This window comes from Acomys russatus, chromosome 31 (assembly GCF_903995435.1).
Source record: "Acomys russatus chromosome 31, mAcoRus1.1, whole genome shotgun sequence".
Taxonomy (NCBI): domain Eukaryota; kingdom Metazoa; phylum Chordata; class Mammalia; order Rodentia; family Muridae; genus Acomys; species Acomys russatus.
In genome coordinates this window covers 4,500,397-4,735,265 of record NC_067167.1, presented here as the reverse complement: position 1 = coordinate 4,735,265, position 234,869 = coordinate 4,500,397, and the positions used below count along the sequence as shown (strand labels likewise).

Genomic DNA, 234,869 nt, shown 5'->3' with positions numbered 1-234,869 from the left:
TTCAAGGGAGCCTGGTTTAATAATTCTGGATGACAAGTGACTTTTGCAAGTGTTTGCGTTTCTTTACCTTTTTGAGATGGGGTCTCATGTAGGCCAGGGTGGCCTTGAACTGGTGATCCTCCTGCCTCAGTCTCCCCATTGTTGAGATGACAGGTATGCACCATCATTTCAGTTTAGGCTGTGCCTCAGATGGAACCCAGAGCTGCTTCCTACAAGCTCAGCAAGCATTCTACAAACTCAGTTCCAGCCTCTTGTGTCTTTTTTTGTTTTGTTTTTAAAGACAGGTTTTCTCTGTGTAACAGTCCTGTCTGTCCTGGACTCTCTTTGTAGACTAGGCTGTCCTTGAACTCACAGAGATCCACCTGCCTCTGCAGTACTGGGACTAAAGACGTACCACCATACCGAGCTTCTGTCTTTTTATAAAGATAACTTCATGTGTGTCTGGTTTGTGCAGCATGTGTGTCACCACATGCATGTGGTGGTCAGAGGACAACTTGTGAGCATCTGCTCTCTCCTACCATGTGGATTCTGCAGTTCACTCTGGCCTGGCTTTGAGACAAGGGCTGTTACCTGCTGAGTTCTCACCACTGCATACTAGCCTATGCTGGCCTCAGCCTGTAGCATCCTTGGCCTTCTGAGCACAGGGGAGACCAGCATGCACCACCACACCCAGCATCAGTTTTATTCCTTTGTCTCCAGAGTCCTTGGCTTATTGTTGCCCATGCTCACTTGCTGGGTCTCGCGGATTCAGAAGTCCACAGAACCTGTGCCTTTCTGGGAATGATCTGTTGCTGCCTTGTATGAAACCCAGCAAACGCCGGCTTCCTTGTGGTTTCTGATGCTCCAAACCCAGACTGGCTGTAGCTGTAGCTTCAGGTTGGCCTTCCAGGAACGGGAGTCCCAGCCCTTGGCCATCCCCTAGCCTCTCCCTTTTCCTGTTTTGATGCTGGCTCAGCCAGGCCCGGAGACAGGGCATGATGTCTTAATCCCGGCTGAAGCAGAGATGGATGGGTGCCCTTCCCAGTCCCTACCAGCCCCACATGGCCCACACTCCAGTCCAGGACCTGTAACAGGGCTCTTCCTGGGGCCTTCTGCACTTGCAATGACAGCAGGTGGGGTGGGGACACAGGCCGGTAGCCAGCCCTGGGCTTGCTTCTGGCTGATGGCATGACACTCATAAATTAGGGACATCAGCGGGGTCGGAAATGGGTCTATGGAATGTCTGGGTGGGTGAGCCATCAATTCTTAGGGGTGAGGATGTGGGGACAAGGTGGGTGGGGCCCTAGTGGCTTCCCCTGGCCACGATGCTGGCGGTGAGTTTAATCCCCAGGATAGGCAGGGAATAAATTGAAGGCACCAGGGACCCTGACTCCTCAGCATCCTGGGAGCTGCCTGTCCCAATGGCCGCAGGAAGATGTCCAATCATGTTTCTGCTACTACTGTGCTTTCACCTGGGCCTCGGCTGGGTTGCTGGTGCTCACGAGGCTCCTGTGGCAGATGAGCTCTCCCCTGAGACGGCAGAGACTGGAGGGACCCAGAAGCTGCATCAGGGTAAGAATTCCGGGGGCCTCTTGACTCCCCAGTCCCCACTCTCGAAGCCCTCACTTTGCTTCATAATCCTGTTTTTCCCTGCACTAGGTAACAAGCACGTCCGCCTTCCGAGAGCCCCAGCTGGTCCCTGCCAGCTGTGGAGCCTGACCCTGCCGGTGGCTGAGCTGGGCCTGGGCTATGCCTCAGAGGAGAAGGTCATCTTCCGATACTGTGCTGGCAGCTGTCCCCGAGAGGCCCGGACCCAGCACAGCCTGGTGCTGGCCCGGCTACGAGGGCAGGGTCGAGCCCACGGCCGACCCTGCTGCCAGGCCACCAGCTATGCCGATGTGACCTTCCTTGACGATCGTCACCGCTGGCAGCGGCTGCCTCAGCTCTCAGCTGCTGCTTGTGGCTGTGGTGGCTGAAGGTGGCTAGCCCTGTGTCTCACAATCACAAGCATGAAGCAGCCTGGGCTTTGACAGGCTCAGGTGACACTTACTAGACACTTGCATAGGTGAAGATAAGAAGTAAAGGGACCTGGGGCTGGTTATCGGCAATGAATGCAATAAAAGAAATGCTCTCACGGCCTTAGGAGGATGTGTGATGTGCGCCTGGCAGCACTGGGCTGGGAGTTCTGAGACCTCCAGCGTCTCTTCAGAGTCTCAGCCCTGGCATGGAAATTTGAAGATAGCCACAGCATACTTTTTCCTACTTTATTTACACGTGCAGAGGATGGGTGCAGAGGTCAGCAGGCTGGGGGTGGGCCTTCTGGCCTTCCTGGGCCCATCCCCTCAGGGAGGGAACGGCAGATCACTGATACGCGTCGGCCCCGGGGGACCCGGCGCTCCCCAAAAAATGATTCTTCATCTCGAAGGATCTCATGGGAGAAATCGTAGCGGGCTGAACCCCTGCAAGAAGAGACAGGCTGAGTCAGTGGGCGGAGAGACATCTTGTCCCTCTACAGAGTGGTGCTAACGCTGTTCTCTGCTGCAAGAGCAGAAACAAGGTGTTAGAAACACCTGGCCTCAGCTGGGGGCTTCTAGGCTAGGTCATACCTTAGGATGTAGAGGGAACCTGGCTCCAGCAACAGTTCCAGCCACTGCTCAGGTTCCTGGGTGTGCACCAGCTTCATAACACTTGGGGACAGCAGGGAAAGGCCAGCGATGGTGGATCCACAGAACTGGAAAGGGTACAGTGTATGTACGTGGGGGGGGGGGCAGGCTCAGATCTGCCCTCCTGCCCACCCACATCCTGACATGGAATTCTGAGGGACTGCCTTCTGCCCACCTTGACACTGTCAACATGGGGCTTGATGTAGCCTCGGGGTTCTAAGTCCAACACATGGACCAGGGACAGTAGGGTCTGGTCGGGGCCAAAGGCGGCTGCCTGGACCCGCTGCAGGATGGCCTGGCTTGCATCAGACCAGTGGGACTTCTCTGTCTCCCTGAAGCCGTGGATGGCCTGCACAGAGAGCTCAGGTCACGGGAACATCCAGAACAAGGAAAGGAAGCACAAAGGGGCAGGCAGGCAATCCTTCCAGCTTTAACTCTCAGTCCAGCCTTTAAACTGGCTTAGCGAGGTCTCAAGCCCATATCTGGTCTTGAAGTTCCAATTCCTGGTGACTACCTCAGTATTGCGGTCTGCAGTCTCAACTTGATCCCCCTCAAGACCCTAGTGAGACCCCAACCGCTGGAACTCCTCCCAGAGTCCGCTTTCTACTACTAATCTTGTCACCCCTCAGCTTCAGAACCTCATGTCTGAAGTGACCTCCTTCCCCTCACTGCCCATACCTTGGTGCCCGCCAAAGCTCTCCCTTTGATTCCAGGTGCAGCCTCACCCCAGCTCTGGGTCCCAGCAAAGTCATTTGCTCCCACTGGAATACTGCACTGCTCAATCCCCATGAGCTCAACCCTCCGGTTCCTTCCCCGGCTCTGGTCCCTTACCTTCCTTTAAGTCCTACCCGTAACACCCCAGCTGCCAGCCCTTCCCCTGGACTCAGCTCTGGCATCAAGATCAGCCCTGTCCTTTAGAACGAGCCGACCTCTGTCCATCCCGAGCTGCCCAGCACCCACATCCCACACCAGAGCAGCCAGTGCCCCCGACTCCCACGTCCCACCCAAACCTGTCCCAAACACACCGTCCCCAGTCTAGCACAGCCTGATGAGCTCCTCAACCCCGCCCCAGTTGGGGTACGCCTCACTCTACACCCCGCCCACTCACTGTCCTAGTGGGCGTTCCCGTAGCTCTCCGCCCCGGTCCCGCCCACTCACCGCGTCCCAGTGGTCGTACTCGTACCGCCGGCGCCGCAGCTGGGGTTCCAGTTCCCGTGTCAGCGTGTCCTCCTCCGCCTGGCTCAGGAAGCCGGGCCGCACCACGGCCTCGTCGCGCAGGCGGCTCAGCACGGCAGGGTCCGAGCCGCGAACCCAGCCGAATCCAGAAAGCGACCGCAGCGCAAGCCTCCCGCTGCCCGCCATCTTCAGGGGACGGCTCGAGTCACGCCCCCACAGGCCATTGGCTAGGCTGCGCTGCACCCGCCAGCTATTGGCTCTCCCGCTCTGAGCCCGCCTCCTCTCCCGCGCTACTGGACACAAGAACGCGCTCACATCCTATTAGCTGTGTCCCAAGTTGGTCTACCGATGGTCCCGCCTCTCGTCCCTGAGCAAGGTGCACTAGGTGGAGGGGTGCGGATTGCGGACGAACCGAGGCTCAGGTTCACATGGGGCAATGCGAAGGTTAGAGGTTTCCTATCGCTTGTTACACAGCACACCCTGGTGGAGAGAGGAGGATAACAACTCCAAGGTCAACCCTTGAGTTTGAGGCCCGCAGAATAAAATTAAGACTTCAAACAAATTAAGACCCATTAATACAACCCGCACCTCAAATGTTGTGAATTAAAATGAAAAAAAAAAAAAGTTTATTTCCACACCACCCTAATAAAATAGCATCTGGCCGGGGGTGGTGGCGCACGCCTTTAATCTCAGCACTCGGGAGGCAGAGGCAGGTGGATCGCTGTGAGTTGGGGCCAGCCTGGTCTACAAAGCGAGTCTAGGACAGCCACGGCTACACAGAGAAACCCTGACTCGAAAAACCTAAAATAATAATAATAATAATAAATAATAATAGTAATAATAGCATCTGGGTCCAGGAATATGGCTCAGCAGGTAAAGGCACATGTCAGGAAGCATGATGGCTTTGGCTTTATCCCCAAGACCCTACCCCCCACCCCCTACGCACAGTGCAAGCAGAAAAGCGACTCCTGCAAGTCGTCCTCTGACCGGAGGACAAGGTTTCTCTGTGTAGCCTTGGCTGTTCTGGAACTCTCTCTGTAGACCAGGTTGGCCTGAACTCAAAGAAATCTGCCTGCCTCTGCCTCACGAGTGTTGAGATTTAAAGTGTGCGTCACCATGCCCGGTGCTAGCTTGGTTTATACCATTAGTTCCAAGACAGTCAGGGCCACACAAAAGGAATAGTCACCAAAAGACCAAACAACAGCAAAAAAAAAAAAAAAAAAAAAGGTTGTTGACTCAAGAAGTGGTTTGTCGGGCTGGAGAGATGGCTCAGAGGTTAACAACATTGCCTGTTCTTCCAAAGGTGCTGAGTTCAATTCCCAGCAACTAAATGGTGGCTCACAACCATCTATAATGTGATCTGACGCCCTCTTCTGGCGTGCAGGTGTACATGCATGTACAACACTGTATACATAATAAATAGATCTTTTTAAAGAAGAAAAGTGGTTTGTCAAGGTGAGATGCGCCAGGTGTCTTAAGGAAGTAACTGAAGGTGCTTCAGACAAGGGGACAAAGACCACAAAGATTTAATTTAAAATCACAGTGTCTTAGGCAAGCTGTCCTGCTTTGAGTGCGGCCTCAATCTCCATCCCCTCCAGGGGCCCCTCCGGGCCGAGCAGAGGAAGTGTAGGCAGTCCTCGGTCTGTTTCCACACTCCTGGAGATGAGGTCAGGCCCTCAGGTGCTTGCTGGGGCAGGAGGATCGGTTGGTGCTGGAGGAGTCTCCTTCTGTACCAGTTCTGGCTCATCCTCACCGTCCTGAGGTGGGTGGACCAAGACCTTGTCCAAGATGCCAAACTCTTGGGCCTCCATAGGGCTCATGTAGCGGTCTCTCTCCATGGCTGACTCTGGGGGGAAGCAGTGTATGTGGGTAAGTGCAGAGACGTGGGATGATTTGTGAAGTTACAAGGTTGGGGCCCCTACCGTGGGATCTGTGCCTTTATTTAAAAAAAAAGAAAGAGGGCTGGAGAGATGGCTCAGCGGTTAAGAGTACTGTCTACTCTTCTGGAGGTCCTGAGTTCAATTACTGGCAAACACATAGTGGCTCACAACCATCTACAATCTGATTGATGCCCTCTTCTGGCATGCAGGTGTACATGCAAATAGAGTACTCATGTACATGTAAAATAAATTTTAAAAGAATCTACAAAGAAGAAAGAAAGAGCTGGGCATGATGGTGCACACCTTTATTCCCAGCACCCAGGAGGTAGAGGCAAGTGGAGCTCTGTGAGTTCCAGTCCAGCCTGGCCTACAAGTGAGTCCCAGAACACAGAGAAACCCTGTCTCAAAACAAAACAAAACAAAACAAAACACCAGCTTGGACTACATACCACGATCATATCTTAAAAGAAAAAGAGGCCAGGCGTGGTAGCACACACCTTTAATCCCAGCACTTGGAGGTAGAGGCAGGCAGATCGCTGTGAGTTCGAGGCCAGCCTGGACTACAAAGCGAGTCTAAGACAGCCAAGGCTACACTGAGAAACCCTGTCTCCAAAAACAAAAACAAACAAACAAAAAAAACCAAACCCAAAACAAACAAACAAACCAAGAAAGAGAGGAGTTCAATTGGTAGAGCATTTGCCTAGCTAGCGCCCACGGAGCCCAGGTGCCAGCTCCAGAACCACCTGTAGTTCCAGTGAACCAAAGGTGAAGCCATCAGCATCAGGAGTTGAAGTCATCTTTGGTGACACAGAAACATCACCTTCCAGGCACCAGCTACTCCTGACCTTCCTTCTTCCAGCCCACAATGCTTTTATTCTGGCTCCCCAAGTTAGCATGTACCCTGACAATTCTTCCCCATGGGGCTTGGCCTTCTCTGTGTCTCAGTTTCCCCAGCAGTAAAAAAAAAACAAAATAAAACAAAACATTCCTTTCCTTCTTTCCCTTTCTTTTTCCATTTGTTTTTTTCAAGACAGGGTTTCTCTGTGTAGCCTTGGCTGTCCTAGAGTCACTCTATAGACCAGGCTGGCCTCAAACTTTGAGAGATCTGCCTGCCTGCGCCTCGAGTGCTGGGGTTAAAGGTGTGCGCCACCACTGTGGGAATGGCGTGTGGGGTGTCAGCGGTCTCTAAGGCTCCTCAAAATATCCTGGTCCACATGGTGTGACAATGATGGTAATTAAGGGGCAATCACACCCCTCGTGCTGGTGGCCCTTCCCAAAAGCTCTGGGGAATGGATGTCTTGGAAGATATAGATGTACTCATGACCACAGACCATCAAGCCTTTCATGACGATGGCACTGTAAAAGATAAATTATATTTGAGGCACCCCTCCCCCCATGCTAAGGGCCGCTGTTTCAACAGGTTTCCAATTCTCCCTAAAACTGATAGGGAATTCTGATAGGCCTGTGTGGGTGGATCAGTAGTCAGTAAGGGGAGAAGAACACCAGGAATTGCTTGAACTAGTACAAGAACAACCTGACTGTCCTTGGAATTCTCCTGTCTTTGTTATAAAAAAAAATAAGTCAGAGCCGGGCATGGTGGCGCACGCCTTTAATCCCAGCACTCGGGAGGCAGAAGCAAACGGATCGCTGTGAGTTTGAGGCCAGCCTGGTCTACAAAGTGAGTCCAGGACAGCTAAGGCTACACAGAGAGACCCTGTCTTGGGGGAGGGGAAGAAGTCAGGCAAATTTAGATTTCTCTGTGACCTCAGCTCTACCAAGGCTCCTATGCAGGTGATGGGGCCTCCCCCAGGTGGCTTCCCTTCATTTATCTGCCGTCCATCATGGATACTGTCTTGTCACCGTAGATATTAAAAATTGTTTTTTTCTCTGTTTTGCTACACCCACAGGACAAAGATTTGCTTTCTCTGTACCTGTAATAATAAAACACCCATGAGCAGATATCAGCGGAAGGTATTGGATGAAAAATAGTCCCACTATTTGTCAGATTTCTGTGTGGGGGGGCTATTAAAGAGGGGGCCAGTGACTGTTATGTGATCCGTTACATGGATTTTTTTTTTTTTCGAGACAGGGTTTCTCTGTGTAGCCTTGGCCGTCCTGGACTCACTTTGTAGACCAGGCTGGCCTCCAACTCACAGCGATCCGCCTGCCTCTGCCTCCCGAGTGCTGGGATTAAAGGCGTGCAGCACCATGCCCGACTTTTTTTTTTTTTTTTTTTGGTTTTTCGAGACAAGGTTTCTCTGTGTAGCCCTGGCTGTCCTACACTCACTTTGTAGACCAGGCTGGCCTCGAACTCACAGCGATCCGCCTGCCTCTGCCTCCCAAGTGCTGGGATTAAAGGCGTGTACCACCATGCCCGGCTCCATTACATGGATAGTTTGATTGGTCACCCGGAGCAACAAACTGCCCAGCTCAAGCCCCAGGATCTCTCTCCTGCTGTGAGAGCAGTTGGGCTTCACACTGCAGCTGAAAAGGAACAAATCCAAGAACTGTTATCTGTTTTGGGGTACACGGTTACCTGTGATGCTACTAGGCCCCAAAAGTTAGTTCTTTCCCATACCCCACATGCTGGTTTCCATGGAGACCTTTCCAGGAACCTGGCACGGATCAGACCTTGCCTTCCTGTTACCACAGGACCGCTCACCCACCTCTTTCTCCTGCTTCCTGGTGCCACACAGCCAAAGGAGATTGTAGCCATTACAGAGGAGGTGAAATGGGCTTTACAGGATGTTAATGCAGGCCTTGACCGAGCCCTTCTCACATCGGTTTGATCCTGCTATTGAGGTTCAGGGCCTTGTGATGCCCACACAGGGATTCCCTGCTGGATTTCCAACTGCCCAATAAATTTTGTTTCTTTGTTTTTCAAAATAGGGTTTCTCCTTGTATGTGTGTGTGTGTGTGTATGTCACAGGCAGCAGGGAGACCCTACTGGCACCCTTGTAGCATGTATGCTGGAAAAACACCCATATATATACAGTAAAAAATAGGCCAGGTGTGGTGGCGTACACTTTTAAGCCCAGCACTTGGGAGGCAGAGGCAGGTGGATCGCTGTGAGTTCGAGACCAGCCTGATCTACAGAGTGAGTCTAGGACAGCCAAGGCTACACAAGGAAACCCTGTCTTGGAAAAAAAAAAAGAAGAAGAAGAAGGAGGAGGAGGAGAGAAGGAGGAGAAGAAAAAAAAAAAAGAAAAAGAAAAAAGGAGGAGAAAGAAAGAAATGCATCATTAAGACACACCTCCAGCCCTCATTGAGGAACCCTAGGTGAAGGCTCCACCCCTGACCACACTCCCAACCCCTCACTAGGAGGGGGTTTGCCACACCCCTCACCTTTAGAGACACTTTTGGCTAAGAGCTTTAGCAGGGGCCACAGGCACAGAGCATTTGTGGGTTAGACATCCCACTCGACACCCGTCAGGGCCTGGGGTAACCACACAGATGCAGTGGGGAAGCCCTGGGTTCAGGACAAAGCTGGCGCACCGGGTGTGCTGTATGCAGCTGGGTGCTTACCTATCACCTGCAGGCTCTGCTTGGTGTGTTTGGCGTAGATGTTGTACAGCTGCTTTTTCAGCTTCATGATCTCCTCTGCCTGGATGGCGATGTCTGTGGCTTGGCCCTGACGTACAGTGAGTTGAAAAAGAGGATAAAGCCTCCGGAGACAGCAGGGCGAGGGGGCAGCCCAGTGCTACAGCCCGGTAGTTCCCGAGTGTAGCTTCTCCCCGTTGGTCTGTTTTTACTTAATTTTCTTTTTGTTTTGTTTTGAGACAGAGTCTCTCTACATAGCTCTCTGGCTGTCTAGGAACTCACTCTGTAGACTAGGCTGGCCTCTGCCTCCTGAGTCCTGGGATTAAAGGCGTGCACCACCATGCCTGGCTCTGCTTTTTGTTTTGTTTTGTTTTGTTTTTATCCTTTCCAGTGTTTGAGATGGAACCCAGGGACTTGCCTGTGTTTGGCAAACATTCTACTCCCGAGGAGCACCTCCCCAGCCATGAAAACACCTCTCTCAAAGCAGTGGCGTCAGGAGCACCTCGGTCGGTTAGAGGCTCTGGGAAAGCTTAGGCTGCATGGTGAGACCACAGACCACGCCTCCAACAAACAAAAAGCAGTGTCCCTTGGGTCCTGATTCCTACCCAGCATCGCTGCAGAACGTGCACTCACCCTGGCTCCTCCGGAGGGCTGGTGGATCATAATTCTGGAATTGGGCAGCGAGTGGCGCATGCCGGGGCTGCCCGCGGCGAGGAGCAGGGAGCCCATGCTGGCGGCCTGCCCAACACACCACGTGCAGATAGGGTTCAGAATGTATTGCATTGTGTCGTAGATGGCCAGGCCCGCAGTCACCACGCCACCTGCAGGCAGTGGCACAAGTCAGGGCCCAGTGGGCAAGCCACAAGTACAAATGTCATTAGCGGGTAGGGGATGACAGAAATGAGAGGAGGGAGGGGTAGCAAGGACAGTCCTTCCTTCAGAATCAGCCTCGGTCACACATATACATGGGACAACACGCACAATTTAAAAAAAAAAAAAAATCAAAAGGCCCTGTCAGCCACCTCCCGGCTGTGTGTCACCATGCCAGGACCAGCTCTCTGAGGCACAGGTGCCCTACGTCGAGTAGATCCTTACCTTCCATGTGCTTTGGTGAGAAGAGAGACACTGTGCACTACGTAGGACATTCTATGAAAGTGCCTGCCTAACAGTGCCCATTCAAAATTGCCCATCCTTCGGCTGCTGAGAAGCAACAGCTAGCAGGGGTGCTTGCCGCCAAGCCTGACAAACTGAGTTCAATTCCCGGGACCCACATGATGGAAGGAGAGAACGGACTCCTACAGGTTGTTCTCTGACTTCCATACATGCACATGGTGGTGCGTGCACACACACATGTAAATAAATGTAACTCTAATATTTTTCTTCAAGATCAGCTTTTTCTGCAGAGTGTGGTGGCTCTGCCATCCCAGCTAAAGCAAGCGGCTCAGGAGGGACCATAGAAGAGAATCTGGGCTACAGAGTGAAAACAATTTATTTTCCCCCTTAATTTGGCTACTCTCAAAGCGGGGAGACTTTGAGGTGCCTGCTACACAAACATGTGGACCTGAGTTTGGATATCCAGTACTCACAAAACAGGCGTGCAGCACATACCCAAGGCTGGGGAGGTGGACACAGGAAGGTTCTTAGGCTCGCTGACAGGCTAGACTTGCACACTTGGAAGGTTCCAGGCCAGTGAAAGACCCTTCTGGAGTGATTTTAATTAATTAATCCCTCCCCCCCACACAGGGTCTTTCCGTGGAACCCTGGCTGTCCTGGAACTCACTTATGTAGACCAGGCTGGCGTCAAACTCAGAGATCCCCCTGCCTCTGCCTCCCGAGTGCTGGGGTGAAAGGTGTGCACCACCACAGCCTAGCTAAAAATGTTACGTTTCTTTCTATTTTGTTTTTTGAGCAGAGTTTCTCTGGGTAGCCCTGGCTGTCCTGGAATTTACTATGTAGACCAGGCTGGCCCCGAACTAGAAGATCTGCCTGCCTCGGCCTTCCAAGTGCAGGAAGAATTAAAGCTGTGCACCACCGTGCCCTGCTTTGAGCAATTCTAAAGTTTAGATTCTATAGACAGAGAAGGAAGTGCTGACCCCAGATCCCCACTCCCGGGCCAAGCCCTGCTCACCTGGGCTGTTGATGTACATATGGATGGGTTTCTTGTTGCTTTCAGACTGTAAGAAGAGCAGCTGGGCGATGACCAGGCTGGCGACACTGTCATCAATCTGCAGATGGGGAGAGCAAAGAGGTATCCCCAAGTTCAAGATGGGATAGGTAGAGGTTTAAGGAGCTGAGGCCCTGGGAACCAGGAATTTCAAGCTTAGGAAGGGATGGCCAGAATGTCCCAGACAGTGGAAGACAGTAAGTTGAGGAGAGGACCGGTTTAGTTGGTAGAGTCCTTGTCTATCATGCACAAGACCCTGGGTTCAAGCACAGCCTAAGCCTGGAATGGTGGTATGGTCTCTCTGTGTTAGTCTTGGCTGTCCTGGACTCACTTTGTAGACCAGGCTGGCCTTGAACTCAGGGATCCGCCTGCCTCTGAGTGCTAGGGTTAAAGGCATGAGCCAGCAGCCCCGGCAGCCTTAAATTCCATTTCCAGCACTACATAAACCTGGTGTGGTGTTCTATGCCCTTGATCCCAGGTTTAAATGTCATGTCAGCTATATAGGGTGTTCAAGACTAGCCTGGGACCCTGTCTCAAAAGACGACATTAGCTGAAAGCAGCTATAGTGGTGATAAACCCCAACTTTGACACCCCAACATTTAGGAAGCTGAGGCAGGAAGATGGCAAGGTTGAGGCTAGCCTGGACTACAGAGCAAAATTTTGACTCAAATGAAAAAAGAATGTTTAAGTCAGAGATTAGGGTCTAGAAGGTCACCAGGGGTTAGGAAGGCAGAGGGGCGAAGGGGCGGGGCACACGTCACAGTGCTTGACAAGGGGAGAAGTGTTGGGAGAGACAGCAAGGTGTCTCACCGGGCCCATGACGCAGACGATGCGCTCCCGCAACAGCCTTGAGTATATGTCATAAGCCCGCTCGCCTCGACCCTGGTGGGAAAAGAACAGAGGTGAAAGGTCAGCGCCCCTAGCACGCTCACCAACTACAAGCCTCCGCGCCACGTCTCCACCAGGCCCCCCGTACCGTCTGCTCTACAACTATGGGAATGAGCGGGAAAGCCCGCGTTGCAGTTCCATGCAGGCTTCTCTGCAGGGGTGAACCGCTCCCAGCAGTCCATGGCGGGGAGAACCGCACCGCTAGGCGAGACAAGGCAGTACGGAATCCGCCCGCAGCCACTCGGGCCTCCCCCAGCAGCACTCGGGGCCACATGCCGCCGCGCGCACCGGCTTGGCTTCCGGAACTACAACTCCTGGCGTGCTTTGCGGGAGTAGCTGGCAGCCCACTTCCGGAAACGGAGTGGGCGTGGCTGCAGAATGCAAGGGTAAATCTATGGGTGGGGTCGTCACGGGATGAAGGCTAGGGAGAACCTGCCTGCTTCTCGGTCCCATGCAGGCGTATTCACGAGGCCTCGCCGTTCCTCTGTGTTCACCCGGGAAGCAGCGCACGGAGGGGTGAGGCGAGGCCTAAGGCGAGATACCTGCCCTCTACCATTGCTCCTGCCCCAATCCACGAGTCCACGTGCTGGCCTGCAACCTGTCGGGTCGGGTCGTATGGAACTACAATTCCCAAGTGCTTTGGACCCGTAACTCCCGCCTATAGGTTCTTTAGAGAAAGAGGGCGAGAGTTAAATCGAAGGTCGAACCAGGACTCGCTGGAATTTATTGAACAATGCAGATAAGAGAATTAGGGAGACTGAGCTAGGGATCTTGGAGGCCTCGAAGGACCCCAGGGCAGGAAGCCTGAATCTTGCCGGAAGTACCGGATGTTCGCTACACCTGTATTCGTTCTCAGAGGGTGCCCAGATTTCTTTTTTTTTTTCTTCTTTCTTTCTTTTTTTTCTTTCTTTTGTTCATGTATTGTCCCCATTCCAAGTGGACAGTTTCTACTGTCCATGTGCGCAGTGCTCCACTTTGAGAAATAACCCCCCCCCCCAACCTCACCTCCGAAAGACATCGTGGCTTCCTATTCAATCACCTTTACACCCATTTCTTTGTCTTCCTCGTGACTCCAGCAGCCACACTTTCTCCCACATAGGATTCCTCTCAACCCTGTGCTTGGCTCCTTTACAACACACCTATATCAGGCTGGGACATCAGGCTTTGCTTCCACCCCAGGCACACTCTAGAATTTTCTCAGTCAACTGTGCTGCACCCCAAAAAAGACCACCAGGACTCGATACCGATGCAATATACATGAGGACCGTTAATCGACTCAAAGCCGGGCTCTGACCAGACACCAACACAAGTGATATCCAGAAAGAGCCCTGATCTCTGGGCGGAGGGTAAATTTATAGGTTCGTATCCCCTCCCAGTGTGCCGCAAAGCAGGGGAGTTCCAACCTGGCAAGAATCTATTGGTTGAGTAACAAAGAGGCCTAATGTCTAAAGTGACAGGCTACAGAAAAAGGCGCCAAGACCACCCATGGCTTAGCTTTCTTGTCCAAGGAAGTGCCTGGTTTCTTATTAACCCTAATTCTGGTGGGCAGGAAGGAATAGTGGCCATAAAAGTGGGTTTCTTATCAACTCTATTTCCGGTGGAAATAGATAGGCATTGCTCTCTCTAGTGGGGGCTGCTCTTTGCAGCTGGCCAGATTATTTCCTGTAGGCTTATTTCTTAACTTTTGCCCCAGTTACCCGTTACCCTGAAATCCAATTTTAGCTCTTCTGGCATCTCAGCTGTTACCTTATGTAAGCATTGCTTAGCGCTGTCGCACTAATTGACCTTGTTGTGCTCCGTAATCAGAGGACAAGACTCAGTTGTTGAAGGTGTCTGTCACTTTGGTTGCAGGATATGGAGAAATCAAGCTGGAACTGGCCTGGAGGCTTGCTCCCTGCTGCTGCGATTTCATAGTGCCGGAAGATGACATCAGCAGTTTTACCACCTGTTGACCCCAATGACTACTGCAACTCCAACCCATGGCAGGATGTTGCTACTGGGGCAATAGTGGCATGAGAGCTACAGGGGCAACCAGCGGCCGTCTGGTTGGATTCAAGGCTGCTCTCTAGGAGGCAACCATGTTCAGTGCTATGATCTGACTATAAAACCCACACTAAGAAGTCACACACCGAGGAGAGAAACTTGCCCTTTGGTGCTATGCTGAATGGCTGACAGCATGGCAGCTGCTCGGCTTCAGGAAGCAGAGGATTCAGAGACTCAATACGTCAGGATGCAGAGAAAGAATGGGCTGCTGTGAGTGCTCAGCCCTAAGAGGGACACTCAAAGCGCCACTGCCCCTCGGAGGACATCACAGAGGAAGTGGTAGAGAGAATGTGAGAGTTGGAGGATGGGACAAAGGCTGTGAGAAATGTTGTCTAGAAGACTTGGCGAGGCCATCACGTTTGTGACCTCACAGGCAGCTGTTGCTGCCTGGGCAAGGTCAAGGTGGCAAGGTCAGTCAGTGTGCCAGCAGGCAGCAGTTACTGGACTCAGTGGGTTGCGCAAAAAAAGGGACGTGAAGGTGGGAGGATGTTGTATGGGAGGACCAGGAATACACTTGAGTAAAACAGTTTGCATAATTACATGAACTTGTTAAAGAATAAATATTTTAAAATAAATAAATAAAAACAGGCCAGGTGTGGTAGTGCACAACTTTAATCCAGTACACAGGGAAACCCTGCCTCAAAAAAAAAAAACAAAAAAAAAAACAAAAAAAAAAACAAAAAAACAAAAACAAAAAAACAACCAACGATGAAAGATAGGAAGAAAACAACAACAAAAAACCGAGCCAGGGCATGGTGGCACACATTTTTATTTTCCATTTTCTAAATAGAGCTCTTTTGTATAGCTCTGGATGTCCTGGAATTCACTCTATAGACCAGGCTGGCTTCAAACTCAGAGATCTGCCTGCCTCTGCCTCCCAAATGCTGGCACTAAAAGTGTGCACCACAACTCCTGGCTTTGTGGTACACATCTTTATTTTTTATTTATTTTTTTGTTCATTTGTTTTTTCGAGAGAAGGTTTCTCTGTGCGTCCTTGACTGTCCTAGACTCACTCTGTAGACCAGGCTGGCCTCAAACTCACAGTGATCCACCTGCCTCTGCCTCCCAAGGGCTGGGATTAAAGGTGGGCACCACCATCTCCCAGCTATGATACATATCTTTAATCCCAGTGCTCAGGAGGCAAAGGCAGGAAGATCTTGGGAGGATCTTGGTGATTTTGAAGCTAGCCAGGGCTACATAGAGAAACCTTGTCTCAATAAATAAATAAATAAATAAATAAATAAATATAAAAACCCAACCAAACAAAAACAATGAGTATTTTTGAAGGTTTATGGTTTTTTTTGTTTTTATTTTATTTATTTATTTATTTTGGTTATTATTTTTAATTGCAGGTGTGTGAATGTACAAGTGCTCCAGGGGCCAGAAGAGGTTATCAGATCTGCTGTAGCTGAAGGTACAGAATAGTTGTGAGCTGCCTGGCTGGTGTGGGTGCTAGGGTCCAAACAAGAATGGGAAATGCTCTCAACTGCTTTGTCACTGAATGTCACCTTTCAGACCTCAGTGAGCTGAGGGGTAGGTTCAGGGACATATGTACTGCTTTCGTTTTTCTGAGACAAGGTCTCCCTCTAGCTCAGGCTGGCCTGGAACTCATGGTAATCTACCTGCTTCAGCCTCAAGAATACTGAGATGGTGGGCATGCGGCACCAAAGCAGGGTCACTGCTAATAGGTCTTAGTCCTTTTCACCTATGAATTAAGACAGCTATTTTGTATGGTAACTGAATCTTTCTAGAATGCAGTAACTGTCTTCTTTTTTTTTTTTTTAAGATATATTTATTGATTATGTTTGCAGTGTTCTGCCTGCATGTACACCTGCACACCAGAAGAGGATACCAGATCTCATTACAGATGGTTGTGAGCCACCATGTGATTGCTGGGAATTGAACTCAAGAACCTTTGGAAGAGCAGCCAGTGCTCTTAACCTCTGAGCCACCTCTCCAGCCCTTAAACAAGTTGAAGTTCTGGGGTGGTCTGGAGAGGGGTTGGAGTCCGCTTTCTATTTTCAAAGAGTTATGCAGTTTCCTTATTTGGTGATGTGTGTGTGTGTGTGTGTGTATAAATTTTTTTTTTTTTTTTTGTCTGTTTGAGACAGACTTTCCAGTAATCCCCAGGCTGGCCTGGAACTTACTATGTTGCCAAGGCTGGCATTAAATTCCAGAGCTTTTTTTCCCAAGGTCTGGGATGACAGAAAAGAGGCACTGGCAGCCTTCTGTTTGGATATTTATGCATATCTCGCTCAGGGAAGATCACGACAAACCCAGAGGAATCCAGGTCACGGCTACTGAAGCCAGATTGAGATCGACAGGTGTAAGTGGTGCCAACCCCCTGGTTTTGCAAATGCACTTGTGTAACATGGAACCTGTGGGCATTGGCTCATCCAGCTCTTGTGGGATTCAGTTCTCCGGGCCAAGACAGCCACTGCTGCGGCAACAGTCTCGGCCTGCTATGGTGGCTCAAACCTGTCATTCCCAGCATGCAGGAGGACCAGGAGTTCGGGGGCAGAAACAAAGTTTGCGAGTGGTTGCCCGACCTTGCCCTGGGAGATGTGAATGGCATCACTCGCCTTGGACAGGGCACTTGGAAACCTTCCGACCCCAGTGTGGCTTGGTGAGCAGCGAGTTGGCTCCATCCAGCACAGATGACCACCCTCCAAAACTTGGCAGATGGAGCCCCTTGTCCCTGCCCACCCCCACCCCCACTTCAATTTTCAACCTCTTACCCCCTTGTACTCAGAGACCACATGCAGTAACAGTACCAGACCAACAACAGGGATTGGTCAGAATGCCATGCAGCTATGGTAAGTGCGGGATGGGGGAGAGGCTGCTGCAACCCCAGACGGTTTATGACCCTCTCCGTCCTCTCTTGGTAAAGATCTCTGTCTCTCTTTTGAGACAGAGTTTCTCTGTGTAGCCCTGGCTGTCCTGGAAGTAGCTTTGTAGACCAGGCTATCCTTGAACGCAGAGATCCATCTGCCTCTGCCTCTTGAATGTACCACCACATCCAGCTATGAAGGTCTCCCTTTGCTTAGTTTTTATGGCTTTTCAAGACAGAGTCTCTTGTAGCTCAGGATGGCCTGCTGCCGCCTACGTAGCCAAGGATGACCTAACAGTGCTGGGATGTCAGGTGTGTGCCATTGCACCCTGTTCCATCCCATTACCTTCTAAATGAATGGCTTGTGGGTTCCCTGGAGAAGACTTCCGTATAAAATGTATACCCGAGGACCCAAGTTCAATCTCTGGAACCCACAAGGTGGAAGGACAGAACCAATTCCCTTGATCCACTTGCAGAATGTTAGAACATGTGTGTGTGTGTGTCACCACACCTGGCGTTAGCTGGGATTTCTGGCAGATGGTCAAATTCAAAGGTCAAAGGTTCTGGGTGTGTTAGATTGATTACAGCGGAATTGTCTGGTCTGTGGGAGTAGGAATGGCTGTACAGCATTCGCTCTCTGCTTCCTTCCCTAACATTTGAGGCTCAGGAGAGAAAGATGGTTTTTTGAGACAGAGTCTGTCTGTGTAGCCCTGGCTGTCCTGGACTCACTTTGTAGACCAGGCTGGCCTCAAACTCACAGTGAACCACCTGCCTCTGCCTCCCAAGTGCTGGGATTAAAGGTGTGTGCCACCACTGCCCGGCTGAAAGGGAGACCCTTCGTAAGCAGGTTGTGGTGGCACCTGCCTGTGAGCACAGCATTCAGGAGGATTACTGCCAATATACCAGGCCAGCCTGGATTACTTAGTGGAGCTGTTTACAAATAAATTAAGGGTGGGAGAGATGGCTCAATGGTTAAGATCACTGGCTGCTCTCAAAGAGTACCTGGAAAACGAACTCACCCTAAGCCCATCACAGCTCCCTGTACCTCCAGCTCCAGGAAACAGACCTCTGGCCTCTTCTGGCCTCTGAGGGCACTGCACTCATATGCACATACAGAGATATATGTAATATTTTTAAAACCTGTCTTTTATTTATTTCTTTTTAATTTTTTAAAAAAAGATTTATTTATTATGTATACAATGTTCTGCCTTCACATGTGCCTGCACTCCTGATGAGGGCACCAGATCTCATTATAGATGTTTGTGAGCCACCATGTGGTTGCTGGGAATTGAACTCAGGACCTTTGGAAGAGCAGACAGTGCTCTTAACCTCTGAGCCATCTCTCCGGCCTGCCCCCCCCCCCTTTCTGGAGCAGGGTTTGAGACAGGGGATCTCTGTGTAGCCTTGGCTAACCTGGACTCACTTTGTAGACCAGGCTGGCCTTGAACTCAGAGAGCTGCCTGCCTCTGCCTCCCAGTGCTGGGATTAAAGGCGTGTGCCACCATGCCTGGCAAGACCTGTCTTTTAAAAGATAAAGTTAAATTTTAGAAAAGAGAAAGGTTTTTGAGCCTGCATGGCACATGCCTGTCATTCCAGAACACAGGAAGTGGAAGCAAGCGTATGGGGAGTTCGTTGGTGTCGCTGGAGATGGTTCAGGAAGGTAAGTAGCCCTGAGGCTTCTTTGGGCACCCTGGGGAGGCAGAGACAGGAGGATCCCGGGCCTCACTGGCCAGCCTATCTATCATCAGATTCCTGACAGACCCTGCCTCAAAAAGCATGGCAGAGAGCCTGCAGAGATGGCTCTTGGTTAAGAGCCCTCAATGGCTCAGAGGTTAAGGGCATTGTCTGCTCTTCCAAAGGTCCTGAGTTCAATTCCCAGCAACCATATGGTGGCTCGCAGGCATCTATAACAAAGTCTGGTGCCCTCTTCTGGCATGCAGGTGCACATACAGAGAGAAATAATTGAACAGTGGTGGAAAAGGTCACGGATGCTCCCTTCTGGTCTTCAGCACGCACACAGGGAAATAAAGTGACGTAATTTTAAAAGCATTTGTCTCATGGCATGAAACTGCTTGCTGCTTATGCCAACCTTGGAAGCCATGTAAAGGTGGGAGGAGAAAACCCAGTGCACACAGCTGCCCTCTGACATCTGGATATGTCTTGCAGGCCCACACAGATGCATCACAGAAACTAAGAGTAAATAAAGGATGAGAAAGATGCCTTTAATTCCAGGTGTGTAATATACACGCACACCTTTATATACACACGCATACATATGTGTACATACATATATACACACAAAATATATGCACATATAAACATACACACATATACATATATAAGCACAAATGCCTATATAAACACATATACAGGTGGGCATGGTGGCGCACGCCTTTAATCCCAGCACTTGGGAGGCAGAGGCAGGCGGATCTCTGTGAGTTCGAGGCCAGCCTGGTCTACAACGTGAGTCCAGGACAGCCAAGGCTACACAGAGAAACCCTGTCTCGAAAAACCAAAACCAAAACCAAAAAAACCACACATATACACACACACACACACACACACACACACACACACACACACTTTTTTTTTAGTACTGGCATGGAACATCGGGCCTTTACAGATTCCAGGCGGGACCTGCTATTGAGCTGCATTCTAAGCTCTATATTTGCTTTTTGAGTTTGTTTGTTTGTTTGTTTGTTTGTTTGAGGCAGGAGCTCTCTATGTAGCCCAGGCTAGACCCCTCTATGTAGCTCACGATGGCTGGCTTTACACTCAGAGATCCACCTGCCTCTACTTCCCAAGTGCTGGGATTAAAAGCATGCACCACCACACCCAGCTTCTACCTCAACTTCTTGAGTGCTAGGATGATAGATGTGAGCCACCACACTTGTATTATCTGATTTTTTTAAATTATTTATATTTATGTATATGAGTGCTCTATCTGCATAAAACACCTGTACACCAGAGAGGGCACCAGACTTCATTATAGATGGTTGTGAGCCTCTGTGTGGTTGCTGGGAATTGAACTCAGGATCTTTGAAAGAGAAGCCAGTCCTCTTAGCCTCTGATCTGAGCCATCTCTCCAGGCCCCGCCCCCTTTTTTGAGACAGGGTTTCTCTGTGTAGCCTTGACTGTCCTGGAACTCTCTTTGTAGACCAGGCTGCCTTCAAACTGACAGATATCCACCAGCCTCTGCCTCCCAAGTGGTGGGATTATAGGTGTGCACCACCATGGCTGGCCTGATTTATTTATTTATTTGTTTGTTTATTTATTTATTTGGTTTTTTGAGACAAGGTTTCTCTGTGTAATAGTCCTGGCTGTCCTAGAACTCTCTTTGTAGACCATCTGATTTACTCTTTTTTTTTCTTTTCTGATTTACTTTTTAAAATGGCATCTCATTGCATGGTCTGCAGAGGTAGAGAATTTGTGAGAATTTGTCTTTTCTCTCAATATTCCAAGTGCATAATTTTTCTTTTTACTTTTATCACTTTTTTTTTTGCTTCTTAAATTTTTTTTTAAAGATTTATTTATTTACTATACAGTGCTCTGCCTGATTGTACACCTGCAGGCCCGAAGAAGGCATCAGATCTCATTACAGATGGTTGTGAGCCACCATGTGGTTGCTGGGAATTGAACTCAGGACATTTGGAAGAACAGCCAGTGCTCTTAACCTCTGCGCCATCTCTCCAGCCTTTATTTTGCTTCTGCAGTAAAGGTAGAACCAAAACCCTCATGGGTGTGTGGCAAGCTTTGACCACTGAAACACACCCCAGCCCTCAATGAGTAGTTAGTGAGTGCTAAGTACTATTCTGTCTGCTGAATCACGGTATAAATAAAATACAAATTTAATCCTAGCACTGGGGAGGCAGAGGCAGGTAGATGGCTGTGAGTTTGAGGCCAACCTGGTCTACAAAGTGAGTCCAGTACAACCAAGGCTACACAGAGAAACCCTGTCTCAGAAAAAAAAATTAGCCCAGGGCAGCCAAAAGATAACATAGAGAACCCCTGTTTCAAAAAACCAAAAATAAATAAATAAATAAATCACAAAAATACCGATAATTTTCTGGGCTGGGGTGCTGCTTAGCTATAGAGTGTCTGCCTGGAATCCCCCAGTGATGGGCTGCTCAGCTGGCAGCTCAGTTTGCTCAAGATTAACCCTTTTTCTCAAAACAGGCTGTTTCTCTGTAACCCTCTCACCCTGTACAGCCTTCTGCTCCTCCTGGCTCCCCAGCCTGCCCAGGGGTTGTGGGGATTTGACATTAAAGTGCTCAGAGCAGGGCAGGGCAGCAATTTAGGGAAACTACCTGTTTGGTTTCCCTTTTCTAGCGGTGCTATTTCCTTCCCAAGTGCCGCTATCTCTACCCAAAAGCTCTCTAGTTGTACAGTTGCACAGCCAATTCTTTCAAAAGCAAGAGAATCCAGTGACACTTAGAGTTTTCTTCCTTCCTACTCCTTTTCTTTCCTTTTTTTCTTCCTTTTTTTTTGTTTTTCAAGACGGTTGCTTCATGTATAGCTTTGGCTGTCTTGGAATCACTGTACACCAGGCTGGCCTCAAACTCACAGAGGTCCCCCTGCCTCCCAAGCTCTGTGATTAAAGGCATGTGCCACCATGCCAGGCTATAGTTTTCTTTCTTTCTTTCTTTCTTTCCTTTTTTTTTTTTTTTTTTTTTTTTTTTTTTTGGTTTTTCGAGACAGGGTTTCTCTGTGTAGCCTTGGCTGTCCCGGACTCGCTTTGTAGACCAGGCTGGCCCCGAACTCACAGCAATCGCCTGCCTCTGCCTCCCGAGTGCTGGGATTAAAGGCGTGCGCCACCACGCCTGGCTTGCTATAGTTTTCTTATTTCATCTGTTTTTTTTGTTTCTCAGACCCCTTCATTTCCACTTACAACTTTTCCAATTCAACCATTCTTCTAACCCTTTTTTTAAAAAAAGAAAACGGAATACAGGAAGAAGATGAAGCAAAAACAGGAAATCCTCTCTGGGAGCAGAGTGGGAGAGAACCCAGCGGCAGCAGCTGCAGTGAACCTCTCACTCATATCCTGAGACATTATATTCACTCCTTCGTACCCTGCTGTCTCCTTTATGGCATTAGAACCCAGATTCTCCATTATTCCAAGCCCCACATAAGGGTGCCAATTGCAGGCGCATTTTTTTTTTTACTCTATTTTATTGGGGTTTCTTATATCTCTCCCTTTTCCACCCCCATCCCTTCCAACACCCCAATACCAGGTAGGAGAAAGAAGGTTAGTGAGCATAGAAGAGCCGTAGGTCTCTTTAGCTACTTCCTGCTGTTTAGGGCTGTTAGTTTCCTTGGGACAAGTCCCATCTTCATTTCAGGATATCTCCCTTCTCTAATCAAACTGCATTTCTCTCTCTCTCTCTCTCTCTTCTTCTTCTTCCTCCTCCTCCTCCTCTTCCTCCTCTTCCTCCTCCTCCTCCTCCTCTTCTTCTTCTTCTTCTTCTTCTTCTTCTTCTTCTTCTTCTTCTTCTTCTTCTTTTCTCTCTCTCTCTCTGGGCTCTGGCATTTATTCCCTCTCCAGAGTCCTCAGAATTAGTTTTGGGGTTTTTTTGGTTTTTGTTTCTGTTTTTCGAGACAGTGTTTCTCTGTTTAGCCTTGGCTGTCCTAGACTCACTTTGTAGACCAGGCTGGCCTCGAATTTACAGAGATCTGCCTCCCTCTGCCTCCCGAGTGCTGGGATTAAAGGTGTACGCCACCACCACGCTGCGAGTCTTCAGAATTAAACTATCTGCAGCTGGCAAAGATCACACCCTTCTCAGAGCCTGCACAAGGCAAATAGTCTGCTACTGTGGACAATCTAAAGCAGCCCCATATTCCTATACCTGGGATTAAAACAAAAACATATTTACATAATGTAACTGGATTAAAAAATATTTATTTATTTATTTGTTATGTATATAGTGCTCTGATATCATGTAATGCCTGCAGGCCAGAAGAGAGCACCAGATTTCATTACAGATACTTGTAAGCCACTATGTGGGTGCTGGGAATTGAACTCAGGACCTTTGTAAGAGCAACCAGTGCTCTTAACCTCCACGTCATCTCTCTAGGCCCACATAACTGAATTTTTTGTTTGTTTGTTTGTTTTGTTTTGTTTTCCAAGACAGGGTCTCTCCGTGTTAGCCTTGGCTGCCCCGGACTCACTTTGTAGACCAGGCTGGCTTCAAACTCACAGCGATCCGCCTGCCTCTGCCTCCCAAGTGCTGGGATTAAAGGAGTGCGCCACCACGTCCGGCTACATAACCGAATTTTTTTTTTGTTTTTGTTTTTGTTTTTTGAGACAGGGTTTCTCTGTGTAGCCTTGGCTGTCCTGGACTCACTTTGTAGACCAGGCTGGCCTCGAACTCACAGCGATCCGCCTGCCTCTGCCTCCCGAGTGCTGGGATTAAAGGCGTGCGCCACCACGCCTGGCCATAACCAAATTTTTAAAGACACCAAAACTTCCATGTAAAGACTAAGCTGCAGCTGGGCGTGATGGCGCATGCCTTTAACCCCAGCATTCAGGAGGCAAAAGCAGGCAGATCACTGGGAGTTCAAGGCCGGCCTGATCTACAAAGTGAGTCCAGGACAGCCAAGGCTACACAGAGAGACCCTGTCTTGAAAAACGAAACAAAACAAAACAAACAAACAAACAAGACTAAGCTGCACATCTGCTACGTAAATGCAGAGGGTCTCAGAGCAGTCCATGCACGCTCTCTGCTTGGTGGTTGAGTTTCTGTGGGCCCCAATGGGCCCAGGCTATGTGATTCTCTAGGTCTTCTTGTGGAGTCCATGACCCTTCTGGCTCCCTCAATCGTTCCTCCTCCCACTCCACCCCCAACTCTTCCATAGCTCTTGCCCCGAGCTCTGTCTCATCTGTGGTGTTCAGGCAATTAGATCTACTGGGTCAGGAGTCAGAATCTGAACCCAGTATGCAAACTCACTTCTGTCACCTCAGCTTTAAGAAGGAAGGCTGAGGCAGGAGAATTGCTAGTTTCAGGCCAGCTTGAGCTACACCATGAGAGCCTGTCTTTTTTGTTTGTTTGTTTTTAGAGACAGGGTATTTCTGTGTAGCCTTGGCTGTCCTGGATTATTCACTTTGTAGACCAAGCTGGCCTTGAACTCACAGTGATCCACCTGCCTCTGCCTCCTGACGTGCTGGGATTAAAGGCATGCACCACCATGCCTGGCTCATGAGAGCCTGTCTTTTAAAACATCATTTTTAAAAACCAGCCAGGGCTGGAGAGATGGCTCAGAAGTTAAGAGCACAGCCTGCTCTTCCAAAGGTCCTGAGTTGAATTCCCAGCCACCACATGGTGGCTCACAACCATCTATAATGAGATCTGGTGCCCTCTTCAGGCTTGAGGCTATACATGCAGGCAGAGCACTGTGTAAGAAATGAACAAATAAATCCAGACAGACTTTTTCCGCCATGTAACATTATCCCATTACCCACTTTCTGTGTTTATCTTACTGTAAAATGGGAATTCTTCATATGTCAGTGGACTTGTTTGTTAGGTTGGGTCTTTTGTTTTGGAGACAGAGTCTCTCTCTTTCCCTCTTCTCTCTCTCTCTCTCTCTCTCTCTCTCTCTCTCTCTCTCTCTCTCTCTCTCTCTCTCTCCCTCACTGACCCTGTCTCTCCTGGAACTTGCAATGTAGACCAGGCTGTCCTCGAACTCATAAAGATCCTCCTGCCTCTGCCTCCCTCGTGCTGGGATTAAGGAGGAGGGGACGGCGCCGCCACCGCTGGCTTTACCCTTTCTTTTGAGACAAGGTCTCACTATGTAGCACAACCCAGCCTTAAACTCCTGATCCTCCTGCCTCTGTGACTGAGTGCTGGGATGACAGTTGTCACCACCACAACTGGTTTTGTTGGGTGCTAGGGTGGACCTCAGAGCTTCATTTGTGTTATCCCAGTGCTCCCCTCCCTGGGCCCTGCACTAGCCCCTCATTACCATAGTATTAAGTATTAAAGCAGTCACTCCCCTCAAGTCTTGTCCCTCAAGTGCCAGCCTGGGAGGCCTCCTCCCTGCTCACCGTCGCCCAACCCAAAGAACACCACCCCTCAGCAGCTGCCTAGGGCAGCCTTGGTGCCCTACCGTGCACATCTGCCAGGCTAACCCTGGTGCAATAGGGGAGCCGCCCAGCAGGTTTTTCTTCTTAGCCTACTCCAGGGCCCTGAGCTGTTCTGTCTCCACCTTGCACAAGCTGGGCACTCCTAGGCTCACTCACTCAGTTGGTGTGCTTCTGCCAGGCACCAGAGCAAAGATGTCCAGCATCTTTGCCTACCAGAGCTCCGAAGTGGATTGGTGTGAGAGCAATTTTCAGCATTCGGAACTGGTGGCTGAGTTCTTCAATACGGTGAGAGCCTGGGCAGGGGCTTTAGGAAGGGTGGCATGGGGTAGGGTTACTGAATGTGGGATTAAGACACATTTTCTCCACGGGGGAATCTTGCCTGAGCAATTTGGCTCTGTGTGTGGCCTGCTGGATCAGCTCGTATCCATTCATTCATCTTCCTATAGAACTGAGATCTATGGCAGGTTTTTAGACTCACGTCTGAGGGATAGTGCTGTGATGGTGGGTGCACTGGTAGCCCTAAAGATGCCCAGAGTCTTTTTGAGGCAGTAAGGTTGGACCTAGGCTGGCTCTTTGGAAGATGTAAGGCTGCCTGTCCTTTCCTCTGCAACCCCCAGCCGAGGATGACCAGTGCATCTCATTTTTTCCCATTTCATGATCCTACTTGAACCATTCCTGTTTTTACCCATTTGTACCTGATGCCACACAACACCAGGAATACTCAACTGTCAGTACTTCATACACATTGATGCTGCTCTTTGGAGAAACATGGAAGGTGCAGGCAGGTTAAGGAGGCCCCATGAGCTTGCTGTCACTTCCTGAACACAGAATGCTTAACCATGGTGACATTCACGATCCTTTTCTGGAGACGGGTTCTTGCCCGGGAGCCCAGGCTAGCTGCCCTGCAGTCCTCGGGTGTTGGGTTGGAAGGCTGGGACTGGAAGCCCACACCCACCACGCCCATTTCTAGCTTTTTACTGCTTGCTGTGTGCACACCGTGTAAACCTTTCACCTTCACAATCTAATCTGATCCACACAGCCTTGTGGGGAGACGGGGAGATGTCAAGAGGGGGTGTCTCACTGTGCAGCAGGTGTTTCCAGGGGTGAAGGATGATAGGCCATGAATTGCCCTGTGCTTAAACGTGGACTTTGAACTTCAAGTTGGCAAATCCAAGACACACACACACATACACACACGTGTGTGTGTGTGTGTGTGTGTGTGTGTGTGTGTGTGTGTGTGTGTGTCCTTGGAACAGAAATGCAGAGCAGGCTGGTGAGATGACTGGAGGGTGGAGGAGATAAAAATGATTGTCACCAACCTGAGTTCAGTCATTGGCGCTGACATGCCAAAAGCAGAGAATCAGCCCCTTAGAGGTGCCCTCTGACTTCTGCACATTTACCACGGCATGTGAACACATGCACGCACGCACGCACGCACACACACACACACACACACACACAATTCTGTATGGGCCAGGCCAGACAGGAATGTTTGTTACTCTAGTTAATTGTGAGGCTGAAAAAGCAAGACTGCTGAGAGTTCAAAGCCAGCTGGGACAACTTAATAAGACCACAAAAATAATATTGAACCAAATAAAATTGATTCTCTGGTTTTGGACATGGCCCAGTGGTGGAGCTCACCCCCATCCCCAACCCATGCCAGCCTAGAATCCCCCAGTGAGGGCCTGGGGGTGTGGTCAGAGGTAGAGCCCCTGCCTAGAATCCTTCAATGAGAGACTTGTTTCTGAGCGGTTTGTCCAAGGTCATTAGTTTCTATCCAATCATTGGACTTGGTTGAAACTATCATTTGGGAGGGGGGGCAGAGACTGTTGGGTTTCTGCAGTTCCTCTCTCTGCCCTATGAATCCAGAAAATTCTCTGGGCATCTCAGTCCACTCTGATGGGTACCACATAAAAGATCCCAAGAGAGTACCGAGTCAGGTTTGTGGGGGCCTCGGTCTCTCACTCCCAAATGTCTGTTGTGTCCCCTTAAGCTTCTCTCAAGGGCCAAACCCCACAGACTGGACGAGAGATTTCACATCTTCTGCCAGCGGGACATTTCATCACGCAGTCTTGATGTTTCACAAAATGAGACTGAACCTCCCCCCAGAGTGAATTCGTTTGATGTCTGTTCTTTCTTTTTGTTTGGGGCTCACTATGTAGCCCAGGCTATCCTCAACCTCGAGATATGCCCCCACCCTCCCACCCCACATCAACGTCCCAAATGTTATCACAGGCGTTTGCCATTACACCTGACCTTATTCATTTATTCTCTCTCTGTCTCTCTGTCTCTGTCTCTCTCTCCGTGTGTGTGTGTGTGTGTGTGTGTGTGTGTGTGTGTGTGTGTGTGTGAGAGAGAGAGAGAGAGAGAGAGAGAGAGAGAGAGAGAGAGAGAGAGAAGGCTGGAGAGAAGATCTAGCTGGTGACAGTCTCTAGCTGTGTGAACAGGGACTTTTCAAGGGTTCATATCCATTGTGCCAAAGCAGAGAGCCCTTGGGGTTTTGTAAGTGAGCCTGGTGGAGAAAGCTGTAAGCCAATAAAACTTTATTGGCAGAAGCTGGGTGTGGTAGTGGTCCAAGCCTATCAACCTCAGGAAGGTGAGGCAGGAAGATTGCCAAGAGTCTGAGGTCAGCCTGGTTTAGGAGGGGTAAGTTCTAGGCCAGCCTGGGCTAAAGTGTGAGGAAAGGAAAGGAAAAGGATCATGAGGTACCCATATCATTCCAGCACTCCAGACACTGAGGCAGGAGGATTGCCCCCAAGGTCTCTCTTCTTCTGTTGCTTCATGCAGGCAGTTTACCAACTCCAATGTAGATGGACCGTGGGAACTGTGGCCCAGCTTTGGCTAGTCAGCATGGCAAATTATTTTTACCTAAGAAATCACCTCAACAAACAGAATTTATCACCAAGCCATCCTGAGTCACACTGCCTGGGACACAGGTGACGGAAGCTGTGACCGTGCTAATGACAGACATGCGGCATGTATGTCCTGGAGGTACACTGTGCATTTGAGTGTATCTCTCCAGCCCTAGGCAAGTCGAGGTTAATCAGGAACTGAAGGGCATCCTTTGCTACCATCCCTTGAGGCCAGCCTGGGCTACAGGAGACCAGTGAGAGAGCCTGCCTCAAAAAACAAAAACAGAGCCAAGCGTGGTGGCGCACACCTTTAATCCCAGCACTCAGGAGGCAGAGGCAGGCGGATCGCTGTGAGTTCGAGGCCAGCCTGGTCTACAAAGTGAGTCCAGGATGGCCAAGGCTACACAGAGAAACCCTGTCTTGAAAAACCAAAAAAAAAAACAAAAAAACAAACAAAAAAAAAAACCCCAAGATGGAGAGCCAATGAGAAATGACAGCTGAGGTTGTCTGTCTTAGCTAGGGCTTCTATTGGTGTGAAAGGGCACCATGACCACAGCAACTCTTATTTTTAATTCTTTTCCATACAATATATACATTCCAACTGCAATTTCCCCTCCCTTCAATCCTTCCAGCTCCCCACACACACCCCCTCCCCTCTCCCCCAGACCCACTCCTTCTCTGTTTCCCTTCAGAACAGGACAGGCTTGCCACAGGATCTCAGCTGAACGTGGCTTAACAAGCTACAATAAACCTCTCGGCAGAAACCTTCATTATCAAGGGTGAGTGCGGCAACCCAGTAGGAGGAAAAGGGTCCCGAGAGCAGGCAAAAGAGTCAAAGATGCCTGAACTCCTGCTGTCAGGGGTCCGACAAGAACACTCAGCCAACAGCCATAACATATGCGCAGACAACCTAACAGCCTCCGTGATTGCAACTTCAGTCTCTGTGACTCCCTATGAGCCCTGTTCTTATGGTGTCCTCGACCCCTCTGGCTCCTACACTCCTTCCTCCTCCTCTTCTGCAGGATTTCCTGAGCTCCACCTGATGCTTGGCCAGACAGCCGCCAACCCTTTTAAGGGAAACATTTCATTTGGGGCTGGCTTACAGTTCAGACGTTTAGTCCATAGCCTTCACGGTGGGGAGCATGGCGGGGAGCACGGCGTGGGTGCTGGAGAAACAGCCGAGCGAGCGTTCTACCCAGGCTCACAGGCAGCGGGAAGAGAGGCACCGACACCGAGCGCTTGAAAACCTTAAGGCCGCATTTGAAAACCTCAGGGACACATCTTCCTCCAACAAGGCCGCACCTCCTGATAGTGCCACCCCCTATGGGCCGATGGGGGCTGTTTCCGTTCAGACCACCACACCCACCGATACACACACAGAGACACGAAATAAAACAACTGCCTTTGCTTTAGCACGTGACCAGGAGGGCATCCAGGGAAAGGCTTTCTCTATCGACAGTGACCTCACGCGCCACAGCCCGCAGCTGGAAAATATACCTTGGAGAATGAGTCATCTGGACTCCATAGCCCAGGCTAGACTCTAACTCAAGATCCTCCTTAGACGGGCGTGTGGCGCACACCTTTAATCCCAGCACTCGGGAGGCAAAGGCAGGCTGTGAGTTCGAGGCCAGCCTGGTCTACATAGTGAGTCCAGGACAGCCAAGGCTACACAGAGAAACCCTGTCTCAAAAAAAAAAAAAAAATCCTCCTGCCCAAGCTTCCCCAACTGCTAGAATGGCAGGCAATGCCACTGCACTGGTCTTCTTGTTTATTTTTTTTTTATATATAATGTACATATATTTATTTTATCTTGTATTTATTTCTTTTTAGACAAGGTCTGTCTACATAGCACCGTCTCTTCCTGGAACGTACTATGTAGATCAAGCTAGCCTAAAACTCCCCAAGATCTACCCGCCTCTGCATCCAGAGTGCTGGAATTAAAAGCATATATCACCGTGCTGCTAAAGAAAAATTTTAAACTGGGTATGGTGGCACATGCCTTTAATCCCAGCACTCTAATCCCAGCACTTTAATCCCAGGCAGAAGCAAGAGGATTGCTGTGAGTTCGAGGCCAGCCTGGTCTACAAAACAAGTCCAGGATAGCCAGGGCTACACAGAGAAACCCTGTCTTGAAAAAAAAAAACAAAAAAACAAAAGAAGAAGAAGAAAGAAAGAAAAAATTTTAATTACATTTGGAAAGACTTATTTTGACCAGGAGTGGTAAACATGCCTTTAATCCCAACACTGCAGAGACAGCCAGATGGATCTCTGTGAGTTTGAGGCTAGCCTGGTCCACACAGTGAGTTCCAGGACAGCTAAGGCTATGTAAAGAGACCATGCTTCAAGGTAACCAAAACATTTAAAAATTATTTTAAATTATGTATAATCACAGGGGAGTGGGTGGCGGTATATGTGCATGTGTACCCTCAATAGAGGGGGACACACTGACGGTCATTAGCTGCCTGACATGAGTGCAGGAAACAGACTCGGGTCATTTGTAAGAGGACTATTAGTCTTTTTTTTTTTTTTGGTTTTTCGAGACAGGGATTCTCCGTGTAGCTTCGGCTGTCCTAGACTCGCTTTTCTAGACCAGGCTGGCCTCCAACTCAACAGAGATTCACCTGGGATTAAAGGCATGCGCCACCACACCCAGCTTGTTAGTCACATTTTAATTTGGTGTATGTGTGTGTGTGTGTGTGTGTGTGTGTGTGTGTGTGTGTGTGGTGTGCCCCTGCGTGTGTGTTTGTGTGCATGTTGTGTGTGAGTGTGCGAGCGTGTGTGTGTGTGTCTGTGTGTGTGTGTGTGGCTTGAGACGAGCAGAAGAAACAACATACAGAAGCTGAGCCCGTGTGGCTGAGGCACAGGCGCCTGTTTGCTAACTGAGGACCCAGAGTGAGAGAGATGGTGGCAGTAGGAAGTCAGGACAGGAGTGAAAGCTGTCCGAAACCAGACCATGGTGCCTAGAAGAAGGGTATCCACACAGGCTCTGGTGTGAAAAAGCACGGCCTTTTGGGAAACAATCGGTGACTTGGAAGAAGCCAGAGCCCAGGTTGCCCTGAGGATAGGACCAGGGCCAAACCAGAATCCACTGGCTGAGAGATGCATGCTTTAATCTGAGAACACTGGGTCGCCGTGCAACGGACTTGCGCAGTGACGTCACAGAATGACGTCGGCGGGGGCGGGGAGCGCCTGCATGGTGTTTGGACATAGGCGGAAAGAGCCACCTGAGGCTTCTGGAAAGGACCAGAGGTCAAAAGTGTGGGAAAGGCGGCTTCAGTGGGACATAGGGCGAACTTGGGAGTCGTACCAGTTTGCACTTGTTGGTACTGGCCTTCTGGCTTTGGATTTGCTGAATGCTTAAGGGAGTTTCAGCAACAGTGGACAGTGGCTGTTTCGAGGCTTTCAGGCTCCCAGGGACCGCGTTTTTTTACGTATCTGCGCGTGTGTGTTTGTATGTCTTGTGTCTGTGTGAGTGTATGCCATATGTGTTCCGTGCCATATGCCTTGAGAGGCCAGAAAAGGGCACTGGATGCTCTGGAGCTGGAGTTACAGGCACTTGTAAGCCGCCTGATGTGGGTGTGGGGAACAGAACTCGATCTTGCAAGAGCAGCAAGTGCTCCTAATTGCTGAGCCATCTCTCCAGCCCCAAGAGCCTGTGAAGATACAGAATAAGGAAATCATACAGCCTACGTAAAAACAAGGAGGTAGGAGCAAGTAGGAGCTGTGAGCACTGTAGAGGGAAACAGGGCAGCGGGCAGCCGTCACCACACCCTCCTCCTGTATTCGACTGAGCCAGCTCATTGCTGGCCACCTCAGCCTCTTCCTTGAATGCTGTGTCGCCGAGGCTGGAGGGCCAGCCCTCTCTGCTCCACTATCTACAGTCGCTGCCTTCACATTTACTCACAGGTAGAGCAAGAACAACTGCTGACAGATTAGTTCAGACAGACAGACAGACAGATAGGGAGGCAGATACACCCACCTTATTCCCAGGAAGGTAAAACGACAGGATTACATAACTAACCGGCGAAGGGTGTGTGCCCCAGTCCATTGAAATAGGCTTCTCTGGGTCGTGTGTGTGTGTGTGTGTGTGTGTGTGTGTGTGTGTGTGTGTGTGTTGTAAGCCAGAAGTCAATGTCAGGCAAACTCCACCTTGTTATTTATTTCCTTCTTTGGGTTTATTCAAGAGAGGGTCTCATTATGTAGCCCTGGCTGTCCTGGAACTCACTCTGTAGACCAGGCTATCCTTGAACTCAGAGATCCATCTGCCTCTGCCTCCTGAGGGCTAGGATTAAAGATGTGCACCACCACCACCATGAGGCCCCACCTAGCTTTTAGGGTGGGTTCTTAGAATTTGCACCCAGCCCTCACACTCACTAGGCAAGGGCTTTGCTTACTGAGCCATCTCTGCAGCCTCCCTGGATCTTTGTCGATCAGTGGCCTCTGCCCTCCTGGGCTTCTGGGATGGATGAAGATGTCCAAGCCAGTGAAACAATAGTCTCTTCACTTCCTTCCTCACCAGTCAAGGAAGGAAGCAGCAGCTGGCATATTCTGGGCTGGGACAAAAGAGAACAAAATAGACAGAAAGCTTTTCCTGGGGTGGGTCTGGTTTTGGGAGGGGGAGACAGACATTGCTGTTGCCAAGAGTACATGAAGCCAAGCAAGGATCTTCCATGAGAGAGCTGGACTTCCTCATCTTTAAATAAATGAGTGAGCGAATTAATGAATGAATGAACTTTTGTCTTGAGATAGGTCTCAAACTGACTGTGTAGCTAGGGATGACCTTGACCTCCTGATCTTGATTTCTGCACCACACCCAGGTTAAAGCCACTGAATCTGGCCAGGTGTGGTCACACACAACTTTAATTCCAGCACTCAGGACACAGAGGCAGAGGCAGGCGGGTCTCTGTGAGTTCGAGGCGAGGCCAGCCTGGTCTACATAGCAAGTTCTAGGATAGCTAGGGCTACACAGTGAGAACCTGCCACTCTCTCTTTTTTTTAAAGATTTATTAATTTGTTAAGTATACACTGTTTTGCCTACACATACACCTGCGCACCAGAAGAGGGCACCAGATCTCATTATAGATGGTTGTGAGCCACCATGCGGTTGCTGGGAATTGAACTCAGGACTTTTCAAAGATCAGGCAGTGTTCTTAACCTCTGAGCCATCTCTCCAGGCCCCGAGAACCTGTCTCAACAAATCAAAACAAAACAAAAAACCAGGACAGGACAAACCTCTACAGCTCATGACATGTCCTGGGCATGCAATAAAACTTGAAGCTTGGCAGTGAGAGACAGGGAAGGGGCTTGTCGCTAGGCATGAGGATTTGCGTTCGATCCTTGGGACTTTGTACATGACAGAAGGAGAGAACTGACTCTCAGAGGTTGGTCACTGATCCATGCAGAGGTATTATACAACCTCCTAGACCCCAATAATTAAATGGAAGAAAATTACAAAGCTGTTCCCACAGCAAACATGATAGTTATCAACATTGACATTAATATTATTTAATACAATATATTTAACTGTAAGCCTCACAAAATTCCTTTGAAGTAGCTCCTCTTTCCCACTACCCCCTCCCCTCCCTCCCCCAAGTTTTGCTGTGCAGTCTGGGGATTGGCCTGGCAATCTTCCAGCCTCAGGTTTTGAGTCCTAAGATGGCATACTCATGCGGTATCCTTACAAGAGGGAAATTCTACAAGGCTCAGAGAGACGTAGTTCCTTGCCCAGGGTCACACAGCAGAAAAATGCACTGGAGCCTGGTTCAAAGCCAGGCCGGGAGACGGGCAGTATTTAACTACCACGTGGGTGGTAATTCCTACAGGTAAGTCTGTCCTGCAGCAGGGATTGCCTCTGGGCCCTCAGCCCTGACCCCCCAGCCTGGTCAGGCAGTAAACAGGAACAAGTAATCAACTTGTCGCAGATAGTAGGATAACAGGTACAGGCTGTGAAAACAAGAACACAAGAACATAGGTAATGAGTGTTGGCGCTATTTTTCCTTTTTTCTCCCTGAGACAAGGTTTCTCTGTGTAGCCTTGGTCGCCCTGGACTCCCTCTGTAGACCAGGCTGGCCTCGAACTCACAGAGATCCACCTGCCTCTGCCTCCGGAGTGCTGGGAGTGCTGGGATTACAGGCATGGGCCACCGTGCCCAGCTGGCACTACTTTTTAAACTATTTTAATTGGGTTTTCTTATATCTCTTAATTTCTTCCTTCTCCACCCCTTATCCCCCCTTTACTCGCTGCTGTGTAGGGCTCTTGGTATTTCAGCAGTGGCTCTTTCTTTCTTTCTTTCTTTCTTTCTTTCTTTTTTTTTTTTTTTTTTTTTGTGACACGGTCTCTCTGTGTTAGCCTTGGCCATCCTGGACTCACTTTGTAGACCAAGCTGGCCTCGAACTCACAGCGATCCGCCTGCCTCTAGATCCCCGAGTGCTGGGATTAAAGGCGTAGGGGGTCACTTTGTAGACCAGGCTGGCCTCGAACTCACAGCCATCCGCCTGCCTCTGCCTCCCGAGTGCTGGGATTAAAGGCGTGCGCCACCGCCGCCCGGCTGTGATTGTTCTCTTCTTGATCACCAGCATCAACACCTTCCCTAGGCGCCTTGACCACTTCACCCATAATTTCATCACTGTCTGTCTCTGTGATTGCAGGGATATTAATCTGAGTACCCTGTTGTTGTAAAGGGTCCCCTCCCCATAAATTTATGGGTATGTCAGCCATATAGGGCCTCTCAACTTTCCCATCTGCCCTTCTGGTCCCACACGTTTAATCCATCAGACACTTTATCTTTTTTTTTTTTTTTTTTTTTTTTTTTTGACACTTTATCTTATTTGGGATAATTTACCAATTTTTCTAACCTGGGTATAAACTTTCTGACATGGCCATTCTGGATTCCAAGGCTTTGGGGAAAGGATGTTGACTCCTGTATCCACCAAAGCTTCTATTTCAACACCATTCATCTGTATTATTAATTTGGGCCTCTGATCATTAACCATTGTCTGCCAGAACACAGGTTGCCCAGTACTCCGGAATGTACCTGGTCTTTCTACTGGAGTGGCTTTGCTCATGATGTAAGGAAACAGTAACAGCTGAGCAATCCTATCACCTGCTTTAATATGCATCTCCTTAAAAAAAGATTTATTTATTATGTATACAGTATTCTGCCTGCGTGTAACACCTGTACTCCAGAGAGGACACCAGAACTCATTATAGATGGTTGTGAGCCACCATGTAGTTGCTGGGAATTGAACTCAGGACCTTTGGAAGAGTAGGCAGTGCTCTTTAACCTCTGAGCACCTCTACAGGCCAATTTGCATCTCCTTTTTTTTTTTTTTTTACATATGCCATAATTTTAACTTGCAACCCCTATCTACAATACCTGAATGCACAATAAATTTTTGACAAGTTAGTCTACTTTCTCCCAAGAAGTGAGCAGAAAAGGAGTTGAGGTGGCTTCTGGAGATAGTGCCTGACTTAGAAGGTCCAACAGGTTCCCCCCATCACCCCTCCCTGCCTCCTTCAAATGCACAATGATAGGCAAGTGTGGTGCTTGCTACAGTGATTGCTTATTGGCTTACAATAGTGGGTATGAAAGCTAAGATCTCTCCAAGGCCAAGGGTTCTACCCTGAGCCATACATCTCTTTCTTCACTGGAGGCTTCTATGTGGGGACTCCACCCTTGAACACACCCCCAGCCCCTCACTGGGGGATTCTAGGCTGGGGCTCCAGCCAGACCACATCCCCAGCTCCTCACTGGGAGATTCTAGGTGGGGACTCCACTGCTGACCCCAGCCCTAGTCTCTCACTGAGGAAGTTTAGGTAGGGACTCTACCTCTGAGACATACCCTAAGACTTTTTTTCCAACTTCTGTTTTGAGAGAGGGTCTTGCTGTGTAGTCTCAGCAGCTTTTGTTTTTCTGGGATCTTTTTGTTTGTTTGTTTGTTTAAGACAAAAATCTATGTAGCTGTGCTGGTTGTCTTGTGACTTTGATACAAGCTAGTGTCATCTGTGAAGACGGAACTTCCCCTCACAGATAAGTCACTCTGTAAGCATGCTGTGGGATGGGGCCACCCTGGGCTTGGTGGTCCTGGACAGGCAGAGCAAGCCATGATGAACAAGCCAGTGAGCAAGCAGCTCACGCCATGGCCTCTGCATCAGCTCCTGCCTCCAGGCTCGTGTCTAGAGGTTCTGCCCTGACTTCCTTCGTGATGGGCTTTGATGATGAAATAAACCTCTGCAAGCTGCCTTTGCTCATGGTGTTCATCACAGCCAAGAGAGTGATTAACCTGAAAACTGGCCTGTAATCCCCACTGCCTCACAAGGAGAGATCTGCTGGGACTAACCCATGCTTTACCACACCCGGCCTTTAAAAAAAAATTATTATTTGCCAGCTGTAGTGGCACATGCCTTTAATCCCAGCACTTGGGAGACCGAGGTAGGTGGATTGCTGTGAGTTCGAGGCCAGCCTGTTCTACAAAAAGAGTCCAGGAAAGCCAAGGCTAACACAGAGAGAGCCTGTCTTGAAAAACCAAATATATATATATATATATTTAAAATATATATATGATTTTAAAATATATTGGTGTTTTGTCTGTATGTCTATGTGAGGGTGTTGGATCCTGGAGTTACAGACATTTGTGAGCTGTCATGTGGGTGCTAGGAATTGAACCCAGGTCCTCTGGAAGAGCAGTCAGTGCTCTTAACCACTGAGCCATCTCTCCAGCCCCCTTTAAAACAATTTTTAGGGGGCTGGAGAGATGGCTCAGTGGTTAGGAGCACTGGTTGCTCTTCCAGAGGTCCTGAGTTCAATTCCCAGCACCCACATGGCAGTTCAAAACTGTAACTACAGTTCCAGAAGATCTGACACCCTCTCACAGACATATACACAAGCAAAACACCAATGCAAATAAAATAAATTATTTTTAAATTCGTTCTCCCTTCCTACTCACCCAACTTTAAGTTCTTTCTCAAAAATCTATAAAAAACACCCAATACAATAGCAACCCTCCCAAAACCAAGAAACAAAATAAAACACCACTCAAAACTAAACCAACCCAAACCAAACCACTAAACTGTAGCAAAATTGTTTATATATATATGCTACAGATCTGATATGGGGAGATTTATTGTAGAAGAATGGGGAGAAAAAAAGGGAGGAGTGTCACCTCAGGGGGACAGAGAGACAGACAGAATGAGAGAGAGAGATATGAGATGGGCTGGTCCTTTTTATATCTGGTACACATCTGGCTGCCAGAGGCTGCTAAGCAACCTAGAGGCAGGTTAACAGGGCTGCCAGATGCTAACATTCCTCCATTTTCCCATAATTTAAAAAAAAATGAGGATGTTGGACTGCCCTTTATAAAAGGTAAACTAAAGTATATAAATGTGGGTTCATTGGGAGCAGCTCTTGGCTGCCATGCAAAAGGGTTAGGAGGAGAGAGAGAGAAAGCAAGAGTAGCCATATGTCTGCATTATATGGTGAAGGGGAAGGAAGAGCCTGTGTACTGGAGAGTTCAGAGTAGAGGACAGGGAGTGCCAGCCGTGCCCTGCAGCAGATAGGGACCGAGGAGTGCTGGGAAAACTTGGAGCTGTCTGTCCTGGGTGCAAAGCACACCATTCCAGCCTTTTGTTGATTAAAAAATGGATAAGGAATGAAGAAATCAATCGTCTTTGGCTACTTCCTGCTGACATTGGGGTGGTAATGGGTGGGGGGAGGTGGGGAACAAAAGGTCGAGATGTTGGCCAAGTCCAGGAACAGCAAGCTGGGTTGTGTTTGCTGTCTAGGATCTGTGAGGCTCGCCTGGAGCGCCAGTAGGTAGCTGCTTTGGCACTGTCTTGGATGTAGGAAATCTGGCAGGATACTGGAACATATACCTATATGGGCAGAAGATAAAGTTAAGTAGGTTAGGAAGAAAATATCTTTTAGGGGTACATTTGAAACTTTTGGGAGAGGGAAGAAGAGAAAAGGCTGGAAAGCACAGGGAACCTCCACCTACTTACCCAATGCTGGCAGTTATTAAAAAGGTCCCATTTGGGATCTGTCCAAGCCTGGTGGCAAAGGTGTGTAAGCTTACCAGCCCTTAGTGCAGGTGTAGGGATTTGAAATTCCCCAAAAGACATCCCAGAAGGGAACCTGGAGGGACGGCAAATGGACTACTCCCATGGGGAGAGTAGAAGTCAGTGACCTGCCCAAGGTGTCCCAGCAGCTCATCAGCACTGGTCAGAGGCCGAGGGCATGGCCCAAGCAGACCTGGTCACCTGCCGCTAGGAGTCCAAACACATGTGAGAGTGGGAGGGAAAGAAACTGTGCTGGTAGAGGGAGGTCTTACCCAAGGGGGAGGGTCCTAGATGAAGGGATTGGACATAGGTTGGCAAGACTGGCAGGAAGCGTTTGTGTCAACCAGAAGGGAAGACTCAGGCATCAGCCAGTATTGGGTGCAAGAATGTAGCAATCAGGTAGCTGGAAAAGTTAGGGAGGGGAATCCCAAAACCAGGGAAGTGGGGAGGAATCTCAACATCTGAAATAAGGAAGAGAAGGGAGCTTAGGCTTTGGATTGGCAGTATTTACCTGGATTCCATTTGATCTGAGAGGTGGATTTCCTGTAGCTTACAAGAATCCTTCTAAGCTTACAAAGGTAGATACATTTTAGACATGCTAGCATTACCATTGCTTGCAATCTTCAGGGAAATAAACATTGTAGAAAAAGGCCGGAACAAATGTTTATGTGTTACAGCGTAGCAGAGGCTTGGGGGAAGAAACCTTGGGTTAAAAGAATGAATACTGGGCGTGGGGCGGGGGGCGCGGTGGCCGCTGGAGAGATGGCTTGGAGGTTAAGAGCACAGGCTGTTCTTCCATAGATCCTGAGTTCAATTCCCAGCTAACCACATAGTGGTTCACAACCATCTATAATGAGATCTGGTGCCGTCTTCTGGCCTGCAGATGTACATGCAGGCAGAATATTGTATAAATAAAATTTTAAAAAATTAAGGTATTAAAAAAAAAAGAATGAATACTCTTTGAGGTGAGCTTTACGGGCAGAAGCTTTGTGGATCTTTTGTGGCATCTGTAAAGTGGTAACGTGGGGGACAGGAACCTTCTGTAGAGCAGAAGGGCAAAAGCTCACTTGATCTTAATTTTTAGTATGATTACAGAACAGAAAAGAATTCCTCTATTCAGAAAACTGGAGATTTTATATATATATATGTCACAGTAAGAAACATTTTAAATATATAGCTAAAGATCAAAGGAAATTTAAAATCTTGAGCTTGGAACCATGATAATGATCATATAGTGGAATGTTCTCTCATAGTTGGATTAATAAATCAGAACCCCACTGCCTGATGTCAAAGCTCTGAACAGTTAACACAACAACAGCATCTGAAGCACCACCTTCTTATCATGACCTTCCTAGCTCCTCTAACATTCATAACTTGCGTTTACTAAAACCTTAACACGCTTTCTTAGACTCTCAAACACTTTCTTAGAAGCTTTCCTTATTAATTTAAACTTCTGTATCCTTATATAATTATTTACCGTGAGGCATAGATGAAACTGTTGTGAGCAGTTTTAGCTAAAGAATGGTAAAATGTTGTATGTGAGACCTGGTTTTTGAGTCTGGTTGTGAAGTAGACTCTAGGAGTTAAGCTTAAGGCCTGGTCCCCTGAATATAATCAGGACTGAGAAGGCATCTGACGCCTGTTTATCTTTAACATGAGGTCTGTGAGTAGAGATCTAGTACCTAGGAGTTTCAATTAGCCAATGAATTGACATGGTGGATTACTTTGGGCTAAGGAGCTAATTGCCTTCTCTGGCTATCAAGGTACCATTAGTTTAGCCATCAATGTGATCAGAGGCCAGAGAGAGATAAATTATAACCTAAATGAATCTATGCATTAATAAAAATGACAGAGATGACTAGTCAGTCGTAGTCCGGCACCTAAGCAGGTATTCCAGGATCCTTTGGTTTTCACGGCACCATGGGCTGAGGCAGTCAGGCACACAGAGGGCAAGAGGCTATTTCTGTGGAAGAATATGGGAGAGTCTGACCTCATCTCATTTTCAGCAACGTGAGACAATAATTCTCTGGGTGTTTACTTTGTCCACAGTTCAGGCTGGGCCCTAGCAGAGGCGAGGCATTGGGGGCAGTCTTACCCAGTTAGCATACCACAATCCAGGGTTGAAGTCATCTGTCATTGTGCCCAAATTTTTCTCGGAGACCTTGTGGAACTACTGCTAGGATTTGGAAATCTCTGCTTACACATGTTAAATGCCATATTCAGCAGATCTCTGACAAGTTTAAGGGTTAGTATATTTGAGTTAAGCAATCTTTGCATGTATTTAGTAATCTGCTGTAAACCACACCTTGTAAACATTAGGCAGAATGCTACGATGTGTGCTTATGCCATATTTTCTAGGTGTTTGAGGACCATGTCTAGTTTAAATAGATCTAAATAAAGCTTAATCCTAAAATCAATAAAAGGTTTACAGCTTATTTTAATCATGAAATACTAAGACTTTAGGTTTTGGGCCCAGGTGTGGTGGCACATGCCTTTAATCCCAGCATTTGGGAGGCACAGAAAAACCTTGTGTTGAAAAACTAAAAAAACTAAAAAAAAAAAAAAAAGTCCAGAGCCTATAAAAGTCTACTAATAGATTAACAACTTTACCATATTCAGAAAACTAGGCTAAATGTATTTCTAAGACAGTGATTTTTAATCTTTTGGGAGTGGAGGCAGGGCATAATAAACAAATGGATTTTTGGGGTGTTTCAAGACAGGGTCTCTCTGTGTCACCTTGGTTGTCCTGGACTCGCTTTGTAGACCAGGCTGGCCTTGAACTCACAGAGATCTGCCTGCCTCTGCCTCCCGAGTGCTGGGATTAAAGGTGTGTGCCACCACGCCCAGCACAAACGGATGTTTTACATTAGCTTATCCGAATAGACCTTTATAACCTTGAAACAAAAAAAACCAGGGTTTTTGAACCAGGGTTGAATCATATATACAGCATGTTGTAAAAATATAACTTTGAATTTGTATAAAAACCCATATCAATTTAAAATGAGAGTTGTCACTTTTCCAGTATAAAAAGAGATAATTAGGGCCAGGGAGCGGGAGGGCAGCAGTAGAAAAGAATATCAAAGAGAGAGGATTTTTTTATTAAGCACTTAAATGTATGTATTCTATAGATTCTCTGACAGGCTTGAGGACCATCACCTATAAAGTATAGCTGAACTAAATAAATTGTTTTTAGTTACTTAACCTTGAAAATGTAAAACAAGAGACTAGGTAAAGCTCAATCCTATAATTAACTTCATCAATCCAGACTGAACAGCAGGAACTTAAAAGACAGAAGTTGCAATTGGAGTAGAGTAAGGATTTGAACGGGGCAGCTAGCAGCCCTCAAAATGATGGTGGTTAGCCACGGGGTTCCCTTAGTCAAGATGATGATGAAGCCGTAGCTCCACCCCCTCTATCCCAAAACCAACATGGCCGTCAGCCACATGTTTTATGCAGCGGCCGCAGGTGGTTTTGAAAGTGCCACTGGGGCCACTATGTGCCCAGCCGCTGCTGCCAGGGGCCAGGGCACAGTTAAAGCTGCTGCAGCAGTTGCTGTCATCAACATTCGCCAAGACCATGCATGGGTGTGGCACAAAGCCGGAAGCACGTAGGGGAGACCTGGAGTCGTGGGCGCGGAGGGCAGCTGTGGGAAGTGGAGGAAGCCCAGGATGGGCCGGGCATTGGCTGCAGCAGCAGCAGCAGCAGCAGCAGTGGCCTGGCAAATGTGTTCCAAAGCAGCCATCATGGGCTCCGCGAAGCAGGCCAGATGTGGCCCTGAGGAGCAGGGCTGCCTGTTCAGGAGTGGTCATACTCCCAGTGTGTCCAATCAATTACTCTGTTGGTGTTCAGTGGAACAGAAGGCAAATTTGGTGTTGCAGGTGACATGGCAGGTAGAAAGAGTTCCAGCATGCCTAGACAGTACCAGAAGATCCTCTCTCAGGCCAATGCAGCAATGTTATCATTAAAAATATAGAGAGATGCAACATATCTGAAATGGAGAGCTGTATGGTAGAAGCACAGGGAGAAAAAGGAGGGGGGAGGAGCATTCCAGGGGGACAGGGGGGCGGAGGGGAGAAGAAGGGAGAGAGAATGAGAGAGAGAGAGAGGGAGGGAGGGAGAGAGGGAGAGGAGAGGGAGGAGGTAAGTTGATCCTTTTTATATCTGGTGTACGTCTGGCCACAGCAAATGATGATGTCAGAGGTCGCTAAACAACCTAGAGGCAGGTTAGGGGGCTGCCAGATGCTAACACAAATAAAAACACACCAAAGGAAAAAAAACGCTGTGGAGTCCACTTTGGTCAACTGCTCCTGAACATGAGGCCTGCCCTGGAATGGTTGATATGCCCAGTGTCATTCTACTAGAGAAATCTGATTTTCCCTCTCCTAGCAGGTGTAAGTGACAGTCATTAACATTTACCCTAGTGGCTAGGTTTTCATTCATTCATTCACTTTTTAAAAATACAATGAAATTAAATATAACAAGATAAAAACAATTTAGGCAGTGGCGGCACCCGCCTTTAATCCCAGCACTTGAGAGGCAGAGGCAAAGGCAGAGGCAGAAGCAGAGGCAGAGGCAGAAGCAGAGGCAGAGGCAGACGGGTATCGATGAGTTCGAGGCCAGCCTGGTCTACAGAGAGAACTTTTTTTTTTTTTTTTGAGACAGGGTTTTACTGTGTAGCCTTGGCTATCCTGGACTTATTTTGTAGACCAGGCTGGCCTCGAACTCACAGCGAACCACCTGCCTCTGCCTCCTGACATGCTGGGATTAAAGGCGTGCGCCACCACTGCCCAGCCTACAGAGAGAAATTTTGTCTTGAAAAAATAAAAATAAAAACCCACAAAAACAATACGATAAAACACAGGCTATCACATTGAAGTCAGAAAAGTCGACCAAAGGGAAAGAGCTGAAGAGGACGCACAAGAAGCAGAGGCCCACTCAGGAGGGCCCCAAAACACTGCGCCAGGAGCCGTGGTACACACGCAGAGGTCCTGCTGCAGGCCTGGCGCGGGCCCTGTGCGTGCGCCTCAGCCTCAACTCACAGGAGCTTTGATCGCGCTGGCTTAAGAGCCTTGGGGGTTTCTTGGCGTCCTGCCTCCCCTCTGGCCTTTACACTCTTTCTGCCTCCTCTGCAGGGTTCTCTGAGGTGCGGGATTTGATGGCCACATCCCATTTAGAGCTCTCTGTGTCTGTGTTTGTCTCTGTCTCTTTCTCTCTCTGCGTAATGTATCAGCCTTCTTTTTCGTGGATGTGAAATATGGTAATAGGTTCCCCTGCAACACTTTGACTCATGTCCACAGCCCGTTCGTCTCACAGCCCGTTCGGTTCACAGCCCGTTCGGCTCACAGCCCGTTCGGCTCACAGCCCGTTCTGCTCACAGCCCGTTCTGATCACAGCCCGTTTGTCCTCTTTCGCCCACTTCCTCCTCTTCCTAGTCCCCTTTGTTTTCACATCGTTTTCTCTTATTTTGTGATCCTCTTGCTTGCATGAGCATGGGCGGATGTTTAAAATTACACCCATCTATCAATCTATCTATCGTGTGTGTGTGTGTGTGTGTGTGTGTGTGTGTGTGTGTGTGTGTGACGTGCACATGCCAGGGTGTGCATGTGCCAACAGAGGGCAGCTAAAGGGAGTTACTTCTCTCCTTCCACACTGGGGACTCTGGGGACCCAAGTCAGGTCATTAGACTTGGCAGCAAGTGTCTTTACCTGCTCAGCCATAAAACTGGTCTGACTTCTATTTCATAGGTCGTATGCGTGTGTGTGTGTGTGTGTGTGTGTGTGTGTGTGTGCATGGACTTGTGCTACACACATCACAGTAGCTGTACGCAGGCCAGAGGACAGCCACAGGTGTCAGTCCTTGAAGTCCACCCTTGTCAGAGGTCTCTCTCCTTGTTGTCTGCCACAGAGCTGAGCACACTAGGCTGACGCACTTCGGGCAGTTCTCCTGTTTCCACCCCCTTACCTTTCACCTCTCCTCAAGAGACCGGATTCACGCTGTGCACTGCTGAGGCGAGGTTTACCTGGGTCCTGGGGCTTTGAACTTAGGTCCTCATGCGTGGGTGCCCACCGAGCTGTCTTGGGGACTGCAAGGTAGCAGCTCTTCAGCTTGTTTCTCCTGTCTCGGCCTCTGCAGTAGCTGGGATCACAGGGCAGAGCTACAGGAGCGGCAGGTGTTCTTAGCCTGGCATAAACTGTAGCCACTGAGGCCAGTAAGTCCTGGGGGCCTTTGGGTAAACAATGCTCTCGGGAAGTGACAGTGCCTAGTTTTCAGACATGGATGCTGGGCAACCAGGTACCACTCCAGAGCCACGTGGTTAGTGAACAGAATGGCCACGTCACTTATATCCCCAAGCACAGGAATCAGGATGAATTTAACTCAGAGCATGGTTGCTCAGGCAAGAGATCCCTAAAGCCCTTCTACTTCTGTGTGATTTGGCTGAGATACAGACACGCCTCTAATCCCAGGTGTTGAGGGTTGCTTTTATAAAATAGTGTTTATTTCTCTTACTTTCTCTCTTAACCCGGCCAACACAAAAAATAATTGAGACTCTTTTGTATCTGTTTATAAAGCTTTACCACACAATCTTGACCAGTTTAATGTCTGTTTTTAACCCTCTATGTTATCCTGACTCCATCTTTGCCAAAGTCCCCACATTGCTTGCTGTTTAGCTCTTTCTTTGCTCCAGCTGAATCTTCTTCATCTCACCTGCACCTCTGCCTGTGGCTGGATCCTCTTGGTCCCCTTCTAACTCCTCCTCCCCTACCTGGCAGGAAGTTCCGCCCTATTCTTTCCCGGCTCAGTGATTGGCTGTAAACTGCCAAGGGGGGACAATTGGGGAGCAGAGTTTATATTAGCACTGAGACAGGAAAATCTTAGAACAAGGCTTGCAACTAGATGGGGGATTGGTTTACAAAAATCAGCATTTGATTTACACAGTAACCTTATGCCAATAACAGGAGACAGAGGCAAGCAGATCTCTGAATTCAAGGCCAGCCTGGTATACATCAAGTTTCAGAGAAAGAAAAGCTTAGGTTCAGGTGTGGTGGGTGGTACAGGCCTTTATTCCCAGCACTCAGGAGACAGAGGCATGCAGATCTGAGCTGTAGTCAGAGCTGTTCAGGCAGTTCAGATGAGTTAGTGAGTCCGGAGATAGCGCAGTGGAGTTGAGTTTGTGGCAGCTCGGTTCATGGACTTCAGAGGCACTTTATCCGGGAGAGTTTTGCAGAGACGGGTTAAAGAGAGAACCAGCTAGACACAGGTGAAGACAGAAGGAACCAGAGAATGAGAAGGAGCCAGAAGATTAGAGCAGACTGCTAGAGTTAGCTTGAGGCCAAGCAGAGCAATTCCGTCAGCTGGGAGAGGAGTTTGAGCCAGAGCAGAACCAGCCAACAAGAGCTGAGAAAGAACAAGTGAGGGCAAGTTTATTAAGCAATAAGTCTGAAACGTTCTAGGCCTAGATTAGATTGTATGGCACCTAGAAGCTACCAGGACTAGGCCTAGGTTAGCAGATGGAGGCAGTAAGCCTCCCGAAGTGACTTTAAAACAGGAGAATGAGAGCGGGGTGTGTGGCGCACGCCTTTAATCCCAGCACCCGGGAGGGAGGTAGAGGGAGGTGGATCTCTGTGAGTTTGAGGCCAGCCTGGTCTACCAAGTGAGTCTAGGACAGCCAAGGCTACACAGAGAAGTGCTGTTTCATAAAACCAAACCAACCAACCATCAAACAAAAAACTCAGGAGAATGAAAGTTGCTTTAACATCCCCGAGGACTTGTGTGTGGTTGGCATGACTGCAGCCGTGTCAAAGACCCCAATGCCTCCCACCCAAGGAAGTGACAAAGCCTTTCTGAGTGTGGATGCTGACAATGTGTGCAAAAATTAGCAACCATAGCTTCCTCCTCTGAGTCCTCCTCAGCCTGAGACAGCTCCCTTACAGAGACCTTTGGGGATTGGCTGAAGCTGTGTACCACAAGCCATCCTGCCCCCTCCCCATTCAAATTAATAAAATAAAGGCACCGGATATCCTGGTTGCTGGTGTTGGTGCATCTCCACCGGACAACATGGCCTATCTGATCCCAGCTTTTCTGTGCCTGTGTGTCTGTCTTTTCTTCATTCCCTCACGGCCCCAGCCAAGTTTCCAGGACTTGGTGCCCTTCCCCGTTAATTGTGATGAAATAAAACGTCCAGGCTGCCGAGATGGTTCGAGGGATAAGTGTGTTCTTTAAGCATTTGGGCCTGAGTTTGAATCCTGGGCATCTGCATAAAGAGCCGGGCATAACTGAGCATGCATGAATCCTCAGCATGGGGAGAGTGGAGACCACAGACCCTGGAAAGTCTGTAGGCTGGCAGCCTAGCAGAAATGGAGAGGTTTAGAGAGAGAGCCTGGCTTACCAGAAATTGGAGAACAGTGCATGGTGGCATGCGCCACCATGCCTATCTTCTAAAATTTTTAGGTCTATTTAATTTATTTTATGTGTATGAGCGTTTTGCCTGCGTGAATGTTATGTGCATGCAGTACCTGCAAAGGCCAGAAGAGGGCATCAGATCCTCTGGAACTGGCATTACAGATGGTTGTGAGTTGCCACGTGGGTGCTGGGAATTGAACCTCTGCAGGCAGTGCCCTTAACTGATACGCCACCCTGCTCAGTCTCTAGCAGATGGTTCTAGAACATGAAGGTTCTTTGTGACTCAAAAAGACCACTAGCGGGGCTGGAGAGATGGCTTAGAGGTTAAGATCACTGGCTGCTCTTCCAGAGGTCCTGAGTTCAATTCCCAGCAACCACGCGGTGGCTCACAACCATCTATAATGAGATCTGATGCCCTCTTCTGGCAAGCAGGAGCACATGTAGGCAGAACATTGTATACATAAATGTTAAAAAAAAAAAAAAGACCACTAGCAAGGCGTGGTGGCACAGGCCTTTAGCCCCAGCGCTCAGGAGGCAGAGGCAGGCAGATCTCTGAGTTCGAGGCCAGGCTGGACTACAAAGCGAGTTTAGGACAGCCAAGGCTGTTACACAGAGAAACCCTGTCTTGAAAAACCTAAAACAAAAAACAAACAAACCACCACCGAATTGCTTGGTTCAGCCATCCACAGTGGCACCCCCTGTTATCCTGGCGCTTGTGAGATGGACATAAAAAGGAGCATGAGTTCAAAGGTCATGCTGGGTTGTCTCGATCCCTTCTCTATTTATTTACATGTGCGCACACGGTCACGTGCACCACACCACGAAATACGGAAGTCAGAGGCCTGCTGTCACGAGAGTCAGTTTTCTTCTTCTACCACGTGGGTTCCCGGGGACTGAACCTAGGTTGGCAGCCTTTGCAGCAAGCACCCTTGCCGGCTGAGCCAGCCCTATTTTTATTTTTATTTTATTTTATTGTTTTGTTTTGCTTTTCGAGACAGGGTTTCTCTGTGTAGCCTTCGCCGTCCTGGACTCACTTTGTAGACCAGGCTGGCCTCGAACTCACAGCGATCTGCCTGCCTCTGCCTCCCGAGTGCTGGGATTAAAGGCGTGCGCCACCACGCCTGGCTTGAGCCAGCCCTCTTGAGCCTACCTGCAATGTCTAGAAATCAGGAGGCTGAGTAGAAAGTTTACCTTGATCAAGACCAAGCTGGGCTGTAGAGAGAGAGAGAGAGAGAGAGAGAGAAGGGGGTGGGGTGGGGTGGGGAAGGGGAGGGACAGGAAGGGGAGTGGCAGGGCAAGCCCTTTACCTTTAGAGACCCAACCTGGAAGCTACGGTTGTGCTGGCTAAAAGCCTAGTCGCATGGCTGTTGTGTAGCTGCAAGGGAGCCTGGCAAGTAGCCTTGCTACAATAGAAAAACAGACACTCAGATCAGCGTGACTAACGCGCTGTGTTAGTCTCTGGAATTTTATCTTGTACACAACCAACCAAGCCACATCCCGGGTTTAGCCCAGGGGGAAGAAGTGGCGTGTGTGTGTGTGTGTGTGTGTGTGTGTGTGTGTGTGTGTGTGTGTGTGTGTGTGTGAGAGAGAGAGAGAAAGAGAGAGAGAGAGAGAGAGAGAGAGAGAGAGAGAGAGTGTTTCTGACTGTGTAGCTCAGGGTGTCTGGAATTCTCCATTAGACAAAGCTGGCTGAATTCATAGACATTAACCTACTGCCGCCGACTCAGTGCGAGAGTTAAAGGCCAGCAATACTACTGAATAACAATTAAAAAAAAAAAGAGAGAGAGAGAGAGAAGGGCTAGGCATGGTGGTACAAACCTTTTGGGAGGCAGAGGCAGGTGGATCTCTGTGAATTTGAGCCAAGTTTGGTTTACACAGTGAGTTCCAGGACAACCATGACCCATATAGTGAGGTCCTGTCTCAAAAACAAACAAACAAACAAACAAAACACCCAAACCGCTAAAAAAAAAAAAAAAAAAATTAAAATCTGGAAAGATGAACTGGGAACCTGACAGTTGAGTGATGGAATCTTGGCTCATTCCTGGACAGCCCAGGCGATGGGGGCAGCTCTGAATGAGCCTTGGGTGGACAGGAACTCCCACCCCACCCCACCCCACCCTCACCCTCACCTTAACAGCCCTGTTCTTGTTTCTCCCGCAGTTCAGCAATGTGTTCTTTCTTATCTTTGGACCCCTCATGATGTTCCTCATGCACCCATACGCCCAGAAGCGTACCTGGGCCATCTATGGCATCTCAGTCCTTTTCATGGCCATAGGTAGGTGTGGGTGAATGAAGCTGTGCGAATGTTCTGGAAGCGCCGCCCCTCCCCCCACCCCCCCATCTTGACGGCCTCTGCTTCCCTCTGCCCCACCCGCAGGTGTGTTCTCCATGTATTTCCACATGACCCTCAGCTTCATGGGGCAGATGCTGGATGAGATCTCCATCCTGTGGTTACTGTCCAGTGGCTACAGCGTGTGGCTGCCCCGTTGCTACTTCCCCAAGTTCGTCAAGGGGAACAGGTAGAGCGCACACGAGGTGTGGACAGGGTGGACTCACACTCTCTGTGGACCCTGTGTCATCTTCCCTTTATCCCCATCCTCAACTCGGGACCATTTGGGAGGGCTTTCGATTCCTTGGTGCCCCCAGGCTACCCAAAACTCTTCCAAAGGTCCTTCACAACTTACCTGGGCTTCCACACGCCTGTGCCGTTCCCACCTGGAAAATCAAGAACTTTCTCCTAGTTCTAAGCCACCCACGGGGAGGGGAATGAAAAGAACCCATGCCAAGGGTCCTCTGTACCCTCATAATCTTTACCCTGATACCCGGTCTCCATCTTCTGAACTCCCTACGCGCCCCCTAAACCCCAGGCCTCTTGAATCACTTAACCCTCTCTTCACCCACCTCAGGTTCTCTTTAGTCCTTACCTCGGTACCCCCCGCCCCTCCCCTAGCCCCTCCCCCTGCCCCCCTCCCCGACCCGGTTCTCTTGAATTGTTCTTCCTGAAGAGACCCAAGGAAACTCTGAGCTCAGCTAGGCTCCCCGCAGTTCTTGGTTCATCGATTCGATTCTGGCTGCCCAAGGGTGACCTCTCACCAAGTCCTTCAGCACCTCGGGGCCACGCTCACTTGCCCACCCTGTCTCGCCCTCAGATTCTACTTCATCTGCCTGGTAGCTATCACCACTGTGATCAGCACTTTCTTGTCGTTCGTGAAGCCCACGGTCAATGCGTACGCCCTCAACAGCATCGCCATCCACATCCTCTACATTGTGCGCCAAGAGTACAAAAAGTGAGTTCCATGCCGGGCGGTGGTGGCGCGCGCGCCTTTAGTCCCGGCACTTGGGATTAAACGCTTGTGAGTTCAAGGCCAGCCTGGTCTACAAAGTGAGTCCAGGACAGCCAAGGCTATACAGAGAAACCCTATCTCGAAACATCAAAAGAAAAGAAAAAAGGAAAAAAAAAATGAGTTCCAAAAGCTGGAACTCAAGGGTAGAGCCCCTCCTAGAACCCTTAGGGAGGAGCTGGGGGCGTGGCTCAGGGGTGGAGCCCTGCCTAAGGTTGTGGCTTAGGGGTGGAGCCCCGCCTAGAACCTTCTGTGAGGAGCTGAGTGCTCATGTATAAAGGTCCTGCTTAACATTGCATCTACTAGAATATGGGTTCTAGTCCTAGTGCCGGAAAAAAATTAGAATTGTAGTAAATGCTTTTTAGAGAGTGACGGTTGTAGTTGCCTAAGAGATGGGCTTCTGTTTCCCCTCGGAGCTGCGCACTAGTTGACCGGTGTTCTATGCTCTTCGTGTTTCCTGACACCAGTCTCCTGCAGGGGTCGCCCATTCCCCATGTTGACCCGTTGACAGGCAGCACAAGGCTTCAGAGCAATTTGTCAACCTGCAGTCTTAAAACATACTTTGAAGCTGGGAGTGGTGGCGCGCGCCTTTAATCCCAGTACTAAGAATTTAGAGGCAGGCGTATCGCTGTGAGTTCGAGGCCAGCTTGGTCTCCAAAGTGACTCCAGGCCAGCCAAGGTTACACAGAGAAACCCTGTCTCAGCCGAGCGTGGTGGCGCATGCTTTTAATCCTAGCACTCAGGAGGCAGAGGCAGGTGGATTGCTGTGAGTTCGAGGCCAGCCTGGTCTACAAAAGCAAGTCTAGGACAGCCAAAGCTACACAGAGAAACCCTGTCTCGAAACCCAACCCCCCCAAAAAAAGAAACCCTGTCTCCAAAAAAACAAAAAAACCAAACCCAAACAAAAACCGTACATTTTGGCTGGCAGTGGTGGTGCACGCCTTTTTTTTTTTTTTTTTTTTTTTTTTTTTTTTTTTTTTTTGGTTTTTCGAGACAAGGTTTCTCTGTGATAGCTTTGGCTGTCCTAGACTCACTTTGTAGACCAGGCTGGCCTCGAACTCACAGTGATCCACCTGCCTCTGCCTGCCAAGTGCTGGGATTAAAGGCGTGCGCCACCACGCCCGGCTGACATTTTTTTTTTTTCTAGACAGGGTTTCTCTGTGTAGCCTTGACCATCCTGGACTCACTTTGTAGACCAGGCTGGCCTCGAACTCACAGCGATCCGCCTGCCTCTGCCTCCAGAGTGCTGGGATTAAAGGCGTGGCCCACCACGCCTGGCTCCTGGTGCACGACTTTAATCTCAGCTCTCCAGGTAGAGGCAGGCCGATCTCTGTGAGTTTGAGGCCAGCCTGGTCTACAGGACAGCTAGGACTGCATAGAGAAACCCTGTCTCAAAAAAGCCAAGCAACCAAACATGTATTTTATAATAATTTATTTCTTTTTTTTTATTTATGTGCACCACACCGTGGGTCTCACCCATCAGACTGGAGCTGTCAAGTTAGTGGCAAGCACTTTTGCCCGTTCAGCCATCTCAGCAGCCTGCAGCCTGCCTTTTTCATTTAATTTTTAGTTTTGGAGTTCACAGACCCACACTGCACCAGGGCTGGCTGTGAAGCAGAGAAGGACCTTGAACCCCTGTTCCTCCTCACGCCACACCCAGCTTACAGTGTGCCCTCCTTTTCCTTAAAATGAGCAATTACATATGTTTGTTTTAGTTCTTTCTCTTGGCACAGGATCTCTCTGTGTGGCCTCTGCTGTCCTGGAACTCACTCTGTACACCAGGCGAGCCTCAAACTCACAGGGATCCATTTGCCTCTGCCTCTGAGTGCTGGGATTAAAGCAGAATTTAAGGTTTTTTTCGGGGGGGTTAGTTTTTTGGAGACAGGGTTTCTATGTGTGGCCTTGACTGTCCTGGACTCGATTTGTAGACCAGACTGGCCTTGAACTCACAGTGATCTGCCTGCCTCTGCCTTCCCAATGCTGCTCTCTCTCTCTCTCTTTTTTAAATGCGTTTTCCTCCCCTGGTCCAAAGTGCTGGGGATTAAACCTATGGCCTCTTACACACTAGCCAAACACTCTGCCACTGAGCTAGAGCTTGGGCCATGATAATTATGATTTGTATTTGTAACTCAGGATCTTAGTAACTCAGGCCTGCTTAATAGGGCCAACTAAGAAACACTTCAAAACAAGAGATTCTTTACAAAAAGAGAGGGTAGAGTGAGGAAAAACCCTGAGAGTGGAACTGGACCCCTGTGTTACCAGGAGTTGGATTCTTGGGGTATCGGGAGATCTGAAGCAAAGGTATTGGGTGTCAGGGCAAGAGGAGGGACTAAAAAATAGAGAAGGAAGCAGGGAAGGTGCTGTGTGCCTGTTACGCAAGCACCCAGGAGCCTGAGGCAGGAGGATCATGAGTTTCATGCCAGCCTGGATTGCATGGTGAGTTTAAGAGCCTAGCCTCAAAATGAAAATAGGACCGAATTAACCTGAACTGGTACTAAGTAATCCCCAGGGATAGCACCTCCTTGGCAGAGACTGTAGCCTCCAGCTGCTAGGACAGCTGGCTGAAGAAGAAGCCATAGGGAGGTGGCTAAGGAAAGTGTCCTTCCACAGGGCCCTCTTCCAATCTTTCTAGTTCTTGCTGGGTTTCAACATTGGCCAAGCCAACTGGAAATCATTGGCCAATCCCAGCAGAAATCACTATAGACAAACCAGTCGTGAACTACAGGTCAAGCTGACTAAAATCTATATATTCAGCCAACTGTGTACAATAGTTTGAGCGGACTGTGTAGCATAGATCAAACCCACAATGTACAAGAGGTCAAAGTGATTGTGTTCTGTAGGTTGAGCCAACTGAAACCCACAGGTCAAGATATCCAGAACTCCTAAGTGAAACTGACTGGAAAGCCTGGCTCACGCAAAACTGTAAACTATTGGTCAATCCAAACAGAAACCAAATGTCAAGCCAATGAAACTACAGGATGCAGAGGAATGTTGATTCAAAACCTGGCTGTTCTGGCAAGAGATCAGACCTTCTAGGTCTGTGTGATCCAGCCTGTATGTCTGATATGAAAGACCTTCTCATTCATTCATCTGCAAAACCTTCTTCTTCTGGGACTTGGATTTGATTCTGTTGACCGGAAACCTACATATTCTGGTCTTGAGTTATCTCAAGACATGGCTGCCAGAAAATGCACTGCTCTACTGTACACACACACACACACACACACACACACACACACACACCTTATTCACTCTTAACTATTAGGACACAGTAGGCACCATACTTAGTTTTCTGCTATAGGAACATAACTGAAACAACATGAAGAGTTAAGATTGGCCCCACTTGACCCCACAGGATATAGACCTAGTCTCAGGTACTTGTGAGGTTGAACAAGAGGATTAGTTTAGCCTAGGAGTCTGAAGCATGCTTGGAACATATAGGCAGATATGGTGTGTGTGTGTGAGAGAGAGAGAGAGAGAGAGAGAGAGAGAGAGAGAGAGAGAGAGAGAGAGAGAGAGAGACAGAGACAGAGACAGAGACAGACAGACAGACAGATGTCAGGCAGAGAGACGAGAGAGACAAAGAGAGATAAGAGAGACAGAGACACAGGAGGCAGAGACAAAGAAAGACAGTGACTGAGAAAGAGACAGAGACAGTGAAAATAATTCTAGTTTTTTTTGTTTGTTTGTTTGTTTGGTTGTTGGTTTTTAATGGCTGGAGAGACAGCCGTGGGTGCTGGGAACCGAACTCTTATATTTATGGTTGTAAGCCTAGCCTTTAACAGCTGAGCCATCTCTCCAGCCCGATTCTAGGGTTTTTTTTTTGTTTTGTTTTTTTGTTGTTGTTTTTTTTCATTTTTTCTTCTTTTTTTCAAACAGGGCTTCATTATGTAGCTCAGGTTGGCCTCCAAAATCACAGTAATCCTCTTACCTCAGGCTCCTAGGTCCTGTGATGATAAATGTGCCTTTCTGAGCCTGGTTTGGGCTAATTGTTTATGTTTGTCTGTCAGCGTGTTGTTTGGCTCACTGTTTTAAACAGTTGCATACTGATTGTTTGACCCTACTGACTTGAGTCAGTGGGACTTGGGTTCCCACAACTCCTTTCAAAAACATAGTTTAAGTGACCTAAAAACCTCTTCTAGGCCCCAACTCTGAACATTTCCATTACCTCTCTACAACAGAGTGGAGGTGAAGACAGATATTTTGACAGAAAGGCCTTTGGGAGATACCCAAAAGCCAAGCTACAGCAAACACCAACTCCCTTGAAAACACCACTACTGTCCCCTTCCTCTCACAACCTATGAGATACATCTTTTGGATAGAGGAATTTCCCACCAGCCATTTGAGACACTACCTTCTGTGTTATTACAGATGCATTCATCATTTCTCTCCACCTACCATCCATCCATCAATCCATTCAACCATCCACTTACCCATCCATGCATCTACCCATCTATCCACCCACCCACCCATCTGTCCATCCACCCCCAATTCATCCATCTACCCATCCATCCATCCACCCATCCATGCATCTACCCATCTACCCACCCATCTACCCACCCATCCACCCACCCACCCATCCACCCACCCATCTGTCCATCCACCCCCAATTCATCCACCCACCCACCCACCCACCCATCCATCCATCTACCCACCCATCCACCTACCCATCCACCTACCCATCCATCCACCCACCCATCCACCCACCTACCTATCCATCCATCTACCCATCCATCCATCTACCCACCCACCCCCCCACCCACCTATCCATCCACCTACTCATCTATCCACCCACCCACCCATCCATCCATCCATCCATCTTCCCATAAACAACTCACCCACCCTCAAACTCAGTCACTTTCTTTGCCCTCAGGACCAGCAATGGGGACCTTCGTCATATGATTGAGATATCTGTGGTCTTATGGGCCTCTGCACTGACCAGCTGGATCAGCGACCGTATGCTTTGCAGTTTCTGGCAGAAGATTCACTTCTTCTACCTGCATAGCATTTGGTAAAACACCCCTCTTGGATCCCAAAACCCCCAAGTCAGAGTTCAGGTGCCAGAGCTTGTAGCGGAGGTCTGGGGTGCAGGAGTGGAAGAGGGCCAAGACCCAGACACTGGGATATGGAGGTGGTGGGGAGAAGTTATACCTGGTTATCTAGATCTAAAGATACCACTTAGCATTTGTGAGAACGCAAGAAGGCTGGGCAGGGGCATCGCTTGATTTCTAACTGCACCCTCCTTTGCCCACAGGCATGTCCTCATAAGCATCACCTTCCCCTATGGTATAGTGACCATGGCCCTGGTGGATGCCGAGTATGAGATGCCAAATCAAACCCTCAAAATCCACTACTGGCCCCGGGATAGTTGGCCCATTGGGCTACCGTATGTGGAGATCGAGGACAGTGACAAGAGCTGCTGAGCCCTGCTGGAGTTTTTGCTCTGTGACCAGCCACCAAGTCTCCTATGTTCTGAGGACCGAGGACAGGTGTAGGCTCGGTTTTCTTAACCAATATATTTTCTTTTCTTTTCTTTCTTTCTTTCTTTTTTTTTTTTTTTTTTTTTGTTTGATTTTTTCTTTTCTTTTTTCTTTCTTTCTTTTTTTTTTTTTTTCCGAGACGGGGTTTCCCTGTGTAGCCTTGGCTGTCCTGGACTCACTTTGTAGACCAGGCTAGCCTCGAACTCACATCGATCCTCCTGCCTCTGCCTCCTGAGTGCTGGGATTAAAGGTGTGTGCCACCACGCCCAGCTGTTTGATTTTTTCAAGACAGGGTTTCTCTGTGTAGCCTTGGCTGTCCTGAACTTGCTTTGTAGACCAGGCTGGCCATGAACTCGCAGCGATCCACCTGCCTCTGCCTCCCGAGTGCTGGGATTAAAGGCGTGCGCCACCATGCCTGGCTTAACCAACATATTTTATTACGAACTTACTAAGCAAGCATACGTCCCTTATAACCTGACTAACTTAAATGATAGAAAAAGAGAATTAAAGAATAACAAAAGCGTAAGGATATCAGTTACAAGGAACGATTCTCCTGGCATAATCAGCAGGATTTCTTCTGCTGGAACCTGGGGTAACCAGAACCCGGAACCTCAGCAGGAGCCTGGAGACCTGAAGCCTTCCCTCAAATGGTTCTCTCTAGGAGCATCCTGAAGCGGAGCGATGAACAGTCAAAACTATCCCAAGTCTCCCAAGGCTCCGCCTCCAATTTTGGGCTCATTTATACATCTCTGCCTAGAGTCTGTTCACGGGATCTTTTCAGCTGACAACAATCAAGCTCCTGCATGAGGCAGTTTGCCTTCTAGTGGATTAACATCACCTGTTCTCACAAGAATGTTCTGATCCCACACTTGGGATAATATCAAAAACAGGTTTATCTCTCTTTCAGAAAGGACTGGGACTTCAACTGGGACACTTGCAGTTCCCTCACCCACACACCTTACTCTGTTGGCACAAGATGACTTTCTTATGGCTCTGGGTACAAGTTCGGTGCCTGAGGGGCAGGGGCTGCCTGCTGTGTGGAATGACTGGTCTGTGTCCTACTTCTACCTGTGGGACCCCAACTTCTCCACGGCCATTGATGTGGAGGTGGGTGGATGGGTGGATGGGTAAGTGGCTGATACAGCACCAGCTTGAAGCATAACGCTTGCTCTTTGGCATTTTGCACACCTGGGACTGCTTATGAGTTTTTTGTTTTTTTTTTGTTTTTCAAGACAGGGTTTCTTGTGTAGTCCTGGCTGTCCTGGACTCCCTTTGTAGAGCAGGCTGGCCTTGAACTCACAACAATCCGCCTGCCTCTGCCTCCCAAGTGCTGGGATTAAAGGCGTGTGCCACCACCGTCCGGCTGCTTATGAGTATTATAGGTTCAACTTGAGTCATGGACTGTGTTCCAGGAAAATGAGGAGTATCCCAGAGAACATTCTAGGCCCCACTCCATACTGATAAGTATGCATATCGACCTCTTAGAACCACTGCACACTTTCTCGGCATGGTAGCGAACATGAAAGCCATGAGTGAGGAAAATAGAAGGTCAACGTGGGTGACATCATGGAACAGGGTGTGTCGGGGTGAGGGGGGGAGCATGTCAGAGTGGCCATTCCAGGCAAGTCTGGTGGGAAAAGGAGGGCTCCATGATGCCTGAGAGCACAGAGTTAGAGCTATGTCCAGCTCTGACATTCTGTTCCACAGATTTCAACTTGGATTGTCCTGAGGGTATGACATTTCCTAGTGCACTATTTGTAAATAAATTTTCATTCCCTCCCGGGGATTTCTGTTGATTAAAGTTAGCTTAGGTGTGTGAAGTGTTTGGCATAACCTTGAGAATATGCATCCATCCACCTGTCAACCAACCACCCAGTCACTCTTTCTACAACCCATTCATTCACCAATGTTGTATGCATCCAGCCATCCACTTAATGCCCCGATCACCCACCCACCCACCCACTCACCCACCTACCCGTCCACTTCCTTCCCTCCCTCCCTTCTTCCTTCTATCCCCTCCCTCCAGCCATTGATCCCTTAAATCCACCTACACAAATTAAGGTTGTAAGTGTGGGCTGGGGAGATGGCTCAGATGGCTTGCAGGTTAGTGTGATGACCTGACCTGAATTTGATTCCCTAGAGTTTTCACGGAGAGACACTAGAAGGCAAAAGCGCAATTCCTACAGTTGTCTTCTGACCTTCGCACACATGCAGGGCAGCAGGTGCACAGACATGGGTCACCTGACAAGAAGATGCCAGAGAGATCTGACAGGATTTGTTAGTCATGCCTGCACCGAACCCTCCAACTGCCACTTGCTCTTCTCTCTCTTCCTCCTCATTTCCCCCTCCTCTTCTCCATATCTTTCCTTCCTTCCTTCTGATTGAGACAGGGTTTCAGGCTGGCCCTAAGCTCTCTATGTAGCCAAGGATGACCTTGAATACTTGATTTAGATGGCTCCGTTCTTAGTTTGAATATAGTATGTCTGTGTCCTGGCATCTTATGCCCCCCCCCCCCCGGACATCCCCCGAGACAGGGTTTCTCTTTATAGACCGGGCTGGCCTCAAACTCACAGCGATCCGCCTTCCTCTGCCTCCCAAGTGCTCGGATTAAAGGCGTGCACCACCATTGCCTTGCTTATGGGCTTCTTTTATCGTGCGCGCGCACACACACACACACACACACACATATCCCTTGGAAACTGGAGTTACATGTGGATGTGAGCTGCCTGGTGTGCAGCTTGGGAACCAAACCCTCCTCCTCTGCAAGGATAGGACACATTGTGAATGGTTGGTATCTTTCCAGGTCCTGGTTCTCTATTTTGACTGGTAGGCTAGATCGTATAAGATTTCCCTATTGCGCATGTACATGGCCGTCATACATCTGATTTTAACCATATGTACACCCAATTATGCACGAACATAAAATGGTAAATAGGGAGCTCCCCCCCCCCCCACTTAGCTTCTGGAAGACACAATTTTTGCCTTGCTGCGCATGCACCCCAAACTAGTTCAGGGCACACTGGCCTCTCTGGCTCTCATCCTTGGACACACTGGGCATGCACCTGAGTAGAAAGGACCTCAGTTCGATGGTCACCAGGTGCAGGGAGGCTTCTGCTCTCGTTCAGGTGAGAGAGGGTGTGCAGCCTAAGGCAGATGTGGAGCAGGGATCCTGGCGCTGCTGGGCCTGTGGTTTGGAGAGAGGTGTATTTGTAAAGTGCATTGAGGGAAGGAATTTGGCCACCAAGTGCACTATTGCAAGAAGAGAGTGGGCGTAACCTAAACCCAGGAGGATTCCCAGGGTGCAAAACTGCCTCCTGGGCTTGCCATTCATCCAGGTGAGGGACTTTAGCATCCAGCAGTTACCGCTCTATCTCTATGTCTACATTTATATCTATATCTATATCTGAGTTATTCAGGGGATGGAGGGACAGTTTAGCCAGTAAGAGCATTGGCTGCTCTTGCAGAGGACCCAGGTTCGGTTCCCAGCACCCACACTGGTCCCACACAACAGCCTGTAGCTTCATTTCCAGGAGACCCACCCAATACTTTTTGCTGACTTCCATGGGCACTGGGGACAGACCAACTTGCAGGTGCCCCAATCATGCATATACAGTAAAATGCAAGTCTTGCTCAGAGCCAGACTTGGTGGCCATCATCTCAGCATTGGTAGGGCTGAGGCCAGAGGATCGCTTTGTCTGAGGTCAGGCTGCAGTACAGAGTGAGACTCTGAGTCAGAAACCTCAAATATTCCAGGTGTGGTGGTGCACGCCTTTAATCCTCGCACCTGAGAGAGCAGAGGCAGGCCGATCTCTATGAGATCCAGACCTACACAGTGAGCTCCAGACCAGCAATGACTACATAGTAAAATCCTGTCTCAAACAAAACAAAGCAAAACACAAAAGTTAAAAAAACGAAAAACAGCCGGGTGTGGTGGTACACACCTTTAATCCCAGTACTCAGGAATTTGAGGCCATCCTGGTCTACAAAGTGAATCCAGGACTGCCAAGGCTACACATAGAAACCCTGTCTCGAAAAAACCAACAAAACAAAAAACAAAACAAAACAAAAAACCAAACCAAATAGGGCTGGAGAGATGGCTCAGTGGTTAAGAGTGCCACCTGCAAGGTTGGGGATTTGGCTCAGTGGTAGAGCGCAAGCACAAGGCCCTGGGTTCGGTCCTCAGCTCTGGAAAAAAAAAAAAAAAAGAGTGCCACCTGCTCTTCCAAAAGTCCTGAGTTCAATTCCCAGCAACCACATGGTAGCTCACAACCATCTATAATGTGATATGATGCCCTCTTCTGGCCTGCAGGTGTACATGCAGGCAGAGCACTGTGTACATACTAATAAATGTGTTGTTTAAAAAAACCAAATAATTAGATAGGTGAATAAATAAGGTAGTAACTCATTAGAGATTTAAAAATGGTGATTTTTTTTCACCCACTACTTTTTCTATTTTTATTGTTTGGGTTTTCTTTGTCTGAGGAGGTCATTTACTGAAACTTTTTTTTTTTTTTTTTTTTTGAGACAGGGTTTCTCTGCATAGCCTTGGCTGTCCTGGATTTACTTTGTAGACCAGGCTGGCCTCGAACTCACAGCGATCTGCCTGTCTCTGCCTCCTGAGTGCTGGGATTAAAGGTGTGTGACACCACGCCCAGCTCTGAAATTTATTTTGTGCCACGAAGTGGTGTAAATAAGGACTTAAGACAGACAACACGAGCTGGGCGTGGTGGCGCACGCCTTTAATCCCAGCACTTGGGAGGCAGAGGCAGGTGGATCGCTGTGAGTTCAAGGCCAGCCTGGTCTACAAAGTGAGTCAGGATGGCCAAGACTACACAGAGAAACCCTGTCTCGAAAAAAAAAAAATACTTTCAAAGGCTGTTTTCTTGTAGTTATTGAGGAATGGTCTCCATAGCCCAGGCTGGACCTGAGATTGCCTTGCTTCAGCCTCCTGAGTGCTGACTGGCTATGAGAGTTCCTGGCTATGCCTCCATTTTACACCAACTCCATCCCTCCCCAACTGTGGCCCTTTCCACCCGACTCATGTCTTTGAATCTGACTGCTCTGGGGACCTCCTAGGAGTGGGACCCTGCACTGTTTGTCCTTCTGTGTCTAGCTCACACCACTAAGCTTTGAGTCCTTAGAGCAGATGTCAGAACATCCTTTCATTTGTCTGCAGATATCCTAGAACATTCTTTTACACTTGTCCACTCAGTGTCAACACTTGGGCTGCTTCCCCATTCAGTCTTGAAAAGTTTTTAATGTTTGTTGAGTGTATGGGTGTGTCTGTCACAGCACACTTGTGGAAACAAGAGAATAACTTTTTTTTTCAGGTTTTTCGAGACAGGGTTTCTCTGTGTATCCTTGGCTGCCCTGGCCTCGCTTTGCAGACCAGGCTGGCCTCGAACTCACAGAGATCTGCCTGCTTCTGCCTCCCCAAGTGCTGAGATTACAGACGTGCGCCACTGAGCCCAGATCCCCCCCCCCCCGAGACAGGCTTCCTCTGTGTAGCCCTGGTTGTCCTGTACTTGCTTTGTAGTAGTTCACAGTCTTAAATGCCTTCACCTCCCAAGTGCTAGGATGACAGGCGTGTGTCACTGCAACTGGCTTCTGGGGTGTTGAGGATGGAACCCAAAGTTTCATCATCCTGGGCGGGCACTCTACCAACTATGCCCCACCCCCAGCCTCTAAATAAACGGTGAAGGCAGGCCTGTGGGTGTAGAGCGATGGTGGGGGGGTCCTGCTATCAATTGCCGGTATGGCAGGATACATGAAAGTCTACAGTAGTCTGCTGACTCGTTCCTTTCCTGGTGTTGATGGAATGAAACTACAGATCATTTACAACACCACTTTAAGCCTGGCAGTGGTGGCGCATGCCTTTAATCTCAGCAACTTGGGAGACAGAGGCAAGTGGATCACTGTGAGTTCGAGGGCAGCCTTGATTACAAAAGCGAGTCTAGGACAGTCAAGGCTACACAAAGAAACCCTGTCTTGAAAAATCAAAAAGAAAAGGGGGGGGGGAAGAAGAAGAAGAAGAAAAAAAGAAAACACCCCCCCTCAAAGAATGGCACCATTTCAAAGTGCACTGTTACAACCACAGCAAGAAGAACCACCCTCAAACAATTCCCGTTTTTGTTTGTGTTGTCAGCCTTTCTGGTACTCAGATGGAAGAGCATTCCTGAGACTCTTGAGTCCAGGAACCACACAGCTCTGAGAGGAAGCCCCCTCAAGTAGAGGCTATCCCAGCTGAGCTCAGGAGCTCAGGGTCCTCAGCCCCGCTCCACTTTTTTTCAATGCTTCCTCTTCTGACGAGAGTCACACCAGGCAGTAAACCTGTTTTTAAGAGATTTATTGGAGGGATGAATCCAGGAGAGGAAGGGCAAATCCAGGAGTGGCTGCCTCTGTTCCCAGGAGAAGGCACGGCAGACGGAAGGGGCAGACACAGCCTTTATATAAGATTTCTTAGGGTAGGGGTTTCCAGAGTGAGAGTAGGGTGGGATTTCAAATCCTGAGTTTGGGGAGCTCAAGGATTGGTGGGCTTTCCTATTCATGCTTTGGTGGCTTTTTGTCTAGACTTTTCACCTCAAATTAGCACAATCTGGGATGGGTCGGATTGAGGGACTGGGCTGATGGAATTTCCTCAGGTGGGGTTGGCCACTTTCCTGCCTTGAGGGTTAACAAAGTCTACGAAGTTTGTCCAGGGCAGTAAACTGAAGCAGGAAAAGGGCGTGGTCAACGCGGACAGCTCATGTGATGGCAGTCGGCTGAGGCAGGAAAGGTCACCATGGACAGCTCCTGCAGAGGGACGTGTCACTGCTCTGACAGAAGTCGCTATTTTGTCTGCTCCTCTTTCCGCAGCTTGAGGCAGGAAGAAGGGGCTCTGACAACCTTAGCTTAAAGCTTTTATGGTGCGCTGCTCAAGAGCGATACTGGGGGGTGGGGGGAAGGGAGGGAGGAGCGGCGGGCCGCTTAGTGCAGGCAGCGAAGGGACTCCAGTTTGTGATTTTGTTTTGTTTCACCGTGTAGCCTTTGCTGCCCTGGACTGGCTTTGTAGACCAGGCTGGACTAGCACTTCCAAAGATCCTCCTGCCTCTGCCTCCCTGAATGCTGGGATTAAGGCGTGAGCCACCCCTGCCTGGTTGTATGTCTGTTTTCAAACTATTTTAAGTTGTGCGTCCGCATGTGAGCGCTGGTACTTGTGGGCAGTGCTCAGGAGGCCATAAGAGGGCGCTGAAGTTACATGCCTCCGCTGCGGGGGAACCCCGACTTGATGCTGACCATCCAAGCAGGCTCCAAGCTGGATTTTATAGATGCGCAAACCGAGATGCCTTGGGAGGGAGAATCGGGCTGAATCCACAAGCTTTACGCGATCCAGATCGGCAAGCTAACGGCCCGCTTCGTCACACAGCATCACCAAACATCGTCGGTGCCCCCTCTCTTCCCAGGGCTCGAACCCTAAATCTTAGTGCCCTTTCGGGGACCCTCCCGCTAGAGCCGCTCCGGGCCCCAGTGCGCAAGCGCCACACCGCGGTCTGGCCCGCCCCCTCCACGTGCGGCGCACACCTCGCGCCGCTCGGCTGCGCTCGCCTCGCGCCTCCCTCCCTCCCTCCGCCCGCCCCCTACGGCGCCTGCTTCCTATTGGCTGACGGCTTCGTCGCTCGGACTGCAGCCCGGCGGGCCCCCACCAGCCCGGAAATCCCGCCCCGTGCGCGGTTCTCTGGCTCTCTGACAGGCTTGGCAGCTTGTCTGTCGGCGAGGCCGGGCCCGAGACGGCGGCTAGGGGCCCCGCGGTCGCTGAGCGGCCGGGGCTGGCGGCGGTTTCCGGTTCAGCGCGGCTGGCAGGCGGGCGGCCCGGAGCGGCGGCGGCGGCGGCAAGCCCGCGACAGACAATGAGGGCTGCGGGGCGGCGCTGAGCGGCGGCGGCGGGAGCGACGCGGGCTTGGGGGCGGGGCGGGCGCCAGCCATGGACAATCAGGTGAGAAGCCTCCGCCCGGGACCGGCCTCCCGCTGCTCTGCGCCGCGCTTCGGCCGGCCCTGCGCGCACACGGGCCTGCGCGCGCCCAATGTGCGCGCGCCCGGCCGGATTGAGAACCCCCACCCATCCCGCCACCGCGACCCCGGGGCGCCCTTCCCCCCACCCCCATCGCCATCTCGGGACGCCCCTCCCCCATTGCGACCCCACGCACCCCTCCCCCATCGCGACCCCAGCTCTAGTGCAGAACCCCCTGGGGTGCATCTCAGCACCCCAGTGCCACTCGCTTCTCCCTGGGGAGCCTTTTGCCAGCGTAGTGCATCTACACCGCCACGGCATCCTGGAGAACACAGCCTGGGCCCAGAGTCCCCTCAGAGAGCTCCCTTAGAACCCTTGGTCACCACTCAGGACCCCAGGTCTTCAGCACCTTCGGAACTCCATCTCGTTCCAGAGGTCCCCGGAGTCACCCCCTTAGGACCCCGGTTTACACACAGACTCCTGAGGCGCCTCTCAGGATTCCAGGGCTTCAGCGCCCTGGGCATCAATCTAAGTCTGTTCCAGAACCCTTTGGGATTTCCCCCATAGCACTCTGGGGATCCCCCACCCTGATCCACAGCTCTCCAGGAAGACTCTTGGAACCCCACAGCCACCCACAGCACCTTGGGGATACTATCCTAGCTCAGAATTCCCCGGGGAATCCTTTAGAATGCCAGTACATAAACGGAACCCTTGGCCACCCAACTGGGAGCTCCCCCCCCCCCCCCCCCCAGTGTACTCACATCTCTAAATCCAAATCTAGCCAGACTCCCTTCAGGACTCAGTGCATCTCAGAGCCCCTGGCTCCCTTGTCTGGCCCAGAACCCTTGGAAACATGTCTCAGAACTTCAGTGGCACTTCTAGCCCCTGTGGTCCCCAGCGTGTCTCTGAATCTGTGGAGACCTACATAGACAGCTCCAGGGACTATAGGCCGGCCCTCTAAGATGCCACACACTTCCCCAAGTCTGAGCCTGTCTCCTTTGGAGCGGTTTCTTCTGGACCCATGAACCCAAGTCTCTCCAGACTCTAGGCACTCTCAGCCAGGTACTTGTGTACTGGTCTGCTTCAGCTCTGTTTTGAATGCCCCCTACTGTAACCCCACCCTCTCTCCATCCAAGACACCCACTTCATGCCACTTTCCCCCAGCCTCCTTCTTAGCCTGCCCCCTTTCCTGTACCCCTTCCCCGTGTGAGCATCTGGTTCCCTTGTGTTCTGTGTCCCTGGGACCCTGGGGACTTGAGCCTGGGCTGGAATCTTCAGACCCTTTTGAGCTTCCCTGCTGCCTTCTCTCCTCTGTGCCCAGGGCCCAAGGGTGGCACCACCTTTCAGATCCAGACCAAGGGCAGTCTCTGACCTGGTACCCGAGAAGCCCTTCAGAGTCCTAAGACCCAGTTGTGTCCCTTGGCTCTGGCCAGCTTTCTACCTGGGACGCTGATTTACGACTCTCTTTCTGTAATCCTAGTCCAGCCCTCTCACCCTGTCAGCTGACTCTAATTTCAGCTAGCCTTGCTGCAGCCAGTGTCCAGAACCATCATCCGTTCCCCTCTGTGCCCGCTCCCTCTCACCTTCCTATCCCCACTGATTCCCAACCTCACCTAGCCGCAGGTGGATCCCTCAGGCCCCCATTGGCAGCCCCCTGCCACTTGGAAACCGGCCCTGTTGGTCTTGTAAAGCTGAGTGCCTTCTGGCCTGTGCCAATGTTACCCAGCTCTGCACCATGTGATCTCCTTTTCCCTGTCTTCTTCAGATTACCCTCACCCAGGGTCACATCTTCCCCCTTTCCTTCAAAGCCCAAGCTTCCAGGGCCCCAGTCCTGGGGAGCTGTGGGGGTGGCAGCTGATGGCTTTTCAGCTGTTGGCAAGGCCAGGTTGGGGCATTCCTGGCTGCTGCTGCCATGGAGGCAGCTTTGTCTGGTTTGGCCATGTGGCTGTGTAGTTTCAGGCACATGGGTAAGGGACCTTCCTGTGTGTCCCACTGTCCATGACTTAGGATCATTGGGACAGGTAGCTGGTGGCATTGCTCTTGTGTCTGGTGTGCCTGGCTTTCTGTTAGTGAACAGGTTGCTTTGCAAACCTGCTTGCTACCTGGGCTCTTCCTTGATTGAACTACACAGAAAGTCCCTGTCCCTTCAGCACCCTCTGCACACCAAAGTGCAGGGCTTGGTCCCTGTCTTCACCAGAGTCCCCAAAGGATTGGAGGCCATTCCTTTTGTGTTGTGCTAGGTGGCTGTCACTTTGTGCCTGGGATGCTGAGGAAAGGGCGCAGCTGCAGTCAGGAGCAGTGGGGAAAAGGCTTCTCTCAGGTGACAGACCCTAGGAGCTGCTGGAGCTCAGGTGTGACTGTGGCTGCTTTTAGGTTTCAGCCAAGTAGCATGAAAAGTTGAGCCCTCCTCAGGTCATGAAGCCACCTGTTACATGCTGGGCAGCCATCATGACTGAGCACCCAGCCACCCCAGGGGCTAACAGAAGTGCACCTGTCTGCATGTGCCGTCTGCCCCTTCTTCCCTGCCAGCTCAGAAGAGCCCCAGTAGCTGACCCCCACCTCCACCCCCACACCTCAACTGTGAGATCCCTGTGGGAAGTGGAGGGTTGGCCCTCAGATGTGATCCTCACAGGACTGTAGGTACGATGGGTGGTCTGAGCCTCCCTCTACCCCCTGGGTTGCCATGAACCCATATGTACCTTACTGGGAAGCAGTGTGCTCCAGCTTGGGTGCTGGCCCTGCTTGCCTGCCTGCTCTGTCCCCGTCCTGTTCTAGTGTTCTCTTGTGGCCAGCACAGAAGCGGTAGTTTGCTTTTTGCCCTGGGCTTCCCATTTTCCCTGTGGGCCAGAAGGCCAAGAAAGTGTCTCAGATATCCCGCCCCCCCCCCCATGCCCACCCCACCCCCAAATCCGGTGTGCTGTCTGTTGTATTGGATTTGCATGCTGAGCAGGGGCTTGTCCAGGATTGCTGCTCACTTTAGGGAGGGATGGGATGGAGTTGGCTTGTCAGGGTACAATGTTGGAAAGATGAGATGAGCTCAGTAGGGCTCCCCAGCAAACCACTAGGGAGGTTGTCCTGACTCCCAAAGAACCTGGGAGCCCCCTTCCCAGAGTTCCTGGCCTGGCCTCAGAAGGGGTGCAGTGTGATCACAGGAGGCTCCGTTTTGGACTGCTGCACTCTGGGAGGGGAGATTTGGCTCAGGTGTGGGGCCCAAGGCAGCCAGGGCCAGTGTAGAGTTTTTCCTGACGTCCTGAGTGTTCTGCCTCCTTACAGGAGTCCTGAGGGAGGCTGTGGGCAAAGCACTGGAGCTGGAGCCAAGTCCCTGGTCCTCTGCAGCTAGCCTCAGGCTTTCTCACTCTGCTCTGCTGCCCTGCTTGACAGAAGCTAGGAGCCTGGGGCCTGGATTAGAAATGCCAGCAGTTGAAGTACCCCCACCTAGGGCCCTTGTCCACATTCCTAGGAGACACTTGGTGGGCCTTCTGTTGTAGACACCCACACAGTCGGTCTACAGTACCTGTCATATCCATGTGGATGGCACACCTGTCCCTTTCCTTTGTTTGTGCCCTGTCAGAGGGAAGAAGGTGGTGGGCCCAGAAAGGAGGTGACAGTGGTTGGAGGACAGGGCCCCAGGACTGCTGGCTCTGTCTTATTTTTTTATTTGTTGACCTCCAGACTTGTCTTGCTTTTTTTTTTTTTTTTTTTTTAAGATTTATTTATTTATTACATATACAGTATTCTGCCTGCATGTACACCAGAAGAGGGAACCAGATCTCATGATAGACGGCTGTGAGCCACCATGTGGTTGCTGGGAATTGAACTCAGGACTGAGCCATCACTCCAGCCCTGTGCCAGACTCTTTAATGGACTGTCTTAGGATGCATGTTTTCTCTGACGGTCCAGGCGACCTGCTTCCACAGAAGCGCTATCTGAGACTAGAGGGACAGATTCTAGAGACCTCAGTTGATTGGGTCTTGTGTTACCAGTGCTCTGTTGGGTCTTGGCACCTTCACCGACAGTGTGTGTGAACTTTGCTATGGAGGCGGACCTGATGTTTTTTCTTACTAAAGGTGAGGACCAGATGCATGTCAAGGTACTGGCTGCAGGAGCCAGATGACAGGTGTAATTAATACCATGGGGCTTTGTGTAGATTCCCAGAGGAAAGAGCATTTTGTTACAGAGAATTCCCACCAGAAAATTTAGGAGAAAGCCTATAGGAAAACTAACAGCTAATGACTGTCTCCTGGGCCCAAGCTTTGACTGGCTGTTTGGGGGTAGGGCCCCAGTTGGCACCAGCCCCTTGAGTATCAGTGTCACTAGCTAGTGCTTTGGGCACAGGCTGCCACTGTCTCAAAAACTCCTGTTTACTTTGGCTTGTGCCTCAAAGTTTTGGCGCCTGCGTCCCAGCTCTGATGGAGCTGTGGTCATTCATTCTTCTGCAGTAGCCACTGTGCTGCCTGTGCTATAGCCCAAGTGGGAACCCGCTCATCAGCACTGCCAGGCAGGCTGCCCAGGGCTCAGCTGCTGAGTCGTAGGATGCAGGGAGACAGGCCCACAGCAGATGGGAAGTCCAAAGAAGTGGCTCAGGGTAGCGGGGTCACCAGTGTTTGGGAGTCTCAGAAGCCTCTAGTCAACAGTGGCCCTACTGATGATGACCACTGGGGTGCTGGCAGAATTGCTCTAGGAAATTCTCCATTCAGAGCTCTGAGCTCGTAGCTGCTTGTGCTCTGTCTGCAGTTTGTCCATGCAGGCATCCTGGGGTCTGGCCATGTAGCCCAGGCTGGCCTTGAACTATCCTCTTTGCCTCTGCTGGGTCACTGGTGGCACCACACCCAGCTGTGTCTAGGTGTTGATGGGTAGTTTTCCCCAATGTCGCCAGTGTTGGGATTCTGGGCTTCTGTTCTCCCCTCCTGACTGTCCCTGCTGAGTTATAGCCCTGCCCCCTTGTCCCAGAGACCACATCGTGTCTGTACTCGGGGGTCCAGCTGGTTTCTCCTGTCAGCGTCTCCAGCTTTCCCTTCTCCAGCTTCTTCCCCACTCACCACCATTTGTGGTGGAGCATGTCTCACAGCTATCCCTGCCATTACCCACTCAGTCTGCGATCTCACACACACACACTGCGGCCCATCTGGGTGCCCCTCTGGTAGACCTCTGGTACACATAGAGCCACAGAGCTCTTCCTAGGAGCTCAGAGGATGATTGTCCTGGCAGAGATCTGAGTACATCGATGCTAGAGGGGTTATGTGATCAGGTGTGGTGACAGGAGTTGGGGATGTAGGTGGGACCCCTGGGGTCCAGGGACCTGGGCACTGGCTCCACTGGGGAGGGCTGTTCAGAGGCCAGTGTGTGGGAATTTCTGGCGGACAGCCTGGGCCTTCGACCTGATTGTCTTGCTTACCTGGGCAGGGCACTTAGCAATCCGGTATGGCCTCTTTGCTGCTGTCATGACTGTGTTTCCTACTGTCAGGCCCTTTCTGCCAAAAGTGTGCTGGTGGGGGTCAAACCTGAGACCCCAGCACTCAGGAAGCATGAGGGTGCAGAGTTCAAGGCCAGCCTAGGCTGCATGATGAGACTTTGTCTTCTTGGTTTTTTCAAGACAGGGTTTCTCTGTGCAGACTTTGTCTTTTAAAAAACAAAAGGGTGGGGAGGGGGCAGGCTAGGACTGAATATGGTGGCATATGCCCTAAGTCCCAGCACTGAGTTCAATGATAGTCTGGTTTACAGAACTATAGGCTGGCCAGAGTTACATAGTGAGACCCTGACCCAAAAATAAATATCTAGGGAGGCCCTGGTGGTGTAGCTCAGTGATATAGTGCTTGCCTAGCATACATTAAGGCCCTTCATTCAATCCATAGTATGAGAGAGACAGACAGACAGACAGACAGACAGACAGAGACAGACAGACAATGAGAATGAATGAGTTCTTTTTGGGATGCCTTACAAACATGAGGGCCTGAGTTGGGTCCCTAGAAGCCATGTGAAAAAGCTGAGTGAGGTGTGTGTTATGATCCCAGCCTTGGGGAGCTGGGGGCAAGCAGTTCCCTATGGGCTAGAGAAATGGCTAGGTTGTTAAGAGCACTTGCCACTGCTGCACAGGGGTTCTCAGCACCCAGCAGGGGACTCAGTCACCTGCAGCATCAGTTCTAGGGATCCATTTTCCTCTTCTGACACCCCGGCCCCACAACATGGCAGATACATAGACAGATACATAAAAGTAAATGTTTAAAAAAAAAAAAGTGAATAGTATTCCTGAGGGTGACAACTAATTAGCTGCCCTCTGCCTCCACGCATGCCCGTGCACATGCGTGTGGCTGCACACAGACACGCACACTACATTAAAAATACACAAAAAGGCTGGGAGACAGCTCAGTGACTAAAGTGCTCACTGGGCAAGTATGAAGGTGGAGCCGAACTCCCCAGCATCCATGTGAGAAGCGGGCCAGCACTGGGAGGCAGCAGTCCTCGGGGCTTGATCTCCTTTCTGTCTGTTGCTGGGGTAAACACCATGACTAAAGACAGGTTGATTTGGCTTATATGTGTCAATCACAGCCCATCATACAGTCAGGGCTTGCTCCCAGGGCTTCTTTAGTTCTGTTTTTTCATACATCCCAGGACCACCTGCCCAGAGGTGGCATAGTCCATGGGGGGCTGGGCCCTGGCAAATCAATCATTAATCAAGAAAGTACCCGGCAGGCTGATCTGATAGGAGGTTTCCTCAGCTGAAGTTCACTGTTTGGATGGACTCCGGCTTTTGTCAAGTTGACAAAAACTAACCAACACCTGGGCAAGCTGGTGACCTGGACAAGCCAGACCAGCATACTCTGGGCTCAGAGAGGAGGCCCATCATCAATATGTAAGGTGGAGAGCAGTGGAAGAGGAACTTTGAGCCTGTACATACCATGCACACATGCACACATGTAAGTGCATAACATGTCCAGAGATGGCTCCCTTTCTGCGGTGGCCCACCTTGGGAGTCTCTTGGAGTTTAGTGGCTTTGTGTTTAGTTTGGGGCTGGCCTGAGTCACCTGAGGTTTCAGGGTATAGTGTCAAGACACTTGCAGGAAGAGGGGAGGATGAGAGTGCTCCCTCAAGGGGCTGCTGTGGCCGGCTATGGTGGCACCCTGGGGGCCCTCAGTAACTGGCCTCCTAGCTGTGCTCTACGACAGACGAACAGACAAATGGTGGTTTCCATAAAGGACAGACTGGGCAGGGCCTGGGAAAACTGCCCTGTGGAAGGAACCATCAGGTCCTCAGTGATGAATTGACTAGGATGTCCAGGGGACAGTATGGAGATGAAGGGGACACAGATGCTGCTGCTGCTGGGAGGAGCCCAAGCCCTCTGCATGCTGGAGAGTGTGGAGTCTCCATGCTGACCAGGTCCCTGCCTCTCTCTTCCCCCGCAGTGCACTGTCCAGGTGAAGTTAGAGCTGGGGCACCGTGCCCAGCTGCGGAAGAAGCCCACCACCGAGGGCTTCACCCACGACTGGATGGTCTTCGTGCGTGGCCCTGAGCAGTGTGACATCCAGCACTTCGTGGAGAAGGTCATCTTCCGGCTGCATGACAGCTTCCCCAAACCCAAGCGTGGTGAGTGTGCTTTCCCTGTCCTTCCCCATAGTGGTTCCCGTGAGGTTGGTGGTGGCAGAAGCCCTTTTCCTGCTGTCACTAGTGACTCTGACCTGCCCACCCACGGGAACTGGCTGGGGTGGGTTCTAGAATAGCCAGGAAGCATCCCAGGTCGGAAGCAATTAGAGTGATGGTTTAAGAACTCTGAGTAGTCTCATCTTAAGGACAGGCACCATGCCCAGTACAAAATGAACTCAGCAGAATTTTTGGAGGGTTTTGTTTGTTTTGTTTGTCACACAGTGCTTTGTCTGGGCTTCTTTGTCTCCTTGTAGATCTTTAGCTTATATATTAGGTATGGGATTTCTATGTGTGTGAATATGTGCGTCTCAGCATCTGAATTTTTCTCATGCTTTCTCTTTGACTTTTTTATTTTTTTGGGGGGGGTTCCTATTCTGGTTTGTTTTGTTTTATCTTATATTGTCATTATTTTTAGATGCTTGTTTGTAATCTAATGAGAGAGATAGAAAAGATGTGGACTTGGATGGGTGGGGAAGTGTAGAGGATCTGGGAGCAGTTGGGAGAGGGAAAACTAATCAGAGCGTACTATGTGGAAAAAAGGAAAGATTGTGGGGGCTCCTGTCACTACTGTCCTTGCATTGTGTCTGTCTTCTGGGGACTGTGTTACCAAGGCTGTAACATGCGGTTCCCATCACTGTCCCCACACTTCCCCATCTGCCTCAGGAGCAGCTTCCCTAGGGGACAGAGTCTGGTGGGGCTTGTGATCAGAGGTGACTTTCCGTGGACTGGAGCTCTGGCAGGCTTGGGCAGATGGTCTGTGTGTAGGCCAGCTCAGCTCCCTCCTTGTTTAGTCTTCACTTTTGCCCTGGAGTTCATAGCAGTTCTTTTTCCGTGTCATGCTGCTGCGGAAACATAGGATTTTATACGTGTTAGGTGAGTACTTACAGCTAAGTCACACCCCCACACCCGAGGATGGTGTATCGTGGTCAGGGGCCCCACCTCATCACGCCCCAGCCCCCTCACCGCAAGATCACCCACCAGTAAATACTGTGTTCTTCGGTGTGTTAGAATGGACAGAATGCTGTTCTGTAGTGAAGCATTGCATGTGGGGAGAACTGCTGCTGGACTCCTCACCTGCTGCATTGCTACGTGGGCTGAGCCCATGCATACCGGGCCTGTGGGTGACAGGTGTCACAAAGGAAGTTATGCTTGGACCATGTATTGACAATTCTAGAATTTTGGTTTCTTTTAAAAAAATACAAATATTAAAAGAATATATGGAAATATGTGGCTGCTTCGAACTTTGCACAGCAGGTGACTATGATTTGCCTCGTGTTGTAGCAGAGGTGTGATTTTGCTTGCTGCAGGTAGTTTCTGTGATTGTGTGACGTTTGGAATTCTGGGAACTTTTCAGAGGTTATATTAATGCTGGAGCTCCGATAGGTTGGTGGTCGTTTAGGAAGGTGGGTTGCAGTTTGTTAGTAATTGTACTCAAAGAGGAAAGAAATTAGACTCAAGGGTTTCTCTTTCTCTCCCCCCTGTCATTCTTTCTCTCCTGTCTAGTGATAGGGGGTGAAACTGGGGGTGGGGGATAAAGAGTGGGGAAAGAAGAACCCACAGAGTAGAAAGGCTAAGCCACAACTTACTTATTAATTTATTTAGTTTTACATCGTGACCACAGTTTCCCCTCCCACTCTCTCCCCTTCACCTCTCCCCATCTACTCTTCCCTGTTTTTCTTTAGAAAAAGACATGGGTATCAGTCAGCCATAGCAGATCAGGTTGCTGCCCATATTGAGTATAGATGGAGCAACCCAGTGGGAGGAGAGGGTCCTAAAGGCAGGCAGCAGAGTCAGAGACAACCCCTGCTCCCACTGTTAGGAATCCCACAAGAAGACCAAGCTACGCAACTGTAACATATGTGCCGGTGGCCACGGTCAGACTGTGCAGGCTCCCTGGTTGGTGGTTCAGTCTCTGAGCGCCTGTGTGCCAGGTTAGTTGATTCTGTGGACTTTGTTGTGGTGTCCTTGGCCCCTCTGGCTCCTGTAATCCTTCCACTTCTACAGGACTCCCCAAGCTCTGCCTAATGTCTGCCTGTGGGTCTCTGCATCTGTTTCCCTCAGTTCTTAGATGAAGCCTCTCAGATGTCTGCAAGTGTAGCAGAGTATCATTAGGAATTATTTCACTGACTTTGCTGTTGTTGCTCATTGTGTTTGGTTCTATGCTAGGTCCCCAGGTTGTCCAGCCTCTGGTTCCTGGATGTCCAAGCAGTGTCAGGGTGGGCTCCCTCTCGTGGAATGGGCCAGCCAGTGACCACTCCCACAGTTCTGCACCTTTACACAGTTGATGCTCTGTTCAGGAAGTTGTCTCCTATTGTCCACTTCCTCTTCTGTCAGATTTAGTGTGTCCAGTTTTATTTCTTTTTTCTTTTTTTTAAATTAATTTATGCTTGTTACATCTCAATGGTTATCCCGTCCCTTGTATCTTCCCATTCCTCCCTCCCTCCCATTTTCCCCTTACTCCCCTCCCCTATGACTGTGCCTGAGGGGGACCTCCTCCCCCTGTATATGCTCATAGGGTATCAAGTCTCTTCTTGGTAGCCTGCTATCCTTCCTCTGAGTGCCACCAGGTCTCCCTCTCCAGGGGACATGGTCAAATATGAGGCACCGGAGTACGTGTGAAAGTCATACCCCACTCTCCACTCAACTGTGGAGAATGTCCTGTCCATTGCCTAGTGTGTCCAGTTTTATGTTGAGGTCTTTGATCCACTTGGACTTGAATTTAGTGCAAATATGGATCTATTTGCATTCTCCTACATGCAGACATTCAGTTAGACCAGGACCATTTATTGAAAATGATTTCTTTTTTTCCATTGGATATTTCTGTGTTCTTTATCAAAAATCAGGTCTCCATAGGTGTTTGAACTTACTTCTTGGGCTTTGATGTGATTCCGTTAATTAGCTTGTATTTTGGAGTATTTGGAGTATTTATTAGTGTTGCTCTGTAGTACACCTTGAAATCAGGGATGGTGAGACCTCCAGAAGTTCTTTTAATTGGTTTAGCTATCTTAGGTGTTTTTTTCCTGTTGAGTTTGTGGTGTACTGCAACTGCCCTAGCCTCTCTCACAAGATGATTCTCTGTGTCCTTCCTCTGTGCTCCTCCCCTTCTGCACCCTCCCCTCTGCACGCACCCCTCTCTGGGACCTTCTCCAGGGGTAGTGAACCCCTATGCCTCCAATTCCCCAAGCCCTGGCTCACTACAAAGGCTAGTGCTCTGCAGACACACTGCTGCTGAGGGGGAGACCACGCTGGGCTTTTGTTGTTAAGGTTTTTTTCTTTTTTCTTTTCTTGAGGCAGCAGAACCTTAAACTTAGGCAGGCTTTGAATCAGTGCTGTAGCTAAGGATGGGCTTGAACTCTTGAGCCTTGCCTCTGCATCTGGAAAGCTGTGCTGACAGGTGCACCAGATGTGCACCTCCACATCCGGGGGTGGAGCCCAGAGCATTGTGCGCCATGGGTAAAGACTACCAAGTGAGCCATAGCCTAGCCTGTTTATGTTGGTTGAGATGGGGTGTCACTGTGTGGCCCAGCTTGGCTTCAAACTTTGTGGAAATCAACATGAAGCCACCATTGCCTATCTCATGATTTTTAAAAAAAAATTTTCAGAGCTTGTAGCTTTAGTTTGTAGCTGGGCTTGAACTCCTGACCCTCCTTCCTCTGCTTCTGGAGTGCTCTAATGGCAGCTGTACAGAGGCGTGCCACTATACCTAGGGAAAGCCACTTATGAAGTCTGTTTGGTTGGTGTGTTTTTTTCCTTAGTGGGATGAAATTCAGGGCCTCTTGTATGCTAGGCCACATTCCCTCTTACGACACAGATGCCATCCACACCTGGCAGCTCCCTTACTGTGCACAGTAGAATGTGCCCAGCACTCCACCTTTACCAGGCTGAGCTCCGGAGCCTCCTCTCATCCCAGAGCAGCCAAGCCCACGTGCTAGCCATGTCTACTCTGCCTGACAGTCCCTCCTACTTCCTCCTGGCTCCTCACTCATGGCACACTGAGGAGCCCAGCCTCCTGCTCCTGCTGGATGGCCCTGCTGTCCAGTGCCTGCACATGCTTGCCCAGCTGTTGCCCACCCGGGTCTGCTGCTCCCACCCACCCCTCCCCATGTCCAAGCTGCTTCCACTGAATTCACTTTCTTTTAATGTTGTATTCTCTAAGTATTTTATCACTTTTATTTCTTTTATTCTGTGTATGTGTGTGAGTGTGTGCATGAAAGTGCAGGTGCCCAGGAGGCCAAAAGGGCATTGGATCTCCTGGAGCTAAAATGAAAGGGGTCCTGGGAACTGAACTTGGGTCCTTTGCAAAAGCTAAGTCATCTCTCCAGCTCCTAAAAAAATTGATTGCATTAATTTATGTAGTGTGTGTGTGTGTATGTGTGTGTCGGGGGAGGAGTACACTCTGGTGTTTGCGTGGAAGATGGAAGACAACTTTTGGGAGCATTCTCTCCCTCTACCACGTGGGTTCAAGGGTCAGACTTAGGTCATTGGGTTCAGTGGCAGGCTTCTTTACCTTCTGAGCCACCCTGCTGGTCCAGGTTTCAGCTTCCTTTTTTGTCCTGTGGGCCCCTGGGGCAGAGGGGAAAAAACCAGAGAAGCCTGTCTGTCTCTGACTTTTCAGTGTCCCTGCTGGATACTGGTAGAGGGATTGAGGTCTTTTGGGAGCCTTAGACATACAGGAGGACTCCTTTTCTGACATGGATGGGCTGAGGTGTGACAGTCTTGCTGAGATGCCCTCCCTGAGCAGCTAGTGACCTGGACGTCAGAGACCCTGAGAAGCTAATGTGTCTACTGGGAGGTGGCCTTATGCAGGTCAGCGGTGGCTGAGTGAGACCTAGAAGGAGGGCCTGTTGAGAGGTGGTGGGGTTGGAGTATGTGGGCAGGTGTGAGGACTGAGTGGTGACCGTACATTTCCTATCTACCCCACCCCCACCTTGGCTCAGACTCCGTTGAGAAGCACTCTGGCCACAGACTGTCAGTGCGTTGGATAGTGGAGAGGTCCCCATGTGTTTCTCCTCGGAAGATCTGGAGGGACTGGCTTGGCTCAGCTAATAGCATATGCCTGCTTTCTGAAGTGCTCTGTCTCTGGAGAGTCCTAGGACTGGGACTAAAGCAGCTTGTGGCCTGCCGAGGATAGGGCAGGGTACACAGTGAGTGCCGTGGGTTGCCCAGCATGTGAGGGACACAGCTGGGCTCTGCAGGGAAGAGGTGACTTTGACCATATCTCAGTGGGACTGGGACCTGGGAACCAGGGTCCTAGAGTGGTGAAGCAGCTTGCAGGAAGCTGGAGCCACGTGACCCCTGGGGTGGTGGAGAACCACAGTGGAGCTTCATGAGGAGCCAGGCTGGGGGTTCAGGTGGTGGTTTGATTGGTCTGTTGTTTGATTGGCTGGGAAGAAGCTGCCCAGCAGGATCTGGTGCCAGACAGTGCCCACGGGATTCATCTGCAGGAACCACTGGGCAGTAGGCCTGTCCTGAGCTGTTGGCAGGTTTGGAAGCTGAATGGAGAGCAGCCAGATGGCCTTGATCCCTGGGGTCAGAGTGGGGAGCCAGAACTGAGGATATTAGGTGAAAATGGGGGGCAGGGGTGTACATTAAGATTGAAGACACTAGGAAAATTAGTGCAGGTTGTACCAAGAGGCCAAGGCCCCTCCAGCAGGAAGTGTGTATGAGGAATGGGAATCAGACTAGTGAGAACCAAGACTCCAACCACGCTCTCCAGGCTCCTGGCAGGGCAGCCTCCATCGCTATCAGTTCAAGGGTGCCATCCACAGGAAGAAGCCACAAGATGTAGTTGGGTGCCTGTGTGGCCTATGTGACATCACCCTACTCTTTGCCTAAGGAACGCCAGGGTGAATGGAGAATGAATGAGCGAGAATGAATGAAAAAGGCATAGCTTTGCATCCGCAATGACTTGCATGCAGATCCTGATGTAGGTAATGGTGGCCAGGAAGTGGTGGTGCAGGGGTCCACATGCTAGGGCAGGGAGGGCAGGGTAGTCCTGGAGGAAGCAGTGGATGTGCTGCGCAGTTCTATCATGGCAGAGAAGGTGGAAGGGAGTCTTGGGCCCACCTGTCCCATGCCTGCCCTGCAGCTCCAGTCCTGGGGAGCCACAGGCTAGCCTGGCTGGCCCTTGTAGTTTCCCGCTTGGGTCCCATGCAAGCTGTCTCAGAAGTCTTGTCTTCAAGGGCCCCTCGGCCATACAGACAACCTGCTTACTAAGCTTGTCTCTGAAGTTACACAAGGTGCACAAGGGTGACGCTGAGAGTACCATCAGCATTCACCTCCACCACCCCATTGCTCTTTCGCCACCATGACTACCTGGCTGTTCCTCAGCAGCCTTACATGGCCAGGGTATTTGAAGGAGACTGTGGGTAGACAATGGCACAGGCTTGTTCCAGGCAAGGTTTTCAGGCAGTTGTGTCTGAGTAACTTGGGGAGGAGCTCCTGCACCCCTTGCCTGGCATCCCTGTTGCCAAGGTACTTGTCACTGCACAGAGGTAGCCTTGCCTGTTGTAGCACTTGTCCTATGGTAGCCTCCCCCTGCCCTACCCTCTGCCTTGCCTTCTTCCTGACCCTGTTCTGCCCTGGCGTTTCCCAGAAGCCCTGGCCTGGAGCTCCCTTGTTCCTGGATCCCGGTCGCCTGAGGGCCTGGAGGGCTGTGGTGGGCAGGAGGCTGATGGAATATTTTCACTCCCTTTGCAGTGTGCAAGGAGCCCCCCTACAAAGTGGAGGAGTCGGGCTACGCAGGCTTCATCATGCTCATCGAAGTGTACTTCAGAAACAAGGTGAGAGACTGAGTGAGTTGGGGGTGGGACGCACAGTGACCGTGGGTGGAGCTGGACAGTATGTGAGAGAGGGACTAGATGTGCCTGTCAGCCCAGCTCAGAGGCTGAGGCAAGGATTATGGCCCCAGCCCGGACTGCTTGGAGGACCCTAACAGAGTGAAAAGCAGTAATAAAAACTGGAGGTTGAGCCAGATGCAGTTTGCATACAGTGGAGAGGAGCAGGCAGTACAGACCTGACTGGGGCAGAGAGAGAATGAAAAAAGACAGAAATCTCCAGTCCAGTGGTCTGGGCCAGACTCAGAGAAACTGCAGCTGCCTGCACACAGCTGGACCAGGAGGCAGGGTTTATGCACAAAGCTGGACAGGGAGGCGGAGTTTATGTACACAGCTGGACAGGGCAGTGGGCCAGCTAATCTCCTTAGGAGCAGTCTCTGTAGGGGAGCAGTTTGTAGATTGTCAGCACCCAGGGTGTGAAAGCTATGGTGCATATTGTACACACTGTCAACACTTGTAGTTGCTGTGTGTGGTGTGTTCCCCCCTAAGGCTTTGCCATCGCCCTGAGCCTGAGGCTATGGTGTGTCAACAGTACACATTCAGTCAGGAACTCAGGACTTCACTCTCCTGAAGTTCAGTGTCCGGAAAATGAGTGAGTGCGACGTGTCCTCTTGGGTAGGTAGGTTCTGCCAAGGCCACACAGACCTGCAGGCACTCTAAATGTCCTAGGCTGGAAAGTGGGGAGGCTGGGTTGGCTGTGCCCTGACTGCCACCTTCCCAAGGGAAGAGTTGTTAGTGTCCCGAGTGAATGAAGCATGCGGGAATAGTACTCCCGCAGAGAAGGACTCATTTGTCAAGGAGCAGCTGGGATAGCACGCAGTGTAGCACGTTTTCAACGCCTGCCTCTGCACTGCACCTGCGGGTGTTGATTCTCAACAGCACACAGCGGCCAGCGGTGGCACAGGGCACGGGGGCTCTTCCTCTAGAGGTTTTACTAATGTGTGCTAGGAATCTGTGCTCTGCCAGTTGTTTTTCTCTATAGTTGTTACAACCTTATAATTACTTACTGCATGCATGTGTGTGTGTGTGTGTGTGTGTGTGTGTGTGCGCGCGCGCAAGCCAGAAGATAACGTGTGGGGATTTGGGTTCTCTCCTTTTACCACCGGGGCTTTTGGGATTGAACTCAGGTCATCCATCAGGCTTGGCAGCAAGTACTTTGACCCCGTGAGCCCTCTAAGCCCACCTTCTCTCAGTTCTGAGGCCTGTGATTCCTGAGTTGTATATGTCAGTGTGTTTACACTTGTGTCCGTGGAAGCCAGAGAATCGGTGGCCCTACACCCTACCTTGTGAGAATGTGGCCTCCTACTGACTTGGCTGCAGTGAGCTCCAGGCATCTGCCTATGTACACCTGCCAGCTCTGGGATTACAGATCCCATTCAGGAGTGAACTTAGCTTCATGCTTGGGAGCAAAGTCTTCACCAGTGAAGCTGTGGGTCCAGCCCCTGGCCTGCAGTCCAGGAGTACTGCGCTTTGATCTGTATTGGAAAAGACCTCTGTTGCATGGCGTGCCTTGTTCCCCCAAGGCTCCAAGTCTTGGGTCCTTGTTCATATGAGGTCTATAGGAAATACACCATTCTGTTTCAGGGACCTCTGGGGACAGGCTCAGGTGTGCTGCCCCATGGGAGCCAGTGCCATTTCAATGGATTGCAGGTACACTCTGAGTCTCAGCCATGGCACAGCAGAGGTGGTGCCAAGGTCATGAGTACCTCCCTGTGGCTCTCAGTGACAGAGTGGCTGGAAGCCCACAGTAGTCCCTCCTGCTGTGGTCCAGGCATGGGCCAGGGGACCATCACCTGTTCATTGTGAGGCCTTGACATATAGGGACAGTGAAGCCACTGGGGCAGCTGACCCACCTCTGGGCTGACAAGCTCAGTGTCCTGGAGGCCCAAGGGCTGTTTGTAGTCCCCTGTGCTCAGAGGCACTTGTGGGCCTCTCCCTGCCTGGCCAAGCATTTGCCCTGGCGGGTCTCTGCTTCCTCTGGCACTGCTCCTAACCCCACCCACCTTCAGCCCTCTGCGGTTTACACTGGAGCCTGTTGTGGTAATGGGTGAGGAGGCTATCTGGTGAACATACCATGCCAGTGGAAGGCACAGTGCTCTGAGAATAGGCGAGGTTTCGGTTACTACCCAGGCTTTCATCCTAGCTCTGTGGTAAGAAGTCCCTCTGCTCCCCCAGCCCCCATGGGTTAGCTCACTGCAGGTCTAGCCAGAATTGGCTGCTCTGTCTCAGCCTAAGGATGGCTGCTAGAGGATAGACTGGCCTGGCTTTCCGATTGCAAGGCTTCAGTCAGGTGTGCTGTCCCTGTGCTGTTAATGTTCTTACGGGTGGACAGCAGGGAGTTCCTGGACTGGGGCGCCTGTGCAGTGCCTGGGGGGAAGCTGTTTCCCTCTGTTCCTGTCTCACAGCCTATCTGAGGCACGTACTGGGGTGAGGCTGTTATCCCTGTCCTGCCATCTTGGCCAGACCTTGTGCTGAGGGTGGCTGGGCACCGTTTAAAGGGAGAGTCACACTCCTGGTGTTTCTTAGTTATTTTGGCCATGGTGAGATGAACCAGGGCCACTGGCTACACCACAGCACATTCCTGGCCCTCAAGAATAAAGCTGTGCCCTCGCCTGACTGGTCACTTGTGTCGGCAGGATGGGGTGGGCGAGCTGTGCTATGTGTTTTGCCTCTGCTTCTCATCTTTGCTCAGGGAAGAGCTCTTAAGTTCCCAGCAGCTCTTGGGTGTGATGAAGCATGGCTGCTCATAGGCCACCATTCCCCCTGGGCCAGGGGCTCAAGGTGGCTGTGCACAGGTCATGGAGTCTGCTTCACCCACAGCCACACCTATGAGTGCTCATCTGGTGCTGAGGGCCAGATGCCGAGGCAGCTCTGCCCAAGGTCTTGAGACTCTGCCCTACATCCTGCCCTGGGGTAGAGGAACTGCACTGAGGCCTCAGGAAGGGACAGGCCAGGCTGTTGAGGTTCTGCGTCCCTACATGCTCTTAGGGATCCCAAGGGCCTCATGTGAGCTGCAGGTGAGGTGTTGTAATGGACCCCTTGTTGCTCTAGACTGCTGACAGTGCACAGTGCCATGTCCCCACATATCCTCTGAGGCAGTTATTAGCCCTTTTTCCCCTCCTCAAGACAGGGTCTCTCTGTGTTAGCCTTAGCTATCCTGGACTCACTTTGTAGACCAGGCTGGCCTCAAACTCACAGCGATCTGCCTGCCTCAGCCTCCCGCGTGCTGGGATTAAAAGTGTGCGCCACCACACCTGGCAGTTCTTGGCTCTTTATCTAACTCATCACAAGGTCTCATGTGGTGAGATTCTCTAGCTGAGGGTGTGGAGGATTTTCTGAGTTTGACTGCACATCTGTATGATGGCTTCCTGCCTGTGTACACCCCTAGGACAAAGGTTAACCCAGGGAATTATGTCCTTCAGGGAGCTGAGAAAACAATGCCAGCAAGGACTGTGTCCTCATCATCCAGAATACAGATTTAGGGAGAGGGGCCACAGCGGTTCACAAGTCTGCAGGGCAGTGTAGTGATGGCAGTATGTTCTGCCCACTCTGCCTTATGGATCTCTCCAGGGGAAGTTTGCTGAGGATTGGCCACTCCAGGGGAAGTTTGCTGAGGATTGGACACTTGGAATGAGCATCCATTAAGCACCACAATGGGAAAACCTGAAACCAGGACCTACAACCTGTCTAGAGTGTTTGGCCTAACTGTAAGGCTACACCATTCCCCTGCCATCTCCAGCCTCAGGGTGGAGTCAAGCCACTCATGCAGCTATGGTCAGGCCTGTGGCATTTCCCCCATTGTTTTAGTCAGAGTTTCTATTACTGCAAATGAAACACCATTTCACCCAAAAAGCAAGTTGGGGAGGAAATGGTTTATTGAGCTTGCATTTCCATATCATAGTCTATCACTGAAGGAAGTTAGGACAGGAACTCAGCAGAGCAGGAACCTTGAAGTAGGAGCTGAAGCAATGCAGGGGGCTGCTTTGTGGCTTGCTCCTGGTGGCTTGCTCAGCCTGCCTTCTTAGAACCAGGACGGTCAGCCTAGGGGTGGCACCACTCACACCTTCCCCATTAGTCACTAATTAAGAAAATGCCCTCTGGGCTTGTATAAAGCCTGATCTTATGGCATTTTCTCAATGAAGGTTCCCTCCTCTTAGGTGACTCTAGCTTGTGTCAAGTTGACATAAATCTAGTCAGCACACCTATTGCTCCTGGCCTCAGGGTAGAGACAGGTCACTCACAGGGCTGTGGCCAGGCCCGCACTGCACAGTGTGGGTGTTTGCATCTTGCTCTGGGAGATATCTAGATGACACATTGAAGACGCTCAGGTCTACCTGCCATCATACCCCTGCTGTGTGGACTGCTACCTACTGCACATTCATGACCTTCAGACAAGGACACCACCAGAGTGAGGAGAGAGACTTAAGAGACATATGGCACCCAATGTCTGGAGACAGTAGGAGTCAGGCCAGGTGGGGTACAGGGAGTGCCCCATCTCAACAACAACAGAAAGAGCATAAGCTCTGGATGACACACCATCCTCAGATCTCAGGAACTACTGCAGTCAGAGTGGACAGGTTCAGGCTGCAAAGTGGTCAGAGGCTGTTACCTTGGGAGGTTCTCAGAGGGGCAGTGGGCAACGGTGTTTCAAGCACATCTCTGTTTGGGTCTTAGAGTCTCCCTCATTCCAAGTCACCTGACCCAGCTAGAGGAGGCACAGGGCCTCACAGGCTACAGATGGAGGAGGGCTAGCTGTGTAGAGCACTGGGTGGTCTGTAATCAATCAGAGGGGCTTGCCCTGAGTCTAGAAAGGAATTAGTAGTATGTCTTTCTCTATCGATTTGAATGTGTGTGCGTTTGTGTGAACACATATGCTTGTGTGTACATGCATGGAGGTGTTTGCACTTTTGCCCATGTCAACATGGATGTGTGTGTCTTCATACCTGCCTGGGTCATTTGTGTACACATGCTGTGGGTTGCAGTTGCCATCATTCAGGGCCAAGTCTAGCTTAGGCTGCAGGCACTCCAGGGGAGGTCAGGAGCTGCTTCCTTCTCTTTTTTCATATTGACCTTCTTGTCCCTGGTCAGTGGGTGACCTTTTATGCTCCTCCTTAAAAATCCCTGATTTAAAGTTCTCTTAATTGTGGACATCAAAATTGTGGCTGAGCCTGCAGCCCTGTCGGCCTGAACCAGGCTGAGCCTAACAGTGTCTGTCAGGATGTATACAGCATCTGGGCTGGGTGTTTGTTTGTTTGTTTGTTTTGCTGTTGCTTTGCCTGCTGAGCACCAGCAAGCCACACCCAAGGCCCAGCTTTGCCTGTCTTCTGCACTCCATACACTCTCAGAAACTACTGAAAACGGCTTGTTACCAGGAAATAGATGAGATTAAGGTGAAGAGGCACATGCTGATGTTTGACAAGAGAGGTGCATCAGCAGATAGTGTGGCTTGCTGTATGTCAGGCCACCTTGACGTTACAGAGGTGAGACACGGGGCAGGGTGGGGTCAGCCCTACGGCTTTCCTGTTTCTCCCAGTCTCATTCTGCTGTTGGAATGGACTGGCCTTGGCAACCATACCCACATCCATGCATGGCATTGCTTTGTTCTGGTAGATGATAGTGGAGGGACTAACAGGGACCTGAGAGGAGTTGGGTTTGGCTTTACTTTCTGAGCAGCTCCTCCTGTTCTGTGTTGGCTGCACCATTTTGCTTTCACTGTGATGAGACTTCCCATGTCTGTGTGGCCTCAGGCACACCTGCTCTCTGTTTAAACTGTGGCCAGCCTCTGTGGACAAATGGGTGAATGCTCTCGTGGAGGTTCCTGCCTTTCCTTATTGGCTCATGGGGGTCGGTGTCTTCGGATAGCTCATTGGTCACTGGTAACTTCTTTAGATTTCACGTTGCTGTTCAGTATGGTAAAAGCTCTTTGTGTACTCTGGGCATTACACTCTGGCCAGATGTGACTGACAGGTGCCTTATTTCCATCTGCAGTTATTTTCTTATTTGTGTCCTCTTATGTATAAAGATCTCATGTTTCTGTGAAATTTGGTTATCTGGTTTTTCCTTTTTTTAAAAGCACATGACTGTGGTATCAAGTCTGTGACTCGGTTGCTGTCTGAGGTCATAGAGGCCAACCCCGAGGTTTACACTAGTTTCATAGTTATGGGCTAATTTGTTGCTAGGGACAGAGCCTGGGCTTCACACATGCCAGGGATATGTTCTGCTGTGGAGTGCCCACCCTCCAGGGTCAGTGTGCTTTTACTTTTGTGTGATTGAGACTGGATCGTGCTGTGTAGCTGTGGGTGGCCTGGAACTTGCTATGTAGACCAGGTTCCAAGCTGGTCTTTTCATTCATAGAGATCTGTCTGCCTCTGGAGTGCTGGGATCAGTGGTTTGTGCCATGATGCCCAACTTCATTTTATATATGTATATCTTATTGCATTTATTTATTTAGTGTGTATATGCATCTGGAGGCCAAAGCACAACATATGGGGCTCCATTCTTACCGTCACCATGTGGGCGCTGGGGCTCAGACTTGGGCTTGGCGGTCACCACTTTTCTTTAGCTGTTGAACCGTCTTGCTGGACCACTTTATTTATTTTATTGCAGCCTAGGGTCTCAGCACAGGGAATGATGCCTCTCGCAGTGGGCAGATCTTCTCCCTTGAGTTAGTCTTATCAAGGTAATCCTCACAGGCATGTCAGAGGCCTGTCTCTCAGGTAACTCTAGGACTCATCAAGGTGACACTTAATGAGCCATCACAGCTTGCATTTGCAGCTTCAGTGGACTTAGTAGTAGTATAGGTTTAGGGGCGTGTGTGTGTGTGTGTGTGTGTGTGTGTGTGTGTGTGTGTGTGTATGCTGCCTGTGTGTACACACGCACGTATAGGGGGGTGCATGTGTGTGGGGGGTGTTTCCATGTGTCCCTTGTCATCTGTAGTCAGCTTGTTTTCACTTATTTCCAGTTTCAGTGCTTTTGTTTCTTGTCTCATTGCTCTGGTGAGTACTTCCAGCATTGGTAAAGTGGGCATCCTTACCTAACTTCTGTTTTGAGGGGAAGTTTCCAGTTATTACCATGGAGTGGGATATCAGTTACGGATCTTTTGTAGATGATCATTATTAGGTTAAGGAAACCTATTTCCAAAACTAAAAAACAAAACAAAAAACACCCAACCAAGCAAAACTTCCTACTCACAGAATGTTTCCCACACATGACCCTGCACACAGTGCTTGCAGAGCACTACAGCTCAAGATTGCAGGGGCCTCAGCAGCTTCTGTGTCAGAGGTGTAGGTCTGGGAGTAGAGCTTCAGTGGAACCTGTGTCTGTTCCTGACCACCGAGGAGGTGACAGGGTTTTCACATGTCACACCTGCCACTAGCTTTCTGGGGGATTCTGTTTCATGATGAAGAGCTGTTTAATTTTGTCAAAGGCTTCTTTTTTTTTCCTGCCATTGTCAAGAAAAAACATGTCACCGTTGCCTTCCTGTTCCCAGTGCTCTACCCCAGGTAGCTTTGTGTGCTCTGCCTTGTGCCCCTGCTCTAACCCTGGGTGTGTGATGTGCACCACCTTCACAGCTGTTGGATCTACTCTCCTGGTATTTTGCCAGGGCATTTGTATCTGTGTTCATCAGCCGTCTTGGTCCTGTGGTGTCCTTGGCTTCTGTATGTGCTAATGCCAACCACAGAGACTGTTTGAGGAACTGACCGGCCTCTTCTCTCCCTGCTGACTCAGAAGGAGGGCCTGTTGTTTTTGAATGTTCAGAAGGGTGTGCAGGGGAGATTATGCTCCTAGAGTCCTGTCTGGAAGGATACATTTGTAGCCCAAGCTGATCTAGAATCTGCTATCCTCCTGTCTCAGTCCGCCCAGTGTTGAGATGCATGTGTCATCACTGGCCTGTTGTTTCCAGAGAGTTCCTGGAAGCTGCTTGAGTCTCTTGATTGTGGTGGATTTGTTGAGAACCTCTACTTTTTTTGTGAGAAAAATTACTTTGTTGGAAAGGTATGTTTTATGTGTTTGAGTGTTTTGTCTGCATGTCTGTGTACCACGTGTGTCGGGGGGGTGGTATCCAGTGTGGTCAGAAGAGGGCATCAGGTCCCCTAGGACTGGATATTGATGGTTGTCAGCCATCACAGAGGTGCTGGGAACAAATCTGGATCCTCTAAGGATGCTCCTGCCTGCTGAGCCGTCTCTCTCCTGGACTCTGTGCTTTGTTATAGGAAGGTGCTTGTTTTCTGTCGATGAGTCAACTGTTGGCATCTGTTATCCACAGTGTTCCCTTAGAGTTCTCTTCTTCTCCACTTTATTTTGTGCGCTGTGTCTGTGGTGTCATGCATGAGTACATGTGTGCATGGGCATGTGTTTCCATGTGTGTGTCTGTGGAGCCCAGAGGTCAGCATCAAATGTCTTTATCCTGTCCATATTTTTAAAAAATTATTCTACTTTAGCTTTTTAAAGTAGGATCTAGTTTCTTTAAGATTTCTTCTTTATTTCCATGTGTATGGTTGTTTTGCCTGTATGTCCATGTGCATGCCTGGTGCCTGCAGAGGCCAGAAGAGAACATCAGATCCCTGGTACTAGAGTTGCAGATGTTGTGAGCCACCATGTGTGGGTGCTGGGAATCAAACTCGAGTCTTTTTGGAAGAGCAGCCAGTGTGTGAGCCACTTCTTCAGTCCCTGTACCTTAATTTTTGACGCAGGGTTTTTCCTTTCAACTTGAATCTGCTGGTGGCTAGACAGGTTGATGGGACAAGCCCTAGGGGTAACAGGCATGTGTCACCACACCTGGCTCACACAGGGACTAGAGGTCTGCACTCAGGTCTTTGTGCTTATAGGACAGTGGTTTACCCTCTGCCATGCTGGCATTTCCCAATTGTCTGTGCTTTGCTTTGTTTGTATGTTCTGTTTTAAGAAACTGTATTTTATTTCACATGCAAGTGTGTATGCCCACATGTATGCATGTGCACCGTATGTACAGAACCTGTGGGAATAAGAAACTTTTTTTGTTTTGTTTTGTCTTTTGGCTGTCCTGGACTCGTTTTGTAGACCAGGCTGGCCTCGAACTCAGTGGTTCACCTGCTTCTGCCTCCCAAGTGCTGGGATTAAAGGCATGTGCCACCACACCTGGCAAGGGATCAGAAACTTTTAGCTGCCATTGTGCTGCCTGGCAGATTTGCCTAGTCTACCACAGGCTGACTACAGTAGCTGCTATCACTAGACAGGCCAATTTGGACTAAATTATTCCCCATATCATCTTTTTGCTCACTTTTTTTTTTTTTTTTTTTAATTCTGAGTCAAGGTCTCACTCTATAGCCCAGGCTAGCCTGGTCTTAGCAGCCTGGTCTTAGCATCCTTCTCTCTCTGCTTCCTGCAAACTGCCTGTGCTCAGCCTGGTGACTCCTTGTCTGAGTTTTTTCTTGCTGAGGAATGTGTCATGTGGTTTCAGCCTGGTGTGAGGTTCCCCTGCCTGTTTCAACACCCCCACCCCTGTGAACAGCTGGTGGTCTCTCTTCCTGAGATCCCACTGCATCTTCCTGTGCTGTTCCTGAGCCCTGCTCCATCACTGTGCGTACTCCTCTTTGGGACTGAACTGAGGAAAGCCTTTCTCAGGGCCACGCTGATCTTTGTGGTGGGTTCTGAGATAGTCCTTCCCTGCTGCCAGCCACATGATAGCCTAGCGACCCTCCTTCTTGGTTTAGGGCTGTGCATCTGGAAGGCTGGCTGATCTGATTGTGAGGATGGGCAGCATCAGTCTCATCTGTCCTCAGGTACCCTGGGTCCAAGGACACTGACCTCACCCTGCAGTGGCCCACCACGGTCCCAACCATGGAGTCGCACACCCATCTCAGTTGCACACTATATACAGCCCACATGTTGGGTCCATAGTGGCTCTGACCCCCGAGTTTCTCAAACACAGCCTGTTGAAATCTTGGCAACCTCTCATCTGCTCCAGTCTCCAGCTTTGCTTCTTCAGGTTTGTTGCCCAGCAGTGTGAAGAGCCCTTGGCTCTGGCTCTGCCATGAGGTCTGGGCCTGGCTTGGTGATGGATACCATCATAAACACTTGGTTCTGGGTTCCAGCCCTTACATGGGTACGCTCTGGCTCTGTTCTCTGTTGAGGGGATTCTCAGTGTGCCCCACCTGTAGCACCTGTGGCTATCCTGACGACCCTGCTGTCAGAGAGTACCTCAGTGACGGCCAGTCCTTCCTCCTCCTGCCTGTTGGCTTTATTTTGCGGCAGGGCTTCATGCACCATGGCGGTCCTCAAGTTCTCTGTGGCTAAGGATGACTGAGCACTCCTCATGTATGCACCCTGTGCATGGGTTAAATGACTCATTCTTCTCTTTTTTTTTGAAAATATGTATATAAATTTCCTGTGTATGAGAGCTTGCCTATGTGTGTATCTATGTACCATGTGTGTGCCTGGTGCTGCAGAGGCCAGAAGAGGTTGTTTGATTCCCTGAAGGGGAAGTTACCAGGCAGTTGTGAGCCACCATGTGGGTGCTGAGAACCAAACCCAAGAGCAAGTGTTCTTAACCCAACCCATCTCCAGCCCCAGTTGTGAGTCCTTAAACTGTCCCCAGATGTTCTCACTGTCATCCAGGGCCTTCTGTCCTTGTGCAGTGTTTGCCGCTGTTGGAGTCTTTGACTTCTTGGTGTTGCTTCACTGGCGCCACACACCCAAGGGACCTCCTGTAGGTTTCCTCCAGGGTGGGTGAGACTTCCCTCATCCCTGCAGCAAGAATGGGCATCAGTGTCCATTGCCAGGGGGAGGGGGCGAAGTCCCTGTGGGTGTGGGCAGTGAGGTGTAGCTATGTGTGGCCTGGCTCTCTGGCCAGTGTCTATGATGCTGCAGAAGCCTGGGCATAGCAAAGCCTGGTGGCTCAGGTAGTCCTGGGGAGTGACAGGAGAAGGGCCCATAGGACCAGAGGTGCTAAGTAAAGAGGCGAGGCAAGTGTGACAGAGCAGGCTTGATGCATAGAGTGGTTTACAGTATAGAGAAGTTTAGAATCCGTGCAGAAGTGGAAGGCTGCCTGCCAGCTGTGCTTGCCTGCGGCGCCTTCTCTCTTTGCTCTTGGAGTGTTTGGACACGAGCCCTGCCAACTCTCTGGCTCACTATGTGACCTGTAAACAGTCCACTGCACGTCTATGGGAGATAAGACTTCCCCTACCTCAGTAGAGTGTCTTCAGGTCTGTGCTTCAGCAGCCCTGGTGTCTCTATATACTGCTCCCTGGTGCCTCAGAGATGGGTGCATGTGTCTCGGTGCTTCATACTTTTGTTTTGGATGCTGAGGGTAGAGCCCAGGGCCTCCACATGCTAAGTACATGCCCTGCCATTGAGTCTCACCCAGCCCAAGTGTGTGTGGTATGTATCTTGTCTGTGTGTACAGTTTCCACTCTCTGTATGTATGTGTTTTACTACTCTGTTTCACTCAAGATTTAAATCAGCAATCAGGGCAGGCCTTGATCTTTGGGTCTCAGGGCCTCTTTCAGTCTTCTCCTCCCCTGCCCCCTCACACTTACTCGCTCTCAGCATTGAGTGATATTGTCTGTTGTGTAAGGGCATGATGCGGGGGGGGGGGCATAGCAGCATCTCTTGTGAACTTACACTTGGCTCTGGAACCTCAGTCACATTCAGGCCACACTGAGATGTATCTGACTTCTGAGTACGTATGACTCTGGACCCCTGGCTTGCACCACACAGGAGGCCTCATGGTGGCTGCTGTTCTCTCACACCCAGACTGGGGGAATGGATCCAGGCCCCAAAGCCCTTCCTCCTGAGTTGTGGACTCCTGGCCTGCTTGGCACCAGCACTGGTCCAGCCAGTTGGGTGGCATTGCAGTTGACTGAGGCTGGAGAGACGCTGGCTCGCTGCCTACTGTGGCAGGTATGGGTGGCTGCTTTGTCCAAGAGGCCTATGATGAAGATGCTTGGAGTTTGGACAACTTGAGGACTGGCTGAAGTGACCAAGCACCTTGGCCTCGGGGGCTGGTTAGCATACCGCTGGCCCTTAGGTCTTGGCACATAGGCACATCTTCATCTATCAGATGCTGTGTCCTCAGAGAGGCCTGTCTACTCCTGTTGTCTCCCACCTGTCCTGAGTCAGCATGGGTGACTAAAGCAGTAGTGCATTGTCGCAGGCTGCCCTCCCTGTCACTCCATGGAGAACAGGGCTCAGCCAGTAAGGAGCTTGCTACACTGGTATGAGGACTTCCCAGCACCCTCGGCATGTGTCTGATCCCGGTGCTTGGCATGGAGACCAAGGGATCCTTGGGACTCAGTGACTAGCTACCCAGTAATTGCTAAGTTCTGGATTCAACGAGACCCTGCCTCACAAAACTGGTCGCAGAGTGACTAAGGAATACACTGATTTACACACGTGTGTGCATGCACACACATGCCCAAGAACTTGGCCCTTTCTTCTTAGGGCCCTTGCTTGCCCTGTTGGGCCAGCTCTGCACAGCCCTTCTGGTCATCACAGTAGAGCAGCAGCCTGGGCCAGTGGGGTACAGTTAGCCTGGCTCCCCTCAAGCCTGTCTTCTGCTAACTAGACTGACTGGTCCTTTTTTCTCTTCCAGTCAGGGCCTCTGAGCCCCACTCACTGTCCTCCTTGATCCCTTTTCCTCTGTAATTTCCCCCCTCTCTCCCCCTCCTTTCATTTTGCAGATAGTTTGCTGAGCCCCCAGGCGTCCATTTGGTGTTGACCAGTCCCACCCCTCAGGGGTGCTAGTTCATCTTCTGAGCAGTTCCTCTCTCAGTTGGGACATTGGATCCTCAGGTTTGATGGTCTCAAAAGCACCTGTCTGAGCTCACATCTCTGCTGTGGGCCAGCTGGCCAGGCCCAGATCCTGTGTCACACAGTAGCAACTTCCTCCCTCTTCTGTCCTCCTCCTTAACCTGCTCTTGTTTCCTTGCCTGTGTCCTTTTTGTAGGGAATGCAGGATGTGTGCCAGGTCATCTCCACCCCAGTCAAGACAGGGTCCCCCTCTGAACAGAGTGACGGCTAGCATCCAGTTAAGGGAGGGAGCCACTGTGAGATGCTAGGTTCTTGTAGAGGTGGCTTTGGGGATGAGGGGGCCAGAGCTTGCTGCAGGCTTCAGTTTCCAGTTTGTCTCTTATACCTGCACTAGCCTTATCTCCCCTGTTGTGGCAGCAGCAAGAGGGGCCCACACCCCCATTCCTCTAGGCCAACCTGCTGCCTCTTTTGCAGACTATGCAGAAACCCATGTCTCAGTTTGAGGTCCCCACCCTCAAGATTAGCCTCTCCCTACTGCCCTTCACTCACAACTGTTGGAGGACCCATCTGATGGCAGCTGTGCCATCAAATGAACAGGACACCCAGGGGCCCCTCTGCTGCTATGTTGGGATGGCGCATTACAGGCTGAGCCCCTTCTCTGAGTCACCTTGAGTCCTCAGAGCTTACAAAGCCACTGTGACCCACACACCCCTGGGAAGCCAGGGAGACCCTCGTCTCCTCCTTCCTTTACCTACTGAGGAATAATTGGCAGGCTTGGGGCCCACCCTCCTGAGGCTCGCAGAGGCTTCTTGTCCTGCATGCTGGACTTTGGTGTGTTGCTGTTGCTCAGTTTGCTTGGGGCTTTTGGGTTTGGTAGGGTGACTTTTGTTGTCTCAGGAGTTGAATCTGTTTATTTGAAGTCTCACTAGTGAAGCACACTGCGTTTCAGTAGGTTTAAAAATAAAACTGCCGTCCATGTGAGTTGTGAGCACCATAGGGCCTCTTACCCCCCGGGAAGGACCAGTCCTCCATCAAGGATGTTGAAGTAGCTTCGCTCTCCCACTAAGACATCCAAACAAGAAGTTAGGGAGAGGGGTTCCCAACCTGGCTACATGGGCCTTGGGCATCTTGAGTGTCAGGTCCCACAGCTTACACCTGCGAGTGTCACAGTCCTCCTTGGCCTTTGGTGACTGTTAATGTCAGGTCTTAACAGCTTCTCTTCTCTCTGCTGTCTTAAGCTTGCCACCCTCATTCTTCCACCCTGTGGGTCCTCAGGTGCATGACAAAGTGCCCATCCCTGCTGAGCTAGGGTGGGGTGGGGCTCCATTCCATTTCTCATCCTGTGGCTGTTTAGTTGTAACAGCACCATTGGTTAATAAGCTGGTTTTGCCTCCATGGAATTATCCTGGCACCCATGTCACAAGTCAGTTGTCTGGCACATATCTGCTGGTTCAGAAGCCCTGTGGGTGGCAACAGGCATGGCAATGCTCTCTCATCTCAGCACTCAGGAGGCAGAAGCAGGAACACTGAGAGTTCAAGGGCAGCCTGGGTGTCGTAGTTTGTTTATGCAGCATCACCAGGCAGTGGGACGCCCCGCCATCCAGAGAACTTTGCTGTGACTTCCACACCACTGCACACAAAGCCTCTGGCTTTGGTTTCTGTGGTGGCTCCTGAGGGCCTCCTGGGGTAAAACCATCTGACCCCACTCATGCTGCCCTGTAGCAGAAATAAGTCTAGGTTGAGAGCCAAAGAGTATATATCTGGGGGGAAAAGAACAGGGAGGGGCTTACTGTGTGGGGCTTGGGGAAGAGCAACCTCTCCGGTGCTTTGTAAGTTGACAGGGATCCCAGAAGCTCTGCCCCTCTCAGAGCATAGATAAGGCCTTGTTGTTAGGGGCTCTCAAGTCCCTTGACCGGCAGAAGAGATGAGCATCTGGGACTTGGGGATGAGTGTGGGAGAGGCCCTGTTCTGTGGTGTTTCCCGCTCACTGCTGATGGACTTCCGTGGTGCTCTGTGTTCTAGGAGGAGCCGAGGAAGGTCTGCTTCACCTACGACCTGTTCCTCAACCTGGAGGGCAACCCTCCTGTCAACCACCTGCGCTGTGAGAAGCTTACCTTCAACAACCCCACCACTGAGTTTCGCTGCAAGCTGCTCATGGCTGGCGGGGTGAGTGCGCCTGCCTGCCACCTCTGCCCGCCGCTGGCTGCTGGCGTGGCTGGGCCCGGGCAGCCCTTAACTGGCTGGGTGGGCAGCAGCCTGAGGACGGCTGGCTCGGTGTGGAGGGGCCCGTGGACAAGGGCAGACGACTACAGCTGGACTGGCAAAGTCACTTGCAGTGACCTAAGGTCACAGAGCATGCCCAGGTGTTGGCTCAGCCCTGTGATGGTCTGGCAAGGGGTGGGTGAGTATGGGTGTAGGGGGTGGTGGGTATGGGGGCACTGTGGAAGTTGTTTGTGTGGCTGCCCATGGTACATGTGCACATGTGCGGTATGAGAGTGTGTCTTGTGTTCTGTTGTGTGGTATGTTACTTGTCATCTGTGGGCACGTATGTGGCACGTGTAGTTGTGATGTAGAAGGTGTGTGTCTTGTGTTAGTGCCTGGTGCTCAGAGTATAAGTTTAATGTAGGATGTGTGTTCTCTGTAGGCTCTATATGGTACTTACTTAGAGAATGTGGTGTTCTGAGGTTGGGGGCGGCATGAGGTAGAGATGTGTGGGCTGCGTGGTGTCCTTTGAGACATGTGAAGGAGATATGTGTAAATGTAGGACAGAGTGTGTGGTAATGTCTGAGATGATATACACGTGTCTGTGAGGTGCGGCTTGTGTGTGGTGTGTGTGTGTGTGTGTGTGTGTGTGTGTGTGTGTGTGTGTGTGTGTGTAAGAGGTGTGGGGTCTGTGTGGTCTGAGAGGAGTTTGGTGCTCCGAGTGTGTGGCTAGCCCTCTTACCTACGTCCATGGCAGCCAGGGTGTGTTTCTAGAGTCAGGCACCTGATTCCTCTTGGTTCTATCTAGCCAGGTCTCTCGGGATCTGCCTTCCTCAGAATGGAAGTGGTTGTTCCCAGGTGAGGCTTTGTGTGGATTGAGAATGCTGCCAGTGAAGCTCTGTGACTGCCTGGGTGGTGGCAGGGGTCAGTGGCAGCCTGGGAGTCTGCTGGGAAGTCTCCTGCCTTTGAGGCCTGGAAGGGCTGAGGGTGTATGGGTGTGTGCAGAGGCTGCACTAGGTGCCGCGTATCCACAGCGTGTGTGGGCGTCCCCAGGGCCCCAGGTCAGCTTCTTGGGAGCGTCGGTGTCTCGGGCCTCTCCAAGCCTCTCAGGTGCCAGGGGAGGTATTATCCAAGCTCTGAAGAAGGTCTCAGGGCATCACCTGGACACAGCCTAGGAGAGACAGGATGGGAAGGTTGTGTCCAGCCAGCCTGGAAGAGAGACTGCAGTGAGGTCCCAGAGTGGCCCTAGGGAGACAGCCAGCCAGACACTCTACACTCTCAAGTGTCCTGGCTGTGGGACGATGGCTCTCAGGTGACTCCAGGACCAGGTAACTGCGGCTTTGTGTTGTTGGCCTTCTGGGTCGTGAATCTCTGGTGTGATGTTTGTTGTCCAGGAGCTGTGAGCACTGGGAGCTGGAGAGGGCATCATGCTAGAGCCCTGTGGAATGACTAGGCTGGGATCCCACTGTTCTAGAGAGGCAGCCAGCCGGGGCCCAGCTCTGTGTCTCATTTGCTGGTGGCCTGGGGCTGTTTGTACCAGGGAACCTGGCCTGTGTGGCAGCTGGTTTGTGTGCTATCCCTGCCTGGCCTCTGGCATCTTGGCAAGAAGCACAAGCTGCTAACCCTGGAGGCAAGGCAGGCCAGCGAGTGGCGAAGACAGGCCAAAGTCTGGCTGCCTTAGAGCTGGTGCCCTGCACTGGCCTTCTTTCCTGACCTGGGGTGCTGCTCACTCATGGGACCACTGTCCTGGAGCTCGGACCTCACAGGTGCTTCTAGGAACTGGTGTTCATGAGGCCCAGCTAGACAACCTACGTAGTAACCTCACCTCTTTTGTGGTTGGGCAGGCTCTGGTGAGCAACTCACAGCAGGGCAGGTCAAATTACTGCCCTCTTTCAGTGCAGTGTCGCGTAACTGTGGAGCATCAGCAGTCCCAGATGAAAGGCATGCCTAGGCACAGAGCCCAGTTGCTCAGGGCCACGCATCACCTCTTCTGCCAGTCCAAGCCCTTCCCTTGAAGCCCCCATCCTCCCTCTGTCTGCTGCCCTCTGCTCAGTGTTGCATCCTCAGTGGCTGAGCTCCATCTTTACGTGAACTTGCTGTTTGGAGGCCAGCCCCAAACTGCTATGAGTGTCTAGGGAGCTATTGAAGCCGGGCAGCACTTCCTGGGTCTCAGGCTGTGACTCTGAGCTGGCCAGGGTTCCCAGCAGCCCCAACACTGGCCACTGAGGCTCTTCTCTTAACCCCTCTTGCCCTTGGACCTGTTTTTGGCATTTGCCTTGCTGCTTTGGCTCTGTGTAGCCGGCTCCAGCTGCCTGTACCTGAAGTGAGGAAGACTTGTCCCCAGCTGCGTCTGTGCTGATCCCTCAGAAAGCCACTCTGCTACCACTGGCCTCTGCCTCTCCTGCTGTGCCTCCCCCCAGCCTCCTTCTCAGTGCTCAGGGCAGTCTGTGGCCCTAGCTGCATCTCTTGCTTTGCGAAAGGCTCTGAATCTTCTTGGCCAGGGCTGCAGTCTGTTGGCCAGGGTCCATCCTAGAGGCCTTGGGGCCATTTTGATCCCTGGCCATTCTCCATCACAAGCACAAACCTGTGACTCTTCTGGGCAGCTGGCCTCCAGCTCCCCTCTCCCTCCCCAGGAGGCAAGCTCCACGGCCGCCAGCCCATCACCTGGCGCCTGTGGATAACCTCTGTCTCTTCTTTGTCACTAGGTGATGGTAATGCCCGAAGGAGCGGACACGGTGTCCAGGCCCAGCCCCCGACTACCCTATGTTACCCACAATTCCACTCTCTGCCTTCTCAGACCCCAAGAAGAACAAACCGTCCCACGGCTCCAAGGTTAGTGAGGTGGAAAGCCAGCGTTGCGGAGCGTGGGCCTGGCCATCGGCAATTGCAGGCCATTTCCACCATCAGCAGAGTCCAGCCTTGCACCCTGCTGCCTACATCCCGAGTCTCTGCTCCTGCTCCTTGCTAGCGTGGCCCCGAGCAGTGCTTGGAATCTGGTTGCTCATCCTGCACCCAGCTCTTCAGTCACAGGCCTCATGGGCCCTCTTTCTGCCCAGTGGTGATTTGCCCCCAGCCACTGGCAGGGCATCTCTATCATTGGTCCCTTGGCTACCTTCTTGGCTCCAGCAAGGCCAGGCCACACATGCCCTTGCAGCTTCCAGGTCTGCTGGTCAGCAGTTATGGCATGGAGCTGAATTGGGGGAGGCTAGGGGTAGCCTGCGTGAAACTGAGCTGAGTCTCAAGGACACACATTTTGTCCCCTTGCTGAGCACTCTGGAAAGTTCTCATTGGGCCTTCTGGAGTGAGCGGCCACCTCAGCCACAGGCTGGCCAGTGCTGTTAGTGCCACTGTAACATCTGAACCCAGAACCCAGAACCCTGGGTCTGTCTCTTTTAATACCCGGGGACTTGGCCTTCTTGGGACCCTCTCAGGGTGACTGCTGATCTTGTGTGTCTGTCCTTCATTTTCACCTTCTTCTTGCTTCACTTGCCTATAGGGCATTGTCAGCTGGGCATCCCCGTGAGACTCGAGCACCCTTGGGCCATCTTATCCATGGGCACCACAGGAAGAGAAGCAAGTACCAGGGCAGGCTCCTTCCACCTCTTTCCACAAGGCTAACAGGCCTGTGACATCCTCAAGCTGGTCAGCATCTTGGAGTCCTAACCAGGCCCTGATGTCACCCTTCATTGACCTTTGGAGGTTGGAAGAGAGGCCAGGCCTTGCTAGCAACCTGGGGCTTCTCACCCAGCCATTGTTTGGAATCTACAGAAGTGATGAAGGATAAGGCTGCTATGTCTCAAAGACGCCTCCCTGCTGGCAAGCCTTCTCTAGCACCGCTGTGGAGTGCTGCATGGGGTTCCACAGATTTCTAGGCAGCACAGAGTTTCTTCTCTTTGGATGACTCTCCCAGAAGCCCCAGCCTTAGAATGTGGTCCAGACCTGAGTGTCAGACCCTATGCTACCCTGGCAGAGCAGTCTCCAGTGGCCGAACAGGGCCACGGCGAGCAGGAGGTGAACCTCTCGGGGACTGTCCTCAGGTGCCTGTGACAGAAACCGGGCCCACCCAGACCTGTTCCCCTGGAGGCACAGGCTGTGTCACCCTGATGGGCACCAGGCCCTGAGCCTTGGCAGCCTCTCTGAAGTGCACTTCTTCACTGTTTAGGAGTGAGGGCTGCATCGAGCCCATGACGGGCCTGTCCTCACTGACTGCTTTCACAGATAAAAAAGATTTTCCAGTGTTTGACACGGGGTCTCACTGTGGAGTGTTAGTTGGCCTGGAACTCTGTAGTTGCCCAGGTGTAACCCCAGGAAAGTGGCTCCTGTCAACCATTCAGCAGCCATGGGTACATTCTCATCGGCCATTCTTGCCTCACACGCCTGCAAGCTTGTCCTCTGCAGGAGAGGGTGAGGCCCACTTGATTCCCATTTCTTGCCTCCCTCGTGCTTTATGGGGGACCATCCCCCCTCGACCCAGTCTCTATGAGGCACTCATCACCAGGCCTCATTCCAACTGCCAGTATCCTTGTCAGGTTTACAGGAACATAGCCAATGAATGGCACAGGCCAGAGTCCTCAGGCAGCTCCATCTGTCCCTAGACACCTGGGTGGTTCAAGTGTGTTGCAGAGCCCCTTTTGCCAGGTGTCTGTCCCACCAGCTTGGTGTCCTCAGTGGTACTTTCAGCTGTGTCTGTCCTGGGTTATGGCCTACATGGGAAGAGCTGTCACCTGGCTAGCTCTGAGCTCTTTGCCCAGCCACTGGCTACTCCTTCTGAAGAGAGGGCTGGAACTGGTGGAGGCGTGAGTTGAGCACTCCAGGATGGGCTGCGAGCACCAAGGACATGGACTAGGGCCTCAAAGAGAGAGACTGGCCAGCACCTTCCAGTCAGGTACAGCCTCAGGTCTCCCAGATGCCAGTAGCTGCAGGCGCTGGTGGCCCCGCAGGTTTGTGGACACAGCTCTGCTGTGTCTGTTGGCTGCACCCTTTTACTCTGCGGACTCTCTCTACACATTTCAAACAGGCACATCAGCCTTTGCCCAGGTCGGGGTGGCAGAGCCAGGCGGCCCCAACGTGCCGCTAACACATCTTCCTCACCTTCCCTGCCCTTGGCCTTGCAGGACGCCAACAAGGAGAGTGGCAAGGCGTCCAAACCACACAAGGTGGCCAGGGAGCACCGTGAACGGCCACGCAAGGACTCAGAGAGCAGGAGCTGCTCTAAGGAGCCAGAGCGTGAGCCCAAGAGTTCCAAGGATGCTGCACGCAAGCTGCCCAAGGAGGAGAAGGCCCCACCGCCTAAGGCTGCCTTCAAGGAGCCCAAGATGGCTCTAAAGGAGACCAAGCTGGAGAGCCTGTCCCCCAAGGGGGCACCCCAGCCTCCTACCCTGCCCAAGGCCTCCAGCAAGCGGCCAGCTGCCACGGACTCACCGAAGCCCAGCGCCAAAAAGCCTAAGAAGAGCGGGTCAAAAGGAGCACGCCGTGCCCCGGGCACCTCACCTCGCACCTCCTCCTTCCCTGACAAAAAGGTGGCCAGGGACAAGAACAGCAGCAAAGGTGACAAGGGGAAGGTGGAGAGTGAGTCACGAGAGGCCAAGCGGACCCTGCAGGCTGAGGACTCAAACTCAGAGGATGAGGCCTCCTTCCGGTCAGAGGTGAGCAGGCAGTGCTTCCCCTGGACAGCTCTCTCCTGCCCATGCCATAGTAGCTGGGGTCCCCGAGTAACTGGAGCCCTGTAGCACTGTGGTTCAGAGCTCCAGCCCTGGTGCCACCCAGTGGTTCTGGCTTTGGTGGCTTGCCAGGCACTGTTGACTCTTGAAGTTAATTAAGCATAAAGTCTACACCTTTGCAGTCTTGCCTTCCTGTTGGGCCTTAGCCCTGCTCTCCCCATCAGGAGGCCAAGTGATGACCGCAGAGCTATGCAGAGCTTTTTCCCGGGGGGGAGGGGGGTGGTGGTGGTGGTGGTGGTGGGTGGGTGTCTCTCCTGCCTCCTGCACCTGCCCCATACAACAAGATATAGGATAAAGTCGGCCAACTCCTGGGGAATTGCCTGCCTGTGTCAGAGCCCTGGGTAGGCAACTCTAAAGATGCCCTTGGGGCTGTCCTGAACTGGTTTGGGGCTGGCAGGCTGTTAGCTGCAAAGGCGAGGGCTCTGTAACCTGGTGCTCCTGCCACTGTGATTGCTGGGTACTTGTGACCTTCCACAGTCCTCAGGGAAGTGCCTCAGCTTTGTGGAGCCAGAGCAGCATCCAGGGCTCATCACTGGAGAAATCTATGGGGTCCAGGCCTATGTCTTGAAGGCAGTCAGTGGGCTGTGTAGGGCCACCTCAGCAGCCAGGGCTCAACCTCCGCTGCATGAAACTGTGGCTCTGGGTGATGGCACACACTCTCCTCTGCCAGGTACCAAGACAAGGTACTTAGGCAGCTGTGGAGCCAGTCCTACTTTAGAGTTGTGGCTGAGGTTTTGTCCCAGGCAGGGAGTTCACGGGGCACTCCATGGGTACTCCCCTCTCCCAGGCCTGCTGCCTCCAGGCTGGGTCTGAGTGTAGGCAGCACATTACCCAGGAGCACCCCAGCCAGAGCAGCTGCCAGGGCCTCAGCCAAGCATAGACTCCTGGGGAAGAGATAGGCAGCTCTGAGGAAAAGCTGCTGTTACAAGTTTGGTGGCCTTGTCACTGTGCTCAGAACTGCTGTGCCACCCAAGCACTCCTGGTCCTAGACACTCAGTTCTAGCCAAAAAGGGCACTGTGAGTGTGGAAGTTGTAGGCCTGTAGTCACCTGCTGGGCACCTCCTTGGCTTCTGTGGCAAAGAACGGTTTCCAGATTCTTTTAGTTCTTGTCCCTGGGGTCTCTATGGTAAGAAAGGTGCCAGGAGGTCAATGGACCACCATAGGCCACCACTGAGGCCATGGAGAGGCACCTGTCCCCACCAGCTCCTAGTCTGTGCCTGAGCCTAGACAGTGGGACATCCCTCAGGGTCTTGTATGGCCACTCCCTTACAAGTGGAAATTGAGGCTCGAAACTAGAGCCTGCCCTAGCCTGGAGCAACGCCAGGCAGTAGCCATCTTCGTTCATTTTGTTGCCTAGGAGAAACAAAGAGGGTGTGTACAAGGGAGGACACCCTGGTTCCAGGCACAGTCTATGAGGTTCCCTCACCCTGAGAGCCTCCCAGTGGACTGAACTGATGGGTGCCTAGGGCAGGCTCTCTAGTCACTCCCATGGCTAGTAGGAAGGTGGCTAAGGAGAAGCCTCACAGCACATCTGGGCTCCAGTGGGCCGGGCTGCAGTGAACCTGCCAGGACAGTTTGTTCCATCAGTCCTGGAGTATTCCCTTCCAGGGCAGGCTGGCCTTGCCCAAGCTGCTGGACCGCGGGGCCTTTCTGCATGCCTTCTGCAGGCTGGGCACTGCCCTGTTCCTTCTTCTGGGCAGGCTGAGGGCCTCGCAGTTTTGGGGCCTGAGCTCAACCATGACAGGTGTGTCCTATTCCCACCTCATCTGTTGACCAGGGGAGGGCCTGTAGCCACTCTGTCCCAGGTGAGGGGCAGTCTTAGCAGGCCTGGGCCCTTGGAGACTGGCTGTCCCTGCTACTCTCTGCTTCTCACCATGACCAGCCTCCTCTGGTACCTGCAATAGTTGTTCTGTCTCAGCTCCTGAGTATGTTTCACAATTACATCCCCAACACCACATGATATACACACTACAGCACACACTGGACACAGTGCACACACCCCACTTCACACACCACGCCACACACAATGCACACCACAGACAGACCTCACATACTACACACCTCACAAACCACAGATCTCACCTCACACCCTGCATTACACCACACATCACACACCGCATGCACGCAAAACATTCACTGAAGGTCTCTCACAGTGGTTAGCCTCCTGCTTTGTCTTGTCCTGGCGGTCAATGCCCCCTGGTGGCTAAGTCCATTCCCTGTGCTCTGCTGCACGGTGTTTGTGACACAGAACCCCACCATTACTCCTGTGAAGCTGGTGGGTGTGTGGTGAGGCTTGGACAACTCTGAGAATTTGGTCATTGTCCCCAACGAGCCCTCTTTGTAGGCTGGCATCCCTTTCCCCTGGGCTGACCTCAGTGCCCACGAGGCTGGGGAGGCCCATGGTGTCAGCTGAGTGTGACTTTGCTGAGAAGCCTGCGTTTCCTATCTTTGCTGGCCTCAGGCTCTATGCGGGCTGAGGCTAAAGGCTGTCCTGGTGCCTGGGGGTTGTGTGGCCCCTTCACTGCCCCCTTCTCTGACCTGCAAGATGACAGTCTCTCTTTTTCCTCTCATGCTGCTCTGGCATGGGCTAAAGTCGGCCCAGTCAAGCCCAGCCAACGCCAGCTCCAGCTCAGACTCCAGCTCAGACTCAGACTTTGAGCCATCTCAGAACCACAGCCAAGGTGGGTATAAAGGGAAGGTGGAGTTGGTGGAAGGGATGAAGGCAGATAGAAGAGGATGGAGACAGGGCACAGCCTAGGGAGGAGCACAGGCAGGCCTGGGAGAGTCGTGGCTTTCTTGAGTGATGGCAGGCTGGGGCTGCCTGCAGCTTCAGAAAGACTGAGCCTGGCCTTGCACCACCCAGGCTAAGCGCCCCTGGGCCAGACCCTCTTTTATAGCCTGGCATTCCTTTCTTGGCTGACCTCAGTGCCCACGAGGCAGAGGAGGCTCATGCTTTCAGCTGGAACACCTACCACAGCTCCTAGTGGTGTAGGATTGGTACAGACAAGTAGCTATCATCGATAGGAGCCAGGTCAGTCACTGGGGTCCACAGGTCTGTAGCCAGCGAGACCTGCTTCATTCTAATAGACTATCATTCGGCAGTGCAGGCCCAGACTGCCCCAACTCATCAGACTGACAGTTGGGCTGTTGGGCCTGGCCACTCTAGTGGACCTTCCCAGGGAGGAGGCTGAAGGCTAGGCTGCCCTCTGTCCTGCACAAAAGAGCCTTGGCAGGTTGTAGGACCAGGCCCGAGCACAGCCAAGCTGCCTGTGCCCAGAAGCAGGCCTTTTACAGCCTTAATGAGCCTGCCTCTCATGGTGACAGCCTCCTTTGGAGGCAGGAGCTTGGCTGGGGGATGGGGTCCTTGAAGCCCATACTCTCCAAGGTTCTTATCCCCTGGTTAGGGAGGGAACCAGCTGAATCGACATCATGTGACCAAGGTAATTGAGGGCTTTGTGTCCCTCTGTTGCCTTGGCAACAGGGATATAAACCAAGATGCCGTCTGTAGGGGACTAGAACTGGGTGCCTCTGGAGAAAGGGAGGATGGTGGGCCAGGGCACCATGTAGGGTTAATGAGGTGCTGGACATCCTGACGGAAGGGGTGCAGGCTGCATGGAGACTCTGGTCCCAGGCAGAGCATGGGACCTTCACCCTGCTAACCAGCTTGGGCTCTGAGCCTTTGGCTGCTGTGATGGAGGGATATTGCAGGCCAGTGGCAGACCAGGAGCCCGAAGCCTGTGAGGAAGGCCAGGAAGGTAGGGCTGGAGAGCCTGCTGCAGACTAGAGGGACCCTACAGATGGTGGTAAGTCTTGAGTGGCCCTGGGAAGGCAGCCAGAGGTTTAGCTCTCCCCTCCGTTTGCCCCCAGGACCCCTGCGCTCCATGGTGGAGGACCTGCAGTCTGAAGAGTCAGATGAGGATGACTCATCATCGGGAGAGGAGACCACCATCAAGGCCAACCCAGGTCGTGAGTCCAGTGTGTGCACAATGTAATCAAGCTGAGACCAGGGTGCCTGTTATAGAGGGAGCCCAAGTGGGAAGGCCTGCACTACCAGGAGCAGGCTGGGGAACTTGGAGGTCGCCAGGCTTTACTTTTCATCATGGCCTTTGGTGGCTTAAGATTGGCTGCCTGTGGGAGAGCTGGGCTTGACAGAGGTGTGCTGGAGAATGGGAAACACAGGTTCCCGTGCTACCCAGAGTTAGGGCAGTGAAGGCTTCCCCTGTGTGCTGAGCATGTCCTTACCCCAGGTCCCTAGAATGGGAGACTGCCTGAGGTCTCCTTTCTATGCCTCCAACAGGCTGAACACGGGCTGTGACAGGCAGAGCTGGAGATCCAGTGGCCCTGCTCTGGGGTAGAGGTCCCAGAAAGGATTTTTTGTTTTGTTTTCCCAGACAGGATTTCTCTGTGTATCTCTGGCTGTCCTGGACTCACTTTGTAGACCAGGCTGGCCTTGAACTCACAGCAATCCTCCTGCCTCTGCCTCTGCCTCCAGAGTGCTGGGATTAAAGGTATGCACTACCACGCTCGACTCGGTCCCAGAAAGTTTGACACATGCTGGTGATAGTCCCCTCCCTGACGTCCAGGGCTACAGCCTTGCCTGTCCTCAGTGAGCCAGTCTCTGCCCAACCACTCAGCACCACACACGAAGAGCTGAGATTCAAGCCCAGCGCCTACAAGGATCTGGCCTCTGGTCACAGAGAGGCTTTGACCATGGAAGCAAGTTCCTGAGAGTGGCAGGCACAGTCCTATCTGCAGGGTCCCCTGTGGAGACATCATCTTCAGGATGTTTATGAAAGGCCGTTGGTGAGAGCTTGCCAGCCAGCAGGGCAGGATTGTGCCTGCTGTTAGGGAAAGCTCACACACAAAAGGTGCTAGCAAAGCCCCAGGTCTTGCTTTGCGTCCTAAGGAGGTCCAAGGTCCAGCATCCCCAGCTGCCACCTGTTAAACACAAAAAGAGGTGGAAGCGAGGAGAACCTGAGATGTGGTTGCCTGGTAACATCCTGACCTGGAGCCCCACTTCCAGCCTCAGATCAGGAGCCCTGGACAGAACCAGCTAACTATGGGGGCTGAGGGAGGAAGGTTCAGTGGGTAAAGTGTGATTGAGTACTACTACCCACCGTGGACCAAGGGCTTCTGTCACTTGGATACTCAGGCTGGACATCATTCTGTGTGACTCTGGTACAGCCTGCTTTGCAAGATGGCGGCAAGCGAGACTTGCCTCAGGGTCTCTGGCCACCATCACACACTGCTGCTAAGGATGGAGGCCAGGAAAGCTGTCAGCCATAGTCTCTCTTGAAGCAACTGGGATGGGTTGGATGGTCCTGGACCTCAGAGCTGGGCATCTCACATCTGCTAGCATGTCACCTCTGACACCACCCTGCCTCATCTTTAGGCTAAGCTTCAGTGACAGCGAGAGTGACAATAGTGCTGACTCCTGCCTGCCTGGCCGCGAACCCCCGCCCCCCAGAAGCCACCCCCTCCCAGCAGCAGGTGAGTGGGGTCAGGCTATGAGCTGGGTTCTGTGGCTATCCTGGGAGGGCTGGGAAGGGCATGCTGGAGCTCACAGGTCTGGGGCCCTACAGGTATCTGGCCGGAGGAGCCCTGAGCCCTGCAGCAAGCCCGAAAAGATTCTGAAGAAGGCTACCTACGACAAGGTGGGATGTCTGGGTCTATGAGGGTGTGGGCACGTGGGGCCTTGAGCTGTGCTGCACCTGGGTGCCCCCAGCCCACTGACACACTTCTCTGTAGGCGTACACAGACGAGCTGGTGGAGCTACACCGGAGGCTGATGGCTCTGCGTGAGCGCAATGTGCTGCAGCAGGTACTGTGCCCTCCCCTCCCGGGTCTGGGCATGGGGTACTCAGCTCCGTTCCTTGAATCCACCAAACCCACCTTACAGATTGTTAACCTGATTGAGGAGACCGGCCACTTCAATGTCACCAACACCACCTTCGACTTTGACCTTTTCTCCCTGGACGAAAGCACCGTTCGCAAGCTGCAGAGCTGCCTGGAGGCTGTGGCCACATGACCCTGGCCGCCACTGTGGAGCCACGGTGGGCATGGTGGGCACGGGAGGGGCTGGGCATGAGGGCTGGCCCACCATGGCTCCCGCTCCCGGTACAACCCCCAGCTCGCCATGGTGCCCCGGTGCCCCCTCAGTGGTTGGTGTTGAAGGGGTGCTGCGGGCCACACCTCCATAGGGACGGGGTGACAACAGGACACAGGTGGCCTGCAGCCCCTCACTTAGTCTCTGCCAGTTGTCCACTGTGGGTGAGGCTGAGTGGCAGGTCACTGCCTGGGCCTCTCAGAGTGGCCAGGATGACCACAGTCTTCCACACAGTTCACAGGCCTCCCTCAGCTGACCTGCCTCCTAGACTCCAGGGCCAGCCATGGACAGCTGGCTCTGCTGTGCAGCCTTGTGTACTGTGTGTGCTCCAGGTGCAGCCAGCAGCCAGGGGGGCTCATGCCACCCTTCTGCTGGGGGCATGGAGGATCTCCCCTTTAGATTTCCAGGATGCCACTGCCTCTCACGGCCCCAGGCCATTGAACACTACGATGGGCACCAGCCTTGGGGCCCAAAGGGCACCTCTGCAGCCATGTGCCAGCCAAGCACCCACAGTTCCAAGGCTGGCCGGGCTGGCGCTCTTGGGCCACCATTCCCCATGGGCCTCCTCCTCTGCTCTCTCTCTGATCAATTCTTTGAACTTTGAAAACATGAGCTTTTGCCAAATATGATAGGATGGTGTATGTGAGGCAGGCCCAGCCCCATACCGTCTCTGTCCCCGGCTGTATGGCTCTGCCTCCACAGTGGGCCTGGAGAAGCTTTGGACCTGTGCCCTGCAAACTGCCAAGGGCCGAGCCAGCCCCTTCCCATGCCTAAGCCTGGAGTGTCACCCCTTCCCCAACTCCAGTCGTCGTTGTCGTCAGTGTTTGTGCCCCAACCAAGGTGTTTGAAAGAGGCCTGAGCTCAAGCGGCTCACTGCTGCCTCATTGATGTTGCTTCCTCCCCAGTGTGGGTTCATCCTTGGAGGCCTGGCCTCCCAGCTCCCTCTCCCTGTCCCTGTCCCACTCCCAGACCATCTGTCAGGAAGATCCTGAACACTCCGGAGGACCCCAGCTCTAAGGCTTCCCTTACTTCCAGGGAAAGGAGATGGTCTCTGCCTGTAGCCCCTCTTCCCACTGGGAGGAAGCGGGGCTCGCACCCCACACCTCTTCCCAGACAGGCCGACAATACTCTCCATCAGGCGTTCTGCAGCCACCAAGCCTTGGATAGAAGGCCCTGGTATTGTGGCAGCTGTTGTTCTCCACATGGAGTGCACCAGGGTCCCAAACAGCCTCAGCCCAGGGCACCGTTCTTCCTCCTCTCACGGTCGCCAGCGGCCTAGCCCTTCTGCTGCCCTGGGCCTTGGTGTCCAGTCCTTCCAGATGCTTCCAGAGCCTTCCTGGAAGCACCCACACCCATCTCTCAGTTACCTCCTCTGGCCGGAAGGTCCACACCACTGTCCTCCAGAGCCACTCTGGAGCCCAGCTGACTGTCTGGAAGCCTAAAGAAGCAGCCTACAGCCAGAGCCCTTAGGGCCGTAGGGACTTGTCCATAGGAACGGATGGCAGCATGACTGCCTCCACTGAGTCCCTGTGCTGCCGACTCCTGAACCAGCTCACGACACTGGGTGCAAAAGGTATTGGATACCTATCCCTCCCCAGGGCTTCACATGACATGTCTCCAGGAATAGACATGTCAGCGGCCCAGAGGGCCCTGGGCAGAGGGGCAAGGAGAGCTGTGTCTGTAATGAGCTGCAGGGCCATTTGTCCCGCATTTTAAACTTTTTGTTAAATTGTGAGATTATGGAGGAGTTTTATAGAAATAAAGTGAGATGGGAGCAATGGGTGGTCTGCCTTCACTTCAGTAGGAGTGGAAAGATTTGCACCAGAAGCCTGGGTTGTGGTGTGGTCCACAACTGCTTTTCCCTTGGGAGCAGGTGTTAAGGGCTGGGTCGTGGAGGGGTAGAATTGAAGAGGAAGATGCCCCTTTGCAGGAACTCCGGAGCCCGTGAGCCTCAGGCATCACCCTTGCTGGGCCTGTTTTCCAGAACTTGAGCTCCACCAGAGGCCCAGGGGTACATGCATTACCTGTGTGGCACACAAAAGCCCACATGGCTGGCTGCCATGCCTACAGGCAGCCACCTCTTAACTCCTGCTAGCAGGTGACAACTGGGGGTTCAGCCAGGCACAACTCACTACCACTTAGGCAGGAGCAAGTCATCTCATTGCTGGTCAGCAGCCAGCATCCCCCTTTTGTCACTGGGTTGTGGACACCGTTGTCCTACCTTCTGCTGGAGAAGGGCCTGCAGGTCTCCGGGCTGTTGGATTTGAACATCAGTAGTGAGCAAGCAGCTTCTGCACAGCAGTGAAATGGACTCTCGTGCCCCTTGAAGTTGACACCGCTCTCCCAGCCCCCTCTACTAGATGGGACCCTGCCTGCCAGACTTAGTTCCCACAAACCATTGGTGTGATCATCCTCAGCTCACCACCAGTGGGTACTGGCTGCCCTCAGGTGGCAGGAGCCTGCAGAGAGATCATGGGTGACTCAAAAATAGCAAAGTTGGGGACAGTTTGGTAAAATACTGCTCTGCAAGCCTGGGACCTGGGCTTCTATGCCAGAACCCACATAGAACCAGGTAAAGCAACATGTGCATTTGTCTTGGTGTGTGTGAGAGCGTGTGTGATGTTGAGAGATGCTAGTGGAGGCCAGAGGGATAGTGTGGGCTCCCCTGGAGTTGCAGGTTGCTGTGAGCTGTGCAGTGTAGGTACTGTGGACTAGGCTTGGGAGAGCAGCAGCCCTCGTCACCACAGAGCCCTCTCCGCACCCCCAGCTGCAAGTTCACTGACAGCCAGTGGCGTCTGACCATTTCCAGGTTCAGTGAGACCCCTTGTAAAAAGAAAAAAAAACAAAGCTGGCAGTTCCTGAGGAAGGTCCTCCAAACTGTGCACGCAGTTTGTCAGCGACATGTGTGTTCGCAACATTCATTTTCTTTAAAGTTATACTTAGCAATATTATTGGCAATTTGGATCACTGAAAGAATACTGATTGTTACTGTAACAAATTACATGAGACTGGGTAATTTATAAAGGAAAAAAAGTTTGTGTGGCTTGCAGATCAGAAAGCCAGTTCCAGTTGGTCCATTGTACCAGCTTGGCTTCTGGGGAAGTCTTTCTGTTCCACTAGTGGCCAAAGAGCATGAGGAAAAAGAACTGAGCTGCCATAAAACATTCCCATGAGGAGAGGCAGGAGGCCACTCCTGATGAATCTGTCCCAAGAATTCCAAAACCTCCCACAGGGTTTCATTTCCCAACAGCCACACTGAGAACCAAACTCAACAGTGTTGGTCTCAGACCATGTTTAAACCCCAGCCTAGCCTTTTCATCCTCCGTTTCCACATCATCTCCCACTGACTCACAGGTCCTTGTTAAGTAGTTTTGTTTTGAGAGGATGTATAGCCCAGGCTAGCCTTGACCTGATGATCTCTTGCCTCCACTTGCTGAGTGCCTGAGCTCCTACACTGCTCTGTGTGGTGCTGGGGATGGAACCCAGGGTGCACTAGATGAGTGCTCTACCCACAGAGCTGCAGCCCAACCCTTTAGCACAGTTTACTAAGTTGATGTCTCCAGTGAAGGTGCTGAGGTCATTGAGGCATTACTGACACGAGAACATGATTAGTTCCCTGGAGCCCATCCCCTGCTCTCACCATACTGTTTGTTCCTCACGAGTCTCTGCCAGTTGTCACCTTCCTTGTGGCAGCCAGGCTACCTGGGCTATTATAACCTCTCTTAAAATATACCGGCTTTGAGTGTTTTCTTACAGTAGCAGCATGAACCACTATAGTAGTGTCTCATACACAGAGGTCTCCCTGCTTGGTGTTGCTTCCAGTGTGCCCACCTCTCTCATAGATAGAAGAACTGTCCACATTCAGCCTTTTCTTATCCTGAGGAAGAAAGTGGCTTCCAAGCTTCTCACAGGTCACACTGGGAGCCAGAAACCTTACCTGCACTTGCTTGTTGGTTACAACTTCCTGGGTCCCCCAGGTTACCCACCACAGACCAAGGACATCAGCTAGCTTAGTGAGTCAAGGAGATTGGTGGGTGCACTTGGAGGCCCAGTATGGGTGTCCACTCTAAACCTGTGTCCCTGGAAGTTCCTGCATGACTTCCCACCTGCAGCCTCCCCTCCCACCCACTCCCAGAACCTTCTAATGTCACTTCCTGCATTTTAATGAACCTTACAGGAGGTCTACAGGACACACCAGGGGATGCACTCCATTTCCCCTGTTGTAAATTCTGTGCGCCTTTTGCCCCAGGTGACAGGATGTCTCCTGGAAGGTCAGGGGCCACTGTGGTCCCTTCTAGCCCCATCAGGACTCCACAGCTCTGTGTCCCCAGGACATGCTGTTTGGAGTGCATCAAAACTTCAGACTCAATGTAGTTTGAGGTGTTGAGAGCCAGGGTGGGGGTGGGGTCTCCCAGCTCTTTCTGATGAAGACAGCATGTGATTTCCTTAGTTTACTCTTCCCTCAAGGTGATTGTACCAGCTGGGAGCATCTGCAGGGTCGCTAAGACTGTAGGTCTCTCACAATTCCTCAGCCTCTCATTTAGCACAGTGTATAAATGGGCTGGAGAGGTGACTCAGTGGTTAAGAGAGCTTACTGCTCTTGCAGAGGACCCGAGTTAATTTACCAGAACCCACATGGCTGCTCACAACCCTTTGTAACTCCAGTTCCAGGGCATGCGTTACACCTGTCATACTCACATGGCTAAGCAGCGGTGGGAGGGTAGGGGAAGAGGAGAGAGAGCCCCAGCCCCAGCTACGCTAACCAGTGAGGATGTGGGCAACTTTCCTAGTGTAAAGGCCTGGCCTCCAGACCCAACCAGGACTAAAGTAGTTTTCAGTGTAAGAACAAAGTCCGGGTGAGCTGGCTTCAGTTTGGGAGTCTTGCTTGAGGTCAACATGAAACCTGAGTCACGAGTCTTACTATAAAACTCAGGGTCTTACCCTGGCGTTTGTGGCCACTGGGCCCTGCAGGGTGCTGTTCAGTGACCTGGGCCTCAGCCTACTTCTCACCCAGTTACAACAGCCACCCATCCCCAGATGTCGCCCAGTGTCCTTTGACAAAAATTACCCCTGGGTTGAAGCCACCGCTTTAGTGAACACATTTAATTATTTCTTTACAATTCAGATACCAACCCTAGGGGTCAGGATATGCCATCCAGGGCTTTCACAGGGAACCCTCCCCCACTACGGAAATTGTCCTGACGAGCAGCATGAAGGACACGAACCACCAGCGCTTGAATGAGATGGAGTGCACAGGGTTGCTAGGGGGTCGGATCTGCCTCATAGAGTTTCTGGATGTCCTCCTGGTATATCTTGGCCACAGTAGCCCTGCTCAACTCACTCATGGGTCCTGTGATGGAAGCAAGACTGTGGTGGGCCTCCTGTACCCCTCCCCAGAAAGTCCCCACTCAAGCCTGGGTCGTCAGAGGGCCAAGTTCTTGTTTGGGGGTGTATGGGAGCTGGGGTCAGAGGAGAACGCCAAGGCACCCTGAGAGCTCTCTCCTGTAGTCATTGGGGGCAGTGGTTAAAAGGGGGGTGTGGAGCTGCCACCCCAGTGACCTGTGGTCCAAACAGCCTTGGGTCATTTTGTGGGTCATGTCTAGATCCTCTAACACTCGGATTCTGCCTCTGCACCCCCTGACAGTCAGGCGTTGTGTCTGAAGTTGGCCCATCTTCCAGTTGGAAGGAAAGAGCTGGGTTGGGCTCAGCACACCACCATGTTTCATACAAGCAGAGCTTGGATGTGGAATGTTTTTAAAAGATTGTGTCTTATGCTTGGGAGCAGTAATGTACGCCTGTAATCCCAGCACTCAGGGAAGCAGAGGCAGGCCGATCTCCATGAGTTCAAGGCCAGCCTGGTTACAAAGCAAGTCCAGGACAGCCAAGGCTTACAGAGAACCCCTGTCTCAAAACAACAACAACAACAAAGATGTGTCCTTGTATGTGTGCGTGTGGATGTGCTTGCATTGCCCTTGGAGGCCAGAAGAGGGCATCAGATTCCCCAGAGCTGCAGTTAACAAGTGGTGGGAGCTGCCCAGTATGTATGGGTGCTAGGAATTAAACTTGAGTCTTCTACAAGAATAGCAACCTTTGAGCCATCTGTCTGGCTCCTTGTGTGGGAGCACACACATGCACGGTGATGCTGGTGGAGGTGGTGGTGGTAGGGGTGGCGGCATGTGTTTATCCAGGCCAGAAGAGGGCATCTGATGTCCACATTCTTTCAGCAAGTTTTTTCTGAGACATGGTCTCACCATGTAGACCAGGCTATCCTGGAACTCACCATGAGACCAGGCTGGCCTCAAGCTTACAGAGATCTACCTACCTCTGCTTCTCATGTGCTGGGATCAAAGGTGTGCGCATCACTACTTCCACCACCACCACCACCACCACCACCACCACCATCCTTTTGGAAACAGTATCTTTCATTTTCCTGGTGCTGGTCAAGTAGGCTGAGCTGACCATCCAGGGAGCACCAGGGATCCTCCAGTCTCAACCTCCCCAGCATTGGGAGCCAGGTGATGGTTGCTCATTCTTTTAGTCCCACGCACTCAGGAGGCAGAGGCGGGTGGATCTCTGAGTTCAAGGCCAGCCAGGTCTTCAGAGTGAGTTCCAGGACAACCAAGGGCTACACAGAGAAACCGTGTCTTGGGAGGGGGAAAAAAAAGTATACTGGGGCTGGAGAGATGGCTCAGTAGTTAGAGCACTGACTGCTTCTGCAGAGAGCCTGGGTTCAATTCCAGCACATGGCAGCTCAAAACCACCTCTAACTCCAGTCCCGGGGGGTCTGACATCCTCTTCTAGACATACATGGGCAACATTCATACATGCAGATAGTCATACACATAAATATAAAATAAATCTTTAAAAAGGCTTGCCTGCGGTTGTGTTGTTGTTTTGGTTTGTTTAGTATGGTTTGTTGTTCTTCTTGTTTTGTTTTTAAACATGGGTTCAGGGATCAAATTCAGGTCATCATCCTTGTACAGCCAGCATCCTTACAAACGGAGCCGCCGCCGCCCGCCGCCACCACCACTCCGTGCCCCCAGATATGCTTTTGAGACAGGCTCTCACTCTCTCTGTACTGTGGACAGCCCTTGAACTCATCCTCCTGCCTCAGACTCCTAAGTGCTCAGCTGACATGGGTGAACCACCACACATGTTTAAAATGTGTTTTGTCCCCCCCCCCAAATCAGCTAAAGTCACATGACCACAGACCCTTCCCATACTAGATGGAAGCCAGGGGCTGGGAGGCTGAGAGGGTCCCTAGCCCACCCATACTCACCACTCACTCACTCACCGAGCTCCCCGCCAGCCACCTGAGAGGGTCCCTAGCCCACCCATGCCACCACTCACTCACTCACCAAGCTCCCCGCCGGCCACAGAGAAATCATTGTCTATAATGACCCACTTAAGGATCTTGGCACCCTCTGAGGGCGCCTCCTCGTTCACATCCTGGATGCCCTGGCTGATGAACTCTGTAACCAAAGGGTCACGGTCATATAGGACATCTGCCAACCAAGTGGACTGGCTCTTCAGTTTCCGACAGCAAGCCACGACCTCGCTGGTCAGGGTACTCCGAGCCTCTCCGGTCTCTGGGTTGATCTGACACTGTGGAGGAGGACAGAGTTGGTGTTTTGTGACCACCTCCCCACCCCTTTCAGGGGCCATACCCATGACAACCCTGGGATACTCGAGTTCTCCAGGCCTCAGGTGCCAGAGCGTCAGAAAGCCCTGCTGGTCTCCCTGGTGAGGGGCAGGGCCAGCCTGCAGCTCAAAGATCACATAAGCCCTGTAATACAGGCATCCTGGAGTTGAGTGCCCCCTTCCACCATGTGGGTCCTGGCAGGCTTGGCAGCAAACACCCTTATCCACAGAGCCATCCATCCCACAGGCCAGCTCTCTCTGCTCCCCAGAGCCTGTCTTGTCCTCAGGCAGACTGTGGTTGATAGCCTCAGCTTGATACATTGATGTCAATGGCCCTGCGACCACACTTTGAGGGCCACTGTCTACAGGGAAAATTCTAGACCAGCCAACACCGTCAACCACTCTGCACCCCTCCCCAGAACCAACAATGAGAGCTGGGGCGTGACTCCAAAGGAAAGCTGCCTCAGGGCACATCTTCAGTGTCAATGGACCAGGATCTAGACTTGTCATGGAAACACACTGCTGGTGAGTGTCTGCGTTTCCAGAGAAACTTAACAGAGATGAAAGACGCCCACAAGCAGGGCTGGTGATGTGGCTCAGTGGGTGAAGGCCTCAAAAGCCTGAGGAGATGAGTTTCACCCCGGAAACCCAGTCTACAAAGCCATCCTCTGATTTTCACACCAGTGTGTGTACATGAACACAGATACCCATAATAATAATAATAATAATAAATTTTGGCCAGGCATGGTGGTTCACACCTTTATTCCCAGCACTTGGGAGACAGAGACATGTGGATCTCTGCGAGTTCAAGGCCAGCCAGGTCTACAGAGTGAATTCCAGGACAGCAAGGGCTCTGTAGAGAAATGCTGTCTCACAGTAACAAAAACAACTTCCTTAAATTGCCTTGAGAGTGTGTGTGGCTGTGCATCTGTGTACATGTTCATGTGTGCAGGATGCCTGGAGGTCAGAGGTCAGCCTCAGTGGTCAGCACTGTCCACCTTTATAATTAGAGGCAAGGTCTCTCACTGGGGTGTTGTTCACTGGTCTTGGTTCCCCAGCACTGGGGATTATAACATGTCCTCATGTCCAAATTTACACATGTGTTCTGGGGTCCACACTTAGGTTCTTATTATTGCATAGCAAGTGCTTTATCTGGGAGCTGTCTTCTCTGGTCCTTAAATTGCTTCGATTAGGTATTTAGTCATAGTGACCAAAAAAGAAAAAGAAAGAAAGAAAGAAAGAGGTGATAAGATACTGAATTACTCAAAAAACAAACAACAACAACAACAACAACAAAAAACCGACAACAAAAGCTGGATGTTTAATCCCAGCACTCGGGAGGCAGAGGCAGGAGGATCTCTGTAAGTTTGAGGCCAGCCTGGTCTACAAAGCGAGTCTAGGACAGCCAAGGCTACACAGAGAGACCCTGTCTCGAAAACAACCACAACAAAAACCCAACAAGATACTGAATTACTCGCGTGGAGCCCGTCCTCCTTCCAGACTTTCAGGGTCTTGCTTTGGGGGAGCCCCTGGGTACCTTCAGTGTGAGGAGGGCGCACAGGAATGGGGCGTCCTGGCCCACCAGCATTGCGTAGCGCACAATGGGGATGCGTGTCCTTACACGCTCCTCGATGGGACTCGGGTTGACCACCTCACCTGAGCTCAGGGTGATCATATCTGTAGCAGCAAAGAGAGGTGTTTTTAAAAGTCATTTCATTCCGCTTCTAAGGGGAGGGATTGGGGCCAGCCCAAGCCTGCTGTGCAATGCGTATTCCTCACCATCGATGTCCCCCAGGATATAGAGGAACCTGTCGAAATCCAAGAAGCCCAGGTCGTGCGTGTGCAGCCAGCCATAGCTGTCCGTTTCCTTCTCTGTGTTCTCCTTGTCATTGAGATAACCCATGAATATGTGACGGCCCCAGATACACAAATTCCCGACTCCATCTTGGTTCTGCTTTTCCAGCTTTGTGTGGGTGCTGGGAAATGGCTTCCCACAGCTGTGGGCATGGAGGCTTTCAAGAGCTGGGCTGGCATGCTCCCCATCAGGGCATGAGATACCCCTTGAGGTTCCTGCCATGGCACAGGGCCTGTGTGTGCCCTCCCCCCAACTCTGTCACTGTCCCCCAGTCAGAACAAGGGAGGAAAATATAAATATAATTAAGGTTAAGGCCCCCAAAGTGCAGTCAGGAGAGAAGGGCATGTGTCACACTTGCCTTCCATTCACCTCTCTCTACCCGGGGTGGGGGGGTGTATCTTAAACAATCAGAATGGATTTGCAGCATTAGGATTCAGCCCAAAGCTGGGTGTGATGGCACATTCCTGTCATTGCAGTGCTTGGGAAGCTGAAGCAGGGGGATTGCTATAAGTGTGAAGCTAATTGTAGCTGCACAGGGAGATTCCTGTTTCATAAAATAAAATGCAACAAAGTTGGCTAGGTGACACAGCACTTAGGAGGCAGAGGCAGGCAGATCTTTTAATTTGAGGTGACCAGCCTGGTCTACAGAGGGAGTTCTAGGACAGTCAAGGACGCATAATGAGACCATCTCAAAAAACAACACACACACACTCACACACACACACACACACACACACACACTCACACAACTCACTTATGGGCGCAGGCAACGACCCTGGCTGACCTGCCTGATGCTGGCCTTTAAAACTGCTGTGCCTTACCGAATGCCCAGTGCACACCCTGAAGCATATCCACAGAACCCTGTCTGCCAGTCTGTTACCGACTCGCTCTGAGGGAGGCTGCCCACCCTGTGTGAGTGCCCTTGCTTGCTACTTGAAGGAGCCTGAGTCCCACCTCCACCCACACCCCAATCCTGCACCACAGCGAGAAATGGTCCGAGAAATGAGCTACAAATGTGAAGAAAATCCCAGCCCACGAGGCTCAGCGGTCCCCTGTTTTGGGGTGGCTCAAATCCAGAGGATCCCTGGCCTGCTCTCCCCCAGGCAGGATGTGGGAGACAGAGGCCGGTTCAGACCCACCTCTGGAGCCGGAAGGTCTGGGGGTTGGACAGAGAGTGCAATCCCGTGCACTCCGACAAGCCGTACAGCTCCATGATAGGGATATCCAGGCTGAGGAAGAAATCCATCGTGGCCCTCGGCAGCCCCTGGCCCACGCTTAGAAACTGGTGGCAATGGTTGAGACCTAGGAACTTCCTAGCGGGTTCGAAGGTCAGTCGTTTGGCCAGGCCAAAGCACAGCGGCTGGTGGATCTGCCTTTAGAAGCGGAGCCATAGAAGCCAGGGTCCTAGGGTCCTGGCTGCTGTCCCAGGGTCCCCGTCCCCGCGCTCCATTCCAGTGCCCGTCATACCCGAGTATCCGCCTCTTGTTGGTGCTCAGGCCCATGTGCATGGCCCAGCGGTCAATCCTCCTGCGGAAGGCGGAGGAGTCCAGGTGTTTGGTCTTCAGACTGTCCAGCATGCGGTCCCACACCCACTGGATGCCGCAGAACGTGGTGGGCTGGACTTCACGGAGCATCTCCATCAGGAAGCCCTGAATGGGGCGGGATGGGGCGCTGGGGGACCCCCGTGCACACCAGGGTCATGAGACGGGAAGCTTCAGCCCAGGGACCAGGATGGGCCAAGGACAGCGCAGGTGACAGGCAGAGCCACGCCAGCAGAGGCCCCTGCATCCGAGTAGGGGTGAGAAGCAGAAAGCCTGGCAAAGGCTGGGCAACGGGGATGGTGCCGCACCCCTGCCCCTACCCTTCTCTCATATGGCCTTGTACCTCTCTTCCGAGACACTAGCTAGCTCACGCCTGCCACAGATGGGCAAACAGGCCCAGAGACAGAGAGGGTTAGGCAGCGGCGGGGAAGAGAGCAGGGTGAGAATTCCCACCTCATCCCAGTTTCCCCGCTCCCCGCCCCTCCCTTTGCTGCCCACATAGGGGCCATGGTCACTCTTATCCCCAGCGCTCACCGTGCCAGGGGCCCGTGGTAGCCCACTCCACTTCAGTGCCTCTATTGAGGGGAAGTAAACTGTCCCCGCCACGGAAATGGCCACCCACATGTCCAAGATCTGGATCGCCGCGAAGCAGAGTGGCAGGTAGCTCACAAGGACCTCCTGGCCATCAGGAGGGCACTTGTACCTGAGGTTTGAACAGTGGCTGCCGTGGTCCATGTGATCTGAAAGACATCTCGCTAAGTCAAGCCTAGGTTCTTCATTCCAAGAGTGGCCAGGCTAGTCCAGCCCCTCGGAGAGGGCCACTTACGTTGTCATGGCTAAGCATTACGGCCTTTGGGATCCCCGTGGTGTTCTGATTGTATACCAAAGTACAGCATTGGTTAGGCTTCTGTGAGTCGATGATTTTGTCCAGTGTTTCATCCGGGATGCCGTCTGCAAGGTCCAGGAACCCTTTCCACTGCAGGAAGATTGGCCAGTGGGCATTGGGGGAGAAGATGCTGTTATTCCCAGACACTCTCTCAGCCCACCCACCTCAGCAGGGACACACTAAAGAATCCCACTTCAAGCCAGTCACAGTAGCGCACACCTTTTAATCCCAGCACTCAGGGAGGTAGAGGCAGGTGAATCATTGTGAGTTCAAGGCCAAGCCTGCTCTCCAAAGCGAGTGGAGAACAGCCAAGGCTACGCAGTGGGACAGAACCCCACTCTGGAGTTCTCTGGACTCTCGACGTCACCCAGCACTGGGTGCTAGCCTCAGTCTCCAGGCCCGTGGCTGGCTGTCCCTCCCTCTCCCTCCCTCTCTCCCTCCCCTGTTTGGACATACCGAGTATAGATTTGGCTGCACTTCCTGGATGTCCTCTTTGTATTGTATGATGGCCTTGAGATGCTTCAGGTAACCCTGGATCTGCAGGGTACCATGGGGTCAATACGAGTATGGATGGGGACTCCCCGAGATCCTGAGCCCCTGGACCAGGAATTGCCCTCAGACACAGAAGGAGGACTCCCTACAGCCCTCTTTGTTTCTTGATTAGGGAGGTGGGGGTCTTGAGATGGGTCTCCTGTAACCCAGGCTGGACTCAAATTCACTATATAGTTGAAAGTGACCTAGAACTTCCTGGCAGGCTCTGCTGCCACTGACCATTTTGAGGTGCCTGGGATGGAACCCAAGGCTTCATCCGTGCTGCAATGGGTTCTCTGCCCACTGAGCTCAGACCCAGTGGTTTTGATTTTAAAAAAAAATACATATTTACTTTTCATCTTTTAGTTTATGTATATGCCTGCATATCTGTATTTGCAATGGGGAGGCCAGCATCAACCTCCCTGGAACTGGAGTTACAGGTGGCATGAGCCACTATGTGGGTGCTGGGAACCCAGCCTGGGTCTTTTCTGCAAGAACAGCAAGCAGGACTCTACAAGTGTTCCTAACTGCTGAGCATCTCTTCAGCCCCTGCCCCAGTGTTCTTAATGTGCGAAAATACACAATTATTCCATTTTAAACCATTTGGATTTTCTATTTCATGGTGTGGAGCCTCATGTGTGCAGGTGCACTCCACGGCTAAAAAACGCACACATCACCCGGCCACACACCCTTTAAAAAAAAAAAAAAGTCTTCTAATGAGGTTTTTGTTTTTGTTTTAAGATTTGTTTATTTACTATGTATACAGTGCTCTGTCTGCATGTACATCTGCATGCCAGAAGAAGGCCCAGATCTCATTATAGATGGTTGTGAGCCACCATGTGGTTGCTGGGAATTGAACTCAGGACTTGTGGAAGAGCAGCCAGTGCTCTTAACTGCTAAGCCATCTCTTCAGCCTCCGAGTCTGTTTGTTTGTTTTTAAAGATTTATTTATTTATGTATACAGTGTGCTGTCTGTATGTACACCTGCCGGCCAGAAGAGGGCACCAGATCTCATTGTAGATAGTTGTGAGCCACCAGGTATGTAGTTGCTGGGAATTGAACTCAGGAGGACCTCTGCAAGAGCAGTCAGTGCTCTTAACCTCTGAACTATCTCTCCAGCCCCTCTCCGCATTTCTTTTCTTTTCTTTTTTTTTTTTTTTTTTTTTTTTTTTTTTTTGGTTTTTCGAGACAGGGTTTCTCTGTGTAGCCTTGGCCATCCTGGACTCACTTTGTAGACCAGGCTGACCTGGAACTCACAGCGATCCGCCTGCCTCTGCCTCCCGAGTGCTGGGATTAAAGGTGTGCGCCACCACGCCCGGCTCCCCATTTCTTACTATACATTTATTTTTGGTGCGTGTGTGTTTGTGTGTGTGTGTGTGTGTGAAGTGCGGGTATGGGCCTCTCAGACTCCTCTAACCCAAGAGTGTTCCAGATCCACAGACACCAGAGCCTCTCACCTGGTTAACCTTCTGCAGCTGTTTTTCATTATCCACCACGAAGATGTCCATTTTTGAGGTCTCAGCAATGATCTGGCAGGTTTTCGGAGTGTTGGTAGACAAGATGCCGACAGAGATGCCACTGGAAGCAGAAACCAGGAGCTGAAGACCTACTGAGTGATGACTTTGGGGGAACTGTGGGTTCTTGGAGTTTTTATACTCTGTTGGAAGGTGGGACTCGGGGGGAACGCCCCCCTTCAAAACTCCTCTCAAATGTTCTACATGAGTGCAAGGAGGGCTTGGTGCTAGAGTATGGAAAGAAAGAAAGAAAGAAATATTCCTAAATGAAGGGGCATAAATGCTGGGCTCTGTGGGATGTATATGAGTTTGGTGGGTGCAGAGAACATCTGGAAGGGAGAAATGGACACGCTAAGGGCTGAGTCACTGAAAAACCTTGTTGAAAACTGAACTGTAGTGTGAGGGCCCTGAATGCAAAGAACCCAACTGGCTTCTACAGAGGCAAGACCTAGAGACACTTGGAGGACAGGCCAGCTGCCTCTTACCCTGCCATGATGGCTCCAATGCTGGCAATCACCCACTCCACAGAGTTGATGCCCATGATCCCCACACCATGGAAGCGTTCCAGGCCCACCTGAGGGAGGAAACACCCTCGTGAGATCCAAGGGACTCAGCTGCCCTTACCCTGACCTCATAGGAGTCTTCATCTCAGCTGAGAAACTCAGTCTCCTCTGGACCGTTTGTCCTGCAGCCACAGGTGCCACATAGTAGTAATGCTGAGAGGGCACCGCCACCACATGCTTCTGTTATCTATCCATCTGTGTGCTAATCACCATCCACCCACTCACCCACCCTAACACCCATGTACCCTCCCGCCCATGCACCAACTCATACACTCATCCACCCACCCACCTGCCCATCCACCTATGCATTCATCTACCCATCCATCCACCCATTTATCAATTCATCCATCCATTTATTGATTGATTGATCCATCCATCCATTACCCAACCACCCAACCACCTACCCACCCATCCATCCACCCGTCTATCCATCCATCCATCCATCCATCAATCTACCCACCCACCCACCATCCACCCATTCATCCACCCACCCATCCATCAGTCTACCCACTCACCCATCCATCTACCCATCTATCCATCCATCCACCCATCCATGCATCCATCCACCCATACACCCATCCATCCACCCACCCACCCATCAATCTACCCGCCCATCCATCCATCCATCTACCTGTCCATCCATCCATGCATCTATCCACCCATCCACCCACCCACCCATCCACCCATCCACCCATCCATCCATCCATCCATCTGTCCACACATGGTCCACCACATGTGTGCTCCACCACGCCAGGCTTGCATCCTTTGCGCAGAACGCGTCCTGTAGCCTGCAGCCTTTGCATGGCCTGTGCCTTTGGTTTGGTGTGTTTCTCCCTAGTTTTCCTGAGAGCACCTTCCTCCACTTGGTTGAAATTTTACTGTCTGTGAACCTACCCTTGGCCACCACGCTTTAAAAGTTCACCCCCTACCTCTGCCTCTTTCTCCCTCCCTTTCTTTAGCATGCTAACCCCTGCTGACCCCTGACCTTACTTACTAGTTTGGCTGGACAAGTCACTTCAAGTTTCTTTTATTCCCTTCCATAGTCAAAGATGACCCTTTTAAAAATTAATTTATGCCAGGCATGGTGGCACATGCCTTTAATCCCAGTACTCAGGAGGCAGAGGCAGGCAGATTACTGTGAGTTCAAGGCCAGCCTGGTCTACAAAGTGAGTCCAGGACAACCAAGGCTACACAGAGAAACCCTGTCTCAAAAAACCAAATAATAATAATAATAATAACAACAACAATAACAATAACAACAACAACAACAACAACAATAATAATAATATATAATAATAAAATAAAAATTCATTTATTCAACGAACACCAGAGGGCAGGACAGTAGCTTCTCATGAAACTGACTAAGATGCCATCATGACACCAGGTGCCATGCAAAAGTTATGACCTGAGCTCCAGTCCTCAGTCAAATGTGGTGCATGCCTGTATTCCTAGTGCTAGGAGCAGGGACAGGGGTGCCCCAAACTCACTGACTAGCTGGCATAGCCAACTGAAGAACTCCAGGTCAGCAGGAGACCATGTCTCAGCAATAAGGTGGAAAACAATTGGGGGTGAAACACCTGGAAGATGCCAGAGATTGATCTCGGCCTCCGCATACGTGTGTGCCCATCCCCATCCCCACAGGAGCACGCCTACTCACAGTGAGAGCAAAACCCACACTCCAGTCTGTAACCCAGGCGCCCATGAAGTCCTCAGAGGTGACCTGTGGGCTGGGTCCTACCATCTTCAGTATGTGTATGTTTTATATGAACTGTAACTATAAAAAGGGACGGGAGGGCTGGAGAGATGGCTCAGGGATTAAGAGCACTGGCTGCTCTTTCAGAGGTTCTGAGTTCAAATTCCAGCAACCACATGGTGGCTCACAACCATCTATAGTGAGATCTGGCTCCCTCTTCTGGCAGGCAGGCGCTTGTGCAGGTGGAACATTGTATAAAAAAAAAAAAAAAAAAAAAAGGCGGGGGACGGGGGGGGGGGGGGTGGTGACCGGAGAGACTGTTCAGCAGCTAAGAGCAGATACTGTCTTGCAGTAGACCAAAGTTTGGTTTCCAGCAGCTGTGTCTGCCAGCTCAACCGACTATAACTCCAGGTTCTGGGTATCTAGTGACCTCTTCTGGTCTCCGTGGGCACTGCACACACCCATATACATAATTAAAAATAAACAGTAAAACTTTTTTTTTTTTTTTTTTTTTGACACAGAGGTTCACTTGTAAACCGGGCTAGGCTCAAAGTCACACAGCCTCTGCCTCCTGAGGGCTAGGGTTAAAGGCATGTGCCACCATACCTGGCCACATTAAAACATTTTAAAGCCTGGTCTACAAATTGAGTCCAGGACAGCCAAGTCTACAGAGAAACCCTGTCTTGAAAAAAGAAAAAAATTTTTAACCAGTAAATGCACATTTGATATGCAGAATAAATCTTGTACATGGGGAAACTGAGGCTCAGAGTGGTAAATAATTCACATGACTGATGGTGGCATGACACTCCGTGGTGCAAATGAGCAACCAGAAGTGGATGGAGTGCAAACAGTAGTGAGGTCTCTCCGGTCCATAAAACATAGCGGCGCTGGAAGGCCGCACAGGCTTAGGGTGTGGCACACTTGCGCATGCGCAGGAACGGTACCTTGAGGAAGGCCTTGGCTGCGCGCCTGCAGGCTTCGTAGTACTCGACGTAGGTGAGCAGCTGCCAGCTCTTCTTGTACTTGGAGCCGATCGCCAGGTAGTGCGCGTACTTGGTGGCCGCGCTCATGATCATGTCAGGTACTGTGATTGGAGGCTCGTTATTTGTCTTCTTGCTCATGCGCAGCTGTACCTCACCATCGCTTTCTGAGGTCCAGTAGCTGGTGCTTGCTGCAGGATCAGAGATCACTCCATGGGACGGGAGGAGGGATGGGGTCCCCGGAAGGATGGTGAGTCACTCCCCGGTACAGGACGACGGGGGTGGGGGGTGGGGAGATGGGTCACACAGGTCATTTCCCTCCCCCCCGGCGCCCCTCCCCGTGAGGATTGGAGAAAGAACAAGGGAGTCATTGTCACTGTCCCAGGTGGACAAGACCTGGATGGTTGGTCACATGATCTCTCCAGGAAGGGTCACATGGCCACAGGGACCAAGCTTCCCCGGTGCACAAGCTCCCTCCGCAGGGACTTCAACTCGGATTGGCCACCCACCATCTGGGGCCAGGGCTCCTCTGGTACCTGTCCCAGAAAGTGTGCCTGGAATGACAGGCCTCCCTAGGACCCTATGGTGGCCTCTCCCAGCGGACGGGGGTGTGGGGGGGGGGGTGCTCCTACCTGTGACTAATTCCTCCGGATTCTGAGAGTCTTTTCCTGCTGCCTTCTTCGATACTTTGCTGTGAATTTTGGTCTTCAAGGTGGCTCTTGATTTCAGGACAGACATGAAGGCCCCGGGGGCTTCTTGTTCCTTAGAGTCAGACATCCTCTCGACAGAGACTAGCCCCACACAGTTACAGGGGACAGAGGGTCAAGTGCACAGGGTAGGGCACCTTCCTCTTCGCAGGGTGCAGCGGACGGGTGCAGTGGACGGTGGTGGATTCGGCCAGGCACTGATGGGAATCTCTTAGACCAGGGGGCAGGGGGATGCTAGCGATGGGTGGCAGAGAAGAGAGACAAAGAGGGAGGTCAGTGAGGACGTTTCCTGCACGTGTGGGCATGGGGACTCCTGGGGGCCAGAGGCAGGCAGCGGGCATCTTCCTTAGTCACATTCCACCTGTACACCGAGCTTGCCTAGTGCCTAAGCCTGCCTCCAGGCTTAGCTCCAGGGAGCCACAGGGAGCTGGGAAGTCCACACCCAGCTTCTATGTCGGGGTGGGGACTGAAGGCAGGCTCAGTGCTGTGCCCGCTCAAGGGTAGCCTTGAGATGCTGGAGATGGGCATAGAAAGGACGGGAGAAGGAAGGAGAAAAGAGTAGGGTTTTCATAGGCACACACCTTTTTATCCCAGCACTCAGGAGGCAGAGGCAGGCGGATCGCTGTGAGTTCGAGGCCAGCCTGGTCTACAAAGTGAGTCTAGGATAGCCAAGGCTACACACAGAAACCCTGTCTTGAAAAACCACCAAAAAAAAAAAAAAAAAAAAAAAAGAGTAGGGTTTGCCAGTACCTTTCTTTCTCACCCAGCTGACTGCTGCCAGGCGTTCCCTGGCATGGGGTGTATACAGTCTTCAGCCCACTCTCCTCAACAGGCTGCCTCTCCTTTCTCATTCGGTAGGGCAAAGTGGTGACTCCTGTCCAGCTCTGTCACTACCTCCCGCTCTAGCCGCAGAGGGACATGCAGCCCCTCAGACTGGACGCCTTCCAGAACATTCCCTTCTAACAGTCCGTGTGCAGCCCTTGTGACATCACTGTGTTCCATGAGCCAGGGCCGTGATGGCTGTGTGGCCCACACTGCCTTTTTTTTTTTTTTTTTTTTTTTCCCCGAGACAGGATTTCTCTGTGTAGCCTTGACTTCCCTGGACCCTGGACTCACTTTGTAGACCAGGCTGGCCTCGAACTCACAGTGATCCACCTGCCTCTGCCTCCCGAGTGCTGGGATAAAGGTGTGCGCCACCACCACCCGCCCCACACTGCCCATTTTGCAAGAGGCTAGCTTTGGGGGACAAGGACAGATGAGGCAGAAGCAATCTTGCCTAAGTCCCACCAGCCAGGGGACTCCCAAGGCACTGGTCCCCAAAGAGCTAGTGGCAAGTTCTGGGCTCTGACCTGGTGGCTGGAGAGACTTCAGTGTCCCAAGGGCAGTTGGCCCACATAAAATCCTGTGTCAAAAAACTAAGCATAGAGTGACCATGTGATCTGGAGTCCCCCTTCTGGGCATGGGCCACAAACTATTTGAGAAAGGGACTCAGAGATGTCACATAACCACATTCACACTAGGGCAGCAGCTCCTAGCCCACGTTCACTGACGTGGGGGGAGGGTGTGGGCTCTCCGGTCTGAGAGAGGGCATTCTGATAGGACCCCCACCTGAATCCGGAGGAACTGTGATGACGCACTGCCCCAATGAAATATGCCAGACGAAGCCGCACACCCCAGGGCTCCTCTTGCAGGCCCCTAGAACAAGTCACCGAGATAGAAAGTGGATGGTGGGTCCCTGGGAGGGGAGGGGGAATGGGAGGGAGGAAGACTTTGGAAGGTTCTGGAGCCTGACGGTGATGATTACTGCACAGGGTGAATGCATGTTTTGTTTGAGGCACAGGGTCTCATGTAGCCTAGGCTACATTTGAACTCCGCATGTAGCCGAGGATGACCTTGAACTTTTGGTCCTCCTGCGCCCATCTTCCCCAGGGTTGGGATGACAGACATGTGCCACCATGCTCAATTCATGTGATGCTTGCGACGGGACCTGGGACCTTGTGTGTGCTACTTTCGTGCTACCCACTAGGCTGCAGCTCCAGACCACAATGGTAGCTTTTGGTGGTGTTGGGTTTTTTTGTTTGTTTGTTTGTTTGATTGTTTGGTTTGGTTTGGTTTTAGGATTCTCCATGGGTAATGGAATGGCCCTGTCTGATTTCACTTCTATTTCTATCCTGTAAAAAACAGACAAACACCTCACAAGCACATACAAACATAAGAATGAGTGGGTGAGTGAATCAATGATTGACGGGTGAATAGGTAGATAAGTATATACACTGGTGACTGGATGAAAGATGTATGTACGAGTGATGGGTGAGGGGGCCCACGATCCCCTTCCCTGGAAGCACTTTTCTCCTGAGGCTAGGTGCAGGGGAGGATAGCCAGTGATGTCACAAAGGGTCGACTGAGCAGAAGGTTCCAGAAGGCCGAATGGAGTAGAAGTTCTGTTGGGTAGGAAACCCATCTGCCTTCCTTCCTCCCTCCACCATCACCACCATCACCATCACCCTGGTCAGTCTGAGGGGGTGACCAGAGCAAGAAGGGACAAGCATACACTCAGGCCTCCGGAACGACTCACCGATGACCAACTCTGTGCAAGGAGAAATACCTCGGTGATCAGATGTCTCCATTTGTGACACCAGGCCACATCGGCCAGAGTGCCACCTTGTGAAGAGAGACGCTTGGTAAGGTTTCCCCGAGAGGATCCCTGCGTGGGGCGCCCTTAGAGAATGCTGGGGGTTTAGTTTCTCCCTGTGGAGGCAAGATGGCTTTGAACTCCTGACCCTCCTGTACTTGCTGAAGTAAACGTGAGGGCTTGAGCTCAGGTTCCTAGACCCACATAAAAGCTGAACACAGCAGGGCCCTTCTGCAGCCACAGCACCTGCAGAACTCGCTGTCAAACAACAGACACCCCAAGTCAAACCAAGGTGATTGGCCAGGGCCACCCTGAGCTCCACGTGGTGCTGTGGCAATGTGCATTGTTTGGGTTCTACAATGTCTGTTGTTGCATGTAAAGGATGTTGTGTACGTATGTGAAAGTCAGAGGTCATCATAAAACCAGGAGCTTGCTGAGTGGGTCAGATGGCTGCCAGTGAGCCCCAGCAATCCCCTGCCTCTGCCTCTCCAGAGCTCAGAGTACAGGTGCACACACCAACCCACCTGGGATTTTTCGTGGATGTGGGTGATTCAAGCTCCAATCCCTGTGCTTGCACAGGACACGATTACCCATAGAACCATCCCCCCCGCCCCGACCCCAACCCTTGCATTTGAACTACATTTTGTTTTGTTTTGAGATGGGGCCTCACTGTGTAGCCCTGGCTGACCTGGAACTCTATATGTAGCTTCGGCGTGGCTCGAACTCACCATGTTCCACCTGCTTCCTCCTTTCAAGCGATGGGTTAGAGACGTGCCCCACCACACGCAGCCTGTTTATGATATTCTTAACTTTGTGAGAAATGAAAATGTTTTGATTATTGGTTTGTTTGTTTTGAGAGCTTATTTTTTTGCTCAGCTTCCCTCAACTCTGAGATGACAGCCCTCCAGAGAGCAGTGGTGATGACACGCACCCTATGCCTAGTTACAGACTTTTAAAAATTACTTTATTAGCCAGGTGTGGTAGCGCCTGCCTTCAATCCCAGCACTCGGGGGGATAGGGGGGAGGGGGGACAGAAGCAGACAGATCACTGTGAGTTTGAGGCCAGCCTGGTCTACAAAGCGAGTCTAGGACAGCCAAGGCTACACAGAGAAACCCTGTCTTGAAAAACCAAACAGAAAACTTTATTATTATTGTATCTGTGCCTGTGTGTGTATGTCGGGGAGTGGTTCATAGATCAACTTGGGGCAGTCAGTTCTCCCTTATCGTGTGGGTCCAAAGAATTGCACTCAGGTCATCAGACTTGACGCTGAATGCCTTTACCTACAAGCTGTCTGTCTGGCCCAAAGATTTCGTGTCCGCGTAAAACTGTGGAGCATCAGCATCCGCAGGAGAAAGGCATGCCTAGGCACAAGCCCATTGCTCAGGGCCACGCATCACCCCTTCTTACGTCTGGGCGCAGGTCCAAGCCAGCTTCCCTGTGAAGCCCCCCTCCTCCCTCTTCTGCTGCCCTCTGCGCAGTGTTGCAATCCCGAGTGGCTGAGCTCCATCTTTACGTGAACGTGAGTGTGGAGGCCACCCCAACTAACTGCTATGAGTGTCCTAGGGAAGCTATTGAAGCCGGGGGAGCCTTCCTGGGCTGCAGGCTGTGACTCGCTGAGCTGCCAGGGTTCCCAGCATAGCCCCAACAATGGCCACTGAGGCTCTTCTCTTAACCCCTCTTCCCTTGGCCTGTTTTTTGCATTTCTTGTTGCTGGCTTTTGGCTCTGTTAGCCGGCTCCAGCTGCCTGTACCGTGAAAGTGAGGAAAGCGTGTCCCCAGCGGTGCGTCTGTGCGTGATCTCGTGTCAAAAAGCCACTCTGCTTAGCCACTGAGCCCTCGCCTCTCCTTCTGTGGCCTCCCCCCAGCCGCTTCTCAGTGCCAGGGCAGTCTGTGGGCCCTAGCTGCATCTCCCTTGCTTTGCGAAAGGCTCTGAATCTTCTTGGCCAGGGCTGCAAGTCTGTGTGGCCAGGGGCCATCCTAGAGGACGTGGGCCATTTTTGATCCCTGGCCATTCTCCATCCAAGCACAAACCTGTGACTCTTCTGGGCAGCCTGGCCTCCAGGCTCCCCCCCTACTCCCTCCCCAGGAGGCAAGCTCCACGGCCGCCAGCCCAGCCCTGGCGCCTGTGGATACCTCGTGTTCCTTCTTTGTCACGAGTGAATGGAATGGCCCGAAGGAGCGGACACGGTGTCCAGGCCCAGCCCCGACGACCCTATTTTACCCACAATACCAAGTCTCTTCCTTCTCAGACCCCAAGAAGAACAAACCGTCCCACGCTCAAGGTTAGTGAGTGGAAAAGCGCAGCGTTGCGGATCGTGGCCTGGCCATCGGCCAATTGCAGGCCGATTTTTGTCCACCATCATCATCAGAGTCCAGCCTGCACCCTGCTGCCTACTCCCGAGTCTCTGCTCCTGCTCACTTGCTAGCTGGCCCCGAGCAGTGCTTGGAGATCTGGTATGCTCATGCCTGGCCGCACCCAGCTCTTCAGTCACATGCACTCAGGGGCTCCGCTTTTCTGTCCCAGTGGGGTGATTGGCCCCCCAGCCACGGGCAGGGCATCTCGATCATTGGTCCTGGGCTACTTCTTGCGCCCAGCGAGGCCAGGCCACACAGGCCCTTGCACTTCCAGTCTGCTGGTCAGCAGTTTATGGCATGGAGCTGAATGGGGGGAGGCTAGGGGTAGCCATGGCGTGAAACGACTGAGCTGGTCTCAAGGACACACATGTTGTCCCCTTGCTGGAGCAACTCTGGAAAGTTCTCAGTGGCCTTCTGGAGTGAGCGCCACTCAGCCACGGCTGGCCAGTGCGTTAGTGCCCACTGTAAACAGCGAACCCAGAACCAAACCCTGGTCGTCTCTTGAATACCCGGGACTTGGCCTTCTTGGGACCTCTCAGGTGACGCTGATCTTGTGTGTCCTGTCCTTCAGTTTCACCTTCTTCTGGCTTCAACTTGCCTAGAGGGCATTGTCAGCTGGTCATCCCCGTGAAGACTCGGAGCCACCCTTGGGCCAAATCTTAGCCTGGGCCACCAAAGGAAAGAGAGGCAAGTACCAGGGCGACTCCTTCCACCTCTTTGCCATCAAGGCTACAGGCCTGGGACATCCTCGATCTGTCAGCATCTGGAGTCGCTAACCAGGCCCTGATGTCACCCCTTCATTGGCCTTTGGAAGGTTGGAAGAGAGAGGCCAGGCTTGCTTGGCAAACCTGGGCTTTTCTCACCAGCCATTGGCTGGAACTACAGAAAGTGAGAAGGAGAGCTGCTATGGTCCTCAAAGACGCCTCCCTGCTGTCAAGCCTTCTCGAGCACCGCTATGGAGTGCTGCAGGGGTACCAGATTTCTAGGCCAGCACGAGTTTTCTCTGCTTTGGATGAATCTCCCGAAGCCCCCAGCCTAGAATGTGGTTCCCGGACCTGATGGTCAAGACCCCTATCCGAAACCCGGGCAGAGCATCTCGCATGGCCGAACATGCCACGGCGAGCAGGAGGTGAACCGCTCGGGGACTGTCCTAGGTGCCTGTGACAGAAAACGGGCCCACCCGACCTGTTCCCCTTGAGGCACAGGCTGTGGTCACCTATTGCAACTCAGGCCCTGAGCCTTTGGGTCTGCGCCCTCTGAGGTGCCTTCTCACTGTTTAGGAGTGATGGCTGCATCGAGCCCATGATGGGCCTGTCCTCACTGAATGCTTCCACAGATAAAAAAGATTTCCCAGTGTTGAGACACGGGGATCTCACTGTGAGTGTTGTTGGCCGGGAACGCTGTAGTTGCCCAGGTGTAACCGCAAGAAAGTGGCTCCTTCAACATTCAAGCAGCCATTGGTGTACATTCTCATGCGGCCATAATCGTTTGCATCACAGCACGCCTGCAAGCTTTTTTTGTCCCGCAGGAGAGGGTGAGGCCCACTTGATTCTCCCATTTCTGCTCCCCGCGGGCTTTATATGGGGGACCATCCCCCCTCGACCCAGTCTCTATGAGGCACTCATCACCAGGCCTCATTCCAACTGCCAGTATCCTTGTTTGTCCCCGTTTACAGGAACATAGGCCAATGAACATGGCACAGGCCAGAGTTCCTCAGGCAGCTCCATCTGTCCCTAGACACCTGGGTGGTTCAAGTGTTGTGCAGAGCCCCTTTTGCCAGGTTCCCTGTCCCACCAGCTTGGTGTCCCTCAGTGTACTTTCAGCTGTGTACTGTCCTGGGATTATTGGCCTACATGGGGAAATAGCGTCACCACCTGGCTAGCTATGAGCTCTTTGCCCAGCCACTGGCTACTCCTTCTGAAGAGAGGGCCTGGAACTGGTGGGAGCGTGAGTTGAGCACGCCAGGATGGGCTGCGAGCACCAAGGACATGTACAGGGCCTCAAATAGAGAGACGGCAGCACCTTCCGTCAGGTACGCCTCAGGTATCCCAGATGCCAGGCTCGGCGCTGGGGGCCCCGCCGGTTTGTGGACACAGCTTCTGCTGTGTCGGTTGGCTGCACCTTTTACTCTGCGGACTCTCTCGTAACACATTTTCAAAAAAACAAGGGCACATCAGCCGTTTGGCCCAGTCCGGGTTGGCATGAACCAGGCTGCCCCAACGATGCCGCTAACACATCTGCCGTCACCTTCCCTGCCCTGTGGCCTTGCAGGACGCCACCAACAAGGAGAGTGGCAAAGGCGTCCAACCACACAGTGCCGAGGGAGCACCGTGAACGGGCCACGCAAGGACTCAGAGAGACAGGAGCTCTCTGCTCTAAGGAGCCAGAGCGTGAGCCCGAGAGTTCAAGGATGCTGCAACGGCAAGCGCCCCAAGGAGGAGAAGGCCCCACCCCCCGCCTAAGGGCTGCCTTCAAGGAGCCCAAGGATGCTCTAAAGTACCAAGCTGGAGAGCCTGTCCCCCAAGTTGGCACGCCCAGCCTCCTACCCTGCCAATCTCCATCAAGCGGCAGCTGCCACGGACTCCACCGAAGCCAACGCGCCAAAAAAAAAAGCCTAAGAAAGAGCGGTGTCAAAGGAGAGCACGCCGTGCCCCGGGCACCTCACCCTCGCGCCTCACCCTCCTTCCTGACAAAAAGGTGCCAGGGACAAGAACAGCAGCAAGTGGTACAAAGGTGAAGGTGTAGAAGTGAGTCACGAGAGGCCAAGTCGGACCCTGCAGGCTGAGGACTCAAACTCAGAGGATGAGGCATCCCTTCCGGTCATAGGTGAGCAGTCAGTCTTCCCCTGGACAGCTCTCCCCTCGCCCCATGCCATATAGCTTGGGTCCCGATAACTGTAGCCCCTGTAGCACTGTTGTTCAGATCTCTACCAGCCCTGGTGCCACCCACCCAGTGGTTCTGGCTTTGGTGGCGTGCCAGGCACTTTGACTCTTGAGAGTTAATTAAGGCATAAAGTCTACACCTTTGCAGTCTTGCCTTTCCGGTTGGGCCTTAGCCTGCTCTCCTTCCCCATCAGGAGGCCAAGTGATGACCGCAGAGCTATGCAGAGCTGTTTCCCGGGGGGGAGGGGGGGGGTGGTGGTGGGTGGTGGGTGGGTGTCTCTTCCTCCTCCTCATGCACCTGCCCCAACACCAAGATATAGGAGTTTAAAGTCAGTCGGCAACTCTGGGGAATTGCCTGCCGTTGTCAGAGCCCTCCTGGGTAGGCAACTCTAAGAATGACCCGGGCTGTCCGAACTGGTTTGGGGCTGGCAGGCGGTTAGCTGCAAAGCGAGGGCTAGGTAACCCTGGTGCTATCCTCCACGGGATGCTGGGTACATTTGGGTGACCTTTCCACAGGTCCTGAGGGAAGTGCCTCAGCTTTGTGGAGCCAGAGCAAGCAGCCCAGGGCTCATCACTGGGAGAAATCTATGGGGCCAGGCCTATGTCTTGAAGGCAGTCAGTGGGCTGTGGGGGTAGGGCCACCTCAGCAGCCGAGGGCTCAACCTCCGCTGCATGAACTGTGGCCTGGGTGATGGCAACACAGCTCTCGCTCTGCTGCAAGGTACAAGACAATGTAATTAGTGCAGCGTGTGGAGCAGTCCTACTTTAGAGTTTGTGGGCTGGGTTTTGTCCCAGCAAGGGAGTTCACGGGGCACTCCATGGGTACTCCCCTCTCCCAGGCCGGCTGCCTGGCTGCCTCCAGGCGGGTCTGAGTGTAGGCAAAGCACATTAAAACCCCAGGAGCAACCCCAGCGCAGAGCAGGCTGCCAGGGCCTCAAGCCAAGCATAGACTCATGGGGAAGAGATAGGCAAGGCAGCTCTGAGAAAAGCTGCTGTTACAAAGTTTTGGTGTCCTGTCACTGTGCTCAGAACTGCTTGTGCCCACCCCGAGCACTCCGGGTTCCTAGACACCTCAGTTCCTAAGCCAAAAGGGCACTGTGAGTGTCAGTTTGTAGGCCTGTAGCACCATGCTGGCACATCCTTGGCTTCTGTGGCAAGAAACGGGTTCCAGGTTCTTTAGTCTTGGTCCCGGGGGCGTCCTATGGTAAGAAAGGTGGCCAGGAGGGTCAATGTACCACCTATAGGCCAACCACTGAGGCCCATGGAAGGCACCGGTCCCCACCAGCTCCTAGTCTGTGCCTGAGCCCTAGACATTGGACAGCAATCCCTCAGGTCTTTGTAGTGGCCACTCCCTTTCAAGTGGAAATTGAGCTCGAACTAGAGCCTGCCCTAGCCGGAGAACGCAGGCAGTAAGCCATCTTCTTCTTCGGTCATTTTGTTTGCCTAGAGAAACAAGAGGGTGTGTACAAGGGAGGACCCCCTGGTTCCAGGCACAGTGCGATGAGGTTCCCCTCCCCTGAGGAGCCTCCCAGATGACTGAACTGATGGGTGCCTAAGGGCAGGCTTCTCTAGTACACTCCCTTTGCTATTAGGAAGTGTCTAAGGAGAAGCCATCACAAGCACAATCTGGGCTCCAGTGGGCCGGGGCTTGCAGTGAACCTGCCCAGGACAGTTTGTTCCATCAGTCTGGAGTATTCCCTTCCAGGCAGGCGCCTTGCCCAAGCTGCTGGACCGACGGGCCTTGCTGCAATGCCTTCTGCATGGCTGGGCACGTGCCCTGTTTCCTCCTTCTTCTGGCAGGCTGATTCCGCGCAGTTGTTTTGTGGCCTGATCTCAACCATGACAGTGGTGTCCTATTCCCACCTCATCTGTTACCGGGGAGGGCCGTAGCCACTCTTCCCAGGTGAGGGGCATCCTTAGCAGGTCCTGGGCCGCTGGGAGACTGGCTGCCCTGCTACTCTCTGCTTTCTAATCCATGAGCCACTCCTCTGGTACCTGCAATAGTTTTGTTCTGTCGCAGCTCCTGAGTATGTTTCACAATTACAAAATCCCCAACACGCGAATGATATTAACCACTAATACACACTAACACAGCACACACTGGGGACGACAGTGCACACGTACCCACTTCAACACACAACACCCACACACATCACACACAGACAGACCTCACATACTACACACCTCAGCAAACCACAGATCTCACCTCACATCCTGCATACACCACACATCACACACCGCATGCACGCAAACATTCACACTGAAGGTCCTCCTCTCCATGTAGCCTCCTGCTGTTGTATTGTCCTGGCGTCCACTGCCACCCTGGTGGCTAGGTCCCCTCCCTTGCGCTGCTGCACGTGTGTGTGGACACGAACCCCACCATTACTCCTGTGCAGCTGGTGGGTGGTGGTGAGGCTTGGACCAAGCGGAGCATTTGGTCATGGTCCCCAACCGAGCCCCTCTTTAAGGATGGATCTTCTCCTTTCCCCTGGGCTGAACCGCAGTGCCCACTGAGGCTGGGGAGGCCCAGGGTGTCAGCTGAGGTGACTTTGCTGAGAAGCCTGCGTTCCTATCTTTGCTGGCCTCAGGCGTCCTATGCGGGCTGAGGCGAAAGGCTGTCCTGGTGCCTGGGGGTTTTGTGGCCCATTCACTGCCCCCTTCTCCTGACGGCAAGATGACATTACTTCTTTTCCTCTCAGGCGGCTTCTGGCATGGGCTAAAAGAAGTCGGCCCAGTCAGCCCAGCCAAACCGCCACTCCAGCTCAACTCCAGCTCATACTCAGACTTGAGCCGATCTCAGAACCACAGCCAAGGTGGGTATAAGAGGGAAGTGGAGTTGGTGGAAGGGATGAATGCAGATAGAAGAGGATGGAGACAGGGCACAGCACTAGGGAGGAAGCACAGCAGGCCTGGGAGAGTCTGGCTTTCTCTTGAGTGATGGCAGGACTGGGCTGCCTGCGGCGTCAAAAGACTGACCTGGCCTTGTGCGACCACCCAGCTAAAGCGCCCCTGGGGCCAGACCCTCTATTATAGCCTGGCATTGCCTTTCTTGGCTGACTCAGTGCCCACAGGCAGAGGAGGCTCATGCTTTCAGCTGGAAACCTACCACAGCTCTAGTGGTGGTAGGATTGGTACAGACAATAGCTTCAGCGATAGGAGCCGGTCGAGCACTGTGGGTCCACAGGTCTGTAGCCAGCGGACCTGCTTCTTCTAATGAACGATCATTCGGCAGTGCACAGGGCCCAGAACTGCCCCACTCATCATACTGACAGTTGGGCGGTTGGGTCCTGGCCCACTCTAGTGGACCTTCCCGAGGGAGGAGGCTGAAGGCGATAGGCTGCCCTCTGTGCCTGCACAAAAAGCCTTTGGCAGGTTGTAGGGACCAGGCCCGAGCACAGCCAAGGCTGCCTGGCCCGCGAAAGCAGCCTTTTACAGCCTTAAATGAGCCTGCCTCTCATGGTGACGCCTCCGTTGGGGCAGGAGGTCTGGCTAGGGGATGGGGTCCTTGAAGCCATACTCTCCCAAGGTTCTTATACCCGGGTAAAGGGAGGGAACCAGCTGAATCGACATCATGTTGACCAAGGTAATTGAGGGCTTTGTGGCCTCTGTGCCTTGGCAACAGGGAATATAAAACAAGATGACAGTCTTTTAGGTGACTAGAATGGTGCCCTCTGAAGAAGGTGAGGATGAGTGACAATTGCACCATGTAGGGGTTATGAGGTCTGGACAGCCTGACGGGAAGGGGTGCATCTGCATGGAGCTCGGGTCCCCAGGCAGGAGCATGGACCTTCACCCTGCTAACCAGCTTTGGGACTCTGAGCCTTTGGGCTGCTTGATTGAGGGATATTGCGGCCAGTGGCAGACCAGACCCGAAGCGGTGAGGAAGGCCATGAAGGTAGGGCTTGGAGAGCCTGCTGCCAGATAGAGGGACCCTACAGGAATGGTGGTAAGTCTTGAGTGGCCCTGGGAAGGCCAGCAGAGTTTTAGCTCTGCCCCTCCTTGTGCCGCCCGGGACCCTGCTCTCCATGGTTGAGGACCTGCAGTCTTAAGAGTCAGATAGTATGACTCATCTAGGGAGAGAGGAGACCACCATCAGCCAACCCAGGTCGTGAGTCCAGTGTGGGTGCACAGTGTATCAAGCCTGAGACCAGGGTGCTGTTATAGAGGGACCCAAGTGGGAAGGCCTCACTAACCAGGAGCAGGCTGGGAACGTGGAGGTCGCCAGGCTTTACTTTTCATCGGCCTTTGGGTGGCTTAAAGTTGCTCCTGTGGGAGAGCTGGGCTTGACAGGTTTGCTGGAGAATGGGAAAACAGGTTTCCCGTGCTAACCCACCAAGTTTAGGGCAGTGAAGGCTTCCCCTGTGTCTGACATGTCCCCTTACAACCCAGTCCCTAGAATGGGAGACTGCATGAGTTCCTTTCTATGCTCCGACAGGCTGAACACGGGCTGTGCAGGCAGAGCGGGAGATCCGTGCCCTGCTCTGGGTAGGGTCCCAGAAAGGATTTTTTGTTTTTAGTTTTCCCAGACAGGATTTCTCTGATGTATCTGTTGTCCTGGACTCACGTGGTAGACCAGGCTGGCCGTGAACTCACAGCAATCCTCCTGCCTCTGGCTCTGACCTCCAGAGTGGCGGGGATAAAGGTATGCACTACCACGCGCGACTCGGTCCCAGAAATGGTGGAACAGCATGCTTGATATCCCCTCCCTGACGTCATGGCTACAAGCCTTGCCCTGTCCCGCAGTGAGCCAGTTCTCTGCCCAACACTACAGCACCGACACACGAAGAACTGAGATTCAAGCCCAGCGCCTACAGGATCTGGCCCTCTGGCCCAGAGAGGCTTTGACCATGTAACAAGTTCCTGAGAGTGGCAGCACAGTCCTATCTGCAAGGGTTCCCCTGTGGAGACAATCATCTTCAGGAGTTTAGGAAAGCTGTTGGTGAAGAGCTTGCCAGCCAGCAAGGGCGGAATTGTGGCCTCTGTTAGGGAAAGCTCACAACACAAAAGGTGCTAGCAACGCCCCCAGTCTTGCTTTTCGTCCTAAGGAGGTCCAAGTCCAGCATTCCCCAGCTGACACCTGTTTAAAAACACAAAAAAGAGGTGGAATCGAGGAGAAACTGAGATGTGGTTGCCTGGTAACAAATCCTGACTGGAGCCCCACGTCCAGCCTCAATCAGGAGCACTGGACAGACCACTGACTAGTGGGGGCTGAGGGAGGAAGTTCAGTGGGGAAAGTGTGATTGAAATACTACCACTACCCACCGTGGTACCAAGGGCTTCTGTCACTTGGATCTCAGGCTGACATCATTCTGTGTGACTCTGGTAACAGCCTGCTTTGCAAGATGGCGGCAAGCGACTTGCCCTCAGGTCCCTGGCCACCATCACACAATTGTGCTAAGGATGGAGGCCAGAAAGCTGTCAGCCATAGTCTCTCTTTGAAGCAACTGGGATGGGTTGGATGGTCCTGGACCTCAGAGCTGGGCATCGCACATCTCGTAAGCATGTCACCTCGGACACCACCCTCCATGGACGCATCTTTTAGGCTAAGCTTCAGTGACAGCGAGAGTGACAATAGGTGCGGAACTCCTCCTGCCGGGCAGCGAACCCCCCGCCCCCGCACAGAAGCACCCCCTCCCAGCACAAAGGTGAGTGGGGTCAGGCTAGAGCTGGGTTTCTGGGTGGCTAGCCTGGGAGGGCTGGAAGGGCAAAATCTGGACGCACAGTCGGGGGGCCCTACAGGTAGCTGGCCGGAGGAGCCCCTGAGCCCTGCACAAGCCCGAAAGATTCTGAAAGAAAGGCTACCACGACAAAGGTGGGATGTTCCTGGGTCTATGAGGGTGTGGGCACGTGGGGCCTTGAGCTGTGCTGCACCTTGGTGCCCCCGCCCACTGACACACTTCTCTGTAGCCGTACAAAAGACGGAGCTGGGGGAGCTCAAACAAACCGGAGGCTGATGGCTCGCGTGAGCGCAAGTCTCAAGCAGGTACTGTGCCCCTCCCCTCCCGGGTCTGGGCATGGGGTACTCATCTCCGTTCCTTGAATCCACCAAACCCACCTTTACAGATTGTTAACCTGATTTGAGGAGACTACGGCCACTTCAATGTCACCAACACCAACTTCGACTTTGATTACCTTTTTCTCCTGCTCCCTGGACGAAAGCAGGTTCGCAAGCGGCAGAGCTGCCTGGAGGCGGGTGGCCATACCCCGGGCCGCCACTGTGGAGCCACACGGTTGGTCATGGTGGGCACGGTAGGGGCTGGGCGAGGAGGTCTGGGGCCCACCATGGCTCCCCCGACCCGTACAACCCACAGCTCTCCATGTTCCCACCCGGGTGCCCCCTCAGTGGTTGTTGTTTGAAGGTTGCGGCGGGGCGGCCCACACGCTCAGAGGACGGGGTGAGCAACAGGAAAACACAGGTGGCCTCAGCCCCTCCTTAGTCTACTGCCAGTTGGTCCACTGGGGGTGAGCTGAGTGGCAGGTCCACTGCCTGGGCCTCTCAGAGTGGCCATATGACCACAGTCTTCCACACAAGTCCAGGCCTCCCCTCAGCTGACCTGCCTCCTAGACTCCAGGCCAGCCAGGGACGCTGGCTCGCCTGTGCAGCCTTGTGTACTGTGGGTGTGCTCTGCCAGGTTCAGCCAGCAGCCGGGGGGCTCAGGCACCCTTCTTCTGGGGGCATGGAGATCTCTCCCCTTTAGATTTCCAGGATGCCACGGCCTCTCACGGCCCCAGGCCATTGAACACTACGATGGGCCCAGCCTTGGGGCCGCAAAGGGCCACCTCTGCACCATGTGCCAGCCAAGCCCCACAGTTCCAAGCTGCCGGGCTGGCGCTCTTTTGGGCCACCATTCCCCTGGGCCTCCTCCGCCTGCGTCTCCTCTGATCAATTCTTTGAACTTTGAAACAGGGGCTGTTGCCAAATATGATAGTAGGATGGGGGATGTGAGGCAGGCCCATCCCATACCGTCCCCTCTGTCCCCGGGCTGTATGGCTCTGCCTCCACAGTGGGCCTGGAGAACTTTGACCTGTGCCCTGCAAACTGACGGCCAAGGCCGGCCAGCCCCCTTCCCATGCCTGAAGGCCGGGATGTCCACCACCCCGTCCCCGTCCCCAACTCAGTCGGTCGTGTCGTAGTGTTTGTTGCCCCAACCAAGTGTTTTGAAAGAGGCCTGAGCTCAAGGGCGGCTCACTGCCGCCTCATTGATGTTGCTTCCTCCCCAGTGGGGGTTCAATCTTGGAGCCTGGCCGCCCCCAGCTACCCGCTCCCGGTACCCCTGTCCCACTCCCATACCATCCTGTCAGTAAGATCCTGACACTCCCGGGAGACAGCCTCTAAGGCTAAATTCCCTTACTCCAGGGAAAGGGATGGTCCTCTGCCTGGTAGCCCCTCTTCCCACTGGGAGAAGCGGGGCTCCGCACCCCACACCTCTTCCAGACAGGCCGCAAACTCTCCATCAGGCTTCTGCCCAGCCACCAAGCCTTTGGATAGAAGGCCCTGTATTGTGGCAGCTGTTTGTTCTCCACATGGGTGCACCCATGGTCCCCAAACGCCTCAGCCCAGGGCCCGGTCTTCCTCCTCTCACGGTCGGCCAGCGCCTAGCCCTTCTGCGGCCCTGGGCCGTGGTGTCCAGTCCTTCCAGGGCGTCAGACCCTTCCTGGAAGCACCCACACCCATCTCTCATTTACCTCGTTCTGGCCGGAAGGTCAGACACAACCAACTGTCCTCCAGAGCACTCTGGAGCCCCCCCCAGCGGACTGTCTGGAAGCCTAAAGAACACCCTACAGCCAGAGCCCTTAGGGCCGTAGGGAGAACTTGTCCATGAGGAACGGATGGCAGCATGACTGCCTCCACTCTGAGTCCCCCTGTGCTGCCGACTCCTGAACAGCTCACGACACTGGTGGCAAAGGTATGTGGATACCTATCCCTCCCCAGGGGCTTCACAGAATGTCTCCAGGAATAGACATGTCAGCGGCCAAGGGGCCCTGGCAGAGGGGCAAGGAAGCTGTGTCCTGTATAGCTCAGGGCCATGTGTCCCGCATTTAAACTTTTTTGTTAAATTGTGAGATTATGGAGGAGTTTTATAGAAAATAAAGTGAGATGGGGCAATGGGTTGTCTCCTTCACTTCAGTAGGAGTGGGAAGAGATGTCATGCACCAGAAGCCTGGGTTGTGGGTGTGGTCCACAACTGCTGTTTCCCTCCCTTGGGAGCAGGTGTTAAGGGCTGGGTCGTGGAGGGTAGAATTGAAATAGGAAGATGCCCTTTGCAGAACTCTGGAGCCCCGTGAGCCTACAGGCATCACCCTTGCTGGGCCTGTTTTCCAGAACTTGAGCTCCCCCCAGAGCCCCCAGGGTACATGCATTACCCCGTGTGGCCACAAAAGCCCACAAGTCGCTGCTGCCCATGCCTACAGGGCAGCCACCTCTTAACTCCTGCTAGCAAGGTGACACTGGGGTTCAGGCCAGGCACAACCACTACCACTTTAGGCAGGAGGCAAGTCATCTCTTGGCTGGTCGCAGCCAGCATCCAACCTTTTTGTCACGGGTTGTGACACCCGTTGTCCTACCTTCTGCTGGAGAAGGGCCTGCAGGTCTTCCGGCTGTTTGGATTTGAACATCAGTATGGCAAGCAGCTTCTTGCACAGCAGTGAAAGGGCTCTTCGTGCCCCTTGAAGTTGACAGAAAAAAACCGCGCTCGCCCAGCCCCCTCTACGAGATGGGACCCTGCCGCCAGACTTAGTTCCCACAACCATTGGGTGTTATCATCTCACTCACCCAACAGTGGTACGGCTGCTCCTCAGGTGGCAGGAGCCGCAGAGAGATCTGGGTGACTCCAAAAATAGCAAAGTTTGGGGACAGTTTTGGAAAATACTGCTCTGCAAGGCCCTGGGACCCCGCTGGGCCGGCTATGGCCAGAACCCACAACAGAACCGAGGTAAAGCAACATGTGCATTTGTCTTTGGTGTGGTGTGAGAGCGTGTGTGAATAATTGAGAGATGTAGTGGAGGCCAGAGGGATATGTGGGCTCGCCCTGGAGTTGCAGGTTGCTGTGAGCTGTGGCAGGTGTAGGTACTGTGGACGAGGCTTGGGAGAGCAAGCAAGCCAGCGTCACCACAGAGACCTCTCCGCACCCCCAGCTGCAAGTTCACTGACAGCCAGTGGACGTTCTGACCATTTCCAGGTTTCAGTGAGACCCCTTGTAAAAAGAAAAAAAACAAAGCCTGCTGGCAGTCCTGAGGAAGGTTTCTCCAAACTGTGCACGAATTTGTCAGCGACATGTGGTGGTCCGCAACATTCAGTTTTCTTTAAGTTAGACGTAGCAATATGTATTGGCATTTTGGTCACTGAAGAATACTGATTTTATGTAACAAATTACATGAGACTGGGTAATTTATAAAGGAAAAAAAAGTTTTGTGTGGCTTGCAGATCAGAAAGCCAGTTTTCCATTTGGGTCAGTACAGCTTGGCTTCTGTGGAATCTTCCTGTTCAACTAGTGGCCAAAGACATGAGGAAAAAGACTACTAGCTGCCATAAAACATTCCATGAGGGAGAGGCAGGAGGCCACTCCCTGATGAATCTTTCCCAAGAATTTCGCAAAACCTCCCAAAGGGTTTCATTCCACAGCCACAACGAGAATCAAACTCAACAGTGGTTGTCCTCAGACCATGTTTAAACCCAGCCTAGCCTTTTTCATTTTTCTCCTCCTTTGATCCAATCATCTCTACACTGACTCACAGGTCCTTGTTAAGGTAGTTTTGTTTGAGAGATGTATAGCCCAGGCTAGCCTTGACCTGATGATCTCTTGCTCACTTGCTGAGTGCCCTGAGCTCCTACACTGCTCTGTGTGGTGCTGGGGATGGAACCCAGGGTGCACTAGATGAGTGCTCTACCCACAGACTGGTGGCAGCCCAACCCTTTAGCACAGTGTACTAAGTTGTGTCTCCATGAAGGTGCTGAGGTCATTGAGGCAGTACTGACACGAGAAACATGAATTAGTTTCCCTGGGCCCGCCCTCTCGCACGATACTGTTTGTTCCTCACGAGTACTCTGCCAGTTGTCACCTTTCCTTGTGGCACCAGGCTACAGTGGGCTATTATAACCTGCTTCTTGAAAATATACCGCTTTGAGTGTTTTTCTTACAGTAGCAGCAAATGAAAACCACTATAAGTGGGTCTCAGATTACACCAGAGGTCTCCCTGCTTGGGTGGTGGCTCCAGTGTGCCCACCTCTCCATAGATTAATAACTGTCACATTCAGCGTTTTCTTATCCTGAGGAAGAAAGGGGCCTTCAAGCTCTCACAGGTCACAATGGGAGCCAGAAACCTTACTGGCACTTGCTTTGTTTGGTTACAACTTCCTGGGTCCCCCCAGGTTACCCACCACAGACCAAGGAACATCAGCTAGCTTAGTGAGTCAAGGAGAATTGGTGGGTCACTTGGAGGCCCAGTATGGGTGTCCACTCTAAACCTGTGTCCCTGGAAGTTCCTGCATGACTTCCCACCTGCAGCTTCCCATCCCACCCACCCCATAACCTTCTAATGTCACTATCCTGCAATTTTAATGAACCTTACAGGAGGTCTACAGGACACACCAGGGGATGCACTCCTCCATTTTCCCTTTTGTAATCTGTGCGCCTTTTGCCCGGTGACAGATGTTCTCGTGGGAAGGTCAGGGGCCACGGTGCCTCTAGCCCCATCAGGACTCCACAGCGCTGTTCCCCAGGACTACCCCAGGACATGCTGTTTTGGATGCCAATCAAATTTCAGACTCAATGTAGTTTGAGGTGTTGAGAGCAGGGTGTGGTGGGGTCTCCCAGCTCTTTCCTGATGCAGACAGCATGTGATTTCTTAGTTTACTCTTCCCCAAGGTGATTGTACCACTGGGAGCATCGGCAAGGGTCGCTAAGACTGTAGGTCTCTCACAATGCCTCAGGCCTCTCAGTTAGCAAGCACAGTGTAGAAATGGGCTGGAAGAGGTGACTAGTGGTTTAAGAGGGCTTACTGCTCTTGCAGAGGACCCGAGTTGATTGAACCAGAACCCACATGGCTGCGCACAACCCTTTGTAACTCCAGTTCCAGGCATGCGTACCCTGTCATACGCACATGGCTAAGCCAGGGGTGTGGGAGGGTAAGGGGGAAGAGGAGAGAGAGCCACAGCCCCAGCGTTACGCTAACCAGTGAGGATGTTGGGCAACTTCCTAGTGGAAAGGCCTGCCTCTACAGACCCACCAGACTAAAGTAGTTTTCCGTGAAGAACAAAGTCCGGGTGAGCTCTTTCATTTGGGAGTCCTTGGTTGAGGTCAACATGAAAACCTGAGTCACGAGTCTTACTATAAAAAAACTCAGGTCTTACCCTGGCGTTTGGTGGGTCACTGGCCCTCAGGGTGCTGTTCAGTGACCTGGGCCGCAGCCTACTTCTACACCCAGTTACAACAGCCAACCCTCCCCAGATGTCGCCCAGTGTCCTTTGACAAAATTACCCCTGGGTAAAGCCACCGATTTAGTGGAACACATTTAATTATGCTTTACAATTCAATACCAACCCGAGGGGGCAGGAGAGGGCATCCAGGGCTTTCACAGGAACCATCCCACTACGGAAATTGTCCTGACGAGCAGCATGAAGACACGACCACCAGGCGTTGAATGAATATGGAGTGCACAGGGATGCTAGGGGTCGGATCTGCCTCATAAGTTTCTGGATTCCTCCGGGTATTCTTGGCCACAGAGCCCTGCTCAACTCACTCATGGGGCTGTGATGGAAGCAAGAATGTGGTGGGCCTCCTGTACCCGCTCCCCAAGAAGTCCACACCAACCTGGTCGTCAGAGGGCAAAGTCTTGTTGGTGTATGGGGAGCTGGGGTCAGAGAGAACGCCAGGCACCCTGAGAGCTCTCCTCCGTAGTCATTGGGGGGCAGTGGTTAAAAGGGGGGTGTGGGAGCTGCCCCCCAGTGAACCTGTGGTCCAAACAGAAGCCTTGGGTCAGGTTGTGGGTCAGTCCTAGAATCCTCTAAACCTTCGGATTCTGCCTCTGCACCCCCTGACAGTCAGGGTTGTTGTCGGAAGTTTGGCCCATCTTCCAGTTGGAAGGAAGAGAGCTGGGGTTGGGCTCAGCACACACCATGGTTTCATACAAGCGAGTTTTGGAGTGTGAAATGTTTTTAAAGATTGTGTTTTATGCTGTGGGAGGCAGAATGTAACGCCTGTAAATCCCAGCACTCGAGGAGCAGAGCAAGGCCGATCTCCATGAGTTAAAGGCCCATCCTGGTTTACAAAGCAAGTCCCAGGACAGCCAGGCTAAGAGAACCCCGGCTCAAACAACAACACAACAACAAAGATGTGTCCCTGTAGGGTGTGCCGTGTGGAGGTGCTTGCATTGCCCTTGGAGCCGAAGAGGGCATCAGATTCCCCAGAGCTGCAGGTAACAAGTGGTGGAGCTGCCCAGTAATGAAGGGTGCTAGGAATGAAAAACTTGAGTCTTCTACAAGAATAGGCAACTTTGAGCCATCTGTCTGTCTCTTGTGTGGGAGCACACACATCACGGTGGGCTGGTGGAGGTGGTGGTGGTAGGGTGGCGCAATGTGTTTTATCCAGCCAGAAGAGGCATCTGATTGTCCAACATTCTTTCAGCAAGTGTTTTTCTTCGGAGACATAGTCTCACCATGTAAGACCCAGTATCCTGGAACTCAAGGCCATGAGACCAGGCTGGCCTCAAGCTTACAGAGATCCTACCTACCTCTGCTTCGCAGGTGGCTGGGAGCAAAGTGTGCGCATCACTACTTCCCCACCACCACCACCCACCACCACCACCATCCGTTGGAAACAGTATCTTTCATTTCCTGGTGCTGGTAAGAGGCTGAGCGACCATCCAGGGAGCACCAGGGATCCCCAGTCTCACCTCCCCAGCATTGGTAGCCAGGTGGATGTTGCTCATTCGTTTAGTCCCAACCCCCAGCAGCTCAGGAGGCAGAGCGGGTGGATCTCCTGATTCAAGGCCAGCCAGGTCTCAACAGATTGAGTTTCCAGGACAACCAAGGGCTAACACAGAGAAAACCGTGTTTGGGAGGGGAAAAAAAAAGTATACTGGGCGGAGAGATGGCTCATAGTTAGAGCACTGACTGCTTCGGCAGAGACCTGGGTGCATTCCGCACATGGCAGCTCAAGAACAACCTCTAACCTCCAGTCCCGGGGTCCTGACATCCTCTTTCTAGACATACATGGCAACATTCAGACATGCGATAGTCCACATACACATAAATATAAAATAAATCTTTTAAAAGGCTTGCCCTGGCGGTTGTGTTGTTGTTGTTTGGTTTGTTTAGTATGGTGTTTGTTGTTCTTTTTGTTTTGTTTTTAACACGGGTTCAGGGGATCAGATTCAGGTCATCATCCTTGTAACAGCCAGCATCCTTAAAAACGGAGCGCCGCCGCCCGACGCCACCACCACCTCGTTGCCCCCAGATATGCTTTTGAGAAGGCTCTCACTCTCTCTGTACTGTGACAGCCCGTGAACTCATCCTCCTGCCGTCAGACTCCTAATCTCAGCTGACATGGGTGAACCACCACACTGTGTAAAATGTTGTTTTGTCCCCCCCCACCCAATCACTAAAGTCACATGAACCAAGACCCTTCCCATACAGGGAAATGGAAGCCAGGGCGGGGAGTCTGAAGGGTCCCTAGCCCACCCAACTCACCACTCACTCACTCCCGAGCTCCCGCCAGCCACCTGAGAGGGTCCCTACCCGACCCATGCCACACTCACTCACTCACCAAGCTCCCCGCCGGCCACAGAGAAATCTTGTCTATAATACCGCACTTAAGGATTCGTGGCACCCGCTGAGGGCGCCTCCTCGTTTTCACATCCTGATGCCCTGGCGGAATAAAACTCCTGTAACCAAGGGCACGGTCATATAGGACATCTCCACCAAGTGACTGGCTCTTCAGTTTTCCGACAAGCAAGCCACGACCTCGCTGGTCAGGGTACTCCGAGCCTCGCCGGTCCTCGGGGTTTGATCTGACACTGTGGAGGAGGACAGAGTTGGTGTTTTGTGGACCACATCCCCCCACCCCTTTCAGGGGCCATACCATGACAACCCTGGGATACTCAGTTCTCCAGGCCCCAGGTGCCCAGAGCGTCAGAAAGCCCTGCTGGTCTCCCTGGTGAGGCAGGGCCAAGCCTGGCAGCTCAAAACACATAAGCCCTGTATACGGCATCCTGGAGTTGAGTGCCCCCTGCCCACCATGTTGGTCCTGGCAGAGCTTGGCAGCAAACACCCTATCCACAGAGCCATCCATCCCACATGGCCAGCTCTCTCTGCGCCCAGAGCCTGTCTTGTCCTCAGGCAGACTTGGTTGATAGCCTCAGCTTTGATACATTGATGTCAATGGCCCTGCGACGCACACTTTGAGGGCCCACTGTCTACAGGGAAAATTCCTAGACAGCCAACACAGTCAACACTCTGCACCCCTCCCCAGAACCAACATGAAGCTGGGGCGTGACTCCAAAGGAAACTGCCTCAGGGCACATCTTAGTGTCAATGGACAGGATCTAGACGTTTCATGGAAAACACACTGCCTGGTGAGTGTCCCTGCGTTTCCAGAGAAATTCACAGAGAGGAAGACGCCCAAAGCAGGGCTGTGATGTTGGCTCAGTGGGTGAAGGCCTCAAAAAGCCTGGGATATGAGTTTCAACACCAAAAAAAAACAGGAAAAAATGAAAAATCAAACCCATCCAACAAAAACCAACAAAGCCATCCTCGGATTCACACCAGTGTGTGTACATGAATACAAAGATACCCATAAGAATAATAATCATAAATTTTGGCCAGGCATGGTGGTTCACACCTTTAATTCCAGCACTTGGGAGACAGAGACATGTGGATCTCGCGAGGTCAAGCCAGCCAGTCTACAGAGGTGAATTCCAGGACAGCAAGGGCTCTTAGAGAATGCTGTCTCCAGTAACAAAACAACTTCTTAAATTGCCTTAAGAGTGTGTGTGGATGTGCATCTGGGTACATGTGCATGTGTGCAGGAGGCCTGGAGGTCAGAGGGGCAGCCTCAGGGTCAGCACTGTCCACCTTTATAATTGAGCAAGGTCTCTCGCTGGGTGTTGTTCACGGCTTGTTCCCCAGCACTGGGGATTTACATGTCGCCTCATGTCCAAATTTACACATGTGTGCTGGGGTCCACACTTAGGTTTCTTAGTAATGGCATAGCAAGTGCTTTATCTGGAGCTGTCTTCTCGGTCCTTAAATTGCTTCGATAGGTATTTAGTCATATGCCCAAAAAAGAAAAGAAAAGAAGAAAGAAAGAGGTGATAGATACTGATGAATCAAAAAACAAACAACACCAACAACAAAAACAAAACGACAATAACAAAAGCTGGATGTTTAATCCCAGCACTCGGGAGGCAGAGGCAGGGGATCTCTGTAAGTTTGAGGCCAGCCTGGTCTACAAAGCGAGCTAGACAGCGCAAGGCCTACCAGAGAAGAACCCGGCGTCGAAAACAACCACAACAAAAAACCAACAAGATACTGAATTACTCGCGTGAGAGCCCGTCCTCCTTCCAGACTGTCAGGTCTTGTGCTTGGGTGAAAAAAAAAGCCCCCCTGGGTACCTTCAGTGTGAGGAGGCTCACAGGAATGGGCGTGCCTGGCCCCCAGCATGCGTAGCGCACAATGGGGATGCGGGTCCTTACACGCTCCCTCGATGGACCTCGGGTTGACCACCTCAGACTGACTCAGGGGTGTCATATCGTAGCAGCAAAGAGAGGTGTTTGTTTAAAATCAGTTCAATCCGCTTCTAAGGGGAGGGATTGGGGCCAGCCCAAGCCTGCTGTGGGCAAATGCGTATTCCTCACCATCGATGTCCCCAGAATAATAGAGAGCCTGTCGAAATCCAAGAACCCAGGTCGTGCGTGTGCAGCCATCCATAGGCTGTCCGTTTTTCAGGCTCTGTGTCTCCTTGTCAGTGAATAACCCATGAATATGTGACGGGCCCCCCAGATACACAAATTCCGACTCCATCTTGGTTCTGCTTTCCAGCTTTGTGTTGGGTGCTGGGAATGGCTTCCCACAGCTTGGGGCACGGAAGGCTTCAGAGCTGGGCTGGCATGCTTCCCCCATCGGGCATGAGATACCCCTTGAGGTTCCGGCCAAGGGCACAGGGCCTGTGTTGCCCTCCCCCAACTCTGTCACTGTCCCCCCAGTCAGAACAAGGGAGAAATATAAATATAATTAAGGTTTAAAGGCCCCCAAAGTGCAGTCAGGAGAGAAGGGCATGTGTCACACTTGCCTTCCATTCACCTCTCGACCTCGCTCTAACCGGGTGGGGGGTGTAATCTTAAACAATCAGAGATGGATTTGCAGCATTTAGGATCAGCCCAAAGCTGGGTGTGATGGGCACATTCCTGTCATGGCAGTGCTTGGGAAGCTGAAGCAGGGGGAGTGGCTATAAGTGTGGAAGCTAATTGTAGCTGCACGGGAGGATTCCTGTTCATAAAATAAAAATGCAACAAAGTTGGCGAGGTGAACACAAAGCACTTAGGAGGCAGAGGCAGGCAGATCTTTTAATTTGAAGGTGACCAGCCGGGTCGACAGAGGAGTTCTAGGAACGTCCAAGGACGCATAATGAGACCATCTCAAAAAACAACACACACACACTCACACACACAACAACACACACAACACACACACTCACACAACTCACTTATGGGCGGCAGGCAACGACCCTGGCTGACCTGCCGGTGCTGGCTTTAAAACTGCTGTGCCTTACCGAATGCCCAGTGGCACACGCCTGAAGCATATCCACAGAACCTGTCTGCAGTCTGTTACCGACTCCTCTGAGGGAGGCTGACACCCTGGGTGAGGTGCCCTTCTTGCTGACGTGAAGGAGCCATGAGTCCCCCCTCCAACCACACCCCATCCTGCACACACGAGAAATGGGCCGAGAATGAAGCTTACAAATGTGAAGAAAATCCCAGCCCACGAGGCTCAGCGGTGCCCCGGTTTGGGGTGGCCTTCAAAATCCAGAGGATGCCCGTGGCCTGCTCTCACCAGGCAGGATGTGGGGAGACAGAGGCGGTGCAGACACACCTCTGGAGCCGGAAGGTCTTGGGGGGTTGGACAGAGAGTGCAATCCCGTGCACTCCGACACGCCGTACAGCTCCATGATAGGGATAAGTCGCAGGCTGAGGAATAAATCCATCGTGGCCCTCGTCGCCCCTGGCCCAGCCTTGAACTGGTGGCAATGGTGAGACCTAGGAACTTCCGAGCGTGTTCGAAGTAGTCGTTTGCCAGGCCCAAGCACAGGCGGCTGGTGGACTGCCTATTAAAGCGGAGCCCATAGAAGCCAGGGCCTAGTGTCCTGGCTGCTGTCCCAGGGTCCCCGTCCCCCGCGCTCCATTCCAGTGCCCCGTCATACCCGAGTATCCGCCTCTTGTTGGTGCTCAGGCCCATGTGCATTGGCCCATCGGGGTCAATCCTCCTGCGGAAGGCGGGGAGTCCAGGTGTTTGGTCTTCAGACTGTCCAGCATGCGGTTCCCCCCACACCCACTCATGCGCAGAACGGGTGGGCTTGACTTCAACGGAGCAGGCTCCATCAGGAAGCCTGAAGGGGGGGCGGGATGGGGCGCTGGGGACCCCGTGCACACAGGGTCATGAGACGGAAGCTTGAGCCCAGGGACCAGGATGGGCCCAGGACAAAGCGCAGGTGACAGGCAGAGCCGACGCCAGCAGAGGCACCTGCATCCGGTAGGGGTGAGAAGCAGAAAGCCGGGCAAGCCTGGCAACGGGGGATGGTGCCGAACCCCTGGCCCCTACCCCTCTCTCATATGGCCTTTACCTCTCTTCCGAGCACTAGCTACTCACGCCTGCCCACATATTGGGTCAAACAAGGCCCAGAGGAACAAGAGGGTTGGCAGCGGCGGGAAGAGAGCGGGTGAGAATTCCACCTCATCCCAGTTTCCCCGCTCCCCGCCACTCCCTTTGCCTGCCCACTAGGGTCCATGGTCACTCGTATCCCAGCGCTCACCGTTCCAGGGGCCCGTGGTAGCCCACTCCACTTCAGTGCCTCTATTGAGGGGAATTAAACTGTCCCGCCGAACGGAAATGGCCACCCACATGTCCCAAGATCTGGATCGACGCGAAGCAGAGTTGGCAGGGTAGCTCAGCAAGGACCTCCTGGCCATCAGGAGGGCACTTGTACCTGAGGTTATGAACAGTGGCTGCCGTGGTTCCATTGAATCTGAAAGACATCCTCGCTAAGTCAAGCCAGGTTCTTCATTCCAAAGTGCCAGGCTAGTCCAGCCCTCGGAGAGGGCCACTTACGTTGCTGTAAGCATTACGGCCCTTTGGATCCCCGTGGTGTTCTGATTGTAGTACCAAAAGTAACACATTGGGTTAGGCTGCTGTGAGTCGATGATTTTGTCCAGTGTTTCCAGCCGGGAATGCCGTCTGCAGTCAGGAACCCTTTACACTGCATGAAGATTGGCCATGGCATTGGGGAGAAGATGCTGTTAGTTCCTCCCAGCACTCTCTCAGCCCCACACCACCTCAGCAGGGACAACACTAAGAAGCCCACTTTCAAAGCCAGTCCACAGTAGCGCACACCTTTGTATCCAGCACTCAGAGGTAGAGGAGGTGAATCAGTGTGAGTTCAAGGCCAAGCCTGCTCTCCAAGAGAGTGGAAAAGCCAGGAGACGCAGTGGGACAGAACCCCACTCTGAGTTCTCTGGACCTCGACGTCACCCAGCACTGGGTGCTAGGCCTCAGTCTCCAGGCCGCGTGGCTGGCTGTCCTCCCCTAACTCGCCTCCCTCTCTCCCTCCCCTGTTTGGACATACCGAGTATAGATTTGGCTGCACTTCCGGGATGTCCTCTTTGTTATTGTATGATGGCCTTGAGATGCGTAGGGTAACCCTGGATCTTGAGGGTACCATGGGTCCAATACGAGTAAGGGATGGGGACTCCCCCGAGAATCCTGAGCCCCTGGCCAGGAATTGCCATCAGACAACAGAAGGAGGGACGCCCGACAGCATCTTTGTTTCTTGATTAGGGAGGTGGTGTGTCTTGAGGATGGGGTCCGCCTGTAACCACAGCTGGACTCAATTCACTAATAGTTGAAAGTGACCGTAGAAACTACTGGGACAGGCTCTGCTGCCACTGACCATGTTGATGTGCCTTGGGATGGAAACCCAAGGCTTCATTTCCGTGCTGCAAATGGGTTCTCTGCCCACGAGCTCAGAACCCAGTGGTCTTTGATTTGAAAAAAAATACTATTTACGTTCATCTTTTTAGGTTTATGTAATGCCGCATGCATATCGGTATTGCAATGGGGGAGGCCAGCATCAACCTCCCTGGAACTGGAGTTACAGTGCCATGAGCACAGGTGGGTGCTGGGAACCCAGCTGGGTCTTCTGCAATAACACAAGCAGGACTCTACAATGTTCCGAACTGCTGAGCCATCTCTTCAGCCCTGCCACAGTGTTCTTAATGTGCGAAAATAACACATTATTCCATTTTAAACATTTGGGATTTTCCTATTTCATGGTGTGGAGCCTCATGTGTGCAGGTGCACTGCCACGGCTAAAAACGCACACACACGCACACACCCTTTTAAAAAAAAAAGTCTTCTAAGTGGTTTTTGTTTTTGTTTTAAGATTTGGTTTATTTACTATTAAACAGTGGCCTTCTGTCCTGCATGTACATCTGCAGCCAGAAGAAGGCACCGATCTCATTATAGATGGTTGTGAGCCACCATGTGGTTGGCTGGAATGGAACGCAGGAGCTTGTGGAAGAGCAGCCAGTGCTCCCGTAACTGCTGAGCCATCTCTTCAAGCCTGCCGAGTCTGTTTGTTTGTTTTTTTAAAGAAGTTATTTATTTTAGTAGGTATACAGTGTGCTGTCTGTATTTACACCTGGGCCAGAAGAGGGCACCAGATCTCTTGTAGATATTGTGAGCCACCAGGTATGTAGTTCTGGAATGAACGCAGGAGGACCTCTGGCAAAGCAGTCAAGTGCTCTAACTCTGAACTATCTCGCCAGCCCCTCTCCCATTTCTTTTCTTTTCTTTTTTTTTTTTCGTTCTTTTTTTTTTTTTTTGGTTTTTCGAGACAGGGTTTTTCTCTGTGTAGCCTTGGCCATCCTGGACTCACTTTGTAGACCAGGCGGACCGAACTCACGGCGATCCGCCGGCCTCGGCTCCCGAGTGCTGGATTAAAGGGTGTGCGCCACCACGCCCGGCTCCCCATTTCTTACTATAAAAAAAAATTTATTTTTGGTGCGTTGTGTGTTTGTGTGTGTGTGGTGTGTGTGTGAAGTGCGGGTATTGGGCCTCTCAGACGCCTCTAACCAAGAGTGGGTTCCAGATCCACAGACCAGAGCCTCTCACGGGTTAACCTTTCTCAGCTGTTTTTCATTATCCACCACGAAGATGTCCATTTTGAGGTCTCAGCAATGATCTGGGCATTTTCGGAGTGTTGGTAACAGATGCCGACAGAGATGCCACTGGAGCAGAACCAGGAGCTGAAGACCTACTGAGTGATGACTTTTGGGGGAACTGTGGGTTCCTTTGGAGTTTTTATACTCTTTTGGAAGGTGGGAACTCGGGGGGAACGCCCCCTGCAAACTCCTCCTCAAATGTTTCTACATGATGGCAAAGGAGGCTTGGGGCTAGAGTATGGAAAGAGAAAAGAAAGAAATATTCGCTAAATGAAGGGGCCTAATGCTGGCTCGGTGGGATTTATATAGTTTTGGGGTGGTTGCAGAGAACATCTGGAAGGGAGAAAGACACGCTAAAGGGCTGATCACTGAAAAACCTTGTTGAAAACTGAACGGTAGTGTGAGGGCCCTGAATCAAAGAACCCAACTGGCCGTCTACAGAGCAAAAACCTAGAGACACTTGGAGACAGGCCAGCTGCCTCTACCTTCCATGATGGCTCCGAATGCGGGCATCACCCACTCCACAGAGTTGAGCCCATGATCCCACCCATGGAGCGTTCCAGCCCGACCTGAGGAGGAAACACCCTTTAGAGATCCAAGGGACTCAGCTGCCCTTACCCTGAACTCATATGGAGTCTTCACAGTCTTTCAGCTGAGAAACTCATTCCTCCTCTGGACCGTTTGTCCTGGCAAGCCACAGGTGCCACATAGTAGTAATGCGGAGAGGGCACCCGCCACCACATGCTTTCTGTTACTACTATCGCATCGTGTGCTAATCACCAATCCACTCCACTCACCCACCCTAACACCCATGTACCATCCCGCACATGACACCAACATCATACACTCTCATCCACCCACCCACCATGCCCATCCAGACTATGCATTCATCTACCCATCCATCCACCCATTTAGCAATTCATCCATACATTTATTGATTGATTGATCCAGCATCCATTACCCACCACCCAACCCCAACACACCTAACACACCCATCCATCACCCGTTCTATCCATCCGTTCCATCCATCAATCTAACCCACCCAAGCCACCATCCACCATTCATCCACCCACCATCCATCAGTCTACCCCCTCACCCATCCATCTACCCATCTAATCCAGCCATCCACCCATCCATGCTCCATCCACCCATACACCAATCCATCCAACCCCCCACCCATCAATCTACCCCCCATTACATCCATCCATCTACCTGGCCACCATCCATGCATCTAGCAACCCATCCACCCACCCACGCCTCCACCCATCCACCCATCCATCCATCCATCCATCAGCTGTCACACATGGTCCCCACATGTGTGCTCCACCACGCCAGGCTTGCATCCTTTGCGCAGAAACGCGTCTGTAGCCTGCAGCCTTTGCATGGCTGTGCTTTGTTGGGTGTTTTTCTCCCTAGTTGTTTCTGAGAGCAACCTTCCTCCACTTGGTTGAAATTGTGACTGTCGGTGAACCTACCCTTGGCCCCACTCTTTTAAAAGTTCACACCCCTACTACCTCTGCTCTTTGCTCCCCCTCCCTTTTCTTTACATGCTAACCCCGGCGACCACTGACCTTACTTACTAGTTTGGCTGGACAGTCACTGCAAGTTTCGTTTATTCCATTCCATATCAAAATGACCCTGTAAAAAATGAATTTAATGCCAGCATGGTGGCACATGCCTTTAATCCCAGTAACTCAGGAGGCAGGGCAGGGCAGATTACTGTGAGTTCAAGGCAGCCTGGTCTACAAATGAGTCCAGGACAACAAGGCTACACGAGAAACCAACCCTGCTCAAAAAAACCCAAATAATAATAATATAATAACAAAACACACAATAACAATAACAACAACACAACAACAACAATAATAATAATAGAAAAAAAATAAATTCAGTGAATTCAACGAACACAGAGGGCAGGACAGTAGCTGTCTCTGAAACGACTAGATCCATCGGACACCAGGTGCCAGCAAAAGTTTATGACCTGAGCTCAGTCCTCAGGCAAATGTGGTGCATGCTGTAATCCTAGTGCTAGGAGCAGGACAGGGGTGCCCCCAAACTCACTGACTAGCTGGCATAGCAACTGAAAACTCCAGGTCACAGGACCAGGTCCAGCAATAAGGTGGAAAACAATTGGGGGTGAAAACAGGAGATGCCAGAGATGATCTCGGCCTCCGCATACCGTGGTGTCCCATCCCCACAGCCCCACAGGAAGGCACGCCTAATCACAGTGAGAGCAAAACCCCACACGCCATCCTGTAACCCAGCGCCATGAAGTCTCAGAGGTGACCTTGGGCTTGGGTCCGACAATCGTCATTATGTGGTATGTGTATGTTTTATAATGACTGTAACTAAATAAAAGGAACGGGAGGGCCTTGGCGGATGGCTCAGGATTAAGAGCACGGGCTGCGCCTTTCAGAGGTTCTGAGTTCAAATTCCAGCAACCACAGGGTGGCTCACCAACCATCTAGAGTGGAGATCTGGCTCCCTACGTCGGGGCAGCAGGGCGCTTGTGCAGGTGGAACAGTGTAAAAAAAGAAAAAGAAAAGGCGGGGACGGGGGGTGGTGACCCCGGAGAGACTGTTCGCCAGCAGCTAAGAGCAGATACGTCTGGCAGGAAAACCAAAGTTTGGGTTTCTCAGCAGCTGTGTCCTGCCAGCTCAACCGACTATAACTCCCAGTTCTGGGTATCGAGTGACCTCTTCGGGTCTCCGTGGGCACTGCACACACCCATATAGCATATTAAAAATAAAAAACAGTAAAACTTTTTTGTTTTTTTTTGACACAGAGGTTCACGTGTGGTAAACCGGGGTAGGCTCAAAGTCACACAGCTCTGGCTCCTGAGGGCTAGGGTTAAGCATGTGCCCCATACCTGGCCACATTAAACATTTTCAAAAAGCTGGCTTACAAATTGAGTCGCAGGACAGCCAGTCGACAGAGAAACCCTGTCTTGAAAAAAGAAAAAATTTTTAAAAACCAGTAATAAATGCACACATTTGATATGCAGAATAAAGCTTGTACATGGGGAAACTGAGGCTCAGAGGGTAAATATTACTATGACTGATGGTGGCAGGACCGACCGTGGTGCAAATGAGCAACAGAAGTGGATGGAGTGTCAAAAATAGTGAGTCCTCTCCGTCCATAAAACATAGCGGCGCTGAAGGCCGCCAGCTTAGGGTGTGGCACACTTTGCGCATGCGCAGGAGCGGTACCAGTGAGAAGGCCTTGCTGCGCGCCTGCAGCTTCGTAGTACGCGACGTAGTGAGCAGCTGCCAGCTCGTCTTGTACTTGAGCCGAGCGCCAGGTAGTGCGCGACTGTTGCCGCGCTCATGATCATGTCAGGTAACTGTGATTTTGGAGGCTCCGTTATTTGTCCTTCTTTCATCGCAGCTGTACCTCGCCATCGCTTTCTGAGGTCCAGTAGCTGGTGCTTTCTGCAAGGATCAGAGATAACTCCATGGGAACGGGAGGAGGGATGGGGTCCCCGGAAGGATGGTGGAGTTCACTCCCCGGGGGGGGGTTTTTACAGGACGACGGGGGTGGGGGGGTGGGAGATGGGTCACACAGGTATTTCCCTCCCACCGGCCGCCCATCCCCTGAGATTGAGAAGACAAGGGAGGCATTGTCAACTGTCCCAGTGGACAAGACCGGGATGGTTGGTCAATGATCTCTCCAGGAAGGGGTTCAAATGGCCACAGGGGACCAAGCTTCCCCGGTGCACAAGCTCCCTCCGCAGGATCAAACTCGGTTGGGCCACCCACCACGGGGGCCAGGGCTCCTCTGGTACTGGCCAGAAAGTTGTGCCTGGAATGACATGCTCCTAGGACCCTATGGTGGCCTCGCTCCCAGCGGACCGGGGGGGGTGTGGGGGGGGTTGCTCCTCCGTGACTTAATTCCTCCGGATAGTCGAGAGTCTTTCCTGCGGCCTTCTCGATACTTGCTGTAATTTTGGTCTCAAGGTGGCTCTTGAGTTCAGGACAGACATGAAGGCCCCGGGCTTCCGTGTTCCTTAGAGTCAGACATCCCTCTCGAAAGAGACTAGCCCCACACAGTTACAGGGACCGAGGGTCAGTGCACAGGGTAGGGGCACCTTCCTCTTCGAGGGTGCAAGCGGACGGGTGCAGCGGACGGTGGTGGATTCGCCAGGAACTGATGGGAATCTCTTAACAGGGGGCAGGGGATGCTAGCGATAGGTTCGGCATGAGGAAGAGAGACAAAGAGGGAGGTCCAGTGAGGACGTGTCCTGCACAGTGTGGAGCATGGGGACTCTGGGGGGCCAGAGCAGGCAGCGGGCAGCTCCGTTAGTCACATTCCACCGGTAAACCGAGCTTGCCTAGTGCCTAAGCTGCCTCCAGTCGTAGTCTCCAGGGAGCCACAGGGAGCTGGGAGTCCACAACCCAGCTTTCTAGGTCCGGGGTGACTGAAAGGCAGGCTCATGCTGTGCCCGCTCAAGTGTAAGGCTTGAGATGCTGGAGAGCATAGAAATGACGGGAGAAGTAAGGAGAAAAGAGTAGGGTTTTCATAGTGGCCACACAACTTTTTATCCCAAGCATACACTCAGAGGCAGAGGCAGGCGGATATCGCTGGGAGTTCGAGGCCAGCCTAGGCTACAAGTGAATCTAGGATAGCCAAGGCTACACACAGAAACCCGTCTGAAAAACCAGCCAAAAAAAAAAAAAAAAAAAAAAAAGAGGAGGGTGTGCCAGTACCTTTCCTTTCGCACCAAGCGACTGCTGCCAGGCGTATCCCTGGCATGGGGTGTATAAACAGTCTTCAGCCCACTCGCCCTCAACGGCTGCCTCTCCGTTCTCATTCGATAGGGCAAAGTGGTGACGCCTGTCCAGCCTGTCACTACCCTCCCGCTCTAGCCGAGAGGGACATGAGCCCTCAGACTGGAACGCTCTCCAGAACATTGCACTTCTAACAGTCCCGTGTGCAAGCCCTTGTGAACATCACTGTGTGCCAGGAGGCAGGGCCGTGATGCTGTGTGGCCCACACTGGGGGGGCTTGGGCCTTTTTTTTTTTTTTTTTTGTTTTTGTTTTTTTCCCCCCAGACAGATTTCTCGTGTGTAGCCTTGACTTCCTGGACCCTGGACTCACTTTGTTAGACCAGGACTGGCCTCGAACTCACGTGATCCAACCTGCCTCTGGCCTCCCGAGTGCTGGATAAAGGTGTGGCGCCACAACAAACCACGCCCCAACTGCCCCATTTTCAAGAGCTAGCTTTGGGGGACAGGCAGATGAGGCAGAGCAATCTTGCCTAAGTCCCAACCAAGCCAGGGGACTCCAGGCACGGGTCCCCAAGAGCTAGTGGCAATTCTGGGCTCTGACCTGGTGCTGGAGAGACTCCAGTGTCCCAGGGCAGGTTGCCCACTAAAATCCTGTGGTCAAAACTAAGCATAGAGTGACCATGTGAATCTGCCAGGCAGTGGGACCCCCGCCATCCAGAGAACTTTGCTGTGACTTCCACACCACTGCACACAAAGCCTCTGGCTTTGGTTTCTGTGGTGGCTCCTGAGGGCCTCCTGGGGTAAAACCATCTGACCCCACTCATGCTGCCCTGTAGCAGAAATAAGTCTAGGTTGAGAGCCAAAGAGTATATATCTGGGGGAAAAGAACAGGGAGGGCTTACTGGTGTGGGGCTTGGGGAAGAGCAACCTCTCCGGTGCTTTGTAAGTTGACAGGGATCCCAGAAGCTCTGCCCCTCTCAGAGCATAGATAAGGCCTTGTTGTTAGGGGCTCTCAAGTCCTTGACCGGCAGAAGAGATGAGCATCTGGGACTTGGGGATGAGTGTGGGAGAGGCCCTGTTCTGTGGTGTTTCCCGCTCACTGCTGATGGACTTCCGTGGTGCTCTGTGTTCTAGGAGGAGCCGAGGAAGGTCTGCTTCACCTACGACCTGTTCCTCAACCTGGAGGGCAACCCCCTGTCAACCACCTGCGCTGTGAGAAGCTTACCTTCAACAACCCCACCACTGAGTTTTCGCTGCAAGCTGCTCATGGCTGGCGGGGTGAGTGCGCTGCCTGCCACCTCTGCCCGGGCTGCTGGCGGGGGGGGCAGGGAAGCATGGGGGGTGGGCAGCAGCCTGAGGACGGCTGGTGGTGGGGGGGTGGACAAGGGCAAGACGACTACAGCTGGACTGGCAAAGAGTCACTGCAGTGACCTAAGGTCACAGAGCATGCCCAGGTGGCTCAGCCCTGTGATGGTCTGGCAAGGGGTGGGTGAGTATGGGTAGGGGGTGTGTGGTGGGGGGGGACTGTGGAAGTTGTTGTGTGGCTGCCCATGGTACATGTGCACATGTGCGGTATGAGAGTGTGTCTTGTGTTCTGTTGTGTGGTATGTTACTTGTCATCTGTGGGCACGTATGTGGCAGTGTAGTTGTGATGTAGAAGGTGTGTGTCTTGTGTGTAGTGCCTGGTGCTCAGAGTATAAGTTTAATGTAGGATGTGTGTTCTCTGTAGGCTCTATATGGTCCTTACTTAGAGAATGTGGTGTTCTGAGGTTGGGGGCGGCATGAGGTAGAGATGTGTGGGCTGCGTGGTGTCCTTTGAGACATGTGAAGGAGATATGTGTAAATGTAGGACAGAGTGTGTGGTAATGTCTGAGATGATATACACGTGTCTGTGAGGTGCGGCTTGTGTGTGGTGTGTGGTGTGTGTGTGTGTGTGTGTGGTGTGTGTGTGTGTGTGTGTAAGAGGTGTGGGGTCTGTGTGGTCTGAGAGGAGTTTGGTGCTCCGAGTGTGTGGCTAGCCCTCTTACCTACGTCCATGGCAGCCAGGGTGTGTTTCTAGAGTCAGGCACCTGATTCCTCTTGGTTCTATCTAGCCAGGTCTCTCGGGATCTGCCTTCCTCAGAATGGAAGTGGTTGTTCCCAGGTGAGGCTTTGTGTGGATTGAGAATGCTGCCAGTGAAGCTCTGTGACTGCCTGGGTGGTGGCAGGGGTCAGTGGCAGCCTGGGAGTCTGCTGGGAAGTCTCCTGCCTTCGAGGCCTGGAAGGGCTGAGGGTGTATGGGTGTGTGCAGAGGCTGCACTAGGTGCCGCGTATCCACAGCGTGTGTGGGCGTCCCCAGGGCCCCAGGTCAGCTTCTTGGGAGCGTCGGTGTCTCGGGCCTCTCCAAGCCTCTCAGGTGCCAGGGGAGGTATTATCCAAGCTCTGAAGAAGGTCTCAGGGCATCACCTGGACACAGCCTAGGAGAGACAGGATGGGAAGGTTGTGTCCAGCCAGCCTGGAAGAGAGACTGCAGTGAGGTCCCAGAGTGGCCCTAGGGAGACAGCCAGCCAGACACTCTACACTCTCAAGTGTCCTGGCTGTGGGACGATGGCTCTCAGGTGACTCCAGGACCAGGTAACTGCGGCTTTGTGTTGTTGGCCTTCTGGGTCGTGAATCTCTGGTGTGATGTTTGTTGTCCAGGAGCTGTGAGCACTGGGAGCTGGAGAGGGCATCATGCTAGAGCCCTGTGGAATGACTAGGCTGGGATCCCACTGTTCTAGAGAGGCAGCCAGCCGGGGCCCAGCTCTGTGTCTCATTTGCTGGTGGCCTGGGGCTGTTTGTATCAGGGAACCTGGCCTGTGTGGCAGCTGGTTTGTGTGCTATCCCTGCCTGGCCTCTGGCATCTTGGCAAGACACAAGCTGCTAACCCTGGAGGCAAGGCAGGCCAGCGAGTGGCGAAGACAGGCCAAAGTCTGGCTGCCTTAGAGCTGGTGCCCTGCACTGGCCTTCTTTCCTGACCTGGGGTGCTGCTCACTCATGGGACCACTGTCCTGGAGCTCGGACCTCACAGGTGCTTCTAGGAACTGGTGTTCATGAGGCCCAGCTAGACAACCTACGTAGTAACCTCACCTCTTTTGTGGTTGGGCAGGCTCTGGTGAGCAACTCACAGCAGGGCAGGTCAAATTACTGCCCTCTTTCAGTGCAGTGTCGCGTAACTGTGGAGCATCAGCAGTCCCAGATGAAAGGCATGCCTAGGCACAGAGCCCAGTTGCTCAGGGCCACGCATCACCTCTTCTGCCAGTCCAAGCCCTTCCCTTGAAGCCCCCATCCTCCCTCTGTCTGCTGCCCTCTGCTCAGTGTTGCATCCTCAGTGGCTGAGCTCCATCTTTACGTGAACTTGCTGTTTGGAGGCCAGCCCCAAACTGCTATGAGTGTCTAGGGAGCTATTGAAGCCGGGCAGCACTTCCTGGGTCTCAGGCTGTGACTCTGAGCTGGCCAGGGTTCCCAGCAGCCCCAACACTGGCCACTGAGGCTCTTCTCTTAACCCCTCTTGCCCTTGGACCTGTTTTTGGCATTTGCCTTGCTGCTTTGGCTCTGTGTAGCCGGCTCCAGCTGCCTGTACCTGAAGTGAGGAAGACTTGTCCCCAGCTGTGTCTGTGCTGATCCCTCAGAAAGCCACTCTGCTACCACTGGCCTCTGCCTCTCCTGCTGTGCCTCCCCCCAGCCTCCTTCTCAGTGCTCAGGGCAGTCTGTGGCCCTAGCTGCATCTCTTGCTTTGCGAAAGGCTCTGAATCTTCTTGGCCAGGGCTGCAGTCTGTTGGCCAGGGTCCATCCTAGAGGCCTTGGGGCCATTTTGATCCCTGGCCATTCTCCATCACAAGCACAAACCTGTGACTCTTCTGGGCAGCTGGCCTCCAGCTCCCCTCTCCCTCCCCAGGAGGCAAGCTCCACGGCCGCCAGCCCATCACCTGGCGCCTGTGGATAACCTCTGTCTCTTCTTTGTCACTAGGTGATGGTAATGCCCGAAGGAGCGGACACGGTGTCCAGGCCCAGCCCCGACTACCCTATGTTACCCACAATTCCACTCTCTGCCTTCTCAGACCCCAAGAAGAACAAACCGTCCCACGGCTCCAAGGTTAGTGAGGTGGAAAGCCAGCGTTGCGGAGCGTGGGCCTGGCCATCGGCAATTGCAGGCCATTTCCACCATCAGCAGAGTCCAGCCTTGCACCCTGCTGCCTACATCCCGAGTCTCTGCTCCTGCTCCTTGCTAGCGTGGCCCCGAGCAGTGCTTGGAATCTGGTTGCTCATCCTGCACCCAGCTCTTCAGTCACAGGCCTCATGGGCCCTCTTTTCTGCCCAGTGGTGATTTGCCCCCAGCCACTGGGCAGGGCATCTCTATCATTGGTCCCTTGGCTACCTTCTTGGCTCCAGCAAGGCCAGGCCACACATGCCCTTGCAGCTTCCAGGTCTGCTGGTCAGCAGTTATGGCATGGAGCTGAATTGGGGGAGGCTAGGGGTAGCCTGCGTGAAACTGAGCTGAGTCTCAAGGACACACATTTTGTCCCCTTGCTGAGCACTCTGGAAAGTTCTCATTGGGCCTTCTGGAGTGAGCGGCCACCTCAGCCACAGGCTGGCCAGTGCTGTTAGTGCCACTGTAACATCTGAACCCAGAACCCAGAACCCTGGGTCTGTCTCTTTTAATACCCGGGGACTTGGCCTTCTTGGGACCCTCTCAGGGTGACTGCTGATCTTGTGTGTCTGTCCTTCATTTTCACCTTCTTCTTGCTTCACTTGCCTATAGGGCATTGTCAGCTGGGCATCCCCGTGAGACTCGAGCACCCTTGGGCCATCTTATCCATGGGCACCACAGGAAGAGAAGCAAGTACCAGGGCAGGCTCCTTCCACCTCTTTCCACAAGGCTAACAGGCCTGTGACATCCTCAAGCTGGTCAGCATCTTGGAGTCCTAACCAGGCCCTGATGTCACCCTTCATTGACCTTTGGAGGTTGGAAGAGAGGCCAGGCCTTGCTAGCAACCTGGGGCTTCTCACCCAGCCATTGTTTGGAATCTACAGAAGTGATGAAGGATAAGGCTGCTATGTCTCAAAGACGCCTCCCTGCTGGCAAGCCTTCTCTAGCACCGCTGTGGAGTGCTGCATGGGGTTCCACAGATTTCTAGGCAGCACAGAGTTTCTTCTCTTTGGATGACTCTCCCAGAAGCCCCAGCCTTAGAATGTGGTCCAGACCTGAGTGTCAGACCCTATGCTACCCTGGCAGAGCAGTCTCCAGTGGCCGAACAGGGCCACGGCGAGCAGGAGGTGAACCTCTCGGGGACTGTCCTCAGGTGCCTGTGACAGAAACCGGGCCCACCCAGACCCGTTCCCCTGGAGGCACAGGCTGTGTCACCCTGATGGGCACCAGGCCCTGAGCCTTGGCAGCCTCTCTGAAGTGCACTTCTTCACTGTTTAGGAGTGAGGGCTGCATCGAGCCCATGATGGGCCTGTCCTCACTGACTGCTTTCACAGATAAAAAAGATTTTCCAGTGTTTGACACGGGGTCTCACTGTGGAGTGTTAGTTGGCCTGGAACTCTGTAGTTGCCCAGGTGTAACCCCAGGAAAGTGGCTCCTATCAACCATTCAGCAGCCATGGGTACATTCTCATCGGCCATTCTTGCCTCACACGCCTGCAAGCTTGTCCTCTGCAGGAGAGGGTGAGGCCCACTTGATTCCCATTTCTTGCCTCCCTCGTGCTTTATGGGGGACCATCCCCCCTCGACCCAGTCTCTATGAGGCACTCATCACCAGGCCTCATTCCAACTGCCAGTATCCTTGTCAGGTTTACAGGAACATAGCCAATGAATGGCACAGGCCAGAGTCCTCAGGCAGCTCCATCTGTCCCTAGACACCTGGGTGGTTCAAGTGTGTTGCAGAGCCCCTTTTGCCAGGTGTCTGTCCCACCAGCTTGGTGTCCTCAGTGGTACTTTCAGCTGTGTCTGTCCTGGGTTATGGCCTACATGGGAAGAGCTGTCACCTGGCTAGCTCTGAGCTCTTTGCCCAGCCACTGGCTACTCCTTCTGAAGAGAGGGCTGGAACTGGTGGAGGCGTGAGTGAGCACTCCAGGATGGGCTGCGAGCACCAAGGACATGGACTAGGGCCTCAAAGAGAGAGACTGGCCAGCACCTTCCAGTCAGGTACAGCCTCAGGTCTCCCAGATGCCAGTAGCTGCAGGCGCTGGTGGCCCCGCAGGTTTGTGGACACAGCTCTGCTGTGTCTGTTGGCTGCACCCTTTTACTCTGCGGACTCTCTCTACACATTTCAAACAGGCACATCAGCCTTTGGCCCAGGTCGGGGTGGCAGAACCAGGCGGCCCCCAACGTGCCGCTAACACATCTTCCTCACCTTCCCTGCCCTTGGCCTTGCAGGACGCCAACAAGGAGAGTGGCAAGGCGTCCAAACCACACAAGGTGCCAGGGAGCACCGTGAACGGCCACGCAAGGACTCAGAGAGCAGGAGCTGCTCTAAGGAGCCAGAGCGTGAGCCCAAGAGTTCCAAGGATGCTGCACGCAAGCTGCCAAGGAGGAGAAGGCCCCACCGCCTAAGGCTGCCTTCAAGGAGCCCAAGATGGCTCTAAGGAGACCAAGCTGGAGAGCCTGTCCCCCAAGGGGGCACCCCAGCCTCCTACCCTGCCCAAGGCCTCCAGCAAGCGGCCAGCTGCCACGGACTCACCGAAGCCCAGCGCCAAAAAGCCTAAGAAGAGCGGGTCAAAAGGAGCACGCCGTGCCCCGGGCACCTCACCTCGCACCTCCTCCTTCCCTGACAAAAAGGTGGCCAGGGACAAGAACAGCAGCAAAGGTGACAAGGGGAAGGTGGAGAGTGAGTCACGAGAGGCCAAGCGGACCCTGCAGGCTGAGGACTCAAACTCAGAGGATGAGGCCTCCTTCCGGTCAGAGGTGAGCAGGCAGTGCTTCCCCTGGACAGCTCTCTCCTGCCCATGCCATAGTAGCTGGGGTCCCGAGTAACTGGAGCCCTGTAGCACTGTGGTTCAGAGCTCAGCCCTGGTGCCACCCAGTGGTTCTGGCTTTGGTGGCTTGCCAGGCACTGTTGACTCTTGAAGTTAATTAAGCATAAAGTCTACACCTTTGCAGTCTTGCCTTCCTGTTGGGCCTTAGCCCTGCTCTCCCCATCAGGAGGCCAAGTGATGACCGCAGAGCTATGCAGAGCTTTTTCCCGGGGGGGAGGGGGGTGGTGGTGGTGGTGGTGGTGGGTGGGTGTCTCTCCTGCCTCCTGCACCTGCCCCATACAACAAGATATAGGATAAAGTCGGCCAACTCCTGGGGAATTGCCTGCCTGTGTCAGAGCCCTGGGTAGGCAACTCTAAAGATGCCCTTGGGGCTGTCCTGAACTGGTTTGGGGCTGGCAGGCTGTTAGCTGCAAAGGCGAGGGCTCTGTAACCTGGTGCTCCTGCCACTGTGATTGCTGGGTACTTGTGACCTTCCACAGTCCTCAGGGAAGTGCCTCAGCTTTGTGGAGCCAGAGCAGCATCCAGGGCTCATCACTGGAGGAATCTATGGGGTCCAGGCCTATGTCTTGAAGGCAGTCAGTGGGCTGTGTAGGGCCACCTCAGCAGCCAGGGCTCAACCTCCGCTGCATGAAACTGTGGCTCTGGGTGATGGCACACACTCTCCTCTGCCAGGTACCAAGACAAGGTACTTAGGCAGCTGTGGAGCCAGTCCTACTTTAGAGTTGTGGCTGAGGTTTTGTCCCAGGCAGGGAGTTCACGGGGCACTCCATGGGTACTCCCCTCTCCCAGGCCTGCTGCCTCCAGGCTGGGTCTGAGTGTAGGCAGCACATTACCCAGGAGCACCCCAGCCAGAGCAGCTGCCAGGGCCTCAGCCAAGCATAGACTCCTGGGGGAAGAGATAGGCAGCTCTGAGGAAAAGCTGCTGTTACAAGTTTGGTGGCCTTGTCACTGTGCTCAGAACTGCTGTGCCCGCCCCAAGCACTCCTGGTTCCTAGACACTCAGTTCTAGCCAAAAAGGGCACTGTGAGTGTGGCAGTTGTAGGCCTGTAGTCACCTGCTGGGCACCTCCTTGGCTTCTGTGGCAAGAACGGTTTCCAGATTCTTTTAGTTCTTGTCCCTGGGGTCTCTATGGTAAGAAAGGTGCCAGGAGGTCAATGGACCACCATAGGCCACCACTGAGGCCATGGAGAGGCACCTGTCCCCACCAGCTCCTAGTCTGTGCCTGAGCCTAGACAGTGGGACATCCCTCAGGGTCTTGTATGGTCACTCCCTTACAAGTGGAAATTGAGGCTCGAAACTAGAGCCTGCCCTAGCCTGGAGCAACGCCAGGCAGTAGCCATCTTCGTTCATTTTGTTGCCTAGTAGAAACAAAGAGGGTGTGTACAAGGGAGGACACCCTGGTTCCAGGCACAGTCTATGAGGTTCCCTCACCCTGAGAGCCTCCCAGTGGACTGAACTGATGGGTGCCTAGGGCAGGCTCTCTAGTCACTCCCATTGGCTAGTAGGAAGGTGGCTAAGGAGAAGCCTCACAGCACATCTGGGCTCCAGTGGGCCGGGCTGCAGTGAACCTGCCCAGGACAGTTTGTTCCATCAGTCTGGAGTATTCCCTTCCAGGCAGGCTGGCCTTGCCCAAGCTGCTGGACCGGCGGGGCCTTTCTGCATGCCTTCTGCAGGCTGGGCACTGCCCTGTTCCTTCTTCTGGGCAGGCTGAGGGCCTCGCAGTTTTGGGGCCTGAGCTCAACCATGACAGGTGTGTCCTATTCCCACCTCATCTGTTGACCAGGGGAGGGCCTGTAGCCACTCTGTCCCAGGTGAGGGGCAGTCTTAGCAGGGCCTGGGCCCTTGGAGACTGGCTGTCCCTGCTACTCTCTGCTTCTCACCATGACCAGCCTCCTCTGGTACCTGCAATAGTTGTTCTGTCTCAGCTCCTGAGTATGTTTCACAATTACATCCCCAACACCACATGATATACACACTACAGCACACACTGGACACAGTGCACACACCCCACTTCACACACCACGCCACACACAATGCACACCACAGACAGACCTCACATACTACACACCTCACAAACCACAGATCTCACCTCACACCCTGCATACACCACACATCACACACCGCATGCACGCACACATTCACTGAAGGTCTCTCACAGTGGTAGCCTCCTGCTTTGTCTTGTCCTGGCGGTCACTGCCCCCTGGTGGCTAAGTCCATCCCTGTGCTCTGCTGCACGGTGTTTGTGACACAGAACCCCACCATTACTCCTGTGCAGCTGGTGGGTGGTGGTGAGGCTTGGACCAATCTGAGCATTTGGTCATTGTCCCCAACGAGCCCCTCTTTGTAGGCTGGCATCCCTTTCCCCTGGGCTGACCTCAGTGCCCACGAGGCTGGGGAGGCCCATGGTGTCAGCTGAGTGTGACTTTGCTGAGAAGCCTGCGTTTCCTATCTTTGCTGGCCTCAGGCTCTATGCGGGCTGAGGCTAAAGGCTGTCCTGGTGCCTGGGGGTTGTGTGGCCCCTTCACTGCCCCCTTCTCTGACCTGCAAGATGACAGTCTCTTCTTTTCCTCTCATGCTGCTCTGGCATGGGCTAAAGTCGGCCCAGTCAAGCCCAGCCAACGCCAGCTCCAGCTCAGACTCCAGCTCAGACTCAGACTTTGAGCCATCTCAGAACCACAGCCAAGGTGGGTATAAAGGGAAGGTGGAGTTGGTGGAAGGGATGAAGGCAGATAGAAGAGGATGGAGACAGGGCACAGCCTAGGGAGGAGCACAGGCAGGCCTGGGAGAGTCGTGGCTTTCTTGAGTGATGGCAGGCTGGGGCTGCCTGCAGCTTCAGAAAGACTGAGCCTGGCCTTGCACCACCCAGGCTAAGCGCCCCTGGGCCAGACCCTCTATTATAGCCTGGCATTCCTTTCTTGGCTGACCTCAGTGCCCACGAGGCAGAGGAGGCTCATGCTTTCAGCTGGAACACCTACCACAGCTCCTAGTGGTGTAGGATTGGTACAGACAAGTAGCTATCATCGATAGGAGCCAGGTCAGTCACTGGGGTCCACAGGTCTGTAGCCAGCGAGACCTGCTTCATTCTAATAGACTATCATTCGGCAGTGCAGGCCCAGACTGCCCCAACTCATCAGACTGACAGTTGGGCTGTTGGGCCTGGCCACTCTAGTGGACCTTCCCAGGGAGGAGGCTGAAGGCTAGGCTGCCCTCTGTCCTGCACAAAAGAGCCTTGGCAGGTTGTAGGACCAGGCCCGAGCACAGCCAAGCTGCCTGTGCCCAGAAGCAGGCCTTTTACAGCCTTAATGAGCCTGCCTCTCATGGTGACAGCCTCCTTTGGGGGCAGGAGCTTGGCTGGGGGATGGGGTCCTTGAAGCCCATACTCTCCAAGGTTCTTATCCCCTGGTAAGGGAGGGAACCAGCTGAATCGACATCATGTGACCAAGGTAATTGAGGGCTTTGTGTCCCTCTGTTGCCTTGGCAACAGGGATATAAACCAAGATGCCGTCTGTAGGGGACTAGAACTGGGTGCCTCTGGAGAAAGGGGAGGATGGTGGGCCAGGGCACCATGTAGGGTTAATGAGGTGCTGGACATCCTGACGGAAGGGGTGCAGGCTGCATGGAGACTCTGGTCCCAGGCAGAGCATGGGACCTTCACCCTGCTAACCAGCTTGGGCTCTGAGCCTTTGGCTGCTGTGATGGAGGGATATTGCAGGCCAGTGGCAGACCAGGAGCCCGAAGCCTGTGAGGAAGGCCAGGAAGGTAGGGCTGGAGAGCCTGCTGCAGACTAGAGGGACCCTACAGATGGTGGTAAGTCTTGAGTGGCCCTGGGAAGGCAGCCAGAGGTTTAGCTCTCCCCTCCGTTTGCCCCCAGGACCCCTGCGCTCCATGGTGGAGGACCTGCAGTCTGAAGAGTCAGATGAGGATGACTCATCATCGGGAGAGGAGACCACCATCAAGGCCAACCCAGGTCGTGAGTCCAGGTGTGTGCACAGTGTAATCAAGCTGAGACCAGGGTGCCTGTTATAGAGGGAGCCCAAGTGGGAAGGCCTGCACTACCAGGAGCAGGCTGGGGAACTTGGAGGTCGCCAGGCTTTACTTTTCATCATGGCCTTTGGTGGCTTAAGATTGGCTGCCTGTGGGAGAGCTGGGCTTGACAGAGGTGTGCTGGAGAATGGGAAACACAGGTTCCCGTGCTACCCAGAGTTAGGGCAGTGAAGGCTTCCCCTGTGTGCTGAGCATGTCCTTACCCAGGTCCCTAGAATGGGAGACTGCCTGAGGTCTCCTTTCTATGCCTCCAACAGGCTGAACACGGGCTGTGACAGGCAGAGCTGGAGATCCAGTGGCCCTGCTCTGGGGTAGAGGTCCCAGAAAGGATTTTTTGTTTTTGTTTTCCCAGACAGGATTTCTCTGTGTATCTCTGGCTGTCCTGGACTCACTTTGTAGACCAGGCTGGCCTTGAACTCACAGCAATCCTCCTGCCTCTGCCTCTGCCTCCAGAGTGCTGGGATTAAAGGTATGCACTACCACGCTCGACTCGGTCCCAGAAAGTTTGACACATGCTGGTGATAGTCCCCTCCCTGACGTCCAGGGCTACAGCCTTGCCTGTCCTCAGTGAGCCAGTCTCTGCCCAACCACTCAGCACCACACACGAAGAACTGAGATTCAAGCCCAGCGCCTACAAGGATCTGGCCTCTGGTCACAGAGAGGCTTTGACCATGGAAGCAAGTTCCTGAGAGTGGCAGGCACAGTCCTATCTGCAGGGTCCCCTGTGGAGACATCATCTTCAGGATGTTTATGAAAGGCTGTTGGTGAGAGCTTGCCAGCCAGCAGGGCAGGATTGTGCCTGCTGTTAGGGAAAGCTCACACACAAAAGGTGCTAGCAAAGCCCCAGGTCTTGCTTTGCGTCCTAAGGAGGTCCAAGGTCCAGCATCCCCAGCTGCCACCTGTTAAACACAAAAAGAGGTGGAAGCGAGGAGAACCTGAGATGTGGTTGCCTGGTAACATCCTGACCTGGAGCCCCACTTCCAGCCTCAGATCAGGAGCCCTGGACAGAACCAGCTGACTATGGGGGCTGAGGGAGGAAGGTTCAGTGGGTAAAGTGTGATTGAGTACTACTACCCACCGTGGACCAAGGGCTTCTGTCACTTGGATACTCAGGCTGGACATCATTCTGTGTGACTCTGGTACAGCCTGCTTTGCAAGATGGCGGCAAGCGAGACTTGCCTCAGGGTCTCTGGCCACCATCACACACTGCTGCTAAGGATGGAGGCCAGGAAAGCTGTCAGCCATAGTCTCTCTTGAAGCAACTGGGATGGGTTGGATGGTCCTGGACCTCAGAGCTGGGCATCTCACATCTGCTAGCATGTCACCTCTGACACCACCCTGCCTCATCTTTAGGCTAAGCTTCAGTGACAGCGAGAGTGACAATAGTGCTGACTCCTGCCTGCCTGGCCGCGAACCCCCGCCCCCCCAGAAGCCACCCCCTCCCAGCAGCAAGGTGAGTGGGGTCAGGCTATGAGCTGGGTTCTGTGGCTATCCTGGGAGGGCTGGGAAGGGCATGCTGGAGCTCACAGGTCTGGGGCCCTACAGGTATCTGGCCGGAGGAGCCCTGAGCCCTGCAGCAAGCCCGAAAAGATTCTGAAGAAGGCTACCTACGACAAGGTGGGATGTCTGGGTCTATGAGGGTGTGGGCACGTGGGGCCTTGAGCTGTGCTGCACCTGGGTGCCCCCAGCCCACTGACACACTTCTCTGTAGGCGTACACAGACGAGCTGGTGGAGCTACACCGGAGGCTGATGGCTCTGCGTGAGCGCAATGTGCTGCAGCAGGTACTGTGCCCTCCCCTCCCGGGTCTGGGCATGGGGTACTCAGCTCCGTTCCTTGAATCCACCAAACCCACCTTACAGATTGTTAACCTGATTGAGGAGACCGGCCACTTCAATGTCACCAACACCACCTTCGACTTTGACCTTTTCTCCCTGGACGAAAGCACCGTTCGCAAGCTGCAGAGCTGCCTGGAGGCTGTGGCCACATGACCCTGGCCGCCACTGTGGAGCCACGGTGGGCATGGTGGGCACGGGAGGGGCTGGGCATGAGGGCTGGCCCACCATGGCTCCCGCTCCCGGTACAACCCCCAGCTCGCCATGGTGCCCCGGTGCCCCTCAGTGGTTGGTGTTGAAGGGGTGCTGCGGGCCACACCTCCATAGGACGGGGTGACAACAGGACACAGGTGGCCTGCAGCCCCTCACTTAGTCTCTGCCAGTTGTCCACTGTGGGTGAGGCTGAGTGGCAGGTCACTGCCTGGGCCTCTCAGAGTGGCCAGGATGACCACAGTCTTCCACACAGTTCACAGGCCTCCCTCAGCTGACCTGCCTCCTAGACTCCAGGGCCAGCCATGGACAGCTGGCTCTGCTGTGCAGCCTTGTGTACTGTGTGTGCTCCAGGTGCAGCCAGCAGCCAGGGGGGCTCATGCCACCCTTCTGCTGGGGGCATGGAGGATCTCCCCTTTAGATTTCCAGGATGCCACTGCCTCTCACGGCCCCAGGCCATTGAACACTACGATGGGCACCAGCCTTGGGGCCCAAAGGGCCACCTCTGCAGCCATGTGCCAGCCAAGCACCCACAGTTCCAAGGCTGGCCGGGCTGGCGCTCTTGGGCCACCATTCCCCATGGGCCTCCTCCTCTGCTCTCTCTCTGATCAATTCTTTGAACTTTGAAAACATGAGCTTTTGCCAAATATGATAGGATGGTGTATGTGAGGCAGGCCCAGCCCCATACCGTCTCTGTCCCCGGCTGTATGGCTCTGCCTCCACAGTGGGCCTGGAGAAGCTTTGGACCTGTGCCCTGCAAACTGCCAAGGGCCGAGCCAGCCCCTTCCCATGCCTAAGCCTGGAGTGTCACCCCTTCCCCAACTCCAGTCGTCGTTGTCGTCAGTGTTTGTGCCCCAACCAAGGTGTTTGAAAGAGGCCTGAGCTCAAGCGGCTCACTGCCGCCTCATTGATGTTGCTTCCTCCCCAGTGTGGGTTCATCCTTGGAGGCCTGGCCTCCCAGCTCCCTCTCCCTGTCCCTGTCCCACTCCCAGACCATCTGTCAGGAAGATCCTGAACACTCCCGGAGGACCCCAGCCTCTAAGGCTTCCCTTACTTCCAGGGAAAGGAGATGGTCTCTGCCTGTAGCCCCTCTTCCCACTGGGAGGAAGCGGGGCTCGCACCCCACACCTCTTCCCAGACAGGCCGACAATACTCTCCATCAGGCGTTCTGCAGCCACCAAGCCTTTGGATAGAAGGCCCTGGTATTGTGGCAGCTGTTGTTCTCCACATGGAGTGCACCAGGGTCCCAAACAGCCTCAGCCCAGGGCACCGTTCTTCCTCCTCTCACGGTCGCCAGCGGCCTAGCCCTTCTGCTGCCCTGGGCCTTGGTGTCCAGTCCTTCCAGATGCTTCCAGACCCTTCCTGGAAGCACCCACACCCATCTCTCAGTTACCTCCTCTGGCCGGAAGGTCACACCACTGTCCTCCAGAGCCACTCTGGAGCCCAGCTGACTGTCTGGAAGCCTAAAGAAGCAGCCTACAGCCAGAGCCCTTAGGGCCGTAGGGACTTGTCCATAGGAACGGATGGCAGCATGACTGCCTCCACTGAGTCCCTGTGCTGCCGACTCCTGAACCAGCTCACGACACTGGGTGCAAAAGGTATTGGATACCTATCCCTCCCCAGGGCTTCACATGACATGTCTCCAGGAATAGACATGTCAGCGGCCCAGAGGGGCCCTGGGCAGAGGGGCAAGGAGAGCTGTGTCTGTAATGAGCTGCAGGGCCATTTGTCCCGCATTTTAAACTTTTTTGTTAAATTGTGAGATTATGGAGGAGTTTTATAGAAAATAAAGTGAGATGGGAGCAATGGGTGGTCTGCCTTCACTTCAGTAGGAGTGGAAAGATTTGCACCAGAAGCCTGGGTTGTGGTGTGGTCCACAACTGCTTTTCCCTTGGGAGCAGGTGTTAAGGGCTGGGTCGTGGAGGGGTAGAATTGAAGAGGAAGATGCCCTTTGCAGGAACTCCGGAGCCCCGTGAGCCTCAGGCATCACCCTTGCTGGGCCTGTTTTCCAGAACTTGAGCTCCACCCAGAGGCCCAGGGGTACATGCATTACCTGTGTGGCACACAAAAGCCCACATCGCTGGCTGCCATGCCTACAGGGCAGCCACCTCTTAACTCCTGCTAGCAGGTGACAACTGGGGGTTCAGCCAGGCACAACTCACTACCACTTAGGCAGGAGCAAGTCATCTCATTGCTGGTCAGCAGCCAGCATCCCCCTTTTGTCACTGGGTTGTGACACCGTTGTCCTACCTTCTGCTGGAGAAGGGCCTGCAGGTCTCCGGGCTGTTGGATTTGAACATCAGTAGTGAGCAAGCAGCTTCTGCACAGCAGTGAAATGGACTCTCGTGCCCCTTGAAGTTGACACCGCTCTCCCAGCCCCCTCTACTAGATGGGACCCTGCCTGCCAGACTTAGTTCCCACAAACCATTGGTGTGATCATCCTCAGCTCACCCACCAGTGGGTACTGGCTGCCCTCAGGTGGCAGGAGCCTGCAGAGAGATCATGGGTGACTCAAAAATAGCAAAGTTGGGGGACAGTTTGGTAAAATACTGCTCTGCAAGCCTGGGACCTGGGCTTCTATGCCAGAACCCACATAGAACCAGGTAAAGCAACATGTGCATTTGTCTTTGGTGTGTGTGAGAGCGTGTGTGATGTTGAGAGATGCTAGTGGAGGCCAGAGGGATAGTGTGGGCTCCCCTGGAGTTGCAGGTTGCTGTGAGCTGTGCAGTGTAGGTACTGTGGACTAGGCTTGGGAGAGCAGCAAGCCCTCGTCACCACAGAGCCCTCTCCGCACCCCCAGCTGCAAGTTCACTGACAGCCAGTGGCGTCTGACCATTTCCAGGTTCAGTGAGACCCCTTGTAAAAAGAAAAAAAACAAAGCTGGCAGTTCCTGAGGAAGGTCTCCAAACTGTGCACGCAGTTTGTCAGCGACATGTGTGTTCGCAACATTCATTTTCTTTAAAGTTATACTTAGCAATATTTATTGGCAATTTGGATCACTGAAGAATACTGATTGTTACTGTAACAAATTACATGAGACTGGGTAATTTATAAAGGAAAAAAAAGTTTGTGTGGCTTGCAGATCAGAAAGCCAGTTCCAGTTGGTCCATTGTACCAGCTTGGCTTCTGGGGAAGTCTTTCTGTTCCACTAGTGGCCAAAGAGCATGAGGAAAAAGAACTGAGCTGCCATAAAACATTCCCATGAGGAGAGGCAGGAGGCCACTCCTGATGAATCTGTCCCAAGAATTCCAAAACCTCCCACAGGGTTTCATTTCCCAACAGCCACACCGAGAACCAAACTCAACAGTGTTGGTCTCAGACCATGTTTAAACCCCAGCCTAGCCTTTTCATCCTCCGTTTCCACATCATCTCCCACTGACTCACAGGTCCTTGTTAAGTAGTTTTGTTTTGAGAGGATGTATAGCCCAGGCTAGCCTTGACCTGATGATCTCTTGCCTCCACTTGCTGAGTGCCTGAGCTCCTACACTGCTCTGTGTGGTGCTGGGGATGGAACCCAGGGTGCACTAGATGAGTGCTCTACCCACAGAGCTGCAGCCCAACCCTTTAGCACAGTTTACTAAGTTGATGTCTCCAGTGAAGGTGCTGAGGTCATTGAGGCATTACTGACACGAGAACATGATTAGTTCCCTGGAGCCCATCCCCTGCTCTCACCATACTGTTTGTTCCTCACGAGTCTCTGCCAGTTGTCACCTTCCTTGTGGCAGCCAGGCTACCTGGGCTATTATAACCTCTCTTTAAAATATACCGGCTTTGAGTGTTTTCTTACAGTAGCAGCATGAACCACTATAGTAGTGTCTCATACACAGAGGTCTCCCTGCTTGGTGTTGCTTCCAGTGTGCCCACCTCTCTCATAGATAGAAGAACTGTCCACATTCAGCCTTTTCTTATCCTGAGGAAGAAAGTGGCTTCCAAGCTTCTCACAGGTCACACTGGGAGCCAGAAACCTTACCTGCACTTGCTTTGTTGGTTACAACTTCCTGGGTCCCCCCAGGTTACCCACCACAGACCAAGGACATCAGCTAGCTTAGTGAGTCAAGGAGATTGGTGGGTGCACTTGGAGGCCCAGTATGGGTGTCCACTCTAAACCTGTGTCCCTGGAAGTTCCTGCATGACTTCCCACCTGCAGCCTCCCCTCCCACCCACTCCCAGAACCTTCTAATGTCACTTCCTGCATTTTAATGAACCTTACAGGAGGTCTACAGGACACACCAGGGGATGCACTCCATTTCCCCTGTTGTAAATTCTGTGCGCCTTTTGCCCCAGGTGACAGGATGTCTCCTGGGAAGGTCAGGGGCCACTGTGGTCCCTTCTAGCCCCATCAGGACTCCACAGCTCTGTGTCCCCAGGACTACCCCAGGACATGCTGTTTGGAGTGCATCAAAACTTCAGACTCAATGTAGTTTGAGGTGTTGAGAGCCAGGGTGGGGGTGGGGTCTCCCAGCTCTTTCTGATGAAGACAGCATGTGATTTCCTTAGTTTACTCTTCCCTCAAGGTGATTGTACCAGCTGGGAGCATCTGCAGGGTCGCTAAGACTGTAGGTCTCTCACAATTCCTCAGCCTCTCATTTAGCACAGTGTATAAATGGGCTGGAGAGGTGACTCAGTGGTTAAGAGAGCTTACTGCTCTTGCAGAGGACCCGAGTTAATTTACCAGAACCCACATGGCTGCTCACAACCCTTTGTAACTCCAGTTCCAGGGCATGCGTACACCTGTCATACTCACATGGCTAAGCAGCGGGTGGGAGGGTAGGGGGAAGAGGAGAGAGAGCCCCAGCCCCAGCTACGCTAACCAGTGAGGATGTGGGCAACTTTCCTAGTGTAAAGGCCTGGCCTCCAGACCCAACCAGGACTAAAGTAGTTTTCAGTGTAAGAACAAAGTCCGGGTGAGCTGCTTCAGTTTGGGAGTCTTGCTTGAGGTCAACATGAAACCTGAGTCACGAGTCTTACTATAAAACTCAGGGTCTTACCCTGGCGTTTGTGGCCACTGGGCCCTGCAGGGTGCTGTTCAGTGACCTGGGCCTCAGCCTACTTCTCACCCAGTTACAACAGCCACCCATCCCCAGATGTCGCCCAGTGTCCTTTGACAAAATTACCCCTGGGTGAAAGCCACCGCTTTAGTGAACACATTTAATTATTTCTTTACAATTCAGATACCAACCCTAGGGGTCAGGATATGCCATCCAGGGCTTTCACAGGGAACCCTCCCCCACTACGGAAATTGTCCTGACGAGCAGCATGAAGGACACGAACCACCAGCGCTTGAATGAAGATGGAGTGCACAGGGTTGCTAGGGGGTCGGATCTGCCTCATAGAGTTTCTGGATGTCCTCCTGGTATATCTTGGCCACAGTAGCCCTGCTCAACTCACTCATGGGTCCTGTGATGGAAGCAAGACTGTGGTGGGCCTCCCTGTACCCCTCCCCAGAAGTCCCCACTCAAGCCTGGGTCGTCAGAGGGCCAAGTTCTTGTTGGGGGTGTATGGGAGCTGGGGTCAGAGAGAACGCCAAGGCACCCTGAGAGCTCTCTCCTGTAGTCATTGGGGGCAGTGGTTAAAAGGGGGGTGTGGAGCTGCCACCCCAGTGACCTGTGGTCCAAACAGCCTTGGGTCATTTTGTGGGTCATGTCTAGAATCCTCTAACACTCGGATTCTGCCTCTGCACCCCCTGACAGTCAGGCGTTGTGTCTGAAGTTGGCCCATCTTCCAGTTGGAAGGAAAGAGCTGGGGTTGGGCTCAGCACACCACCATGTTTCATACAAGCAGAGCTTGGATGTGGAATGTTTTTAAAAGATTGTGTTTTATGCTTGGGAGCAGTAATGTACGCCTGTAATCCCAGCACTCAGGGAAGCAGAGGCAGGCCGATCTCCATGAGTTCAAGGCCAGCCTGGTTTACAAAGCAAGTCCAGGACAGCCAAGGCTACAGAGAACCCCTGTCTCAAAACAACAACAACAACAACAAAGATGTGTCCTTGTATGTGTGCGTGTGGATGTGCTTGCATTGCCCTTGGAGGCCAGAAGAGGGCATCAGATTCCCCAGAGCTGCAGTTAACAAGTGGTGGGAGCTGCCCAGTATGTATGGGTGCTAGGAATTAAACTTGAGTCTTCTACAAGAATAGCAACCTTTGAGCCATCTGTCTGGCTCCTTGTGTGGGAGCACACACATGCACGGTGATGCTGGTGGAGGTGGTGGTGGTAGGGGTGGCGGCATGTGTTTATCCAGGCCAGAAGAGGGCATCTGAAGTCCACATTCTTTCAGCAAGTTTTTTCTGAGACATGGTCTCACCATGTAGACCAGGCTATCCTGGAACTCACCATGAGACCAGGCTGGCCTCAAGCTTACAGAGATCTACCTACCTCTGCTTCTCATGTGCTGGGATCAAAGGTGTGCGCATCACTACTTCCACCACCACCACCACCACCACCACCACCACCATCCTTTTGGAAACAGTATCTTTCATTTTCCTGGTGCTGGTCAAGTAGGCTGAGCTGACCATCCAGGGAGCACCAGGGATCCTCCAGTCTCAACCTCCCCAGCATTGGGAGCCAGGTGATGGTTGCTCATTCTTTTAGTCCCAGCACTCAGGAGGCAGAGGCGGGTGGATCTCTGAGTTCAAGGCCAGCCAGGTCTTCAGAGTGAGTTCCAGGACAACCAAGGGCTACACAGAGAAACCGTGTCTTGGGAGGGGGAAAAAAAAAGTATACTGGGGCTGGAGAGATGGCTCAGTAGTTAGAGCACTGACTGCTTCTGCAGAGAGCCTGGGTTCAATTCCAGCACATGGCAGCTCAAAACCACCTCTAACTCCAGTCCCGGGGGGTCTGACATCCTCTTCTAGACATACATGGGCAACATTCATACATGCAGATAGTCATACACATAAATATAAAATAAATCTTTAAAAAGGCTTGCCTGCGGTTGTGTTGTTGTTTTGGTTTGTTTAGTATGGTTTGTTGTTCTTCTTGTTTTGTTTTTAAACATGGGTTCAGGGATCAAATTCAGGTCATCATCCTTGTACAGCCAGCATCCTTACAAACGGAGCCGCCGCCGCTGCCGCCACCACCACCCCGTGCCCCCAGATGTGCTTTTGAGACAGGCTCTCACTCTCTCTGTACTGTGGACAGCCCTTGAACTCATCCTCCTGCCTCAGACTCCTAAGTGCTCAGCTGACATGGGTGAACCACCACACATGTTTAAAAATGTGTTTTGTCCCCCCCCCCCAAATCAGCTAAAGTCACATGACCACAGACCCTTCCCATACTGGATGGAAGCCAGGGGCTGGGAGGCTGAGAGGGTCCCTAGCCCACCCATACTCACCACTCACTCACTCACCGAGCTCCCCGCCAGCCACCTGAGAGGGTCCCTAGCCCACCCATGCCCACCACTCACTCACTCACCAAGCTCCCCGCCGGCCACAGAGAAATCATTGTCTATAATGACCCACTTAAGGATCTTGGCACCCTCTGAGGGCGCCTCCTCGTTCACATCCTGGATGCCCTGGCTGATGAACTCTGTAACCAAAGGGTCACGGTCATATAGGACATCTGCCAACCAAGTGGACTGGCTCTTCAGTTTCCGACAGCAAGCCACGACCTCGCTGGTCAGGGTACTCCGAGCCTCTCCGGTCTCTGGGTTGATCTGACACTGTGGAGGAGGACAGAGTTGGTGTTTTGTGACCACCTCCCCACCCCTTTCAGGGGCCATACCCATGACAACCCTGGGATACTCGAGTTCTCCAGGCCTCAGGTGCCAGAGCGTCAGAAAGCCCTGCTGGTCTCCCTGGTGAGGGGCAGGGCCAGCCTGCAGCTCAAAGATCACATAAGCCCTGTAATACAGGCATCTGGAGTTGAGTGCCCCCTTCCACCATGTGGGTCCTGGCAGGCTTGGCAGCAAACACCCTTATCCACAGAGCCATCCATCCCACAGGCCAGCTCTCTCTGCTCCCCCGAGCCTGTCTTGTCCTCAGGCAGACTGTGGTTGATAGCCTCAGCTTGATACATTGATGTCAATGGCCCTGCGACCACACTTTGAGGGCCACTGTCTACAGGGAAAATTCTAGACCAGCCAACACCGTCAACCACTCTGCACCCCTCCCCAGAACCAACAATGAGAGCTGGGGGCGTGACTCCAAAGGAAAGCTGCCTCAGGGCACATCTTCAGTGTCAATGGACCAGGATCTAGACTTGTCATGGAAACACACTGCTGGTGAGTGTCTGCGTTTCCAGAGAAACTTAACAGAGATGAAAGACGCCCACAAGCAGGGCTGGTGATGTGGCTCAGTGGGTGAAGGCCTCAAAAGCCTGAGGAGATGAGTTTCACCCCGGAAACCCAGTCCACAAAGCCATCCTCTGATTTTCACACCAGTGTGTGTACATGAACACAGATACCCATAATAATAATAATAATAAATTTTGGCCAGGCATGGTGGTTCACACCTTATTCCCAGCACTTGGGAGACAGAGACATGTGGATCTCTGCGAGTTCAAGGCCAGCCAGGTCTACAGAGTGAATTCCAGGACAGCAAGGGCTCTGTAGAGAAATGCTGTCTCACAGTAACAAAAACAACTTCCTTAAATTGCCTTGAGAGTGTGTGTGGCTGTGCATCTGTGTACATGTTCATGTGTGCAGGATGCCTGGAGGTCAGAGGTCAGCCTCAGTGGTCAGCACTGTCCACCTTTATAATTAGAGGCAAGGTCTCTCACTGGGGTGTTGTTCACTGGTCTTGGTTCCCCAGCACTGGGGATTATAACATGTCCTCCATCATGTCCAAATTTACACATGTGTTCTGGGGTCCACACTTAGGTTCTTATTATTGCATAGCAAGTGCTTTATCTGGGAGCTGTCTTCTCTGGTCCTTAAATTGCTTCGATTAGGTATTTAGTCATAGTGACCAAAAAAGAAAAAGAAAGAAAGAAAGAAAGAGGTGATAAGATACTGAATTACTCAAAAAACAAACAACAACAACAACAACAACAACAAAAAACCGACAACAAAAGCTGGATGTTTAATCCCAGCACTCGGGAGGCAGAGGCAGGAGGATCTCTGTAAGTTTGAGGCCAGCCTGGTCTACAAAGCGAGTCTAGGACAGCCAAGGCTACACAGAGAGACCCTGTCTCGAAAACAACCACAACAAAAACCCAACAAGATACTGAATTACTCGCGTGGAGCCCGTCCTCCTTCCAGACTTTCAGGGTCTTGCTTTGGGGGAGCCCCTGGGTACCTTCAGTGTGAGGAGGGCGCACAGGAATGGGGCGTCCTGGCCCACCAGCATTGCGTAGCGCACAATGGGGATGCGTGTCCTTACACGCTCCTCGATGGGACTCGGGTTGACCACCTCACCTGAGCTCAGGGTGATCATATCTGTAGCAGCAAAGAGAGGTGTTTTTAAAAGTCATTTCATTCCGCTTCTAAGGGGAGGGATTGGGGCCAGCCCAAGCCTGCTGTGCAATGCGTATTCCTCACCATCGATGTCCCCCAGGATATAGAGGAACCTGTCGAAATCCAAGAAGCCCAGGTCGTGCGTGTGCAGCCAGCCATAGCTGTCCGTTTCCTTCTCTGTGTTCTCCTTGTCATTGAGATAACCCATGAATATGTGACGGCCCAGATACACAAATTCCGACTCCATCTTGGTTCTGCTTTTCCAGCTTTGTGTGGGTGCTGGGAAATGGCTTCCCACAGCTGTGGGCATGGAGGCTTTCAAGAGCTGGGCTGGCATGCTCCCCATCAGGGCATGAGATACCCCTTGAGGTTCCTGCCATGGCACAGGGCCTGTGTGTGCCCTCCCCCCAACTCTGTCACTGTCCCCCAGTCAGAACAAGGGAAGGAAAATATAAAATATAATTAAGGTTAAGGCCCCCAAAGTGCAGTCAGGAGAGAAGGGCATGTGTCACACTTGCCTTCCATTCACCTCTCTCTACCCGGGGCGGGGGGGGTGTATCTTAAACAATCAGAATGGATTTGCAGCATTAGGATTCAGCCCAAAGCTGGGTGTGATGGCACATTCCTGTCATTGCAGTGCTTGGGAAGCTGAAGCAGGGGGATTGCTATAAGTGTGAAGCTAATTGTAGCTGCACAGGGAGATTCCTGTTTCATAAAATAAAATGCAACAAAGTTGGCTAGGTGACACAGCACTTAGGAGGCAGAGGCAGGCAGATCTTTTAATTTGAGGTGACCAGCCTGGTCTACAGAGGGAGTTCTAGGACAGTCAAGGACGCATAATGAGACCATCTCAAAAAACAACACACACACACTCACACACACACACACACACACACACACACACTCACACACACTCACTTATGGGCTCAGGCAAACGACACTGGCTGACCTGCCTGATGCTGGCCTTTAAAACTGCTGTGCCTTACCGAATGCCCAGTGCACACCCTGAAGCAATATCCACAGAACCCTGTCTGCCAGTCTGTTACCAGACTCGCTCTGAGGGAGGCTGCCCACCCTGTGTGAGTGCCCTTGCTTGCTACTTGAAGGAGCCTGAGTCCCACCTCCACCCACACCCCAATCCTGCACCACAGCGAGAAATGGTCCGAGAAATGAGCTACAAATGTGAAGAAAATCCCAGCCCACGAGGCTCAGCGGTCCCCTGTTTTGGGGTGGCTCAAATCCAGAGGATCCCTGGCCTGCTCTCCCCCAGGCAGGATGTGGGAGACAGAGGCCGGTTCAGACCCACCTCTGGAGCCGGAAGGTCTGGGGGTTGGACAGAGAGTGCAATCCCGTGCACTCCGACAAGCCGTACAGCTCCATGATAGGGATATCCAGGCTGAGGAAGAAATCCATCGTGGCCCTCGGCAGCCCCTGGCCCACGCTTAGAAACTGGTGGCAATGGTTGAGACCTAGGAACTTCCTAGCGGGTTCGAAGGTCAGTCGTTTGGCCAGGCCAAAGCACAGCGGCTGGTGGATCTGCCTTTAGAAGCGGAGCCATAGAAGCCAGGGTCCTAGGGTCCTGGCTGCTGTCCCAGGGTCCCCGTCCCCGCGCTCCATTCCAGTGCCCGTCATACCCGAGTATCCGCCTCTTGTTGGTGCTCAGGCCCATGTGCATGGCCCAGCGGTCAATCCTCCTGCGGAAGGCGGAGGAGTCCAGGTGTTTGGTCTTCAGACTGTCCAGCATGCGGTCCCACACCCACTGGATGCCGCAGAACGTGGTGGGCTGGACTTCACGGAGCATCTCCATCAGGAAGCCCTGAATGGGGCGGGATGGGGCGCTGGGGGACCCCCGTGCACACCAGGGTCATGAGACGGGAAGCTTCAGCCCAGGGACCAGGATGGGGCCAAGGACAGCGCAGGTGACAGGCAGAGCCACGCCAGCAGAGGCCCCTGCATCCGAGTAGGGGTGAGAAGCAGAAAGCCTGGCAAAGGCTGGGCAACGGGGATGGTGCCGCACCCCTGCCCCTACCCTTCTCTCATATGGCCTTGTACCTCTCTTCCGAGACACTAGCTAGCTCACGCCTGCCACAGATGGGCAAACAGGCCCAGAGACAGAGAGGGTTAGGCAGCGGCGGGGAAGAGAGCAGGGTGAGAATTCCCACCTCATCCCAGTTTCCCCGCTCCCCGCCCCTCCCTTTGCTGCCCACATAGGGGCCATGGTCACTCTTATCCCCAGCGCTCACCGTGCCAGGGGCCCGTGGTAGCCCACTCCACTTCAGTGCCTCTATTGAGGGGAAGTAAACTGTCCCCGCCACGGAAATGGCCACCCACATGTCCAAGATCTGGATCGCCGCGAAGCAGAGTGGCAGGTAGCTCACAAGGACCTCCTGGCCATCAGGCGGGCACTTGTACCTGAGGTTCTGAACAGTGGCTGCCGTGGTCCATGTGATCTGAAAGACATCTCGCTAAGTCAAGCCTAGGTTCTTCATTCCAAGAGTGGCCAGGCTAGTCCAGCCCCTCGGAGAGGGCCACTTACGTTGTCATGGCTAAGCATTACGGCCTTTGGGATCCCCGTGGTGTTCTGATTGTATACCAAAGTACAGCATTGGTTAGGCTTCTGTGAGTCGATGATTTTGTCCAGTGTTTCATCCGGGATGCCGTCTGCAAGGTCCAGGAACCCTTTCCACTGCAGGAAGATTGGCCAGTGGGCATTGGGGGAGAAGATGCTGTTATTCCCAGACACTCTCTCAGCCCACCCACCTCAGCAGGGACACACTAAAGAATCCCACTTCAAGCCAGTCACAGTAGCGCACACCTTTTAATCCCAGCACTCAGGGAGGTAGAGGCAGGTGAATCATTGTGAGTTCAAGGCCAAGCCTGCTCTCCAAAGCGAGTGGAGAACAGCCAAGGCTACGCAGTGGGACAGAACCCCACTCTGGAGTTCTCTGGACTCTCGACGTCACCCAGCACTGGGTGCTAGCCTCAGTCTCCAGGCCCGTGGCTGGCTGTCCCTCCCTCCCTCCCTCCCTCCCTCCCTCCCCTGTTTGGACATACCGAGTATAGATTTGGCTGCACTTCCTGGATGTCCTCTTTGTATTGTATGATGGCCTTGAGATGCTTCAGGTAACCCTGGATCTGCAGGGTACCATGGGGTCAATACGAGTATGGATGGGGACTCCCCGAGATCCTGAGCCCCTGGACCAGGAATTGCCCTCAGACACAGAAGGAGGGACTCCCTACAGCCCTCTTTGTTTTCTTGATTAGGGAGGTGGGGGTCTTGAGATGGGGTCTCCTGTAACCCAGGCTGGACTCAAATTCACTATATAGTTGAAAGTGACCTAGAACTCCTGGCAGGCTCTGCTGCCACTGACCATTTTGAGGTGCCTGGGATGGAACCCAAGGCTTCATCCGTGCTGCATGGGTTCTCTGCCCACTGAGCTCAGACCCAGTGGTTTTGATTTTAAAAAAAAATACATATTTACTTTCATCTTTTTAGTTTTATGTATATGCCTGCATATCTGTATTTGCAATGGGGAGGCCAGCATCAACCTCCCTGGAACTGGAGTTACAGGTGGCCATGAGCCACTATGTGGGTGCTGGGAACCCAGCCTGGGTCTTCTGCAAGAACAGCAAGCAGGACTCTACAAGTGTTCCTAACTGCTGAGCCATCTCTTCAGCCCCTGCCCCAGTGTTCTTAATGTGCGAAAATAACACAATTATTCCATTTTAAACCATTTGGATTTTCTATTTCATGGTGTGGAGCCTCATGTGTGCAGGTGCACTCCACGGCTAAAAACGCACACACCCCGCACACACCCTTTAAAAAAAAAAAAAAGTCTTCTAATGAGGTTTTTGTTTTTGTTTTAAGATTTGTTTATTTACTATGTATACAGTGCTCTGTCTGCATGTACATCTGCAGGCCAGAAGAAGGCACCAGATCTCATTATAGATGGTTGTGAGCCACCATGTGGTTGCTGGGAATTGAACTCAGGACTTGTGGAAGAGCAGCCAGTGATCTTAACTGCTAAGCCATCTCTTCAGCCTCCGAGTCTGTTTGTTTGTTTTTAAAGATTTATTTATTTATTATGTATACAGTGTGCTGTCTGTATGTACACCTGCCGGCCAGAAGAGGGCACCAGATCTCATTGTAGATAGTTGTGAGCCACCAGGTATGTAGTTGCTGGGAATTGAACTCAGGAGGACCTCTGCAAGAGCAGTCAGTGCTCTTAACCTCTGAACTATCTCTCCAGCCCCTCTCCGCATTTCTTTTCTTTTCTTTTTTTTTTTTTCTTTCTTTTTTTTTTTTTTTGGTTTTTTCGAGACAGGGTTCTCTGTGTAGCCTTGGCCATCCTGGACTCACTTTGTAGACCAGGCTGACCTGGAACTCACAGCGATCCGCCTGCCTCTGCCTCCCGAGTGCTGGGATTAAAGGTGTGCGCCACCACGCCCGGCTCCCCATTTCTTACTATACATTTATTTTTGGTGCGTGTGTGTTTGTGTGTGTGTGTGTGTGTGAAGTGCGGGTATGGGCCTCTCAGACTCCTCTAACCCAAGAGTGTTCCAGATCCACAGACACCAGAGCCTCTCACCTGGTTAACCTTCTGCAGCTGTTTTTCATTATCCACCACGAAGATGTCCATTTTTGAGGTCTCAGCAATGATCTGGCAGGTTTTCGGAGTGTTGGTAGACAAGATGCCGACAAGAGATGCCACTGGAAGCAGAAACCAGGAGCTGAAGACCTACTGAGTGATGACTTTGGGGGAACTGTGGGTTCTTGGAGTTTTTATACTCTGTTGGAAGGGTGGGACTCGGGGGGAACGCCCCCCTTCAAAACTCCTCTCAAATGTTCTACATGAGTGCAAGGAGGGCTTGGTGCTAGAGTATGGAAAGAAAGAAAGAAAGAAATATTCTAAATGAAGGGGCATAAATGCTGGGCTCTGTGGGATGTATATGAGTTTGGTGGGTGCAGAACATCTGGAAGGGAGAAATGGACACGCTAAGGGCTGAGTCACTGAAAAACCTTGTTGAAAAACTGAACTGTAGTGTGAGGGCCCTGAATGCAAAGAACCCAACTGGCTTCTACAGAGGCAAGACCTAGAGACACTTGGAGGACAGGCCAGCTGCCTCTTACCCTGCCATGATGGCTCCAATGCTGGCAATCACCCACTCCACAGAGTTGATGCCCATGATCCCCACACCATGGAAGCGTTCCAGGCCCACCTGAGGGAGGAAACACCCTCGTGAGATCCAGGGACTCAGCTGCCCTTACCCTGACCTCATAGGAGTCTTTCAGCTGAGAAACTCAGTCTCCTCTGGACCGTTTGTCCTGCAAGCCACAGGTGCCACATAGTAGTAATGCTGAGAGGGCACCGCCACCACATGCTTCTGTTATCTATCCATCTGTGTGCTAATACCCATCCACCCACGCACCCACCCTAACACCCATGTACCCTCCCGCCCATGCACCAACTCATACACTCATCCACCCACCCCCTGCCCATCCACCTATGCATTCATCTACCCATCCATCCACCCATTTATCAATTCATCCATCCATTTATTGATTGATTGATCCATCCATCCATTACCCAACCACCCAACCACCTACCCACCCATCCATCCACCCGTCTATCCATCCATCCATCCATCAAATCTAACCCACCCCACCCACCATCCACCCATTCATCCACCCACCCATCCATCAGTCTAACCCACTCACCCATCCATCTACCATCTATCCATCCATCCACCCATCCATGCAATCCATCCACCCATACACCCATCCATCCACCCACCCACCCATCAATCTACCTACCCGCCCATCCATCCATCCATCTACCTGTCCATCCATCCATGCATCTATCCACCCATCCACCCACCCACCCATCCACCCATCCACCCATCCATCCATCCATCCATCCATCTGTCCACACATGGTCCACCCATGTGTGCTCCCACCACGCCAGGCTTGCATCCTTTGCGCAGAACGCGTCCTGTAGCCTGCAGCCTTTGCATGGCCTGTGCCTTTGGTTTGGTGTGTTTCTCCCTAGTTTTCCTGAGAGCACCTTCCTCCACTTGGTTGAAATTTTACTGTTGTGAACCTACCCTTGGCCACCACGCTTTAAAAGTTCACCCCCTACCTCTGCCTCTTTCTCCCTCCTTTCTTTAGCATGCTAACCCCCTGCTGACCCCTGACCCTTACTTACTAGTTTGGCTGGACAAGTCACTTCAAGTTTCTTTTATTCCCTTCCATAGTCAAAGATGACCCTTTTAAAAATTAATTTATGCCAGGCATGGTGGCACATGCCTTTAATCCCAGTACTCAGGAGGCAGAGGCAGGCAGATTACTGTGAGTTCAAGGCCAGCCTGGTCTACAAAGTGAGTCCAGGACAACCAAGGCTACACAGAGAAACCCTGTCTCAAAAAACCAAATAATAATAATAATAATAACAACAACAACAACAATAACAATAACAACAACAACAACAACAACAATAATAATAATATAAAAAAAATAAAAATTCATTTATTCAACGAACACCAGAGGGCAGGACAGTAGCTTCTCATGAAACTGACTAAGATGCCATCATGACACCAGGTGCCATGCAAAAGTTATGACCTGAGCTCCAGTCCTCAGTCAAATGTGGTGCATGCCTGTATTCCTAGTGCTAGGAGCAGGGACAGGGGTGCCCCAAACTCACTGACTAGCTGGCATAGCCAACTGAAGAACTCCAGGTCAGCAGGAGACCATGTCTCAGCAATAAGGTGGAAAACAATTGGGGTGAAACACCTGGAAGATGCCAGAGATTGATCTCGGCCTCCGCATACGTGTGTGCCCATCCCCATCCCCACAGGAGCACGCCTACTCACAGTGAGAGCAAAACCCACACTCCAGTCTGTAACCCAGGCGCCCATGAAGTCCTCAGAGGTGACCTGTGGGCTGGGTCCTACCATCTTCAGTATGTGTATGTTTTATATGAACTGTAACTATAAAAAGGACGGGAGGGCTGGAGAGATGGCTCAGGGATTAAGAGCACTGGCTGCTCTTTCAGAGGTTCTGAGTTCAAATTCCAGCAACCACATGGTGGCTCACAACCATCTATAGTGAGATCTGGCTCCCTCTTCTGGCAGGCAGGCGCTTGTGCAGGTGGAACATTGTATAAAAAAAGAAAAAGAAAAGGCGGGGGACGGGGGGTGTGACCGGAGAGACTGTTCAGCAGCTAAGAGCAGATACTGTCTTGCAGTAGACCCAAAGTTTGGTTTCCAGCAGCTGTTCTGCCAGCTCAACCGACTATAACTCCAGGTTCTGGGTAATCTAGTGACCTCTTCTGGTCTCCGTGGGCCCTGCACACACCCATATACATAATTAAAAATAAACAGTAAAACTTTTTTTTTTTTTTTTTGACACAGAGGTTCACTTTGTAAACCGGGCTAGGCTCAAAGTCACACAGCCTCTGCCTCCTGAGGGCTAGGGTTAAAGGCATGTGCCACCATACCTGGCCACATTAAAACATTTTAAAGCCTGGTCTACAAATTGAGTCCAGGACAGCCAAGTCTACAGAGAAACCCTGTCTTGAAAAAAGAAAAAAATTTTTAACCAGTAAATGCACATTTGATATGCAGATAAATCTTGTACATGGGAAACTGAGGCTCAGAGTGGTAAATAATTCACATGACTGATGGTGGCATACACTCTCCGTGGTGCAAATGAGCAACCAGAAGTGATGGAGTGCAAACAGTAGTGAGGTCTCTCTCCGGTCCATAAAACATAGCGGCGCTGGAAGGCCGCACAGGCTTAGGGTGTGGCACACTTGCGCATGCGCAGGAACGGTACCTTGAGGAAGGCCTTGGCTGCGCGCCTGCAGGCTTCGTAGTACTCGACGTAGGTGAGCAGCTGCCAGCTCTTCTTGTACTTGGAGCCGATCGCCAGGTAGTGCGCGTACTTGGTGGCCGCGCTCATGATCATGTCAGGTACTGTGATTGGAGGCTCGTTATTTGTCTTCTTGCTCATGCGCAGCTGTACCTCACCATCGCTTTCTGAGGTCCAGTAGCTGGTGCTTGCTGCAGGATCAGAGATCACTCCATGGGACGGGAGGAGGGATGGGGTCCCCGGAAGGATGGTGAGTCACTCCCGGTACAGGACGACGGGGGTGGGGGGTGGGGAGATGGGTCACACAGGTCATTTCCCTCCCCCCGGCCGCCCCTCCCCGTGAGGATTGGAGAAAGAACAAGGGAGTCATTGTCACTGTCCCAGGTGGACAAGACCTGGATGGTTGGTCACATGATCTCTCCAGGAAGGGTCACATGGCCACAGGGACCAGCTTCCCCGGTGCACAAGCTCCCTCCGCAGGGACTTCAACTCGGATTGGCCACCCACCATCTGGGCCAGGGCTCCTCTGGTACCTGTCCCAGAAAGTGTGCCTGGAATGACAGGCCTCCCTAGGACCCTATGGTGGCCTCTCCCAGCGGACGGGGGTGTGGGGGGGGTGCTCCTACCTGTGACTAATTCCTCCGGATTCTGAGAGTCTTTTCCTGCTGCCTTCTTCGATACTTTGCTGTGAATTTTGGTCTTCAAGGTGGCTCTTGATTTCAGGACAGACATGAAGGCCCCGGGGGCTTCTTGTTCCTTAGAGTCAGACATCCTCTCGACAGAGACTAGCCCCACACAGTTACAGGGGACCGAGGGTCAAGTGCACAGGGTAGGGCACCTTCCTCTTCGCAGGGTGCAGCGGACGGGTGCAGCGGACGGTGGTGGATTCGGCCAGGCACTGATGGGAATCTCTTAGACCAGGGGGCAGGGGGATGCTAGCGATAGGTTCTGGCAGAGAAGAGAGACAAAGAGGGAGGTCAGTGAGGACGTTTCCTGCACGTGTGGAGCATGGGGACTCCTGGGGGCCAGAGGCAGGCAGCGGGCATCTTCCTTAGTCACATTCCACCTGTACACCGAGCTTGCCTAGTGCCTAAGCCTGCCTCCAGGCTTAGCCTCCAGGGAGCCACAGGGAGCTGGGAAGTCCACACCCAGCTTCTATGTCGGGGTGGGGACTGAAGGCAGGCTCAGTGCTGTGCCCGCTCAAGGGTAGCCTTGAGATGCTGGAGATGGGCATAGAAAGGACGGGAGAAGGAAGGAGAAAAGAGTAGGGTTTTCATAGGCGGCACACACCTTTTTATCCCAGCACTCAGGAGGCAGAGGCAGGCGGATCGCTGTGAGTTCGAGGCCAGCCTAGTCTACAAAGTGAATCTAGGATAGCCAAGGCTACACACAGAAACCCTGTCTTGAAAAACCACCAAAAAAAAAAAAAAAAAAAAAAAAAGAGTAGGGTTTGCCAGTACCTTTCTTTCTCACCCAGCTGACTGCTGCCAGGCGTTCCCTGGCATGGGGTGTATACAGTCTTCAGCCCACTCTCCTCAACAGGCTGCCTCTCCTTTCTCATTCGGTAGGGCAAAGTGGTGACTCCTGTCCAGCTCTGTCACTACCTCCCGCTCTAGCCGCAGAGGGACATGCAGCCCCTCAGACTGGACGCTCTCCAGAACATTCCCTTCTAACAGTCCGTGTGCAGCCCTTGTGACATCACTGTGTTCCATGAGCCAGGGCCGTGATGGCTGTGTGGCCCACACTGCCTTTTTTTTTTTTTTTTTTTTTCCCCGAGACAGGATTTCTCTGTGTAGCCTTGACTTCCCTGGACCCTGGACTCACTTTGTAGACCAGGCTGGCCTCGAACTCACAGTGATCCACCTGCCTCTGCCTCCCGAGTGCTGGGATAAAGGTGTGCGCCACCACCACCCGGCCCCACACTGCCCATTTTGCAAGAGGCTAGCTTTGGGGGACAAGGACAGATGAGGCAGAAGCAATCTTGCCTAAGTCCCACCAGCCAGGGGACTCCCAAGGCACTGGTCCCCAAAGAGCTAGTGGCAAAGTTCTGGGCTCTGACCTGGTGGCTGGAGAGACTTCAGTGTCCCAAGGGCAGTTGGCCCACATAAAATCCTGTGTCAAAAAACTAAGCATAGAGTGACCATGTGATCTGGAGTCCCCCTTCTGGGCATGGGCCACAAACTATTTGAGAAAGGGACTCAGAGATGTCACATAACCACATTCACACTAGGGCAGCAGCTCCTAGCCCACGTTCACTGACGTGGGAGGGAGGGTGTGGGCTCTCCGGTCTGAGAGAGGGCATTCTGATAGGACCCCCACCTGAATCCGGAGGAACTGTGATGACGCACTGCCCCAATGAAATATGCCAGACGAAGCCGCACACCCCAGGGCTCCTCTTGCAGGCCCCTAGAACAAGTCACCGAGATAGAAAGTGGATGGTGGGTCCCTGGGAGGGGAGGGGGAATGGGAGGGAGGAAGACTTTGGAAGGTTCTGGAGCCTGACGGTGATGATTACTGCACAGGGTGAATGCATGTTTTGTTTGAGGCACAGGGTCTCATGTAGCCTAGGCTACATTTGAACTCCGCATGTAGCCGAGGATGACCTTGAACTTTTGGTCCTCCTGCGCCCATCTTCCCCAGGGTTGGGATGACAGACATGTGCCACCATGCTCAATTCATGTGATGCTTGCGACGGGACCTGGGACCTTGTGTGTGCTACTTTCGTGCTACCCACTAGGCTGCAGCTCCAGACCACAATGGTAGCTTTTGGTGTGTTGGGTTTTTTTGTTTGTTTGTTTGTTTGATTGTTTGGTTTGGTTTGGTTTTAGGATTCTCCATGGGTAATGGAATGGCCCTGTCTGATTTCACTTCTATTTCTATCCTGTAAAAAACAGACAAACACCTCACAAGCACATACAAACATAAGATGAGTGGGTGAGTGAATCAATGATTGACGGGTGAATAGGTAGATAAGTATATACACTGGTGACTGGATGAAAGATGTATGTACGAGTGATGGGTGAGGGGGCCCACGATCCCCTTCCCTGGAAGCACTTTTCTCCTGAGGCTAGGTGCAGGGGAGGATAGCCAGTGATGTCACAAAGGGTCGACTGAGCAGAAGGTTCCAGAAGGCCGAATGGAGTAGAAGTTCTGTTGGGTAGGAAACCCATCTGCCTTCCTTCCTCCCTCCACCATCACCACCATCACCATCACCCTGGTCAGTCTGAGGGGGTGACCAGAGCAAGAAGGGACAAGCATACACTCAGGCCTCCGGAACGACTCACCGATGACCAACTCTGTGCAAGGAGAAATACCTCGGTGATCAGATGTCTCCATTTGTGACACCAGGCCACATCGGCCAGAGTGCCACCTTGTGAAGAGAGACGCTTGGTAAGGTTTCCCCGAGAGGATCCCTGCGTGGGCGCCCTTAGAGAATGCTGGGGGTTTAGTTTCTCCTGTGGAGGCAAGATGGCTTTGAACTCCTGACCCTCCTGTACTTGCTGAGTAAACGTGAGGGCTTGAGCTCAGGTTCCTAGACCCACATAAAAGCTGAACACAGCAGGGCCCTTCTGCAGCCACAGCACCTGCAGAACTCGCTGTCAAACAACAGACACCCCAAGTCAAACCAAGGTGATTGGCCAGGGCCACCCTGAGCTCCACGTGGTGCTGTGGCAATGTGCATTGTTTGGGTTCTACAATGTCTGTTGCATGTAAAGGATGTTGTGTACGTATGTGAAAGTCAGAGGTCATCATAAAACCAGGAGCTTGCTGAGTGGGTCAGATGGCTGCCAGTGAGCCCCAGCAATCCCCTGCCTCTGCCTCTCCAGAGCTCAGAGTACAGGTGCACACACCAACACACCTGGGATTTTCGTGGATGTGGGTGATTCAAGCTCCAATCCCTGTGCTTGCACAGGACACGATTACCCATAGAACCATCCCCCCCCGCCCCGACCCCCAACCCTTGCATTTGAACTACATTTTGTTTTGTTTTGAGATGGGGCCTCACTGTGTAGCCCTGGCTGACCTGGAACTCTATATGTAGCTTCGGCGTGGCTCGAACTCACCATGTTCCACCTGCTTCCTCCTTTCAAGCGATGGGTTAGAGACGTGCCCCACCACACGCAGCCTGTTTATGATATTCTTAACTTTGTGAGAAATGAAAATGTTTTGATTATTGGTTTGTTTGTTTTGAGAGCTTATTTTTTTGCTCAGCTTCCCTCAACTCTGAGATGACAGCCCTCCAGAGAGCAGTGGTGATGACACGCACCCGATGCCTAGTTACAGACTTTTAAAAATTACTTTATTAGCCAGGTGTGGTAGCGCCTGCCTTCAATCCCAGCACTCGGGGGATAGGGGGGAGGGGGGACAGAAGCAGACAGATCACTGTGAGTTTGAGGCCAGCCTGGTCTACAAAGCGAGTCTAGGACAGCCAAGGCTACACAGAGAAACCCTGTCTTGAAAAACCAAACAGAAAACTTTATTATTATTGTATCTGTGCCTGTGTGTGTATGTCGGGGAGTGGTTCATAGATCAACTTGGGGCAGTCAGTTCTCCCTTATCGTGTGGGTCCAAAGGAATTGCACTCAGGTCATCAGACTTGACGCTGAATGCCTTTACCTACAAGCTGTCTGTCTGGCCCAATAATGATTTCAAAGAAGAAAAGAAAAGAGGGATAGAAGGAACAGAGGAGGAGGAGAGAGGACAGAGAAGTCTCTGTTGAAACCTCACCACTGAATGCCCTCAGCAGGGGACGGAAGCTGAGCCCCCCACTGTTCTACCCAAATTTGTTTGTTTCCTTCTTGGTTCATCACCTGGCCGTGCAGCACTGTGACGAATGCTTCTTGTGACCCTGCAAAGGCTAAAAAGCCCAATGGCTCAGGAGAAGAAGGCGGAGGAGCAGGAGAGGATCGCGGATGCCACCCCAGGTCTGTGATGGGCCGGGGGGGGGGGGGGGGGGGGAGCACCGTGGGGAGAGGGCAGACACCTCTTGTCTTGGCTGAGCATGCCAGACCTTCTTCTGGCTGTTACCTTCTTCCTGGTCGGGTATGACACAGCAAGTGGTCAGCAGATTGGGGTCTGGCCACTTAGGTCACACGTGACAACTAGGGGTCAGGAGGCACAGCACAAATCACTTGCCATTTGGGAAGCTCATTTGCATATTACCTAGTTTCTGCTGCTGTGATAAAACATCCTGACAAAGCTGACCTGCAGGGAAGGGTTTACCAGTTCCCCATCCCGTGGTACCACTCGCTGTGACTGGGAGTCAGGCAGGAGCTTGAAGCGACTGGTCACATGACATCTACAGCCATGAGCAGAGAGAGCTTGCATACATGCCAGCTTTCAGCTCAGCTGCTCTGCCCACTCCAGATATAGTCCAGGACCGGTGTTACCCACCTCAGTTCGCACACCCTGAGACTTCTCTTTTAGGTGATTCTAAATAGTGTCAGTTGACAAAACTAACCACAGGAGGCCAGGCGTGGTGTCGCACACCTTTAATCCCAGTACTCAGGAGGCAAAGGCAGGGGGATCGCTGTGAGTTCGAGGCCAGCCTGGTCTACAAAGTGAGTCCAGGACAGCCAAGGTTACGTAGAGAAACCTTGTCTCAAAAAACCAAACCAAAACAAAACAAAACAAAAGCTGGGTGATGGTGGCTCGCACCTTTAATCCCAGGATTTGGGAGGCAGAGGCAGGAGGATCACTGTGAGTTCGGGGACAGCCTGGTCTACCAAGTGAGTTCCAGGACAGCCAAGGATACACAGAGAAACCCTGTCTCAAAAACAAAACAAACAAACAAACAAAAAAAAACCAAAAACCAAAAACCAAACACCAAACAAACAAACAAACAAAAACCAACTAACTAACCACACAAACACTTTAAAAAAAAAAGATGTTACTCTGGGCACGGTAGCTCATGCCTTTAATCCCAACACTCAGAGAGGCAGAAGCAGGCGGAGCTCTGTGAGTTCGAGACCAGCCTGGTTTCCAGGACTATCAAGGCTAACCAGAGAAATCCTGTCTCGAAAACAGAAAAAAAAGAAAAAAAGAAAAAAGAAAGAAAAAAAGGAAAAAGATTTTATGGGGATGGAGAGATGGCTCAGTGGTATGCACATACACACATATGTGCACACATATGCACACTCATCCACATAGATATACACAGATACAAATATACACACAGAAGCACATGATCACAGTGTACATACAGAAACATACTCATGAACATCAACACATGTACGCACATGCATACATACACATGCATACATACACACTCACGTACACATGTACACATACACACTCACACACACACTCACACACACATATACACACTCACGTACACATGTACATATACACATGTACACATACACACATACACACTCACACACACACTCACACACACATATACACACTCACGTACACATGTACACATACACACATACACACTCACACACACACTCACACACACATATACACACTCACGTACACATGTACACATACACCCTCATACACACACTCACACACACTCACACACACATATACACACTCACGTACACATGTACACATACACATGTACACATACACCCTCATACACACACTCACACACACTCACACACACATATACACACTCACGTACACATGTACACATACACATACACACACACACACTCACACACACATATACACACTCACGTACACATGTACACATACACATGTACACATACACACTCACACACACACTCACATACTCATATACACACTCACGTACACATGTACATATACACATGTCACCACTCACACACACATACACACTCACGTACACATGTACATATATACACATGCACGCATACTCACACACACATACACACTCACACACGCACACATACACGCTCACAAGTACTGTTGGTTGTGTGGTGCTTTTCCTGGAGACACCTGAACAAAAAAAAAACCTTCTTCAGCCCTATTGTGTGACAAGAGGCTCCCTGGAGAGATGCCACACGTTTGTCTGTAGGGAAACCACAGCAGAGCAAAGTATGGACACCAGCAAAGTCCAACGTGGCGAACCAATAAGTTTTAGTGGGGTCGCAGACAGGCGTATGGGTGAGGGGGTCACTGACAGGAGCAGAAAGGACTCAGAGACAGCTGCATCACCAAGGCATGAGGGACAGCTCAGAAAGCTGGGAACCGGGAGCCCAGTGCACAGTCAGGCTGGAGAGCGTTCTGCGCAGGCAGCTTGGCTTCTTTCTCTGAGAGTGTCTTAGCAGTCCTTACAACTTATATTCACCTGGGGAGCGTATCGCTGTGATAAACACCATGACTGAAAGCAACTAGGGGAGGAAAGGGTTTATTTAACCGACCAGCTCACCATCCACCATCCCGGAAAATGAGGGCAGGGACTCAAGCCAAGGCCCTGGAGGAGTACTGCCTACTGACTTGCTTCCCATGGCGTGTTCAGCCTGCCTTTCTTATACCTTGCAGGACTGCCTGCCCAGGGCAGCACCACACCCAATGGGCTGGGCCCTCCTATGCCAGTCTAGAAAGTGCACCACAGGCTTGCTGCTTGCCAATTTGATGGAGGCATTTTTTTCAGTCAGGGTTGCTCTTCCCATACATGCCTAGCTTTGTATCAACTTGACAAAAACAAAAACCCAAAAAACCAAAAAACAAACAAAAAAACCAACTAGCTCACAGAGGCAGGGGCTGGTGAATCTTGTCAGACTTCTCAAAGGTTCTGAATTATTTACTTTCTAAGGTTATGAATTGTCTCTTGCATGATGGAGTTTTGTGGCTTTTTTGGTTTTTTGGGTTTTTTTTACGGTTTACGTATTATTTGTACAGTGCTCTGCCTTTCATGTACACCTGCAGGCCAGAAGAGGGCACCAGATCTCATTGTAGATGGTTGTGAGCCATCATGTTGTTGCTGATAATTGAACTCAGGACCTTTGGAAGCACAGCCAGTGCTCTTAACCTCTGAGCCATCTGTCCAGTCCCTTTATGGAGTGTTTTAATCTCAGAGGAAACTCCTATCCAACATGCATGTACATACGCGCGCACCCCATTTGTTGGCCCCTAAAGCCCTAAGTCCACATCCATGCTGATGGTCTCTCTGTGGCTGTCTGTCTCCTTTCTGACCCCCTCTGATCCTTGAATGTGTTGGGTACCTTCTGTGGCGTGATAAGATACCAAGACCAAAAACAACTCAAAGGACTTATTTGGCTTGTGGTTCAGAGGGATGAGCCTGTGATGGCGAGAGATGTGGCAGCAGGCATGGCCGCAGGAATAAGAAGCAGAAAGCTCACTTCCCGGAACTTTATTAAACAAATACACTGGGGTCCACCAAGCTCCGAGGAGATGGAAGACTTCGTCCTGCAAAAGCTGAGCCTTTAAATACCCTTTACAGAAGCAGAACCCAGCACACAGCGGTTGGTTATCAAGTGATAGGCTGACAATAGATAACCTTTTAGGTGAATGGGGGCCCGAGGTTAGCAAATATTAAGTAGGGTGAGATGAGGGCAGTAAATTCTGGGGACAGGGTTGAGATGGAGGCTAGTGGAGAATTTTTTTTTTAATATTTATTTATTTATTATTTATACACATTCTGCTCGCATGTGTGCCTGCCTGCCAGAAGAGGGCACCAGATCTCATTATAGGTGGTTGTGAGCCACCATGTGGTTGCTGGGAATTGAACTCGGGACCTTTGGAAGAACAGCCGGTGCTCTTAACCTCCAAGCCATCTCTCCAGCCCCTAGCGGAGAATTTTTAACTAGTTCTTCTCCGTTTACTGTTGTCTTCTTTGCCCTCGTTATTGGCCTTTAATTTTTAGCTTGCTTTTTTTTCTTTTTTTGGGGGGGGGTGTGTTTCGAGACAGGGTCTCTCTGTGTAGCCTTGGCTGTCCTGGACTCGCTCTGTAGACCAGGCTGGCCTCGAACTCACAGTGATCCACCTGCCTCTGCCTCCCCGAGTGCTGGGATTAAAGGCGTGCGCCACCACGCCCGGCTCCTACAGCTGGATTTTACAGAGGCATTTTCTCAAGGAGGCTCCCTCCTCTCTGAAGACTCTTGTTTGTGTCAAGTTGACATCAATTGATGCAGGAAACAGGATTCCCCACCACCACCGCCACGGTGTAGTGCCTGGCCTCAGCATCTCTCTGAAACCACGGAAGAAGAATCCACAATTCCTTCTCTCTCTCATCCCTTGCCCATCTGAAGGCAGCACTGTGTAAACGGCGCAACAAGCTTTGGTCGGGCTTGCCCCCTTGGACCGCACAGAGCAGCAGCAGCAGCCACAGCAGCTGTTTATCCAGTATAGACACCCCAGTGCTCACTCTGGAGTTTGGAGCTGAGCTGGGTGGGGTTTTGCCCTGAGGGTCCTCACCTACGTCTCTGCGCAGGTGGAGCTAATTGCTACACTTGTTGTTGGTTTGTTGGTTTTGTACTGTTTTGTTTTTTTGAGAGAGGGTTTCTCTGTGTAACTCTGGCTGTCCTGGACTCACTTGGCATCCCGAGTGCTGGGATTACAGGCTTGCACCACTGCACAGGCTAATCGGAACAATTGCAGCCCCGTCCAGCACCAGCCTTCACTGCAGCATGGAGCTGCCTGGCACTCTTTTTCTCCTTACACTGTACTTTCTGAAATCCTTTCTGCCCCTGTTAACCTGCATGAGAGTGAAAGCGACAGCTACAAGACAGAGCCAACGTCCTGCTTAAAACATCCTGCAACAAACCGGGTGTGGCGGCACACTCCTTTAATCCCAGCACTCGGGAGGCAGAGGCAGGCAGATTGCTGTGAGTTCGAGGCCAGCCTGCTCTACAAAGCGGGTCCAGGACAGCCAAGGCTACACAGACAGGCCCTGTCTCCAAAAACCCAAAACAAAAACAAACAAAAAACATCCTACAACAAAGAAATAGTCTTTTAAATTTCTTATTTTATGTGCGTGGGTGCTTAGCTTGCCTGTCTGCGTTCACCATGTGTTTCAATTTCGTCCAAGGACCCCACTAGAGACAGACTCATTTCCAAGTTCCTAGGCCCCAGGACTGTGAGGTAATCTGTTTCTTTTTCTTTCTTTCTTTCTTTTTTTTTTTTTTTAAGATTTATTTATTTATTATGTATACAGTGTTCTGCCTGTTTATACAACTGCAGGCCAGAAGGGTACATCAGATCACATCATAGATGGTTGTGAGCCACCATGTGGTTGCTGGGAATTGAACTCAGGACCTCTGGAAGAGCAGACAGTGCTGTTAACCATTGAGCCATCTCTCCAGCCCTCTTTTTTTGTTTTTTTGGTTTTTTTGTTTGTTTGGTTGGTTTTTGGTTTTTTTTGAAAAAGGTTTCCCTGTGTAGCCTTGGCTGTGTCCTGAACTAACTTTGTAGACCAGGCTAGACCCAGCCTCGAACTGGGAGTGAGGTTATCTTTCTTGTTGTTGTTCTAACCCTCCCAGCCTCCGAGGTTCTATTACAGTGAAAGACAACACACCTGGGCTCAGCTATGAGAACACGGCGTCTTCAAGCCTGGTGATTTAAGTGAGCCTTGTTCCTCACGGTGGGGGTGGGGCCTTTGAACACCTGGTCTGCAGCTGGTGCTGCTGCTGGGGGAGTGGACGAGAGGTGCTTGCAGGAAGTGCGTCACAGGGATGGGCTTTGAGATAGAAGAGCCATGTGCTCCTCCTAGTTTGCTCCCTGCTTCCCGAGGGAGCAACAGGAAAAGTGGTCCCAGCGCATGGAGTGCAGCTTGGCTCTAAGAGTTGTGAGAACTAATCCTGCTATGAATCCTCCTTTAATTAAAAAAAAACAAAAAACAAAAAACCAACCCCAGGTCCCTCCCCCCAACACCACAGTCCATGCAATTCTCAAAATGGTATAGAGCAAGTGGTTCTCTCTTTTTGTTTGTTTTTTAAGACAAGCTTAGTCTGTGTAGCCACCACACCAGGCCTAGTTTGTTTGGTTTGGTTTGGTTTTTGGTTTTTCGAGACAGGGTTTCTCTGTGTGGCCTTAGCTGTCCTGGACTCTTTGTAGACCAGGCTGGCCTTGAACTCACATCGATCTGCCAGCCTCTGCCTCCCGAGTGCTGAGATTAAAGGCTTGCGCCACAAGCACTCACAGATGGAGCCTCCCCCTAGCCCCAGCCCTGAACTTTGGAATTCCTGAGCGCTGAGCTGACAAACAGGTGCCACCACACCTGTCTTCTCTGAAAAAATTAAAACAAAAATAAAATACATTTATTTGTTTTTGAGGGTGGGTGCATATGGGACGTCAGAGGTCAACTTGCAGGAACTGATTCTCTCCTTCCCCAGTGTGGTTTCCAGGGCTTGAGGCTTGGACTCAGGTCGGCAGCTTGGTGGTGAGCCTCTCTACCCACGGCCTCTCCCTACATTTGACAGAAAGCTCCGCGGGAGTGGAGAGGCCACTCATGGTTAAAACTCTCACAACCGCCCTCTTCTGGCCTCAGTGGGAACTGCAGGTGCACAGTGTCCATTCAAGCAAAATCACTCCTACACATCGATAAATAAATGTAAAAAAAAAAAAAAAAAGTTTGAAAATGCCTGTGAGGGATGAGGCTGTGGCTCAGCTGTACAGCGCTGTCCCAGTATATACAGAGCCCCCAGCTCCATTCCAGCACCAGCAGCTAGCCCTGTGACTCTTACAGCCGTTCCCAAGCTGTGGAGCAGTCACTGTGATGGAGAGGTGCTCCTGAGGCTGTCCAAACATGGGCCAGGCCACGAGACCCCGATGACCATCCCCGAGCTGTTACAGGAGTCTGTCGAGCGGTTCAGCGCTTACCCAATCCTAGCCTCGAAGAACGGCAAGAAGTGGGACATCCTGACATTCAGCCAGCTCTACGAAGCGTGTCGCAAGGCAGCCAGGTCGCTGATCAAGGTGAGCAACTCCTGCTTGGTCATTCCAAAGTAGTGGTTCCTCAAGTTGGTTATGGGAGACTCTGGGGGGGTCTCCCAGCCTCCAGGGAGCTGAGGCAGGAGGCTCCCAAGTTCTAAGCTAGCCTTGGGTTTAGGGTGAGACCCTATCTCAGAAAAGGAGCAAAAGGTACAAAACAAATTGAGCTGGGCCACAGTGGCTAGAGTGGTCTTCTGGCACACCAAAATCCTGGGCTCCGTTCTCAGCACCACATAAACCCGGTGTGGTGGTGCCCACCTGTCATCCTTACTCAGGAAGTGAAGGGAGGAAGGGCTAAGGAGCCTAAGGTCTAGCCTGGGCCACAATAAAACTTCACTCAGTTTTCTATGGTTGTGAGGAGACACCATGACCAAGGCAACTTTAAAAAAAAAAAAAAAAGATTTATTTATTTATTACTTATACAATATCCTGCCTGCATGTATGCCAGCAGGCCAGAAGAGGGCACCAGATCTCGTTGTAGATGGTTGTGAGCCACCATGTGGTTGCTGGGAATTGAACTCACGACGTCTGGAAGAGCACACAGTGCTCTTAACCACTGAACCATCTCTCCAACCCGACCAAGGCCACTTATGAAAGGAAACATTTAATTGGGGCTAGTTTACAGTTTCAGAGGTTTCATCAGTCCGTTATCATCATGGTGGGGGGGTGGGGGGCAGGGGGGGGCGGGGCATGACGGCACTTATAGTGGCTGAGAGCTTACATCTTTTGGGCAAGTTGGAGGCAGAAAAGCAAGAACTAGACCTGGGATGGACTTTTGGCCCTCACAGCCCACCCTGTGACACACCTACTCCACAAGGCCACACCCTCCTAATCCTTCCCACACAGTGTCACCAACTGGGGACCTTGCACCGCAACATAGGAGTCTATGGGGGCTGCTCTCATTCAACACAGCATCCCACGGGTCCCCTGGGTCCCAGAGGCTTGTGGCTATATAGATGCATCCAGTCCAACACCAGAAGTCCACCTAGCCAATCACAGTCTCAATACTGTTCAAAGCCCAACTCTCTTGCTCTCCTCTGCCAAAGCCATGAATCCAAAAACTCTTCATTCAGCCCTCTGGCAGGTTCTCAGACAAGGGCAAAAAGCAGCCACATTCTTTGCCAAAATATCCTAAGAAATAGGATGCTAATATACAGTTGCTAATATCCGTCCCCTCTGAAACCTCTTGAGCTGGGCCTCCACAGGCTGCAGTCTCCCGAACGACTGTCCTTCAAGACCCAACTAGAGCAGCCCGGTCAGTCCCATTTACAGTCCCATGACCACTTTCGCCATCTAGAAATCTCACAAGCAGCTTTGGTCAGGCCTGTCCACAGCACTACCCCAACCCTGGTACCACCAACTTCTTCTATAGACACTGGTAATTTGTTGTGAAGAGACACCATGACCAGGGCAACTCTTATAAAGAAAAACATTTCATTAGGGCTGGCCTACTGTTTCAGATGGGTTAGCCCAGGATTGTTGTGTCAGGAAGCAGACAGGCAGTAGCTGAGAGCTAGGCAGGGAAAAAAAAAAAAAAAAAAAAAAAGGCATACTAGATGTGCTGTGGGCTTCTGAACTCTCAAAAGCCCACCCCAGTAACACACCTTCTCCATCACACCCATACCTTTTCAAACAGTTCCATTAACTGGGGACCAGACACTCACCTATGGGCTTATGTGCGTTTTCATTCAAACCACCACAGTGAATAAATGTGACTTTTTTTTTTTTTTAAGTCTGAGGCTCAGCAGCTTAGAACTCTCTTCCTGTTCTTCCAGAGCGCAGGAGCTTGCCTCTCCTCAGTGAGGTGGAGTGGCTCACAGCCACCTATATCTCTAATTCTCCAGGACCCAACACTTTCTTCTGGTGTCTGTGGGCAGCTGTGTGCATGTACACGCAGCCACGTACACGAGTGCGCGCACACACACACACCCCCCCTACACAATTACAGCTAAGGAAGAGGTGAGGAAGGGGCGTGGCTCCTGGCCTCCCTGGCCAGCAGCCTGGCCTGTACGGTTACCTCCAGGGGAGAATCATGGAGACTTTGTATGAGAAGATACAAGGGGTGTGGACGGGGCCCATGCAGTGCAGCCTAGGTAGGACCTTTTCCTGCAAGCACAGGGGACCTGACCGATCCCCCAGAACCCATGTCAACGGCCAGCAGCGGCTGAGTGTTCCTACATCCCTCCAGTCAGTGGGTGAATAAAGGCTCATCCCAAATGCTCACTGGCCTGAGTGAGGTAGTGAGCACCTGGTCCAGTGGGAGACCTGTCTCAACACAGAGACACAGTGAGCAACAGGAGGAAGATGCCTGAGGTCCTGCCCGGGGCTCCTGCCCAGCCACACACCCAGACAGACCTGGTCATGTGAGCAATAACACTTTTGGTGCACACACACACACACACACACACATGCACAGGCACACAACTCACAACTCTCAAACCCATTTCCTAGGAATCAGACACAGAATCAGCAGACCACTTGGGACTTCCTCTTCCTACCATATGCTCAGAGGAATCCAGACCAAGGGTCTGTATCCACCCCAGCACTGTTCACAGCAGCAGGAGGTAGGCAACTCCAAGTGCCAAGTGCTGCTACATAAACGAAGTGTGATGGCTGTACATTGGAATAGTATGCAGCCTTGAAAAGGGGGGGGGAATCTGATAGGTCCCCAGGGGGAGGGACTTTGGGGGACAGGATGCTCAGTGATGGGAACCTCACACAGAGGTTCTTACACTGCGGGGTCTTATTCTCGAGGGGTTCCTAGAGCCACGAGACCCACGGCATCAGGAAGTAGGATGGTAGGTGCTAAGGCCTGAGGAGGGATGGAGTTTGTGTTGACGGGTTCAGGGATTCACATGTAGAAGACCGGAGGTCCCAGAGGTGGCCAGTGGAAATGGCTGTACAGTTAAGTGGATGTGCTTCCTGCCCCTGACCTACCCACTGGAAAAATAATAATGGCTAAACAGTGAATTCCATGCCATGGGAACTTCATCACAATGGAAGCAAAGCAGGTGGGGAATAAATAGCCAGGTGTGGTGGCGCACGCCTTTAATCCCAAGCACTTGGGAGGCAGAGGCCGGTGGATCGCTGTGTATTCGAGGCCAGCCTGGTCTACAAAGCGAGTCCAGGACAGCTAAGGCTACATAGACCCTGTCTCAAAAAACCAAAAACCAAAACCAAAAACAAAACCAGAGAGGTGAGAGAGGCTCACTGCACCCCAACTTCAGGCTAACCAGCAACTTTTTACCGATTTTCCTTTTTTTTTTTTTTTTTAATTTTAATTTTGTTCTGTTGTTTTTCGAGACAGGGTTTTTCTGTGTAGCCTTGGCTGTCCTAGAGTCACTTTGCAGTGACAAGGCTGGCCCCGAACTCCCATCCATCTGCCTGCCTCTGCCTCCCAGCCCTCGGGAGGTGTGCGTCACCACACCTGGCTCGATTTTCAGTTTGTGTTTTTTGTTTTCTGTTTTTTTGTTTTCCACCTCCTAATGATCAGAGCTTGACTAGAAGTTGATAAGTTGATGTGTCAAGAGCTGACGGCATCTTTCTTATGGTTTTGTTTCCCCTAGCTGGGCCTGCAACGCTTCCACAGTGTTGGCATCTTGGGCATTAACTCCCCCGAGTGGATCATTGCTGCCCTGGGCTCCATCTTGGCTGGGTATGTTCCTCCTTCCGGTCCCCTGTGTTGACGGACCACTGCTACCAGCTGCTCAGCACAAAACCTGACTGAGAAGCCAAGGTCCACCCGTGGCCTCGGCCTTATCTTTCTTTTCAAAAACGATTTCTTAAAATGCATGGATTTGGGGCCTGGAGAGATAGCTCAGCGGTTAAGAGCATTGACTGCTTTTCCAGATGACCTGGGTTCAAGTCCCAGCACCCACATGGCAGCTTAGAACTGTTTGTAACTCCAAGATCTGACACCCTTACACAGATATACATGCAGGCAAAAATACCAAATGCACATACAATTTAAAATAATAATAATAAAAACTTAAGGACTTGTACACAAGTGTGGGTGCATATATATGCATGTGTGTATGCAGGTGAGTGCAGATACCCACAGAGGCTTGAACAGGAGGGAAGGGATCAGATCCCCTTTGTGAGTCATGTGGGTGCTAGGAACTGAGTGGGGACCCCCTGCAAGGGTGGCCAGCGCTCTAATTGCTGTCCCTAATCCGGGCTGGGGACGATGTCCCCACAAAGTGATGGTCCTTGTGAAATGTCACAGCCCAGCAGAGCAGCTGGCTAAAGCCCTTCCGGTGCTCAGTTTTGAGAACCTTCATGAAACACTAGCACTGGCTGGGGGGATGGTAGCTCAACAGACAGAGGCACCAGTCACACAACCTAGGACCTTGCTTCCATGCCCTTGGGTCCACAGTGTAGCAGGAGAGACCCGCTGGCCCCTCCTCCTCTGGCATCCATGGGCTCACTGTGGGATGGGCCGCCACATCCACACGCATACATGTTATTTTAAGAAAGAGTTGTGGGCTGCTCCTGCAGAGGACCCAGGTTGGATTCCCAGTAGCCCCATTGCGGCTCACAACCACTGTAACTCCGGCTCCGGGCATCTAAGGCACGGACAGACAAGCAGACGAAACACCCACATACCTAAAAATTAAACCAAACCAAAACCTCTTTAAAAAAAAAAAAAAAAAAGATTCAGTTCTTCCAAAAGCACTGAGTCAGTGTACTATTGGAGCATGTCCTGTGTCCCCAGGGGCTTCTATGTTGGTATTTATGTCACCAACTCGGCCGAGGCTTGCCAGTACGTCATTAATCACGCCAACGTGAATGTCTTAGTGGTGGAGAACAGCCAACAGCTGCAGAAAATCCTGTTGGTGAGTGGGACCTGAGTGGGTGCCTGGGCGCACTGAGAAGCTTCCACAAAAGTCCCCCCCAGAAAGAAACTGCTTTTGTGGGGGAAGTAGGGTGAGTTGAGGGAGCTTGGCCCCCAGACTTGTCCCTGGCACTCACTTCCCAACCTACATTTAAGAACTGCACTCACAGGAGACCAACATGGTGGAGCACCAGTAACCCCAGCACAGAGGGGTGAGAGTGGAAGTGGGGGTGTCCAGGGCCCACTGGCCGGCCAGCCCTGCCTCACTGCAAGCAGCAGGCCAGTGATACACCTGGTATCCTGACACAGCATGGAGGTGGCTGAAAATGCATACATCAGACTGACCTTTGGCCTCTGCTGGCATTCACCTTTGTGTGTGCATATACATGCTTATGGTCTCAGCACTTGGCAGAAGGATTTGCCACAAGTTTGGGGCCAGCCTGGGCTATAGAGAAAGTTCTGGGGTAGCCTTGGCTACATTGTGACACCCTATTTTAAAAAAAAAGAAAAGAAAAGAAAGAAGAAAGACTACTTTGGCCATCGGGCTGCCCTTTCATGAGCAAATGGGTCCTCTTGACCCTCTTTAGTCACGGCGCCTACTCTGCTGTGTCCTGAATCCATTTGCAGGTGACAACTCTGCCTTATAGTGAAATTTTCCCATAGGTTCTTTTTTTTTTTGTTCTCAATGAAATCTTATAAATGTAACTTTTATTTACCTGATATAATTGTCATTTCAGAGGCTAACTGCCTCCTCCTGCTGGCCAAGGCCTAGTCCTGGAAGCTTCTAACCTAGGCCTAGAATGTTCTGAGCCTCTGAGACTTCCTGGTGAATAAGCTCATGCTTTCTTGTTTGTTTGTTTGTTTTTTCTGAGCTCTGGGCTGGCTGGTTCAAGTCAGCTGTTCTGGCTCAAACTCCTCTCCCAGCTGACTGATTCAGTCCGGCTCCTCTCTGTCTCTGACTGACTTGTTGTGCTTGGCCTTGAGCTAATTCTAGCAATTTGTTCTAACCCTCTGGTTCCTTCTCATTCTCTGGCTTCCACTGCCCCTGCTGACCTGCCCTGAACTCACGACCCAACCCCAACCTCACTGTTTCCTTCTACAGACCAACTTTACCTGTGTTGTTTTGGACAAAAGGCATAAAGTAAGGACCTGCTTGTGTATTCCGGCCTGAGTAGCCACGTTGCTGGATTTAAAATCCCTCTACAAAAAGCTGGCTTCTCTTCCTGTTCTTGTAGCATTTGTTTTCATTTTCATTTTCATTTTTTTTTTAAATGGATGTTACAGAAACACCTTCCATTCCTCATGTGTGCACCCAGTTGCCTGGATCTGACGGGAAGATCTAGAGTGGGGGGCGGGGCGGGGTCCTTGGGAGGGAGATGTACACAGTGTTCACCTCAGCAGAGGCTGGGAGGTGGGTGAGTGGGTAAAGTGCTTGCTCAGCAAGCAGGAGGGCCTGAGTTCGAATGCCCAGTACCCACGCCAAGTTCCAAGGCCAGTGGCACAGGTCTGTGAGTCCAGTGCGAGGATGACAGGGAAAGGGCCCGTGGCCCGTCAGTCAGTGAGAGCCCTTACACGTACACAAGGTACAGACCCTGCGGACCCTGCGTCCCAGTCAGAACCTTGAGCCCACAGGGAACTAACTCTTTCAGATTCCACCAGACAAGATGGAGTCTGTGAAAGCCATTGTGCAGTACAAATTGCCCTTGATGGAAACCGACAGGAACCTGTACTCTGTGAGTGCGGGGTGGGAGGGGCTGGCCTGTGGGAAGGGCAGGTTTGTGGGGCGGGGCTATTGGAGAGGGTGGGGCATGTGAGAGGGCGGGGCCTGTTGGCAGAGCCTGCTGGTGAGAAGAGGGGCTTGGGTCAGCCTGAGGTAGCAGGTAGGGCCAAGAAGGGAAGTGTGTGGACTATGTGAAGAAGGTGGCCCTGAGTTCAATTCCCAGCAACCACATGGTGGCTCACAACCACCTAGAATGAGATCTGATGCCTCCTTCTGGCATGTAGGCACACATATGGGCAGAATACCATATAAATAATAAATGATTTTTTTTTTTTTTAATGTGGGGTTTAGTTGGTGCAACTCTTGGGCAGGTTCACCAGTCCCAAAGAACAAGGCTGAGGAAGTCCCTGCTGGGGCTACAACTGGGAGTTTTTTTTTTTTTTTTTGTTTTCTTTGTTTTGTTTTGCTTTGGTTTAGTTTTTTGAGACAGGGTTTCTCTGCCTTGGCTGTCCTGGACTCACTGTGTAGACCAGGCTGGCCTCGGACTCACAGAGATCAGCCTGCCTCTGCCTCCCGAGTGCTGGGATTAAGCGCGTGTGCCACCACGCCCGGCTACAGCTGGGAGGTTTTATAGTACTCAGTCGAGGGTTGATGACGTGTCAGCCAGGAGCTGGGACTGTGCCCAAGTATGGCCAAAGACTGGGCAGTGGGCCAGGCACTTGGGTGGACTGGTCATATCAGAATGGCGAGTTGCATTGGCTGCCAGCGAAGCAGAGCTGAGAGCTTTTGGCGCCATTCCTTTGATGGGAGTTTTTCAGTGGGGGAGGGGCATGGGGGGGAAAGAGGGCAGAAGGGGTTTCCCAGCTCGTGCAAGGGCGAGCAGCAGGCTCCAACCAAACAGTCACAATCTCCTTTAATTTTATTTTTGGCTATTTTAAGCTACACATATTCAGATTTGTAAATGTTTCCTCGTTCAGGCACGAGATGACAATCCTAGGTCATTTAGAGGTCTTGTATCATTACAGCAACAGTGTCGTGAGTCACTTTGGAAAAAAATGAAAAACAAATCATCTTTAAAGCAAGGCGCCGGGCGTTGTGGCGCATGCCTTCAATCCTAGCACTCGGGAGGCAGAGGCCGACGGATCTCTGTGAGTTCGAGACCAGCCTGGTCTACAAAGAGAGTCTAGGACAGCCAAGACAACACAGAGAAACCCTGTCTCAAAAAACAAACAAACAAATAAACAACAAAGCAAGGCTAGGGACACAGGCCTGCCATCCTAACTACTAAGAAGGTTGAGACAGGAATTTTGCGACTTTAAGGCCACCATGAACACCTAGTAAGACCCTCCACTAAAGAAAAACGAATAGGCCTGTGGGCGTGGCTCAGAAGTAGAACTGTTGCCTAGAATCCCCCAGTGAGGGGCTGGGGGCACGGCTATTTGGTGTCTTATTGCCTAGTGTGTGATCCTTGGTTCAACCTTCAGCGATGGGTTTCTAGGGGAAAGAAAAAAGCAAAACCCTTTTAATACGTGTCCCGACCACATTGCTCAGGCTTTCTTGAGTTTGCCACAGAAGACTCTTGAAACTTCCAGTCCTGCAGCAGTGGCCTCCAGCCACAAGGTGGCAGCAGCGTTCTCCTCATAGTAACAAAGCGCATGTCTTATGCCACGTTCCCTGTGGGCGAGAGTCAGTGGGGAAGCACTTACAGTGGGTGATTCTGTCACATAATAGCTATCTACCTACTCTGCAGTGGATGGAAGACTCTAGAAGGCTTGAGTGGAGATAGGCCTGGATATACAGCCCAGGCTAGTCTCGAATTTGTAGCCCAGGCTGGCCTAAAACTTGACATCCTCCTGCCTCAGCCTCCTGTGTAGTGGCATTTAAAAGTCCTTGCCTCCCACGGCAGGGGCTCAAACCGATACAGTTTTAGGGTTCAGTTTAGGAAGACACTTGTTAGGGCCAGCGCCTCAGTCCGAACCTAAAGGATACCGTAGCTTTCACACAACAGAAGTCCAGCCCCAAATGGCTTGAGCAAAGTAGGTCATTTGTCAGCCCCTTTTACTACAGCTCAGAATGACGGCTTCAGGTGCGGCTGCAACCAGGAGCTCGTCTCCTCTGGCCTTTATGTCTCTAATCTCCTGGCTCTTCAGCCCCCTCCTTGCCCTCCTCTACTACCCCCCACCCCCCTACCCCTCCACCCCTCCACCCCCGCCCGTGATCCCGTGGCTACATCTGTGCTGACTGAATCTCGGGAATAGAAAGCCTGCATCGGGTGCTAAATTCTTCAGCTTCACTGTGACTGGAGTCCCGGTGCCCAGAATCCTGTCTAATCTCTAGAACCTAGATTGATGGATACTCTGGCTTCATCCAATCAGGGATGAGTTCTGGGATGGGGGGTAGGGGGACTGGACGGTGTCATGTGAATTCAGGAAAAGGTGGGAGCTCTTCCCAGGGGCCGTCCACTCCTGGGAGTGGGGCCAGCCATCGAGAAGGCTAAGCCGGTAAAGGGGCTTGCCACGGAGCCGAATGACCTGAGCTTGACCTGGGAGCTTAGGGGGCAGAAGGAGACAACAGTTTAGACAAGTGCACTGTGACATGTATACCCCCAGACACTCCCCTGAAAATAAGTAATTAAAAGTAACTCTAATACCAGGCGTGGTGGCGCCCCCTTTAATCCTAGCACTTGGGAGGCAGAGGCAGGAGGATCGATGTGAGTTCGAGGCCAGCCTAGTCTAAAAAGTGAGTCCAGGACAGCCAAGGCTACACAGGGAAACCTTGTCTCGAAAACAAAAACAAAAACAAACAAAAAAAACAAGAATAAATAAATAAAAGTAACTCTAAACTTTAAGCTATTTACAGGCCAGGCTTTTGTTATTTACAGCCGATGTTGCCTTTAAAGATCGTAGATACCCTATGACCATATAGTGGGGGAGGAGGGCCCCCTTGGTCATAGAGGAATAGGGTGAAAGCAAGAGGGAGGGAGGAATGGGAGGAGACAACTGATGGGATAACAATTGAGTTGTAATCTGAATAAATTTATTTTAAAAAAAGATTATAGATAGACCACAGCTCAGTCAGCCAGTCACTGCCTTGGACTTCCCGAAGAGGGGCTAGCTAGCATGCCTACATCATGGATGGGGCCTGTCCGAATTCACAGGCTCATGGGATCACAAGTGGTGGGGAAGTAGCCAAGGTCTGAAAATCCAGGGGGTGAGCGGGGTGTGGTGGCACACATCTTTAATGCCAGCACTTTGGAGGCAGAGGCAGGCAGATCGCTGTGAGTTCAAGACCAGCCTGGTCTACAAAGTGAGTCCAGGACAGCCAGGGACACAGAGAAGCCCTGTCTCAGGGGGAAAAAAAAAAAAAAGGAAAAAGAAAATCGAGGAGGTATTTCTGAGGGTTCTCCCAGGCTTAGGCCCTTCCGGGATAAGCCAGTGGATCAGAGTCTGAGCGGGGGCCCACGGGTCCTCACCCTTCACCCACCGTCCCATCCGCAGTGGCATGACTTCATAGAGCTGGGGAACAGCATCCCCAACGTGCAGCTGGATCGGATCATCTTAAGCCAGAAGGCCAACCAGTGTGCGGTCATCATCTACACCTCAGGGACCACAGGAAACCCCAAAGGGGTGATGCTGAGCCACGACAATGTAAGCCAGGGTCCCCCCTTCTGCCCCCCCCCGCCCCGCAGAGCAGGCTCTCACCTGGGCACAAGCCACATGGAGGGCGGTGTAAGGTCTGTCTGGGTCTTTCCCCTTGGGGAACCACACAGTTGGTGGAGCTGGGGGTTTGGGACTAGACCCGGGTCCAAAGTCAAGCTGGGCGAGGGCAAGATGGCTGACCGTACCATGCCTGTGAAATGGAAGTTGGTTAGCTGGTTTCACGGTCTCTCTCTGGTGTGTGTGTGTGTGTGTGTGTGTGTGTGTGTGTGTGTGTGTGTGGTCTCCCAGGGGTGTCTCTCCTGGATTCTTTGAGAGAGGGTCTCTCAGTGGCCTGGAGCTCAGTGATCAGAGCAGGGTAGGTAGGCTGGCTACCTGCCCTTCTGCCCAGCTCTCCAGGGTGTGCAGTGCCACACGAGCTCTGACAACAGAGCTCAGGCCCTTGTGCAGGACAAGTGTTTTCCACCACGGCATTTCCCTGGCCTGGTTGACTCGCATTGTTTGGTTTTAATCTTTCTGAGACGGGCTATCGTGTAGCCCAGGCTGGCCTCACACTTGCTGCGTAGCTGAGGATGACCTTGAACTCCTGATCCTTGTGCCTCCATCTTTTGTGTGGAGCTGGGATAATAGCATGCCTGTGAGAGAGAGAGAGAGAGAGAGAGAGAGAGAGAGAGAGAGAGAGAGAGAGAGAGAGTGTGTGTGTGTGCAGGTGTCTGTGGAGGCCACCACTTGTCCCTGCAGGTGCCTGCACACGCACCATGCTGGCTAGCCTTATGTCAACTTGAGACAAGTTAGAGTCATCTGAGAGGAAGGATCCTTCATTCAGAAAAATTCTCTCATAAGACCAGGCTGTAGACAATTCTGTAGAGCATTTTATTAATTGCTGGTTGATGGAGGAGGGCCCTGCACATGGTGGGTGATGCTACCCCTGGACTGGTGGTCCTGGGTACTATAAGAAAGCAGGGGTTGGAGAGATGGCTCAGAGGTTAACGGCAATGTCTGCTCTTCCAGAGGTCCCGAGTTCAAGTTCCAGCAACCACATGGTGGCTCACAACCATCTATAATGTGATCTAATGCCCTCTTCTGGTGTACAGGTGTACATGCAAGCAGAGCTATTGCATACATAATAATAAATAAACAAAATCTTTAAAAAAGAAAGAAAGCAGGCTGGCGGGCATGGTGGTACATGCCTTTAATCTTAGCACTCAGGAGACAAAGGCAGGCAGATCTTTGAGTTCTAGGCCAGCCTGGTCTACAGAGTGAGTCCAGGACAGCCAAGATTACACAGAGAAACCCTGTCTCAAAAAAACCAAAAAAAGGCCGGGCGTGGTGGCGCACGCCTTTAATCCCAGCACTCGGGAGGCAGAGGCAGGTGGATCACTGTGAGTTTGAGGCCAGCCTGGTCTACAAAGTGAGTCCAGGATGGCCAAGGCTACACAGAGAAGAGAAACCCTGTCTCGAAAAACAAAACAAAAAACAAACAAAAAAAAAAGAAAAAAAAAAAACCAAAAAACCAAACCCAAACCCAAAACAAAACAAAAAAGACAAAAAAAAAAAAAAAAAAAAAAAAAAAAAAAAAAAAGAAAGAAAGAAAGAAAGAAAAGAAGAAAGAAAGCAGGCCTGTAAAGGTACATACCTTTATTTATTTTTATTATTTTATTTTATTGATCTTTTTGTTTGTTTGTTTTTTGAGACAGGGTTTCCCTGTGTAGGCTTGGCTGTCCTAGACTCACTCTGTAGATCAGGCTGGCCTCAAACTCACAGCTATCCACCTGCCTCTGCCTCCCCAAGTGCTGGGATTAAAGACACCGCCCGGCCTTTAATCCCAGTACTCAAAGGGCAGACGCTGGCGAATCGCTGTGAGTTCCAGGCCAGCTTGGTCTTCAAAGTGAGTCTAGGACAGCCAAGGCTACACAGGGAAACCCTGTCTCGAAAAACCAAAAAAGAGAAAAAGAAAGCAGGCTGAGCAAGTCATGAAGAGGAAGGCATAAGCAGCACCCTGTATGGCCTCTGCATCAGTTCCTGCCTCCAGGTTCCTGCCCTGCTTGAGTTCCTGTCCTGGCTCCCTTCAGTGACGAGCAGTGGTGTGGAAGTGTGAGCCAGATAAACCCTTTCCTCCCCAACGTGCTTTGGTCATGGTGACTTATCACAGCACTAGAGACCCTAAGACACCCACGCGCCACAGTCTCTGAAGATCTGAGTTCCATTCTTCATACTCTGGAAAGAGCTTTTAGCAGCCGAGCCCTCTCCCAGACCCTGCAGGTTAGCATCCAGAAGAGGCAGCCCCAGCCTCATTCCTCCCGCCTACTGCCGTGGATCACACATTGGGCATCTTGTTGGTATGCATGTGGGAGTGTCTTCCTCACCCACTCTCCACCTTTTCTGGGGGAGACAGGGCCTCTCTGAATCTGCGGCCCACCTGCATGGTTAAACTGGCCAGCCACCAAGTCCCAGGGAAGCCTCCTGCACCCACTAGCAAGATGACAGTAGTGTGTTAAACATGCCAAAAGGTTGGGCAAGAGTCTCGGGTGAGTGGCTTTAGTGTGATGCTCTCTGAACAAACACAAGGACCTGAGTGGAATCCCAAACCTCACACCCAACCCCAAATCCAGGTATGGTGGCAAACGGTTTCTATTCTGGGTACTGGAAAAGTGGAAACAGAGACAGGAAGATCCTGGGAGCTGACTGGCCAACAGCCTCTTCAAATTGGCGCCCGCAGCCCACCCCCCAGGGTCGAGTTAGAGACCCCATATCAGAGGGGCTAGAGAGATGGCACGCTGGCTAGGGGTACTTGTCTCAATCAGGACAAGACAGGAATTTCAGGTATACTGGACACCCCAGCTTCAAGTGGAGCAGAGACAAAAAAGAATTTGAGGCTTGCTGGTTTCTTTCTAGCCTACCCGCAAAGCTTAAGCACATGGTTGGAGAAAAGAGCCTGCCCTGAGGGCGTGTGCTAGCTAGCTTCCAGGTGTATACACATTCACAGGGAAGCGTGTCTCCTAAGAAAATGTGTGTGTGTGTGTGTGAGAGAGAGACAGACAGACAGACAGAGAATGCAGGTGTCTGTGGGTACCCTCAGAGGCCAGAAGAAGTGCTCCCCTAGAGCTGGAGGTAAGGGTGTCTGTGAGCTGCCATGTGGGTGTTGAGAATGGGACCAGTGCTCTTAGCCGCTGAGCCATCTCTCCAGCACCAGTAAATAAATTTCAAAACAGCCAGGTAGGGAGCAGTTGAGGAAGACAACCGATCTCCCTCTTAGGCCTTGTCACGTGTGCACAGGCACAGCACACATAAGCACACATGTGGGCGCACACATGTGTGCGTGCCGGTCCTGGTGTGAAGCACAGAAGTTTTGGGTTGCCTTTGTTTTCTAGATCACGTGGACAGCAGGGGCTATGGCACGTGTGGTGGAGGCGAGCCACGTCATGGGCAAGCAGGAAACAATAGTCAGTTACCTGCCCCTCAGCCACATCTCAGCCCAGATACTGGACATGTGGACCGCCATCAAAGTAGGGGGGCTTACTTTCTTCGCTCAACCAGATGCACTCAGGGTAAGGCTGGGTGAGGGCCCTGCCAAGCGTCCAGAGGCCTTTGGGGGAAGTGGATGTCATCTGTCCACCGGACAAGCCTGATGTCTTAAGAAAATTTTCAGCTGGGCGATGGTGGCGCATGCCTTTAATCCTAGCACTCAGGGAGGCAGAGGCAGAAGGATCGCTGTGAGTTCGAGGCCAGCCTGGTCTATAAAGCGAGTCTAGGACAGCCAGGGCTACACAGAGAGACCCTGTCTTGAAAAACCAAAACAAGAATTTTCCCCCTTCATCTTCATTTTCTGCCCTGTTCCACAGCTGTGCAGACCATACCTGAACAAGCCCAGGGAAAGGCCCTAGTGGTGGTGAAAGTCTGAATCGTTTTCAGCATTTCTTGAATTTATTTACTTATTGAGGGTATGTGCCATGGTGTGCAAGTGATGGTCAGAGGATACAACAAGGCCCAGTCTCTCTCATACCCTGTGACCCCAGAGACAAATTCAAGTCATCAGGCTTGGTGGCAAGTGCCCTTATCCACTGCGCCACCTTGTGAGTTTCCCCTTTTAAAAAAAAAGCGCACTCGTGTGTGTGTGTGTGTGTGTGTGTGTGTGTGTGTGTGTGCGCGCGCATGTGTGTGAGCACGCTCATCTATATATGGTGTGTGTGTGTAAGCATGCTTTTGTGTATATATGGTGTGTGTGTGCATGTGGTGTGTGTGTGAACACGCTCATGTATATATGGTGTGTGTGTGTGCACGCATACTCGTGTATATATGGTGTGTGTGTGAGCATGCTTGTGTGTATATATGGTGTGTGTGTGTTTGTGTGTGTGTGTGTGTGTGTGTGTGTGTGTGTGTGTGTGGTGTGCATGCATGCTCTGATTCTGTTTGCCAGGGTCTGGCCTGCATGGGAGGAAGGTGTCAGGCTTTTTGTGTAGGAATGTTAAGGGCTAGAATCGGGAAACCTCACACAATGCCATGGGAGAAGTCAGACAAGGACTGAGATTTGCTCACCTTTCTGAAGGTCACAGAGGCCTCCAAAGGTCCCCACCCCAAATACTGGCATGGCACCATAGCTCTTCCCGGCCTCTGAGTCAGAGGCTGCTGGTGTGTGTGCACTCGGGGACTGGAAGGAAGTTACAAGTTATTTTCCAGCCCGCTATGTAAGGCTGGAGAAGGCTGCTCAGTGGTTAGAGTACCGGTTCACGAATTCAGAAAATTCCCCACAGTCATGCCCATGGGCCAATCTGGTAGGGACATTTTCTATATTGGGAGTCCTCTTCCTCTGCTTTGTGTCAAGTTGACAAAAACACCAACACATCCACACATAAACATCAAAATGCCCACATACAGATAAACAGAAATGTACACACAATGACAAACACACGCACACACCCAGGCTTCACTCCTGACTAACTAACTGTCTGTCTCCCTCCTGTGTGGACCCTTGTGAGCCACCTGACCACCCAGGAGAATTTGCTTCACTTATTGCTACTTTTTGAATTTGTATTAGAAGAGTTAAATTTACAGTAAGCACTGGTGAAAGGTGGAAGGTGAAAGGCGGCGTGGTCAATGGAAACAGTAAGGTGTATAGATGCACAGACGCAGATATGGAGAGCCACGCAATAGACATGAGACACAGGCGTAGACACAGAATGCCACATGCAGTCCCTGACACACAGAGCCACATGCAGTCCCTGACACACAGAGCCACACACTGACACAGACACACAGAGCCACATGCAGTCCCAGACACACAGAGCCACATGCAGTCCCAGACACACAGAGCCACACACTGACACAGACACACAGAGCCACACACTGACACAGACACACAGAGCCACATGCAGTCCCAGACACACAGAGCCACACGCAGTCCCAGACACACAGAGCCACACACTGACACAGACACACAGAGCCACACACTGACACAGACACACAGAGCCACACACTGACACAGACACACAGAGCCACATGCAGTCCCAGACACACAGAGCCACACGCAGTCCCAGACACACAGAGCCACACACTGACACAGACACACAGAGCCACATGCAGTCCCTGACACACAGAGCCACATGCAGTCCCAGACACACAGAGCCACACACTGACACAGACACACAGAACCACACACGCACAGACACACACCAAAGACACACAGAGCCACATGCAGACACTGACACAGCCACACAGAGCCACACACTGACAGACACACAGAGCCACATGCAGTCCCTGACACACAGAGCCACATGCAGTCCCAGACACACAGAGCCACACACGCAGAGACACACACCAAAGACACACAGAGCCACATGCAGACACTGACACAGCCACACAGAGCCACACACTGACAGACACACAGACACACAGACACACAGTGACACAGACACATGTTAACACAGACATACACTGAAACAGACACACAGAGCCACACACTGACAGACACACAGACACACAGTGACACAGACACATGCTAACACAGACATACACTGAAACAGACACACAGAGCCACACACTGACAGACACACAGACACACAGACACACAGTGACACAGACACATGCTAACACAGACATACACTGAAACAGACACACAGAACCACATGTTGACAAAGACACATGATGACACTGACACTGACACAGACACATGCTGACACAGACACACATTGACTCACCCTGATACACACTGACACAGACACAAGCTGACACAGACACATATCGACACATAGACACACACTGACACAGACACACACAGACACACGCTGACACATGCTGACATAGACACGCACTGACACACACTGACACAGACACACAGAGCCACACACTGGCAGACACAGCACCAGACTCTCAGTGACAGACCTGGTCAGAAGTGAAGTGCATCTGGAAGTAAGCTGGACAGCAGTTCTGACAGCTGGCTCAGAGGGTAAAAGGCATCCGCCATCAATCTTGATGACCTGGTTCCTGCCCTTGACCTTTGACCTCCACACAGGTTCCCTAAAGAAAACAAAGGAAAAAGAAAAGTCACTTCATGGTCAAAGAGCTAATCCAGACACCTGTGGCTCTGAGATTCAAAAGGTGACAGCTGTTGCTCTGACACAGGAACCCTCTCTGGTAGAGGACATTATGTGGGCCCCAGGGGCGGGGGGCGGGGGATTGTATACATCCAGACAACAAAGCTGATGCAGAGACAGCTCAGCTGGCAAGACAGCTGGCTACACAGCTATTAGGAACTGAGTTCAAATCTCCAACATTCAGGTGAAAAGCTGCACGTGGTCACGCATACCTACCACTGCTGTGCTGTCAGGGTGGAGCAGGGGGTCTGAGGGGGGGTGTGTGAAGACCCCTGGGCAGCCAAGCCCCAGGTTCAGGGAGAGAGTCCCCTCTCGCGGGAATAAGGCAGAGTGGCGCAGGACTCAGCTTCCTCCTCTGCCCTCCGTGTGTGGGGGCGTGTTGATGGCCCAGTGTCTTGTCTGCAGAATGGCGTGGGCTGCACAGTAAGTGCTCAACACGGAGCTGTGGGCCCTTTGACTACCTCGTGTGTTTTCACTGACTTCAAGGGTCTTGTTTTTGGACACCATATTCGCTGCTTCTCCGCTGCCTCCCAATGCAAGTTATGTGCCCATTTTTAAAGTCTCCTCCTCTCTCTCGTCTCCTGGCTATGAAGCTGCATACCACCATCCTCACTGACATTTATTTAATAATTCTTCTTCTTCTTAATATTATTGATTTATTTAGTTCTTCGATACAGGGTTTCTCTGTGTAGCCCTGGCTGTCCTGGACTGACTTTGTAGACCAGGCTGGTCTCGAATTCACAGCGATCCTCCTGCCTCTGCCTCCTGAGTGCTGGGATTAAAGGCGTGCGCCACCACGCCCGGCCAGGTCCCAGTTATTGACGTCCCCCATGCTCTGCTACGGCAAAGCTTTTCTCCTCTTTTCTTCCCGATGCACTTTACTTTTAGTTCTAGGTCTAGGGTTGAATTCCGTGTTGAGTTAGAAGTAGTTGTAAGCCAAGCATGACTGTTTGCTTTCGCACATGAATCTCTTTCCCCGGCTGCACTGAACTGCTGAGAAGACATGTGCTGAAAGTCAGATGATAAGAAATGTAAAGTGGGGGCTGGAGAGATGGCTCAGAGGTTAAGAGCACTGGCTGTTCTCCCAAAGGTCCTGAGTTCAATTCCCAGCAACCACATGGTGGCTCACAACCATCTAAAATAAGATCTGGTGCCCTCTTCTGGCCTGCAGGCACACATGCAGACAAAACACTATATATATAATAAATAAATAAATCTTAAAAAAAAAAAAAAAAGAAATGTAAAGTGGTGCCTGTGGAGCCCCTGGTCTGTGTATCAGTCTGTATGTTTCTGCACATACATACACGCATGTACATGCATGCACGCACACACATGTACATGCTTATGCACATAACACGCACATGCACGTGCACGTGCAAACATGGGGTGGATGAATCTGTGTCTGACTGGCTACTGTAGAGCCAGGGGGTTGTATCCTGTGCTTGGTGTAAAGGCTGCACTGGGGGAAGGGAGAAAGATACATGTGGCTCCTGAAAGTGCTGCAGCAGTGCCTCACCCACTCTGTCCCGCACAGGGCACCTTGATATTCACTCTTCAGGAGGTAAAGCCTACAATTTTCCTGGGGGTGCCACGAGTCTGGGAAAAGATGCAGGACACTATCAAGGAGAATGTGAGCAGGTCCTCCAGCCTGAGGAAGAAGGCGTTTGCGTGGGCGAAGTTACTTGGCTTGAAAGTCAACACCAAACGGATGCTGGGGTAGGCAGTGTCCCGTAGCTGGTGTGAGAGAGCATGGGGGAGGCTCTGCCTGCCATCTATCTGAAGTTGAGTCTCCCTGCTGATGCCGTCCCCAGGAAACAAGACATCCCCATGAACTACCGTATGGCAAAGGCCCTGGTGTTCACGAAGGTCAGGACCTCCCTGGGCCTGGAGCACTGCCACACCTTCTTAAGTGGGGCTGCGCCCCTCTCCCAGGAGGTCTTGGAGTTCTTTCTCAGCCTGGACATCCCCATTGGTGAGATCTACGGGATGAGTGAATGCTCTGGACCCCACTCGATCTCCTCCAAGACCAACTACAGAGTTCTGAGGTACCAGGTTCCTGCAGCCCTCAGATCTCCAGTGTCATGGGGTTAGGGTGTAGAGGGGGACATATCTTGAGCCTGGACGTCCCGTGGGCTCTAGCCTCCTAGTCCAGGTTCTCTGGCTTATTACACAACCTAAGGGGGGGGGAAGGGCACTTGTTCTAGAACCATCTGTCATGTTGTGTGACATTTCCAGGGGAGACCTGAACAAAAAAAAATATTTTTACCCCAGAGACCTGAACAAAAAAAATTTTTTTTACCCCAAATAGGGCACCAAAAATACCAAAGAAATGCTTTCCCCCAAGTGCGGCTTAACACATTTATGGGGTGATTTATAGACTGTGGATCAGAGGTCTCTGACAGGAGCAGGCACGATTCAAAGACAGCATGTCATCTAAAAATCCACGGCAGCATGGACCACACCTCACAAAAGCCACATCTAAAGCCCCTGCACATTGTGCAGACAGCTTCAAGAGTCTCCCCCAGGACTGTAACTGCTCATAGAACCTGGGGCTGGCCCTCTGGGGCCTTGTAAGTTTCAGGAGCTTCTCAAGACTTGTGAGTTTCCCACTACTTCCTGAGTTTTAGGAAACCTCTTTTCCAGGAGACTATGTTCCTGGCTCTCTGACACACGGTTTTCCTCCCAGTGTCACTTAAGCGTTCCCATGATCCTTTGTCTCAAGTATGTGTGTAGCTCTCCTTGGGCTTCTGCACAGCTCAGCTCAGCTCACCAGGTTGCTGTGCTAAGCCACAGCAACACACACACACACACACACACACACATACACAGAGACACACACACAGACACACAGACAGACACATAGACACACAGACACATAGACACACAGACACACACACACAGATACACAGACACACACACACATACACACACACACACACACACACACACACACACACACACACACACACACACGCCGCGGGACCCTCCACTGGGGAGGCTGACCTCCTTCCAGAATCTTTTGCTGGTCAAAGTCTCCTGCCCCTGCCCCCGCCACTGTACTGCACATCTGGCTTTCTGCTTTTGCTTGAGGTTTACTAGTGTCCAGAGTAGAACCGAAGGATCAAAATAACAATAAAAATAAAGAGGAGGAAGGGGGAAGGGGAGGAGGGAGAAGAAATTGAAAGGGAGGGCTGGCTGGAAGTTGATGGGGTACACATGGTTTTCTCCATCCGTGTGTCCACATCGTGGCACTTTACCAGAACTCTAGCTTTTCCCCGTTGTCTGGACCGAGGGTGAGCCTCCTGTGAATCCAACCTGCCGGTGCCCGGACGGCAGGTGTGTGGCTGCTTAATGTGCACAGTGCATACATAGAGGCCAGTGGATGAAGAGTGCTGCCTCAGTTTCCCTTCTGTGCCTCTCCTCAAGAGGCTGACCGCTCATGCTGGGCCGCTAGTACGGGAGGGCCTGGGGTAGGCAGCACCCTGTCTCTGCCACACCCTTTCCCTATTGTGTGTCCCCCTTCCCCCCCGCCCCCACAGCTGCGGCAAGGTTCTTGACGGCTGCAAGAGCATGTTGTACCAGCAGAACAAAGATGGCATTGGTGAGGTGTGCATTTGGGGCCGGCATGTCTTCATGGGCTACCTGGACAGGGAGGAAGACACACTGGATGCCCTCGATGACAACGGCTGGCTGCATTCTGGGGACATGGGCCGCCTGGACAGTCACGATTTTCTCTATATCACTGGCCGCATCAAAGGTACCAGGCTTTTTGTGGGGGCAAAGGGTACTGGGTGTGCTAAAGGAACTAGCATGGGATTTTGAGGGGTGGCAGGGTACTTCAGAGGGCAAGGGGTGCCAGCGTGGCCAGGGACACAGGAGATATGGGGGCTGTTGAGGTTCTGGTTCCTAGGGACGCTAGGGAAAACAGTAAGTCCCCAGTCATCAGGGGTCCCTCCTTGTCATCCAGTGGCAGCGGTCCTGGGGACAGGCTGCTTTGCCTAGTGGTAGAGTGGTGAGGAGAGCCCAGTGAGGCCAGAAGATGTCAGAGACACTCAGAAAGAGCCTGAGGATGGCCCTGTTACCCCAGCCCTTGAAAGGCTGAGGCAGGAGGACCACGGCCTGGGGATATTTTGGGCTATCCGGGGCTGCACAGTGAATGTCTGCGTCAAAACAAACAACTCAGCAAAGACACTGTGCTTTGCTGTGCTCTCTGTGGCCACACCCGAGGACCATGACCAGAAGCAGCTTGGGCAAGAAAGAGTTACTTCTTCTGCTCATGGCTCAGGCCACACTTCATCAGCAAAAGAACAGGCCAGGAGCCTGGAGGCAGGAGCTGATACCAAGGCCGTGAAGGGGTGCTGCTTACTGGCTTGCTCAGCCTACTTTCTTACAGAACACAGGACTACTAGCCTAGAGTAACACCACCCATAATGGGCTGGGCCCTACCCACCAATCACTCTTTTTTTTGGGGGGCGGGGTTTTCGAGACAGGGTTTCTCTGTGTAGCCCTGGACTCACTTGTAGACCAGGCTGACCTCAAACTCACAGCGATCCACCTGCCTCTGCCTACTGAGTGCTGGGATTAAAAGAATGTGCCACCACTGCCCGGCCCAATGGCTACTTTTTAAAAAATGCCTTGCAGGCTTACCCACAGGCCAGTCTGGTGAAGATGGTTCCTCCTGGTAGGGACATTCTTCTGGGCTGAGGTCACTTTTCCCAGGAGACCCTGTCGATCTTGACTAGTTGACAAAAGCTACCAGGGACAGATCATGTCCATGTGGGGCCCCCAGGGCCATAAAACTTGGGAGGGAAGCAGGAAAGGGTGGGGACTTGAGGTGCCAGAAGGAAAGCCACAGGGGCCTCCATCCATGTCCCAAGCGAGTGGGGACCAGTACGAAGCTGGGCTCTCAATTCCAGAAATCCTGATCACGGCTGGTGGCGAGAATGTGCCCCCCATCCCCATCGAGACCCTAGTGAAGGAGAAAATTCCCATCATTAGCAACGCCATGCTGGTGGGCGACAAGGCCAACTTCCTGGGCATGCTGTTGACAATCAAGGTGATGCACGGTTATGTGGCATCAATCCCCGCCCCCCTTGGCCCCCCACCCCTCAGCCTCTCCGGGGGGGGGGGGCGTGAGGAGGCTGCAGATGACCAGGGGCTTAGACTCTGCTTCTTGGTCTTCAGTTCCATGGGTTGGGGGTTGGGGATGACTGGGGAACATTGCCTGGTAACATGGTTGCCCTGGGGCAGTGCGAGACAGACAAGATGAGTGGAGAGCCTCTGGACACATTGAACATGGAGGCTCTCAGTTTCTGCCAGTCCCTGGGTAGCCCGGCAGCCACCGTGTCAGACATTGTGAAGCTTCGAGATCCGCTGGTCTACACCGCCATCCAGTGCGGCATAGACCTCGTGAATCATGAGGCGGCCTCCGATGCCCAGAGAATTCGGAAGTGGACCATCTTGGAGAAAGACTTTTCCATCCAGGGCGGAGAGCTGGGTGAGTGGCTTAGCTTGGTCCTTCAGAGGGCAGCCCCTCGGTAGCTGAGGCCCCTGGGACGCTGCTACCTCCCTCCACCAACTGCATCTCGGTCCCGACTGGCCTCCATATGCAGCCTCTTTGCCAGGGAAGACACCTTCATGACCTGAAGGTGACACCCTCACTGTGGGGCTGGAAAGGTTGCTCAGTGGTTAGAGCACCCTCTGCCTCCGATGAGGACACGGATTTAGATCCCCCAACAGCCAACTTGGGCAGCTCACAGCTGTCTGTGACCTCCAGCCTCAGAAGATGGACTTCCTTTTCTGGCCTCTTTGCACAAAGTGTGCATTCACACCACACACACACACACACACACACACACACACACACACACACACTCATATACCTCCCACACATAGATTCATAATTAAAAATTAAATCAATCTCGGGGAAAAAAAACCTTTTTATTATATCCAGAATTCTCAGTAGCACCAGTCTATGTGGACATCCCATAATCCTCACTCAACTGACTGTAGGAACACTGACATGCCCAGTCACTTGGTCTAGCCCCCGGGACCCATCTCCTGGTCAATTACAGTTAAGTGTGGGTGTTTTTCGCCCCCTGACTTCCACAGCCTGACTACCCTCTCCTCTCTCCCCAGGGCCGACATCAAAACTTAAGAGACGTGTCATAGCCCAGAAATACAAAGCACAAATCGATAACATGTACTTGTAGCTGCTGTGGTGGGAGTGCCCTCTCTATCCTCATGGTGAGACCCAATGCCCTGGCTTTAGCTGGGCTGTGTGGTGCTGGGTGTCAGCCGATGCCCTGCCTTCTCTGTCTTCCTGAGCAGGCAGGCCCAACATTTTTCATGGACCCACATTTATTTATTTTATCTTCCTACAGTGTGTGTGTGAGCAGGCAAGTGCCACAGTGTACGTGTGGCTACCAGAGAACAATTTTGGGTGTTGCCTCGACCCTGTGAAGTCCACTAGCCTAGCTGGCCCTGTCTCAACTTCCATCCCTCTGAAAGAGCAAACTGTGCCTGCTGGGTCTGCCCGCCAAATCCCTTTCGAGGATTTGAACTTGGCTCCTCCTACCCGCGTGGCAAGCACTTTGCCCCTGAGCCATCTCTTTTTGTCCCCACTTTCCATGTGTTTTGTTCAGAGAAGGTCTGTGGCCGAGTTCTGCAAGTTACCCAGCTCATCACACCTTCTGTCCACACTCTCTCTTCTCCCTTCCCCAGGGTGTGTCTGCAGGGAGCACCCTGGGGTGGGGGGTAGGGATTCTGAATACACACACTGTACCCATAGCATCCTCGGGGCCACCTGTCCAGCCAGCCCACCTGCGTGGCCTGGGGAGCAGGGGTCTCAGGAAGGGACACTACAGGGGGCCACTCCCCCAGCTCCAGCCCCACACACGGACAGAGCCTGCTAGCTTATTCCCCTCTAAGACCTGTGAGGGACAGATCCACTCCCCACCTCCTTCCTTGGGTCTCAGGCTGCTCTGCATCTGATGGCCTGGCTGACCATCTTCCTTCCATGGCTACATCTGCATCTAACTTTCCTCTGGGTACACGTTTGTGTACGTGCAGGTGCAGGTAGGTGTGTGTGTGTGTGTGTGTGTGTGTGTGAGAGAGAGAGAGAGAGAGAGAGAGAGAGAGAGGAGAAAGCGCAAGCAGAGTGTGTGTGCAGGTGTGTGAGAGTGTGCACGCATGCACTCGTATACATGCATGTGTGCCTGTGTGTGTGTGCATGGTGAGTGCATGAGTGTGTGTGCGCATGTGCGCACATTCGAGCGACAGAGTCTTTCACTGGCCTGAAAATTGCCAAGTAGGCTAGGCTGACCAGGGAGCCCCAGAGAGTCCCTGTGCTGGCTGCCCCACAGGTAGCTAGACCCCCACCTTATTCACACTACTCCCTCCCTCCCTCCCTCCCTCCCTCCCTCCCTCCCTCCTTCCCTCCCTCTCTCTCTCCCTCCCTCTCTCCCTTCCTCCCTCTGCCCATCCTTCCTTTTACACAGGCGCTGGGGATTTGCACTGAGGGTCCCACGCTTGCTCAGCCAGCACCTCCACTCCACCCCATGCCACCCCACCCTCAGCCCTCTCATCTCCCCTTATCATAAGGACATCATCAGGCTGGATGAGGGCTCACCTTGTGGTCCTCATTTTCCTGCTCCAACAGCCCCAGTTTCCCAGTAAGGTCAGTGTGCTACAATGCCAGGCTCAGGGCTGCATGGCTGGCCCACAGCACTTCTTACCTGGTACACAGAGCTCAGGGCACAGCTCCAGCCCGCCCTCCCGGCCACCACCTCCAACAAAGGGCACCAGCTCCCCCTGCCTTTCAGAGAGCCTCAGCTGATGTGGAGGCACATGTGTGCTCCCCAGAGAGCCAGGCATGAATCCCTTCAATTTCAAGGGTTTAGCCTCAAAGTTACAAAGTATAAAGGCTGTCTGTTGGCAGAAGAGAGTGTGGGGGACATGCAGACCTGAGGACAAAGGTCTCTGAGACCTTATTCCCTTGAGACTGAACTGAAAGGAGGCTGGTGGCCTATAGCGCTGGTCACAGGCAGGAGCAGCCACCCCCAGTTTTTCATGTGGGCGGGGTTCGAACTCATAGCCTCATACTTTTACAGCAGGCACTCTTAGCCGCTGAGCATGTCCCCAGCCCGGACACTAGAAGATTTTAACCGCATCCATGGTTCGTGTGGCTGTGGCTGTTCTCCAACAGTGCCCCTGTCACTCTCCCAGGTGGTGGGGGCGGCGGCAGCGGGAACCATTCCTAAGCGACCCATTTCCCTCCGGGGCATTTACTGTGTGGAACCTCGGCACGTCCCACCAGGAACCCCACAGACTAAGCCACGTCTGTCCTCTCCAGCTTCCAACAGGCAGACCTCATCTCAGCGGGCGACTCCCGCTCCCCAGAGGGAGCCCCCTCCCATGCTGAAGAAGCCACGCCCACACACTCCGCTGCTCTGCTGGCCCTGCCTCAGCTTCAGAAGCAGGAGGCCCACAGTAGAGACACCCTGCGAGGAGACAAACAGACCTTCCGGGCTTGAGAGGGGTGAAAGTGCGACTGCAGCAGGCTCTGCCTCCCCTGGGACCTTGTATTAGAAAAGAGGTGTGAAGAACTGGGCCGCCCCAAAACAACTTCCTGGAAACTGCATGGAAACCCCCCAAATAAGTTGTAGTCAGGCGCCTCACTGCCTTGAGTCTTCATTCGCCAGTCAGGAGCTTGGTGGAATAAGGGGGGCGGGGGGGGGGACGCAGCGGGGTGCTCAAGTTGGCTTCCGGTTCAAATTTCGGCCTGCTAAGTGCTCTCATCCTCCTGAGAAGTGGCCTTGCCAGTTGCTCTGGCTCCTTGTGTGATGTTTCTTGTGTCTGCTGCACTTGTGTGTGTATGCATGTGTGTGAGTGTGTACCTGTGTGCGTGTACATGTGTGTGGGTGTGTGCCTGTGTACATGTATGTATATATGTGTACGTGTGTGTGTGTGTGTGTGTGTGTGTGTGTGTGTGTGTGTAGGCCAGAAGTCAGGTGCCTTCCTCTAGTGCTTTCCACTGCAGTTTTGGGGGCAGAGCCCCCCCACTCAACTCAGAGCTCCTCATTCAGCTAAGCCACATGCCCCTGAGCCCCAAGTACAGTGCTCTCTGCCTCTCCAGTTGGAGTCAGAGACACAAACCACCATGCCAGCCTTTTCCAGGGTTGCCAGGGATTCGCACTCAATGCCCTCATGCTAGCACAGCAAGCACTTTGGCCCCTTGCAGGTTTGGCTCCTGACATTCCTTCCTCGGGGATGAGGCGCACTGCTGTATGACTCACAGCCTTTAGAAGACAGGCACTCATCCCTGGGCCATCCAAACGCCTCAGGATACCAGAGCCTGGGCAGCATGACAGCTCTCCATTGCCGTGACAAAACGCCCGAGACAAACAGCTTAAAAAGAAGGAAGGGCTGGGAAGGTGGCTCCATTGGAAAGTGCACACTGTACAAGTGTAAGGACCTGGGTTCGATCCCCAGGTCCCACATAGTAGAAGGCAAGAAGTAATGCCCACCAGTTGCCCTCTGATTGACACACGTGCACCCTCCCACTCTCACCAACACCCAGGAAATGCTTTTTGTTTTGTTTGTCTTGAGTCATGGTTTTTCTGTGTGTAGCGCTGGCTGTCCTGGAAATTTCTTTGTAAACCAGGCTGACCTCAAACTCTCAGAGATCCACCTGCCTCTGCCTCCCAAGTGCTGGGATTAAAGGCATGTGCCACCACCACCATACCCAGCGGTGCATAAAAGTTTTTTTTAAAAAGTAAATGGTGCCTGAGGGTGCCACCTCTGCACACAGCATATGCTCATAACACCATGTATTTCATGCACACATGGGCAGACACCCCCAGGGCGTACAACTCTGCCCTGTACTTCCTGGCTTTCTTATAGAGTAAGCAATGGCTAGAAAACACGGTTGCTGGGTGCAATGACCCATGCCTATCATTCCAGTGTGGGAAGTGCTGGAAGAAAGGAAAAAATAAAGGACAAGTGGCAGTCTGAGGACTTGGTAGGAGGGTTAGCTGATCCTGTCAGAGCTGTGATCTTCTTGTCATGAGACTATCAAACGTCCCCAAAGGGCAAATTTGTCCACCTACCCGCTGGCTGGACACTAAGCCTCTGGGACACGCCAGGCTGCATGCGCCTCCAGCGCCCTCTGCAGGTGGCCATGGTTTGTGCCCAAGGCGGATTCCATTTCTAGTCCCTATATTTTGACCCTGTAGATGGTCCAGCCTTCAGGAGAGTTTTTGAGAGCCCGCTTTCTGACCTCCGGTGTGTTCTTGTGCCTCTCCGTTTTGCGGACTGTCACAAATGTCCACACAGGGCTGAGAGAAATGTGACCAAGCTGGAGTACAGCCCAGTGGCCCACCGTCAGAGACCTGGCCCAGACTAACCCGATGTCGAGCCCACGGTGGACATCCCCCTGCAATCGGCTTTGCAGGGACAGAAATCCAGCCATGGTGGCTCATATCTGTCACCCAATGGGCTGCCGCCTCAGGTACCCAGGGACAGAGGGCACAGGCGTGTAACAAGCGTGGCTTCAGTTAGACTTTTGTTTTTCCCAGACCAGAATGGCCTCCAAATCACTATATAGCTGAGTGTGGCCCTTCCTGTCACCTCCTCCCTGATTGCTAGGATAAGACGTGGACCATGCTCAGCCGATGGGATGCTGGGGGCTGACATGGTCTCCTGCGTGCTATTCAAGTGCTCTCAACAACTGGGCCACACAGCTGTACCTTCAGCCTTGGCGTAAGTTTCTATTTACCAGTCGCCTGGTCTCTGGTAGTTTTTATTTGATTGAGACAGGGTCTTGAATAGCCCAGGCTAACCTAGAACTTGTTATGTAGCTGAGGATGACTTTCCATTCCTGATCCTCCTGCCTCCACATCCAGAGTGCGTGAATGGCAGGAAACTTACACCAATGATGAAGGTACAACTTCCAGTACTTGGAAGGCTGAGGCCCAAGTATATCAAGTTGAGGGCCAGCCTGGGCTACATTGAGAGACACTGTCTCAAGGGGGAAAACACTGGAGGATGTGGCTCAGTTGTTAAGAGCACTTGAATAGCATGCAGGAGACTGTGTCAGTTTTGTTTTATTATATTATTCTATCATTACTACTGTTCCTTATTTGTGGGGGTGGAGAGCTCACCCCACAGTGTGTGTAGAGGTCAGAGGTCAACCTAAATCCTCCCACAGTGTGGGCCCCGAGTTGGGGGCGGGTGTTTAAAGTCAATTCATCAGGCAAAGCCATCTCCCAGCGCTCAGGTAACCTAGGCCAACTCAAACTTTCTATGTAGCTCAGGCTACCCCTGACCTCACCATGTAGCCCAGGTTGGCCTTGAAAACAGTCAGCAATCCTCTGACCTCAGTTTTACTCCCATTTTGGTAGCATTTGTGATGCCTGAGAGTTTTTCCACCTTGGTGGCTTGGGCGCATGTGTGTGATCAACAGGGCCCGTGGAGGTCAGAAGTGGGTGTCCGATTCCCCTGCAGCTGGAGTCAGGCATAGGTGTGAGGTGACCGATGTGGGTCCTGGGAGTTGAGCCCTGCCTCTCAGGAGAGCAGTCAGCACTTAACTGTGGAGCCCACAAAGACAATCCTACCAGCCCACCCACAAACCTGCACCGGGTGGCGTTTCCCAAATGCACGTCATCCAGGCAGCATCCTGAGCATCCGGGGGAGGGGCCGGATCACAGCCACCCTGTAGAGACTGAGAACTAAGAGTCAGGTGGCGGGTGGCGGAGGCCATGATGGTGGCGGCGGCGGAATGCACCTTAATGCCAGCCAGCACTAGGGAGGCAGAGGCAGACAGGTCTCTCTGAGTTGAGGCCAGCCTGGTCTACAGAGCGAGTTCCAGGACATGCAGGGCAGTTACACAGAGAAACCCTGTCTTGAAAAAACAAAAACAAAACCAAAAACCAACAAATAAATAAAAGTACTTGGCCCTAAGGGGATATTTACAAAGTGCATAACTTTCAGATTTCTGTTACAATAAAATGTATCTGTTCTGTCTAGGAAGTCAGTAACGGACACAAAGAGACTGAAATGTAACTCAAAATTGCAAGCACTACCCGGAAAAATCTAAACTGCTACTAATCTAACAATTACTAAAATAAACCACTCTAATCCTCATAACCTACATATATCCCAAGCATTTGCCAATCTGATCCTCGGGGGCTTCTCCCCTCCAACTCTCTGTCCTCCCTCTCTTCCCTCCAACTCTCTGTCCTCCCTCAACTGTCAACTCTTGGTCCCCCCCACCTCTAGGAAGTCCCGCCTTCCACTTCCTGTCTTGCCCAGCTGATTGGCTAAACAGTGCTTTATTGACAGTTGTTACATCCACTCAAGACATTCCTTGACAATTCCCCTTCTTAGTCTAATTACCTATATACATTTATATTACTACAATATACACGCGCACGAGCCACAAAACAATCGTTATATTCACGTTATAATGTTTCGCTGTCTGTCTACAACCCCATCAGAGACTTGAGAAGGAGTAAACTTAATTATCTGAGTAAACAGGAAGTACAGGTTAACAGCTTCCGAAATGAAAAAAAAAAAATGACAGGCACACTTTGCTGCCTGAACAGTCACTCAAAACTCTCTAATACGTTGGAGCATCCTCTTCAGCCTTCTGGCCCACTTTATCTGACAGACATGTTTGTGAAGCAGGGACTATTGAGGACTTGCCTACCCTGTCTTGGCAGAGCTAGGGCGTCAATTCCACCTGCATCCAAGCTTGCCCATTTCAGGCAGAATTCTGTCTGTGGCAGAAAACAAGGACATTTTTTTCCCAGTGGCTGGTTTGCCACATCTGAAGCCATCTCCATAAGGAGGTTCCTCGATGCTCATTACCTTCTTTGAGGCAGGCTGGGCATTGCCAGGAGGCAACCTGTCTCATTTTCAAAGAATCCTCAAAACAATTTTAAAAACCTTTAAATGTCATATTCTGTAGGTCTCTGAAGTTTTTGAAGACCTTATCTAAATATTTTACCTTATCTATTGAACCTAGGATGTATATTCTTTTTTTGTTGTTGTTGTTGTTGTTTTGTTTTGGGTTGTTTTTTTTTTTTTTTGGTTTTTTGGTTTTTTGGTTTGGTTTGGTATTTGGAGACAGGGTCTCTCTGTGTAGCCTTGGCTGTCCTGGACTCACTTTGTAGACCAGGCTGGCCTCGAACTCACAGCGATCCACCAGCCTCTGCCTCCTGAGTGCTGGGATTAAAGGACTGTGCCACCACACCCGGCTCAGGATGTATATTCTTCTGATAAAATTGAATAGTACAATGAATTAAAAATAAACTTATTTTACAGCAATATATAATATTCTATACCGACGAATTAAAAATAGCCTTGTGAGTAACAATTAAAGCCGTAAGTTGAAGAGTAGATTCAATAATTCATCTTTTCTCCTATCATCCCTATATATTTCTATGTTCTCAGAGGAAAAAAATCTGAGTCCAAGCTCATCCTCTCTCTAAATAAAACCAATAACAAAATAACCAATTCCTGGGCTCGAGAGATGGCTCAGCGGTTGGGCGCACTGACTGTTCTTCCAGAGGTCCCGGGTTCAATTCCCAGCACCCACATGGCAGCTCACAACTGCCTGTAACTCCAAGATTTGATACCTGTAGGCATACAATGCACATAAAATAAAAATAAATTAATTAAAAAATAAAATAACCAATTCCCAATGAAAATAAACATCCATAGCCCAAAACCTTACCCAACCCTCCTTAACGGAAATGGGACGTCTTTCTCTTAAGGCTTCCTCTGGCTGATTTGGGACAAATAATACCTATGTAGGGGACCAACTTTTAAAAAATGGGAAAAATGGGGCTGGAGAGATGTTTCAGTGGTTCAGAGCACTGACAGCTCTTCCAGAGGACCTCGGTTCAATTCCCAGCACCCATATGGCAGCTCACAACTGTCTGTAACTCTAAGATCTTACAACCTCACACAGACATACATGTAGGCTAAACACAAATGCACATAAAAATGAATAAATTATTTAAACAAATGGGAAAATGGTTAAACAAGCTAGAGATAGCATTTGTGGTCCAGTCTCTAAATGTTGAGAAATCCAGGCTTAATAAAAGTCCTGTGTGGGACAGTCTGACATGCTGGACCAATTGGAATCAGGAGCTTTCTCCAAAGCTGTCCTGGGAGATGTGCTGTTCTGATGACAACAGCAACCGAAGTACTTGTGGATGGAGCATGAGGAACGCAGGATGTCAGCGTCTCAGCATGCGGGAGGATGAATCCTGTTGGGTCTGATCCAGCATCAGTGTCTGGTACTTTAATTCTGAAATTATATAATTCCTCACAAGCGTTATACAATTCTAAAACTATAAATGCATGAGGTGTGCAAGATGCACAGAACAATCGAGGCTGGTTCTGTAGTTTGAATTCATGTACATATAGACTGACAAGTTAGCAGCCTCCCTTTCATCCAGGGCTGGTTTATTTTGACCTCTTCCAAAGAGGAAGCATAATATCACCATTACCAAAGGACATACAATCATTATCTAATTGAAATCAAAACAAGACTGTATAGATCTAAACGTCCCTCTCTAGGCTCTGTGGTGCCTGATGTATATAGCTATAAGGGACCAGACAAACTCCATTTTGAAAAAGAAATTCCATGTTGTGTTAAAATTAGCCAAAGGATGAACCCAGATTCTAGAAAAACCACAAACTAGTCTAAAAAAAAAATTCCCTAGCAACACAATCAGCTCACCTTGGGAAAGTCCAAATATACTCTCTGCTGGTCAAGCTGACCAGCAGGTGGTCTGGCACATAGCAACAACCAACTAGGAGAAGCCAGGCCAAAGTTCCTAACGCCCCCATGACTGCTTCAACCAATCTTTTCTATAGGTCAACTCGCCCCTACACCTATTACCCAACCACCAAACACCAAGGCCTGTAACTCACTGCTTGCAGCTTTTCTGCCCTAATGCCGTCCAATCATATACTGTAAAACCCATTTCTTTGTCTAAAACCTATAAAAACCCCTCTCAATCGAGACTCGAGGCTGCTTCCCTGCATCTGCTGTGTCAGTGCATTGGCGGGGGGAGGTGTCCCGGGTTCGAGCCTGCAGTAAAGACTTCCTTGCCATTACATTTGGACTCAGCCCTTGGGTGGTCTGTTCGGGGAGTCTCTCAGAATTTTGAGCATAACATAGGCCTCCACGCACAGTGCTGGTCATAGGTGGGTGTCACCGGCCCTGACTTTACCCATGAGCACTGGGGATGGGACAGCTGTGCTAAGCTCCTGAGTCCCACTCTTTTGGAGTTGAGGGGGTAGTCCCAGCTGTCTTGGAATTTACTATGTGGAACAGGCTGGCCTCGAACTTACAGAGATCCACCTGCCTCAGCCTCCAGATGCTAAAGTCCTGTGCTCTCAGGACTGGTCTGCAATCCCACTTGTAAAGGTTGGCTGTCAGTGCAGACAGGACTGCACTACAGCCCCATACAGCCACCCACAGCAGCCGGGCGCTTTGCTTGATATGTGGGGATGTCGGCTCAGGTGTGCCAAGGCCCACTCATGTGGAAAAGAAAAGCAGCCTGGCTGGTAGCAGAAAACATTGTAAGGTCATCTGTGGGCTGATTTCTGAACTGGGGTACGGGTAGAGGTTGGAGGACATGTCAGTTTTTCTACCACGTGGGTCCAAACTCAGTTCTTTGGGATTGGCAGCAATCACCTTTACCTGCTGAGCCATCTTGTTGGCCCCTAAAAGCGTTTTTTAGGCCTGGAGAGATGGCTCAGAGATTGAGAGCACTGGCTGCTCTTCCGAAGGTCCTGAGTTCGGTTCCCAGCAACCACATTGTGGTTTACAGCCACCTGTAGTGAGTGAGATCTGGTGCCCTCTTGTGGTGGGCAGGCACATGTGTGGGCAGAATACTGAATAAATAATAAATCAATCTTTTTTTTTTTAAGTTTTTTAAACTTAAGTTTAAATTGGGGGGGTGGCGGACTGGAGGGGACCCAGAGAGATGGCTCAGCTGTAAAGAGCACTGGCTGTTTTTCCGGAAGACCAGGCAGTTCCCAGCACCCATGTGGCAGCTCAGAACTGTCTGCAGCTCCAATTCCAGGGGATCTGGCACCTTCACAGACACACATGCAGGTCAAACACCAAGCACATAAAATAAAAATAAATCTTTAAAAGAATTTTTTTTTTTAAATTTTGAAAAAGGTTTGTTTTTATCTCCAGGGCATGTGTGCTTTCCCTGCACGCAAAACTGTGTACCAAACACATACCTGGTGCTCCCAGAAGGCAGAAGGGAGCATCAGATCCCCACTGTAATTACATATAGTTGTAAGCTACGGTGTTGAGTGCTGGGAACTGGACCTGTGTTCTCAGCTCTTAGCCGCTGAGCCATCTCTCCAGTCAACACTTTAGAAATGTCTATAATATAAAACCAGGCGGTGGTGGCGCACGTCTTTAATCCCAGCACTCGGGAGGCAGAGGCAGGCGGATCTCTGAGTTTGAGGCCAGCCTGGTCTACATAGCTAGTTCCAGGGGAGCCAGGGCGATATGAGATCCTGTGTCAACCCCCCACCAAAGACTTTAAGCATGAGGGTTAAGAGAAGAAAGAAAGACACTCCCCTGCCCCCCCCGCCCCCCGCCACAAACATTCGGGTGCCAAACTCTCTGGAGTGGAGTCTTGACTTCACATTCATGGACAGAACGTGGGTAGGTTCGAAGCTCCTGTCTGAGGCACCCAGGTGAGTTCACAGGAGGATCCTGGGGCGTCCACATGTGAGGAAAACATCTGGCTGCCGGCTGCCTGCTGGCAAGCTCACTCACGTCCCCGCCCTCAGGCCTTCAGCCTGCACCACTGTCACTCTACCGCAATGTGAGAGGACTCAGAGGGTGACGGTGCTCGTGGCGAAGTCGGAGACTTGAGTCGGTCCTCCAGACACACAAGGTGAAAGGTAAAAAGTGACACCTATAGGTTGTCATCTGATTACCATATGTGTGTCAAGGCCCGTAAAAAAAAAAAAAAAAAAATTAATCTATGTAAGAAAGGTGCTGTGTCGTCAGCTAGCGAGGGGCCCATGACTCTGAGATGAGGGTGAGATGAGAGGCCCCTCTTTCCTTCCCACCAGCAAGTGTTCCAGGTCTTTCTATACTGCCTCAGCCCCAATTCCCAGAGGTCCCTTGCTGAAGATCTGGCTTCCAACCCATAAACCCTCTGGGACACACTTCTTAGCCTCCGAAGTAGTGTGACTGCTGAAGGGCTACAGTTTGGTCTAAACACAGATTCATGCTTGTTAATGCACAGTGATTTGCCAGCAAGAGTAGTTCCGGGTGAGAGTGTGAGGCCCCGGTCTCTCAGCAGAGTGGGCTCGCTTTGCAGGGCAGGGAGCCACCAGAGGGATGCTGTGGCACTAGGCGTCCAGTTGCTCAGATGTATTTATTTTGGAGACTTCAGACCTGGGGACAGTTTACAGTCTTTGTCTTTGTCAGGACTTCACAAGATAACACTGCAAAGATGCTCGGTGAAGGGCCAGGCGTGGTGGTGCACGCCTTTAATCCCAGCACTCGGGGAGGCAGAGGCAGGCAATTGCTGTGAGTTTGAGGCCAGCCTGGTCTACCAAGTGAGTCTAGGACAGCCGAAGCTACACAGAGAGACCCTGTCTCGAGAAACCAAAAAATAAATAAAAAATAAATAAGAAAGAAAGAAATGCTTGGTGGCACATGTCTGTCACCCCAGCGGAGCAGGGTCAAGGAGCGGAGTCGAAAGATCAGGAGCCTGAGTCAGCCTAGACTACATGGGGAGGTCTAGTCTAGCTTGGGCTACTTAGCAAGACCCTGCCTCAAAGAAAAAGCAAAGCTTTGATCTCCTTGAGTACAGAAGCACAAATAAGCCAGTGCTCGCTGGTGCAATTGCCTGTTCAATGAATAAATGAATGAGGAGTGAGTGAATGAATGAGTGAGTGAAGGAGCGAATGAAGGAGTGGAGCTGAAATCTGAGGGGCCATTCTCCTGCCTGCCCCTTCTCACAACTTGTGTCCCTGAGTTCGAGTCCTGTCTTGCAAGTAACTCAAGCTTTTCATTCTGTTTATTGTCAGCGTCGCCTCACCAAAACATAAGCTTTATGAAAGTCTCGCATTTTGACTGTTTACTCTGTGTGTGTGTGTATACATACATACATATTGAGAGAGAGAGAGTTGTCAGCTTAGCAAGGACTGGTGCACACCCGTCATCCCAGCACTAGGGAGGTGGAGGCAGGAGGATCAGATGTTGGAGGCCAGCTTCTGCTGCTAAGTTTGTGTACAGGACACTCTGTCTTCAAAGTACAGCGAGAAGCGCTGGAGAGGAGGCTCCGAGGGGCCCGAGTTCGTCCCCACTCAGGCAGCTCACAGCCCCCGTCACTCCGGCTCCAGTGAGATCCGACGCCCTCTTCGGGCCTCTGTGAGCATTGCATGCACACGCACGGACAAGAATTTTTAAAAGGGAAAACATTTTCAGTTCGTGGAGCATGAAAGAACAGGCGGAGGCCGAAGTCGGCTTCTCCCCTTAGATGGTCAGCGCCTCTGCGTCTGGCATAATCACCGCAAACTCCGCAACACGCGCTGCCGGGATGAGAGCTACCAGCCGGCCCTCGCGCGCCTCCTTAGAGCCAACCCTCCGCCGGGGCCGCGCGCCTCCCGCCAGGCTCCGCCCTTCTTCACAGCGATTGGCCAGGATTCTACTCTCGGGCCTACCCCTTCATCGCTGACAGGCACCACAAAAGCCAATAGGGAGAGCGCCCGCCCTCCCCGAGGCCGTTGGAGGCGGGCATGGGCGGGCCGTTGGGGGGGCGGGGCGTGCAACCTGGTAACCGTTGCCGGGCGCAACGCCCCGCCCCGCGAGGGCTGCTGGAGGCTGAGGCGGGCGGGCGCTAGGTGCTGGCGGGCGCTGCGGGCGGGCGGGCGGCGGGAGCCGGAGGAGGAGCGGCCGGCGCTGCCACCGCCGCCGCCATAGAGACAGTAGCCGTGGAGACTGTTACTTACCAACGCGGAGCGACACGCAGCGGCCGTCGCAGCAGGAGCCGCTACCCGAACTCCCCGCCGAACTCCAGGTGAGCCTTGCGGACCGGGGCAGGGGGCGGTGGCGGGCGGGGACCCAGCTGGGGGGGTCGCGGGGGCGGGCGCGGCGGGGCCGGCGCCCCAACTTTGCAGACACCACCCTCGCCCACTTCTGATCCGCATCTCTGATTTAGGGGAGTCCTGAGCTGTAGGGAACCCCTCTCACACTCTTCAAAGTTTGTAAAGTGCAGCGATCTCTTCTCGCGTTTGACGCACCAAATCTGACTTTGAGGGGCGGGGACTCCCGAAGACCCCCCCCCCTTGTTTCATTTTTACCCCCCGAAACGCCCAGAGAGCGGAGGCGCTCCCAAACTAGTTCCTTACTTTCATTACCTCCAAAACCTGCATCGGGCCCTCACAAGCAACTCCTCGCTGTCATCCCTGACCCCCTCCCCCGAAAGCCTGGGCTTGGGGCTCCCCCAAAACCGCTCTTTACTGTAATCCCCCTAACCCTGGGTTGGAGGCTTCCACAGAACCAGTCATTCTCCCCCAAGTCTGAAAACCCAGAGGCACCGTCTCCCCTTTACACTTCTGAAGTCGGGGTACATTGGGACCCCGGCTGTCATTCATGATCTTGACTCCGAGGAGACTCTCGTTTGGCCCTTACGTTCTGAACGTCTGGTTTCCTTCTTGATTCAGGCACACTGGATTTGAGGCGCCCCCCCCCCCATCCGGCACCCCTTTCATGTGCCTTGACCAAAGTAGTGAGTGCGTTTGTTCTGGAAGGAATTCTTGCTCCCTTCGCGCTTTCTTGTCCACCCAAATCCCCTAGCGCTCTAGATCCTTCGACCCCTACCCCGCCGCCAAGAACCCCACACTGCTGAGTTTGGGGGTGTCCTGGGGCCCGCGGTCCTTTCCCACGCCACCCCGGGAAGCTCACGCGTGTCCACAGCGTCCTCTTTGCCGAGACCAGAAAACTTTCCCCGAAAGAAAAACATTGTGCGAACCGTTTGCAGAAAGAGCCTGGAGGTCCAGATACTGCGTGCGCGGCGGTGTGTGTGGACCCCACCCGTGCACACGCACGCACACCCCAAAACGCCGCTGTCTCTCTCTCCTTGCTCCTGCCCGTGGGCCGCGTCCGCGTTCTCAGTCGGGATTCTCTGGGACAGCGGTTCTTTCCTCGGCCGGCCCGCTGGGAGCTCAGCCGCCTAGGACAGACCCTGGGGACCACGGCAGGGTTGGGGGCGTGGAGTGCATTGAGAAAGCAGCCTGGGCGCTGTCACTCCGGAC

The 234,869-nt window shown here is 52.1% G+C and overlaps 9 protein-coding genes across 10 annotated transcripts in view; 5 read left to right on the top strand and 4 right to left on the bottom strand.

Annotated features, from left to right (window-relative positions):
* The first annotated feature begins 1,400 nt into the window (after positions 1-1,400).
* On the top strand, positions 1,401-2,057 carry Pspn (persephin). Its single transcript, XM_051139668.1, has 2 exons — positions 1,401-1,551; positions 1,639-2,057. The coding sequence occupies exons 1-2, from the start codon at positions 1,401-1,403 to the stop codon at positions 1,953-1,955; spliced, it is 468 nt and encodes a 155-aa protein (XP_050995625.1). The 3' UTR covers positions 1,956-2,057.
* Positions 2,058-2,203: 146 nt separating this feature from the next.
* On the bottom strand, positions 2,204-4,017 carry Alkbh7 (alkB homolog 7). The gene is made up of 4 exons (XM_051172868.1): positions 3,801-4,017; positions 2,818-2,991; positions 2,586-2,710; positions 2,204-2,438 (listed from the first exon to the last, which is right to left on the bottom strand). Exons 1-4 carry the CDS (start codon positions 4,002-4,004, stop codon positions 2,276-2,278), a joined length of 666 nt encoding a protein of 221 aa, XP_051028825.1. The 5' UTR covers positions 4,005-4,017; the 3' UTR covers positions 2,204-2,275.
* A 1,366-nt stretch (positions 4,018-5,383) lies between these two features.
* Clpp (caseinolytic mitochondrial matrix peptidase proteolytic subunit) lies at positions 5,384-12,603 on the bottom strand. Its single transcript, XM_051139780.1, has 6 exons — positions 12,379-12,603; positions 12,213-12,284; positions 11,367-11,463; positions 9,872-10,059; positions 9,224-9,329; positions 5,384-5,664 (listed from the first exon to the last, which is right to left on the bottom strand). The coding sequence occupies exons 1-6, from the start codon at positions 12,562-12,564 to the stop codon at positions 5,495-5,497; spliced, it is 819 nt and encodes a 272-aa protein (XP_050995737.1). The 5' UTR covers positions 12,565-12,603; the 3' UTR covers positions 5,384-5,494.
* A 12,679-nt stretch (positions 12,604-25,282) lies between these two features.
* Acer1 (alkaline ceramidase 1) lies at positions 25,283-55,400 on the top strand. Its single transcript, XM_051139604.1, has 6 exons — positions 25,283-25,525; positions 48,706-48,820; positions 48,923-49,064; positions 49,695-49,832; positions 54,760-54,897; positions 55,141-55,400. Exons 1-6 carry the CDS (start codon positions 25,433-25,435, stop codon positions 55,307-55,309), a joined length of 795 nt encoding a protein of 264 aa, XP_050995561.1. The 5' UTR covers positions 25,283-25,432; the 3' UTR covers positions 55,310-55,400.
* Positions 55,401-70,756: 15,356 nt separating this feature from the next.
* Positions 70,757-170,435, top strand: Mllt1 (MLLT1 super elongation complex subunit). The gene is given in 16 exon segments (XM_051139953.1): positions 70,757-70,934; positions 77,691-77,773; positions 156,655-156,706; positions 156,709-156,767; positions 156,769-156,798; positions 159,509-159,634; positions 161,920-161,962; positions 161,965-162,066; positions 162,069-162,122; positions 162,125-162,447; positions 165,115-165,202; positions 166,390-166,498; positions 167,916-168,015; positions 168,108-168,179; positions 168,274-168,345; positions 168,424-170,435. Coding segments are annotated over 16 exon segments (1,539 nt in total). The 5' UTR covers positions 70,757-70,837; the 3' UTR covers positions 168,553-170,435.
* Positions 109,845-122,564, bottom strand: LOC127212609 (long-chain-fatty-acid--CoA ligase ACSBG2-like). The gene is given in 14 exon segments (XM_051172707.1): positions 109,845-109,933; positions 111,942-112,188; positions 113,762-113,901; positions 114,004-114,221; positions 115,219-115,452; positions 115,547-115,728; positions 116,155-116,330; positions 116,333-116,360; positions 116,447-116,596; positions 116,963-117,043; positions 118,495-118,615; positions 119,037-119,125; positions 121,752-121,978; positions 122,420-122,564. Coding segments are annotated over 14 exon segments (2,127 nt in total).
* A 3,479-nt stretch (positions 170,436-173,914) lies between the features above and the next one.
* On the bottom strand, positions 173,915-186,638 carry LOC127212661 (long-chain-fatty-acid--CoA ligase ACSBG2-like). The gene is given in 15 exon segments (XM_051172747.1): positions 173,915-174,003; positions 176,017-176,263; positions 177,840-177,979; positions 178,082-178,223; positions 178,225-178,297; positions 179,304-179,537; positions 179,632-179,813; positions 180,241-180,447; positions 180,534-180,683; positions 181,052-181,132; positions 182,587-182,697; positions 182,699-182,708; positions 183,129-183,217; positions 185,832-186,058; positions 186,494-186,638. Coding segments are annotated over 15 exon segments (2,127 nt in total).
* A 4,099-nt stretch (positions 186,639-190,737) lies between these two features.
* Positions 190,738-220,762, top strand: LOC127183595 (long-chain-fatty-acid--CoA ligase ACSBG2-like). Its single transcript, XM_051139688.1, has 13 exons — positions 190,738-190,792; positions 197,506-197,735; positions 201,317-201,405; positions 202,465-202,585; positions 204,234-204,317; positions 207,802-207,951; positions 211,332-211,508; positions 216,085-216,266; positions 216,362-216,595; positions 218,090-218,307; positions 219,467-219,606; positions 219,801-220,047; positions 220,689-220,762. Exons 1-13 carry the CDS (start codon positions 190,738-190,740, stop codon positions 220,760-220,762), a joined length of 2,001 nt encoding a protein of 666 aa, XP_050995645.1.
* A 12,716-nt stretch (positions 220,763-233,478) lies between these two features.
* Rfx2 (regulatory factor X2) overlaps positions 233,479-234,869 on the top strand; it is a 112,876-nt gene continuing 111,485 nt past the window's right edge. For both annotated transcript variants that reach the window (XM_051139647.1, XM_051139646.1), the window contains exon 1: positions 233,479-233,632. The gene's annotated coding sequence lies outside the window, so the exon portion shown is untranslated. The remainder of the gene's footprint in view (positions 233,633-234,869) is intronic.

Excerpts from the sequence above, each read along its gene's own strand:
- Clpp (XM_051139780.1), bottom strand. The coding sequence starts at position 12,564 with ATGTGGCCCCGAGTGCTGCTGGGGGAGGCCCGAGTGGCTGCGGGCGGA. Across the intron at positions 12,285-12,378 it reads CCATAGTTGTAGAGCAGACG|GGTCGAGGCGAGCGGGCTTA; the intron begins GTACGGGGGGCC and ends TTTTCCCACCAG. Across the intron at positions 10,060-11,366 it reads TATGTACATCAACAGCCCAG|GTGGCGTGGTGACTGCGGGC; the intron begins GTGAGCAGGGCT and ends CACTGCCTGCAG.
- Alkbh7 (XM_051172868.1), bottom strand. The coding sequence starts at position 4,004 with ATGGCGGGCAGCGGGAGGCTTGCGCTGCGGTCGCTTTCTGGATTCGGC. Across the intron at positions 2,992-3,800 it reads AGTACGACCACTGGGACGCG|GCCATCCACGGCTTCAGGGA; the intron begins GTGAGTGGGCGG and ends CTCTCTGTGCAG. Across the intron at positions 2,711-2,817 it reads CCCATGTTGACAGTGTCAAG|TTCTGTGGATCCACCATCGC; the intron begins GTGGGCAGAAGG and ends TACCCTTTCCAG.
- Pspn (XM_051139668.1), top strand. The coding sequence starts at position 1,401 with ATGGCCGCAGGAAGATGTCCAATCATGTTTCTGCTACTACTGTGCTTT. Across the intron at positions 1,552-1,638 it reads GACCCAGAAGCTGCATCAGG|GTAACAAGCACGTCCGCCTT; the intron begins GTAAGAATTCCG and ends TCCCTGCACTAG.
- LOC127183595 (XM_051139688.1), top strand. The coding sequence starts at position 190,738 with ATGGCTCAGGAGAAGAAGGCGGAGGAGCAGGAGAGGATCGCGGATGCC. Across the intron at positions 190,793-197,505 it reads GATCGCGGATGCCACCCCAG|CCGTTCCCAAGCTGTGGAGC; the intron begins GTCTGTGATGGG and ends TGACTCTTACAG. Across the intron at positions 218,308-219,466 it reads TATCACTGGCCGCATCAAAG|AAATCCTGATCACGGCTGGT; the intron begins GTACCAGGCTTT and ends TCTCAATTCCAG.
- Acer1 (XM_051139604.1), top strand. The coding sequence starts at position 25,433 with ATGTCCAGCATCTTTGCCTACCAGAGCTCCGAAGTGGATTGGTGTGAG. Across the intron at positions 48,821-48,922 it reads AGTCCTTTTCATGGCCATAG|GTGTGTTCTCCATGTATTTC; the intron begins GTAGGTGTGGGT and ends CCCCACCCGCAG. Across the intron at positions 54,898-55,140 it reads TTCTACCTGCATAGCATTTG|GCATGTCCTCATAAGCATCA; the intron begins GTAAAACACCCC and ends CTTTGCCCACAG.